This window comes from Acanthopagrus latus, chromosome 14 (assembly GCF_904848185.1).
Source record: "Acanthopagrus latus isolate v.2019 chromosome 14, fAcaLat1.1, whole genome shotgun sequence".
In the NCBI taxonomy this organism is placed as follows: Eukaryota; Metazoa; Chordata; class Actinopteri; order Spariformes; family Sparidae; genus Acanthopagrus; species Acanthopagrus latus.
The window spans coordinates 13,949,145-14,190,422 of record NC_051052.1 but is presented as its reverse complement, the minus strand read 5'-3'; the positions used below and the strand labels follow the sequence as shown (position 1 = coordinate 14,190,422).

At 43.2% G+C, this 241,278-nt stretch overlaps 7 protein-coding genes and 2 long non-coding RNA genes across 13 annotated transcripts; 5 read left to right on the top strand and 4 right to left on the bottom strand.

Moving 5' to 3' along the window:
- The first annotated feature begins 435 nt into the window (after positions 1-435).
- Positions 436-67,447, top strand: LOC119032131 (protein O-mannosyl-transferase TMTC2-like). Its single transcript, XM_037120950.1, has 12 exons — positions 436-1,057; positions 30,713-31,313; positions 44,274-45,108; positions 46,621-46,735; positions 47,512-47,597; positions 48,560-48,744; positions 48,919-48,997; positions 51,325-51,446; positions 55,043-55,124; positions 57,501-57,615; positions 60,868-60,931; positions 65,066-67,447. Exons 1-12 carry the CDS (start codon positions 975-977, stop codon positions 65,258-65,260), a joined length of 2,562 nt encoding a protein of 853 aa, XP_036976845.1. The 5' UTR covers positions 436-974; the 3' UTR covers positions 65,261-67,447.
- Positions 67,448-75,609: 8,162 nt separating this feature from the next.
- On the bottom strand, positions 75,610-79,194 carry LOC119032135 (protein mono-ADP-ribosyltransferase PARP11-like). The gene is made up of 8 exons (XM_037120957.1): positions 78,895-79,194; positions 77,844-77,943; positions 77,633-77,747; positions 77,479-77,548; positions 77,283-77,346; positions 76,541-76,674; positions 76,307-76,458; positions 75,610-76,214 (listed from the first exon to the last, which is right to left on the bottom strand). The coding sequence occupies exons 2-8, from the start codon at positions 77,937-77,939 to the stop codon at positions 75,916-75,918; spliced, it is 930 nt and encodes a 309-aa protein (XP_036976852.1). The 5' UTR covers positions 77,940-77,943; positions 78,895-79,194; the 3' UTR covers positions 75,610-75,915.
- Positions 79,195-80,280: 1,086 nt separating this feature from the next.
- On the bottom strand, positions 80,281-84,377 carry LOC119032134 (protein mono-ADP-ribosyltransferase PARP11-like). 3 transcript variants are annotated; one of them, XM_037120955.1, is made up of 9 exons: positions 84,201-84,377; positions 84,053-84,101; positions 83,820-83,944; positions 82,662-82,782; positions 82,431-82,506; positions 82,090-82,162; positions 81,571-81,698; positions 81,034-81,181; positions 80,281-80,936 (listed from the first exon to the last, which is right to left on the bottom strand). In XM_037120955.1, exons 1-9 carry the CDS (start codon positions 84,243-84,245, stop codon positions 80,634-80,636), a joined length of 1,068 nt encoding a protein of 355 aa, XP_036976850.1. In that variant the 5' UTR covers positions 84,246-84,377; the 3' UTR covers positions 80,281-80,633. The 3 variants fall into 3 exon arrangements, with proteins under 3 accessions (XP_036976850.1, XP_036976849.1, XP_036976851.1); XM_037120954.1 differs by having other exon boundaries at positions 80,286-80,936; positions 81,034-81,185; positions 84,201-84,374; XM_037120956.1 differs by lacking the exon at positions 84,053-84,101 and having other exon boundaries at positions 80,286-80,936; positions 81,034-81,185; positions 84,201-84,375.
- A 551-nt stretch (positions 84,378-84,928) lies between these two features.
- LOC119032132 (sodium- and chloride-dependent betaine transporter-like) lies at positions 84,929-105,520 on the top strand. Its single transcript, XM_037120951.1, has 16 exons — positions 84,929-85,540; positions 85,847-86,048; positions 87,670-87,804; positions 92,272-92,412; positions 92,568-92,691; positions 93,644-93,682; positions 94,407-94,536; positions 95,480-95,614; positions 98,803-98,906; positions 98,999-99,123; positions 99,701-99,813; positions 99,898-100,035; positions 100,306-100,408; positions 103,446-103,546; positions 103,982-104,128; positions 104,216-105,520. The coding sequence occupies exons 2-16, from the start codon at positions 85,859-85,861 to the stop codon at positions 104,381-104,383; spliced, it is 1,893 nt and encodes a 630-aa protein (XP_036976846.1). The 5' UTR covers positions 84,929-85,540; positions 85,847-85,858; the 3' UTR covers positions 104,384-105,520.
- On the top strand, positions 88,728-91,008 carry LOC119032133 (trichohyalin-like). The gene is made up of 2 exons (XM_037120953.1): positions 88,728-89,016; positions 89,124-91,008. The coding sequence occupies exon 2, from the start codon at positions 89,142-89,144 to the stop codon at positions 90,378-90,380; it is 1,239 nt and encodes a 412-aa protein (XP_036976848.1). The 5' UTR covers positions 88,728-89,016; positions 89,124-89,141; the 3' UTR covers positions 90,381-91,008.
- Positions 94,267-108,826, bottom strand: LOC119032136. Its single transcript, XR_005078791.1, has 5 exons — positions 108,533-108,826; positions 99,896-100,030; positions 98,765-98,876; positions 95,510-95,621; positions 94,267-94,546 (listed from the first exon to the last, which is right to left on the bottom strand). It is a non-coding gene; the product is annotated as an uncharacterized LOC119032136 (long non-coding RNA).
- Positions 108,827-115,044: 6,218 nt separating this feature from the next.
- slc6a1l (solute carrier family 6 member 1, like) lies at positions 115,045-129,770 on the top strand. 2 transcript variants are annotated; one of them, XM_037122423.1, is made up of 15 exons: positions 115,045-115,941; positions 118,261-118,669; positions 121,289-121,420; positions 121,870-121,970; positions 122,523-122,632; positions 122,764-122,896; positions 124,883-125,017; positions 125,109-125,212; positions 125,302-125,426; positions 125,890-126,002; positions 126,614-126,745; positions 127,026-127,128; positions 127,439-127,539; positions 128,448-128,615; positions 128,937-129,770. In XM_037122423.1, exons 2-15 carry the CDS (start codon positions 118,432-118,434, stop codon positions 129,030-129,032), a joined length of 1,791 nt encoding a protein of 596 aa, XP_036978318.1. In that variant the 5' UTR covers positions 115,045-115,941; positions 118,261-118,431; the 3' UTR covers positions 129,033-129,770. The 2 variants fall into 2 exon arrangements, with proteins under 2 accessions (XP_036978318.1, XP_036978319.1); XM_037122424.1 differs by lacking the exon at positions 115,045-115,941 and adding an exon at positions 117,416-117,543.
- A 1,548-nt stretch (positions 129,771-131,318) lies between these two features.
- Positions 131,319-235,676, bottom strand: iqsec3a (IQ motif and Sec7 domain ArfGEF 3a). 2 transcript variants are annotated; one of them, XM_037122223.1, is made up of 14 exons: positions 234,901-235,676; positions 214,722-214,802; positions 183,957-184,665; positions 173,401-174,680; positions 163,144-163,305; positions 157,858-157,980; positions 152,292-152,458; positions 149,077-149,216; positions 145,362-145,487; positions 143,987-144,086; positions 143,075-143,233; positions 140,021-140,113; positions 138,719-138,762; positions 131,319-135,168 (listed from the first exon to the last, which is right to left on the bottom strand). In XM_037122223.1, the coding sequence occupies exons 1-14, from the start codon at positions 235,554-235,556 to the stop codon at positions 134,596-134,598; spliced, it is 4,413 nt and encodes a 1,470-aa protein (XP_036978118.1). In that variant the 5' UTR covers positions 235,557-235,676; the 3' UTR covers positions 131,319-134,595. The 2 variants fall into 2 exon arrangements, with proteins under 2 accessions (XP_036978118.1, XP_036978119.1); XM_037122224.1 differs by having other exon boundaries at positions 134,950-135,151.
- LOC119032732 lies at positions 171,515-172,675 on the top strand. The gene is made up of 3 exons (XR_005079021.1): positions 171,515-171,792; positions 171,910-172,049; positions 172,147-172,675. It is a non-coding gene; the product is annotated as an uncharacterized LOC119032732 (long non-coding RNA).
- Positions 235,677-241,278: the final 5,602 nt, after the last annotated feature.

The following is a 241,278-nucleotide window of genomic DNA, read 5'->3' as shown; positions in this document are numbered from 1 at the left end:
GCATTCAGAATGGAAGACAAAGGAAGACTTTCACTGTTAATTTTAACATTTGACATGAAACCAAAGGTGTTACTTTTGTTTTACAGATTATTGGTAAAACGCAGTGTGTCGTTGTAGAATTACTATAATTACCAGTGATTTTGTAGTAAAACACCCAGCAGATTGTTGTTGTAAGAGTATGTTGCTTGAAATTGAAATATTGATGTGACAGTAAAATGCTCGTTACTTTGCTAATATTTGGTAGAAATGACATTTTTCCTAAAGTTCTCAGCAGAATATGTTTTAAACTTTATTTTAAACATTTTTACTGTATATTTGTACAGAACAGTCCATACATTTGCTGTATTTAAAAGCGAAAATGCAGTTATATCAACATTGAAAACATTTAGAAACATAAATATGAATATAAATGTTCCTCTTCGCCTGCTTGTGCAGCCTGATTCTTATTCCACTCCATCCCTCATGCATCAAAACACATTTACTCATCTCCACCACTCTCCACCTCTTTTTTTTCCCCTCCCTCCCAGCGCGGAGCCCGGTGCGCATGCGCGGCCTGGGTGGAAAAACCACATGCGTCTCCCCGCTCCGCTCTCTCCAGAGCCGAGGCGGAGAGATGCGCACACCGAGGACGCCGCAGCACAGAAATGCGCACAGCTCCCCGAGCCGGACCCGGCGGCAGCTTCGCCTCCTCCACAGCCCCGACCCGCCTCTCAGCGCCATGGGTTAGAAGGGAGCATGGCAAACTTTGACACACTTTGCACGTCACGGGAGATGAAACCCTGCGTTGTCTGGAGAGCTGCGCCGGCGAGCGGCTGAATCGAAAGCACAATAACACAGAGACTTGGACAGAGCCGCTGGTGCGTGTGGTTGTGGACGGTGCTGGTGCTGGTGGTGGTGCTGGCGTGGCGGGGAGGGGGACCTGATTACCAGTCATCATTTCTACCCCGGCTCCTCTCCCACTCCGCCTTTGAGAGATGATCACGGAGCTGGTGTGCACCGCCGTGGCTGTGGGTCTCTATCTGAACACGCTGGACGCAGATTTCTGCTACGATGACAGGTAAGGAAGGCTTCACCATCCCCAGCACCAGCATCACCATCCGCTGCTGCTCCCTCCACCTGTCAGCTCCTCGCGTTCCCTCCGCGCCTTCCCCGCATGTTTTGCATGTGCTTTTGTCCGCAGCCTGTCATGAATCACCGCTCATCCTCCTGGTGTAGTGAAAGGCTCACAGACACACACACAGACAGACAGAAGGAAGGAAGGAAAGAAAGGGGGAGTAGAGAGCAAACCTGAACAGAGAGGATGTTATAATAGATGGTGGGTTCTGCTAACTTGGGCCGGTATCTTCTCATGGTCCACTGAGCTGCAGAGGTGAAGTTCAACACGTTGTGAAGTGAGAGCAGCCCGCTGAGCGCATGAAGTGCTTCAGATGCTCTTTGTGTGGATGAAGCGGCACAATGCTGAGAGAGAGAGGGGGGGGGGGGAGAGAGAGAGAGAGAGAGAGAGAAGGGAGCTTCAGCTCGTTTGACCCGGGCACTTTTCAATTTGCAAGCAGCTGAACAAACATGCCAACACCAGAATCTGTGCAGGAGCTGATGGACTGTGGTGTGATGTGAGGTGGAGGTGGAGGAGACATGACTTTAAAACTTATGCTGCTGATTTAAAGGGGCACTGTTTAGTTTTGGAGATGGAATTTCACAGAGAATTTTGATATTTACATATATTTATCTAATGCAGAAAATGTTTGTCTGTTGCATAACTGAATAAACAAGCTGTTCTCGGGGGTAAAATAAGGTCCCCAGAGCACTGTGTGAAGCTGGAAAGGTGGCGGGGTCCGCCACATACGAACAAAGTTAAACAGTATGTGTGTTGTCCTTTAAGGTCAGTTTGATCCGTTTATTCAGGCAAGTTTGTTTCTTTAGTTTGTTCAGGCATAAAAGATCAGTCAATGAAGATTTTTCGATTTTGATTGAAATCTCTTACCCAAAACTACGTAGTGCACCTTTAAGTCCACAGAATGTCAAAAGAAAGAGAGTGAAGCAGCTTCTCATCGCTGTTCCCCTCAAACCAAAGTCTCATCTTCAGATGGCTTCTTGAGTCCGACCAACAGACTCTTCATGTACTGTCATTCTTGACGACGAAAAAGCAGCAAGTCCTCACTTTTAAGAATCTGGAACATGCAAACGTTTGACATGTTTCCTCGAAGAATGACTGAAATGCTTCTTAATCCATAATACAAATTTGGCAGTTCATTATTCCGTCCGACTACATGATTAAGGGACTGATCGCTGCAGCTTCGCTGCTGAGAACATACATCAGTGAGATCAATATCGAGACAAAAGAGAAAACCATACCGAGGCTGCAGCGGACCATTATTTGAATTAACTAATTCATTGATCTGCAGATTATTTTACCCATAAATCAATTGGTCATCTAGTCTTTGAAGGGGCACTATGTAGTTTGTGATCAGAAGAGAAAGAGCTTCTAACAAACTGTCTTTGTTTCATGACTGAACAAACAAACTGATCTGAAAGGACAACACAAATTCATGTGGTTTTGCTTTGTTTATGTGGCGGACCCTGCCACCTTTCTAACTTCAAACAGTGCTTGTTTATTGAGTGATGTTAGAGAGTTTGTATTATTACCTCATTAATATCGTAAATGGTAAAATTCTGGGTTTGAATCTATTCTCCAAAACTACATAGTGCCCCTTTAATATGTCAGAAAACTTTAATATCACAAAAAAACAGCCTCTTTCTTCTTCTTAAACATTCCACACTTTAATCCAGGGCTGCAACTAATTATTACTTTCATCGTTGATTGATCTGTTGATTGTTTTCTTGATTCATCGATGAGCTGTTCGGTCTATAAATGTCAGAAAACTGTGAAAAATGTCGTTTTGTTCCACACCCTAGCGATAACAAATCGATGAATCGCCGCAGCTCTACTCTCATCTCCCTCTTTCTTCCTCTCATCAGTCTGATGCGTTTCATCTGCGCTCGTGAGAGTGATCGCCCTTCGTGTAAATGCTCGCTCCTGCACCACAGCTGCTCCTCTTTAAAAAAAAACCCAAAAACACAGAGTGAGGGGAACAGGTAGTTCTTCTTTCGCCCCTGGAAGCCGTGCATGTGCGTACAGGATTTTGGCTCCCGCTTACAGTTCTGTCAAAATTGATGATAATTAGTCTTCCATTATCAAGGGGGAAGACTGCTGATACGCGCGGTATGTGGTAGATTTCTCCCGGGATTAAAAAGAGTGACGAGGCAGCGAGCAGGTCACCTCCCTCAGTCAGTGGCTGCTGGTCTGGCATGCGTCTCCAGACACCCCTCAGAGGTCAGAGGTCCCCCCACTTTACTTTTCAGCACCACCAGTGAGCCTTCTGTCAGAGGAAAGACGGAGTGTGTGTGTGTGTGTGTGTGTGTGTGTGTGTGTGTGTTTGTGTGTTGAGGTGAAGGCAGTGGAGAAACGTAGGATGGTGGAAGAAATGAGCTCCGCGTTGCCCGCGCCTCCAGTTCTATCCCAGCGGCTCTTCATCCATCAGCCTCGTCTCCACATGTGACCGTGACACTGCGAGGTTGTCATAAAAAAAAAAAAGAAGCGACCTCTCGGTGACATATTGCCCCACGGCGCTCGCCCTGCCAGCGCCTTCCTACGCTCTCACTCCATCCCCTCCGTGAAAGTTGAGTATCCGCCGACGCCGTGTATCTATCAAAGTCACCATGGTAATTTGCACTCTGGGGGACACAGGCTGGCGTTTTGGTTCAGCGACCTCAGATGGAGGAGGTTGAATACCAATCAGAGGTCTGACCTTCTCTGGTCGTTTATCAAACGGCGTCGTCTCTCGGGGTCAAGAGCCGTGTGCTCTCGTGAGGCTCCCTCGGGAATTAGGAGAGAGTTACGAGCGATGGGGAAGGACTGAAGTGCGGGGAGGGGTTGAAGTGATCGTTCTGGTCTGGAGATGTCTGAAAAAGATTGTCTTGCATGTAGACAAATTCGGGGTTTTTTTTTTTTTTTTTTAGAGCCGGGGACGATCTTATCCGACCTTTCACCCTGTAATCAAATTGCGCCTGGATGTCACATGCGGTTCTCGAACCTGGAAGACGAGATGGCGAGGCTGATAGTCCGTCCCGTGTCGGGGATGTTCTGGCCGCTCTCTGCTTTTCCAATCATGTCAAGTGTTTTTCCTGGGCACTGCTCAGGGCCCGGCCGAGCGCTCGCTCGCTCTCTCTTGGCTCAATGGTAATCCCAATGAAAAGCCTCTGCGTGTGAAATGAGTAAGTTTTACAGGAGCTGGGAGAGGACGTGAGCCAGGCCATTTTTGATCTGAGGGGGGAAAAAATGAAGACGTGATATGTTGGGTTACGGTCGGGCTTTTTCTTGGGTTAGGCCAGAAGTATTCACAGTGCTGATGTGTTCATGCTTGCACAGGCTGATGGACTGATTACTTGTGAGTGTTTGATTGGAGATGAATTCACCATCACCTCTGAACTCGCCTTTTGAATCCCCGTCACCGAGGCTCTGACAGCTCAACAAATGAGGCTCCGCATGATGCGGACATTTCGGCGATATCACTTTTAAACAACACATCCTGACAAATGGACCCAGTAATGGATATCTTCAGCGAGATGACGAGGAACGTCAGTCCGTAGACACGGAGAATAAAGCTCAGGACGGGGGATGAAAGAGGCGTCACGGCGAAATGAAATGCATCCTAAGTGGCTTTCAGCATTCATAGTCATGCATCCCAACACATCTGTGACCCCAATCACGTCACAAACGCCGCGCGCCGAACTCAGAAACGCATTATGGTCCCTCTGGGGTTTGATGCGAAAAACATCTTCCCCCTCTTTGTTTCAAGAGCAAAACAATTTCATCTTCCCAAGCGAGGGCGGCTCGGTCCGGCGGAGTCGGGTGAGGTTTTGGATTTCACTGACTGGCACATTCCCTTCACAGTTTCAGCCTCATTCTGTAATTGAAATGTTCTTACCACTCGAGCCGAAAACAATTAGACAGACCGCAAAAATTACACGGAGGTGACACAGAGCGGTGACGCCGGAGAAGAAAGAGAGACCGCAGAGCCCGGTCGCTGCAACATCTGTTACTTTTCTAGCTCGGTTTCTGAGGTTGACCCATAAGTGCATCAATATGGGACTGTCTTTAAGAAGTGCCCCTTTCATCACGGTTCAAACCGGAGCGCTGCCTTTATGTATGTTAATGCTGTACACATTGTTTAACCCCCCGGGATCACCTATAAATTTGAACAGTACCTCTGTGAACCTCCATATAGCTTTAAACAAAAACATGGAACGAACTGTTTGAGCTGCCTTTCGTTTTTGTTCCTCGCGACGCTTGCGAGTCGTTCCATGTGTGAATCTCTGTGTAGCGTGTGCGTGGAGGTACGCTTGGGTTAATAAGGAGCATTGTTGGGTCAGGAATGTTCATGCGCTTGTATCAACTGAGATAAGAGAAGCAGTAAATTTAAGTTTTCAAGCGGGAGGCCGGTGTTTTCTGGATTTAGGGCGGGGGGGCAGCACGGTGGTGCAGTGGTTGGTGCTTGTTGCCTCACAGGAAGAAGGTCCTGGGCTCATGAGCCGGCTCGCAGCGGGGCCGGGCACTGCGGCTTCCTCCCACGATCCGAAAGACATGCAAGTCAAGTCGAATGGTCGCTCCAAATTACCCGTGAGCGTGAATGGTTGTTTGTCCCTGTACGTCAACCCTGTGATGAACGGGCGACTTGTCCGCCGTCGGCTGGGATCGGCTCCATCCCCCCCGCGACTCTGTAAAGCGGATGGATGTTTCTGGTGACTTTGCTATTGACTACTAACTTTATTGTACCATGACCAGCGTATCTAATCGATTTGTCGTTACTTGTTACTCACTGAAAAGGCAGTTGCATCACTAACAGCAGGCTCCAACGCTGTATCCAGGTTGTAATGTAACGTCCTCAGGTTCAGCCTCACAAACTATCTACCTTGCACGCAGCCGAAAGTGACTCTCATCGGACGAGTAGTCTTGTCCCTCTTCTACGGATTCTGTGCTCATATACAGATATCAATTTACAGAGATTAGTAATGTGTTGAATGATGCGTCACTTCTATTGTTGACGAACGGATGTGAGCGTTTTGTTTAAAACATAAGGATACACTTCTCAAAAGTGCAGCTGTAACGTTAGGTTTGTCAGCGGAGCAAACAGCGGGCGCGTTTGATGCGTCGTGTTCCGTCCGAAGGAGGCGTGTCACCGCTGAATCCTCCCTGTTTATGATAACTGCTCATAATTGATAACTCTTAAGGTTTGGCACTCCCGAGGCTCGCCGCGATGGGTTTCAGCCTCCTGTAGTAAACGATGCCAGGAATATCTGTGCCTCCAGTGGGGCAATTATCTAAAACATGTGCCCTAGTTGTGTCGAGGCTGTTTAAGTTGCAGTATGTTGCCCGGAGCGGATAAATATTGAGGGGGGGGCAATGTGGGTTGATGAAATGAGTGAGCGAAATCTCCTCGACTGAGGTGTAAGCAACACAGCCGAGGCGGAAAACACGCGTCTGGCTGTCAGGGTGAATATTCAGTGTGAGCTTAGTTAGAAACGACGAGTGCTGCCCACAGACACGGAGAGAATTAAAAGCGAACAATGCAGCGAGTTAAGCTCGTGCAAAAAAAAAAGAAAGAAAAAAAGTGTTTATGAATAGTAATTTGAGACGAGGCAAGAGGCTTTTAGCTAGATTTGCATACATGAGGGATTATGTGTTTTTTCAGGGAGGAACAGGCAAACCTCATAAAAAATGTGGTTTTGGTGGCGGGGAAAAAAAAAATGTATTTCACCATCTCGTGCACCACCCCAGTGTGTTTTTTAAACACGTTTTTTTACTTATTGACCATGAAAGGAGTTCTGGTATTGATGTCTTGTTTTCGCAGTCCGCAGCCCCCTCAGATTCGGCGGCGGTGGAGGGGCCGGGGCCATCAGTCAAACAATAGGAAGGCAGCAGCGAAGAGTCCCGTTTTGATTACTCGCACATTGCATTCACGAAAGCACTTAGTGGTCAGCGCTGCAGATGTTGTGGCTTTGAAACTGCTCTCAAGCCACAAATGAAGGCTTAAACCCACTCAGCATGTTGACTGGGGTGAATTAGAAGCTCTTCTGGGTTTATAACGGTGTCCGCTTCAATGTTCTTAAGGAAAGAAATGGCGCTGGATGTGCTGAAGACAGAGGATGAACTGTGAAAGCCCATCTCGTCGCGCCCGGGATGGGCTCCAGCTTTCACGATCCTTAAAGGGGCAGGGAAAACAGTCTCCTGGCAGACGGAGGAGCTCGCATGGCGCTTGCTCTTCATAATGAAAGGGTACCGAGGCACGCACAGGGCAGGTTTTTATAATCAGAAACATTTTGTGGAGGGGTATTGTCATAACAAACAAAATCTCCCTCACGTGCTGCGCTAAGCCGAGGTAGATGAACTTGAGCTTTCCTTTCACTTCTCCGTCCTTGCGGTTTGACATCTTTCCTCGGCGCCGGCTTTCAGCTGATCTGAGTCATCTTTTGTAACACCTACAGTAACCTTCAGTGGGTTTTGAAACAGGCAGATCAACGCAGCACTTGTCAGTGACCTTAGCTGCTGCCTGTCCACAACGGAGAAACTTTAAACCCCAGATATTGTGTTCTGCAGGTCGACATAATTGACTACTCAAGGTGTGAATGTACCTCTGGCCTTGTCAGTGTCATCGTGGCTACTTGTGACGGATGGATGAATGTTTTTTTTTTGTGTAGATGAAGCCGAAGCACGCAACCTTTCAACTTTCCCTCTGTCCTCGCGTCTCCCTGTGGTATAACTGTAAATGACAGCGTTAGCGACATGGCTAACACTAGCATCCTGGCTAGAAAATAACTGCAAGAATACCCAGTATGACTTAGAAACCTTGATCTCAGTCTTCGCTGTTTAAACTGTCCCATGTCCTGGTGGCATTTGTGTATTGTATTTCAAGTTGCATATTGCACATTTAAGATGCAGATAAATGAGTCTGTCTGGACCTTATTGGAAGAATTCACTATTTTTGGACTCATGCTAAAATAGTCACAAAGAAAATAATCATCAGATGTTTTGATATCGGAGCCTTGTAATATTAACTCGCACACAGTTTAGACAAGACATGGTGTGTGATTGTCAATTTGATATCAGCTTGAAAGAACAAGAACGCCCTAAAGCTAATATCAGGAGCGACTGTTTGTTTCCGCTTTGGTTAATTCGTGTGTTCTCTGCCAGTAGCAGGCCTTCATGAGAGACTCAACCACCATAGCACCCCAGTCTCTGAAACCACTTCTCACAAGACATGGACAAGAAATGGGTTTGTTTATTTTTAGGATGTCCTTCCATGTCCCATTAGGTCCACGCGATGCAGGACGCCGGTCGAGGCTGCATCTTGGCCGGCCCTTGTGCTTCACAGGCCGCAGTCCGACCCGCCCGTCTGCCAAGACATGACCGCCAAACCTCAGTCCCACGACCCTCCCTGTAAACACACCATATGTGGATCCCAAAACACTGGTATCCACGGACAACAGGGCTTATAAGTTCGCCAGCGCCTATTAAGATACACATGCCAAAACTGTACGTTCGTCAAGTAACACCCGTGCTGGCTTTGGGAGGATGACGACCTCAAACCAAAGATAAAGGGGTGCAAACATCTCACAAGTTTTCTTATCTGGCTAACCACATACATGTCCATCACGCTCTTCCCTAACGGAGCCCTCTCGCAACTGTGTTCGGCAGCTCGGGGTTGAGTTTCTCCCTCGGCGCACTAAACTCACTTTGTAAGCAAAGCTCCTTCTTGTGGCGTTGGATTACACTTAGAAGCTGGCATCCACTTTCTCTCTTCAAACCGCGAGGTGGACTTCTGAGACAACTTACAGCAGTTGCGGCGAAATACAAAACCAAAGCCAAGTTTGGGATCACATGGATTGCAGGCAGTTATCCTCTCTACCTTTTGTAATCAATCGCCGTTGAGTATCATCTTTCAGTGACTGCGGAGGTTTTTTTTTTTTGTTTTTTTGTCTGGAGCCCAGAACAGTTGTCAGAACAGAAAATCAAACGTGTTTTTTTTTTTGTTTTTTTCCTGCTGCACTTGACAAAGTGCTCACATTTCACTACAGCTCGTAGCAGCTCTGAGTGTGGATACACGCTGAAGTGAGCTCTGACTTCCCTCTGAATCTGAAGAGGTCTTGTTTGTGCATGTGGAGGGTGTTGGTGTGTTTCATGTTCACTGACAGCTGTCAGTAGATCAGAACGATGGAGCCAGTGGGAGGTTCTCCACCTAATCGGGCTACTGTTCATTAAATTGCATAGTTCGTGGGGGGGATGGGGGGGCAGGTTGTTATGATTTGGCCTACTTTCTGGAACATGTCGACAGTTTCCACCGTCAAAACGAGAAGCTGGGTCCCAAAAAATAGCCCCCTCCTCTGAGCCCAGCGATGTGATTGAGTCTAACAGAGCGCTGAGTTCAGAGGGCTCAGCTGAAGGCTCAGCAGGCTCTGGTTTCATGCGTGGCGGCTGTGCGATCGTCGAGCGGTGCAATGCAGGTGCGTGAACAATACGGACACAAGTTGAACTTTAAGAAAACAGCTTCTTTGACATTTTGAGAAAATCTTAATAGCTGTCTTTCGTAGAGTAGGTAGATAAGTAGACCAATGCTACGTTCATGTCGGATCCCTGACTAAATGGAGCCAGAGCCAGGGGGTGGTTATTAGCCTAGCTTGGCATAAAGACTAGAAGCAGAGGAACAGCTAGCTTAGCATTCCCGGTAATGTTCTGTAGCTAGATACAAGCGGCCTGGCATAGTGAAGTTCTTGGATCTTGTCGTCGCTGCGAGATGGCTAGCAAGCAGTAAGGACTCCACTGGTTGCAGAGCTAGTTTAGCCGTTTCTTGCTGCTTTCATTCTTGATGCTTGTATAAGCAAAAAGGAGCTAAATCCAAAGCTGCAAACTCTTGGTTTGCCTCTTTGTTTTTTTTTTTAAGCCATACAAAAAACAAACACAAAGTATAATATGTAAATTCTTTAGCTTTGTGTCGGCTGCTAGGCAAATTTTGTGACCTTCAGCCCGAGCAAAGCCAGGGGATTCTTCCCGTTTCCACCTTGTATGCAAAGCAAAACTCACATGCCGTTGGCTGTAGTTTTATTATTATTACCCTACAGACACTGCAATGATATCCACCTTCTCAAAAAAAAAAAAAGCAAATAAAAATATTACCCCAGATATTCAATAGCTCCTTTAATCTCGCCACTTACCATAATAAAAGATTCGCAAATGAAGACCTCAATGTGAGCTCCAGCCTTTGCGATTCTTTGAACTTTGGTATGCAAATAAAGTGCACACATAGCAGCTGGTTGAAGTGAGCCGCACTAACATCTTAAACTGCCTGCTGCTATCATCACCTGAAGCAATAACATCTTTTTTTTTACCCCCTCCCCCCCAAGCCCCAAGCTTTTAGCCGAGTTTGAGAGAAATTGCTCGTGAAGATCAAGTAAGGAATAAATGTTCTTCTTTTCGCAAAAAAAACAAGCAGTTTGTTCGACAAATACCTGTAATATGACGAGGTGAAAATCGCTCTGTGCCGTGCGGGCTGCGATGAAACTCCCCTTCATCCCAGCACGGCATTCTGACACTGTGCTGTGCCTTAATTATTATGTAAGTGCCAGGCGCTTCACAAAGCCAATAGGGATTCATTAGCTGGGCGGCCTTGGCACTGAACCCTGGCTGAACGCTGTGCACACTCTTTCCCCTCTTCACGCATGGCTACTCCAGCTAACTCCTGTAAAATATACGAATATGCTTAAATTATTCTGGGTCAGAACCGGGCCAGTTCTTGATTACCTGATGTGTGTGTGTGGGGGGGAAATTGTTTTGTGCCTCTCACCTCATAAAAAACTGAGCGGGGGGAGATTGAGAGACTTGGTGTGAGGGCTTTGAGAGATTTAAAGGTTCGGGAGAGATCAGATGACAGCCCTTTGCTACCTTTACTCAAGGGTGCAGTTACAGTGTTTGGTGTTGTGATGTAGGGGGGAGTGAAGTGATTATACTTGAAGCTTTGTCGCTCAAGTGTGCTACAGTTCGGGTTTGTTTACCTTCCATGTCTGTGTAGCACGATCAGAGACTCTCCGAAGAAAGAAATGTGGAAATAGAACCTGAAGGAATGTAGTCTCTTCACTTTGTTATCATCTATAGTTATTAGATTAAAGTATCAGCATTCAAAGTACTTTTACCTTGAAACTATAGTTTTTTGCTCCATTAGCTGGAGGCTATTAGCTCCATCAACCAAACACTGCAGGACACTGCTGTCCACCGCCTGCTAACAGCTAACTAGCTTTCCTCCCGCTGATTTCAACACTGATTCACTGATCCAAAATCAAAATATTGTCTTTACTTTGATATTTATTATCTTCACTTGTTAGCTGAAAGTGTTGGCATCAAAGTACTTTTGTCTCTAAGCTATACTCAGCAAGTACTTTGTTTTTTTTAGCTGTGTTGGCTGTGGCTATTAGCTCTGTAGCTGCTAGCTCTGTTAGCCTGATACGCCGGACACTGCTGTCCACGGGCTGCTAACACAAATACCTCCTCCTGCTGAATTCATCACAGATTTGTTTTCCCACAGTGTAGCATTATCTGCGAGCAAATAGGATGTTTTTCCCTTTCGATAATAAGCTGACTGCCTCCATTGGATTTTAACATATTTTCGTGGCATTTACGCTAAGTAGCCAGCCAATGTAAGTAACTTAGCTCATCACAAAGACATTGTGTTGGGACAACAGCATGCCATGAATCTTGAGTCTTGGTTTTAGTAATGTCTCCATCTTTGATGGTCTGACCCTATCTTAATTTCTACATGTATAAAACTTATTATAACATTCCAGCTTTCCATATAACATAAATCTTTTGTCATCCGTCCACAATCTGTCAAATGAGCTGAGTTTATAAATGTTTAGAAGGAATCAAGTGTGTTCATTTCTCATTCCCATCCACATGATTTACACTGTGGAGGGAGATAGCCTTTCTCCTTTTCCTGTTTCCTCCTGATAAGCGCCTAAAAGCGCAGAACCGCACTTGATAATACAGATAGAGGAAGCGTGGAGGTCCCAGTGCAGCTGTGTTGTTTAGAAGTTCTCCTCACTATGGCACAATGGGAGGCTATTTAGAGGAGTGAGGAGAGATGATAGTGATTATTATATATAGAAATAGCAGGAATTGGCAACTGTGGTGGGAAAAAAATGCACAAAATGGAGAGAATCCGCGTGGTTTGAGTTGGATTTGAAATTGTAATTTCCTGCTTCACCATATAGCTGCAGTTTTTGGTTCTGTGGCACGTCATTTCCAGCCCAATCGAAAACACCAGCTCACTCACTCTTGGCTCGGCTGGAAGGTAATTATCCCGTGTTTAGAACCATAAAACACATCATCCTTCAAGTTAACTATCCTCCTTAATTTTGTACACAGGGCCGGGAAACATTTAAACCAATTTCCCCATCTTGATGGACTGCCCTTTTAAGCATTGCTCAATCGTCCGCTCGCCCATCTCACGGAGGCTGACTTGAGCTCAGCATTTCTGCAGAGTTGGGCTCGTGATGGGATCCGCGGCTGTTTTTTTCAGGTACTCCGAGCTCGCCGGAGATAAGGTGAATTGCTGGTTACGTAAACATGGCAGTTCTGACTGTCAGCGAGCCCCGGAGGAAGTGAGCTTTGATAAATGGGAGAAATCTGCGTTAGATAACAGCAGTTTTCCCGCCTCAGTCAGCTCGAGATAAACAAGCCATCGTATTTATCTTTTCCGCAGAATGTAATTTTGTTGATATTCATGGATCAATGGATATGGGAAAGGGCTGTATTGTTACTGTGCTTTCCTGATGAGCTACGACAACACTTTCATTTATTCTTCATGCGTTTTGGTGGAAATCTACCACACCAGAGTTTTATCTCCTTCACGGTTCATGCCTTCAATTTACTATTTTCATCTTTTCATCTGGTGGACTGTGCTGAAGGTCACTGAATTATGCATGTTTTGCTTTTGATAGTTTATACGAGTCCTGTGATGCATTTTGCACTTTCATTTTGATAGGAGATGCGCCACGGGGAGCTTGGACTCTGTCAATACTTTGATTGGTTGCCCCCTGCCGGAAAGAAACCCAGTATCCCAGGCAATTAATCAGTCTTTTTCATGTGAATTTGAACTTCCCCAGACGCTGTCCTGCTGTAGATTGGTATCTGTGCTCTGTAGACATGGACAGCCGACAGATTGGGGGTCACGACAGTGACAGCTCATCCACCACACTGTGCACTACATCACAAAAACTGCACAGACATTTTCCCCCAAGGCTTGCTCATTACCGTGATACCACATCCAGTCAATCCATTACAGACGTGGCTGACAACGACAATTTAATCCACACACCGCAGCCTCTTTCGTTTCCCCCTGCTAGGACCAGCAGGATCTACTCGCTGAGTGTTATCAACACAAGGAACATGTGACATCCCTCATGCAGACAGGAAAAAAATGTGTCCAGACGTGAAATGAACTTATCCTGGTGTATTTTTCTTTTCTCTTTGATACACATGGACACAAGGAACGCATGCTATCACTGGCAGAGCATTTTAAAGGAAAGGTTTAGGATATTGTACACTTCTTGTACACGTTTTTTTGTAGAGAGCAAGAAGAGAGAATTGATACCACGGTCTGTCTTTTACCATAAATATGAAGCTACCACCAGTAGCTAACTAAGTTAGCTTAGCACAGAGGCTGGAAACATGGAAGGAGCTAGCTTGTTTCTGTCCAAAGGTAACAAAATATGCCAAAAAATATGCAAAATATACACTGACTATCATGTTAGTTCTACTTCGAAGCGTAAAAAGTAAAAATGGCACTTGGCTATTTTATGAAGGGGTCAGCTGCCATCATTAGCATAGTTAACAACTCAAGTTTTGGGAAATACATTCTTATTCAGTTTCTTGTTGAGAGTTAGATGAGCAGATTGCTTCCACTCCTTTACTGTAAATATGAAGATACTGCCAGTAGCAGGCTAAATTAGCTTACCTCATTTAAGTTAGCATAAACTGGGGGGAAACACAGGGAAAAACGGATGTTAGAGGGCAACAAAGTATGTCTACCGTCATCTCTAAATCTCACCTATTAACATGCTATATCTGCTTTATCTCATTCGTGCCATAAACAAAATGTTAAAATGAGAGTTTGCTGTTTTACATGTGTTTTTTACAATTACAATACAAGTGGTGAAATACCTCCAGTACTGACTAAAACACTGGATTGGGTATTAGCATGCACACAAGCTAATTCAGTTACATTAATAGCCAATATCCATAACATCAAGTGACTATATATAATTTTTTTTCAGTACAGTGCTATCAGATTGGTTCTTGGTATCAGCCAATACACAGAGTTCAGGTACTAGAATCTGTATTGTGAAGGAGAAAGTGGTATCGGAATAATTTTTCTTTTCAAGTGAGCTTTGGATGTTCTTCTGGGTGGATTTTGTGACCTTCAGACATGCTAAGCTACGCTAACTGGCTGCTGAACTTCTCTTTTAAGCGTACAGCCTCGTGTCAGTCCTTTTGTTTTTTTCACAGTGGAAATGAGGGGGAAGTGATCTGTTTCTTTCCATCAGTGCTTTTCTCTCACTGTGATTTATGTGTATATATTGAATAACAAAAAAGAAACAACTTGGCCACACTCAACTTGTAACCCAGTCTTCCATACAAATGTCATGACGTTGTGGCATGACATCATGTCTGCTTGTCCCTGCAGTCCATCTCAGAAGGGAATATGGTACTTTTATGATGTTATACGATGCGTTTTATGGTTTCATAATGGAGTTTCCTGCAGCATTTTAAAGAGGGCCATATATTTTGGAACCCCCGCTGATAGTTTGACAAACTTGGATTATATTAAACCTCCTGTAGGGAAATACATCTGACATATTTTATTGTTGCACTGAAGTCTGTTGGTGTCATAATTCAAAGGCCATTGATAGAATTTGTATTGCTCAGGTGTTTCACAGCTGAAAGGAAAAGTACCCTTGAACCACTTTCGACAACTTGTGCCTTGTCCTATACGTTAAGGGTCAAGTGGATGGGGTTTGCGCTTTAGCGATGACTTCATTGAGAGTCGAGTTGCGGCAAATGGTTTGGTTGTACCAGCCGTGTTCAACAGATCACAGATCAGAATTTGAAAAGATCTCAGATAATTAGCGCGGATCCTTAAAAAGAAGACAGATTTGGTTTGGGTTGGCCCCGGTGGTCGCCCTCTATAGCTGCCGTTTCTCTCTCCCTAATGCTGGAATGTGACAACTGGTCACGGCAGAAGAAAGGAGGGCCTATTCCGGATTGGATACAGTGCTGTACGGTCGGTTAGTGCAGCATACTTGGCCATTACAGACGCTGCATGCGAATCTGACCAGTGAAAGCGGTCAAAGCAGGAAGAAGCCGGAGTGTGACACCGCGGGGTGTTTTGTTTCCTGTACGACTCTCGCCCACTGTTTACATGCAACACAGCGGCACAAGTCCTCTACATTCTTAAACAAGCTGCATTTTTAAAATTGATTTTATGATCAGATTACAAACTAATTCTGATGGAGCATTAAAGTGTTTTTTTTCTCTTTAATCAGAGACAGAAGGCTTTTGAGCAGAAACAGAATGCTGCTTTGTTTCTCCAGCTGCTCCCTTGGCAGCGCCGCAGCACTCAGATCCTCCGCTGGCTCCGTGATTTGTCATCAGCAATTGAAGTTGTCCTCATTATAATCCCCGCAGCAGATCAAAAATGATCCACTTTCCTAAAGGAACTCCGAAGTTTGAACAGAAGTTCGGTTTCTACGGAACTGACCGGCACCACAAACTATGGACTCTTCATATCCACTCTTGATTAGCCTTTAGTGAAAGTACTCTTTCCTGCGAGCAGCTCTACAGCAGAACAAGTTCAGTACTTCAAGTTTCAGTGGTTTTCATGGTCTGCTACATAATTTTCTGGTGCAGACTATAGAAGAGAAACTTTTTTTCCCTTGGCAAGGGACAGTCCACCCAGCTTGCCAAGGTCCGCCATGCTGTTAATTCCAATGAATTTACTGGGCTGCAGCACCCTGGAGGGGGTGCTGGTGGGTATTGTTGATGCAGCGCGTCCACACCTGGTGCTCTGCATGAGTGCATTCAAAATTATACAGCTGAACTGAGGTGAAAAGTCAGCAGAGCACATTGGCAGTTCCGAGCCGTGACTTCTTTGTGACCCATCGACATTCGTCTGTCTCCTGTGCAGACAAATCAATGTGACGTGTTTTTGTCCTCAGTGTTCAAGTCAAATTTGAATTCACATGTGGAAGGAGCGCTTCCATAATGATGAGTTCAGGTGACGGGAGGTGCACGTTTTTTATAGGTCACTGTGCCAACACCCGCTGCTTTGCTGGAAGTAGGCCAGCGGAATTGATTGTAGCAGCAGAAGGTTCAGTGAATTAAAGAGTCGAGGGAAGAAGGGAAAAAGGGAGTACCTGGTGCTAAAAAAAAAGAAAAGAAAAGAAATACATGATCACGTGCTGGAGATGGTGAGACAGTCATCCAACTGGGGATGGAATGGTAACCATGGTTACCTCGGCAGAGTATTTGGGCTGGAGAACGACTGTGACTCTTTGGTCACTTTTTCAGAGAGAATTCAACAAAGTAGGATTGATTACATTTTACAACTTTGCACCTGTCAGTGATGATGCAAAATGAGTAATAATGGTCCAAGATCAATACATGTGATGCCAAAATTCCTCAAAATGTACAGAAAAAACGATGTAATTAGATTACAGGTACATTTTCTAAAAAAGGGGACTACTTAAAAGATCAAAAAATTAAAATTGATATTTATTTTCTTCTGTTTTTTATTTGCATATGTTTGGTATTGGTGTAGTCAAGAAAGTAATCAAGTTACATTACTTTAATACTGTGATTCATAGGGTTAGGTTGCTGATGTCATTTTGAACAGGTAATTAGTTACTGTATTGGAATATATTTTTAAAGTTACCCTCCCAACCTAGACTGTATAGTAAATATAGTATAATATTTGGAATTTTGAATACCGTCACGGCCCTGTTGCTTATTTCTGTGTTTTAATTGAAACAGTCAAATTGGCAAGCAGCACAATATGAACAAATTCTGCTCAAATTCCTGCAGAAGTGACGATGTTTGTATCTGACGCAGCGAGCCGGGACGCAGCAACATCTGTCTGGCATTTTAAATCCCCCCCCCTCGCCTGCACACAGCCGTGATTTATGCATTGTTTGGCGAAGTCGAAGAACGACACTTAGTTTTTTGTTTTTTTTTTTTAATCAAGCATCACATTTATCACTGTGGATGCAGGCGACTCAGGGAGGCCACCATAATTACCCGTCCACTGTCAGACGCTGTAATCAGCTGTCGAGACTGCGCCGCATGCAGAATTTGGACGGGCTGATTGGCTGCTCGTTTGTTTTCCTCGAACGCGCTCGGAGGTGGTTTTTCTGGTCGGATGGAGGGTGTTAATGTTGGCCGCTGTTTCGCTGATAAGAGCTGGATGTGTGGGGAAGCCAAGAGTTTTAGAAAAACCCTATAAAACTCTCAGCGTGCACTGCTCCTGGACATTGGCTAATTTAAATACTCTCGCTGTGAATGCCGTCAGGCACCGTACCATACTGTAGGTGTGTGGCGTGTTTATTGGGTGTTTTTTAAAATACAACGGAATTTCACAATAAGGGCTCCTATCTCGAGGTATGAGGGAGAAACAGGCAAGAAAGTTCCTGGTGGTCTTTCGGGGGCGTTCATGGAGGTGTGAAATTGTAATTTGCTGTTGAACTGGACTGTAAACTCCTCAAACCTCGGTCTCGAGTGTTTTCTTTTTTCATTTGATTGCATTCACACTGTTGGCTTTATTTATAGCACAAACACTCCATGTGGCAGATCCGCTCGAAAAACTTGCGAACCATGCTTCGACAAGCAGCCGCAAAGTCTTCTTGCACATCCGCCGCTGTCATGTTCATCATACGTTATAAAACTCATTTAATTCCACAGCTGTTTTGAGACGCGAGTTTTGACCCCCTCAAATCCCAATCCAGTCTTTTTCTTTTACAGCGTCCGCTACATTTGAACCCTGCGGGGGAGTAAAGCATTAGTTTTATTAGCCATTGATTTCCCATAGCCTTTCCTCCCGGTTGCGACAGAGGATTCATCACGGCCTTTTATTGACACCATCGCTCAGGGGACGCGGCGGTGGGCTCGGCCCTCCGTTTTTTTTTTGGTTGTTTTTTTTTTGCTGAGACGGCAGCGGTGCCGGCGCTTGTTGTCAGATCACCTCCATTTTGTGTGACCAGCTAATGGGAAGTGATCAATCAGTCGCCTAGATGGAGATAAAGACTCTGCGATCAATCTGCTGAAAAATAGATGAAGGAGTCGCACTCCCAGTGACGGGGTTCATAATTTCTTTAACCACAAGAAGCGTAAGCCTCCACACACAGTTTTAAATGATCAGACAAAATGATGATAGATAGAAGCCGTCAGTTTAGATTAGCATAAAGACAGGTAGCAGTGGGAAAGTGGGCAATAAGCTAACTCCCTGGGAATGTATTTTTGTGTTTGTGTACAGATTAAATGAATAGGATTTACCACATTAACTGGTTGGGCTTTTAGAGCTGTTGTGTGAACTTTGGACAGAGCTACAGTAGTTGTTTGCTTCCAGCCCTTTGTAAGCTAAACTAATCACCAGCTGGTCAGGGTTGCCAGGTCTGGGGGACAAAACCAGCCCAAATGGCCAAACAAAACCAGCTTGAACCAGCACAGCGGCTAATAAAATCCTGGAATTCTGATCCTGGAAATTATAAATATGCACTTTCCTAACCAGCTCTTTTGCTTTTCTCTTCCCCCTCTTCATCCCTGCCTAGAAAACATGAATGTATTATTTATTATATCCCTCTAACTGGCCTTTGTATTTTCTGATAGTAGTTTTTTTTTCCCTTATTCCAACTAATACACACTATCCTGTAAATCTTTTTGTAATATACACAACACATTATTAGGTTGTGCATTTACTGAATTAAAAGGATTCATTAGATTAAATTAAGTTAAATTAAAAGAACTGCTTTCTATGCACGTTATATTCTCCCAGGGGTTGCTAGCTAGTTAGTCGGGAAATTGTTAGCTTCACTAACTCGCAGATAAAGAAGAGGTCTAACCAGTGGACGAAAAGTTCAACCTGTGGCAACACTTCAAAAGTAGCACAATTTCATGCAAAAAATAGCAGACCTGGCAACCCAGCACCTGCCTCAATACATCATGTAGACATTTTCTTTGCAGTTTGACATAAAGTATGTAGGGATCAGACTTTGGTGGGGATTAAACAAAATGAGTTTGGAGCTCAGACTTGAACGAGTCAGCAGATGATGGAGGAGTTCTCTCTCTTTGTTTGAAAAACTCTTCCTGCACCTGACACGATGAACATGATAAAGGCTCTGCTGGGTGTGTGCCCCCATTCTGCCAATGTTCTCCAGTTTCAAGTATCTCTAGAAGTTGAATCATGCCAGATATTTAGATCCATAATATCTATTTGAAGCTGCATTATATTTTTGTCAACAATCGTTACAGGTTCCAAATACAACACTGGGCATCTTCAATACGCTCCATTTAATGATCGGTTTGGCTACTTGCTGCCAAACTCACTGGCTCACAGTCGATACTTCTGGAGCTAATATGCTGTAAACAGCTCGTAGGATGGCAATCTTTGATGTTCAAGTAATGAACACATAAGCAGGCACACTATTATTTATTCATCAATCAGGGTATATCTTCTAGACGCACATCCATGTCATGTACATTCGGTTGACCCTGGTGTATTTTGGAGTTTCTGCTAATCAGGAAACCGGCTTCACAGGGGACATGAAAGCAAGTCCTTGGCCTGACAAAAGGGAGACGGCCAACTTCCTGCCGCTTTGCTCACACTGTTTCTGCCTCTTTGAAGCCTGGAGCCCCCGGAAGAAATCTGTTTCTCCTGATTGGCTGCTTGGAGAGACTGAGGATGTAGAGGAGACTTTATCTTAATCAGGTTTGAGTTGACTGTTGGGTCGCGGCTTGATGAGGAAGCTAAAACAGCTGGACTCCAGTGATGATGAGGAGGAACTATCCTGAGGTCTTTTGATCACACCAATTCGTGAATACTTAAAGCCCCTGTGACTTTGTTGGACTCTGACAGTCAGATATTGATGTGAGTGAAACGTAACAAAGTTTGCAATTATCCCCATTCTGCAATCAAGTTGAGAATTATTTGATTCGCCTTTTTGGAGCATTGCTGTGTGTCATGCCAAAACTCTTTACTCTTACTCTTATTAAAGCTGAAGTGTAGCCATTGTTTGACTGCCATAACAGCCAGTTCCCACAGCTGATGTTAGCTAGCATGTATTGGAGAGACGATGAAACCTTAAGTGAGGCTTCATCTTCATCGTCATCATGAGGTAATTAATAAGCTAGCAGAAGAAGTTGGTGCTGGAGATTATTGGGCCCTTTCCACTGTCTTGATTGATGTTATGCTAGCATTTTTACTAGCGTTAGCCAAAACTCAGCTACTGGCTGTGTCTGAAAATCCTCAACAACATGCTGTTTAGTTTGCTAAGTCAGTTTTGTGGTGTGTGTGTATTTACATGAAAATGCTATAGATTACATTTATATGGTGGCCATTTTGATACAAATTGTGTACTGCTGTGTTTCTATGAGTCCTATAATCGTAGGAAACCTAACAATTTTTTTTTATCATTTCACTGATAATAGATTGATTAGCAAATGAAAAGAGAATGGATATTGAACATCTGTAGGGACATTGGGCCATATTTCAAGGTAAAACAACATATTTCATAACCTGTTAGCTTCTATTAGACACCAGCTAACATTAGCATCAATCGTCTCCCTAGCTAACGTGACATTTTCGTAGTGTGACATGCTGCAATGAAAAAAGGCATGAATTAATTCTTAAATGTGAAAATGCATCTAAGCCAGAAAGTGAAAACGTGGCAGACGTTATCAGACGTGACGTTAGCTGGGAAGTGGTTGAGCGCTAACGTTAGCGTGCTGCACAGAGTAAAAACGGTAAGTCCAGCTGCTTTAGGTCCTTGAACAGGTTCCCTTTTTTAAAGAAATGCTGATGGTACACCTGATTTATCATCTTAGATTATAGAGTAAGGTACTAAAGAAAAGGTAATGTTGGGTATTGGTACCGAATTTCAGGTACCGCTATTGGTAACATATTGGTTGTAATTTCACCAGTACCCAGCCCTGTGTTTGTGTGTGTGCCTCTCTTTGTCAGCATGCACCATAGGCCGTGTTTACCCAATTACGTGTCTGTGTTCAAGGGATGTAAACAAATATTTGTGTAAGGTTTACCACATACTGTACAGACTGTTGATTTCCATAAGCCACCATAGTGTGCTCAAGCAAGAACGAATACATGCACATTTTCTCAGAGTAAACATACATCGACTGCACGGATCTGTGAGCAACACACATGCTGTAAATATGAACATTTACTGTGCATGCTAACAAGTCCGTATTGGTCTTAAATAGGCTGCTGTGAGTGCTGTGTTTGTCTGCGCCTTCACGCTAATCTCAGCATGCAAGTGTTAAAATAAGTAATTTATCCGGCCCCCTTTCATTCCACCAAACTTCTGGCTGGTTATTGTGCACCCTTGGGAAAAATGCTTGGAGCTGCAGGATGGGCTATTTTTAATCAATGAAAAGATAGATCCAGTGAACTGAGCAGGAGAGGAGCGGGGAGGGGAGGGGGGGAAATGTAGGTTAGTGCCTTGAATACAAAGTAAGTTTCATCCTGTGTTTCTGGTTTATTTTCAGTAATATGTGTGTGTATATATAAAAAAGATGAAAATGATGCCAGCTTTTTTCTTTTTTTTTTTCACCTCATCAGTGCTCTGCTGAACGCCATCCAGCAGCCGTTTATCTCTGTTCAAACATTTCAAATGAGGCTGAGAAAGAAATAATTGCGTCTGAGCTGGACATAAAAATCTGCCAAATGAACGTCAAACTTCATCGTGCGCACCAGGAAAAAAAAAGAAAAAAGGAAGAGCCTCCACGGGCGTAAATCTTTCACAACTAGGCCGCTGGCAGCATGACAGGGTTTTATGAATGCTATCTGGACATTTATGCATTTTCCCCCTCTCCTCCCCTATTCCGTGCCAGTTTGGCGTGGGACGGAGTGTGGGAAAAGCAGCGGTGCCACTTCTGGCCGGGGGTATTGTTCTGCCAGTGGCGTCGGTTGAGTGTGGTGTTTAAACACACCCTTAATGCTCACTTCCTGACCCTTTAGCCTACAGATACACAAACTAAACATACAAAAAAAAGGGGAAATATTCTATTAAAGCCGTTCTGTCTGTGTCGTCATGCACAACCGTTCAGTGGGGCGAAATTTGAATTTGAATATGAAAAGTCCTTCTCTGAGGAATACTGATGAGGGTGTAGCTCTAGTGTCTTCCTCCCCCTCAGCCTCCCTCTCTTTCATCTTCATCACCATCTCCTCATTTGCCTGCCATCGCCGCTGCGGCCACATACTGACAGGATTATAGCAGCTGATAATCAGCCAATGAGTGAATCACTCAGGCCCAGCCAGCGTAATGGCTTCGCGCGTGATCGTCCAACCCTCACACTGTGATGGATGGGTAGGCACCTCTTGGGATTATAACCATCAGATCACCGTCTCCACGTGATCCGTCGCCGCATGCGGTGCGGCACAACGCTCTCCCCCTCCGCCGGGGTGACCATTGAGGTGAAATTTATGGTTCATTTTTTTTTTCCACCCTCAACCAGCTGCGCCATTCGCTGGGAACCAAGCCACGAGCGGCGTTTTCCCTGCCAACTGTAACACCACATGGAATTAGGACACTGTTTCTATAGATCGCATATGGTGTCATTCAACATGTGTGAAGAGTGTGGAGACCCCGAGCACACACACACACACACACACACACACAACCTTTAATCAGATTAGCGGTTGACCCCCGACCTCTGCGTATGTCTCAGAAACTCTGTGCACTCTATGATCACTTTCTAATCCTGTTAGTATGGGATTAACACGAAGGTGATCTGGACCCTGACACCCCACCCACTCACTCATACACACTCACTCTGTAATACACTGGCCCCTTATCCCGCTGCCGGTGAGTGTGCGGCAGAATGTAAATGAAGATGAAATCAATAACCTATGTGTAGGTGGTGGTGAGAGCCCCGTATTCCAATGCAAATTGTTTTGTTTGAGCTCAGAAAAACTTGATGCCAAAATCAATCCGTTTGATTTATTGTAAGTAAATCATCAAGCATTTGTCCTTAACTTAATCAGGGGTCAGTGGAAACATAATTATTTATGATGAATCAGAAGAGCACAGGGACTGATGCCCTAAGGTCCCGTACAATGCTCATTTACAGGTTAATGCTTTTATTTTGGAAATTAAAATGTGTTTTTTCATTGTCTCCATTGCTGCAGCACCTCTATTAACACTCCGCCTCCGAAAAAGGCCAGTCTGCTCTGATTGGTCAGCTCTCACAAGCCTGAGCAACAAGTTTTGCCACTTTCTACAATTTGGGACCTTTTTAAATGACTTATTTAAACATGTTCTCCAGGATGTTTGCAGTCCTGTACTGATAGAGCTGCAGAAAAATGTTCATTATCAGTCAAGAAAATATCAGAAAACATGTCTAAAATATGTTATCAATTCATTTTGTCTGAACAAATTGTCCTAATGTCTAAAATATTTAAGTTTGCAATGATATAAGACACAAAAAAAAACATCAAACCCCGACACTGGAGAAGCTGAAAACAGAAGAATATGTAGTTTAAATACCCCTCCATGCTGCTGTTTTGAGCTTACTTAGGCAAAAAATAGACATTTGTGACAGAAGTATGATGAAATCCTTGCTCAGCAGTCCAAAACAATGGCCCTACCCCAGAATGCACTGTGATGCACGTCCACCCACCACTGATTTAGTGCTTACAGTGTAGCTGCTACTATGACCCACATTCACTGCACTCACCAACCAAAACAGAATCCAGCACTGAGATGATGAACTACACACCAGCTGAGTCTACACTGGAGCAGACATTTAAAAGAAAGCACAAAGTTTCAGCTGATGGCAAACGTAAGTTGCAAAATCTGTTATTCATGCACCAAAGTTTTCCCAGAAAAAAGGTTTTTCTGATAAATTACAGCAGCACATGAATGCACCATGAGCTCTGTTACCAGTGCCGACTTCCCCCCTGAAATCCAGTCAGCTTAAAGGACCACTTAACTCTATGGCTAACTGAGCTAATTAGCAAAGGTCAGCTGGTCGCTAAATCAAAGTAAGCAACAGCAAAGTGAGCAACAGTTAGCGGTGATGCTTCCCCCCATGGTTCTGGACCTTTTGAGAGGTGGCCGTATCTCACAGGCTGCACCTTTAACTTTGTTTTTGAAAAGTCCTCTGTGACTCGTGTTGATTTTCCTTAACTTTTAAAGAACAAAATGTTCAAATACGTGTTGATCCAGGCATATTTCACTTGTTTATAAAGGTGGCAGCTCTGTAATCGTGCCGCTCAACACATTTTCCTCTGTGCTGCTGTGATACAGGTTTGCATTGTCCCTTCGGCGCGGAGGCCTTTTCTTCTCACGGACTCTTAATCATCTGCGTTCCTGTTACTCCTGCACAAAGCCGGCAGCATCAGCGGCGTGTTTACTTCAGCGCAGCGCCAGCCTGAGATTAGCATTGTGTGAATAGGCCTGTCTGCAGCAGCTCTTCTGTCTGCGTGTTTAATTAGTTCTCAGATTGCTCTGCAAAAAGATGGAAATTTAATAAATCCTGGCCCAGACAAGGGGTATTGAAAAGGACTTGGTCGCTAAAGCATATCGGCTCGGAGGAGTTATTAAGGCGGAGTAGAAAGATGTGAGCGATAAAGGAGCGTAAAGGAAGAAAGTAGAGGTGACAAGTTGGGGGAGTTAGACGATGATGATGACATCAACTAAAAAAATTTCAGAGAGAGACATAATGGCAGCAAATAGAAGAGAGAAATGAAGGAAAATGAACAAAGAGGTGGTGATATCTATGAAATAACATCCAGGCCAGAATCCATTACAGGCACTTTTTTTCATGATGATTGGCTAATCCATCTCATTACTGCCACAAGGAAGCAGGAGGATGCACTCTGCTACAAAAGGTTGTAATTCATTCCAAATTATGTTAAGTGATGGCAGCAGTTTATACTGCAGATGTTTATTAGAGCGGAGCGGGCAGGCCAGCGTGCACGCTGCAGACGGACAGGCTGGACCACAGCCCAAATATTTAAAAGAGACTCAAGTGTGGTGTTTTGCAGTGCAGTTAATATTGCTGTTTGGAGCTCATAGGAACATATAAACCTACGATCAGTTTATTCATTCGGACAACAGAGTGGGAGAGAGAGTAATGTGCTGCAGTGTGCTCACAAACTTGTCATTAGAAATGTGTAAACTGAACTTCATGAAGATGCAATTGAGGAAACAACTGTTTTTACAGGATGCAGGTTTGGACTCTGGGGATTTTTAGGCTTTTAGCAGAGAGAGAGAGAGATAGAGATCTCTCCGAGGCCCCTCCGCCCTCATGAGAGTTGTTCAGAGAGGATCAGCAGGGCAGGAGTGATTGAGACTGTGGCTGCAGCACTGAGTAAATAGTTTCATGCATTCGGTAAAGAGGCACTGCACCGATGAGGGAGACATCCAAAATGTAAACGCACATACATAGACAGATTTGAATATGCCTTTAAAGGTCCAGTGTGTAGGATTTAGTGGTGGGTCGCAACCAGTTGAATGCTCCTCGCCTCACCCTTCCCCCAGGGTGCCCAGAGGGCCAAAGAGGGAGTATCTGGTTTGTCTGAGGCTGCTGTCGACGCAGGAAATGTTGTAGTGGCAAACTTAAATGAGGGAAAAACACATTAGGGACTAACTAGCAATTAAAACACAGGTGAAAAGAAGAAGGCAAGAAAAAAGACAGGAAGGGCAAAGCAAAATGTGACTTACAAAATAAAACAGGAAGTAACTGAACCAAAAGCTCAAACCATGACACGCTGCAAGTTAGCCAGAAGAGAAAAAAATGGATCGCTAAATGTTTTATGAAAAAGAAAATGCATACAACATGGATGAATGCATCTTCAAATTTTTGTAGAAGAAACCTTCAAGTAGCGCCTTTCAATTCCAGTTTTCAGTAAAGACGCCTGTTTTAAGAGGCGATTAACAGTATGTGTTGGTGACTCAACCTAAGTCTGTGCTAAATCTGTGCATTTTATTGCCTTTTTTGTTTTGCTGAGCATAGAAGCTGAATATTTTTAATTAAAACAGTATCCTGACAGATTAGGATGTGCCAAATGTTTTCATTGTTGCTGCACAATAAATACTACAAACTGTTGCAATGTTTGCCAGTAGATTACGCTCCAATTTTGGGAAAAAGCAATTATTTTCTGTCCCTCCCACACAAACTCATGAAATCATCTTTGGGAAAAAAAATAAAAAAAACATTCTGTAGCATCTCCTTCTTTCTTTGTCCACATCTCCTCCTTTGTGATGGACGCAGTGTAATAATGAGGAGCGGCTTTTTTACTCGGAAGACGTCCGTCGGCTCTTTATATTTTTTAATGTATTTTCCCCCGCTCTCCCTAAAGAGGCCTATGGTGTTTACTGTGAGCGGCTGCGGTGCATGGAAAAAAAAAAAAGCAAATCAGTGCTGGTGAGATCACTGCCGGGGAGGTGGTGGAGTGCTGCATTTGCATATTCAAAAGACACAAACCCAAACACACTGAAAGACGGCCAATTTTCTCCTTAGCTGAAAAGCAGCAGACAGGTGAAAGAAGACCTACACCTATTACCAAAAAAAAAAAAAAAAAATCCTCACCCCTTACCCATAATGTGTCTTTTCAGGTTCTGATGGAAATACTTTCGATTTTACCTCCACTCCCCCCCCCTTTAAAAAAAAAGGAAGGAAATTGAAAAGAGTGAGGCCGTCCTGTACTTTGAGGATTGTGAATAGAGTGCCCCACAGCCCGCCTGCCCCACATACGGCGACTGAATACAAAAGACCCCCCTTCTGTAAGAGCGATCACTACGGGAGACCGCTCTATCTGCACGGCTGCAGCGGCGACGGGCCTCAATGAAGCCGTCAGCGTGCACCCTCACACATGTGCTCACACTCGGGGGGACACAAAGAAGAACACCTTCGCATGTATCTATTTACTCCCCACACACACACACACACACTCAGTGCTGCTCCCCTCGAACCCCTCGTGGCTAATGCATTCTTTTCATCCTCCAGTGGCGGGCAGGAGCAGGGAGGGAGATGAGTGGTTGGCTGCTGATTTGAATATTTAAATTATTTATCACCAGAGAGTATTGGGATCCGAACCGAGGGAGGGACGCAAGGGAGCCGGGCCGAGTGGTGAACCCGGCCATGTTTGGGTTTAGTGTGCGGTGTTTTTGCCCAAGGGGGGGGGTCAGAAAAGTGGACGAAACATGGACGCGAATGCAGATTTAACTTGACATTCTCCTCATTTTGTTTCAGTGTGGTAATGTGAGATTGTTGTCAGGACGCTCGTGTAATTTACAGCGTCGATAAAACGTTCAATGTTGATAATTCTGCTGTTTTAAAGCACGTTTATTGCTCATGTATCCCCCCCACCAGCGGATCATACTCGGCACCGTACTGGGGCTGTTAAAACATTTTATAAATACAGTTTAAGCGGAGTGATGTAATGCAGCTGGGTCCACTCTTGAGTTCCACTTTGGCCTGAGAAAAACACACGCATGCCTTCGCCTGGCCGAGAACAATCCTGGGAAATGGAGGAACTTACTATACGGCTCACGCGATGACAGGGCCGTAGCCTTGAAAGGAAAAAACACTGAAGTTCGGATTAACACATCGAGCAATTTATCGCTTTGACACCGGATTCATAGTCCAATGTGTTTTTGTCCTCCCCTCCCCTTCTACCTTCCCTGCGCTCATGCTGGGTACACGCTGGCAGCTCCGTCTCCCCACTTCTCTCCCTCCCTCTCCTTTATGCTCGCAGCTCTGAGTTACAATCTCCAGACAAAGGAAGTCCTCAGCCACCCCCCCACCCCCTCGCTGTCCTTTTCCTTCTCTGGTGTACGCCATGTTCAAGCTCAGAAAACTGCGCCAATCGCAACCGAGCCCTGAGAGAGAAGACTGCCATTAGGGCCAGTGAGGTCAAAATCTTGCAAGATTGTGACGTTCGTTCTCGCATAACCCAAGTTTGAATACAGCAAACATGCGAACGCGGCATGTGACCCGACGTCAGAGGAGAGGACGAGGCGTCGCCAGTCTGCTTACTGTCCTTCCAGGCTTGTAATTGGCTTGTCGGCACGCACAGTGGCAGATCAGGCTCCTGTTCGCAGTGTGATTGCAGTCTCATCGGTGATACTTGGTCGGTGGTTTGGTCACACCATCTTCATCAGCCCTGTCAATCATTTGGAAAATAAAATAATAATCTCTGAGGTGTTTCGTCACTTCCTGGAGGCATTTCTTCATCAGAAGTTACACAATGTAGATATGTTGGGACTTATTAGCTTGTTCCTCCAATGCGTCTCCCATGAACTTCCATACAGCCGTCATCACTGGCGCCAAAGCAGTGACGTAAAGAGCCGTCCCTCTTTTTTTTTTTTTTTAAGGTTCCTTGTTTACAACAGTAGAAAGTGTACGTAAATCAGTATAGGATGTGTTAAATGCGAGAAGATCTTAAAAAAACAAAACAGAAACAAACCTGTTTTCAAAAATACCTGTGTACGTGTGGACTAGGCCTGAGACTGGGAATCTTAATCTAGGAAATAATCTACTGGAAATGTATCATTCAGCTACTTTTCTAATCCGTATGAAGTTTGTTCACATAAGTTTGAAATTTAAAGAGAAAATACATGCTTTTATTGTAGCACTGACAGTGAACTCTCTGTAGAACCCCGGACATTAAAGATGGATGGGAAACGCTGGTTTCCTTTTTGCTTTGTTTTGTTCTTGGCTGTTAGTTCTGCTCCCTGAGACCTGCTTCCAGCAGAGTCAGGAAAACAAAAATCTAGCTGTTTTTGTTATTGACAGCCAGGGTGTGATATCCGTGCCGGCTTCGTTTTAGAATGGATCTGAGATTTTTAAACCTTTTTTTTTTTTACGCATTTTCATGGGGATCTCCCTCTGCCCTGAGCTTCCATTCATCACGTGTGATCCCTGTGGTGAACCTCATTTGTTGCAGTCTGCGCGTGTACACGAACACAGTAATGATCCTCTAATTACCAGAATCCACAGCAGCCTCAGGGGTGTGAAACCACCTGCGTGTGTGTGTGGGAGTGCAGGTACCTGTGACATATGTACATGCTGCGTGTGTGTGAGAGAGCAACAATGCAGCCGTCTGTGTATTTGATTACGCACTCTGTGGCCTGTTTATTGCATTTGTCGATTAAATCTCACTTATCACGATCAGCGGTACGGAACGCTGAGAGCTGCCTTGCGCGCAACGCGTGCGTCAAGATGTAACATGTGTTTTAGGAATAAATGTTTTATTCATTTTCATGTTAGAATACTTAGTGTCACAATATGTTTTTACTGAGATTAAATGGGGTTTTGTCTGTTTCTTATATTAACAATATCATAGGACTACTTGTGTGTTAAAAGTGTTGTTTGTAGTGATGTGAAATTCACTTTTAAAGCAACTTTTAAGTCGTTGTTTTTGGTTCTCTGGCACTTGACTTTACAGTTTTGATTGTTTTTAAAAATCTCGGCATTAAAGAAACACGACTGCAATCGAATGCTGATGTTGCTTCATGTTTGCTGGATGTGTATATAAGCAGCTGATTGCTGTGGTCATGGGTTGAACATATTATTTATTATTATTATTATTATTATTATTATTATTATTATTATTATTATTATTATTGTTATTATTATTAACAGTTCCAGTGTTCCTGAAGTGACAAGATCATTTTCTCAGGATGTCGAGAAAATCCTGGGACAATAATGGGTATTTGACATGAAGCTGTAAGGAGGAGCGAAGGGGGGAGGGGGAACAATCATTTTGTTTTCTTGATATCTTGTGATAATGGATTTATTTTTCTAATTATCTCAGGATAGCAAGAGCTTGTTTTTGCAAGATCTTGAGAAAATTATCTCATTATGTTAGAAAAAGAACACCTGTTATTCTGTGATAATGATATAAATAACTTGGGAAAGTCTTGAGAAAAAACTAAAACTTGGTTTCATGATAAAATGCAGAAAATAATGTGTTTGACCCATGACCGTTTAGGGCCTCTGTAGTTGGCAAACAGTTTCCCCAAATCTGTTGAGTTTGGCAAACGAGGACCTAAATGCTCAAGCACCAAGGTAACAACTGTCAAATAGTGAGGGAAAAAGACACAAGGACTCATGAATGAATGAATGAATCACAAGTATATGCAAATAAAGAGCAAGAAAAGAACAAAGACAGGAAGTGGAAAGTCACAAAGACACATGAGGAAGAATCTACAAAATAAAACAAGGAATGACTAACTGAAAACCCAAACCATGACAATATCTGCTTTAAAGAGACGATAATAGGATTGAGTTTTATTGCTTTTGCTGCAACCAAATGGCCAAAAAATGTTGAATGAAAAGAAAATAATGTCTTCTCCTTTCTTCTCTTCCTCTTAGCCGAGCCATCAAGACCAACCAGGACCTCCTCCCTGAGACTCCGTGGTCCAACATCCTGTATGACGACTTCTGGGGCACCCTGCTCACCCACAGCGGCAGCCACAAGTCCTTCCGCCCGCTCTGCACCCTCTCCTTCCGCCTCAACTACACCCTGCACGGCCTGCGTCCCTGGGGCTACCACCTGCTGAACCTGGTTCTCCACGGCCTCGTCACCGCCCTCTTCACCGCCTTCAGCCGCACGCTCCTCGGCGGTGGGCTGTGGAGCCTTCTGGCCGGCCTTCTTTTCGCCTCTCACCCGGTTCACACCGAGGCAGTCGCTGGCGTGGTCGGGAGGGCGGACGTCGGCGCGGCGATGTTTTTTCTGCTGTCTCTTCTCTGCTACATGAGGCACTGTGGACTTCGTAGGGACCCTCAAGGGAGCTTTCAGAGCAGCTCGGCCGTCTGCTGCTGGGCCTGGATGCTGGGCAGCCTGTGGTGTGCGGCAGCCAGCATGCTGTGGAAGGAGCAGGGGGTGACGGTGCTGGCCGTGTCGGCCGTGTACGACCTCTTCGTGTTCCAGAGACTCCGGTTTCGCCAGGTGCTCCTCAGCCTGTTAGGAAAGGTAAATGAATGCACGCCGACGGGGCCGGTGTGTTCACTGGCTCTTGTTTTTGGAGTCTCCACACACATCCCACTTCCTTCCCTCAGAGGCGAAACCCTCATCCAGCCAGCTGTTAATGGGTCCTGCATGGTGGATTGAGTTTTGTGTGTGTGTGTGTGTGTACCGTGTGGAATTTGTGTGTGTCGCATGCTGTTTGCTTTTCATTAGGAGTGTAATTAGGAGAGCTGGTTGCCGGTGAACAGTTGGTGCATGAAAAATAAGCCGTTCTCATTTGTCATCTGCTAAACAGGAAGTAACTATATGCGGGGGGGCACTTCCTCACTGCTTCAGTTTGCTGCAGTAAATAGATGCACATTAATGCAAGGAAATTCAGATTAGGATCTCAGCCTCATTACGTGTGTGTGTGTGTGTGTGTGTGTGTGTGTGTCAGTGTTTCGGGGAAGAGAGCAATTGCAGGGGAAAAGCTATTTTCGGGGTGAGTTGTTTTTCCTTTTCCTTTCAATTTGAAGGTGGCAAAAGGCATGTGCAGAACAACAATAACACATCCTACCCGCCTCGGTCCACTGGTCGAGTCAGCTGTCCAAACATACACAAATGTACGCACCAGTACTCTTCCTCTGCAAGACGCCCGTTTAACCCTCTTAACCCGAGAGGTTCTTCTCATTATGCTAATGTTTTCCTCTCCCGCTTCATTCGTGTAGGATGTCAGACAGAGATCCGGGAAGGAGACGATGAGACACCTGCGTCATCTCACGCCTAACTTTTCATCTCCTGCGAATAGAAACACGATTTAGAGTACATGCTGACGCCGCTTTTGATGCAGGCTGCGCAAATTGGCCACAATTCCACAGTATCAACTTTAATGATGATTATATGGTCGAGTTTTTGCCTGCTTTTGCTGCCCCCAAGTTGGGAAAAAAAATCAGTAACCGTGTTACGTGTGTCGCAATAAATAATTCGAGCCGGGACAGTAATTGGTATGAACCTACATAAAGACTGTATATGTAACAGACCTTTGTTTTACACTTTCTTGAATTGTGTTCTTCGATGGTTCATTTGTTTGCTTGTTTCTCCAACTTCTGGTAGCGAGTGAGTCGGCCAGCGACTCTTATAATAACGCAAATTAAACTTAAGAACATCACCTCGTCTGTGAACATTTCTGCCTGAATTACGTCAGATAGATTTTCACTGGCGATGGTGGTTGTTGAACGATGGAAAAAAGCTCCCATGATCCCATGCTGCGTACGTCTTTTGTTTTGATCAAGAGACACCAAGCGGCAGAAATGACGTACTGCGTGCTTAAATCGAGGTAAAATCACTGGCACTACAAGCACAAAAAATGACTTTGTTAAGTTAACTCGAGTAGACATCATCTGTTACTCCCATCCCTGCATTCAAGGTTCGGGAGAACATCCACAGGAGGAAGCATACGTTAGAATCACGAAAAGCGGCGAAGTGATCCGAGGACGACAACCTTGACGTGGTGACTCATCCAATAGTGGGGATCGGCGCTTGACTGGAAAAAGCTCCTCTCACAGGCACTCTACATTTGATTAGAGGAACTGCTCCTTAGCCAACATGATGGTGCTCGTAAAGTGCGTTACTGCCGTAATAAAAAGTCCCCTTGGGTTTTGCTGAGCAAGGGCAGACTGGCTCTCTGTATTTTGTGTGTGTGTGAAGCTTTTTATAGAGGTTTCTTTTTCAGGAAACATCTATAAATACCTCTGTTTGTTGCAACATTTGCAGTGTAACCTCACAAACGTCCTCTGGAACTTTTTCTGTTGGGCCTCCATCGCAAAACTAGTGCGTGACTCTCTTGTTTACCCAGCCAGCGTCCTCATGAAAACGCTCTCCCCCTGCGAGTGCGCGAGGCTTTACCGTACCTGAGGGGCAGCTTCTCTGGTAGTCGTTTCTGGCAGAGCGATAACCCCCACGACTGTTATGAGAGGGCTTGTGGTGAGCAGGCCCAGGGAGATCAGAGAGGGGGGGGAAGAAATATGATGGGTTTTTTTTCTTCGCAGGGCTCGAGCAGGAGCATGAGTGACTCGCGGAAGGGAGTGTGTGTGTGTGTGTGTGTGTGTGTGTGTGTGTGTGTGTGTGTGTGTTTCCATGATTGCTCAAGCTTAGCAGATGCAAAACAACACCTGTCTTTCAGATTCAAACCAGCACATCTATTAAAGCTGCTAAATCGTGTTAGAGGAGCTACCCGGCAAGGAAAAAAGGGGATGTAACTCATTTGCAGGTGATGAAACAGACAAATATATATTCATGAACGCAGACCGAGAGACAAGAGAAGACAGAATAGAATAACAATGTGATGCAATACCACAACACAAACAATGACGTAACCGCCGAAAATCCAGGTTGGGCCTTTTTATTTACCCTTTTAGGTATAGAAAATTCATTTTGCACGCTGTCAGAGCGTATAATATGTTCTGGATCAGATTGTTCCACTTTGTCTTTGAGGCTGTATCAGGTTTCCTTCAAACCAATTGGAAGTCATCTCAGCAATAAAGGGATGGAAAAGGTTTTAAAAATGGGGGAAAAAGTCAGGTAGGATTTGTTGAACCATCGTTTGGGATTGCGTTAGAGACATGGCCTTGAGGCTGCCATTAGTTCACATGAGCTGGATTTAGGGTGCGATGTTTACATTTTTAAACAATGCAACCAAAAATAAGTGTTAAAAAAAAAAACAACTTAAGCAACTTTCACAGTCAGGTCACTGATCGATCGTCCAGAGACTGGGATCGGTCATGTTTTTAGCCGATCAGTGTCAGATATCACAGCCTGAACAGAAATAAAGAAACTAAATAGTTTATGTTATTTACCTTATTTTTGCATTCTTGTTGCTGTCACTTACAGTTGTGGTTACTCCCTTTGTCTTCTCCTCTGCTGCCTGCTTGCGTGTGTTTCAGAGTGGAGACGGGGAAGTTACTCGAGCTGACAACAGTGAGTGTGTGTTTGTCGCTGTAGGTAGATCTGTTGCTCCTAGTTTCTTTTTTTGGAGAGTAGTATTGGTGCTGTGGGGTTATGAATGCACAGTAACAACACAGAGGCTCCACTGTCCGAACCGGGGCGGCTAAACTTTAGACAGACTTCTTCTACGGCACCTCGTCTTTTTGAACTCTGGATTCTTGTCGAGATCTTGAAAAGAGTTCATTTTGAGTCGAGAAGCTTCATCCTGAAACGAAGAAATGTTTAACGAAAAAATATAGTGTATTTGTATTTTATTATCTGGCGTTCCCACTTTTCCGTCTGTGCCCTACACGAACACAGACCGTATAAAGACAGAGCTCCGGAAATTAAACCTGAAAGACGTCGAGCACTTCTTGTTCCAGTCAGTCGTGTTGCGCTCCGAGAGATTTCATCAGCCTCGGTGCTTGACTTGTCAGGCGGTGTTATGAAAAATCCCATTACCTTGTGTATTTGTCACACGGGAGCGCGGGGCTATCACCGGCAGCCGCCACCTCTCTGCCCAGACACAATAATAGCCCTGGCCAGCGTTCCCCGTGCCAGCCCGTCTGCTCCAGCTGCCAGCGTTCCCCCCTCCACCCTCCTCCTCCACCCTGCCACCAGCAGCACATCTGGCTCGTTTATCACTCTGGCAATGCCCTCCTCTGTTGCCCCAGTCGAGGTTATCTTGGCGGGGAGCTCGTTACGTGCCGGGGGCCGGCCACAGGGGCAATCGCTTCCTCGATTACGAGCCAGACGTCTCTGGACGCATGGGAACACAAAAGGGAGAGGAGGGAATAAGCGAGGGCGAGGGGAAACCATGCTCTCACTTCCTTTCCATTATCTGTTTTCTTTTTGTTTTGTTTTCTCACCTACTGTGCCCCTGAAAGCACTTTGGGAATGGACGACTGAGGCAGGCAGATCTGCAAACAAAGCAGGCAGCGTTTTGTTTTTTTTTTTCTCTCCCCCCCCGATCAAAAATATTCAATTTCTTCCACAATGAGGGGAAAAAGATTGAAAAATCCCTCCCCATCACATTACCTGACCGCAGCCACAGGCGATGAGGGAAAATGCAAATCAGCCGCGGTGTAGCAGAGGAGACAGATGCGCTTCGGCCAGCACTCCATTTCTCATCCTATTAACTCCCTAATCAGACTGAGATGAGATTTCAAATGGGACAAGGTAGGACGGGGGGGGCGACGGAGAAAGTGATAGATGGAGACAAAGGGGAAGGTGTGGCGCCCGTTGGGAAGGCAGAATGAGTCTCACGTGCCGGGATCATAAGGAAACGCAATGTCTTTGTTCTTTCCAATCTCCGTTTTGTCAGCGACTGAAATAAACAGGCTGATGAATGAGGCCGAGAGAAAACGGTTAGCTCTTGTTGGCGATGGGAAGAGTCAGAGATCTTTCCCGCTGATCTTGAGCTACACTTGCCTTTGTGCAAATGTTGCACAAGGATTTGAAGCTTTTTACTCACCCGAATAACAGATACGCCCCTTGATTATACCCTTCAGATAAAGGTGTGAAACAAAATACAGTCCCCCCATTGAAAATAAAGCTGGATTCACCCTCCCTAATCCTCCGTATTCCACGCCTTGCTGAAATGTTCAGTGTGTGCACCTGGAGTCAAACAAAAGGTGAGACTGAGAGGTCGCGTTTTACGAGCCGGCCAACAGCGAGGATCTGATCGTGTTCCTTCAATTAAAATGTTACTGACTCCTCCTCCTCGTTTGTCTCCACGAGCGAAGCAGGCACGCACATAAAGTTCGGTGTAACCAGCTGACGGCTTGATGAATGTCGTGCCAGTTATCTTGTAGCAATAGCGTTCGTCTGTGTAATGATGCCTGACGTCTGTAGCGAGTGCTGCAGCATGTTATTTACCTAGATCACATTCATGAGTAATGCAAGTTTAGGCTTTCTGGCACGTCCTCTTCGGTGACACAGTTTCAGCTTCAAATGTTACTGAACCGAAAGGCTTAAATTTTGAGTTAATCTGAGTCATTGGGCCAGGGTTGTGACTCTCACTACACAATGTAAGCTTCGGTGGAGCTCGGAAGGTTATCCTGATTAATTCTGACTGACGCCATAGAGCATACAGTACCCTGCTATTTCGTCGGCTTTATTACAAATGGAACCTAAATTTACAAACTGAGCATCGTGCTGTGTTGAAGAAGACTTGAAACCAGCGACTGAGACCATGAACTCATTCGGAAACTGCTTACTGATGTGATGAAGTGAGAATTCGGCTCATTTTCTCATAAGCTTACATACATGATTAAAGGTTTCTTTTTGAAACCAGCAGAGTTGCTGCCTGCTACAAATGCTCCGTCCTTTTTTTACACTAAATATGTACAGGGACTTTTCCGGATACATTTGACGTAACAACCTTAAATGAGGCCCTAAATCACTTCCCAATTAACAACAAATCTGTTTGTGAGAGTGATTGTTGTGTATCTGTACCCGGGCGCGAGCATTTAATCTGTTCATAATTATTTCAAACACTGCGAATCAACTGACAAAAGTCTTTCAAGTAACTAAATAAGTATGAAGCGGCGCCAGTAACACTAAATCAGATGTGTGACATCTCATCAAGAGCACCAAGAGGTTCTATGTTGTATTAAAATCCCTTTTCATGCCTGGTGTCCCTACATTAGTCTTAGCAGGAGGCTCTTTAAATGTCAAGCTAACACCGCCGGCGCCCTTCCTTTTGATCAGCTGTCTCGGTGGCTTCAACCTGTGACCCATCTCATTACAGGTCTCTGTGCCGGCAGCAGCGCGGCTTTCACGGAGAGAACTATGGGGTAATTAGGTCACTCTATCAAAGTCAACCCTCTCAATGCCAGCCAGCCACGCTTGCTGCTGTCTGACGACTTGGGTGAGTCGAGCCAAGTCAGCAGAATCCAGAACGCATTAGAGGGGCTTGGAAAAAGAGCTGGATGCATGCCTCATTGTACCTTTCAACACAGTTTAGCATGTCACTGGTAATGCATCAAATATGAGCGCCGCTGGATGTGTGTTGTGCAAACACAGAGTGTCCAAAACGCCTTTTCCATACGCATGTCACCGAGAAAGTGGGATGATGTATCTCCTGCTCCACTTTCTGAAAAATATTCTGATTTGAAAAACATCTTTTTTAAAAGAATAGCTGGTGATTAAAACCCCGTGGTTGGCATCATACTTTGCTGAGAACAAAACATTTCGATTTTGTGGGGGGAAAACAAGAAAACAATTTAATTAGAATTTCCCAAGGAGCATTCGTCAAAACATGCCATACACGATCAGCCCCAGTCTGCTGGGGAGAGAGTTATGGGCGGCTCAAATTGGAAATGACTTTAACAAGTAAAGTCCGGAAGATTGATCCCCCGCTGTCTTGCGTCAGTCCACGGCAGCTTTAAACAGCGCTCGTATGAAGTCAGCCGTGTCCCGCTGTTTCTTCAGACATGTTTTAAACACTCTGCACGCTACAGTGTCAACAGGCGGACCACACACTTCTGGGATTAATAAAAACGAGAGCTAATAATGAATGGCACCGTTAAAAGATGAAGGCTCGGGAGTTTTAATACTGTAATGTTTATGTGCGGAAAGAGCGCGGCGGAGGGAATGAGAGAGGGGTAAGATTCAGGGAAGAGAGAGTAATAAACCGAGGGTGAACAAAAACGAGGAGAGAAAGGGGGGGGGGGCCACAAAAATTGATGCTGAATTTCCAAATGAGGATCCAAAGCGGAGGAGATATGTGGAAGATCATCGGGTTCAAAGGCTTGGAGCGAGCGGGATGCCGCGTTCTTGACAGTTGGCGGGGGATTACGCCAGCCGTCCTCCATGGATACGTTGATCTCAAGGCTAGTCAATCACAGCTAGAAGCAGTTCCCAGCAACTTAAGTTTAACAGCAGGAAAGATGAAAACAGTTAAATCAGAGGTCACTTTGGAAAAACAGACAGTGGTGATACATCTGGTGTTCGTGTGGCCATTTTTTTTTTTTTTTTTTTTTTGGTGGTGCATTCTTTATTTTTTTCCCACCTTTTTCCTCACATGGAAGCTAGCCAAAACATGCTAACTCGTAGAGATTTGAGAAACACCAGTGCCAAGTGAAGAAAACATTAACTGGCAGCAGATCCGCACATTGTCGGAACAGGAGGCTCTTTAAATGTGAAGTGAACACGACTGATGCCCTGTATTTGATCGGCATGTTTCATTGTGTGTGAAGAGTTTCATTACAGCAGATGCTTTTATTAAGAATGCTAAGTCCAATGCTAATTTTGCATCTGCTATGTTGTTAGACAGTCAGTAAAATGTGACTCCAGCAAAATGATGGCGGGGTAACGTTTGATTTAATGTTTTTCTCCATGTCGGACTAGAAGTAAACACAGGAAGCACCTTGGATTAACTAGTGTGGCTAACTGCGTTTACATTTTTTATTGCCGGACTTCATGTTATGTTAGCATTACCCGCTAATACTAATAATGGATTTTAGTCATTCTCTCACTGTCCAACTGAAAGTAAACACAGAAAGCACCCCTCTCGGATCAGCTAGTGTGGCTAGCTGCATTCCGATTTTAGGATTTTACGTTGCGTGAGGTTGAGAAGACCTGAATTACACTTGATTTGAGTTCTTTCATTGAAACAAGGAAATCAGTCTAACAATGCAAGGTCGGTGTGAAGAGATAACGTGATATGATGACCGTTAAAAAAGGTGGTTATTGTTCCATCTCATCACCACAGAACATATAGAAACATTTATAGTGGATCTGGATAAAAGGATGGCTCCAGGAACTGTTCTCACTTTCTTTAACATCGTGAGACAGGATGTTTCTTCCTTTAAATTATCAGCGAATAATGCATCTGGGAAAGAACCTGGTGTACTTAGGTGGCTGTTAACTGAGTGATTGCGATTTGATGTGGATAAAAGGGACTGCTGGGCTTTGGCGGAGGCGTGCTGAGGGAAAAACTCAGCTGCAGTGGAATTTGTCAGATCGCTCTTTCTTGCGTACACGGACGCGCTGTATAAACACAGTAAAGACCTTTCTGGTAGCAGCAGTTTGGCTTGTCAAACACAGGTGTAGCTTGTAAACTTAATTAGCTCCGTCCTCGTGCTGAGCGTGCTAGCTTACTGGCACACTTGAAAGCAGCAGCACTGTTGTTAATGTGATTAGTTACACCTGTGAGCTCCGCGGAGTCAAATCGTGCACCGTGAGGCTCAACAGATGTCCAGAATTTTGTCTAAGATTGCTGTGAGATAACTAATTTTTCATTTCAGGCATTCATCCACTGTTCTTGTTCAAAATGTGTGTGCCGTTAGCTCAAAGTAGCTCATAAAGGCTCATAAAGGCTAAAGGCTCTGTTAGTAAGGATAGTGCCCTGCCAATATTCCTTTTTCCTGTTAGGAAAATCAATTAATCAACAGCTCAATCAGAAGGTTAAAGGAGTTTTTTTAGAGCAATGGAGGCTGTTATTGATTAGGAGTGATTCAGTTGTTAGAGGTGATTGAAGATCTATTTTCAAACGACCACAGAAGACTCCAGCGTGAAGAGTGAAGGTCAAACCAGACTCCACCAGTCTCCTGGTTTCCACTTTTTACAGAATAATAAAACCCAGCGATGTTTCCACTTCGTGCCTGCTTCAATAACCAACAGGTTGTTTGTTGCTGACTTTGTTGAATTTGTGATCATCCATCATTTAAAAGCAGAGCCAGCCTCCGCTCCGGCACGCTTGCGGTTTGAGCTGTGAGTTTGTGATTGATCGGGCAGTCAATTAAGGAACGATTTAGAAATAGACGAGGCAGCGAGGGGTAAAATGAAGCTCATTCACCTAAATACCACAAATGACTCTTTTGCTGAATTTGGCTTATCTTCGGGATACCAAGCAGAATTGGATTTCTCAGACAGTTTCCTCCCTTGACAGCTGATATGGGCTCATCCATCAATAAGCACTTCACCTCCTCCCCCTCTTTTTGTGTAAAAGGCACTCTCTCTCATCCTTTGTGTACCACCTTTCAGCATCCGAATCAATATCCAATTTTTTTTTTCCACCCTCACTTCCTCTCAGACTGCTCCAAAGTGTTGAACTCCTTGAACTGGCCCTTTTCCATCTTACTAATGATGAGCGACTTTCTGTAACTAGCTGCACCGACTCTCCCTACCTCAGCTAAACTCTTAAGGGGAACGAATGCTTTTCCATTTCAGGTCTGGAGAAATCAACTGGAACCAGTAGGTCAAGTGAGTTGATGCTTAAACCTCTTATTTTAATCTGAACATGGAGAACTTTTGTTTTCCGTCATGGTTCATGAAAGTGCTCAAATGAGCTTAATCAAGCATTGCCCATATTCCAAAAAGACAATATTCCCACTAAGATAGAGCTAAATAGAGATAAATAGACCACTTTTAAATTATGTCAGCAATAAAAATAAGTATGAACAAAACTCTTAGTCCAATCATTGGGATAAAATACTGAATAACACTTGGTGGACCAATAGTATACAGCATAGATTAACAACATATAACCTTAAGTTACAATATCTTTATATACTCAAGCATGCTTGAGGTTGTTTGTCTCAAATTGTGGTGAAAACACAGCCATCTGTCGGTTAGAATCTATTGTCTGCTTACCATTCAGACCATTCAGATCAAAGTTTGAATAATGCTACAAGTTGGTAAATCAATCACGAGAGAAGAGAACGGTGAAAACATCTTTTCCATTGAGAAAAATCCATCAGAGCATTTGTGTGCTCTTCTTTCAATTAAATATACTCTCCAGTTCTGATAAAACTGATGCTAGCAGCATCTACGCTAACCGTTTGAGGAGCCGCCGTAGATCTTACTCACACAGCGGCCATTTTCCTCCATTGTCAGGGTGGGAAACTTGGAGATGGTTGAATGAATGTAGTATTCCATCCATCCATCCATCCATCATCTGTACACATTATATGTACGCCGCTTAATCCTCTGCAGGGTCGCGGGGGGGCTGGAGCCTATCCCAGCTGACTTAGGGCGAAGGCAGGGGACACCCTGGACAGGTCGCCAGTCTATCGCAGGGCTACACATAGAGACAAACAACCACACTCTCATTCACACCTACGGACAATTTAGAATAATCAATTAACCTCAGTATGTTTTTGGACTGTGGGAGGAAGCCGGAGTACCCGGTGAAAACCCACGCTTGCACAGGGAGAACATACAAACTCCACACAGAAAGATCCCAGGCGACCCAACCAGGACGCGAACCAGCGATCTTCTAGCTGTGAGGCAGCAGTGCTAGCCACTGGGCCACTGTGCAGCCCTGAATGTAGTATTAACATTGGTAATTCTAACTAATTGTTGTTGCTTTACAGCTTCCCAGTTGACCAGCAACTGAATGTTAGCTGATGTTAGCATCCAGCAGCTTCCTAGATAACATTATTTGATTACACCCTGTGTGTTACACTTCCAGGTTTAGACTCCAAAATGTGTGTTTCTAATTGTATCCCGGTTAGCTAGAATGTGGTTGACTGCTAATGCTAGTTGTTGTCTGATGGAAGCTAATCAGTTTTCAAACCTGTAGTTTTACCTTGAAGGTTGCAGTTGCTAATCGATCAGGAAGCTGTGAGATGATAACAGTTTGTCTGATTGCCTGCGTTTCTAAAAGAGGGAGTAATCCTCACTGAAGTTTATTAGTGATACAAACAAAAGCTTGTTCTTTGTGCTTTGTGTAGCCATTGAAAAAATACGTGATCTGCCTGTTGTGTAATTCATTCAGGGCGGATTATACTGAGAGTCTAAATCATTACTATGGTAGAGTAAACTCACTTAAGAGATAAGAAGATAAGTAGGGCTACACTGGATCAACACTTTGAGTTATAGATGCCTTGATGGTGATTATTCATATCAAAGCCAACCCCAAACCACACAAACTAGACCACCGATATATAAACTCCTTCCTCCTGTCCTCAGCAATAATACCACACTGGATAAAAAGCATTTACAGTTTAAGCATGCAGCAGCTCTTAATTCCCTTCGGACAGGTTCAAACAGAGTTCATATTACACCGCTGCTTGGAAAAGAACAAATGGGCTCAGAAAAAAGGAAGTGTGCAGCATCTCTGTGATCATCGCTCATGATGTTATGTCGTTTTCGGCCTATGAGGTAAAGAGGAACATGAATAACAAGCACTTTTTGGTCCGGACTGCGCCGCGCTGTCTCTCTCAGTAAAGTCTTTGCTTGTATGACGTTCCAGTTGCACCAGTTTAATGAAGGGAAAAAAAATCAGGCTTGGCAAAAACACACCACTAAATCAGATGTAAGCCGTGATTGATTTCAAAAATCATCATCGCAGAATGTGGCGTTGACGACATTTGACATCGAAACATCTGAAAGGCAGAAACAACAAAAAAATGGCATCAGTCTTATGGAGACGCCCTCACATTTTTCTCTCAGCTGACGCTGAGGAATGTACGTTTAACAAGCGGGTGATCAAAGGTCAAGGATGTGATTATACAACCCTGTCATGTCTTAGGATCTGTAACCCAGATTGCAGGTCATTGTAAAGGAACTGAAATGAGTTATACTTCTGGCCCTGCCGCGTAACCTATACTTCCTTTCTCTTGCTTTGAGTCTAATCTACGCACCAAAGCCCAATTTTTTTTAACCAAATGGCCTTCCAAGAATCAATACAGCTGTTTTTAAATTTTTTATTTATTTAGGAGTTTCACTTGACTTCAAGTTTCTAAGGGGACCATTCAGTTGAGGTTGGCGTGCGACACTTTTCCTTAAAGGTGTTGCGTGACAGAGGACCCTAATGGCGATCATGCTGCAGCTTTAATGCTCTTATGAGATGTAAACAGCATCTACATGCCAACACAATGAGCTCTAAGCTGATTAGCAGTCACACTGACTGCAACCCTGACAGGCACCAAGGAAAGACTTATGGAGAAAGCCCCTCATGCTCCAAGTTCACTTCAAAGTTGACCCCGGATAGGTCACAACCGAAGGGGAGAGTGGTTTAATTGTATATGGAGAATGTTGGGTAACGGTTAGCTAGTTAGCCTCAGTCTTGCGGTGTGCTTTGTGGAGGTGAGGAGAGAGATGTGACTTCATTGCCGCATCAATAACGAAAACTGGGTAGTGTTTGGGAGGATTATATCTCATGGACATGGACGATCAGGGCGGGATAATGAAAGTATTTTATTTTTTATACCTGGAAGCAAAATTATCTTACAAAAAAACAACTCCAGAAGTCACTGTAAAGTGTTTATATGGCTGTCACCACCCTGCAAGTTTAACAGAGAACATTTTCTGTTCTTCCGTTTTCTTTTGGGTTTTATCCCGTTACCCTCAATAAAACGTTCTTGACATTTACGTACTTGCAGCCAAACCAAATGTGAAATTCATCTCTCACCAGTTTGAAAACGACATATTCCATTAAAAATGACTATTTCGTGACTCGAGCCGTCACATCGCTGCTGACAGAAAGTGACACCCGTTACGGCACACAGCTGTCCAAAGTCCCAGTGCGTCTTTCACCAGTTCGAAAAATGTCATATTTCACTATTATCACATAAACAGTGCTGTGTTGTTTCTGGCCGTGGCACATTTTAATTTTAAGAACAGTGCTAGTGTTACAGAGGAACTGTATAATTGTACGTGAGTGCGGTCTCAGCCCCGGGCAGCTATCAAAAACATTCCAGAGATTGCTTTGCAATAGTTTCTCTTTTCTATATAGCTTTTCTGTGATAAATCAAACCCTAACAGCTCATCATGAAACACTGGACAATCCCTCTTAATAACTTCGTTGTCTACAGAGACTATAAATAAGTTTACAGGACGGTAGTTGCTCTGATTCAACTCTGATCCAAACCTTGAATAGCCTGACAGGTATTAAAATAGCCTCTAAAATGAAAACTAATTCATGTGTTTTGGCGCGCGGACAAAATATTGCGGCTTTGACTAAGCTCTTCTGGACCGAGATGTTGATTTAGGTGTTTTCCTTTAGCGTGAAGTTTTTTATTTAACTTTTTTTTATTTCCTCCTCTCTTCCAGAAGAAGAACGCCGGTGTTTTGCTGAGTCTCGGCGTGCTGGCTTCCTGGGGAGTGTTTCTGCTGTCAGCTCGCCTCTACTGGATGGGCAATAAGCCTCCCAATTTCTCCAACTCTGACAACCCCGCAGCTGACTCGCCGCATTTGCTCACACGGACGCTGACATTCCTCCACCTGCCCGCCGCCAACGCCTGGCTGCTGCTCTGCCCCGACAGGCTCAGTTTCGACTGGTCCATGGACGCCGTGCCCTTGGTCAGGTCCCTGGCCGACTGGAGGAACCTTCACACCGTTGCCTTTTATGGTGGATTTATCCTCCTGGCTTTGTTTGGCCTTCGCGGTCCCACCTGCAAAGCCAAGGAGACCAATGGGAAAGCTCATATCACTAATGGGAAATCAATCACTAACGGGAATGGTTACCATGCCCCTGACACAAACCATAACACAGACCAGGGGCCGCCAAAGACCACCCTGAATGGCTCAGGTGGACTCCACCAATGCCCTCCACAGACGTCCCTGCCCCCCACAGAAAACCTAGTACTGTTATCATTAGGCATCATGTCGCTGCCTTTCATCCCGGCCACTAACCTGTTCTTCTATGTAGGTTTTGTAATAGCAGAGAGGGTTCTATACATCCCCAGTATAGGCTTCTGTTTACTGGTCGCGACCGGTGCAAGAACCTTGTATGTCAGACTGAGGACTAAAGGCTGTAAGGCCTTGCTGTTGTGTCTCTGTGCGGGACTAGTGCTGCTGAACGGGCTCAGAACCGTTCAGAGGAACAGGGACTGGAGCAACGAGGAGAATCTCTACAAGTCGGGGATCAGTGTGAATCCTGCTAAAGGTAAGAGAAGAGCACCAGTTGACATCAGGGATGGGTATCAAAAACTGCCAGACACCAAAATCTGAATTAAAGCAGGACAACATCTTTAAATCAAGAAATAACTAACTGTTGCACTCAGATCCTTGTTGCTAAAGCTTAGTTCAGCGTATGGCTTGTAGCTAATTGTGGCTAATGTTAGCTAATGTTATCATCGTTCAGATATTGCTGTACAACTAATTCTACCAAGTCAATTTGCTGGTTTAATGTCTTGTCTTTAGTTATGCCACCTTTACAGTGTGTGTTAGCATTTACTATGAGGCCGTCTCACTTGAGGTCACAGTGACAGCATTCACAAAATCATACATTCATTTTGCTAACTTAAAGATACATATTCCAATTATTACAATTACTCCCATTACTGACATTTGGTGACAATGTAACATGGAATGAAGCACAGTGACGTGTCAGCAAAGGCCGTGACGAAGACTGTTAGCAACGTATTGTTGGCGACAACACAATAAGAAAGGAACTCAGTAAGTTATGTAGTTAAAGGTGTGTAACAGTTTAGTTAAAGCTGCTGAGAGCTGATACAGATGTGTTAATTAACTCCATATTCCAACAGTAATCACTGCTATGAAGTATTAAAAAAAGACAGGAAGTTAGCTTAAATGAAGACAGTGCTTACAGCGGCTTCAAGTTTTGCTTTAGTTGAGGCACCAAACTTCTAAATATCATAGTTTGGTTTAAAAAAGTACATTAATTACATCATTTTGTAAGTTAAGTTACATAAGTTTTGAAGTGCATGTAAGCAGTGAAGAAAGGAAGAGGTTGCAGTGGGCTGGTGTGTGACTCCTGGGACCTTGAATCAGGAGACCGGGGTTTGCGTCCCGTGCAGAGCAAAGCTATTTTAACTCAAACCATGATTTTTTCTTTCTCTCCTGCCACTCTTTAATATCCTACAACTGCCTGAGGAAACAGAAACACAAAGCTGCTGCGTGTTGAACCAATAACCAACAATGCTTTCTTGAATATAACTTGCGTTTGTTCGCAAGAAAAGTCCGGTAACCACATTTAACGCTGCATTTTCTCCAGTTAACTTTTAAGTTCTTGAAACGCTGACAAAATTCAAGCGCATTTGAATTTGAATCAAACGAGACCCAGCCCTTCCTAATAAGACTTATTCCCATGCTGGCTGTCTCCACACTGTTGCGCAGCCTTGTTCGTGATCTGAAAAGAACAGAACATCTCTGCGCCACAGTTCAGCCCGCAGAGACATCCACAGTGTGACTTTCAGGCTCCTTCATGAAAGATTTTCTTTGAAAAAGTTCGATTTGAACACAGAAGTAATTCTACGCCACATCACTACATGAACATGAGCAGAATAACCATGTACACAGTTCTATAAAGGCTTTTGTATTTATTCAACTAACTGGTACCAGTTTATTTTGGAGACTTCACAGTGATAACACAATGTCTGAATGTGTTTTCTCCCCTCTGAAAGTGCAACTTTTGACTGACACTTGTCTCCCGTAGCCTGGGGAAACTTGGGGAACGTACTGAAGAACCAGGGCAAAATGGCGGAGGCGGAGAGGGCGTACAGAAACGCTCTGCACCACCGAGGGAACATGGCTGACATGCTGTATAACCTGTGAGTGTTAAAGATCTGAGTCCCTTCGCTGTTTGCAAAAGAAACAGGACAGGTTCTGATTCCTCCCATCCATCAGCTCGAGATCGCGGCGGCAGAACAAGAAAGGCAGAACGACGGGGCGAGAGTGACAGACAGCGAGAACTTGAAGAAGCTAAAACAAAAATAGATCTGATACGGCGGTGTGAGGCGCAGCGTCGAGCGTGATGCAAAGAGTGTGACAAAGAGGAAATAACTTTTTTGCGTGTCCCCTCGTGGCTCTTCGTAGCTCGCGCTTCTGATTTGATTAGCCGTGAGTTTTTATGTACGGGCCTGTGGGAGAAAGGAGCCCTTCCAAATCCTGCAACACAGGGGTGTCAAAGGTGCCAAAACCTCACAGCAGACCTGTGTCTCTCTCCTCGCTCTCATGCTGACACTGTTTTTCTCTCGACTTCTCGGCTGCCTCTCAAGTTACGGGTGTCAGGAAGCTGGCAGAGCAACATAGGGAGAAGGGAGGAGGGAGAAAACCAACCGATGTGTTTTTTAACTTAAAACGGAGGTGCTGTGTGGATGTGATTGATGGTCGGGTATATTGGGGTTATGTGTTGGTATATTGGGTAAAGGGATACAGGAGCCGCTACTTTTTTGTTTTGTTTTCATTAGCTGAGCTTTTACCCAGAGTGCCCTCATCACTTTGACATTCTGGTTAAGCTTTCTTTACCTCCACAGATTAAAGATAACAAGAGAAATACTCTGTTTTTTCTAAAAATGTCTCAGATTTTTTTGTGTGTGTCTTTTAGTGGCTTGCTGCTGCAGGAGAACGAGCGGTTCACTGAAGCGCTGCATTATTACAAACTGGCTATTGGGAGCCGGCCAACACTGGCATGTAAGTCAATTTTAAAGAGTCTCCTTTTTATGGCTGCTTCTTGATGACTGGCGCAATTAGATGTCCTCCTTTGGGCTGATTCTTGGTATGAATTAATTAAATGTGAGCCAAGGGGCCATTATTGGATCACCATTATGGTCCGACTTTAATGCTGAATTAGATGTTCCTTTGCCACGCGGTCATTTAAAGGGTCATATTCAGGCGACTTGAGCGTGACGGTGAAGTGATGAGATTCAATCTCACACTTGGGTGCTCGCTTGTGAGATGACGGGCAGACTTTTACAGTCCCAAGGACAATTTCATGAGGAAGGACAGGTTTCCAGACTCCCTTTTTTAATACTTGATAAGCTATCTTCAGTTCGCCCTCAGTTTAATCTCCTTTTAGTTTAATTTATTTCTATTTCTTACCTACTTACTTCTTATGGTAGTTTTATCTGCCTTTGACCTCTGTCCTGAATCCTTTTGGCTTTATTATAAGTTGAGCCGACCAATATATCGCCCGATATTCAGTATCTATGTGTGTGATATCCAATATGAAAACTCCTTTTTTAAAGACTATGCAGAAAAGGGGGCTTGGGGTACATTTTGATTATTAAATTCCTGGTGACAAAAACTTAAACCTGTTAATTAATCTGTATTTTAGAGTTTTCCAACAGATTGTGAATGAAAAGCTTTCAAAGAAAAAGGCAATCTTGCATCTCTAAATGCAATAAAATGTAACAAAAGGGAGGAAATGTAAAAAAGACAACAAACATAAAGAAAACACCTTTTACTATAGTGGCTGAGAAAAAAAGAATTACAATAAGCTATGACGAAAATGATCTCATGCAGACAATATCTGGTGTATTTTGCTCATGCCATGAGTAAAACAGGAGCCTGAGATAAGATAAACTTGTGTAATCAATAAACTTTTATTATTCATATTATATTAATTTAATATCCCCTCTTCCTCTTCTTCATAGCGGCATACTTGAACACAGGAATCATCCTGATGAACCAGGGCAGCCTGGAGGAGGCCAAACGCACCTTCCTGACCTGCGCCGACATTCCAGACGAGAACCTGAAGGACCCCCACGCCCACAAGAGCTCCGTCACCAGCTGCCTGTACAACCTGGGGAAGCTGCTCCACGAACAGGGCCAGCAGGAGGTTAGATCGTGCTGAGAGAATCAAAGGAACCATTGAGAAGCTTTTTAAAAAACTACTTTATGATTTAACCACTTAACTACGAGCTCAATCATTTAGATCTGAACAGGAAACTGTGGAGTTAGTCCTGTATTACGCTGGTTCCAGGCTGGACTAACTTGTTTCCCTCCCCTGCAGGAGGCCCTGTCTATATATAAGGAGGCGGTACAGAAAATGCCGCGACAGTTTGCACCACACAGCCTTTTCAACATGATGGGTGAGTTATTGTGGAGGTCTGCTGTCCCTCCCCAGGTCTGTGTTTGTGATGCAGAAACTGAAATTCTAGGATTGTTATATTATTATTCAGCTGTACCAAATGCCAGTGTGTTTTTAGTTTTTTACATTCAAAGATTTGATTTTTACTATATCAATATCATCATATATGACGCCATCACCTGAAAGATAATAAATAAATCCTCACAAACAAAAAATCGAGGTGCTGTATCAACTGGCCAAGTTTCAGTTTTCTTGTAAAACCCCCAAAATAAAGTGATTTATTAAAGGTGCACTATGTAGTTTTGGGGAGAATTTTAATCAGTGGAGAAAAAATATTGTAGACTGATTTAACATGCTTAAACAAACTACATCAAAAAGCTGCATTTGTTTTGTTTTTTTATGACTGAAAAAATTGTAGAAACAAAGTTGCCTTAAAGGACAACACGGCTTGACGTATATTTGCCGGACCCCGCCACCCTGTGCAGAAATAACAGATTTAAAACAGAATGAATAGACATGCAGAAAAAGTTCTGTAGCATTTGATATGAATGGTAATGCTGACACATACTTTGAAATGTTTATCAGCATTTGATGAGGTAACAAAAACCACCTGCGTGAACTTAAATTTTAACGACGTCATGATTGTGAGTTAAGAACATGTAGTCCTCAGAAGAGTTTGGCTCGAGCTTTAACAATCGATTTCCTGTGTTTGTTTCCATTTCATCCGAGCTTTGAAGGAATTCGACAAATTGAAATGAACAGATTTTCCCAGAAAGAAAAAAAAAAAAAAAACAGCTTCCAGAGGACTTGAACCACCTGTTTGATTCCAACACTGCTCATCTGTGTCCTCTCGCAGAGGATCGAAGCTAATCTCTGTAATAAATCACATCCATCTCTTTGTTATTGTAACACTAATTACATTATTGGAAGCTCATCCTGACGGCATGCTTGACATTGCAGGAAGATGTGTGCAAGCCAGCTGAGAATAGGAAGTGTGTTTTGTCAGGTGGAGGGAGGGGTTTGGAGGAGGGCGGTGTTTGCATTAGTGCGATGTCCGGGGGGGATTCTTTGTTCAGACTGATGTCATTTCACCCCGGAGGGCTGACGGCGTGTTCTCAGATCAAACAGGATCTCATAGAGTTTCAAACACAACAGTTGTTCTTTCGGAGATTGAGCTACATCGGCGTATTTATGCTGTGTGTGAGGAATGCTGACACTTTGGATAAGAGTTCAAGATGGTTTATTTGCCCGGCACCTGTTAGAACAAAAAAGAAAAGACTGGAGGAATTTCTTGAGATACAGTTATACCGAGTCTTTAATTATGCACTGGGGGTGGGGAGATTTAAAGGGACACATATCAAGCTGCTGTGGATAATCCTGAGTAACCAGGTCATGATTTCTGGAAAATGACATTGCTGTTTTAAAAAAAAAAAAAAAGGTTTGGTACTTTGAGTACCAGTGCCATCTAGTTCCATCTACTGTCAAATTATCACAGAGAGACACAAAACAACTACAGAGACACAAAGAGAGGCATGAAACTACCTGAAGTGGACAAGACACGACCATGAAGAGGAACAAAATATGACAAAGAGACACAAAAAACACCACAAAGGGATACAGAACAAATACAAAAATACACAAAACAATCACACTATTACCACAAACATACTACAGAGACACAAAACTACAAAAAATGTGACATCAATGTCCCCCAAATAAACATTAAACATCATATAGAGACACACAAAACAGCTACCAAAGGGGCACAAAATGAAAACTACTTAATTTTTTTCGACAGAAGGCAGACATCTCTACATCAAAACAATCTAAAAAAATGTAGTTTTGATTTTGGGACTAACTGTTCCTTTTCAATACAAAAAAATCCTAAATGTGAACATGAATTAATCAACTGGTGTGCCAGCATCCAAGAGCTTTGCCAAATGTGATTTAAACAGGTGGTTTGACGCGTGTCTGTGTGCTCAGGGAGACTAAGACAGCAGCAGCCTTAAACCACGACAGCTGCTGACTGCGTGTCGCCGCCAAAACCTTTCCCAGTAAATCACTTTTTTAAGTAATTAAATGGCCAACATGGCCAGAGGAAACTAAAGCAACAAAACAGTTACTAGTGTGCCAATGATGAACGTAAGTCATGTTTTAGCTGTTTCATTTTGACCTTCACTGATAATATGCTTAAAGAATATGGGTACGAAATGCATGGCAATGTTCCGTAAAAGAGCATTACTGCTTTTAAACACTCTCCTCCACTGTGATGTGAGAAGCTTCTTCTAATGTCTCCAACCTTGACTCCTGACCGGTGTCCTGTTTCAGGAGAGGCCTACATGAGGCTGAACCGACTGGAGGAAGCAGGCCACTGGTACAGAGAGTCCCTCAGGAGCAAGCCAGACCACATCCCTGCCCACCTCACTTATGGAAAACTCCTGTCCATCATCGTAAGTCCCATTACTGAGACGCACACTCACACACATGCAGACCTGTGAGGCGAGCCAAAGCATTATCTTGGTAACGACTGCAGTGGTTAACTACCTGGCCGAGTGTAATTAAACGGCACCTGAAGTGGCAGTGTAGAAATGAATAATGCATATGAAGTGACTTATGAGCCAACGGCGCGAGGCGAAGCCATCCTATCGATTCCCCTGCACCGCCTGAAGCAGTGTGATAATTTGTTATGAGGCGTAAGCGTCTGACTCTGCAAGGTGCATGCTAAACGAACTCCCCCGATCGGACGTCAACGAGAGGAATGGTGATGCGTTCAGGAACGTGGCGTTTGACCTCTGGCAGTACTAGCTGGATCAAACAAGGAACACACACTGTGAAAGACAGAATTAAGACAGAAACGTTCGGATGAAAAAAGCCTTTTTCTTTGACTTTGGATTGACCCTGATCCAGGAACCATGCCAAATAGCAGGGGGAAGAAACCGCTTCATAGTAGCTGCATAAATTCATGTGTGATGTCTGAAGGTTACAGACGTGGGGAGTTTGTCTGGTGTGGATGAAAGCTAACCCTCTGTGATTGGATGAGTTCCAGATTATCCATGTGTTGTCTGTCCCTCACTGTGTGTTTCATGAGAGTGTTAGGAGACGTGAAGGGCACACAAGTTTGCCCATGGACGGATTACTGAACAGGCCTCCTGGGCGCAGGCCCGGGGGCCCCCTGATACCTAGGGCCCCTATTTGATGTGACAGTTAACTTTTCATTGCAAAAATCAGTCACTAGAAACTACCACAAAGAGACAAAACAACTGCAAAAACAAAGAAAGCAACTACAAAGAGGCAAAATTACACAAAGAGACAAAAAAACAACTAGAAGACTTGAGATGAAAATGTCCCACAAAGAGTATAAATATAAAGAGTCTCTTTCAATCTGGATGTGTTCCTTTAAAAGAGATGTGGTTGGCCTTTAGCATGACTGTGTCCAGGGACCAGTTGTCTCAATCTGCCCATGAGTTTGCCCAACTTCTGTTTTTGCTGGACAAAACCCACACTTCCTGTCCTCCCACCTCCTCTCCCTTTCCATAAAAACATCAACACACGTGTGACAACAGATGTGCTCACAGCTGAGTCAAGTTTAGACGTGGGGGTTGAGCTGTGCGTCTTCTGTAACCCCTCGGACCTCCTTCCTTCCGAAGCCTTGGGTACTGAGTAAAGACGCTACCAATCCTGCAGCGACGAACGCACTCGCAGCTGCAGCCCTCACAGGCTTTAAACCGTAGTTCTGATCATTTCCGCTTTTTGTTGAAAGATTTGAAGATACACACACACACCTAAAGCGCAAGTTCACGTTGGAGTCGTCCGGCGTGGCTGGACATCTGCTGTGCTCCCTCAGGCTCAGGGCTGCAGAGCCACACGGGGCCCCCCTCTACTACTACAGGGCTTTAGGAACAGGAGATTGGATGGACCCTGGACAATGGGTCAGTAGACAGGCTTATAATGCAATTACTCTCCTTCCTTATTGAATCACCCCATCGGCTACATTTTTGGCCGTCCTGCCGGAGTCAATCGACAACACAGACACAGAGAGGAGAGGTCGAACTGAAGTCTTGTACCGTGGTTCACCCCGACATGTGCTGCTTCCCCTTGAAAGTTGATGAATCGTAGTACTTCAACTTTCAAACTGACCCTTCTTTTCGATCCATGCAATTACAAAGCAGGAATGTGATAGTCTTTTACCCATCCACATCCCTCAGCGAATACGAGAGCAACTCCTAAAGCCACTAATTGGCTTTATTCTTCCCAAAGGTCAGTCAGTTTTAAAAGAAGTCCAGTGTAACATTAGATCCTTGCTGCACGACTCAAACGGGAGTGATTTGCCTCCGAAATAGTTGTGGTCAGTCAACACGAGGATGATTTATGAATTTAAACTGTGTATTTAGATATTATAGAGAAAGACTGTTCAATAATCCATGAGATATTTAGAATGGAGAAGTGCATCCACAGTAATAAATCATTCAAAAACATGCCATAATGTCTTTTGATAGCTGTTGTTTTGATTAATTAAGTTTTTATTGATTAGGGCACAAAACACTGCGAGGACTAAAATGCAAGTAATTATCTTTATTTCCTTCTGTGGTGGGGCAAAATGGCTCGCTAGCGCCACCTGTTTTGTCCATGTTTTTGTACTTGTGTCATTGACACCTTTAAACCTAAAATGTAATTAGTCAGTTTTCACTAGTGCCACATAGTGGACACAGGAAGTCGAACTGACCTCCTCTACACAGCATCTGAACACATGGAAAATCAGAGGCGTGTCAAACAGTCAAAGTGCATCAACAACGTTAATACAAAATTACAACTGCAAGCAGTGATAGCCCCGACACATACGGCCCAGCTCATTACTGCGTGCGGTTTCACTATTAGACCGAAGCCTTTCATAAATCTGCTAAATGATGACATCCTTCAGCCACTTTGGACTGAGCCGCCCCACTTGCAGTTTTGATGGATGGCCGGGGAAAAGGTTTAATTGAATGTAAAGACAAAAGAGCCAAAGAAAATGCGAAATAAGCCATCCAGGCTCCGATATTCGCTCATTCAATCGGAGCGATGGCGGGCATGGGTGAAAGCTAATGAAGCAAACATAATATGCCCACTCCTCTCATTTATTGTTGAATGGCAAGTATATTGGCAATATGGAAGCAATCAGCGCTGAAGCCTGAAACAAAAGAGGTGGAGAAATTGAGCTGCGTGCACACAGAAGCAATATCTTTCTCCACGCGTGCACGTACACCTTTTTAGAGGTTTTTCTTTTTAAGGTGCAGCATGGGAGGTGGAGCACTGTGTTCTTTATGAGCCTCGGCTTCCTGCTGAAACTGAACAGCAGGGTTACCGCGCTTCAACTGGTGCATGTCAGCGCTCTGAAATAACAGGAACATACAAGCGATGTTTGCAGCTGTGTGTAATGAAAACTGTCTTGGAACACATTTGTATCCAGATATATGGTATATATGTTATATATTTACATTGTATGTATTGTTAATGCCCAAAAGACATCATCATTTTTTCCCTTTTTTCTCATCAGTTATTAATCTAAAGTATTGTGTCCTGTTAAATAATCCAGTAAGCCTCAACCTCACCCACTGGATGTCTCTCTATTTTTGCTACTTTAATGAATCCACCTTTATAATATATTTTTTTTATTCTATTTTAATGGACTTTCTCTTTGGATAGTTTTTGTTTGGTGTTTTGTTGTAAATGCCATTTTCAAAGCACTTTGAACTTAATTTGGGGAAAGGTGCTGATAATAATAGTAACATTAAAATGAACAAGCGACAGTAATTAGGACAATAACGAGTACAGCAACAGTAACAATGACAACAGTAATAATGACGACAACAGTAACAAGAACAATAGTGACAAGAGTAGCAACAAAATGACAATAAAGACAACAATAACACTGGCAACAACAATGTGTTTATCTGCCGTTGCAATATAATTAAATATGAATGTTAAAAGATATTACAGAAACACAGTCACAGTATGACTTAAATGTCAGGTGTGATCAATGATTTTTTTTTTCCCTTTTTGCTTTCAGGGGCAGAAGACAGAAGCAGAGAAGTATTATCTCAGAGCCATTCAACTGGACCCGATGAAAGGAAACTGCTACATGCACTATGGTAAGAAGAGGAGTCTTTGAAATCGACTTCAGAAATGTGTCTCTGCGTTCGACAGAGTTTTGAAAAAATCATTTGAAGCCATTTTCTACTGACTGTAACCGGGCATGATTCCTCTGACCGCTCTGAAACACATACAGTATGTGTCAGGGGATGCATGTGTGTGAAACTACTAGGGATGTGTGAAAATACAAAAATGATCAGGCTTATAATAATCAGGCTTTTCTGCATTAAGCTGCATCAGGATCATTATTAGGCAGGGCGTTTAGTCTTTTTCGCATCACCCTCAGACCAGGAGCTGTTAAATATTCCTGGTCCTCTTATAATTCTTGTGGTAAACCACCCTGGATCTGAGCTCATAGCTTTTGTAACCTGATAAAGGTTTTGGAAAGAACCGAAGCAGCATGAGTAATCATTTGGAAAGTGTCAAATACATTAATATTTTTATAATCCCCTTCCTAAAATAATCACAGTATGTATAACAACCCCTGCGCCGCAGTGACTAATTTGAAACGTTCTGTCATTTAGCTCACCGTCGGTATCGGTGTTGGCAGTGTTGGAGCTGTTTGAGGTTTTGCAGATGGTGCACACGCAAACAGGCGTGTATGCCATGTTTATCTAAGTGAGGAGACAGGACCGTGGAACACTGTTTACCGTTCGTAAACAGAAAAGTAAAACATGATACCGCGCTCTGCCTGCGCTGCTGTTGATGCGGCGTTTCATATCGGTTTGGAGGAGCCGGCTCCGTGTTGCCCCGCGTCGCTATCTTTAGGATATTCATAGGAAATTAAATCTGTCCAGGCCTCGCTGAAAGCTCCATTGTGCGTTGTCTCTTTCTATTCCTCCTTATCTCCCTCTGTTCCTCCTGGTGCTTTTCTCTGCGCTGGATATCTTTGGGTTGGAGTTTGGTTTGGTCCCTGGCGAGGGGCTGCCTTGCTGTCTTTGGACCAAGCCGCTTCCCCTTACACTCTTTTCTCCGACTCTGCCTATCTGGCTGTTTTCTTTTTATCAATGTTATCTTGTAGCTTCTTGCTATAGGTGATGTTTATTTGGGCTGGTCCTCCTCCCTTATCGCAAATCTAGCTGCTCTAGCTATCCGGGGTTCTCTGGAGGAGCTCCAGGTGCGACTGTGTAAGGAGTGATGATATCTGGCCGCATTAAGACACAACAGAAAGACACACACTAGAGAGAGCGCAAGGAAGTGACTGCTTAGACGAGGCCCCCCTTTTCCTGCCATTGTCCACAGTAACACTTTTTAATGCAAACTGTCCCTCGCACGACCCAGTTCTAAGTATTCTGATGTGGTGATTTGAGTCTGGACGCTGCGCTTCCAAAAATCACCTCAACGGCGCCTCCCCACAATCCCGTCTCCCTCCACTCAGTAACATCTGCGGCGGATAATTTATAGCCACTGAGGCAGGCACTTGTGGGTGCCGCGCCAGGTGGCCAGACTCCCACAGGAAAACACATGAAATACCTCCGTCTCCTCTGTGTTCTCGCAGAGCAAAACAACAATCCTTTCACCGTCTCACTTTCTGCCTCCTTGTTGCATTTCCGGTGGTGCTCTTCTCTTTCGCTGCCTCCATACTTTTCCCTTTGTTTCGCCACTGATCTCCGTCTTTCATCTGTCAGAGCTTCTTTGCCTTCTGCACCACTTCTACAACTTCCACAACATGATGCTGAAGCATAAACTTGTGATTGACAGCAAAGAAACAAAATCCAAACCCCCCATTTGCAAGAGTGTGCAGCCATACTATTGGCTTTGTATGTCCATATGTAGACACAGCAGGACATTCGTGACTGAATCATTATTTTTGTTCTCATTTTTTGATTGTATGAATACCCCAGTTTAGTACAATTAAATACTGACATGCTTGCAGTAACAATGTTATAGCATGCTGATTTCTTAACATGTATACTGTTTAGCTTGCTAAAATGACTGATTATTGAGTTTTGACCTGATGTTGGTGCATGCAAACACATAATTAAATGAATAACCGTTTCAACCAGACACACATTGGAGCTAGTGGAAACAGTATTTTGTTTTGTTTTGTGTGTGCAAATAGTCAGAGAAATGACTATAAAGTGAATCTGATTAATGGTGTCCATCCTCTTGGCACCCTGAATATCTGTACCAAATTTCATGGCAATCCGTCCAATAGTTGTTAAGATACGTCAATAAAAAACAAAAATGTCAACCTCAGGGTTCATCCTCTGGGGAACACCAGTAGCTGCCCACACTTTCATCCTAATCAGTCCTGTAGTTGTCGAGATATTCCAGTCCGGACCCAAGCGGTGGACTGACCGACAAACCAACAGACCACCAGCACGGATAAAAAGTCCTAAACTGCCCTTCCCTCTGTCTTCCCCTCCCTTCAGGTCAGTTTCTTCTGGAGCAGTCTCGTCTCGGCGAGGCGGCGGAGATGGCGGAGAGAGCTGCAGAGCTGGACAGCTCAGAGTTTGATGTGGTCTTCAGCGCTGCTCACATGCTCAGGTTGGCCAAACTGCTGACAACAGTCTCACTACTTGAAAAAAGCACACCGTACAGAAAATTAAATGGACATATATATCCAAAGAAGTGTCGAGGTTTTCGAATTCCTATTGCTGCTGCGCTGCTTTACCAATTGTGGGTTTATTCTGTACCGCTGCCATTTAATAACCATCTATGAGATATAAATTATACCGGTGTTATAGAAGCAGTAAATGTCCTCCCTGTGGAAATAGCTGTTGTAAAAGCTGTTATGTATAACGTTTATAAACAGCAGTACCCAGTTTCTGTCCATCGTAGTGATGTTGCGTCCAGGGCTTGTAAAGAAGCCATTGGAGAATTTTCCCCTCAAAGTTTGGCAAGCACATTCATATAAGTCTTAAAGGGACTGCAAAATGCCCTCTTCTCCCAGCCACTCAAGGAAATATTGGAGCGATGTGCCTTCTTCCCTCTTTGCTCTACATATCTGGAAAAGTCATCACTGCTCTCCAGCATCCATCTAAATGCAACACCACAGAGGATGTGTAAAAAAAGTTGAAAGTCTTAGGTTTGGCAGATGTTTCGCTTTTCGTAAGAGTAAATCTAAATGACAGATCAGTCTGCTGCATTGTGGTCTAACTGGTTATTTTCTGCCGGGACTGACTGTGACATAAATCCAGTCTGATTAGGATTTAATGAATGGGACACCCACCTGTCAAGCTGCTCCACTGATAATAATGGTGAGCTACAAATCCTGTCTTTTTTTTTTTTTTTAAATCTACAAATATTGACCAAAACAGGATTATTATAATGACCTGATAATCCTGCTTGATGGAACTTTTTTCCTTTAAATGTTTTGTTATGTGTTATGTTATGATGTCTCCAATAAAGAAGTTGTTTTTTTACGTTACATTAGTCAGTAGGGCTTGTTATGTGGATCAAACAAACACCAAGGCAGGCAGGTGGGAAAACAAATACCAAGCTTGAATAAAGTGTGCTGTAATCACAAGAACAAAACTGGCTGGCAACGAAAGCAGAAGAAACAGAGCAGGGCTAATCCAAGCTAATGAAGCACAAAAATACAAAAACCAAAAAAAGTACAAAGGAATGAAGCTGTGGGAGCACAAGCAAGAATACGAAGGGCAGAACAGGATGGGAGAAGGCTAAAATACACAGCAACTAATTAACTAAAGAAACACATGTACACAGAAAGAGAGCTGGAAAAAGACAAAGACAGGAAGTGGAAAGTAAAACATGACACAAACCGTAATCATGACCAAGGACTATTTTCATTTTTGATTAATCTGTTGATGGGTTTGGTCTGTAAAAAGTCTGAAAAGCCCTCGTCAAGTCAGCATTTCTTCCTGTTTAATGCTCAGTGAGCTTTCTCAAATAGAGTGTGGTGGTGTGGTTAATAGTCATATGTAATTATTACCATCACAACCAGACTTCTCACAAAATGCGAGTTCGCGATAGCATCCATATTAGCATGGAGAAGCAATAGCCACATGTCATTATTCTGTATTAGCAACAGCTGAATCTTGAAACATTTGGTAAGAAATATCTGGCAAACATTATGGCTCATCAGCATGAAAGGCTTTTATAAAAATATGAAATATCAGGCGTACAAGGAAAAAGAGCGGGAAAAAGACAAAGACAGGAAGTGGAAAGCAAATCATGACACACAAGGATATAATCTTCAAAAAAATCTACTAACGCAGGAAACCAAAACCATGACAGGGCTCCAACAATTATTCTCATTTTTGACTAACTATTGATTTTCCCTAACAATTAGTTGTTTTGTCCCTAAAAAGACATAAAATGGTGATAGGTGTCCATCAGTGTTTCTCAAAGCCCAAGATGAAATCCTCAAGTGTCTTGTTTTGTCCATGACTGGAAGATATTCATAGTCTTCATCTGTCATCTGTGTTGACCAAACAAAACAAAGACCAAGATTATACGAAGATGACGATGAACTCCAGACAACCCTGATAAAATGCTGCTTGTATTCTCAAGGAATATTTCACTCCAGTCACAGTCTTATAAATATTAATTGCCATGTCGGAGAAGGAAGGGTTTCCTTGACTTTATTAACTTTGGCACGGCAAAGTCCGGTTCGTGCACTCTTTGGATGAAATCGTATGTATGGAGCAGATTAACTGCTGCCATTTTAGAAACCCAGCTGTACGATGTACGAAGGGAGGACTGGCTGGTGGAGTGTTTCTGGCATTTGAGAAACATTCGTCTCTCTTCAGAGAGAGAGCGAACTAGTCATCATCCTTAAGTCATTGCTGCATTATCACAGTTATTACACAGCTAAGAGATGAATCATTCGACAAAGAACATTCTTTCTTAATGACTTTATTGGAAACTAAAGCACGTTGTAAGTTTCTATGAAAAATATTTCAAATGTTGCTGAGGGCAAAGAAGGATCTGTACCATCCGTTGGCTGTTCTATTACAGTATTCAGAGACTAAGTTTGTTAGAAATATCTTTGTCTGCAGGAACAAAGATGATTTTTACTTGAATTATTGCTATTAGTTAGAAAATGATGAGTTGCCCAAAAGGGTATGATATCTTAATGCAGAATGAAAAAGTAAGATGTTAAACAATTGTACGCCGGGTGATACGGCCTTAAAATGAAGTCCCGCTGTTTTACGGTTGTATTGCAACACGCATTATTTATATTCTTAGTTTGAAATCTCCTTAAAAGCACTTCATGTATACCAGAACTGGGTGACAAAATCACAATATCACAACATTTCTGACCATATACCTTGAAATCGATATGGTACAGTATTGAAGGGATGGCTATTGATACTTTTACTGAATATTAACACAATGAGATCATCAGTAATGTTGATTCAGTGACTACAATGAAAGTACAAATTGTACAAATACTTGGCCAATACAGCCGATGTGGCTCTTCCAGTGGAGCCTCGTAAATGAATCATATTCGCTGCTGCCATCTTACCTTATCATCCAACATACAGCGGTGGGTGAGATGAGAGATTTTAAATGAACACACAGACTGTTTGCTTGATTACCGACCATTTTAATAAGGTTAACATAATCTTAACATGCAATGAAGCCGACCAATCCGACGAGTTCTACAGCAACTTACACAATTAATGAATGACTAACTCTCACTACAGTGAGTAACTAATTAGCTGTGCAATAACGAATGATTACAGTTATGATCAATCATTTGTATTGGTACAGTGTTGTTTATATAAACTGTAGCGTCACATCTTTTTTCTCTCTGTTCTCTCTCCTCAGACAGGCCAGTCTGAACGAGGCAGCAGAGATTCAGTACGAGCGTGCGGCCGGCCTTAGACCAGATGTGAGTACCTGGGCTGGTGGGCCTGTTAGCACTTATCATGGAAATGCACACACACGCCTGTACTGTAAATTCAATTTACAACATACTAAGTGTTACCCATCATTCTGACATTATGTTATAGTGCTGTTGTTCCTGGCAAACTGTTACACAGCTGAATATAAAAATGGAAAACTGTGTCCTGTCCGTGGCTGGGAACCTGGCGCTTTCGATGTGCTTATGCAAACACGAAAATCCCACAGCGAGAGGAGCTCGGCGGTTACTGTCTCCTCATTGAAATCACACATACAGCTTGATGATCACAGTTAAACAGACCGAGCCTTGTGGGATGCAGTGTCTCTCGCTGTCAGCACATGCGGTTGAGGAAGTTGAGGGCTGTCATATCCTGTTTCAGCATTGCGTGAATCAGTCGCTTCAAAGGGGAGAAGCAGCGTGGACTGATCCAGAGGAGGTAACTTGGAGTCACAGGAGCTCATGTGTTTTTAGATGAGCCCTAGAAGGAGCTTCCAGCTGTTATTTGTCCTGTTACTTGTCTGCTCTGTGACTTACGCTGTCAGTTCAGTCAGGAGAGACTTTCACCTTCATGTCCTTCACTGGAGTAGCTGCTAGTGTTATAATGCTACAACTTTCCTAGCATTGTGTATTATTACATTAAACATTAAACTTACATTAACTAAGTATATTTACATTCTATTACTGTTACTTTGTGCTAACTTTATTTTAAACTAGATGTGATTTAACATTAATGACATGAAGGAATTGAAGGTATATTCCCCAATAAGCTAACCTTTTCAACCATTTATCTGTTACATCTTACTGTTAGCCAGGTCTATTGTTTGTTGGTTACTTTAAGCTAACTATTTTAAGCCTGTATTTTCTATGTATCCATTGCATTTGGTTAACTGATTCTACTGTTAATCCATCACTCAGCTAACTCAATCTAATCCTTTCCCATCCACTTAAAACTTCTTCAGCCTTCTTTTTAGCTTTTTCATTTTATTAAAAATCTTTTAAGCTTGCTGTTTAAAGCAGTTACCTGTGTCTTTTAGCTTTAAAGCTAATTATGGATCCCACTGTCTTTCTGGCATGACCTCTCCTAGTCCATGGTCTTGGCTGGCTTTGGCGGTTGCCTTTCTCTATGTTTCACTCACAATGTGGTGCTAGTGATTCTGTTTTGCTGGCTGTCCTTCTTTCCTGCCTGCTGCCAGAGTGTCTCTGGGCTAGTTCAGCAGAGCGGACAGGCCCAGAGACACTGCTGCAGGTCCGCTCTGCCACTGTTACTTCTTTTTGAGGACTTCAGAATATCAAGATATATATTGTGTATCATGATAGAACCTGAAAATAGCCCTAGCTACAGCCGTATGATACCAGCTTTTTTTTTAAAACTCTCTCTCAGCGGCAGCACGATGTGTTCAGGTGTTCATTTTGAATTAACAGAGCTCTTCAGTTTTTACAAGTACCTCCATGTAACTGCAGATCCAGCCAGTGGGGAACAAGAACTGGCTGGGAATCACTGCTTCGTAGCACCTGCCCAGGTTTTGATAAGGTCTGTCTGTTTATATCCAGTTTGAGACCTAAAAGCTGAGTAAAACCACAGAAGAGAAGAGTGCTGGTTGTCCATTTTAATTTGGAAAGCCATGCATATGAATTTTATTCTGCAGAAGTGAGCCACCTCAAAGTCACAGTAATTACAATTCACAGTCTGGAGCGCTTCATGTGCACATTCAGACACGCTGACTGCTTCTCTTGTCAATTGTCACGAGCAAGGCGCTTCTCGTCTTTGACATTTTCCCTGCTCAGTGAAAGACAGTCTCTCGAATATCAACTTAATCCAATAGCTTTCAGGTCATGAAAGATTCAGCTCTGGCTCTTCGTGCCAAGAAAGGCGATGATTGTGTGTCTCGAGAGGAAGGTGCAAGTGCAGTCTTTCAGTTGGCATGCACGGACTGAATTGCTTTATTTACACCACTCGGATAGAGTGATTTTCAGGAACTGGAAATCACTGTACATATTTTGTGTAGGTAATTAGGCCACAGCATCCTCCTCACAATAACAACCAGCCTGTGTCTTTCCCCAGTTGAGTTCTTGAATATGAAGCAGCAGTGGTTAAATGTTGGTTTTTTATACAGACAGTGGGATGAAAAAAAACATTTTCCACATCTCAATTTGCAAATATATCTCTTGCTACATGCTGTGTCATATATGGCATGTAACTATATATTTATGGCATATATCCCTCTCTTTTCTCTTCCTGTAGAACATAAACATATTTTTGATTAATTATTATTCAGAGCAGAGTGTTTATATTTCTTAAAGGAGAAATATTATGCACATTTTCAGGTTAACAGTTGTATTTACATTACTACTACAATAGATGTACATGATTTAGTTGCAAAAAAACCCCACATCCACTGTTGCAGCACTGTGTTCCGTCTGAAACACTGTCTGTTTTAGCTCCGGTCTCTTTAAGGCCCACTCCCCTGAATACCCAGTCTGCTCTGATTGGTCAGCGCACAGATGCCTGACCCAGCACCGCTAACAACAACAGAGCAGCTGTGCTAAATCAGCTCTTACTTAGACTCAGACTTAAACTTAGACTTTTATACTTAAACTTATGTGCCAAACTATCCCAAAATCATGCAAATGTGTGAGATGGTGATGTAGCACGATGTCACAAAGTCACATAATTAAATGCGTGACTGCTGACGAGGCGTTTCCAGAGCGGTATGTTCTGTAGGAGAGGGGAGTTTCTGTTGGGTGCCGATTTTGACCTTTTTAACTTTCAAGATCTTTTACACCCACAAGAATGTATACAAAAAAAAATCGAAAATGCATAATATATCTCCTTTAACGCACAGAGGGGCTCTGCTAAGCATTAGAGCTGTAGCTAATGGGGCTTGGTGGATCCCAAAAGAGCAGAGGGAGATGGTATCTTTAAAATACTCTATATCCAACTGGTTGAAGGTCGAGAGATTACATCCTTTCCTCACCTGAGTGTAGCCGACCCAGCTTCAGGATTAGTTGTTGCTGACGGACTTGGCTGCCTTCCTGTGCACAGAACCCACGTAAACAGACCTCAGTTTCTAATGACTTAGATCAGCCTGTGTCTTGAGAATCCACCGCTTGTTTAGAATGACATAGGGACCGTCATTTTTCTAGCTTAGCATGCCACAACTGCTCACAAAGCTCCTCAATGGTACAAGAACAGAACAGCACTCTGATATGTAACCACTGCAATCATTTGTTGCACTTGGTGAGGAAAAAAAACAAACCGCACCAGCTGCTAATTAATTAATTTCCTTTGAAACAATCCAGCTCCGTTGATACATTAGGTGAGTAAAACAAGCCCCCCTACTCCCGACGCTGGTCTTTTAGCACTGCCTGAGAGGTGGAATGTAAACAAGTGAAGTTTCAGCGTTGAGTGGAGGCGAACTGTCGTGTTTGGGGAGAGGAAAACTGTGAACTTGTTGCCAAGTTGCTAACAATATGTCATGCAGCGAGGACGTGGGTCTGGGAACAGGGCCAGGTCTGGGGGATGAGGTGCCGATGACTTTAAGGATGAGATCTGGGTGTGGTTGTTGGTTATGGATTTCTGTTTTTTTTTTTTTTTGCAGTTTTCCACGAATGGTATATGACTCAGGGGGCCAGATGGTTTCACTTTGTGGCTTTAAAAGATATTTTATTAAAACGCACCTTTTTCTAAGTGGGTAATACTTCACACACACCCACACACAACCTGCTACCTATTTCTTTTCCACAGTGGCATTCTTAAAGGACGTGTTTTTGTCTTCTCTGACCAGGCCTGCTGCTGTGCTGTGAGATTCTATTAGGGCTAATTTAATGCATATTTGAATTTCTTAGCCTTAAGCAAATTTCACCAGAGCCCCTTTGCCTTAATCCTTCATCCATAAAAATAAATCTGGCCAGCTTCCTTAAAGGCCTAAACCCCTCACATAACTGTGTCAAATGTAGAACTGAGAAGGGCAATTTTAAAATAGTTTGTCCAGATAGATGAAATACAAGGTCGACACAGTCGCAGCAGTCCTGTAAGGCGACACCCTAAAACCTCAGAACTCAGTTTAATTATGGCACAAAGCTCTGCCTCCTTTTCCTTACCGTGTCTCTGCCCTCTCCTAGTACCCCGCTGCTCTGATGAACCTCGGTGCCATCCTCCACCTGAATGGGAAGCTCCCTGAAGCCGAGGCCAACTACCTGCGAGCGCTGCAGCTCAAACCTGACGACGCCATCACCCAGTCCAACCTGCGCAAGCTGTGGAACATCATGGAGAGGCAGGGGCTCAGGATAAGGCAGACGCACAGGAGCGACCTTTGAACTGAGAGAGCTGCTGCACTCTTTAATGCTGACATAGCATACTCCAGAGAATGAAGCAGGAGAGGACGTGAAAGAGCTGGAGGCTGCAAGCTGTCGCTACGAGACAGGAGAGACGGATTCTGTAGAGTTGCGGCCTGCGATGCTTGCGAAAGGCAGTTTGAGACTCGGCATGTTTTGAATTTAAAGGTGTTCGGCCTTGATAAGTCACCAACAGTGCTGCACGGTGGCTGAAAAGACTACGACTAATGTCACCTTTTATTATGAAATTTTATAAAGTGATGCTTAATGATGCACTGAAGTCAAAGGATAACAACAAAGAACAACAAACAACAAAGGTCTGGAAAATCAGTTGATTGTTATTTCAATATCATTAAAAATGTTGTAAAGCACTTAATTTGAATGAGGATGTAGCTAAAGTATTTTGATAATAATTCCTGCAGAATGGGTTTTGAAGTTGTCAGCACTGTTTGTTTGTTCAGGATGCCAGCTGGTTTGTGTTAAAGGAGAACATCACCCTAGTCTTATTAATCGCCTCAAGTGATGTCACTTGAGTCAACATCCATTGGGACTGAAGTCTGCGCATTTGAATATGAAAGATTTTGGAGGTCTACAGTTAGAAAAGGAGGGAGCCAGAGTCTACATTAGCTGCTACTAGCATAACACAACAGAATATTTGCAGGTAAATTACCTAAAGTGATGTCATTTGAGTCAAGTGATATCACTTGAGTCAACATCCATTTGGATGGAAATTTTACAAAGGAAAAAAGAAATGTGGGTTTGGGGTCAGAAAGAAGTAAGCAAGTGGCTTGAGGCTACTTTAGCCACTACTAGCATAACCTACCAGATTTTTGCAGATAAATGGCCTCAAACGATGTCACTTGAGCCATGTGATGTAACTGGAGTCAGCATCTGTTGGGGAGTTAGAAAGAAGTGAACTAGTGGTTTGAGGATACATTAGGACACATTCTACTAGCATAACACCAGAATCTGTTTAAACAGCTGGCGGTCGAGTTGCATTGTGGGTGATCTCATCCGATAAATTGTCAGCATCAACTGGGTCTCAATAAAAATACATTTGCAGATGTGGCGCTTTTATCTGGCAAAACTGTTGGCGATCTACTTTCATGGTGGATAATGTAGGCTGATAAATTGCCTTAAGTGATGTCACTTGATGTACTGTGATGTACATCGGCCGCTACTAGCATAACACACCAGAAACTGTTATCAGCAGAGCTGCATTATGGGTAATGTAGGCACCAGTCTTTGACAAGAGAGAAGAATACACAGAATCTGAAAGGCATTCCGTGTGGTTCTGCTGCATTGATTTTGGTTTTTGTCAATCATGAGTCCAACAGTTTGGTAGGAGTGCTAAGCTGAATTAGTAGCGTACTCATAAATAAAATATTAAACCCTGATTCATTACCCTCAGGGTGCTCTTGCCTTCAACTTTTGCTTTTAAGACAATAAATGGATAACTTTAAAAGCATGCCAGTGCAAAGACATCTTCAGGTACCACCCTCTAATACAGTGCTGTCTTGTAAATTGCTCTGACAAATGAAAAAATAACAGGTCAAAATATAGAGTAATGCATTGCCAAACACATTCTGTTGTCTGCGTCACTGAAGATTGTTTTGCACCTGGTGCATTTTAAACCCTTGTGACTCTAAACAGATCATGAGAAAAACTCCTCAGCGGTGCCAAAGCTTGTCCTGAGTCTCTGCGCCTCTCGTGCCAAGCGAAGAACTGTCCTCACTTATGTGTTGTGGTCCGTGTGTCAAATGTGTCACTTTCATGTGATCAAACTTAATTTATTAATACATGTTGTTTTATGTGAAAAAGCCAATACTGTGCAGGCACTGTCACATAAGCCCAACCTCTCTGGGTTGTCCACATAGGCTACAGTAGGCAACATGACAACTACATTCAAATGTGTTTTTCTGTTTGTTTTTTTTCTGTTTTTTCTTTTTTTTTTCTCTCTGCTCAGGGACATCAGATTGTGTTTCCTGTCACAGAAATGGGGTTTTGTGACACAGAGAGAGCTCCTTAAAAATGACTTTAGATGTTTTTTGCTGATTGTGATGTTTTGGTTAAATTATAGAAGGAACAAAAAAACATGTAGCTGAAAACGTGTCGTGTTTTGTAAAGAAAAGTGAACCTTTTTTCCATAATAAAGAAAAAAAACACGGATTTTGCTCTCAGTGGTGTGATGTCCTCTGGGAAAAGCCTGTGGCCTCCCGTACGATGTAAATTCAGCGAGCCGACCAACATGTATATTTATGTGAATACAGAGTGTGCAGCGAGTTGGCTTTAACTCCTGTCTCTGCACGCAAGCGTACACCTCCGCCTCCTCCTCAGCGATATCAAAGTGATATGCCACGTTACACACTCAATACCCCAAAGTTTAGTTCACAACTGTAAACGCATGAAAATTTGCCGAAACATCCAAAAGAAAACAAAGGACACGCTGCCTCTAGAAACAAGAGATCACAGGTTTAATTGATAACGCTAGCGGTGGCTGCTGGGAACTGAGCCAGAGTTAACATCGTTAATTACACCTGCACTCGTCCTGCTATGACAAGTCGAAGTGTCTGCTGTGAAAAAAAAGTCAAGTGTCTACAGAACACATACAGCAGAAAAAAGCTATCGTGTTCTCGTTATAAGTATAAAAGGTAATATAAAAGTCAAACGTGTCCCAATGAAGGACATTCCCTCTGACTTTTCTGTGCAAAGCTAACTGAACCTCACCTCAATTCAAAGACTATTAAATTTAAAGTTGGGATCAGTGGGATTTATTCAAGCTGGATTTATACCAAGTATTTGTACTTACTTGGGTAATTGGGAGGAACTTCCTAACATTTCAAAGACTCATGTTGCACTTTTTACTCCACCACATTTATTTGATAAGTTCAGCTCCTAGTTAATCTCCAGATTCCTATTAATAATTCAACATATCATCGTCAAATTAAATTATAGCATATATATTTGACACTGATGAGACTTTATTGACCACCACAGGGAAAATTACAATCAACCCTGAGTAGCAAAAAATGTGCCGGCTACAACTGAAAAGTGACGCGCACGTTAATGCATTAATAATTACAATCCATTGATTCAGTCTTTATTATTCTGAAAGGGCCGTCCTGCATAACAAGCAGCCTGTTTTTACTTTTGAGGCTAAAAGTTTTATTCGTTCAATTAATTTGAATTCTAAATTCAGGACTTTTACACTTTGTTACTGACTAGTTCCACACTGCAGTGTAGCTACTTTTAATTGAAGGTCTAGTTTGTAAGAAAGTTGATTTTTGACTGCTTGACTTTTGATTTATCTTACAAATGGTACTTTTAAGTAGAAGATCTGAGGAATTCTCCCAACATGGAAATTTCATTTGCATGTATAAATCCATTATTCACATTCAGGATTATTTACATTTAGGGCCATTTGTTCAAAGCAACTTACAGTAATTCATACATACACTGATGGCGGTGACCGCCATGCAAAGCGCCAACCAGCACATCAGGAACAGTTTTTTGGGTTCAGTATCTTGCACAAGGACACTTTGACATGCAGACCAGGGGAATCAAACTAGCGACCTTCCAATAACAAGAATCTGGCTCTACCCCTGAGCCACAGCCAGATCCTGGATTGCACAAAAAGGGGTAATTCAAAACCTCACAGGTAAGCTAGTTACATGTCAGAGGCAAGAGATCAACATACGTAGATCAAAACAAGGAAACAACAGCAAAAATGTAAAAGTTTACAATCATATCAATGTTATAGTGGGGAAAAAGTGTCTCATGCATTATTTTCTGAACTTGTTCAAAATGATATTTGTAAGCAATTCTCATAAGATAAGGGAACGTTGTGAAGTATCCAGCTGATAAAACAATGTTAAGTTTGTGTTGAAGAGGAGCAGAGAACCTCAGGCCTAAACAAACCGTCCTGTGCTGCGCTGGATAAACACTGAGAGTCAGTCATGAGACCGGCCTCGCAGGCTTTAATTAAAATTCCCAAATACATTTATGAGTGTTTCAAATGTTACATCATTTAAAAAGGAGGTAATTTTCTCTCTAGTGCCTGCTACCTTGTCGATGGTTTCATTAGAGACGGAGGAGGAAAACAGTGCTGTGCTCGTCTCATCGCTCGCTAAATGACACAACACACACACAGAAAGCCTTCTGAGGGAGCCACTAATTAGACTTGGTCTCTGTACAAAGTCACCGCGTTGATATGATCTGATGAAGCAGACATCAAAGAAGTTCTAATCAGAACTCCGAGCACGCCGGGCCCTAAATATTTAAGGAGGTATCAAACTCGACTCACTTACCGACTCCGAGGACACTTGCAGCCCCAGTTTTCAAACATTTTCTAACTGTGCGCGAGGAGCGTAATCTGTGAGGACAGATTTCGTTACGCAACGATGATAATGACTCTGAATTAAGAATGTGTTTGTTATGCATGGAAATAACCTTGTTTTGAAAAACGCCATCTGCTAAACCCAAAACCCTCACGACCAATTAAATCATTTACGAATGTGAAAAAAACAGCAACAATACCACGGAAAAGAACAGCAACATACACCTGAGTCGTCACAGTGCTGAGCTCAAATAATGAAGAATGATTAGAAATACAAACAAGGGGTTGTTGTTGTTACAGATGAAACAGCGGTGAGGCCGCAAAGTTTTTACTGGGGGTGGCATGAATTATGCACACATGTTGGAATTGCATGAATTATAAAAATATTACATTCAAATAGCTGAAACATGGAATTGGAAGAACAGTGACACCGTACACGTCCACAAGTCCGCAAAATCTCCAAGAAGCAAAAAGAAAACAATGCACATTCGAAAATAATCTCAAACTGTTGGTTTGTATTAAGATCTTGCTTCTCACCAGCAAATAATAATAATATAACAATAATGATAAGTAGTACGAGAAGTACTAAAATAGAAATGAAAGATCCAAGATCCAAAAGAGGAAGCAGGCAGGAGCAAATCCAGAAATAATCACAGAATAAAAAACACACAAGGGAACAAACCAAATGAGGAGCTGAGAACAGGTGGAAGAGGACTGACTCAGGGATGCAGACAGGAACAGAAGCCAAAAGGGGCGGGGAAACAAACAAAGGGAGGAAATGAAAAACAAAACATGATGTGATGGCAGAACTTCAAAGTAAAACAGGAAATAAGGCCCCTCTCCTGGACATGACCATGGGTGGGATTATTTTTAGTCAATAAAAATTATGAAATAAAAGAACAATAAAACAATCAGTGTGTCTGTGCGAGTGTGTGTATGTGGAAATATGATGTTATGATGTTTTTCATCATGAATATAGTCAACTAGACAGTTATTTTCATTATCGTTTTTATCTTTTTTTAAAAAAAACAACTAAACTATGACTTCTCCATCATCCGGAAATTATTTCAGTATTGGCAAAACAAGTCATAGTGATGAAGTTTACTTATTGTCCACTGATAAAGTAACGTCTAACAGGACTCTTCTTTTCATATCTTTGTAAACCTGGCTTCGTCTTGACTCCGTCTCTCTCAGGTCACGCTGGCTTGGCACCCACTGAGGAAGCACTTTGATGGCCTCTCATCAGTGGAGCAAGTACAACATGGAAAATCTGCCTTTGTCCTTCAGAAGATGAATGATGACTCACACATGATCCCTACACGCATGTTCGGGTTCTTCTCCCATATCCGGCAGACGCGTCTCCTGTCAGCGGGTCAACACCTGGGCCCACATGTTAAAGTAAACCACTGAAACTGCACAATAGGGAAGGAAGTTCAGCGGGCCCGTGACAAGGCAAAGGATTTCCTCTCACCGCTCGATGCTATGCCTTCGAGGTGAGCATGTGTGAGAAGTGGAAGCACATGGCTAGGGCCATCTGTGAAGTCTAATTCCGGGGCCTTAGATATGGTTTGATGCAAAAGTCAGGCATTCAAATAATTGTTAAGCTGACCAAGAAATAGGTGAAAGTTCAATTATTTGCTAGTTATTTGGCCCTTATTGTTGCCCCAGTCTTTATATCAATATGTGAGGTTTAATTTCAACATACTGAATCATAATTGTGTGGAACTGTTTCATTGAACTTTCATTTTTTTCTGTATATAACCAGTAGTAGAAGACCACACACACTCAGATCCTTCAGTAAATACCAATATAACAATGCAAAATTAATCTTTACCACCTACAGTGCAGAAGAAAAGTATACCAAAGTATCAGAAGTCAAAGTTACTCATAATACATTCGAGCGGCCTCTGTGGCTGATGTGATTAACACTGACGCGTGACTGTGTAAGTGGCCATTCACTGTGGTAGCTTATTGAAGTGGAGCTCGTTTTAAACACTTTTGGACCTCATCCAAAGGGTCACGAGATTAACCTGAGAGGTCATGAGGCGATTAATCGGGGAGGGAAGTAAAACAGAGTACTGCTGCACAAATCTGTGTTCAGTTTTAAGGCTTTTATAGACCCATACTGCACACTCTTACCTCTTTCAACAGTTATTTCTTTTTTTTTCCCTTTTCTTTTTATTGAGCATCAGTGATACGTTACATCATTTCAAATACAGGGGACACAATGCACATATTCATATTTGATAACCCCCCATCCCAAGAAGATGTTGGACAACAATCCAGTAAAAGTAGATAATTGAAGGTAATACAAAATTAAATAGAATAAGTACAATTAAAAATAAATAAATAAAATTTAAAAACCACAAATACCTCTATATATACATACATATACATACATGTATATACACAAATACATACACATATGCATATACATAACAAAAAAGAAAGCACATACCTGGGCTCACCAGCACTGGAGCTGTGCACTAAACAAGACATGGTTCACATGGATTTAATCACAGTCTCAAATACAAATGCAAGATGACTGCAAAGCAATAATTAGGTGGGCACAGTTTTAAGTTTACCTAAGTGCATCAAGACTGAATCCCAGACAGAGTAGAATTTGTCCCTGGACCCTCTGAGAGTATATTTTATTTTCTCTAACTGTATGAATTGCGTCAAGTCGCTAAACCACAAAGACACTTTGGGTGGATTTTTTGATTTCCAATGCAATAATATTGTTCTACGTGCAAGCAGTGTCGTAAAAGCAATTATGTTTTTATAGCTTTTCCTTAATGTTGTATGTCTTCTATCTCAACAGTTATTTCTATTAGAAGAAGTTGATGTGCTTTGTCACTTTCCATCCACAGATACAAAAAAATGTAAAAAAAAAAAAAAAAAAAAAGTAAAAGAAAGTACAGATATTGATTACGACATTATATTTTCTTGGGTGTTTTTGGGTCCAATATGCTAATACAATATGTCAAAGTAAATAAAACTGCTCTGTATTCAATATGCATTGCTCCAAACCCATCCGTGGTCCTGAATTTCAGCTGTCTGAAAGTCGCTCGACAGAGCTCTATTCAGAGCAGTCTGTTTCTGTACCTGCACCTTTAAATGCTAATGAGCTCTGTCTGTCAACGCCCACTTGGAGAGCCCTGCCTGCTACTTCACTCTCAGGGAGAGGATGCCCCTTGTGTTAGCAGTAGCATGTGCTAATGTTTACGGTGGATGTATATATGTGTCACTATGGCTCTCAGAGATTTTTTCTTTCAACCAAACCAGTTTGACCCAGAATGGAACCCAGAAAGAGAGGCTGCTGAAGAAGTACAGACTCTGTGGCTGCAGCAGGACGTTTCAGAATGGTTAGTGTGTCTGTATAATGTTAGTTTGTTCATATGTGTTGTTACAGTTACTACCATGAAGCTAATGGCTAACAGCTAGCGAAAGCTGTGTTTGTCTCCGACACAGTCTCCAAACTCTTGGACATTGTTCGCATCATCTCTGTCTCCAGTCTGCACATGTTTCCAGACTTTTTACTGTAACAACCAAGCTCCATTGCATTAAACTCGCTTCAAACTCCATTGCATAGTGGACCGAAGTGGAGCTAACTAGTTAGCCAGTTTCCAGCTGATTTCTCTATACTCGAAGGCAACTGTTAACCCGCGGCGACACTTTTCGTTAGCTCAGGTGCAGTTGCTGGGTCCGGTGTGGTTGGGACTGATCCTTTTACGAGGGTCGGTGTCAAGGTAAAGCCAGCTTTGTACTGACCTTTGTTACTGAAGCAGTCCGATGTGAAGTGGTTAGCACACACACACAAGCTAACACGAACCGTAGCTGACATGTTGTCTTAGAATATGAAACGCAACCACTGTCTCCTCTGTTGTTCTGTAGTTGGGACAGAATATAGGCACTTATGTTGATTTTTACAACCAACAACAGAGCTATTTGCGTGTCTAACTCTGAGCGACGACATTGCGAAACACTGCTGTCTCACTGCTGGACACACCGAACTTCACCTCGGGGATGAACGCCCCCCTCTCTGATATCTCCTTTCACCGCTCAGAGGAGGTCGGCCTATGATAATGACTCCTTTCGTTACATAAAGCCAGGAGCTGAATCTGAACAGCCTATAGGAGCGCCGTGTTACCAATGGGTGAGCTGCAGAGACCATGCAGGAATCGTTTTCTTTCCTCATTCTGGGAGTTGGCAGGCTCAGGAGGACCAGCTTATATATGTAGAGACCAGAGAAAATGTGTTTTTTTATGATATGGGACCTTTAAATATGGTACATGGAGGCAAGACCAAAATTATTTTAGTAGGAATCATACTCAGGTATCAAATGTCATTTTCTGGAGATAAATGTACTTTCTAACTATTAAAAGTACAAGTAAAAGTCAATTGTACATATAATTACTGCTAACTGTGGGTCAATCTGGCCAATTATGAAATCCAGTATTCAGCATTTTTCTGACCGTCTCCATCTGCAAAGTAATTGGACGCTATCAAAGCAATCAAATAACTCTGGCGATGAGGTGGAGTGGAAGTATAAAGTAACAGATAAACAAGTACAAATATTTCAAAACTGTAGGTAAGTAACTGTACTGGGTCACTGTACTGTGTATTCCATCAGTTTGTGGATGTAGCCACCAGCTGGCACCACAGGGTCAACTAATGATAATGACTCTGGGAGAAGGAGAGAACGGAACAATGAGCTGCTGACTCACTCTGAAGGAGTTTTGTGCAGAAGTGATGGCAGACATGTGCCAGTAGAAGAAAAAAAAACATAATGTGAAGCAGCCAGCACTGATCCGTGCCAACAGTTTAACCTCCAGCTCTCAAATGTGACATGTGTCAGCGGCGACCTCTGCTGACAGTTTCTATCAAGTACAGTTAGCCCATTTTTAACTCTTATCTCTTTAGAATTAAAGCCCTTTGAGTCACAGTTACTTACAAACAAGCCTATGAACCCAATAAGATCAGTCATAGAGGAAAGAAACGCTGCTGTATGAAATGGTCTTTCTGTATTTGTTTACTTCACTGATGTTGCTGGGCAGCAGGACTGTGGTTGAAACTCACTGATGCGACACTTCCCGTATGGAAAACGCCCCACACACCCAGTGATGTCAGAGCAGGTGTGTTGGAGGAGGGAGGACACCACCTGTAGTCTGGACGTCACTGATGTGGGCGTGTTGAAAACCAGCACCATAGGTTTCATTTCTCTCACCGCTGGAGGCGCTTGTTAGTGGTTTTGGGGCAGAGTCGTCACTGCACTGGCAAAACTGAAGCAGCTTGACTGTAATCTGAGCTGATGATCTTGTGCACTTGGTTCATACTGAATGTAAAGTGTTATATAATCCTATGACATCTGAGCTTATTTGTTTGTTTTTGAATTATAGGTGTGGTTCTCTCATTCATTCCCCTGTTTGTGGACTAGATAGTTCTCTTCACATATCTCACTCTGAAAACCTGGACAGACTGTACACATCCACTTTTGATAAATATTCAAAGACACCTTGTAATGTAGAAAAAAATATTAAAGGGGCACTATGTAGTTTCAGAGAAGAAATTTTAGTTTTCTGTAACTGAATAAACAAGCTGTTGTCAGAGGAAAATTAGGTTCCAGAACACTGTTTGAAGCTAGGAGGGTGGCAGGGTCCGCCACTTGTGTCCTCCTTTAAAGTCAGTTTGTTTATTCACCCATGAAAACAAAGTGTGTCTGTTTTTCTAGTTTGTTTAAAGTTAAAAAACAAAACAAAACAAAACAACAGTCAATGAAGATTTGTGTGTTCTGATTAAAACTTCCCCATGCATTGATGATTAGCTCAGTTGGTAGAGTGGGCGTCACATATGTGGAGGTCCTGCGATCAATCCCTGACCCTTTGCTGTTTATTTCTCTCTCTCATCTCACCACAGTTCATTTCTGTTTTTTTCACCCTGTAGTGATTCACATGATGAAGAGCTGGAAGAGGAATAAACATGCGAAGCCTTTTGGTTTTGTTCTGCAACGAAATTTATTTCCAAAGCTCTTCAAAGAGAAATCGGTGAAATGTGTTCATAAATTCTGAATGGGACAGCGGTTGACATGTAAGAATGCATTTTATAAACAGCACTCAACCGAAACTAGCATCATTTGTAAGATTTCTTTGTTTCGCAAATAGAAACGGATGTAAACATTCACGCAAGTGCAGATTTTAGGTCCTCTTTTAAAAATGTACTAAAAGTTTTGTCAAAATGAGTTCTGCTACTGTAGAAAAATATAAATAAATATGTTGGTTTTGCTCAGTATCCTCTTTGGACTTCATTTGTACTGGATCAGATACTCTGGATATATTTGATTTGGATCAAAAATAACAAAAATCTTGGGATGCTTGACATTGTCCACACAGCTGTAGTGAGTGTTTTCTTTCTTTCCATGATCAGGTTTTTGGTAATCCTTCTCTCCCAGGACTGATTTTCCGACTATCACCCGCGCCAGAAATATTATTTTGGTGTATTCGCCGTTTACCCCTCGTGTTTCTCCGCCATACAGATGCAACGGATCCTTACTGCCTCGGCTGTAATTGTCTGCGTACGTGGCGTGTCTCGCAAAATATATTCCTTAAAAAAAAAGACAGAAATGAGATGAAACTCTGGCGAACAGACAAAACCTACATTAGATGCTATGTTAGTTACTGTATCGTTTCACTTACCTTTGCCGTACACGTGGGCATGTTGTCCAGCTATCCGTAAATCAAAGTTAAACTTGCAAATGCTGTCGACATTTTGGTTTGCAGTCCCATGAAAGAGTCTCCTCTCCTCAATTTCCCTGATGCCATGAATTCTCATGAGCTGTAACTTTTTCCTTTAAGACAGAGATCAGTTTGATTACTAAGAAGGCAACTGTTGAGGGGGATGGGGAGAACTCAGAGACGTTGTATACACACCTGCAATAGATTTCCCACAGGTCCAAATTCTGTATCCTGCTGATGGATACGATGGGTTTGTCCAGCAGCCCGTCCTTCTTCACGTAACTCGCCACACAGTGATATTCAGGGGTGAGTTCATGCAGAGGGATTAACTGTGAGATGTATTAAGAAAATAAACACTTAATAGAGTGAACCATACCAATAGAAACATTAAATTGTGATATTTTTATCCGATTTTTGGGTTAAAAAGTGTATTTACCCATTCAAATGGCAATGTTTTTATGTTTTTTGTTTTTTTTTAAATTCATTCATTTGTAATGTTTTTTACATATCCCTATTTTGAGTTACGTTTATTTTTTGTTTCGTATATTAATCGCAGTAAAATTCTCCACTGTCATGAATCAACATTTTTTCATCAACTGCGCAATAAAAAAGATTTTTACCCCAATTTTTCAAGGAAAGATGCTAGCCACTAATGACGTATGTTTTTGCATGAATTTAGACAACAAGGATCCAAATTTTGATATCTGTCAATATTTATGTTACTTTCTATGATTTTATATTTTCACACACGTTCACGTTTCTTGGGTTGTACAACCACTTTACACCTTTCCAGCAAGCTAATGCTAACTTGATGTGCAGTGTCAGCTGTATTTGTGGAGGATTAAGGCGGGCTTTCGTTTTGAACTTCAAACCTCAGTACATCCAAACCGCTCACGTCACAGCTGGACAGTTTGAAACACATTCCTGTTTCTGTCACCTGGTATGGATGGATGGGATCAACCTTTTCCCAGAAGACTGGAGCAGCAGTGAAGCAGCAACAGCTGTGGGAGGAAGAATTAACTGTGCTGAGTTTCACTTTCATTTTTGCAGAAAGCGATACTCACACACCCTCAACTGCTGTGAGCTTACATTTTTGTTGTTGTTATTTATCTGTTTTCACTTGTTCATTTTACCCTCTGTTGATGTTGAAGCTCCGCTGGATTCGTCTTTGCCTTCCTGTCTTGAGGTCAGTCTGTAACATTGCTGTGTAAGAACACAGAAGTCATGTCAGAGTTCCTTAAAGGCAGACGAGGACATAATGTGAACGAGACCGTGCAGTCAAGGTACCTGAGAAATCTACGTTGCCTTGACAGTTTGCTGTTGATGTATTTAAAACTGCTTTTGAGTTCCTTTGATAGTAGTTTTCAATATCCTGACTGCTAAGCGGGTTGTCTGGGTCGTCCTGCAGGATGGACAGAAAAGTAGGAAAAGTTAGTTTTGCATCAGACATTTTGCTCTATGAATGTTTTGAGTGAAATAAATGTTGAAGACAGTTTACCTCAAATCGGTGCCACCTTCCACAGTCTGCCAGGTAATACCAGCACCACGGGGTGTCTGATGTGTCCATGTCTTCCATCTCTTTGTTTTGCCACATTGTCCTGATGGGGGGGAAAAGAAAAGTTTTATCACAGCAAAAGCTAAAATATTTATGATTTATACCTGACCTTTCCTCTCTCTGATTCACTCCGGTAAATATAAACTTTGACTCTGGTGCCTCTGACTGGATCAAAGTTCTGAGAAGCCACACCTCACAGGGAGGCTGGCTGTCTCTCACTCAAAGGTGGAAGATCACGTGACACTGTTAAAAGTTTTGCCAAGCCCCTCTCAGATGTAATCTGTATGTCTGACTCATAGCAAAGTCACTTTTCACTTAAAAAGTTATTTTAAGATATCTGGAAAGCAATTTTGTGGTTTTGTTGTCAAATTATAGATATTTGTCCTTCCTGAACAGATATCTAAATATGAACTGACACAAATTGAAAAAGATCTGTTGATGAGCAGCGGTGTAACCACAGCAACAGTTTTGGATGATCAAAAACATCATGTACATCATTTTAGATATTTTTTTCAATACTGAAATTCAATTATAATTATAAAAGAATGTTTTATAAACTGTTTATTAGCAATTGTTTATCGGAAAGTTGCAGTTGATGTTCATCATACTTTGTAAATGGTTAATAAATACTGTGTAGTTCATTATAAACATGATGTGGCCGCCATGAGAGCCGTGACTGATGTTTTTAACCTTTACGATTGCTTGATAAATGTTTTATGAACCATTTTTTATTGTTTCTGAACACTTTACTTAACTAATAAACTTACCATGTATTAATGATGCATGTTGTAAAGTGTTACCCATGTCACTAAGTTTCTTTTTAGCACAGAAATGTTTCAAAAAGTTGAAAACATTCAAGTTAAAACATATTTATTACTTTTTTTTTCTTCTTCTTCTTCTTTTCGAATTTGAGTCTAACTTTCATCTATTTGCCGCCACTGATGTTATTTCCTGAATGATTGTTGGTCCTGTCATTATGCAGAGATTCATATACCTTCAAACTTTCCTCGATGGTTGGGAGGGGGGATTGACCTACGGCTGATTGTAGCAGATTGTAGATATTGCCTCATTGCCACTGGTCAGAAATGCATTATGGGGGCTTCCATTAGCTCAGTTGGTAGAGCGGGCGTCCCATGTAGGGATGTTTTGTCCTCGATGGTTAAAGTTGCTGCGTGTCAACACCACTCTGTCATCCTGTTTACTGTCATCTCTCTCTAAGCTGCCCGAACAATAAAGCCATAGAAAGACCAAAAAAATATATTGTGAATATATTGGATTAAGATAGCAACTAGTCAAAAAGCAACTGTTATTTACAACTGCAAACAACACTACTGAATAAATGAATCAACGGTGTTCCTCTCTGAAATACAGTAAGTTCTGAAAGAGAAAACTGAACATGTGTACTTTGAAAAGTTTATTAGTTGTAACATGTGCAAACTACACACACACATATAGCTTGACACGCTCCTCCACTCTCACACAGCTTTGTAGTGTTAAGACTAAAGACATCGGGGTTGTTTCGTCCCCCGTTCGCATTTACTAAATGCAAGAGTTGCTCGAGATCCATCCTTGTACTGTTGCACCACCTTGTGGCAAACTGAAGTAGTCTGAATGCTTTTCTAATTCTTGATCCACACACACACACACACACACACACATACACAATCATACATTGTATTCAACAAACACACACACAGCAAAGCAATATTACATGAATTTACAATTACAGTACTATACATGTGCTGGCTACATTCATTTATTTTAATTTTTTTTTTGTAAATTTACACCAGGTGCAAACATAACCTGCTTATTCCTGTAAAGAAAGATGTTAGCAGGTGGTGACATCACACAGGTGATTTTTTTTTTTAAGTCGTCTGTGATGCTGGAACTGATCTTCTGGGTTGAACTACAATATTCAACTTCGGTCATTGTCACGTCCTTTTGAAGACTGAAGTCAATGTCAGAAAAGGATACACCGACACATATTGCTTGAGGACCACAAATGAACGACGACATCAAGTTTGTGTCACTGTGACACAGATACGAAACCTTTCACGGAAAGGGGGGAGAGTGCACCGATGCATGGTTTAAAAAAAGAGGTAGAAGCGTTTTGTTTTTTTGATTAAAAAAAATAAAATAAACCCATGCCTACGTAATACATTGTACTAGGCACACACAGATGTCGATGTCGCTAAACTGATGGATCACGGCGCTAAATGGAGCAAGCGGGGAACGTGTTGTGGTTTTTGGTATTGTTGTTGAGAATAATGTCGAACATGACTTGTAAGTAAGCTCATGCGTGGCACTGTGGACGTGAGGGAGTGATGGCGGGACGTCACCTATAACCTACAGGCTGCAACGAGACAGCTGTGCACAGATACTGAATGAGCAAGCACAGATTCTGCATTTAATACAAAATTGCCACAGATGCTGATCTCTCATCAGCATCTTTTTTCTTTTTTTACATCACAGAAACGTTCAAACCATAAGGGCCTCTTAGTATACACTGCACAGCATAGAGACTGTACACAAAGCCTTGACTGTCTTTTTCCATTTCCCCCAAAGGCACTTTAGATGACTCATGCTCCAGTTAGGCACCAGATCTGACCGAAAAAGAAGATTTCCACTGCATCCTCTTGTCATCTGTTTCTGCATCCACATTATTTCCATGTTTGAGAGAGAGAGAGAGGAAAAAGTACATATTTTCTCATCTCTGGCTTCAGTAGAACTCAATCAGATACTCTGGGTAAATCTGATTGCTGTCAAAAATGACATAAATCTTTGGATTGGCCATATCGTCCACACAGCTGTCGTAAAAGTTAGTGAAGCTGGCGTCCTTCGAAGGCGGTCTGCAGTACATCGGATGGCCGACTGTGTATTCTCCAACGAGCACTCTGGCCAGGAACATGGTCTTGTAGGGCGGCTCGCTGGCAAATATCGGCGGGGCGAGTCCGTGTCTCTGCAGGGTGGTGTTGTGCTTCCCTGTGGTGTGACAGAACTTACTCGAGTACTTGGCATCCCGGGCGAAGTAGCTCCCTGCAGGGGGGAAAGGAAAGTTGAATGAGATACAGCCCAAATAAAGTGCAGTGAATTGTTTCATGATGTTGCGTCACGACAACACAGAAGGGTCTACCTTTGCCATAGACATCGCCATGGCTTCCTGTGAGCCGCCAGTCAAAGTTAAATGTACATATAGCTTGTATGTTGCTGTGTCCTGTGCCATGAAACAGCATTCTCTCCTCAATATCCAATGTGCGCTTGACTTTTCGCAACTGTGTTTTCTTCCTTAGGGGAGAACCAAGGAACGACAACACAACACAGAGCACTGATCACTTTTTTACAAAGCGCATTTTTCAAACTACAAAAAGGGCTACAGGGGTGTCTGACTGACTTTAAAAGGAAGAGGACAAACAATGTGGTTACAGACTTTTCATTGAAACTAATAAAATGAGTGAAGGCTCCTGATTGGGTCTCATTCTGCTGATTTACTTTAAGAGAAAAAGCTTTGAAAAAGGGGAAAAGAAAAAAAAAAAGAAATAAGAAAATCTCACTGTGAATATATAAATTACATAAAATTATTATTAAATCAACAGCAGGATCGTCTGCTAACACACAAGAGCACTTTACACACCGTACAGTCCACCCACTCAACTACACAGCAATTGTCTACCTGCAAAAGAATTCCCACAAGTCCAAGTTCTGAATCCTCTGGATGGATTTGATCGGATGATCCATTGTCCTTTCGTACAGCCTCGCAACTTCTTTAAACTCATAGGTGTCTCTTCCAAGCTGGATGAGCTGCAGAAACAGGAAAATCATAAATTACAATGCTGAAGAATGATAATAATATACTGTAATTATAACGTATACACATTCAGTTGTTACTTTAGGTCTTGTTGGTCAGATTTCATTGCCATTGTGTCTCATGGATTTGAATGATGTTAAATAAATTACACACTGATGGAAAAATAACCTGTGTGAACTTGAAAGTGTCTTTCTTAATCCAACACCCACACATCATCTCTACCGCGTGCCTGTGGTGAGATTTTGACAATATGAATGAACAGCCGCACTTTTTAACACTCTCTAGCCTACAAGGACCGAGATCCATGCGTTTAACTTTAAGATGATCTGACTCTTCTGGGGGCAAAACTCTAATTCTACTGTGAGTCTGAGTCCATCTACTCACCTGATAGGGCTCATCTGTATTGATTCTCTCCCAGTGACAGGGAACAGGCAAGGCGAGATTATCACATATAAACCTGAGAGAAGAGGAACGGAGGAATAAGACACAAGAAAAAAAACACCCTCTTCTAACATATCTGTGCCTCTTCTCTCTTTGCTCCTGTGTTTTTTGGAGAGAACAAAGTTCGGGGTCAGCTTCAGAGCAGCTCCCTGTGGAGCTCGTAGGAATTTATGGTTTACTTCAGGGATTCTCGTCGCCAGCAAACGCTCGACTTCTGACCTTTGCTTTAAAGCCTCCACATACACAACCTCATCCTGCTCCGTCCCACATCTTTTCTTTCTTACCTGAAGCCAGTTGCGGAGTGGAGGGAGCGTTTGATTGGCCGCTGCTTCCCTGTCGTTACGTTTATCTGCCGCATGACTGGTGAGGATAAATAAAGAGAAGGAGACACAGGAAGTCAGGCACACTTTCTGAAACTTACTCAACATCTTAACCACAATTCTTGACGACTTCTCTTTCAGATTCTTTGGGCTGAATATTGTCTGTCTCATGAAGTCGCTTTATTGTTACTTTACCTGAGAAGTCCAGTCTGTAGGTGTACTTGGCCGTGTAGAATTCCATGACACCTCGCTGGTTTCTGTTGTAGCACTGCTCGATCTGAGCACTCGTCACAGAGCAGGCTGCACTGGGATCAATCTGACAAGGACGTTGAGAAATATAAATTAGTCTGTATAAGTCTTGATCAATCAGCCAACTGACTGAGTTGAGTAGCAAATACTTATAGTCAGATTTATTAGATTAAGCTTCTTTGTTGTAAGCATCTGTTTTTTTTGTTTTTATGTGCTGGTAAATTTAATATCCTTGAGTTTTTGTTTTCATGTTCTAAGGCTCCAACTATTCATTATTTCAATTTTCATCTAAAAAGATATTACATTACATTTGCAACAAATAAGAGGAGAACAAGTCAGTGGCAGTGAACGCACACATTTGTTTGGCATTTTGGCATCAGAAAGACCTGAGATGATTCACTGACTCTCTAATGATTTAGAGTTAATTGAATTAATTGTTTTGAGTAGTTTTCTGGGGGGAAAAAAAGTCAAAATTATTTGCTTTCAGCTTCTTCAATGTGAATATTCTCTGGTTCTTTAATCCTCTGTTTATTTTCTTTTTGTCCTGTGGACTCAAAACAAGACATTTGAGGACGTCATCTTAGTTGCTGACATTATTGTCATGTGACTTCATTATTTTGTAAAAGATGCACTTCATTTCAATTAGAAGAGAAAGATCTCCATGTGCTGACTGACAAATAAACAAACTTTCGGTTTTCACGATTGTATAAACTGAATAAAACAATCTGACCCTCTTTTCCTCTGAGAACAGCTTGTTCATTCAGATACGGAAAATGGTTTGTTCCATCACCTCATTAATATTGTAAATATTCAAATTCTGAGTTTGAATTTCCTCTTCAGAACTACACAGTGCCCCTTTAACTCACATGCAAAGCTTATGGGTGAAGGGAAATTAACAATGCAATAGCTTTCCATTATTCAAGCCAGCCAAAGAGGCGACTAAGCTGAGGGGGGACTTTACTGGCAAATGGACTTTTGTCCCTCAGTGGCTCATAATTAGAGGCAAGGCTACCACTGAGGGAGGAGCAGGAGGCGGGGAATACAGTATAAGGACTGCTGTAAAGTGTATTGTGTTGTGCAAAGTTGCCGTGTCCCGTGAACTACCTCAAACATGTGCCACACTCCACACTCAGCCAGGTAGAACCAGCACCAGTTGGGCTCTGAGGTGTCCATCTCCTCAGTCTCAGTGGACTCCTCCTCGGACGACCTGATGGCTAACATTGCTAAATCTGAAAATTAATGAGTGACAACACGCCGACACACTTAGGCAAAAGAGCAACGAAGATACAGTCGAGCAAAAAGGGAAGCTAAGGTGGTGTTTTATTCGTGTGACAAACCTAACGTCAAGGCGATGTTTTTAAGCCATGGTCGTGAGGGCATTTCATCCTGTAAACAAAATCAAATAATACAGGAAATGGCCATATCGAGCTAGCTATCATTAGCGGCTGCCGCACCCGACTCTCCGCGGCTACACGGCTGTCTTACCGGTCTCCAGCCTGTCTCTAACCGGCTCTCTGTCCTTATCGGCATATAAATCCTTCATGCGTTCGCAATAAATCTCCGCAGAGAAACAAAAGTCGACGACTAACGCTACATAACATTTTCGTTCTTCCTGTACGTTGTTTACTTTTATTTCCTGGTTCGTCACCAACGGGACGTCACTGCGTCATCGTCCTGCGGGGTCAACTGGAGCAGTGGAGCCCCGAGTTTGTCCTGGCAGGTGTCCCATAAAGTAAAAACACTAGATGTATATATGTATAGATGTCTGCATTACAGATAGTTATGACATAAATGCTTTAGTATAAAATAAAGTACAAAGAGAGAGTGTTGGTAAATGTCACTGAAAGCTGGTATAGGTTCAGGTTTGACATGTTCCAGCTTGCAAATGAAACCAGTTTTTTGGGGTTATAGAAATATCATCTGTCAACTACTGTTGAATGAGCTTTTGTACATAATGTAATCCTCTGCCTCTCAGAGAGAAATGTCTTCCTCCTGTACTTTTCTACACACAGAGTTGTAAAAAGTATCCAAAAATCATACTACAGTAAAAATGAAATTGCCCATACAAACACTACTTGAGTAAAAGTCTTATAAGTATCATTAAGTAGCAACGTACTTACAGTTTTTCTGGCAATAAATGTACGTAACATACTTTATAGTAATAGTATAGATTATAGTAATAATTCTGAGATCAAAAGTTTAATTATGAGATAGGGGATAAAGAAGCAAAGAGATTAAAAGACAAAATTCTGAGATTACAGTAACAATTGTACTATTAAAGTCAAAATAAAAAATCGAAATTGCGAGATTTAAATCATGATGAGAAAAAACGTCCGATTAAAGTCATAATTGTGAAAACAAATCAAAATAATGAGATTCAAAATCGTAATAATGACAAAGGAAATTTAAATGGTGAGCCAAAAGTTGTGACTGTGAAGTAAACAGCCAACATTTGTCTCATAACTTCGATTCTTGAAACCCATAGTTATGACCTTACACTACTGACTTACAAATATAGAGCCTATAGGTTTTTGTCTTGGTCTGCCATACACTTTAGTCTTACTTTAATGAAGTATTTAACATCGTGGTGTCGTCGGGCTTTGCTCGTGGGGACAGGCTGAGGCACTGTGTGTGTGTGTGTGTGTGTGTGTGTGTGTGTGTGTGTGTGTGTGTGTGTGTGTGTGTGTGTGTGTGCGTGTGTGTGTGTGTGTTTGTGCGTGGTATCCTCCAGGACACACCTCCCCCTTAGAATAAAGCCTTTTGCAAACTTCTCTCGGTCAGTCGCGATACTTTTCACCGTTGGAACAAACTCCAGGCTGCTCACGGTGAGTTTCATGCGTTCAGATCCTCAGATTTTTTTTTTTTAAAGACGCTTCTTGCCTCATCGTGTTTATTCAAGATTCAAGATTCAAGATTTATGTTCAGTTTGGTTCAGTTAATCGATCAGTTATTTGAAGTCATTTGCTTTTGGGTGTGTGGTTGTTTTGTCAGAGCCCCTTTCACTGTGCCCTGACTTTAATCTGCTCCAGAGGAAGCTATAAATATGAAGGCTGCCAATTGAAATGTGAAACCTGCACACGGAGGAGAGCTGGTATGATCCGCAGGTTTCTTTTTGTGTTTTTCTGCAACAGACTTGAGAGACCATGACTGAAGAAAAAGCCAGTGAGGCTCCTGATGGAGACCCCAAGTCAGATAATGGAATTCCTGAGGAAGGGGGTCCCCCCAGGGGGAAATGGGCCAACAAAATGGAGTTCATATTCTCCGTGTCAGGAGAGATAATTGGGCTTGCAAACATTTGGTTATTCCCATATCTGTGCTTCAAGAACGGAGGAGGTGAGGGAGAGAATTTGTTTGTTTGTTTGTTTTTGCTGCAATGCATATGTGCACAGAATCATGTTTTTGGGCTATAGGGATTAAATAGAAAAGTAAAAGAAATGTCATCAGTCAACACCTGTTGAACATACTTTAGTACCTTTCTACCAACAGTGTTGTAAATAAATACCCCCAAAATCATAGTCAGTAAAAATACAAATATCCATATAAATAATACTTGAGTAAAAGTCTAAATTTATCCAAAGGAGCAAAGTACTTGAGTAATTTTTACAGTAATTTTCTGGCAATAAATGTACTTATGTATTGAAAGTAGAGATACAATAAATACTTTGAATAATTTTATTTTTATTGTGACATAGGGTTACATGTTTATATCATGAGATCAAAATTATCAGTATGGTATAAAAAAAACAAAAACATCATGTGATTAAAAATCACTATTCTGAGATTAAAGTAAGAATTATGGGATATAAAGTCAATGTGACAGAATTAAAAAAAAATTGCAATTGCACTTAAAGAGACCACCAATAAGATAGTTTTGATTTTCTTAATAGTTATTATTTTTATTCTAAATGACTGTTACTGGATCGTATTCCAACTTACTCAGGTTGGATAAATCATAAAATTAAAAATTAAAAATTTAAGTCCTAAAACCCAGGAGTAAGTCAGCTTGAAATAATGTCTGTTCTGAAGACCGTAAATTTAAAATTAGGTTGTACTTAAAGCCATTTATGTGTCTTAAAATTGCTAACAAGTGGCTAAATGAGACTACAGTAGTTGTGATCATACAACCATCATCTCTCTCTAAAAAAAAAAAAAAAGAAACCTGAGGAAAGAAGCAGCTCTGTAGTCTGGTGGTACGGCATTAAAACACTTTATTTCATCATCATATTACAGTCATCACTCTTACAGAGACCCAAAAATACCTTACCACACTGATGTACATCCTGCAGACAGCTGCCTTAAATAAAAGAATTTAATAGCATTTCAGGTACGAGGGCGGGGTGTGGGTGTGCATCCCACTTTTGTCCACAGGAGGTGCCAGAATCCAAATAATCAAAGTTCCCTGCAGCTGCTTTAAAGGGACAGTGTGTAATATATCAACTATTTAGCGCCATCTAGCTGTGAGGTTCTACATTGCAACACTCCTTTGCTCACCCCTCCCGACTGGAGACGTTCCGGAAGCTACGGTGGCCCTGACGGACAAGAAACTCATTTTCAAAATATGGACTCTTTCCCAACAGCGTCGAGTATTTCTACTGATTCAAGTAATGAGGTAAAGCTGTGGTTAGTTATTAAGGCAGTGACGAGCACTTTCGCTGAGCTCCCTCTCAGTTCCGCAGTCAAGCTGACTCTGAGCGAAAACGCGTTTAGACTTACTTCGTAGTACCATGTAGTACTTTGTGTCCCTCTCGGCAGTCCATAGTTTTTTAAAAACCGGAGAGACATGGCGGCCTCCGTAGAGCTTGAGATGAGGACTTACTTATGAACGAAGATGCTGATTTGAGTTGATAAATTACTTAAATTGTTACACACTGTCCCTTTAATATGAGTGTATGTGCCAACATTTGCCCTCCGTCTCAATGGTGTGACCCTTCTTCATGTCTGTCAATATTCCCAGGTGCCTTCTTTATCCCGTACTTTATCCTCCTCTTCTTCCTTGGTATACCCTTGTTCATCCTGGAGACGGCGGTGGGCCAGTACACCAGCGAGGGCGGGGTGACCGCCTGGAGGAAGATTTGCCCGGTGTTTGAGGGTGAGAACACAGCTCCGACCGACAGGCAGCTGTAGAATTGCACAAGAGTCAGTCTGTTGGCGTGCAGGAAATGCATGTTTCTCATTGTTAGTGAAAAGACACAGCTGTTTGCACGCTCTTATATCATCCACTGCGGACTGCGGACTGTTAAGCCTGTTTTCTTGGTGTTGCTCTAAAACAAAGATGGGGTTTAAACTAATCCATCACTTCCCATGGTGGGATTTTATATTTCCTTTAGAGCGCTTAAAGTACCAGCTGGGAGCACAAATCTAAATTTTCAGTAAAGTATTTCTCAACAAGGATGAGCATCTCCATAAGACAAAAAAACACTACAAACTGCAAAAATTACAAGGAGCTTTATTAAATGTTCGACACCATTTGATCCACAGTAACTTAAATTCAATAATCTGTGCTTTAATGCTAAAAAAAACCCCCCAAAACCTCAGTTAATATTATATTTCAAGAACTTATGTACAGATATAGCAGACAACAATTTATGTTTGCAGCTCTAAAAATGGTTGTGGTTTTCACAGTAAAAAAATGATTTTAGGTCCAATGTGTTAATACAGTATGTCATAATTAACAAATAACTGCACAGTCACACTGGTGAGGTTGTGCTGAAAAAAATGACTCCAAACAAGGCAAGTTTGTCTTTAAGGTGAAATATAACAGTAAAATCAGAAGTATCAATTATACCCTGGACCCCAGAGGATTAAGTGTTGTCAGTCAAAGAACAACAACTTTAAAAATATCTTAACACACAAAGAAATACACACACACACACACACACACACACACACACACACACACACACACACACACACACAGTTTGAATGATGCTTCCATTCTGAGGCTTTGATCTTAAGCCACAGGATGGAATCCACCTGGAGAATTCTGCTGTTGGAACTCCCGAGAGTTTTAGGGAGGTCTGAGTTCACAGCTTCACATTTGTGTTTTAGACCTCAGTCGAGAGGAATTGTCCAGCCGATTTTCTATTGACCAGATCTGATATTCACAGCTTCACAGCCGTGTCTTGGACCACAGTCGAGGAGAATCACCCAGACGATCTTTAGAGACCAGAGCCAGTATTAACATCCTAAAACACTTGTTTTAGACCACAGTTGAGGAAAATCAGCCTGCTGATTTTCTACAGACGACAGTCTACAACAGACATCCACACTTTTGAAGACTTCAGGGCCATTTCAACTTTGTGTAAGTAAGCTTTTAATATTTGAATTTACTTGATTAATTAGTTCAAAGTCTTGTTTTAAGTGAATCCACTGAATCCCTGCTAACCTTTTCTTCCTTTGTTTTTACAGTCTACCACGATCAGCGAAATGCATCGCCAGAACAAAAGGAGAAACCCAAAAAAGATGGTGAGGGCGGCTCAGGCTGCTCCTCAAGACCATCCCGTGTCTCACCAGGGCGAGGGCCCTCAGGCCAACTCTGACTCTGAGCGTCCTCGTAGACCCTGGAAGGAAGAGAGGATGGCCATGAGCTACACCATCCACAACCTCAAGTATAAGCTTGAAAGACTTGAGGGTCTTATGGAGCTCAGGGAGAGAGAATTCAAGGCCGAGTTCAAAAACAAGTATGAGATCATCGCATCTCATGAGGCCACGATCTCAAACCTGAAGAGCGAGCTCCAGTTCCAGGTGGCGCAGGTGGAGAGCCTCAAGCACCGGAACAATCGGGAGAAGGACGACATGGCAGCGAGACTGGAGGCAGAAAAACAAAAGCTGTCCGAGCAAAACAATGAGATGCTCAAGCTAGACCTCGACAAACAGAAGAGTGTTCTGCTCCAGATCGACCTGCAGATGAAGCAGTTGGAGGAGTTGGAGCAGGAGCTCCAGCAAAAAGATGACATAATCCGTCATCTCAGGGAGGAGAAGATGGGTCTCTCTAACAAGCTCACGGAGGCCACAGACCAGCTGACAAACCACAAAGCTGAGATTCTCAAGAGCGACCACGCTTGGCAGACAAAATATGAAGCTCTGCAGGAGAAGTTCAGCCAGCTGGAGGTCAAAGAACATGTAGAGCAGGTAGAGGAACAAAAGAAAGAAATTGGGAGGAGCAGGGAGGAGAAAATAACACAGGTGGAGGAAACAACCAAGAAGCTGGAGGAGAATCAACAAATCCTGGAGGTAACAGTAAGCCAGGTGGTCATGGACAAGACAGAACCAGAGGACATCTCCTTCAGGACGGAGGAGGAAACTGAGGTGAAAAAGGAAAGTACAACAGATAAGAAGATGAGGAAGAAAGCAAAGAAAGCAATGAAGGTGAAGCAAAAACAAGAAATGGAAGACCTGAAAAGGAAGCAACAGGAAGAGCACAAGGACCTGAAAGGCAGACAGAAGCTGGAAAAGCTTCAGGAGAAGGAAATGAACAAGAAAGAAGCACAGATGAAGGCAGAGCTCCAAAAGAGAGCAAAGGAGGAGGAAAAAGAAAAGAAAAGAAAGGAGAAGGAAATGAATAAGAAAGAAGCACAGATGAAGGCGGCGCTCCAAAAGAGAGCAAAGGAGGAGGAAAAGGAAAGGAAAAGAAAGGAGAAGGAAAGAAAGAACGGTGGAGATTAGAGTGACAGTGACGCAAAGTTGGAGTGGGCTGCTGGTTGTTCTACAGAATGCCAGCAGCAGCTCCATCCTTCACCTCTCCACCGTTTCTCCATCTTCCCCTCCGTCACCTCTCCACCGTTTCTCCATCTTCCCCGCCTTCACCGCTCTACCCCCTCTCCATCTTCCTCCCCCCTTCACCATCTTTCTCCCCCCTTCTCCATCTTCCTCCCCCCTTCACCATCTTCCTCGCCCCTTCACCTCTCCCCCTCGAACCTCATCCTCACCACCTCTCTTCTCACCTTTCTCAGTCTCTCTCTGAACCCCCCCCCCCCCAATCTGACTCAGCCCATCTATCACAATCTGAGAACATTTCTTGGCAATCAGTCAACAGCGGCTCAGCAATCAGCCTCAAACAAACAAGGGTTTTCTCCTGGCACGCAGGTTTCCCCCAATGAAATCAACATTTCATTGAAAAAACACGGCTGAATTTCTGTCCACTGTCTCAACTTGACTTGACTTGCCCAAGAAAAATGACTTGAGACACCACCAAAATGTCTCGAGTCAAATTGTGGGTTTTCTCCTGGAGCTCAGGTTCCCACAACCAATCAATTAATTCATTATTAATTCAAAATAAAATGTGTTGAATTGGTATTCTGTCACAGTCTCATTCTTTTCAAAGGTGCCCCACCTTTTGGTGAAGGAGTAAAATGTCAAAAACAATAAACTTACCCTGTGTTATAAAGGCGCTGCAAGTTCATTTGTGGCTCATTTACAAGTCACTTACAAAAAACACACTTTTTGGAAGTTTAATGAAACATTACTGATTAAGATATCATAGAATAAGTGTATTTATTTTCAAAACACTAAAATTGAGAAAGGCAAGGCAGCTGTTTGTGATAACGCTTGAACCGTTTCATCGCACGTAAATGACATCACCTTTTACGTCACAAATGCGCCGGAAACGGTCGTAAACAGGCGACAAAACAACAATACACCCATTGTAAACGTAAAAAGAAATGTCTGTAAAACAGTTGGTGATGTCTTTTGACCATCACAAACATCACAGAAGAACTAGTTTCACTGCCATAATTGGAGCCATTCGCTCCAATAACATTTGGAAAATCTAAAAGAGCCGCAACATTAAATTGTTTTGTCTCCCCTCAAGTTAGCCGGTCACTAAACCAGAAGTGTGGCCGGTCAAGCCGCAGGCAGACGCCGATCACGTCAGTGCGTCCACATTATAATCATCTAGAAACAAATCCTGCTAGGCTTTAAGACTGTGAGTTTTATGAAAAAAAGTGCTAACGTTAACTTTTTAATTGATTTTGAATAATAGTTTTAATACTCAATGATTTATATTCATTGGCCTTGTGCACGACATTCTCACATACTGAAAATAACCGGCACGTATCCCGAATTTCACCTAGTTATTTGAAATTGACGTCTTCGGCATCAAAACTGTTATTTTTTTTCAAATTCTGTTGATATTGTTTAGTTGTCTCTGAATATTTTGAAGTAAATCTCTCACGCACTGCACCTTTGCACATCTTTTTTAAAGAATACAACTTTGTCTACAGTATAAGACACAATAAACGTGTAATCAAAAACTCGTATTTTGTCACGTGTAAACGCATCTTGGTGGGTTCCATAGCAACGTTTGTGCGTCCACCTGTCCACAGACAGACACCTGTGAGTCATCAAAGGGTCACAGTGAGTAACAAGTGGAAGGGGACGTTTTGATTCTGGTGGCCAGTGAAACACCAGTGAGAATATAAGTCACATGTGTTCGTATGAGTCAGTGTTGCTGATGCCGTTTGTTTGCTGCTCTTAGCTGTCGCTGTTGCGTAACGCAGGACGAGGACGGCCGTCAGAAACTTCCACTCACTGTGTGAAAACTCACTGTTCTCCGCAGGGCTGGGGATGGCGTCCCAAGTGCTTGTGATGTATCTGAACATCTACTACATCGTGATTTTGGCATGGGCCATCTTCTACTTGTATAGCAGTATCAAAAGCCCGCTGCCCTGGACCACGTGTGACAACTGGTGGAACACTGGTGAGACCTGCTTTGTGTTGAGTCACTGCTGGCTTGTTCACACACGTCTGCGTTTGATTAGCATTGTGTTTACAGGCTTTCTCATCGGTTAGAGAGGAGGCACGGGAGGACTTGACATTTTAGAGATGCAATCTCTCTCTCTCTCTCTCTCTCAGAGCACTGTTTCAGTACATATACGGCCTCTTATGACCCCCATTTTACTCAGCCTGACGCAGACTGGTCGTTCCTTCACAACGTCACCACCACATCTGACTACCCTGACAACCTCACTTACACTGCGTAAGTAACATAAGCTACTATCAAGCTGTACCTATAACAACTTGTCATTCTGTGACCAACTGAATGCGCAGCAGGAATCTCTGATTCGACTGATAAGAAGTCTGAGCTAGTCTTGTTTTATGTAGATGCTGCAACATTGGGACACACCCGTGCTTTTATGTGTTCAGAGGAGGAGGTTCTGGCATCTGTTGCTGTTATAAAAACACTGTTGATTGCTGACGGGCTGACGATGAAAAGAACTACTATAAATCTGAGTGACTAATCGGGTGTTAATAGCTTAATAATGGTTGAAAACAAATATCATATGGTTGAAAAACACCATGAGAAAGGAGAGAATTCTGGAAAAAAGCTTATTTGCTTTGAGTCAGGTGAGAAGTTTTATACCACTCTGATACAGTAATGAAGCTCTAGACAGCAGGGAAAGTAGGCCACCAATTACCAGCTTTATACTAACAGTCCATATCTGGTAAGTCAGACTAGTTACTAGCTATCTAGCTGATTACAACCCCCAGGATGAGCACTATGCTTTGAAGCCCTGCATAATACTTCATCTCGCCGTCACAATTTGATCCATTTGATCTGAAAACCAGGGGTGCCCCTAGAAAAGTTGATTTTTCAACCATAAAATGTTGCAGTGTTAAATACCATTAGCTGGTGTATCATTGTCAGATTTCTCCAAACAATCAGTGTCACTATCTGCTTCAAAAGTCCAGCATCGGTTGGGCTTTAAGGTCCTGGGACAGTTTCCTCCACCAGATCGACCTGTTGGTATCGATCTTCCCATCTGACTCTCAGCAAGAAAGTAGATAAACGTATTTAAGTGATAATCATCAGTGAAAGAACTTTGACAGTAACATCCCTTTAAACATTACTGATAAGTTACCTGTTTGATATTGTTTGGCAAATCAAATCTTTACTGAAAACAGCTTGTCTTTATATTTTTGTATTCCAGTTTCTTTGACCACAAGTCAGCGGCGGAGGAGTTCTTTACGTGAGAACCACAAACACACTCACACACACTTAGCTTCTTAAAAAAAAAAAAAAAAAAAAAAGCTTTTAACAGCTATAATGTTCTCCCCAATGTGCTCATCCTTGGGTGGAGCAGTCTTTGGAAAAAGCTCTTAATGCAACTCCAAGATGACTTAAATGTGATCTTGTACTCTCGAGGATGCTGAGTAAACGTGATGTTACTGGTGCCAACAAAAGGTGAACGGAGGCCACACAAACACGGCGCGATAAATGAGCCAGTTACATTCCTCGGGAGCCACGGTTGACCGATCACACCACCCAACTCCACTGCCATATTTGACTGGAAGTATTTTGCCTCCTTATTTTTTTCTCATTTTTAGATAATTGGGTAAGGGTTGGGTGTGAGAACAGATATTGAGAAACGGCTCAGTTACATTAGCTGCATAATGAGAACATTATGTTCTCTTATCCCAGCAGCTTTTATTATATAAACTGAAGCCAAAGTCCAAAATCAACTAAAACAGATTTAAACATCTGTATTCTATGACGCAGATGTTCGCTGTATTCATTTCCACCTTCGTGCACACACAAAAAGCAGATGACACATTTAAAGTGGGCTGTGTTTATTTGCAGTGGGAAAACGCTTCCAAAAGAAGAAACAAAATGCTGTTTGTACACTTCTGCACATCTGTTCAGCCATTGTTCTGTGTTTATATACAGTACGTATCTGATCTTTTCCTCCGCAGTAAGCGTGTGGTAAGAATGTCAGCGGATATGTCCCTGAGTAATGTTCACTGGGACATGGCTCTGTGTCTCCTGATCGCCTGGATTATGTGTTACTTCTGCGTCTGGAAGGGAATCAGATCCACGGGAAAGGCCAGTACTCCTATAGGATGCATATACAGTACTATCACCTATATATTGGGCTGCATTCCTTTCATGCATTGGTTTCCAATCAGGACAGAAAAAAGCCTGGAATGTAATTTTAATGCATGTTAAGGGTTTGCCACTCAGAATTGTCTGGAAGCTGCCTCAGTTAAAGTGGAAACACTTTTTCCTCATCAGGAAAACACCTGAGTTTATTCATTCATTTAGCCTGTAACGGAGATGTGCAGGCAGACAGAGATGGCACCAGGCTGCTTCATTTCGTGCGGAATGGCAATAGAAATCCCGGTGTCATTGTTTCAAAGCTATTACGTCGCGCAATCAACATTTACATCATATTGACATTTTAAAGCAAGTAACTCGTCCATAAACTATATTCACATGGTGGCCATTTTCCTCTGACATCACACTCAGTGTCGGAAGCTTGAATGATGGGATGATGTTATGCTGCTGTGTTCGAGGGTGCAGGTTGTACAAATGTTGAGAATTTGACAAACGCTTATAAATTCGCCACTTGCCAACTGATCGGCAATTAAAAAAGACGATGGATGGTGAATCTGATAGGAACGGTGGGTGATATTTCAAGGTGAAACAACATATTTCATCACCCACTAGCTTACGTTAGCTTTTAGCCTCTTCCTGGCTAACATTACCGTTTGATTACATACACTGCGTTTCACTTGCAGGCTCAAAGAAACACGTCCCAGATGTGTCGGACAGAACCTAAGAGGCAATCAAGTATGTTACTTTTCCTTGAAATTTGGCCCGATATACAACTCGAAACCTGGAAGAGGACAGTATGACATTGAGCTCCCCACCCTGACTGTGATGTCAGAGGAAAACGGCTGCTGTGTGAAAACTATCACATTTTCTTTTATGCTTTTTGATTCATGGTTATACAGTTGTCTATTTGTATGCATTCACCTGTGTTTAGGCGGTGTACTTCACTGTCACATTCCCCTACCTGCTGCTGGTCATCCTCTTCTTCCGTGGAGTGACTCTTCCAGGAGCCTGGGAAGGACTGAAGTATTTCCTCATGCCTGATGTGGCAATGCTCATACAGCCCAAAGTGAGAACTGCAGCAGAATACAACATTACAAACACAACGCACAGCACTCTGAAGTAAACACGCAGAAAGAGTCTTTAAACCTTGAGCACTGGCCTAAAAAAACCAACCCAGGCATTGTTTGTCTCTTTATTTCACAGTTCTTCTCTCTTTCTGCTAGATCCTCTGTCTTCTTACAGGATGAATCCAGGGTCCTGTTACTCTCATCCCCTCCCTCCCTCCCTCCCTGTTTGCCTTCACTCCTGTTTCCGGTCCCAAGACAGAGTCTTAACAAGAAAAGCAAACCGTGATCCCTTTTTTTTTTCTCTGAGAAGCTTGTCAAAGAAAGCTTTTCCCCTTGAGTACACAGTAACATCTTCACACATGAGTAAAAACAATGCTCTCCATGGGGAATTTCTCACACATTTTGGGGATAAAGTCACATTATAAAAAGTTGGTATGATCTGCTTTAAACTGAAACTGAATTCATTGTAGATCATGTATGTATATAGCCCTTTATCTTACAGTCTTACAGCAGATAGTAGCCTGTTATTAACTGTAATTTCTAAACTGAATAGAGAGTCAAACAGAGGGTGAACTCTGGTTGCTCTCGCACAATGACCGCATCTGTTTCTGCCAACAAGAATGACTTAAGATCCTCACCCCTCTCCCCTCTCCCTCATCTGGCTTCTCCCTCATTCCGTCTCTGTCTTTCCCTTGAAAGGTCACAGCATGACTCTCAGCTCCGGGGTATAAATGTGATCACCGGTCTGTTAATCCTTGAGAATTGTTGTGTGATGGACTTCCAAAACACAAGGCGGTCAGGCGCCTCTCAGAACGCCTAGGGGACCGTCTGATGATGGCCTGCTCCCATTGGTTTGGTGCTCCTGTGCTCCTCGAGGCCGATCAGCTAGGTTGCCGTGTTGCTCCCCTTAGATACTTTAGCGAGATTTAATCTTAAAAATGTATTACGTCAGCAACCAACCTGTCAATCCTCCAAATCTTGAGTGTGTTTCGTGACAGCGTTGATGTTCAACTGATGGTGAGGTCGACCAAACAGCGTATTCCACTCTTTACATCTTACAAAATTTAGCTTTAGTTGTCTAAAAGTACTTGTTTCAGAAGATAAAGTTAGTCCTGTTTCCTTTTCCAGAGTTTCTCCTGTTCTGTCAAGTTTACAACGGAAGTGTTTAGATTTGCCGCTTCAATATGCCGCTACCATTACTGTGCACATGGAAACATTTAACATAACTGAAAGCAGCTATCCTGATAATTAATCCAGAGTGCACACATGCTTTGTGAAGCCACCTGTGCAGATGCATCTCACTGTCTGAGCAACGCACCCTTTGAATAACAGGAGAAATGCTGCGCTGCGACTTTAGACCAGGTCTTTGGTGGTCTAGGGAAACTGTCGCTTTCTGCTGCCTCACTGGGCGTGAAAATGACAACTGGGTCAGACAGAAACCAGCAGCGATATTTGTGCTGCTTCACTGTCATTGTTAAAACACAAGCAGTTTGGTCACTCATTGGTTCATTACTTCTCAAAGAACGCCTTCAATTCATATTAAAAATAATACAAGTTGGGACACATGCGAGCAAACAGACAGTATCACTCCGAGTAGGTATTCATGGCTCCACAGTCACGGTCTGTCTTTAAGCTGAGCATGCTGTCTGCCACATTCAAGAAAGGGCCCCAGTTTCACTCATGCACAGCTACCTTCCCCTTTCCTCCCGTGGTGTCTCCAGATGGAGCGAGTGTGAGGGACCAGTCTTTCAGTTCCCCTTTCACCCTGGTTGGGAAGCATCAGCATAACGCGGTCTTGACCTTTGCCCTCTCCCAACACTTGTCATTTGGAAGGAGTCACATCCGCTTCATCCGTGGCACGTACGCATGTTTGTTTAGACATTCCGGATCAGATTAGTTGTGTTCCCTGTCTGTCAGATTCCTGTGTTCCTTTCTCACACATCATGCAACTCAACTACAGAATCTATGTAACTTTTTTCCTGTCTGAAGGCGAAATGTGGCTTCACCCTGTAAGAACACAGGCTTCTCGTATATCAGCTCACGCCAGCTCTGAACCGTTGCGAGAATCTTACAGGGTAACCGTGAAAAAGAACAGAAGATGAAAAGCCGTGAGAAAAATGTTTGGAGTAATGTCGAAAGCAGGTGAAAGCAGTTATGGGTCAGAGAGCGGAGTTATGCAATGCCAGATGCTCTTAAATGCAGATCTGTTTCTAATGAGTCCTGAGCTTTGGCATGCAAGTGTCTGCATTCCCTCCAACCGCGAAAGGAAATCTTAATCACGCTCTGGTCTGCATCTGGGGACTTGAATGTGTCTCCCATTGTCCTCTTGTCACTGTGCATGTGTGTGAATCTGCATTCAGAGCAGCCGGGAGGACTTTTACTACAACGCATGCTTCTAATGACGCAACCGCTTCATCTTGGTCCACTTTGAAATAAGAAGATCCTATGAGAAGGACTTCGCCAACATTTTTGACCCCAAGGCTGGGGATCAGTCTGACATACCATGGGGCCAGAGTAGGGGCCTGCACATCCCCCTTTGAGCCATGGCAGTTCCTTTTCTTTAGCGTGGGGTGGGGGGGTGAGGCTCATAGCGCTGTGGTGGCTCTAATGTTAACCAGATGCTGTCAGAGCGAGGGCCTGCTGACAGATATTCCCGTAAACAAAGCCGCCTACACCCGCAAACCTGAATTCACACAGATACACATAGGGTGCCAGTCACTAACATGTTGTTAAAGCAGTGGCATGGAAAGAACAGAAGGATGCACGCTTGTATAACACACATTTCAACACACTTTTATTAAGATTATATCATTATTGACGCTGGCATACAGCACAGCCGTTTGTTATTCTGCAGTTAGGCTAATTGTTTAAGCCTGATAAAAGATTTTTTTACCACTTTGTACCAAAAGACAATGATGGAAAGTATACTGTGGGTTGTGTAACAATGTTGGTTTTTAGAGGGACAGCTCAACATCAAATCAAACCCTGTTGCAGACATCTCTATGGATGATATCTCCAAAACTCTGTTGCCTCTAAAATGTTTTTAAAAGTCTTCTTCCCTCCCCTTGAGAGTTTCCCCTGCCCTGTCAAGTTTATAACTGATTTTTGATTATACTATAATTTCGGGTCGAACTGTCCCTTTAACTTACCCTTTCTTGCGCTGTCGATCTCTCGCCCCGTGCTGTAGGTATGGTGTGATGCAGCATCTCAGGTGCTCTACTCCCACGCCCTGTGTCTAGGAGTGCTGACCTCTCTGGGAAGCTACAACAAATACAACAACGACTGCTACAGGTCAGAGTCCTGACGCACAGACACGTCGCTGTCAGTACGTCATCACATTTACCGCTTTTACGTTCATATGTTCCGTTTGTGGTCTGCTGTAGGGATTGCTTGGCGCTATGCGTTCTGAACAGTGCCACCGGTATCTTTGCTGGTGTGGTTACGTTCTCTTTTCTGGGATTCATGGCTCAATCATACCACCTCTCCATGGAAGTGGTTGTTGAAAGTGGTGAGTTAATTTCCCCCTTTTCATCACCTGCATCCTTCATTTGGCAGCTCTCATTGTTTATATATTAAATGTCAGTCCTAAAACATCTCGAAACAGCTGCTGTGTTTTTCTGTGCAACTAAATCTTATTTTCACCATCCGTTAATCTGCAAACTATTTTTTCTTTTTTTTTTTTTTTTTACATGAATCGATCAATTGAAAATGCAGGAAGATAAAAAATAAGGGGAAATCTTCAAATTCATCACTTTTTATCTCCAACCACTGATCAAAAACCCCAAATATACTCAGTTCAGCATTCCAAATATCAAAACAATCAGCTATCGATTGATTAACTGATAGTTGTTGCAGCTCTTATTCACAGCGGCTTTCAGTCTCGCAGTGGTGACAACAACCAACGACCTCCACAAGATGGCATCTTATGTTCACGCACAGTTTTAAGATTCTCACTCAAAAGTCTCTTTTCTGTAGTCAGTGACATGTTTTCAATGTATCTTTTTAAACATTTTTGTTTTGTCTTTGTTTCTGGTCTTGAAGATTGTTCCACACTAACAAGTGATGAACTCATGTGTGTTGTACAGGGATTGGACTGGTCTTTGTAGGCTTTCCAAAAATTCTGTCGACGATGCCTGTCTCATCTTTCTGGGCTGTGGTCTTCTTCCTCATGATCCTTTTCCTTGGCCTGGACTCTCAGGTATTGTACGTCACCATATAAAGTGTTCCTGCGTCATGACGCATTTTACGAATAAGCTAAGCGGTTTTTGCACTGTACTCACAGTTCGTGTGCGTGGAGAGCCTGGCCACGTCCATCACCGACATGTTCCCACGTCACCTGAGGAGGCCGCATGCCAGAGAGCTGCTGGTCCTGGTCATTGCTGTGGTTTGTTTCCTGCTGGCGCTGCCACTCCTGACTGACGTAAGCAGCCCAAAGACAAAGTTATAAATACTGTATATGTGTATTAATGTATTATATCTATGCACATAAGTTACTGAAGTGTTTATTTCCACAATATAGGCCTGTGTCAAATATGGGAATGTCACGGTCCGTCGCAGGAAGTTGGTGTATAGGGAAGGATATTGTTTAGGAAGTCAAAAAGAAAAACACAGCTTAACCTCTTTCTGACAGAAAATCTCCTCCTGCCTGCCGTGACTTTTTTCCCCTGGGTGTTTACTGCTCGTGTTTCAGGGAGGGATGGTCCTCTTTCAAGTGATTGACGTGTGCGGGTTCAGTAGAATCACATTCTTCATCATTGCCTTTTTGGAGACCACTGTCATCGCCTGGCTGTACGGTAAGTCTCACTCACCAGGACTACGCGATGCGTTTTATTGTGCACTTTTAGTAGCTGAAGCCTTTTTTGTGTTTACGTATAGAAGCTTTGCTGTCTACATAATATCAACCTCACCAGTAATGCACAGCAGTCACACCATTAAAAAGGGACCTTATTATATATCTTGAGCTCATGAAATCATGACATAACCTAATCTGTAAGAAACCAGCTTTGGAAATAAACTATGAGACACACACCGTTTCTCTTTTATCCTGAGTTACAATAAAATAGCTCTACTCACAAAACAAAAATGGACAATTTTGATGAGCTGAAAGAGAAAACAGGATCATGGGTACATTTATTTTCTTTACAATATTAAGAGGGAGTTTCTTATTCTGTTTGCACTTTTCGTTATTCAATAAATCTTTTACAAGTCCTTCAGGACTTTTGAAATTTTTTTTTTTTGATCTCAAACAGTAAAACAGACCACTCAGTGTGTCATGATTGGGGTCGGCTCATCTTAACAGCTATTGAACTGATTGCCTTGAACTTTTGTACCGACATTCATGGTCCTCCAACAATGAATTTGTGTTGACTTTCTTTACTCCCCTAAACGTAACCAAGATTTTTTGTTTCTGAAACCAAATATTTTAGGTCCCTAAACTTAACATTTTTTCTGTTTGATTTTTAAACCTAACCAAATATTTCTGCTTGGCTAAGCTTAAATAACATTTTTGTTCCCTAAACCTCAATAGATATTTTGTTGCCTAAACCTAACCAACTATTTAATTCCCAAAAGCTAATTATGTATTTTAGTTCCCTAAACCTTACAAAATATTTTTGCTTGGCTAAACCTCACCAAGTGGTTTAGTAAATCCTAAATCTAACAAAAAAAATAGGTGAACTTTGTTTGTAAGAATATGAATATGGACCCTAATCTCCTGAGTGAGAGTCCTTTACCCATAACTCATTCAGCCACAACAGCTTGCTCCAGATGTCGACTTTGTCAAACAGTTACAGTTCTGCGGTGAGGTCAGAAATCTGAAACAGGCCTTTTCTGCCTCACTCAAACACAAACACAGGATATATGAGGGCTTCTGGCGTCCTTACATTTCTTTTTGCATGCCCTTCTTCTCTTGTTGTTCTGTTCCTGGCATGGTCTGTGTTCTGATGCTATTTCTTTCCCTCTTCCTTGTCTATACAGTTTGTATATGTATACAGAATTGTTTTTAATCCTTCAGATGTGTTGGGATTTGTCCTTTGCATGTACCACAAATGTTAATCTACCATTTTCCTCTGCCATAAATTTAGATAAATCCTCTGAGCTCCCAGCACTTCCCACACCTTCATTATCAGCAGTATTACAGGCTAAATTACAACATGTGGGTGGAGAGTTCCTGTGTTCTCATATTTGTCTTAAACATCTCAACACTCAGAGCATCTGTATCCACGTAATAAACTTGGTATTCAATTGTGGCTCACTGAAAAGCTCATTTGTATTTCCAAAAAGCACTTGCTCTATAGATCCAGGGTCCAGCTCAATATCTCCTGCTGCAAACAGACACAAAGTGAGATAAGGATCAGTTTTCTGCAGCTGCTTCCTCGCCACAGTTTGAGTTGTGTCCTCCTCTTCAGAGTCAGTCCTTTGTTGCATGTGGGAAAACTTCCTGAACCAAAATTGAAATAAGGGCTGTTCACTTTCCTCCTCCGCTTAATCTAGTTCATTTCAGGGTTGATTACTGTGTCATTTACGTAGCTGTGTCTGCTACCGCGATTTATTCCGTTATTGGCCACTTGCAGAAATCAATCTGTGGATGTTGTTTCATCAGGCAGGTCATGCACTTGACCAATCTCGTAACTGTTTCCTCTTGTATTTTAACATCTCTCTTCCTTTCTATAGTTCTCTTCTCCTCCTCCTCTCCTTGGCAGCTCAAGGTGAGCAGCTTTCTCATCTCCATCCTCCTCTTCCTCTTCCGGTTGCCTCCTCACCTCACCTTTGCCTCTCCTTGAGATTTAACTGTAGTTTGGTTTCCCTGGACACACGCTCACTTGTTCATTCATCATGCATTCAAATAACAGTTCCATTCAAATATTGCACAACAAAGATAAAACCAAAATGAGATCTTGAAGTGTGTTACTAATACTCTATTTCTAAAAACATACATTGAATAGATAACTTGATTTTGTGTTGGGACAGTGCTGTGCTCATTCTCTGTTTACGTTGGCCACAAAAAACATACGGTTAGAGAAAAAGGTCATTTCTTAAAATGCCTTAAAATATCTGGTTTGGTCGCCACAAACACAACTGGGGAAGTTCTCCCTAAAATGATCCAGTCGATTGGGACCGTAGTTATGGCATGGGAAAAACTTTTGATATTTGAAAAAGAAATTCAATTCAAATATCAAAAGTTTGTCAAAATTTCTTTTATATTAAAAAAAGGGTATTTTTTTTTCTGGCAAGTGACTGGTTTTAACAGAATATTGCACTTTGTGGTGCCCATAATCAGCAATTATCACTCCTCATTACTCATTTAGGTTGTACTTATTTTATTTTGATTTTGCACTGCGTATTGTTGTATATTGTATATACCTACGTTTTTACTACAATTTTGTTACATGTTATATTGAGTTACTGTTTGATTTATATTAAGTTAGCCTCTATTTTATTTTTATCTTACTTATTATATTTTATATATGTTATCTTTACTTTCTCTATTTTCTTCTTCCCACTTTGTATTGTCACTGTTGCACAGCAGTTTCCCTCGGGATAAATAAAGGTTCTTGTATCTTGAATTAATGGAGAAAACTAATCATAGCCATTAGACAAATGTAGTCACGTATGAAGTGGAGTAGAGGTTTAAAGCTAAAGGTTTAAATGGTTGATATAATCAATGAACAACAACAGTCTGTATTTTGATTAAGCTAGATGTAACAGAGTCGAGGCCTCGCCATCTCATTGTATCCTCAGTCAAGTGTCCCATGTGTTTCAAAGTGTGTTCCCTATAAAACCAGTTTGTTCCCTCCGACTGATCGACTCCTCCCTCCCATGACTTTGCAGGTGCGGACCGTTTCTGTGACAACATCGAGGACATGATCGGGTACCGACCGTTCCCCGTGCTGAAGTACTGTTGGCTGTTCGTCACGCCGCTCATCTGTGGAGTGAGATACCCGCACCTGCATCACACCTCTTGATTCATCTACTTGGCTCTCTGCTCTAACGTCTATTTCCTCTCATGTTTCCATTTGTATTCAACCTTTTTCTGCCCACCATCGCACCTTATCTCTGCCCCTTCCTGTTCCTTCCTCTCCTGGCCTTTCATCTCTGATGTTTGTTTCACATATTTGCCATGTCGGTAATTATGCTTGATCATGTAGGCACTAGGTTTTGCATATATTCAGGACTGCTCCTCAAGACCTGTGAACACACTTTAATGTTTAAAATTGGTGGCGTTTCCCTTTAAAAATGGACTAAAACTGGCCATGTCTTCCAGTAAACACCCACAGTAAAAGTTAAATAATACATGATATAAAAATAATTGTACCTACTTAAAGACAATAAGATTCCCTCTAACTCTATCATGTCCTGTCTCCTAGCTCATGATGCTGTACAGCCTGACAGAAAGAATGCATTTGTATGTGTACGGTTATGAACCTGGCGAGTCGTGGCTCATACTGGGCCGTCTGCTCATGATCACTCCTCTGATGTGCATCCCATTATATATTGTGATCACCTTGTGTCGGGTGAGTGGATTCAACAGTTGAATCAGTCATTTTCAGATCTTATTTATAGCATTTTGTGACACTTCGCAATTCTCTCCTCACAACCAGAATGGCAATAACATCACCACGCCGTCCAGCGCTCTGCGTCAGGCCCAACCACACAAGCCGATTCTCAAGCTGTGTGAATGCGTCATCTTCAAGGCGCAGCGGCCGTCGAGCCGGAGCGTGGACAACAGAAATGAAAAGATGATGATGGAGGAGCACGGTGGAGTTTGATGGTCAATGACGACACCTACACAGACCTGCAGCACATTATTGTGCACAGATGGTTGAATTGTACAAGTCTGTACAACTTTTTTAATTTCAAAATGCAAACTTTTATAAATGTTTTCACCTTTTCATGAGTATTCGTGGAAATCCTGTTATGGGTTTTGTTGTTGGTATTTTAGTCTTTACCTTATTTTAGTTTGTTTAAAAATAGGGTTAGGGTTGTATTGTGAAAGTAACACACAATATACATTTATAATCCTTTATACTGTAATGACCTGAATTCACAATAGGTAATTCAAAAAAAAGGTATCAATCATCGTCATTGTTTCTTGCATTCGTCTTTACGCACAGTGCAGTTAGGTTGGAATTTCAGGTGCCTAATGCTAACAGCTAATGTAGCCTTGAGCTGCTAGCTTCAAGACACATACAGACATATATAAAGATGTATGATGTGTCTGCACTTCCTCCCTGATCATGAGCAGGGCCCAGTCAAACATGAGCAGGGCTCAGCTGAAAATCATGACATTTTTACCCCCTTTTAGAGGTATCAGTTACCTCTAAAAAAAAAAAAAAAACTAAATTATGAGAAAACCAAGCACCTGAGCATAGGTCAATGTGCTAAAACCACCTAAAATTACAGAAAACATATCTGACATGTACTTAAGAGTTTTTCAGTTTGGCACATGACCCATCTGATAACATGATGGGGGGCAAGATGTATGACCTGTACTGCAGCTAGCCACCAGGGGTTGATCAAGATGTTTTGGCCTATATACCGTATGTCACTGATCAGCCTCTGGCTACAGAGATCTGGTAAGCTCACCTCTTAACTCCACACCTCTAGATTTTTTTGATTTTCAATCCTGCAGTCAGGCCCAACAGTTGCTGACTCAAGTGACATCGATTTAGGCGATTTATCAGACCTTGCACAGATCCCATCTGGAGCCTGAGGGGATTCACGCATATCTTAACAGATCCAGTTGAATTTTCAAATACCTATAAATGGCTTTACTACATTATCAGGGTCAAAACTGTTACATCCTCCAGAATAATGTTGATAGTAATCAAAGAAATTGTTAACATGCATTGCTTAATGTGTTATTTGCCTGTTATTGTGCTATTAAATGTTTTTGTACTACCCAATTTATAATTGTTGTGGCTCTAACTGATACATCTATATTCAAACCAAATGGCAGTGCTTTTTGTTTGGGCTTCATACTGTCTCTGTGCAGGCTTATGGTGCTACACTCTCTAAACGTCATTAGAATATCAGTGTGCTAAACATCCTATTCCAATACTGTCTGTATCGATTACTTGCTGACAGAGGACAAACATTCAATACAATGATCGGCTTGTTAGTTCAGTGAGCCAGTTTCGTGGTTCCCTGTTTTATAACATGACAACAAAAAGTATTCCACAGGTCTGTGTTCCTGCCTCCTGAAAAGCAACCATACGCTGTTGTGTATCTGTGATGTCACAGGACATGTGACTGTGATTGGTGAACATGAAACATCATAATGCCAAGTTCAGTCATCTGTGTAATCCGAACCGGCATTCAATTAACAGGCAGTTCCGCCCAGTCGCCTCCACCCTCTCCTCGCTCCCCGACCTCCTCCACTCAACCCTACATGACACAAACTGACCCTTAGTCCTAAAAATCTCTTGAAAGCTCAAAAATCCCACTATTGGTCAGGTGTGTCTTCAAATATGCATTTTTAATATGAAGATGTCGGCGGTTCACTGGCTGTTGACCAGAAAACAGCGGCAGCGATACGAAAGGTCATGACACCATTTCATACATTGACGACCCTCGACCCTGCTTGAGGGGGAATATATAATTGTATGTTCTCACACGTGGTGGAGCACGTCCAGCTTTCATAATTAGAGCATCCACCCATCAGCCTTTACATAACCAGCCACTAACCATCCGTACAACACAGAGTTATACTAATGGAAAACCGCAAACCACTCAGTACCGGCAATTCAAGGTATTTACAAACACAGAAAGCAACAAGGGGAAAAAAATAAGGCCAGTGGGCCGTTATCAGATGTGATGAAGTTTGTTTAAAAATCACTGGGTTCAAATCTGACCCCCGTTAAGTCAGTGTAGCGCCACACAATCATGTGTTACCTTTACCCAGAACCACTAGGGCTGTTTGATTATTGCTTGTTCAGGAGCTTTGGACTGTGATGGACCAGGAATAGCTAACTTCAGTAAATATCATCTTTGCAATATCAAAACTGTTATTTCATATCATTGTAGTTAATTTTTTCATGTTTTCAACTAAAATTCTTACATATTGTACCTTCAACTCTCTGACAGCCAGCTCTATCTCTACAGCACTGGGTCGGCTGGGGAAAGGAAACAACTTCTAACTCATTTATACTAGTACTGTTAGCAAACGTTGGCTGCTAGCTCAGAGGAGCGAAAAAACACACATTAAATTGACCACTGAAAGGTATATACCCACAGTCTACATCCAGTGAGTAAGGATACTAACAACTAAATCTGGCGTAGAAACTCAACAGTAACAATGGATCAAAACAAGCAATGGGTCAAGTGAAGACACTTTTATGTTTTTTGACAATACATTAGAGTTGGTACCTAAACAGGAGGACTCAAAAGAGAGATTTGAACTTTTAGGCCCACATTAGAATCCTACATTTCCCATAATGCAACATCAGTGTCTTTCATAACACCTTCCTTCAGTGACATACCTGACATTGTTCAAACTCCATATTTCCAGTTTATAATGCAGGCTTTCTAATAAAAAAAAAAAATCTGATGACCTCCCTATGACATCATCATCATCCATCTTGAGCAACAGAGGACACAATACAACCGTTGAACTATTTAGCCTCCAAAATACCCAAATAGTTAAAACTGAGCTTTAAAAAAAAAAAATCAGAGAGAACAAAAATAAGACAAAAAATAATGAAGTATGAATTAAAGATCAGATTCAAAATAATTAAATGCTTCATGTTTGTGAGGTGCATGTTTGGGCTTATAGACTGGAAATCACCTGGCAAGTCTGAGCATGCTGGGATATCGCATTGAGATAATTCTGCTGCATCATTAACTCGCTCTGCTAATGAGCCAGGATCTTGCCCCAAATGATACCGGATATCTTTGTGTTCCCTCCCCTCGTTCTGTCTCATAAAAGGCGAAAGAGAAAGGAACAGGAGCGGTTGCCAACTCTGCTGGAGAGCGAGTGAAGATAAGAAAAAAAATGGGCTTGTGAAAATGCTCGGAAGATATTTCAAGACTGGAAGGAAATTTTCCTCTATTAAGTTAAAAGTGGAAAGGAGATTACAGTGTGTAGACTGACACTGAGCTGGTGTAAAGTTGCATGCTGTAATTTTTTTGTATTACGTTTTACAATATTACCACATTTGACTGTCTTACAGTATATTTAAAGCTGTGATGACACATAGACAGGTTACTGCAGGAGGGTGGAGGAGAGTAATCAGCTCCTCTGGACACACTACCTTACTACCCTAAATTTGGCTTAACTGCCTAATTAATTATTACTTATTAACTTTTAGCAATTATTAGTTATTACTTATGTAATCAAAACACACTTTGTTTTCATTACAACTCATGTTTTGTTTCTAGAGATTATTGCTGCATGAGAAAAAGTCGGATAAAGCTTTTTGTATGTAGTCTGATACTTTTGCCTCCATTGATGTTGCATTGTGGGTAATGTAGGCGCCAGGTTTTGGAAAGCGGTCCACTGGTGTAGCATCGTACTCCCTATGACACCATTGGACTCATTATGAAACACATCAAAATTAATACAGCACAGTCACAGATACAGTTACCTCCTTTTCAACACCTGATGCTACTACATTACCCACAATGCAACTTAGCCACTGGGTGACAACCCTGGAGGCAATTGATCAGAACACATGCAGTTTCCTCTGAAGCCACAAAAAGGCTTTACACTACTTTATTTCACATATGCAGCTTTACTCAAGACCTTTAAACACTCCTCAATGTATAAAACTGGTGGAGTTGCCCTTTAAGTTGATGTGTGACAACCAAGACCATCTTTGGAAAACAGGAAATATTCATCTAAATGAATTTGAAGACATCGTTATAATTTCCCAGCAACACTTCCACAAGCTAAAAACACTTCAAACTGATCAACTTACCAGTCCAGACAACGTTCACTTGGTTCTGATCCAAGTCATCAGCCGTCGTGTGTGAAAATAATGAGGAACCCAATGCAAGACGCTCAGGAGGCAGGGCGGGTTGGAGAGAACAAACACGCAATGGAAGACAGCAGTAATATGTAAAAAAACAAAATTGCAGGTGGTAAAAAAAAAAAAAAACACCAGCAGCAGGTAAATAAGGTGCAAACCAAATAAACACAGGACCGAAGTGGGTGAATTGCAGCTGACAAAGAACAACAACTAACTGAATGCAGGTGAGCAGGAATGGGAAAACACGTGGACCAGCTGCACGCGAGACTAATCAGTGACAGGTGAAACTAATCAAGACGATCACAAGGGAGGAAAAACAAGACAGAGGGCGGGAGGAAACACAACACGGCACACAACCATGAACTTCTGAACAGTCTTCTAGCTCAACACATGTCAAAACTGAGCAAAATGACTTCCTATCAGAACAAAACAAACAACAACTTTCCTTTGAATTCAAAATGCTTGTTGGCACTTCCCCCCTGAAGCAACAGTCGTGATCACTGTCCTGTGTCTGGTGCTGAAGACCCCCCTGCAACAGCACTGTGTTAGCTTCAGGGTTATCGCCTCCTCTTAAAAGAACAACTCAGTCTGGTCCTGGGCCCCTTTCCAAAAAATAAGCTTCCTGAGACAGAGATCATACAGTAAATCCGTTTAATGAATTATTTAAGAGTTCCCTATCGTATCGAGACGCTCTCTCTCTCAGTGCTGTATGAAACGAAGGATATCCTCCTGTAGTCAGAACGTGGACACATCCGCTAACTTGGCCTGTTTGGGTGTGTGTTTATGTGTGTGTGTGTGTGTGTGTGTGTGTGTGTGTGTGTGTGTGTTTGCACTTTCCCTTATGTTGTCTCATCTGTTTCTGGCGGCCCCGCACTGACTCCCCCGTCTGCCGTCAGCTGGCATTTTTTTTTTCCGATGTTCCTGCTTCATCTGTTGGCGCGTCGACAAAGCCGGAGACGGTGAGATGACACGGTGCATCTGAAGCATACTGCTCGCCTGCATCCACAGGCCCAGACAGCAGGAGGATTTCCCATGCACATATGGATTACGTAACAGAGCGGAGGGACGGTCTCTGCACTCGGAGAACCGTGGTTACAATATAACGTCGGTCACCTTGAGCAGTCGCTGTGAATAAACATCATTCAGTATTTTATGGCTTTATTGTGCTTGTTTTATTTCATTTTTCAGCCAATAGCGTCACCAAGGCCGCTGACAGTTCATTCCGCTGTTCGATGCAACATGAGCTTATATTTTTCATTAATTTCCCCCTTTTGTTAGAAGGCTTATAATACAACATAAAAGTCTCACTGTCTTTCCTCCCCTTTGATCAGATGATGGATTTTTTCTTTTAATGGACGGTGTGATATTATCTTCGGCTCATTACTGGCACGGAGCTGAATGGTAATTGTCTTGTCAGGTAATTACTGACGTCTTTAACCAGGCCTTTTAATTATGTATATATACAGTGGGCAGTCTGATGAAAGGAAATTGAATTGTTCAGAGCATGCCTTATCAGATGTGACCAAGGCAGGTAGAGGTTATTTGCCAAAATGACTGAACCGGTGTGCTCGCTAACGTTAGCTCACGGCTAACGCACAGTAAAGCGATGTCGCTGGGTAAGAACTTTTTTTTTGGAAACATCTGGTTATCAGATATATTTTAGACGTCTTTAATGCAGAATTATTACATATTACAAGTCTGTTTCCATTCCACCTTGTCGCTTTTTGCTTTTTACCGGTGCCTCACCTCTTTCAGCTCAGCCAAGCCAAACTCTTTTGTGCAATATCTCAACCCCTTTTGCTGCATTTCCACTCTCAAATTAGAAATGTGCATAAAAGCAGCCGGACAGAAAGTCTCTTTACGTCTGAAGCATTTCTCACTGAGCGGTGAATGACATTGTCGGGCAGGACGTGCATCACTGTCACACATTAACGTGTCTCATTTACGGCGGTCAGTCCCCGCTTGTATGTCTTCATCAATGTGTAATGAAGCTTTTGATTGTTTGCTGCGCTAAGCAACAATTCCTCAGGGGGGCAAGACGTGAGAAAAAAAATGTCTGACCTTCGTGTTCTGTCGACTGTTTGATCAAAACCGCTAACACTGAACGCATCAAGGTAACAGATTGTTCCACGCAACAGGTTGTGTTTCTGCTGTGATTGCTCCTTTATGGTGACAGTGCATTGGACTTTATTGCAGGGGCACATCAAGGACAGTGACTTTGCGTAACAGCAAGGTCACAAGAATTTGAGACAGTTGCGGTGATAAAACATGAGTCCGGGGTAATGGAAGGGGGGGAGGGGGGTGAAATGGAGAATGAGGTGGTTGATAGATCTCCAGGGAGGAATCACACACTGTGCGGCGATGCCAGTGAAACTACTGGATTCGTGTATCAGGTGTACTGTAAATGAAGACATTTCAATGCCCTCTGTCACTTCTCTTATCTGATGTTCTCTCTCTTTCACTTTTTTTCCTCCCATCTCCGGCGATGGAACAATCTCGCTCGGCGTCTCGCAGTCATTTTCCCGTTTTTCTATGTATTGTTTTATCTCATTGCCCTCTTATCTACCCAGGCACGAACGCATTGCATCAACTTTCTCCCACTTTTTTTTTTTTTTTTATCTTCGCCATCTTTTCATTCAGCCTCCCGACTCATATCTATACCTTTTTTTCACTGATTTCTCCGTCCCTGCCTCCCTCATCACCTTTCATCTTTTCACTTTTCCTCTCTCATTAACACAATCACGGCGCCTCTGATGTGCGCCTCGCCCAGCGTTTGTCCTTAACCTGTGGAAATTTATGCGGCGCGTGTCGTCCCACTGCATTACTGGATGAAAATGTTGGTAATATTAGCCTCCTATCTATGCATGCCAATCGCCTCTGGGTGTTCCTTGCTTTATAATAACCCATGCATTGATTCGCAGAGTGCGACACGTGCTGTGAATTGAAGGCAGCTCACAATGAGGCCTCAGAGGCGGCAGTCCTCTCCTCAAACAGTGACCCGTTTCTATTTAGCGCGGAGTAGTTTTATAAATCCGTCACTTTTATGATGAATTGACTCCAAATTTGAAGTTGAAACGGTCGTAATGATTAGACTGCTAATTGCACTTTCCAGTCCACCAAGACGAGCGCGAGCTTTAGTCGTCGGCTCGTCTTATTGCCGAGCAGTTTAATTAATTTGGATCCACGCATAAATCTGTTCTGACGCTGCGCGCTCTAAAATGAGAGCGTGGCTGTTCAAAGCGCGGTACGGCGTGTGCTCTCCGTGTGAATTAACAAATGGATTGACACAAAAAGGGGTGAAAAAGAAAAAATCTCCCTTTGATACGTACTACAATACAAAATCCCTGCGAGAGCCAGTTTTAAAAAAGCAGGCTACTAGCTAGCAGTTAGCTAATGTTACGCACACATACAGCTCGCTCATCTCTGCTCTTCACTGTCAACACATGTCACACATCTGTCCACAGTTGGCTACATTTGGCAACTAAAACTTATTATTTTAAGTCAGGTCAAACCCATCTGTGATCGCGGTAACCAAACAGGCATTTTGAAGCCAAACTGTGATTTTTTTTTTGTCATCCTAACCAAGAGGCTTTTGTGCTTTTACACAAGCAGAGCATAAGCACAGCAATGTGACAAGACAGGGACACAAGATTCAACCTAAACAAGTGTTAAGTTGTAACATAAAGAAACATTCACTTATCTGTCGTTTAGCTTATATTTATACTGGCCATTGGGTTGGAACTGGACAAGTCAGGTGAGTCAGGGGACAAAGTCTCATGAGGAAACTGTCTTTGTCAAACCAAGAGTCAACTTTGACTCACTTTAACTTGAATTAACTTAAAGGCCTCATACACGCAATATAATGTACTGATTTTAACCCAAACTCTGATCTTCTCCTAAACCTAACCACGTAGTTTAAGTGCCAAACCCTAACCAAACTGCAACTGTTTCACAACATTGACCAGCTGTTAGGAAGTTTTTCTGGGCGTGTCATACAGGCGCTTAAGGTGACCTTGTGCATCTATATGAGACGCAGAAGGCTGTTTACAGTCAAAACCACTATTTAACCACCGGGGAATACAAGATGTCAATAAAATAATATGAAAAATTAATGTCTGTGCAAAATTTTACGACAATCCATGATGGACGAACCAACTAACAAGGCTAGAATATGAAAACTGCACACATGATTTATTCTGTTTGTAGCGTTTGCAAGCCGTTACTCTGCTTTTTAAGAATTTCCTGGATCTGCTGGCCTGTTTTGCTCCCCTGCAACGAAACAACATCTTTATCTACTGCATCATTTGTCATACCTATACATGCAGGGCAGTCCTCTGACTGATCTGACGAGGAAAAACGCATCACGTCTTCTTCACTAGCAAGGGAAGCTGCAGAGACATTTGTCAGCGTTAAAGTTCCGCATTTGTTGTAAATAAATGAATATATTAAACTCGCATTGTATATTGAATTCAGTAAGTGCACAGCAACTTCCAGTAGGTCCAAAGAAAAATGTGATGTTTTAAAAACTGCACGCATGATTTATTTCTAAATTTGTTATGTGAGCCATTACTTTGCTTTTTTGAGGAATTGTTTGGATGTTGCTACAGGCACTCATTACGCGCTGACAGGACCGGAGCTCATGCATACAAATGACTGTGCTGCCAAAGTTTATCTCCGGGCGCGCAGACTCAGCGAATCTCGGAGGTATCCGTACTGAGACAAGCTGTTGTTACAAAGTAAATAAAATGAGATATCAGAATAGATTTAATGGTGGCCTGAACACAACACGCTATACCTCACAAATTGGAGCAAAAATGTGTTCACTCCCAACAAAGTAGTCGTTAAAATAGTTTCACGGTATATCAGGGTCAAGAAATTGTGTATTGATGCTGAACAAGGCTCAGATCTCCAACAAAGAAGATTTTAAATTTGGACTGAGCCTTTCAAGAGCCAACAAGCTTCACCGCGGGATTTTTTTGCTGTGAAACAGGACTGTGAATTTCTATATATTTTCCTTTCTGTGCTTTTTCTTTCATCCTTTTTTTTGTTTTTTTTTTTTGATTTTCTATCCCCGTCCCAACATAAATCTCCTGAGGTGAAAACAGGTCCAACACTGACATAATCCTCAAAACTCTGACAAACTAAACTTTATTCTTTACGACATCCAGTCTCTCTGTCATTCTGCCAGCGTCACCTACATAATCGCTCTCTATTATTCTTGGGCCGTGGACACTCTGGAATCATAATTAGGCTGCATTGATCGAGGGGGACGCTGTAAACACATTGATGAAAACCAGCTTTGACATCTCCAATCCAACCGGCCTTCATCATTTCGGGTCCGCGTGGACAACAAACCTCACCAGAGATTACACCCAATCTGCTTTTGATAGCAGCTGCTTGCCACGGGTGTAATTAAGCCACTAATATCATCTGATCTCACACTTTCGGGACCCCACATCTATCAAGTGTCCCCGCCCACCAGTGCACCAATAGGACATTAGGCACGGTGCTACCTGGGTCGTTGTGGGGATGTTCATTAGCCTTTCTAATCGGCTGGTGATAAAATATCTGGAACAGATATTAACGCTGGGAGGTTACCTGCCAGGTTGATCTCTCATATCTGATTTCATCAATATAAATGAGGACATTGTCTTATGGCCACTAGAGTAATAAAAAGACAATATACACTTGGTCAGTCCATCCAATATATCCAATATGCCTCTTTCTTTTATATTAAGAACTTTTAAAAGTAGTTAAACAGTCTAACAAGCCATAAAATGAAGCTGGATGTGTCAAAAATCACTAAAAGGAAACTAAAATAATCAACTAAGGGTGGAGAAACAGCAGTTTTAACATGAAGGTGTTTATGTATTGTAGTGTTGAGACATCTACTGATGTTAGCACGCTAACCAGCTAGCCCTGGTCTGTCCAGGTCCAAAAATCCTGCTAGCGGAGTAAACATTTAACACTCCCATAGCTCCTGCTAGCTACATGGCAAGCTACAGTTAGCAGCAGTTAGCAGTTATTCCGGTGATATTTGTTTTGAGCCAAATTCAAGCAATCAAGTCAATCTCCTGTGAGGTCACTTGGTAAATCAAATCCTCCCCAAAGCCAGTTTAGAAAAGAGTGAACTGATCTTTCAGTTAAATATACACTTCAGTTCTGTTGACTGATGTAGTTTCATCATCAGGGCTAACATCGTCATCACTGATCCATGCATGAAGCTGCAAGCAGTTCCTCATCAGGATGCTGGTTGGTTCAATCGGACAGAAGTGCACAGCTTGAAGCCTGGCGAGATGGATTTGTGGGATCACTAATGTTCAGCAGAAGACATCAAGTCTTGCTCGGATGCACCTTTGAGGCACCAGCTGGGACTATGTGGCACCTAGATGCTTTAAACAGTTCAGTGAAGATCTAGTGACCATTTCAGAGGCATAATATGGCAGATTGAGTGGCTCTCTGGACCTCTGTCTTTGAAATTCCTGTCTCTGCCTGTGTATATATGTGTTGGTCTGCATTGCATGCTGGGCACAACTGTCCATCTGGCAGCTGAAACCCAGCAGAAGGCGCTGCTATATGGCTGCACATGCAGGCCAAAGAAGGAGCATTGCTTGTTGCATGCGTATTGCGTAATTATGGATTGTGTTTGAAGCCGAAGAGAAATTAAGATTATTTTGCACTCATCCACTTTGATCCGTCCTACATTTCCCTCCGATCATTTGAGCGAGCGAGGACACTGCGGATAAATATTCGTTCGCTCTGTGTGCTGATCTCTGAGTCTGAAGCTGGCATGACCGCGTCTGTGGTCATACATTTCCAGGGACTTTGCCAGCAGTCATCCCTCGTTTCATTTTCCAAAACTCCACGAGCTTTTTCACTGATCCGGCCCTTCTCTGTTGGGAAACACCATGGTTACGGCGCTGGCAAGAGCTGACCTCGGCCGCTGCAAACAAACACATGCGCAGGGAGCACAAACACACACTGCTGCTGCCGCTACAGTCCCCCCCCCCCCCACCAGAATTGGGCGATTGACATATCCCCCATGGCTTCGGGGCCTCACTAGTCAGAGCTAAGCAGTAATCAAAGCAGACACACAGGTCGAACTTTATTATGAGCACTCGATACCAGCTGCGGGAACAGCCACAGGTCCTCTGAAAACACAGTAGACAGGAAAGAGCAGGGAAATCAAAAACGGGCAGCAGATACATTGCGGCTTCGCTTGGGCCTGGAGTGCTGGTTTGAAGCTTTGGACTCAATGATGACCTTTTTTCTCGGATATTAAGTTGAACTTTCAGGACTTTCGTGGTGCCGGCGTGGAGAAAGTGAAGCTGATGACCTGACAAAGGAGAACCTCTCAGGTAGGATTCACCTCATTCCCCCCTTCTTCCTCCTCGTCGTCTCTCATCAAGTGGATTGGATTTGATCGGTGACAGAGTTGTCAACACAGAGATAATGAAGTTAGGGGTTAGGATGGTTACTGGATGAAACTCTTTGCTAACAGTTTTTGCTGTAATTGTTGAGAGGGACAAAACTTTTTCTGGAGCCCAAAAAAAGCAAAAGAAAACGGCTCCTTAAAAGTGTCTGCTGCCATAAGCAGCCTGATTTACTTTGAAACTAAATGGACGACATCCTCAAAGGGAATCTCTGATGTGTTCCGTATTATTGGTATTCTTTTGAAGCCAATACCCCGGCTCACCTAGACAACAATTTGAAAGCACATTTTTGATCATTTCACAGCGTGATGCCCAATTGAAGTTGATTGCTTTTTTTTTTTACACTGTGTGGCTCATTTTACAGACAGGGGAGTATTTGTTTGATTGACACTGATTATGTTGAAGATCACACTGAAACACCGTCGCCGTTTTAAATGTATCACTATGACTTTTCCCAATGCATTGCTCTTTTGTTTTTACATTCTTCAGTAAGGGTCAACGGTGTCCGTTGCATATATAATGAACGCTTCTTTTCATCAACACCATCAAAAGCTGGTAGACACGATAAATGATGCATCTATTAAATCATTCAAAGGCATTTTCGTCGCGGGACACCGATTGAACATGAATACGCATTTCACATTTCAGCCAGCTTTTTAAATCAGTGGTTGACGATTAAGCATGCCGAATACAATGACAAAGCTCAGTGTGATCCGCCTGTTCCAAAGCTTCTCTGTGGGTGAGAATAAACAGTGAAGAAAATGACAGAAAAATAACAGAGCTGAGTGGAGGATTTGCTGGTGTGGAGTGTCAGGCGGGGGCGTAGAGGGGATCGAGACGATTTCTGGGTCGGTCAATATTTGCTTATCATGAGCAGCTTCCTCCCAATTAACTTCCTGAACATGTGATAACCTCCAGTCATGAGATTATTCCAGAAGCAACTAATGATTATGTATAATGTGTTTCACTCATGGGTTTAAATTCTTCAACAGTGAGACAAGCAGGTGTTGGCAAGACATGAAGCGTTTCATTTTCGGGCAGCACGCAGCGGAGCCTTTGTGGCGTTTCCGTCAGTGTTGTGGTATTTTTTGTCGCCTTTTTCGCCTTCTTGTTGGTATTGTGAAGACTCAGCGTGAGCTCGACTGCGGTGGACCGGAATGAAAGGCGAGGAAGGGATGTGTGAGAAGTGATTGAGATGCACAGTGCAGTGCTCACAACATTTTATGCCACCTGCCTGCTCAGACCATGGTGGTGCTACATGATAAAGCTTTAAAGAGCAATTGTATTATTGTTGTTATTGAATAAGGGGCTTAATCTGTGAAGTCATATTCCCTACAAACAGAGGCAGCAAAGTGACTGCTAACTGTATTCTAGTTATACGTTCATGACTGTAGCTACTGTTAGCTTGTTAGCTCAGTTAGCTGTGCAGCTAGTCCGACCACCAGGGGAGTGTCGGTTTCAACCACAGGAGCTTTGTACTGCTCGGCAAAGGAGGCATCAGGCTAGCTGGTTAGCAAGCTTACTTCGGTAGATATCTCTTCAACACAACACAAAGGCGTCTTTAACATAATGTCAAAACTGTTATTTCTTCACACTCTTACATACGGCACCTTTCTGGGCTGGAAATGGCGGCCATCTTGAAAAAGTTGAACGTTTCAAGGCAGCGGTTTTCACTGGAGTTACTCTCCTCACGATGAAGTCAAGGAAGTGCAGTCTCCCTAACAATCCGCCTGAGTCTTGACCCTTTGGATATTATGTTGTCGGCTTTGATGTTACGTTTTGTAGCTGGCAGAGAGGAGAAGGCTGGAGTAGAGTTTGACAGGTTTATTTCACAAAAAGGGATTCTGACGAGGACGAGGGCAGGCAGGTGAATTGCTTGAGCCAGAACTGCAAACAACCAACTGTCCTGGTAGACGCCGCAACATCTGACCCATAAAATATGTCCTGTGTGGCCCAACGTCCTCGCCCTTTTCTTTACTCCTTACTCATATTTACTTTTGCAGGGTTTTTTTAATATTCTCTCACTGATTTACTTGGTGGACATTTAGTTTTGGGGAGCTGTATAGCTGCCCATGTTATTAAAAGGGCTGTAAAAAAAGACTGTAAAAATGCCACAACATCATTAAATTGTAATTTGAGTAGTATTCCCACCACAGCAGTCCCAAACACAACAGCAAAGCTTTTAGTATGGCCCGCAGATAAGCGTAATAACACGTCTTTACTGTATTCTCCTTCTCTCTACAGATTTTCTGCACATCCAGTGTCAGCACATTGTCCTGAAACCGTTGAGTCAAGAGCAAACCTCAGTGTGAGAGCCTCAGCTGGACAGGAACAGAGACTTTAAGTCATCACCATTACAGGCTGTGAGGACCAAGTGACTTCCTGACCCCACTGGTCTGTAGTGGTCCCACCACCATGGGGAAGACTGGGCGGAGCACAGTGGATTTAAACTCCCCGACGGAGGTCAAACAAGCAGTTCCCTTCGAGGAGCTGGATCCTGTGGCGCCCCCTGCAGATGAAAAGAAGAAAGAAGAGCCACCCGACAGGGGGAGCTGGAAGGGAAAGTTTGATTTCTTGCTGTCGTGTGTGGGATACGCCATTGGTCTCGGAAACGTCTGGAGGTTCCCTTATCTGTGTGGCAAGAATGGTGGAGGTAAGTACTGTCATGAGAATGACGGACACAAATGACCGTCAGGCAGTATAAAGTCAGTTCTGATAACATAATTTTTACTCTGCCCTGAACAACATTGTATCTGCTCAGGCTGAGCTGCCATGGCTGCCCCCACTAGCTTGATAGGCAGTATGATCCTAACGCTCAGTAGTCCAGCCTTCTGCCCGTCTAGCTCTAGATTTATAAATGGTACTTACGATTTTTCACAACTTTCTCTGACCCACTGCACCTTTCCACTACTCAGGTTAAAGGTCCAGAGAAAGCTGATTTTCTTAGTCTCACACCGATGCTTTGGGATTGTAGGTTGGGTCGGCTGCCATCCCAAAGTGTCAATACTTAATGAGTTGGGCCTTTAATCTACAGTGGCTGGTCCAAATGGCTTGTCCAAGTTCATCTGACTGCCATGACCTGTCCAGTTGTCCACCGCTAAGCAACCTCTTTGATATTAGAAACATGTCTTTTATTATGTCTCTCCACCTGCCTGGCATCCAAGGCACAAACCTGGAACCAGTTTTGTTCCGGTTTGCGCACCTAATTTCAAACAGTTAAGTACCCTTTGTCCGACAATAGACTGGTCCGGAACAGGAAAGTGTTGCGTACCCAAACACCAGACAATAAGGCAGGCAGGAAGACAAGCGAGCTTTGATGAACTAAAGCTGTGGTGCACATACTGAAGGCAGGCAAGAAAGGGCTGGCAACAAAAAGCAACACAGTACCATCCAGTTGGAAAATATCATCAGATAACTTTTGCTGTGAACCGGCGCTATGCAAATAAAGGAACGCCATGAGCAACGCAGGGAAAAAAGCAGAGAAAACAGACCCGGGTAACGGACATGGAAACACAGACGAACCAACAAAGAGTGAAGGACAATCACATACTTAAATAATCAGGGTTGAACTGGAAAAGCTAACAATATCTCAGGCTAGCTTGCACTAAGCTATTGAATAAACCAAACAACATTTTATCTAACTAGGATGCTAACAGTGCAACACGCCAGCTAACATGTTGTCTGAGCCGTCATGTATCCAAACAATAGTCTACAGCTACCCAACAAATCATTCAATTTTAGCAACATCTGAATCGCCTCCACAGACACTTTTCTTTCCTGCCAGCTGCCGTTGCTTTACCACGCTTAGTCCAAACCTCCCAGACACATACTGTATCAGCCCTCCAATACACCAATGAGTTAGTGCTGCCTGAGCTTGTAAAACTTCCTCGCTTGGACTCCACTTCCTCCCTGCTGAGAGTGTTGGCGCTCTACGCCACACTGCTAAATCCCTAGACTAGTCATGCACATTTTAACTTCTCTGTTCGGACTGGTTTCCCATGTAAGAGCTCATCATTCACATCAGCGGCTGGCAAAATTTTTTTTTTTAAAAAATGCATTGTTATTCTGATGGTAACACCAGAGGAACTCATTATGCTTCGTTATTTCCTTATTCACACCAACTCCATGCACATAAAAATAGTCAGAAATAAGTGCTTGTGTGGAAAAAACGGCCTAATTAAAGAGCAAAATGGCCTAAACTGTTCCCAGTTTTCAAGCTTTAGTGCTTTAAAAAGTGTAATAAACTATATATTGCTGGATTTTAAATCTCATTGGCTACTTGATGCATCTGTCATCCGGAGGCTGGTGTGTATGTGGCTCTGTATATTGGCTGGTTTCCCATGTAAGAGCTCATCATTCTCTCTAGAGTGTCTACCTTACATCATACACTGTCACAGGCCCCAACAATGGTGGCCTAACCGCAGATACCTCGGTTTGAGTTTGCCTAGAAGGCCTTACGTCTCTTTCTCTTGACGCCATCTACCTCCTGGCATGACAACAACTGGGGGTGCTACTCTCTGCTAAGCATTCAGACTTTTAAGTGGTTTATTTATCTTTTTAAAACCTAAACCTGCTCTTTGAAACCACACTACCATTTTCAGCTTGATCAAAGACGGTGATCTAGTGCCCCAGCAGGGGGCATGTCTCATGGTAAACCTGCCCCTTTCTTGATCTGATAAGCCTCCAACTCCCAGTCCCTTCAGAGTGCCACATTTTCCCTCTAAACATGTACACATCTTTATAAAAAGCTGCCCTTGCTTGTTATTTTTTCTCCGTCTGCAGACTTCAGCTGTCTAACCTAGATGCCAACCCAGATTTGAAGTCACTCTGTAGCACTTACACTTACTTCCTTGTAGTGTCAGGGAATCTTGGACAAGCCTTTATATCTCGTGAACGTGATTAATGGGACTAAGGTTGCACTTTAAGACCTTCTGAGTTGTAAATGCAAAACTATGATATTTAAACAAGACTGTCTTATAGCATTTTTCCTAATGCGCAAGGTATATCTTTAGGCAGACAGAAAAGGATATGTCATCCTTACCACAATGTAACATAAATATTTAATGTATTTTTTCTGTTTAAAATGAATACAACTATTTGTTTGAATCAAATATTAAATGGTATAATGAGCTGTCAGCCGGTTTCATCAGTATCAGTATGACTCATGCCATGTTAATGAAAGTTTTCTGATAAAAAACCTTATTAATCCTTGTGATTGCTGTCTAAATCATCGACCCCAACATATTTTGCCTCCTTGTTATGATCTATTTAGGGGCCTTTCTGATCCCATATTTTCTGACCCTGGTGTTTGCTGGGATACCTCTGTTCTTCTTGGAGACGTCTCTGGGACAGTTCACCTCAGTTGGAGGGCTCGGGGTGTGGAAGCTCTTGCCCATGATGAAAGGTAAGATGTGGGTATAAATGGGAAGATACGGATGTTCAGCTGCTGTCAGATATACATTTGCATATATAATTTAAGCTACGCACATGAGCTTCCTTTGTGGAAAAAAATTATTAGATTGGAAACTCAAATTGTTCATTTTTTAACACAGTTTATTCTCCAGGCTGAAACAAAAAAAAAAGGAAATTTTCATTTAAGACCCAGTGCTTGTTGGTGGCAGATGCCTCTGAGCCTCAAAGAGCTCGAGTGAAGCACATTTAATCTCCTGCCAGCACAGACGGCGACAGCGATAGTCAGTGTGCTGCTGTGCCAACTGATATTCAGACTCAAGGGCAAGTAAATACAAAAAATGGGAACAGTGATGATGATGATGATGATGATGATGATGATGATGATGATATTTATCGATAAGATATTTAACTGTAAATGCTGACTTCCTCTTCCTTCCTCAGGTGTCGGTTTGGCTGCAGTGGTCCTGTCCTTCTGGCTCAACATCTACTATATAATCATCATTGCCTGGGCACTCTACTACTTATTCAACTCCTTTGGTTCGGTATGTCACATAATCAATCATGGAGAAGCAGACCTAAACTGGAAATAGACATCTTCTAAATTCTGCTTTTGTACACAATCACTGCCAGTCACGCCTTCATCACCTTAGGTACATGGAGAAAAGTTGCTCGAGACTTGTTTATCACCTCGACAAGGTTTTTCTCTCTCCGTCTCGGGTTTTCTCACTCTGCTTTTGCACGTCTCCGCATGACTGCCCGTCTCCGAGAAGCCTGGTGGAAGAAACTTAAAGACTTTGCAGGCCTTGTGCTTGAGGCTTGAGGACTGAGAGGCAGGGATCAAAAAATATATTTTTTTAACTGTTGTGTTATTATCTGAAGGCTGAAAAAACACAATTGGCTCATTAAAATTGGGGACTGTGGAGGGTCAAAGTTACAGATGACAGAAGATAATATTTTTTTGTTCTAATGCAAATCCCATCAGTTAACATTTGATAAACATCACTGTTTTGTGCCAAAAGCCGAGAAATGCTTATCAGAATTCTGAGCTGCTGGAGCCGTGTTTTGTTTACGCGCGTGTGTGTTTTTGTGTGCAGGAGCTGCCTTGGCAAAGCTGCGATAACCCCTGGAACACGGAAAAATGCTTTTGTAACTACAGTCTGACAGACACCACCAACCTGACCAGCGCCGTCACCGAGTTCTGGGAGTAAGTCAGCCAGAAATGTTCCTGCCATACAGTATGTGAATGCACGAGTGAGTGTTGGAGCTGTTTTCTGGAGGCTGTTTGTGCTTATCTGTGTCTGAATTTGGGGTGTGTGTATGTGTGTGTTCCTGTAGGCGTAACATGCACCAGCTGTCTAGCGGTCTGGAGGAGCCAGGGGAGATTCGCTGGCCCTTGGTGGGCACTCTGGCTCTGGCCTGGGTGCTCGTCTATTTTTCCATCTGGAAAGGAGTGGAGTGGACGGGGAAGGTCAGACTTTTCAGCTTCACTCCCTGCTCTCCCCGGCTGCATCACATCAGAGAGTCTGCTTTATCTGAATCCCTTCTCCTCTTTTGCATATTTTAATGTCGTATCATTCAAACATGACACAATGTTGTTGCCGGCTGAGCCGATTAAAGAGAAAAATTGAACCGGGAGGCCAAACTGAAAAATGTCAACACATTTAAAAGATTGATTGCGATTCATGATAATTCATCACGGCGCCCAGATGATGAGGCCCAGAAACAGAGGCGTTCCCATGAGATTTCCTGAGGCACTTTTTAGTCACATATCTGGACAACTAGTGGATGGATTGATCCTTTCAGCCTCACCCTCAGTTGGGCACTGTGTTCCGTGACGTTAGCATGGTAGCATACTAAAGTGAATTGGTTACAAAGCACAAAGTAAGCAGTGAAAGAATATTTGAAATGAGCAGGTTGGTAAGAAAGATGCATGTTCATGTGGCATACTTCAGCCCCTTCTTGTTTTCAGTTTATCTCCAAAGCGCACCTGTCACGAGTCACAGTGCTCAGGTTATTGATCTGTCCCCCAGATCAGCAGCGGGATTTCATTCATTGATCCAAATATCCACATTCACATGAATTACTGATTTGTTGGACTTTGAGTTTCAAGCGACGATGACATTTAGGCCCGTCGTCCGCTGAAATGTTAGAATAAAAACTTTATTGGTATTTGAATTTCACAGTCGTTGATTGTTGAGTCGTAATGTAAATTGTTTCTTATGTGCACTGTTGCTCCGGAGTGAGTGCTGCTGGCTAATTAATCCTTTGTGTTTATAGGCCATCATGAAGGCTCTGTACTCTGTGCTCCAACGGTGCTTCTGGCATTAATCTATATGAGTTTGAGCAAACTTAATTATTCATTCATATTTCACATCTTAATTTCTTAATGCAGAAATAAGCCTGCAGATGTTCTGTAGCTGACCCTTTTAGCTTATTACTCTTACATTGTCCAAGTCCACATTTAATTTAACATTTAAGATTTTTGTTCTCATAGTAACAGCAGAGAAACTCATTATACTTCTTTATTTCCTTATACTCACCAACTCCATGCACGTAACATTAATCAAAAATAAGTGGAAAAACGTAATTAAGGAGCAAAATGTCAAAATCAACCTAAACAATTCCCAGTTTTCAAGCTTTATCGCTTTAAAAACTATAATAACCTAGAGGAGAGGAGAGGAGAAGAAGAGAGAGTGGGCCACAAATCTACACAATCACTCAGTGGCTGTTGTAGGCGCTAGGACTGGCATAGGAGCTAATATCTGCTTCAATCAGCTCTAACCCTTTATGTTTATAGGGCATTATGGCTGTTTTCTTTATGGTATTTATTGATACCCTCCTATACTTCCCGGATTTTAATTGTCTTTATCAACCGATTCTCGTCCCTCATACCTAAAATAAGCGTGAATTCTTTCTCTTTTTAATTTGAAAATGATGTGTCTTAATACTCATTTATTCTCCTCAGACGCTGACTCTGTTTACCTCTGCTGTCCACGTTTCACTCAGGTGGAGAAAGAGAGTCGGTGCTATAAGTTATTATTTAATCCCAAACTGCTGAAGTGATCAAGGGGTGATAAGTAAAGAAAGAAATCACTCGGCCCGCTGCTGCGGACTTTTTAAATTACAGCAAGTCGAAGTGATATGTGCGAGCAGAAACACATTTACACATCGACTGCCAGGGATAATTGGATTTTAATGCGTGCGAGAAAAATGAATTCCCCTAAAGCCGTGGCCTTGACGGACATTACCAATTAAGCATCATCATTATGCTATGGAACTGCTGGCCACATCCCCTCTGCAAAGAGAGCGATGGAAATATTCCTCCAACATACTTTACTCTTTATATACTGTGCATCTCTTTTTTTTACTTTTAGTTACTCAAGGGAAACTTGGGCGTTCTCTCATTTTTTAATTCTGCATGAATCACGAGTTTCTGGCTCTCTCTCTCTCCCAGGTGGTCTATTTCTCAGCCACCTATCCCTACTTCATGCTGTTCATCCTCTTCTTCCGCGGGGTCACCCTGCCTGGAGCCATCGACGGGATCCGCTTCTACATCACCCCCGACTTCAACAAGCTCATCCGCTCTGAGGTAAGGCAGTCCTGCGCACATCCGCTTTCATGAAACGCGAACAAACGGACGTGAATGCGGGCATACGCTCACGCATCTGTGGTCTCGACAGGTGTGGCTGGATGCAGCAACTCAGATCTTCTTCTCCTACGGGCTCGGCCTGGGCTCGCTCATCGCACTGGGGAGCTACAACTCTTACAACAACGATGTCTACAAGTAGGAAACATGCAGTCACAAGCTTCGTCTACATCCTCTATATGTTGTCCGCAATTTAATTCAAATTGTTTATCCCTTTTCTCTTTCAGGGACTCCATCATAGTGTGCTGCATCAACTCCTGCACCAGCATGTTTGCCGGCTTCGTCATCTTCTCTATTGTAGGCTTCATGTCCTATATCACCAAGAAACCTGTGCAAGAGTTGGCAGCATCAGGTGCAGATGCAAAACCGAACAGGAACACACAAGTATATGCAGAAAAGAAAACAAAAAGTGTTCTGACCCCCTCTAAGGCATACGGTTAAAGAGATTCTCTTCCCATCCTTACAGTACTTCAAATAGGCAAGACACACCAATGTTTATAAACCGGAGAGAAATATTCTCAGACTGGAGACTCGTGTATTTGACCTTTACACAAAGTCCTCTCTGACAAATTGACCTGCTTTCAGTCCTGAGCTGCACATACAAGTGAACTCGTTTGGCAGCCTTGGAAATGTTTTTCAAATGTGGGCGGCTGTCAATTCAGTTCAAGTCAAATTCAAAAGAAAAAAAACAAGTTAAAAAGTATGGCGCTGTTTGTGCATCTGATGCATGTAAATATGTTAGTGCTCATGTATTTCAGGAGGCTGTATAATGTGATCAGACAAGTTAAAATGTGTTTCTTCTGTGTGGCATTTAGGTCCAGGTCTGGCGTTTTTAGCTTATCCTCAGGCCGTCACCCAGCTGCCCATGTCGTCTCTGTGGGCCATCCTCTTCTTCTCCATGCTCATGATGCTGGGCCTGGACAGTCAGGTACATACAGCACGCTCTTCACATGCTTCACGTGTTGCTGAACAGTGTTTAGTAGAGCAGTTTTTGGTCTCATCCATTGTTCTTCACTGAAATACCAACAGCTACTGTGTAAATGAATTATTCATTAATATTTGATTTAGATGATGATGTCCTGTTCAAGATAACAGTGAAATCTGACTTCTGACTGACACTGAAGAGTGTCTACGGTGCTGAGATGAGATGGACTCAACTTAAGTGATCATTAATGACAACTGAATAAATAATAGAAAAGAATACTTATGTCACACCCAAATATCCAACTTCCTGTCTGATAACACATCCAATATCCAACTTCTTGCAAGATAACGCACCCAAATATCCGACTTCCTGCCAGATAACGCACCCAAACATCCGACTTCCTGTCAGATAACGCACCCAAATATCCGACTTCCTGTCAGATAACGCACCCAAATATCCGACTTCCTGCCAGATAACGCACCCACATATCCGACTTCCTGTCAGTGGTTGTATTGCATCATGGGAACTGTAGGCGCCAGGTTTGGACAAAGAAAAATATGCTTGGAACTTTTTCAAAGCTCTGACTCACGTCTCTTGATGCTGCTCTGTGTTAGTTCTGCACAGTGGAAGGCTTCATCACCGCTCTGATGGATGAATATCCCATGGTGCTGAGGAAGAGGAAGAAGGTCTTCATCCTCATCGTCTGTCTCATCTCCTTCATCATCGGCTTCTCTAACATCACACAGGTATATAGTTAACACAGTTGGGTGATCTGAACTGTTTTGTACAGTTTTAAATCAGAGCTCTTTACATGCCGGGCGGTGTAGTGTTAAGCTAAATCTGCTTACATTTTTCAAACACGAGGAAGAAGAGCCCGCTCCTGCATTAAACATGACGACAAAACGATCTCACAGCAACCTGCAGTGTACATTCATCATGCATATTTTATATAAAAAAAGACAGTGGTGTTAATATTGAGCCTCTAAAGCAGATATGTGTTTCCGTATGTGCGTTGAAACCCCCCAGGGCGGTCTCTACGTGTTCAAGCTGTTTGATTACTACTCCGCCAGCGGGATGTGCCTTCTCTATCTCGTCTTCTTCGAAACCGTCTCCATATCCTGGTTTTATGGTAAGAAATGTATTCTATGGAGTCTAGAGTGAAATCAAACGTTACCACAGCTAAAATAAGGCGAACAAGCCGGGTGGGAAAGGATGATATCGCGCCAAGTCACCTCATGAATCAGGCATGTAGATTCGCTATATAAACTATAAGCTGTCCAACAGGAAATTACTCTTATCTGCTCCACTTCCTGCGATAAGACTCCCCGTCCAATCAGCGTCCCCCTCTCTTTCAACATGTAATGATTTGTTCTGGTGGTCGTTATCTCCATGCTAACACACACACACTTCTTCTTTGTCCTCCCGTCTCTATGCCACAGGAGCTGAAAGGTTTTATAAGGACATCGAGGACATGATCGGCTACAGGCCATGTGTCTGGTGGAAGCTCTGCTGGAAGTTCTTCACGCCGCTCATCTGCCTGGTAGGCGGGGAGTGATTGTCGATCTGACCCCCATGCTGAGCGTTTTTTTGAACGTGAGCTTCCGTCTCCCTCGCGGAGATCTATGAACCCATCGAGCCAGATGGAGTGCCGACAGGTGGAGAATTGATGACGCTGCTGAATCGGTTTCCTTTTGCTTCAACTCGTGGGCTTGTCAGGCCCTCAGGGAAATCATGGCAACGTCTTCATCTTCACTAATGAAGCGATAAAGGAAGTCTACCGTTACACAGGCAAAATGGAAAATTAGGGATATTCTGCCAAAAATTTAAGTGCAGCCTATTCATCACTGATTGGCAAATGACATCTAGACTAGACAAATAGGTTAAACTGGGCTAAATGGTCTGTTCTTAAATAGCTACACAACTAATAGTCATCTGACACGCACATTTATGACTGCATGGACAAGTTTTACACTTTACTGCATGGTTTAAAGGAAAAGTTCTCCTGAAAATAAAAATCCAGTCATTATCTATTCACTGTCATGCGGATGGAAAGTCAGGTGAAGTTTGTTGTCCACAAGACATTTCTGGAGCTTCACATCATAATGGCATTCGCCTAAACAACTGAAGTGGATGGGGACTTGCTTTAAACCATTAAAAAACAACCAAAAATACATGGGGCCGTTTTATGTATTTTTTGGTTGAAATGCAGCTCATCCAGTGTAATCAAAGTCTTTTGAAGCCTTGAGAATCCTAAAAGATATTATTTTCACCAGTCCTGGAGTGCACCTAAGCTAAGATAGATGTTTTTTGGTTTTTTTTGAGAAACAGGTCCATAAGAATATAATAATGTAATAATCTTAAGATCTTTAAATAACACACAAAACACCACCTTGTAACTTCATATTCGCCAAGACTAAATGGACTTAATGTACCTAATTCCCATTGCAGGGGGTGTTTACCTTCAGTGCCATCGAGATGACCCCCCTCACCTTGGGGAAGTACGTGTACCCGCTGTGGGGCCAAGTGATCGGCTGGTTCATGGCGCTGTCCTCCATGGTTCTGATCCCGGGTTACTTCATCTACATGCTCTGCACCACCAAGGGCAGCATCAAACAGGTGCGGACCTCTTCCATGACTCACTGTTCGGTCTGTTGTTAGTGCCTTTTAGCTGCAGTTAAGGAGGGCTGATAATCACTGAGGAAATAGAGCAGCAGCAGAAAGGCGGGGGTTATTTAGACTGCAGGTATTCAGAAAAGGAACTCACAGAACATCGTTATCCTGTTTTTGTGTATGGAGTGTTATAGTTAATCATTTGTTACTGTTTGTTTCACGCAAAATCAGATTCTGTTGATTTTAAGATTTGATTTCGTTCCATCAAACATACCTGATCTTGGAGAATCACCTTTGACTGACGAAGCCCTCTCTTTACTTGACCAGCGTTGGCGGACGATGACAACCTCCCTGGAGGACGAGAGGTCATCGAAGCATGAAGAATTTACGCGCACGGGGAGCGTGGGCGAAGCTCCCGTCTAACCAGGACTGTTCAGGTCGAAATAACCCCACTGGCATTTTCTCCCCTCTGCCTCGACCTGCCGTAGCTGACATTTGAAATTTTGACAACTGGACGGATGGAATATTGTACAGTATGTTACAACAGGGTTGTTTTTTTTCCTCCATCTTAAATTATGCCGAAAAATCAGGCAACTAAAAGGAGGGGGGGTCAGGATAGAATGAAATGAAATGATGTGCATACACCACATATATACCACGACGTCACCCTACTTGTATATTTTATCAACAACTCAACAAAATTACTGTTATAAGGCCACAAATGTCATAAATGTTGTTGTACAGAGGCATTAAAAAAATCTGGTAAAACTTGATTCTAGGTGTGAAACTGTAATGCGATATAATTTGCTTGTGGTAGCTTAAAGAACAGACAAACCAGCCACTGTGATGTTGACTATATTATTAATGTCATTAAAGGTGTACAGGCTGTTTGTTGTTCTCAGTTAACCCCCACTTGGAGATGTGTTCTAAATGATGATGTTGTGTAATCGAAAGTGTTAGAAGACTGTAAATATAATTGTGTCATTACGTCGAGTACGTTTATTTTTTAAGTTGTTTCATACTGTGGGTTGCATTCAGTGCGATAAAATGCTCTGATTGGTCAGTTTTGGGGCAGATTATGTCAAATGATGATGTATGAAGGATTTTATGTCAGTTTTTAATGTGTTAAAAACTAAAAAATAAACTGCAGCTGGTAACTCATCTCCTTTCTCCATCAGCATCTCGCAGTGTAGTGCTTGGTAAGTCCAGTGATGGAGTGTAACTGAGTTTTACACATTTTAACTGTTCGAGTCCAGAAAATGTTTTGTGATTGCTGAAAATGGGTCCATTACACAAGCGAGCTGGCGGCAGGGTGATGTAATGTAATGCGTCAGCTGCAGCGCTGTGGAAAGGTTGCCCTGTTCTTCTTTGAGGTAAGTGATGAAATACTGAACACAATCATTCATCACCGGAGGGGGGGCAGCGACTGCAGTAAAGGCCAAGTTCGAGAGAAGAATTATCTGTTAAACTTGCGCTAACATTTTTCTATTTTCGGGCCTCCAGGGGGCACCAGAAACAAGCTGTACACAAACCACTGACACAATATATCTTAAAGTCGTCATGAGTAACGTTAAAGTCTGCTGACCTCATAAATGAAACCTCCTCACTTACCTTTTAGCTCTGGTTTCCTCTCCTGCAGCTTCAGTGGGAAATATTTGTCTCTTTAGGTGCTCGTCGTTCCGTCACCATCACCAGCTAATTACCAACACTGTCTGTCTGCTGTGTGTTGCCGGGTGGTGCACAGTTTGTTTTGTGAGCCTATTAACTGAAAACAGCAGCTGCTGGAAACACACTGGTAAGAGCAGAGATCTACTAAAACTTTAAAGCTGCGGGATGGAATCAACAAAACGATGAGCTGACAGACTCTGTGACAGCTCACAGAGAGCAACGCTTTATATTATCCTTCTAATAAGCGTTAGCTAATAGATAATAAGGCTTATTAACATTGATTTTAATGTACAATATGTAACTTCTGCCACTAGGGGGCTCTCTATCAAAACAAAACAAAAGACATTTGCATCTCTGATGCTCTGGTGAGTGCTTAATTCACTGAGGGCTGACCCCCCTGGTGTATGTCACTGCTAATGTACAGTACAGTAGTAATCTGGCTGTTTGGTGCAGATAAGTTTTGTCTTTTTCGTCTCGTTCCCCAACTTCTCTATCCTGGAAGTAGTGACGGCCAGCCGGACACGTTAACTTGAGTAAACATGGGGATTTCACTGGGTTTGAACTTTGTTGGAAACATTCGGGATAATGTCAAGTACACATCTCAAAATATGTGACAATGGCCTGATCGTTTTAATACATTTTAACCTGAAACTCCTACATGTCATATCTTTAAGTGTATAATAAAGAATGTAGTAAACTTAATGAGATATATGTGTCTCGGTTAAATTTCTAATTATTCATCAATCTTAAAAAAGCTTATTAAAGGTTTAACAGTGATATAATAGATGGGTTAAACTCAATAAATGTGTTTGAATCCTGTTATAAACGACAATAAATACGTCTTTTATTAATGTTTTAAAGCATCTACAATCAAGTGTCTTATAGTGTAAAGTTTAAATGTTAACTTCATGATGTAATGAATGGTAAAATGCAGCGTGATATATGAACTATATTCCCACAGCAGCTCCACACTGACGGCGGCTCAGAAGTTTCAAAAGAATCAAGTCACTGAATCCAAAGAACCAAAGCAACTCATTGTGGTGAATAGACTTAAATCATCTTTAATAGCATGTTGATATACTGCAGAGACTGGTAGAGACGGGTTCAAAGCCAACTGAGGGAGGTGATGGTTCATGTTACACTCAGTTTCCCACCTGTCTTTCCCTAAATATGTCCACTTTTTTGTAATATATTTTTTAAACTAGTATGAGCAAACACAGTGTTGAAGAGCCAGACAAAAGATCCACATGTCATTCATGAAGCAGTGCGCTGGTATGGCAGAGCCCTTTTTTTTTTTTTTTTTTTTTTCAGTTTCTTTAAGAAAGTTCGACTCCCACATCATATGCTGCACTCTCGAAATGCTACATTTGCTTTCTCTCAAACATGAACTCGTGATTTCAAGTGTGCCTCGTATTCACATTTATTGCACACGCAGCATGTCTTAACACCCAAAGTAGGAAAATCTGCATGACCATAGACAAAAGGGTAGTGAAAGACATGGGGGAACAAAGATGGCCACTGTTTGGCAAAGTAGAGGGCTCACTTTGACTGTCTGAAGGGCTGTTTGCTGTCATAAATGTTTCATTGTTTTTCCATTCCATTACGAACTCTTTCATAGCATAACAAAAAAAAAAAAAAAATTCTGTCTTCTTCGTCTCCCACTGGTGCGCTCGCAGCTTATTCAGTCATGCACAAACAAATTCAAGACTTTTTTAGGGGGGAATTGGAGTTCAATCGGCCTCCAAACTGACGCCATGCACAGGGGAGGACTACATAATAATATTCAGATCGAACAAATAAATGAGCAGTCGTACAATCATCACCCAGCAGTGTAGAGAGCAGAGGTCTGTTTATGTCCAGGTAAAACATTTTTTTAAAGGCGCAGGACGTAGTTTGGGAGAAGAAACAATATTAATGAGGTCATAATACAAACTAATAATAAAAAAAATCATAAACAAGCTGTTCTCAGAGGACAATACGAACAATGTTTGAAGCTAGAAAGGTGGCAGGGTCCGCCAGATGTAAACAAAGTAAATAACACTAGGTCAGTTTGTTCATTCAGTCATGAAAACGAGGAGAGTTTGTTTATTTAGTGATCTCAAAACTTCTTCCCCAAAACGGCGTACTGCACCTTTAAAAAATGTAATGCCTTCATCTCGCAAGCGCTGATTCTTCTCGTGAAGTAATGACAAAAAAAAAAAAAAGAGAGAGGTGGGATTTGTTTGGGGGGAAAGTCAGGACGCTACTGTGAGCTGGCCACACGCACACACACACACACAAACACACACACACACACACACAGACACACACTCTCATCATCTCTGCCAAAACAACAGCCTTTTTTTTTCTGTAATCTCGGTCTTTCCGCTGGGTGAAGTCGCGAGTGGAAAAAAGACAGAAGAGATGAGATAGAGACCTCCCCGCGGTGCCTCCGTGATTATAAATCAACAAATTGGACAGATGGGGGTCAGATGGGAAGCGGAGTTAACCGAACATCCATTCCGCAGTACCTGGTGGGGCTTATGTTTTAAAGATGGACGCAGTCGAGGCCGGGGCTGACCTATTTCAGAGTGAAGGACGCGTGGCAGGGCAATAGCATTTTGAAGGAGGGCTAAAGGTAGCTTCGCTTGTCCTTGTTCCCCCCCGACACTGCTTGGATGTGGTATTTACAGTCCAGGCTGGGGTGACAGAGAAGCAGATAAGATAATGCATTCTTTTTGTCCCATTCTTATTTAAAGCAGCCGACATTGCAAACAAACAAAAAAAAACACATTAATGCCAGCATTTGCAATGTAAGCTGTGTGTAGTGTTTTTTGTTGAAAATGTCAGACTGAAAGGTTAGGAAGGGAGGAGGACCACAGTCACAGGGAGCCCAAACCGAACCTGGGAGTCGTACCGACATGGAGAGACAGTGTCTGGGATGTGTCGAGGTCGGACTCGACGGGGGAAAACACACACACACAAGTGGTGGAACATTTTCACGCAACTGAAAATAGACACAGATCTCGACTTTGCAGCAGAAGCAGTCTTCATGGAAAATATCCTGAAAAGGCGAAGATCATACACAACAAGATGACAGCGGTGCACATATATCACACGTGAGACCTAATAGTCCGAGAGCGGCTCAATTCAAAGTAAAAACAAACTTCAGCGGATACATGTGGTATGAAGACAAAACGACAATCAACACGACCATCCTGGGCTGACTTTTTTTTTGGTTTTTGGCGAGCAATCCACGTGATCGCCTTTGTTTCCTGTCATCCTCCGCCGTAGGATGATCTATGGAGAGCGACGACTGAGCGAGAGTGTTTTTAGGTGATAGAGAGCCACAGCACAACGGAGGAGCGCATGACAAACACAGCTTATCGGAGGATGTCGGGGTGGTTTTTTTTTTGTTTTGTTTTAATCCAGGGGAGCAGAGACGGAGAGAGAGAAGGCTCTCCATCACATAAATAAATCAGCAAAGAGCACAAACAGGGAAATATTTTCTTTTTGTTTTTTTTTTTGTTTTTTTATGAAATATCAGTTTTTGCGATTCATTTTTTTCTGTGCTCCTTGAGGGAGAAGCGTGAAAGGACTATTTTCTCAAAGCAAAAGGAAGGAGTTTTTTTTTGTTTTTTTGTTTCTTTCTTTTTCTTCGAGCCCTAGCGTTTAGTCAAGTGCAAAGGAGTCAGTGTTTACTGGAAGCGTATGTATTTTGGCACACGTTTTTTTTTTTTTCCTTTGTGTTTTTTCTTCAGTTAAGTGTCAACTGTGCAGGCACGCGCACATACAGCACAGTAGGCATGAGGTCTGGGATGAGAGAAGCGAAACAGAAGCTGGAAGGAAGGTCCTTGTCCATCCATCACGGTCCAAAAACTAAAGAAAGTTTGAGGAATTCATGTATTTCTGTTGTTGTTGTTGTTTGGTGGTGGTGGTGGTGGTGGTGAACACTGGAACTACAATCTGGATCCATCCAGAAAACGGAATATCTGTGTTTTTTTTTTTTTCTCTAGCAAGAGTTAAAACTGACAAAAAGTTATAGAAATTTGTTAAAACTACATAATATTTCAAAATACATGTGGAATCAAGTAAAACTTTTATATATGCACTTCATTCCTCCGTATCTCTTTTAAAACCTTGATTTTCTTTTTGTTTCTTGTTTTTTTTTCCTTAAATATATGCATATAAGTGAGATTTCATTTTTTTTCATTATAGCTCTTTCTGTATGTATATATGTACATTATGTACTTTTTAAATAGTGTGGGAGTGTGTATATGTGTGTGTATGTGTGTGTGTGTGAAAGTGTGTGTTTCAAGGGGAGGGAATACTAATATATTTACACCATGCTCCGAGAGCCACTTGGGGTCCGGTGTAGGCTGAGGCGGGGGTCCGGGGGTATATACTGGTGCGGGTGGTTGTAAGGCGGAGGTGGAGGAGGCAGCGGGGGCTGGTGGCCGTCGTTGCCATGGGAGCCGTCCGGCGAGCGGACCGGGGTGGACATGGCCGACTGGCTGAGCTGGTGGTGGCTGTGGTGGTGGTGGTGGTGGTGGTGCTGGTAGTGGTGGTGTGTGGGCGTCTGGCTGAGGAAGGCCTCCATGCGCCCGTGGCCGCTGTTGTCCAGCATGATGACCTTGACGATCTGCTGACACTGGATGAGTGTCTCGGGCTGCAGGTCAGCCATGCTGACGGCGGGCTGGTGGTGCTGCTGGAGGTGGAGGTGGTGGGCTGGGGTGCTTGCCGCTGACTGCAGCTGAGGGTGCTGAGCTGGAGGCACCGGCCCCTGGGTTAGCCCCTGGGGGCCCTGCTGGAAAAGCAGCTCCCCCCGGTGGTTAAGAAGGGCCACGCTCTCGGGACTCCGAGCCGTGCTGCTGCTGAGCTGGTACGTCTGAAGCCTGTTGTGAATTGACACCTAGTTTAGAAAACAGCCAAGAGAACAGCATCAAATGTTATAAAACTGGTCCTCCTCTACAATCCGTCAAGCCCTCTTTTTGTTTTTTTTTTATTTATATTTTTTAGGGGGTGGGGGTGGTGAATGCACAGCACACACACACAGGGCATGCGTGGGGGCTTAGGTGTTGGGTTTCGGTGGAGGTGTAAGATCATCGTGACTGCCGCACACTCCCCTCCCTCCACCCCTGCATGGGGTCAGTGTAGCTCGGATGCTGGGAACACCGGTGTGAGGACAGTGGTGGGGGAATGTGGGATAAGAAAAATTTGGTTGCGGAAGGGGCCCGGTGGTTCCAAAGGCGACACTGAGGGCCCCTGTGTCTCCCTTCCAAACCACTGTGTGGCGCTATGGGGACAGCGGACACGAGGGAGATTTTTGAAGGGGGGGGGGGAGGAGTGTAGGGGGGGTAAACCAGAACATAAGACGGAGGTCATACGAAGAAGAGGGAGAGGTGGAAGAAGAGGAGGAGAGGAGGTGAGCAGACTGACAACCACAGACGTCCACAGGCAACACTCATCAGAATGCAAACCTCCACATGTCACATTTTACATCAACTCTCTACTCTCCGCCGTCAACTTCCTTCCCTAACAGCTGCCTCTCTCTGCTATGTCACGTCTGCAGGTCACAGAATGCATGCCGTATGCTAAAAACACACTATCAGGCACACTATTATCATTTTTTTTCACAAACGAATGGCTACAAAAATGCCTAAAAAAACAAACAAAAAAACGAAAAACCAATGTGTCTAATTCAAAAATTCAAAACAGATCTGCTACTTTTTGCTGACGACGTCTCCTTGAAATGTTTGTTTGAATGATGCGACCCAGATAAGATGGAATTCAACCCGGCAACAGGCATTAAGAGTAACTATAATAATTATATAGAAATAAGCCATCTTCTCGCTAATGGTCTTGCGGCCACATTAAATTGAGACTTTGACAACCAGTTAAAAGTTCCTTCGAAACCTCCAAGTGGATTATGACCTGCCAACACTCCATTTCTATACTCTAATTTCTATAACTTCTAATAATTTCTATATTCTCCACTACATCATGCTTTTCGTCATGATTTCAAACAACATTCGAGCCAACAGCAGTCTTTAAGTCTTATTAACGGTGCTGAGTAATCATCTTGTCATCTTAATGCCCCTAAAAACACATCAGAGCCCAGACAGTCAGGAATGTAAAAGCTTCTTCATTTCCGTTGTTAACTTTCTCTGCCACACAAGATAAACTTCTCAGTGAAAGTTAAAATGTTTTTATCGGCTGTAAGCGCTCCAATCAGAAAAGAGCTCCCGACCAAAAAAATGGCGACTGCGTCGAACAAGGTCATCAGTAATTCACCTGCAGCATAATGGACCCTTAATGTGAAGTACCTGAGGTAAGAGAGAGCTCACGGCAGCTTTCTGTGACGGGAGCCGACGTGAAGGAACTCCATTAACATTTGCTCCTGTTCTATCTGCCCGCCACTGTTTCTCCTCCAAGACTTGAGCACATATATACGTAAGGGTGGAGCTTCAATGAGCTCCGGAGCACTCGAGATAAAGAATGAGGGATTTCTTTGACTTTTTCGGGGCCTTTCGAAAGTAAAGATTTATGAGCAGGAGGAACTCGTTTGCTCCACAGCGATCAAAATGAATTCAGCGATGGCGATAAAGTGAACTCCACTGTTACATCAGGTAAGGACCGACTGGCTTGTTTGGCTGCTAAAATTCACAAGCATAAACGTCATTCATGAATATTTGCATAAAATACTCTTTGTGCTTCTAAGGTGATAGAGATACTGTATGATAAAATAAACACTCTGTCAACTATCACTCCGAGACAAGACCATCATTCAGACGCGGATGCCACAGCGCGTAACGTTGTGATCGTCGACAGAGCTTTCTTGATTCGCAGGCGTCTCAAACTCGCTGTGCTCAAGTCTGACATCTTTTATTCAAGCGCATCGCAGTCGTTATGTCTACAGGATTAGATTTGGCAGCAGCCAGCTGATGCCGCTTCGCCTCTCTCGTTGCGACGCCTCCCTCTCCGTGTGGTGTCTCGGCCCTGTGCGGCGGCGGCGGAAGTGGACGGACCGGGCGGCTTGTTAGCTGGATTGGCTGCACCTGAGGAGAAGCTGGCAGAGCTTTGAAAGGGTGAAACACTAACAGCCGTCTCTGTTTACCTCAGCGAGGACGGCTCTCTTTGTGTCTGTTGGCTTTTTTTTTTTTTTTTTTGAGCGTTTGCTCGTCACGTCGGACAAACAGCCCACACTCGTAAATTACACCCTTGGCTGTCTTTAGCCACTTTGAGACTGGAGCAAAGACAAGCTTGTTTCTCCGAGGAGGACTGCAAAAATGTCGACACCTTCCTCTATCAAACTCTGATTAAACGCCCGCTGTGGGCTTCTGTCATCTCTCTATTCGAGCCTTATAGTATGAGCAGGATTCTTGGCCTGACCCTCCCTGGTTCCTGAGATAAATGTGTTTCGACAGCTAACGGCTCCCCACCAGCCACTGACATTTACCGCAGGCGGAGAGGACGACGGCTGGTGAAGGTAGCTCAGACAACCATGAAGACTGACCTGATCATAACTCCCTATTATCAGAACCCAAAGGGGAGCAGGCGAGACAGAGCTTGTGTGCAAACAAAAACATTGTATTTTTGTGCTGTGCTGAATGTATGTAAAGATTTACGGCGCAGCTCGGCGTGCCAGCGACCTGTGTGTACTTAAACAGCCACTACGCGTCGAGTTGAACCCCTTGCTTTCGCCTTCTCATCTCCAACACCACAGAAAGGGACTGGGAAAGGTCATCCGCCGCCTCTTGGATTGTAATTGCAAAGCCCCATGGGTACTGTAGTTCAGCTCGCTCTCTGGCTCACACGAAATGTTCGCACGGGAAGTTTCCCCCGGAGGTCTCTGGAAGGAGGGCGAGGAGGTGTCGACTCCAGGTCAAATGAGCGTTAAATTTATCCGCCTGCATGTTACCGTGTTAATTAAGGTCTCAGGTCTCAGTGCTGCATGTGAGCACACACACACACACACACCATGTATTTGCACTCCACACTCGTCCTCCGCTACTTTTAGCAACGGCTGCCTCCTCATGTTTCCTTTAAAGGCCCTGAAGGAGTCGTCATTTTTTCGCCTGAGCTCGTGAAACTAATTACAACCTATTCCTTTTTTAGGCTGGCAGATGATATCCAAGCCTTGTGAGTCTGATGCATTTTCTGTGACTAGGAAACCAAGAACTGTGATGTTCTTAATTTTCCCCCTGAACGGCAAAGATGTCCTTTTTATCTAATATTTTGTTTGGTTGGGTTACCTCGCATGCCCGCAGCGCTCTAGCACTCGTTCTCTCATCCACTCTTCACTCACTCCCGCTTGACGCCTCTAGCCTCTAAGAAGATACGACTAGTCCTGATTCTTTTTTTTATCTCGATCTATCTCATCCTGCGGTACCTTGATAATGAAACACTGACTGGCTGACTTACCTGTTGTTTGGGACATGGCCCTAACACTAAGCACTTACCTCTACTGCATTGTGTCCACTTCTTTCATCTATCTCCTGGTTTCCTGGACAGAGGAAAACATGGAGGGAAGAGGGACAAAGGTGGCCGCAAAATGCCTGTGTTAAACAGTATTCTAGCTTTTAAATGCTTTTTACATTTTTTTTAGGGGCAAGAAATACACTTTGACCTAAAACTCTTATCACCCCATTTATTTCAAGATAAAGTGCATGAGAGTGATAAGAGCTTCATAAAGTGGCAGGATCTTTTTTTAAATTCCATATTTCCCAGCCCAAAATTAAGGGAAATGAAAACGGTCAGTTTTGTCTACAGCATAATCTTTAGCTTTTGCTAGCTGTTAGCGGGACACATGACAGGATTTATGGCTCTGTTTGGATGTTTCCTGTCAAAATGCACCTTTGCTGTAGTTGTAGTTGACTTCACCACCAACATCTTTTTTACGTACACGGCAAGCAACTTAACAGGCCTGTTAGGTTTGAGAAAGCAGAATGGCAAAAAAAGAATGTGTCTATTTGGTCTCACACAAGCCGCAAACATGAGCCTGTCCACCCAAGTAGTAACGCTAACGTAGCGCAGCTGTAGATTATATTAGTGTTTGCATCCTGCTCTTTATTCAAGTTCTAAGACATAGCTTCACACATGTAAAACTTATGAAGTGAATACACTCACACTAAAGCATTACTCCAATCTGCGTTTTCTACAGTAGGCACTGCTAAACATCAAACAGGGATTGTGTCTGAGCGAAACAACGGTCTGATATTACATAATCTGTATCACACTGCATTATGCTGGGGTTATAAACCTGGGATAAAAGAGCAAGAACAATATTGTTCCTTTATTTCCATTTCCTCTTCGCGTATCATCACTTGGTGAGCGCCAATGTTTCTATGTGTGACAGTTTTAAACCAATTCCTTGAGTTCACTTGGACTAAAGTTACAAACCAGCCAGTTACAAACGAAAAGCTTGCTTTTGTGTGATATTAGTTTAACCTTGTTTAAAAAATTATGAAGATATTAGATTGTGAATTTCTGCTGTTATCATTTAATTATTTACAGTTTTTTATAAATCCTTAGTAATCAAAATGTATCTCATGCTACAAGTCGCACCTTCTTCTTAAAGCGTAACATTTCCTTCTTTTTCCAATTGATCCGATTTATAAAACCAGCAGTGGCTCAAGTTTATCTCGACAGCAGGTAAATTAATGCAAACGGAGGAAAAGGTCTCCACAGTGGGCTTTAAAAATTAAAAAGCATCAGAGCGCACACACACACACACACACGCACACACACACACACACACACACCTGATGGGGAGCCCTGTTTGCCGCGCAGCTCGAGCTGTGTACCGTTGTTCTTTACCGAGTGAGTCTTGGCTCCCTGCTGCTTCTCCAGCTCCCCTGCAGAGAACGGAGGACAAAAATGATCATCATCGTAATCATCGCGGCAGAGAGCAAAACAGGCCGACACAGGTAGAGGTAGGTGGGTTATTTCGAATATATTTCAGAAAACATAACGTACACACACTCGCTGCTGTCGCCTTCCCCTCCCACTCTCTTCTCTAAGCTGGAAACACGACTCTCCATCTCTCTAATTAAACTTCACAACTGATGGTAATTGCATGTCATTTCCAATCATGATGACTAAATGTTGTTCCATCGCCAACGCTGCGCTGCATTCTAATTTTGCACCGGAGAAACCACCAGGTGAGACCTCAAAGGTGCGGTACACTGTGTCCCATTTGTTTTGGTGCAAGTATCACAAAACAATCTGGCAAAATGAACAGAAAATATCCTGTTTTGTAGTTTGTCTCCTGGAAAATGGGTCAGATTCATCTAAAAATAAAGAGCAGCACCACTTTATTCTGTATTTTGCTAACAATTTCCTGATAATGTTCATTAGCTAGAAGTTTCCTTTAAAGTACACTGCATTTTGGCACTAATTATAGGCAAAAAAAGATAATAATTTACAACTGACACACTTACTATTACTATTTACTATTTACTTACTATTATTTCCAGTGTAACCTACGGAGACTTTTAGTCAGTGAACAGCAGGTTAAGCTGAATGTGCTGAAATGTGAGATTTCTCAACAGCGAGGCCTTCAATTCAACATGTATGAACAATGAAGTTACAATAAATTAATATGTGGTGGCTAAAATAATTGGTTAGATTTAGGGGACGATGCTTAATTTAAGGGAAACAGACGTATCTAGTTAGGTTGAGTGAACTAAAATACTTGGCTGGGAAGAGGTAACAAAAATTCTTGGTAAGGTTTAGGGAACCAAAATACAGGTTTATGTTTAAAGCACAAAAGTACTTGGTTAGGATTAGGTAACTATAATATTAAGTTAGGTTAAGGGAACTAAAATACTTGGTTGGGTATTTTTGTGGTTGCAATGCGATTACATAACAAAAAAGTGACGGAGCAACATTAATTATAAAGTTCTAGGCAGTGTAGGTTGGAATTAAAATGAGTGACTCTGTTATGGATTTTCCTCATTATGAACATTCAGATGCATGAAAATGAAAATGCACCTCCAGATAAAAAGACATCTCTCCTTCCTATCTCAAAGAGGGAAAGCCCAAACACAAGTGAGTCAGCCGCAGGCATGTTTACTAATGTGCCAACGATACAAAGCACTTAGAGGAGAAACACAAGATGTGTTTGTCTTCGCGAGAGCCAACAATCATTCCTGCTCCAAGTTTCGTTCCTATATAAAGTCTTGAGAGAGAGCGAGAGCTGTGCGTGCGTTTGCATGTTTTTCTTATCTGTCTGTGTGTGTTTTGGTTTGTGTGTGTTTTTGTGGGCTGTAGCTGTCTCTAGCTCCACTTTAGAGAGAGAACTAACTTCCTTCTGTCAACCTCTGCCTGTCTCCATATGTTGTTGCCTGCTCTCCACGGGCTGCCGGCCCTCCCTCTCTGTGAAGGGTAATGCGGTTGCGTCAAATCCCAGCAGGGAGCCTCTCTTTGATGCCCACTGGCAGGAGCCGGGCTCTGGATACTCTGGGTTTTTCCATGTGTGTCTACGTATGTGCGTGCGTTATTGTCTGGAGACTTTCGCATGCACACGGGCCCAAACAACGCAGATGCCCGGCTGCTTTTAGGAACAGTGGCCTCTTTTCACCTCCAGTTCGCTGCCCTCCTGCAGTCTGTTCGAGCTGCAGTGCACCAAAAGGAAACAAGATGCAAAAGTCATTCTGCACCGACACAAACGGGGATGCTGACTACGAGTTGGCAAATAACACAAGAGGGAGAGGACGACTTCTGACTCATGTGTACTATCTGAGGACCTATTGATTCCCACATGGAGGATCTGAGAATCCACTGCAGCCTCCCACTTCCCAAGATGTGAGATTATCGATTCAGCCCGCAATGTAATGGGATGTCGACCCTTTCTTTTGCTGCCGGGTGCATTGCCACGGGAGGAACACACACAAACACGATGGACGCAAGCCAGAGCAAGAATATGGAGCGCACATGCAGCCACAAGACCTGCGTCAAATAGAGAACGCAGACATCATAATTTAGTGAATCCACATCCTTAAAGCAGTTGCAACAAATATTCACAATTATTTGACCTTCTTATGACATATAAACATGATTCTCATCATTATTCGGTAGCCTCTAGTCTATACTTTCTTTGTTGTTGATTATAAAAATCTCTGCTTAACAAGGATAACAGTGACGACATACACGTGCACAAAATATTTCATTATTTGCCCTTATTCTGAAAAAATAACTATACCTAGCTGTTTACTTTCCTAGTGAAAATTAACATTCACCAATATTTCCGTTTATGTACACAGTCCATACTCCAATTAAAAAGCAAAGCCGATGGAGTTTGTTAATTGGAGTATGGACTGCTTCATTCAATCTTTTTAAAAAGGTCAGCATGGTGAGATTTGTGCGTATCCAAAAATCTACTGACCTCCATGTCCTGCTTGTTAATAAGTGGGTGTGTTGCTCCTACCGACCAGAAATGTGTGGAGGCTGCAGGCTGACAACCTGTTCGCTACAATGCATTCAAAACCCCGAAACAGTGACTTTTCCGTCTAATCTTATCACATACTTTTAATGTGAAGCATCATATTTAATTTAAAGTTTTCATATCACATTGATATGTTTGGAATAAGGCCTTATAGTCAATATAAAAACAGAATTCGCTGTTGACATGACCTGTGTCCAATTTGAAATACTGTCATAAATGGAAAAACAGTGGGATATGATAGTGCATGTAGTACAGAAGGTCCTAGATGACATGGGCGAGTACGAGCACAAAACTGTGTGACATGAACATGCAGTGAGGTCTGTCACTGTATTATCAGGGGATTAACAGCTACAGATGGACTGACACTCACATTCGATGCGTATCTGCTCCATCTCCGACACCTCTGCAATCGATTCTTTCAGGTCTTCTAGAAACTTGAGCAGCTCCTCAGCACTTTGGGCACAGAAGTTAAGAACCTGCTTCTTGTCTGAGCCGAAAGGTGAGAGGATGGTGATGCCGTGAGGATAGTCTGGGGGAGAGCAGAGGACATTGGGTTGTCTAGACAAAAAGTATAAAGGAAGAAATTGAAAAAACTTTTTTTGAAAATGGCATTTTAATCTCCCCCTGTTCTATTTTTGCAGATATTTTTATGAGATTATCTTTTTCTCCAGCAATGTGGGCTGAGGAGTTTGGTACAGTTACTGTTTTGAAAAAGTGCAAAGGCGGAATTAATGTGAAACTACTATGCATTTATGGGACCAAACAAATCCAGGATGGTGAATTTCTGGCAACATGAATATAAAAAAACAGAAACTGATAGCAATAAAAAGAGTTTAATATGAAATGTTTTTCTAATACCGCCTTAACTCCTATATACTGGAGGCAACAACACTACTTAGTTTGGTTTAGGGGAAAAAAAAACTTTGTAAGGTTTAGGGCACAAATACTTTGTTAGTTTTGGGAAATTAAATACTTGGTTAGTTTTAGGAACCAAAATACTAGGTCAGGTTAAGGCGACAAACAACTTGGTATGGTTGAGGGAACTAAAATACTTGGTTTGTTTTGGGAAAAAAAAATACTGAGTTGGGATTTGGCAAAAAAAAAAAAAAATGGTTAGCCTCAGGAAAAGCTGGTTTGGGTTCAGATACATTCTTTCAAAACAGGTGTTTGAAAGCACAGCTTCTCCCATGTGCGTATTTTTCCGATCTTTTCCCCCTCCCTTTCAAAGAGCCATGACTCCTACAACTTGGATGTTCTTTCCTCTGTTTGTCTGTTCACTTACATTCATTTTCAAACAGGTGAAACTGCATTCCCAGTAGGCCCATGGCTTTGCAGAAAGTGTAGGCTGCAGAACTCTTCTTCTTTGGACAAAGCTTCAAGATCTACACACAACGGGAAACGGTGAGAATTCAGTGTTATGGTAACATTTTTTGAATAAAAGGAAGAGCCCATTTAAAGTGTGTTCGGTCTTCTCATCACGTCTGAAATCTTTTTGATTGTCACTGGAGATTTCCATTTCACAAAGAAATCTCAGAGAAAGCTCAGAAGGAATAAGCCATTTGATAATCTAAAATACATTTAAAGGGCAGATGGAGTCAATATTAACAAACACTACATCCTTCAAAGTGTTCCAGTTAGTGCGCCATTGCTCTAATTCGTATGAAAAATAACACCTTGGTGTGCCTTTATCAGGATGTATTGGAGATGTTATGCTTTTTCATTGAGTGACCTTCCAGCCGGAAAGAAGACGAGGGGAATCTGTTTTCGCAGCGTTACTCTGGGCCATAATTTACCAGGCAGGGCATATTAAAACAATACATCACATTGGCACTTTAAACACTCCTTGACATGTTCAGACTGCTAGAACAGGGGGCCCAAATTTGAAGAGAGGAGTCCCCATCAGTTTAATCTCGCGCTAAAATTGCCCAAAAACAATTTCTGCCCTGCTTTCAATGCTGTCAGGATGAAACGTCTTGCTGGAATTTATCAGAGCGCTCACTTTAAGTGCCAAATGAACTCCATTCAACTGTGACATTGGACGATGACTTCTTTCGGCTCCTTCATCAAAATCAGCCTTTTTAACCTCCTTTTCCTGCAGCTACCAATTACTTTTATGCTCCAGCTAAAAAAAAAGGGAAGGGGAATAGCCTTCTTTTACTGTGTTCAGTTGGAACAAAATCAACATTTGACATAATTATGAGTGCAGTTAAACACTTTGGATGGATGACCCCTATGTGGCTCCTAATGAGCACATTAATTATTGCCAACATTATCCCTTTGATAATTCTCCAATCTACACGACTTTGGACCAGAATGAACAACTCCTGTGAGCTGTGGCCCCAGTGAAACACCACTTTATTACCGGCCCTTAAAAGTGCTCTGTAGAGGACAGATCTTTTGCTGCTGCAACACTGCATTTACTATTATCTATTATTAAAAGCAACGGCCGGAGAGCCCTGAGTTACGAAACAACATAAAAGAAGAGAGGGGAGCTCACAGTGGAAGTAGGTGCTGGTTCATTGTAGCTGTCACAACAAAAATAAGCAGCTTTAAAGCCTCAGCTGTGTGATGCAGAAAGGCCTGTTTCAGGGGTTGGGTTTAAAAAAAAACAACTAAATCAGACTGAATCTTTTCTCATTTTCTTTCTGTACACGTACCACAATGAGATCATTGAACAGGAAGACTTCCCTCTGGTGCGCGGCCTGTTTTTGGGCCTTGTTGACGTCTGTCACCTCAAAAAGTCGACTACAGCACACCAGTCTTCGGTGAGGGACGGAGAGAACCTGCAGAGAAACAGAGGAAGAGCTTCAATAACTCAGATGAGGCGACTGAGAGGCTTCAAAGTCATGAAAGACAAAGAGATGAGGTGGAAATGTAAGACCCTTAATACAGATGACCTCTGGCTGGAGTTGAGACTGAAGCATTAACAGGAAACCCATTAAACACAGTGTGCTGAGACTTAAAAGAGATATTAAAACAGGAATTAGAGCAACAGATGAGACTGAGTGTTGTTTCAAGGTTATCCGGATATTAACTTGGTTCCCCTGAGCAGAATACGGGCGATGTAGCTTTATAATTTTTATTTGCTTGTGCTGAAATTTGAGGCAAAAAGTCTCACAGTTCTTTAAATTACATTTCTCTGAACTGTATCTTGTATAAGTAATTATTTCCCTCCCAGAAATAATTACAGTGTAATGTGATAACAAGTCAATTTTGTGTCTTTGAATAGAGCGGAGACAGAAAGTTTAACAGAGACAAAACAGGGAGGATTTTCTGCCGCTGAACGAGCACTTTACTTCATGAGCTTATTGGCAGATTCTTAGCTGTGACAGGTGTTGTGTGGCAGTTTCAATTTGCTGCTCGCTGTGGCCAAAAATGAACCTGTAAGCCCTTTCACAATGAACAGAAAACCCAAATCTGAGTTGTGTCTTCAATCTGAAAGGATAAGCATCTGTAAATGCTGTTCACAACTGGCAATTGTATTATCATTTAGATGTGTGGTATCATTTTCTGGGTCACTGTGAGTATTTCGTTGTAATATTTTGACCAATGTGGATACGTGTGGCCACCCTGTTAGCCTACCCTCGTCACAAATTATTGTCATTGTTTTACACCGTTTGTATTGGGATTACGCGTAAAAGCAGTCAGTGTTGTGCTGTGTTGAGTGTTGTTGTCATTTTAGCAAATTTCCTGACTGTTTTGCAGCACTCAAACATCGCTCAGTTGGCGCTGAATTGAGAGATGTTGAAAGAAACAACGATACTGTCACCAGCCTTCATGGTGCTTTCTTTGCACGTTTGCGTCGTTCCAAAGAGAAAGACGTACTTGACTACTGGCAATGTGAAGGAGTCGAATGCATATTTTTGTTTAAAAAAAACGAAACATACTTGCTAATTTTGGCCTAAAATTGCGCGAGACTGAACCCAAACAGTCAAACATGGAGCTGACTTTCACTATAAAGCTCCGTAAAGCCATGGGGAGCTGCACATGCAGGTGATTGCAGTTTCTGACATTAAACCAAATTGAATTAGCAAAGGTGATAACACTACACACTTGGTGGAGGCCTGAAGTTGTTGTTTTTTTTCCCTCCTGTTTTCACAAAATGCTGCAGGCGTGCGTCCCCTGAGGCCCGGCTTCTCCTCTTGGACTTAAGTGCTTTTCCCCATTTAAGCAGATTACACCACAAAAATGGCTCATGCCTCCGTCGGCTGATCTAATCACGTCCTCGGCCCCTTCACACTCCCGTCTCCCCCCCGCGACTCGTCTCTTTCGGCTCTCGTGTGCGCCGCTAACCCGAACAGCAGCTGAGCGACTGTCACTCGACGTAGAGTTGATCCCCTCTTCGTGATAAAATGCAAATATTCCGTTTTCCTCTCTGCGCACTTCACATTTTTTTCATTCCCTGATCCCTGTGGACTATTTGTGCTGCAGCGAGTCCACGCAGAGCTTCTGTCTCTTGTTCTCTCATCTCGCATCACTGCAGGGTACCACAGACTCCCGCCCCAGCTGGCCACAGCCGGCCTGCTTTCTCATTACACTAATGTCAGAAACATGTAAAGACATCATTAGCTTGAAATGCCTCTTGCCTGTTGAAAAAAGAAAAAAAAATACAATCCTTTCCTGATGGGATTATTAAGAAGCAGTGTGACAGGAGAGAGTTCAGTCACACAATTAACAAATTAAATGTACGCCTGAAGAATAAAATGCACCATTAAATATTTAAGGTCATTTTAAGAAAACTGTGGCTTTAATCACATAATATGCACCAAGCAAACGCCTACCATGGAGAACCTCACTGTACAGAGTATATTGTCACAGTGGCTACTCCCTCACAGCCTGATAGAAAGAGAAGAAGAAGTCTGAAATCCACAATACTTGACTAGACCCCTGACACCTGCTGAGACAGTATCTATAGGGAAAAAACTTCTATCAAAAGTCTTTCTTTTTATGGCAGATGGCGCCCAAGGGACAGGAATAGGCACTTCCTGTCACAACAATCCATCATTGTTTTGGCTATGACAACACTCCTTCTGTCAACTTATGGCCACTCATCCATCACTGAGACACTTAAAGGCACCAACCCTAAAAAAGACACACACACACAAAATAAAGAAGGCGGCGGCGGCTACTCTTTAATGTCAGAGTTCCAATGTCATTCTGGAACTTAACGAGATACAGCAGAGACTAAAATTAGCACAAACGCAAAATGTGGCTAATTTAATAATTTTTTTTCTGGTATTTAGTTGAACTCTTGCACACCATTTTCTAAGAGAGAAGCTAAGGCATGTGAGAGGTTACTTTAAGTCGCTACGTTAACATATATAAAAATATCTTATACTTAAACTTAAAACATTAAGAACAAAGGACACGTTTCCTGGAAAAAACACTGTTCATCAAGGTCCAATCATTATCAAATGCATTGCACTACAAAACCACAAATGTCAGTGTCATGGTTGCACTCATTTAAACGTATTCATCCTCTGGAGACCATGGCTGTCTTAAAAGAAAAGACCTTCTTACCAAGTGACCTATAAGAAACATCTGCATCCCTGGATCCACGCTGTTAGCATTACAAGAAGAAATCTCAAATCACTTAGATTTCAGTTTCTGCAAGAATCTGCAGGGACTTGAACGCAGCTTTATGTGGAAGCAAAATGTGTTTTGCAAAGTTAAATTCCAGAGTATATTTGAAACAAACACAAAAAATAATCACTCTCTTATCAACCCTTATCAATATTTCATGAATAAAGTACTCAGACTGAATTCCCTGAACTGTAGAAGCATTTAAAAAAAAATTCCTCTCAGCGTTGCGAGTGGGCACACACAGCACACTCCCACATGAATCAGTGTAATCAGTCAATTATGACTACCTCTGCCTCTGTGTCTATCACAAACAGACAGTTTCTCACAGAAATATATTCGTAATGTGAATGAAAACGATACACACAAGTTGGCATGTGAGCATTCCTGAAATAAAGAAAACTTCCATGCTGGCTCGTGTGCGGTGACCAAGCCTTAACCTTACACAGTTCAAAAAAAGACTGTGGTTAATGACTTATCTAGCTCGAGTAACGACCTGAGGTAATGATCGCGCTGCTGATGAGACATTTAATGTCTAATAAATATGCTCCGCTAGCGCTACCAAGGCTAGGTGATGGTGATAAGGCCTTGACTAATGACCGAGTTACTCGGCGAAGAGTTCGCAAAGAGTGGGAGTATGGTCATAGTCGTGGGTTTTTTGTGAGTTTAAATTTCTTCTCCAAAACTATGCAGAGTCCCTTTAAGGTGAAAGTGAAGGATCGATCAGGGTTTGTTACTGTGTGTACTTGTGGTTAAGGCCTAATGAATGCAAGAGCTCGTGTGCGTCCTCACCGTTTTCATGCCTACGATGGACTGCTCGACCTTGGAGACGTAGGTGACGTGATCCTCGTTGGAGCGCAACTCCCTCAGCTGTATCCTCTCGTAGATCCCCACCACCATGTCTCTAGGGATGTCTGCTCCGTCATCCACACCTGAGATGGGAACAGGCTCAATTACACACAAGTAAACACACATGACAGGAAGGAGGGTTTAATTGTAACACTCCGTCAGAGGGGAATACAGAAGGACATGTGACGTCTCTTCTCTTGCTTAAGTAGATGCAAACATATTATATATTTTGCACTGACGCAGAGACGGGGAAGAAGAAATCAATATTTGGAGCAAAAGAGCTCTTTTCTCTCAGCCTCCTCGTCCGCCCGTCTTTGACTTTCTGTCTTTTGCGGTCTCCATTAAGTAATGACAGACGGCGATGTGAGAAGAGGTTAATTGGCGAGTGAAAGGTTAACAGCCCGCCTCACCGCGAGAAGATCTTCTGTCTGGGAGACGCGCCGCAGTTCAAGGCCGTGGCATTTTGCGACGCAGGTGGGGCCGCGTGTCATTAGGCTGAAAGGTTGTCCTCGAGACGCCTCCCCCCCCGTTATATCCGCACAGCTGTACTGCACCGTGTGGTACATTGAGTCTTCAATGGGGCAGGATGTGCTGGAGGAAAATGAAGCCGCCACGAGCGATGGAGCTGACAGTGAGGCACCCTGGGACACCGCTGAGACATCGCTGCACATTACGGAGTCAGGGGGAGCGGAGGAGATGTCCAGGGGGAATGCGTGTCAAGTGTCAGATTAATAAGTTACATCTTTGTGCTGCTTTCGTCTCTTGATGACTTTGCTGCTTTTTTGTGTGAGCCCTGCTGGCTGCGTGGCCATTTTAGTTTAGTCATGTGGACATTCGTGGTGCTCAGAGGATGAACCCCTGGCTTTGGTGATTCTCTTGCTCTTCATTCAGCTGTGCCAGCAGGTCAACTGTTTTAAGGTTTTCTCTGCCAGCAGCTTTTTTGGATAACAGAGACATTCATGAGCCCTTGATGATGAATCCCATTGCTTTGGTGATCCCCTAGTCTGATTTACCAGATGTACAGTGGATTGTGGGTATGAGTCTGCCACTGGCTGGCATTCTCCTCCTTTCTGCTACCTGCGTGCTAGCATTTTCAAAATCCCTGTTGTTACAGGAGAAACAACAACGACCACTGAGCTAGCAACCTATTTCTGGTGAACTGAGAATGACACTGAAACATCAACTAGACTTTACCATCCATAATGGTTTTGTGTTTGTAAAGCTTTCCTTTAGTCGAGAAAAGCAATTTCAAAAATCATCACGATTGTAAAAATCTATTGGCCGAGCGGGAACTTGTGTTCACTGGGAAACTGCACTGCCTCTCATTGCACCAAATAGGCTCAATCTGTGGACTAGTTCAGCTATAAATCTATGATGTAAACTCTCTTTTGTGGGATCTCGGATTTACACAAAGCACCCAGTAACTGAGACACAACAATTTTCCCCTTCTCAGTAAGCTGACACACTGGCTTAATTTATGTTGGAAGCTGGTTTGGATTATGTTGTGGGGAAAGCGTCGACACTGACAGTCTGTTTTAATTGAGATAATGAATGTTCTGCGGCTCTCCATTACTACTGGTTTCTGGTGCATAATTGCATTTCACCTCGGCCAATTATTTGAGTGAGCCGAGTTTCTGTCAGTGTGTGCGAGCGGCGCGGGGTGAGGAGAAAAGAAAAGGGGGAGAGAATACAAACAAGGAAAAGACAGATGAATAAACAGACAAAATAACAGTCCGACGGAGACGAAACAAGATAAGGGAGCGGAAGAGAGAGAGAGAGAGAGAGAGAGAGAGAGAGAGAGAGAGAGACAGAGAAAATGTCGTAAACTGAGCAGAAGACAAATAGAGACGCCAAGAGAGAGTGGCATATTTTAATTTGCATAAGATGCAGAAATTGATTTTCCAACTTAATTTAATTGCGGGGAACAGTCTGGATGAATCTATTAAAGTTGTTCTGCATCGACCTCAGTGTTCCCTGATTGATTGCACGGAGGGCGAGCATAACCGCGACACTCCCCGTCTCTCCCGCCGAACGAGCATCTGTCTGCACGCGGGGGGAGACAAGAATTACAGGTGCTTTCTGTCGGTGTCACCGTGAGTTGTGAGCACGTGAAGGAGATAGAAATGTAACCCTGTTTTTTATCACCTGAATATATGCAGGGGGGAGGTGGTTTGATTTGATGCAGATCTAAACTGCACGACAACGACTGACTCACAATGATCCACTGCCTTTCTTATGTATTAACAATCTACATTCAAGTACAGTCAGTCATATGTAGCACGTGGCGGCATCTCATCTTAGAGTTAGATTAAATTAAATACCATATACTATGAATATGGTATTCATACACTGATGGCGGTGGCGGCCATGCAAGGTGCCGACCAGCACACCAGGAGCAGTTTTGGGGTTCAGTATCTTGCCCGAGGACACTTTGACATGCAGACCAGGGGGAATCAAACTAGCGACCTTCCAATAACAAGACCCTGGCTCTGCCCCTGAGCCACAGCAGGGAACAGCCCAGCACTGACGGTCAAAGATAACATATTTGTTTACCGTACTTTGGTCAGCTAGTCCGAGGTATCAGTCCAGACACTAATATCTCGACTATTAGACGGACTGGCGTGACATTTTGCGCAGACATCCATTGTCCCCAGAGAAAGGAAGATGGAGGGAGGAAGCCGACTGACTTCGGTGAACTTTTGGTGAAGTAGTTTCTAGCAATCTTGATGGATCAGCATGAAATGTGCGTCTGATATATCACGATCCCCACCAGACTAAATGTAATAACTAAGATAATTCTCTGACTTTTTCATCTAACACCAGTTTCGGGTAAAACATTGAATTTAATACTTTGGTTTAAGGGAAATATGGACGTTGGCATTTTCTTGCTTAGATCATAAAAAGCAACAGTTTGATGGCTGTTTCCAGTATTTCAGTGACAAGGAAGCGCAAAGGAAACTGTACCATACATGACTTTGGTCAAAGTCACCATGGTGGTCACCATGTGGCTCATTCTCCCAGAAATCCTTCTCAGGTGACACACATGCATGTGTACACACCCTAAAATTAAAAACTACCCTCAATTTCTTGAGGCGATTATGTCTATTCATTAATGTTACTAAACTCCGTTAATTTGCCGTACCTCTGGATTTACTTACCTCGTAGATTGCGTATGAAATCCTCCAGCAGCATCTTGCGGTCGGGTTTGATGTTGGGACTGTACATGTCGGTGTTGAGCAGAATGATGGCGAAGGCCAGGATGAAGATGGTGTCTGGGTTGTGGAACTGCTGCACCACGTCGGGGTTACACATGCAGTAGCGCTGACTGTTGGTGAGAGGGAGGGAGGGAGGGAGGGAGAGAAGGAAGACGAGGGTAAAAACACGTGAAGCAAGAAACATTTTTATCAAAGTTGGAGGAAAGGAGAGGGATGAAATAGAGAATTTTAAGTGACAGGTATTGACAGGGACAACGCATCAGAGAAAAGACTTTATCCTTAGACACTAAAGGCCCAAATGCCTAAACACAAGCTGAGCACAAGTGTGTTGCAGCGGAGTAAGAGTTATGGCTTTAATTTAGCTCGTGGCTTCATCTGGAGCTTTTCGCTGCCCCTCGGCAACAATGAACCTCACAGCGGGCGCTCGGCTGATGCTCTGTATGGGCGACTTAAATAAAATGATTATGTAAACTTGAAAATTAAAATGTAATTCCACGAAAAAGCATTATACAATCAATTTGCATTTGAGACTGGCATTCTATGGCCATATGAAATGAAAATGGAAAAGCTGTTTGAATTTTCATTTTGACAGACAGAGCCTGGGCTTCCGTACATCTGTCCCACAGGATTGAATGATCCCGGGTGAGTCTGCTGAGCCCTCAGCCATAGTTAAACATTCTCCAACATTTATGGGCCTGTGTGGGATTTACTCAGGTTGTTGTTGTGCCGGTGGAGAAGAAATACTGAGGTTTGAACTGTGAAAGCCCTTACTTGGCACATCTCTGCAAAAAGAAGGCGACAGAGGCGCGGCTCAGTTTGATGTAGTTCCCCCCCGAAAAACAGCCCTGTGCATAAGAGGTGGAGAGCTGAAATGTCTTTGAGTCCTGTGGTTATGGAAAAGAGTAAAAGATATGTAGACACCTGCTTTTGTGTGTGTGTGTGTGTGTGTGTGTATATGTGTGTGTGTGTGTGTGTATGTGTGTTTGAGAAAGCAGCGCCTAAAGGAGAGAGATAAATAGTTTTTTATGTCTCCGTCAGGTGCACGGATACTTCCTGGTTATGGGATGAATAATACAACAGAACAACATCTACAGTGAATAAGTAATCCGAGACAGCAATATACAGAGTGGAAGGAGAATAAGAAGGTGTGTGTGTGTGTGTGTGTGTGTGTGTGTGTGTGTGTGTGTGAAGCCTGTGGGCTCTGTGTTTACTGTAATCATTACTTTAATCAGTCATCATTTCCACATTGGGGCTGTAGCACCGTTTCACAGACCCACTGAGCCGCATGATTGGAAACTAATGTCTCCGCGGGGCTCAGTAAAGACACACATATCATATTGGTATGCATACAGTAGGTTCATACCTTGTCAGACACACACACACACACACAGTTGAGTTTCAATGTGTGTTACACTGCTGAAGCCTTCCATTAGAGCGATATATTGATTTATCAGTATAATTTACTTTATTGTTAGATGAGACTATATATCGTCTTAGTTTGTGGACATTGTTATGTAGTGATTGAAGGCTGTATTACAGGAGAAACGCAGTTTTCTGAACTTACCAAACTCTTCTACAAGCTCTAATACTCATTATATTGTCGCAATATCGATGTTAGTTATTGTTATTTGGAAATTGTCTTTCTTTGTCATATTTGTATGTGAAAGGTTAAAGAAGCATATATAGTCTTTATTTTGTGTTATTATTCCTACTTTATTGGGGCCCTGAGGGCTATTTTGAAGGCTTCGACATTATTAAAAAACTTGTGAAACTTTGCACAAATTCAATCATGGCGAAAATGTATTCATCTGATGGGTTTTGTAGTTAAATGGCATACTGACTTACGAAATGCAGCACCCATGAATACTATAATAATTATCCTAAGTTGTTAAAACTTTTTAGCTCTTACAATATAAATTTCTACTTTATGCGGTAATTCCAAGATAACTGGATAGTCGCCCAGTCCTACTCCCAAGATCATCCAAAGGAAAAATAAAGTCTCGCAATAGAATGATGTCTGGACGTCTTTCTTGCCCTTCTTGCTGGAGGCTTTTGGGGCTGTATACATGAATGTATCAAGGAACCTGGATACGGTGTTGGAGATTGTTGAGTGCGGCCTAAAGCACCGCCTCACCCGAGTCCGTTGATGCAGCAAAGGATCAGTCAGAGAATTGAGGAAAAGAATAAGTATTTATTACACAGTCTGCAGAGAGTGGAGATCAGCTCAGTATAGCATCAATAGCAAATATCAGAACAGATCTGACTCGTGTCTAGGGGTTTCAGTGTTATAAGCCTGTGTTTCGCTACGCCTACTGATGGGTATGTGTTGTTCGTATCTGTCACTAATTGGCTAATGATATGTGTGATGGCCGCATGCACAACGTATGATCTGCGCGAGGATTGGCTCTCCGTCCGCATGCATAGCATGTGATGAATCCCATATCTTGATGGGAACGTCCTTGAGCATCTCCCCTATCTTACGTGTTTGCACAAATAGAGTTATTTTGTCACAGTATGTAGTTATGGCTGGCTCCCATTATCTATCTGTGTCTGCCTGTGTGTGTGTGTAAAGTGTGACTATCTGTATGAGTCAGCCTGCACATGATCACATAGTTAAGCAAGTATAATAGTGTACGCACATCAGTAGTACTATTTGTATATTCACAAGATGTAGCCCCATCCATTACTGTGAAAGCTGCCACATGAAGCCAAATAACTTCCCGGGCATGAAAACACCAGAATGTTCTGTGTTGTGTGGCCAATAGAGAGACTTCCACCAACTTGTACATTAATCTTGTACGATGTAATGAAACCTGTTCACTGCCTTTAAGCCGTCCCTGAAGTGTGTACTGGGCAGCCAACGAACAGCGCCTTGGGACCAACTGCAGATTGAAGCCAGCGCCTTGGTCGAGGGCACTGACCGGAGAATTAACCTGATATCCACGCAGCCCCGGCCGGGATTTGAGCCCAGGACCTTCGTATAAACAACATTCATGTCGCTTGTACTCGTGAGGGTTATTTGTGGTGAAGAACCTCTGACATTATTACACCCTCCCCACTTAAGCAGCAGCGCTTTTTATGTGTTTGTCATCATACATTATCTGTGTAAGCATGATAATCACAGGGCTGCGCAGATACTTATTCACCATCTCGGCGCTTGAAAACCGTGACTTGACAGCAACCAGTAATTATGCCCTTTTTCTGTAAATCCTAATGCACTGTAGCACCATGCAGTGAAAAAAAAAACTCAATTTGAGCTGCTTCCTGCCTGATGCCCGAGTGTGCTCTTACTCTCCGCAGAAAGAAAACACACATACACACACACACACACACAAACGAGAGGGTAAAACAACACATGGTGCCGCTCACTGAAATGGATTTGGCAGTCTTGAAATTTGGCATTTGCCGCTGTCTTCCAAACCAGTTTGTTTTTGGTTTTTTTTGGTTACAGATGGATAAACACTGGCGTTCTCCAAGTCATTATGTACTCTGCGAGGATGGATTTCTGGTGCGAGATTACACAAGTTGCGTGATGCTTATCGATTACAGCGGTGGCGGAAAACTCAGCGACGGCGTGCGACTGCGGCGTGAGTAAATTACAGGGCGCGTGGATACTACGGCGATAATTCAGACGTGGATGTATAAAAATCCGCAGCATCGGTAGCTGGCTCATATTTTGCCCATTCATTAGCACACTGACGCAGCAGATACCGAGGCTGCTGGCTGCTTTTTCACTTCCCCCCCTCGCTCTCTCTCACTGCTGCTTCAAATCCCCTTCACTTACTTTAGAGATTTCTCTCTTTCCGTATGTGTGTGTGTGTGTGTGTGTGTGTGTGTGTGTTTGGAGGCATATCAAAGCCCAGGAGCAGGGGAGGCAGGCGCAGAGAGGCAGTGGCGGTTATGCAACGGCGGTTATTTATAAACCATCCTCCCTCTCTCTGTTTCTCCCCTTCCTTCCTTCCTTCCTTTCTTCTTTCCTTCATTTTTCCCAGTTCGTGTCTCCACCCAGCCAGCCTGATGTCCAACCATCACCGGCTAAAAAAACCCTCTCTGCCCGCTGACTACGACAATGCCGCCGTTTTTCTCCTCATTGGGCGCCTCAGCAACTGTGACAGGTGGTTGTTACTCCAGAGGGGCCACGGCGAAGCAGTTAGCGTTAACACACAGAGCCGCAGCTGCACCGCAAATTGTCTCCCCGTCGCAAATTGTGGCCAGAAATTACACGCTGCCTGGCGACTCGGGTGGGTGGATGGAGGGGGCGCATTGTCAACATTTTATTGTAGGACAGACGGCGGAGTGGCTCGCCCGCTGCGATCATGTGTGTGTTATCAAGATGTTCACATATGTTTATGGCCCATTACCACTGATTACATCTACTCGCACTAGCTTGTTAATGTTCTCTATTTGCGTAGTAGTCGATCAGAGCGTCAACGGTACTCCTGAGCTCACAACTCACTCACACGCAAACAAACAAACAAAAAAAAATCCCAGAAAAATCCCATCTGTACCTCTAAGCACGTTTCTAAAACTGGATGTCGGCATATTTTGTGATCAAAAAACCCGTGAATTGCATCTAAAAGGCACCGTAAGACAGGTTTGGCCCAGAGGCACTTCCCGAGTGACAGCATTTCATCGCACTTTTTTACGCCCACTCAAATACCAACACATCCACAGTTACGTTGCCGAAAAAAAGAAATGACAGCGGAAAAATGAGGGATGTTTTGCATAACTTACGATATTTTAAATTTTCATATCCATCTCCTTCAGAGCAGCTGTTCTCTCTGTACAGTGACGTTTCAGAACGTTAATACATTTGTCTGACATGGTTAAATCACGATGTGTGTTCAGTGGCGACCAGTGTTGTGAAAAACGCTGCGTTCAGCCAACTTTAGAATATTTTGTCAAAAGGACATTGAAATATGTGCTCAAACACTTTTAGGAGATATTTAGAACACGTGCATGGTGCAATCTTGTTACGGGTTCCTGTTATTTTGGTCATAAAAATCCCCAAATCCAACAGAGCTGCTGACGTTAGCTAACGCTCTGACATCGCATTGTTTTTAACAGAATGGAAACATTTGACTGATGTGCTTGTTGTGCTTTTTTTTAAAAAAACATTTCCAGTAACAAAATACTATTAAAAACACATCCCAGCGGTGGAAGAGAAGCAGCATACTGTATTTCGTTAGCGAGTTTACCGGATATGTTAATGTTTGCAACCTACGTTAGCTCAGAAAGTTAGTCAACTGTTTCGCTCTTGCATTTTTGGTTTTGGAGAGAGTTAAAAGGTAAGGAGAAGAAAAGAATCCACTATTCTAACTGTTAAATGAATAAAAAGTCACTCTTGCTATCTTGCTTGAAATACCTAGTCACGGTCAAGCTAGACAGTCTGGGGAGAAGCGTTCCGTGGAATTCAGTCAAAAATGGAAGAGCTCCGCTTAAAATACCGGCGAGAATACTGCGAGATAAACCCAGACTCTCACAGCACTATTAGCTTTTTTTTAATTACCTGAAGGCCTCGATAAGACGTTCCACCTTCTGGGCTTCTCCCTGAACACGAATGTGGGCCTGAAATTTCCTCAGCGCCTCGTCCAGCTCCATGCCCGAGAAGTCCATCTCGTCCACCACACAACTGTTGACGGAGGGGTGAGATGGAGAAAGAGCAGAGAGAGAAGGAAAATACATTAAAACATCACAGCACAACACTTTTTATTGATATATCAATATGTTGCTGGAGGCTGCCCCCTCTGTGACGGCATGGGTGGATCTGAGGATGTACACCCGAGATAAAACTCTTCCCGGTCGCAGCAGGCACTCTCGCTTGCTGCAGGTATTAGCCACGCACGGACACCAGGGATAAGACCGGGCCCGGCTATCTGCTCTGTGCTGCGGACTCGCTCGCGTAGGCGCACACAGTCCCTCCGAGCAGAAAATCCTTCCATTACCTGACAACCCCGGCTTAATGACTTTAATTAAAAAAAGCAAAATATCCCGTCCAATGAGTTCAGGGGGGGATAAGTACAACGCGGGGGTGACTCAGAGGTGAAATTAGGTGTTGAAGTAAAAGGTGACTTTGGAAGCGAGTTGGGGAGGTTTTAAAGTTTCCCTCGCTTTGATGTGAGATGTTCCGTCGAGGTACAAAGCGGAATGATAATCGAACTATGAAATTAAATGTCTTTTTGACACATTCCTATAGGCTTTCATGTGGTTCACTCCAAAACCATCCGCACCAGATCAATAAGGCATTAACAGGTGATCTAAGGCGACACCGTTGATCTCCCAGTCCCTCAAAACACGCAGTTTCGAGCGCTGTCGAGGCATCTCGTTCCGCTTCAGATCTCTCGCGTTTGTTGTGCCATAGGAAACACGTGGGAGCGGGCACGTACACACTCGCGCTACATGAAGATGGATTACTGTGAACAAAGCGAGTTAATGAGGTGAGTACTTGACTGTGACACATGCTGCTCCAGCAGAAACGAGTCAGAGAGCTGAGTCCACAGTGCTGCCTGACGCCGCCGCGCTACAATACAACATCAGATCACCACCGAACCTCTTCACAGCAACAACACCATGTACTGTTTGTTGTTTAGGGCAATTGATACTGATACAGCTTTTACAGGGCCGATAACGATTATCTGAATCCAACATTTCGAACAACCAGTGACGAAATAAAGTACAATTTACTCAGAGCCGAAGCAGCACATTTTTAAATAATCTGACAAAAAATAAAATAAAATCAGCAATGCAGAAAAAAATGCTGAATATTGGCCCCGATAATGGTTAAAAAATGGTTATGGTAACGTTACATCTAGTTGATGGACGACCACTCTACCAGCCACATACGCTTAAGTGATGAGAAGTTCACATTTATTTCTTCGGCTTACGCACTTCGTTTCCACAAGTCTAGGTTCAGCGTAGTCAAAGCTGTTACCCTCCAAAGTACTTGCGCATGTGCTTTATAGCACATTATTTTACATTAATGTCTAAAACTGCTCTCATTACGACGTCCTATAAGCCTCTCGTTGGCAGTTCAGAGCTTACAGAGTTCAACATTTAGGACATTTTATAAAGCACGTTGAGATTATGCCCTCCTGCAGACCAGGTTTCAACCATATGACTTTGGAGAGTTACCGTCACGTTAATCAATATTAGTCTTTCAACCGATGAATAAACAAATTATTAAGATAATGACACAAATCTGTGTTGTGATATAATCACACATTAGAAGGGAGAAAAGAGGCTGAAAAGACGTCTTGGGCATAAAGACCAAATATCACCCAGTTTCCAGAAATGTTCTAGAAATCAACGTGCCCACTGGATTGCTACAGTTTCTACTACTACATTTACTAATCTGTATGACTAATTACACTACAGACATTACTAATCTAACTACTCTTACTAGTACTGCTATATCTCCAACTTCAGAGTAATATTATAACTATTAATAAAAGTGCTGAGCGTCTACTTTATGTTTACTACTACAGATACAAACAGTTTTTGTCCAATGTCTTCTATTATTACTGATGTCACTATTACATTTACTACCTATAATTCCACTTATACTTGTGCTACGTCCACGAACACTATTTCTCCAGTCACCGCTTGTAGTTTGAACAGAATCGTCCAATTTGATTGATTTCTAGAACCTCCATCTGTGGTGAATTATTATTTAGAGCCTGACTACCACTCCATCTATTACTGTGACAACCACCACAATCGCTATTATTGCAGCAGCAACATCCAATATTGTACTAGTAACACACAGTCGACACTAACCGTCCATTATCTCTAACAACTGCCTGTTATTTCCTGCCAGTGATTAGATTTAGAGACCGCTCTCGACACAATGCTCATGAAGGTAAAGCTTATAGTGCACACCGACTCTAATTCGCACCCCCCCACCCCACCTCTCGATCAACTCCCTTGACTGGCGAGTCTCTCTTATCGCCCTCTTCATGACTCACTTCCGCGGTCCGCCACCCCTCTCTCCCTTCCTCCCCGGCTGTCACTCCTTGTTTGTGTAATGTCTGACGAGATGCGCTCTAGCCTGAGTACATCAGCCCGGCTCTCCTTCCCCCTCCCGTCTCCTTTTTGTTTCCAACGTTACAACGCACACGCATGGGCGAACACACGTGCGCACGCCTTGCTGATCTGTATACAGCGCTTGGCGGGGAAATAAGTCACATCTGTCTGCATGGCGTCGCATCGGCCGCATGTTTGCGCACACACGCGCGTGACGCACATAAAGAGAAACAGCAGGCCAGATGGAACCATATTTCCCGCAGCCAATGAGAAGACGACAAGCCTGAAAACTGCCCTCATTTTTCCCGCCTAACAAGTACACTACATTATCGGTAAACGAGTCCTCCGGGGTGCCACAGCTCCCGGACCCCAAATCTATAACCACAATTTGGCTTAATTGACTCGAGACGCTTTAACTATTGTTGTTTATGCTTGAGGAGATGTGAAAGGGGAATAAAGAGAATTAGCCTTTATGGGGGGAGGGTAGAATTAGGGAATACAGAAGGGGAGGGGAGATAAAACAAAAATACATACAGATAAGTGCATCGACACCCTGCACACACAGGGAGAAGTCATACGCTATCACAGTAAATCACCACAAGTGATTTCCACATTAGACTGCAATCCCTCAGCCGCTCTCCCGTGACTACACTTTATCGGAAAGTGCTCTCACACACTCTTTGCACTCCCCTATCATGTTCCCCTTCACCATCACTTCCACTCAGAGTGCAGCTGTGTGACTGCTCTGTAAGAAAACAGGGGGGGATATACATCCATATGTCACCTGTAACCGTGCGAAGCCCTAAAAGCAGAATCCTGTCGATGCGACGTGTTTCGAAAAAGCAGCGCCGGTGCCCGTTTAAGAAATTATGGATATTAGATGAGGGGTGACCCGGGGTGAACAATTTGGTAGAGTGCTGTGTCGTGTCTGTCTGACCTTGCCGAGACTAAAAGTGTGTTCTCTGTTTGATTTACTTGGACATTAAAAAAATAGGGAGGATGAAAAGGAAGATCTGCAGCACGTCCTCCAGCTGATATGCAAATCTAGAGGTAATTGGTGAATCGGAGGAATGTAATAGAATAAAAAGACGATTACCGAGACAAAGCGAGGGGGAGATGTTGAAAGATGAAAATAGAATAAGAAAAGAGACGGTGAAAAGACCTCTACAGTCTCAAAGCAAATAAAAGCCAATTAGGTTAATGACCTGGAACTGAAGGGGGAAGTGAGTCATACGCGAACATGTGTGTTACGCTTTAATTGATGAGTAATACGAGAAGGACGCATCCTCGTTCTCGAAGCACACTGGGTACATTTTTTTCCGCCCTTTTATTTTCACTCTGCTGTTAAGAACAGATTACACAGCAAAGTTGAACGAGTGATCAATTTGAACACAGCTTTGAACAGATTTTGGATCAGTTAACACAAGCTAAGTGTGGCTTTCTTTCCTCAAAATGAAAATTCATGCATTTTCCTCATATCTTTAGGAACTGCAGATGAGACAAATATTTATCTTGACCGCCAGAACACCTTACGATGACTCAACATAAAGTCAAATAAAGTGCTGAAGACACAGCAGATGATTTTTGGAGCTGAAGGTCCCTCAAGCAAAACAACAACACCAAAAGAAAAGCAGAGTGGGTTCGCGGGAGTTGCTGTCTTCATCGACAAGACCACCTTTGTTGATGAAAATCTATCAGGCAGACATGTTCACGGACAAGGTTAACTGCTACGGTTTTGTTCACATTACTTTTAGTCTTCTTTGCAGACTTACTTCTGACACTTTCCCAGACGTTTTAGTGAAAGGGGACAAAATAAAACAAGCCTTTACCCCTAAATATCTGGAGAAATTCACAAATTTGCATACACAACTAAGTTTACTTATGTGACTAATTCTGAAGGACGTGTCTTAAGTCCCATTAACTTAACTTTATTATTATCATTATCATTATTATTATTATTATTATTATTATTATTATTATTATTATTTATCCCACAAACTTCAGTGCAACTCCTTGTTAATCCAAAAAGATAATATCCTTTCATCTACACTCCTGGTTTTGATCTCATTTAAGATGGCGGGGGACGAAACCAAAGGTAAAGGTTCACAGAATAGGAGCTCGATTTTCCCATATCCTGCTGTTTAAGGTAATGAAATCTCAAAAATATTTACGGCGAAATTGCTTTCTACTTATCTGACAGAATAATGCCAATACAATGGCAAGTGTGGCTTTGACATCGGTGCGATAAAAGAAGCTGAAAACAAGAAAAAAAATAGGGCAAGAGAAAGGTTTTTAATTTCATTTTTGTTTTATCAGCTCCTAATCCGACCTCTAAAATTGGGCCTCGCAAGTCAACCTAGATATACAATCCGAAGAGTCAGATGAGGGCTTATTTGTTGGATCGTGACACTTCAATTTCAGCCTGCTCTCAGTTTGTTTACTCTGATGGAAAATAAAAATGAAACGTCAAAGCCTGCAGAAGTAACAGCTTTGACATAAGTGGATACTGAAGTTATAATTTACGTGTCATATTTAGTTTTCATAGAACCTGTGCACAGTTGGCTCAGATATCAGGACGGCTCGCAGCCACTATATGGAGGATACTAAAGCTGGGGTTTTTTCCTCGTGCTATAAATCTCATATCGAATCCAGTCCTGTAGCTGACCCTGACCCCTGATCGCCCAGAAAATGGACGGATTACGAAGGAGAATCACCTTAAGTAGACCAGTAAATTATCTTAAGACGGTTTCAGGAAATAATGTGTGCGACTCACTCTAAGACATCTCTGTTGAAGGGCTTCTTGCTGTTGCCCAGGAACTCTCCTATCATCTGTCGACTCAGGCCCTTTCTCTGTAGCAGGAAGTGGGCCACGCCGATGGGTGTGTCCGGGATGAAGCCTCGAGAGATCAGGAACTGAAGGCCCTTGTCCGGGTTCCTGAGACAAAAAAAAAGGAGAAGAATGGAAGAGTCTCGGTTAGTAAAGGAAAATCTTTGTCTGCGTTATAAAACTGCAGAGATGCAGTTCTAGGTCCTGTGACAGATGATCTTGCTCTTTTACCTACTTAACCACACTTAGCAGCGGTAATGCGACAATTTATTCTGGTTAACAATGTCTAAGAGGTGAGTTTAAGTGTGACACACACAGCAAACCACACCAACACAAACTGCAGCGACATCTTTTATTTGCTGTTTTATTTATTTATTTCCTGTAATGATTGCCGAGAGACCATTAAAAGTTCAAAAAAAAAAAAAGAAATAATAACCCAACGATGCACTGCAGTAATGACTCTGAAAATCTAGGTTGGGTGCTTACGCTGCACACCTGCACAGCGGGCTCGAAGTGATAAAACACACAGGGTGGACTCTCGTTCTGTATTCATTCCCACACTGAATTACAACATTCGACAATAACTATTAAATGGAGCGACACTCTAAATTCAGCCGAAATCATAATGGCTGCTCAGGGATGCGGCTTTAAATCCCTGCTTATATGTACATTTGTTGGATGGGACGAGTCTAAACCTAGCTGGAGTTTGAGCCTTTGTATTTTTTTTGTTTACTACTTTAGTGATTTGCATTGAATTGTTTACTGTGACAGCCTCCCTTTTGTCGCAGATCAACACAGACACATGGCTGCCTGGGACAGAGTATATCAAGCTAAAAGAAATGGTGATATGGTTTTGAAAACATAGTCAGCGGAAGACAATGCAGCTTTTGGAGGAAGAAATAACACACTCTTTCTCTGACAAACAAAAGGTTTCATTCACAAGCAGTAACACACTTTTGGGTTTTGCTGCTATAACCGGAAGCTTTTGTTATTATGGTTCCCACTGGTTTTCTTGTAAGACTCACCCTAGTCTGCTTCTGATTGGGTTGTCTCTATTGGTTATGTATGACTAAAGTTTTGATGGCTTTGTGGTCCTGCTACTCCGTCTTTAGATGGATAGATATATAGATAATAGATCCCGAGAACCCAAGAAAAGCAACTGTTCAACTGAACGTTTTTTGAGGCCCTGGTAGTCCAGTGAAAAAAAAAGAACAAGGGTGATTGATGGGCAGCTAGCCATCAAGCTATTTCTTAACTGTATGTTCAGTGGTTGTCTGGGGTTAATGGGTTGTGTTTTTCTTGTCACTGCTTCGTAAAACAAACAGTCAGTGGCAGAGTTTGTTAAGTTAGCGATCTAGGGACAGGTGGCCTTACTTTTGAACGTCAAACGTCATCATTTTTGCTGTGAAATGTGCGTGGATAACTATCAGAATCATTATAGGGGTTTAGCAAGCTAAAACAAGCTTATCAGGATCCTATAGATACAGACGTAAAGCTCGCTTGAGATTGTGTATTTCTAAGTGCAAATATTCTAAGTAAAGATCTATTTGTCTGGATAATGAGGTGTACTTTCATGCTCATGATTTCAGAAAATTGTCTCAGCATCTCATTGGTTTTCATGAATGATTTGTTTTTAGAAAATCGTCTCTTTTCCGGTGAGCTTGTCATGCACGCAGTTTTCAGCTGACTGCGCATCAGAAGTTATTTATGTATGAACAACGAGGTAATATCTCAACTATTTATAACCCTATTAGACACAGAGGATAGTTGCTCCGGGGAGGCTTCCATATTATTGCCACAGCTCTCCCGCTCTGGTCTCTATACAGTGCTTAAACTGCAGCTTTTACATAACAGAGCAGTGTGTGTGTGTACCACAGCTAATGGGTTTAGCAAGGCGAGGGTGGGACAGAGGGGAGGGGAGAGGGGAGGATAAAGGGCAGGATATAAGGGGGGGGGAAGGCTGGAAGGCGACCAGACAGAGCAGATGTGCGGGAATGGGAACGTGAGGACTGCGAGGGAGGACGATGACTGCCGGACTGCCTGAGAGCATCTGCTGCGACGGCCTCCGCACACTCTCAGCTTCGAGTTCGCCCTCTCAGCTGAAGGTGATGTCTCGCCAAGCAAATTTGGCAGCTATCACTCATTTGATGTTTGTCCAACAACAGATGGACCACACATGGCGATTATTATTCGTCATCAGGAGTCGACGGTGGCATGAAAACAGGGAAGGGAAAGAGAGGAAATGAGGCAAGAGATCCGGGAGGGATAGATTCAGGCGACCGGTGCAGACCGGCCCTCATCAGACAGTCACGAGCACGGCTGTTTGTTCAAAGGCCTATTTACATTTTCCATGATGCTGAACTGTTTGTATGGTAACCTCTCGAGCTACCTCCCCAGGAAACTCTTGGATACAGCACCTTATTTCTAGGTTATTTGAAGGTCGTTTGCAGCATCCTGGAGGACACAGACAAACGACCTCCTTTGCTCATATTCGGGTGTGAAGACTCGAGGACGGTGCAGGTGATTCTCAGCCGACAGAGAAAAAAACGGGTTCCTACAAGGTCGGAGTGTGACAAGAACCAAGCAATTTAAAGACGCACACTCTAGAAATAAAAAAACAAAACAAAAGAAAGCAGGCGAGGAATAGCAGGCGACAGTGCCAGACAGGACCCAGATGTCATGGTAAAATGACAGCTCCCACGTCACCTGCTACATGCCCCAACATCTCTCCTCCAGATGTACTTCACTTGCCTCCTTGCCTCCACGCTCACACTTTTGCTTTTTTCGTATCTTGGACTCACACACTATCATAAATACACACTTCCCTCACCACCTTGATATCCACTTTTATTGTCTGTCTTAGATCTATTTCAGATGCGCACAGTGGCAGTAGAGCTGTGTTTTATAGCCTTTACAAGTGCTTAACTGTCGGCGCTGCATGTTGCCTTTTTTCTCCAGATGCGCACATTTCTGTTTCATTACTAACCACTGATAGATAGATGGCTGGTTAGCGCCTCTGTACACTGGAATCATGACTGTGCGGTGCGACTGTAAACGCTTCCAAGTCCCAAATCATCACGCTGGTGTGAGCTGGCTTCTGCTGAAAGGCAAGAATACGAATATATAGGAAATACAGTAGGGTTGCTGTTCCTTCTCTCATCTAGAGCTATTCGGTCAAATTATAGTGGCAGGGCCTGGACATACCAATTCATCAATTACTTACCTATTATATCAATTATTTATCCATTATTTTTAGCTAACTTTTCTCAGCCATTTATCCATCACTTCCAGCCATCCACTACTTTTAGCTTACTAGCTATCTCAGCCATTTATCGATAACTATATGCAGAATATATCAGTCATTTCTCCATTACTTCAAGCTAACTATCTAAGCTAACTAGTTATTTATCAAGTATTTTAAGCAACTGTCTTAGCCATGTATCCATTACCTTTAGCTGGCTTTCTTAGCAAATTAGCCATTACTTTTAGCTAACTAGCTTAATAATTCATCCATTTCTGTTGGCTAACTTTCTCAGCCATTTATTGATTATTATAAGCAGAATATATCAGTCATTTATCCCATTACTTCAAGCTAACTGTCTTAGCCATTTATCAATTACTTCTTAGTGAATCATTATCTCTATCTATCTATCTATCTATCTATCTATCTATCTATCTATCTATCTATCTATCTATCTATCTATCTATCTATCTATCTATCTCTCTCTCTATCTATCTATAATTGTTATTGTTTTGAAAGCGGTGCAGCTTCTCTACAGTCTCTGTACACCTGTCATCATCAGCCGAGGAGAAATTAGAAATGCTTCCTCTGTTCGCCATCTGGAATTCAGAGTTTCTAATTATGTGCTGGGTCATTTAGCTCCGAGGGCAGAGTGTTAACACAGGAGAGGATTGTGTATGCACAAACAGGCACAAATTGTATCTACACTGAGTTTTTTTTTTTTTGTCCAGCTCTCTCCTCCTCCTGGCGTCAGGTTCTCTCTCTCGAGGAGTTGGCCAGGCTTTCGCCGATCCGCTCCGTTAAATAGCCTTTCCCGGACATATGTATTCAGATCTCACTCGCTCCCACTCTTTCTTCACACGTCTACATCTCTAATCCCACCTTTTATTTAATTCATACAGCTCTGATGGTGCTCCATTTTAATGCGTGGTGAGAAGTCGGCCTGATTCCGCCGCGAGCCACTCCGATGTCTAATCAATGCTTTCACTACGCGGCGACGAGTAAAGTGAATTAAGGATACGTCCAACCTGGTAGTCAAGATGGAAAAGTCATGCATACAAAAAGAGGAATCTACTCAGAAATCTGTCATTAACCGGCCCACATCCTCTCCTCCTTTTTTCTCTTTCTCTTTCTCCTGAAGGTTTGGTTCCAGCTCCCTTGTGTGATGGCAGTGTCCTTGACACACTCTCTCCTCCTATAATGGACTCATTGTCATTCCATCCACACTCAAGGTGGAAACTTTTATCAAGTGGTCTCTCTCTCTCTCTCTCTCTCATTCTCAACCTTTTCCCCTGCTCCCCTGTCTCTTTCGGGTTGCTCTCTCTCTCTTGGTTTTGCACTCCATTTCCATCACTCGCCGCTCTGTCGTTTCTCGCCGGTGCACGCCCCAAAAACTTCTGACTGCCCCCCTCCCTCGCTTTAAGCTACTTTTTCTCCTCTGTCTATCTCGCCTTCGTCCTGCTGAGCTGGTGCAGAGATCGCCTGCCGCACGGCGAGCACACTCTTGTGCAAGACGCGCCTGCAGTCGGGGAATGTTTGAGTGTGAGTGTTTGAGCTCTTTCGTCCGCGTGATCAAGCAATATCCAAGTTTTAGCCCAAAGCAAACAGCCCTGTTTAAGATGCAAAGGATACAGCGGCGCAGGTATTAGAGGGAGGATATGAACTGGTGGAACTAATAAGCCCCAAGCTTGATTGCCCCCCCCAACCCATCTCTCTCCCTCTCTCTCTCTCTCTCTCTCTCCCTCCACTTCCTCTTGCCCTCCCTCTTCCCTCATAGCCAATTTATTAAAAGTCAGCTTATCTCTCAAGGTGTTTGATCGGGGGGGAATGAGAAGAGGGGATTGCAAATAGACTGAAAAAACACCTTGAAACCTGTCATTTCTTCTGAAAAATACCTCCAGAGAGTCACAGAACCTCGTAATCAAACCGGGAGCTCTCATCAAACAGTCACCACGGACATGAACAGTCCTCACGTCCCCCTCGTAAGATATGTATTAAAAAAACTGCTGAGTGTTTCAAATACAATCTGAACAAACAGATAAATGCTACAGCCAGTCTCTCTCTGACACTCCCAGCTGCCTTTCAGACTGGCACTATCGAAGCGGACATGTTTCAAAAACTAATTGTACGGAGGACGTTAAATATAGTCTGACAAAGTGGTCTTTTTTTGTTAGAAGTGGCAGGAGCTAAGTGAAAGGCTTGAGAACAGTTTCTTGATGATGGTGCTGTTCATGTATAAAGTCAGTCAGTATCGGGTAGAAATACGACAGTCCAATACAGACAAAATGTTTGGAAATTCAGAGTTCCAGTCTCAACGCATACCTCGGATTATCCACTGTAATGTTTTTAATAATAACTTTAATCATTTCCGCTCTTAATTCTTGCAGTTTTCTTTCCTGACACGAACTTGAATCACGGCTGTTTCAGTTGTCAAACAGTACGCCTTGTTTTTCTGCTCACGAATCTGAATATTCAACAAGTCCTTTCAAATGAAACGACAAAAACAAGCCTACATTGTTCGTCCGTGCCCTCCGCCCACCATTTGTGCCTTTCAAAATCTGTTACAAGAAAAACATGAGAGAATTTGATTCATGGTGATGGTGAAGCTGTGGTTTTGTGATGTTCAGGCACTAACAGGCCGTCCTCATCGGAAAATGACTACATAGTTCGACTGTGAAAGCAGCTTATCATGACCCATATTCACATTTCTTGTTAGACGGTGACTTCTAGTGGGTTTAGTAGTAAATATTACGGCAGCAAAAGAGGAAGTCAGGAGAAGTTTCCTCATTCTAACTTACTAACATGGCTAAGTTACATCACGTATGTAACGTAACTGAAGTTATGTAGGTACATTCATAACTGAAGTAACAGAAGCCAAACCACCATGTTTTCCCAACCTTAACAAGCAAATCATGTAGCCTAAACCTGACAAAATTGCTAACATGTGCCAAATGTTATTTACAGCTGTTGTTGCTAGGTCAGCAAGGGTCATGCTGTTTCAGCAACGGTGACGCATGTATGTCAAACAATCTCCATTTCACCAATTCATTCTGGCCACGTCAAACAACGCTCTGACGTTTCAGCCTGGTGGCCTTCATGATATTTAAACTCAGTCATTTAAGTGTGCAAAGGTGTGACAAGGTGTGTGGTTTGGGCAAAAATAACAACCTTGGCGAGGTTCGAAAAAACGTATTAGTTTGGGTTATAATGACCAGATTCCTTTCATCATCATGGTTACAACAATACAGAAATGGGACCTGTTTTGGGAATGATTACCTGACATTGTTCTGCTCCTGTCGTAATTATCACAGTATTTAGTAATGACTTTGGGCTTTGTAATGACTTAGTAATTTAATAATGACATAGCTAAATAACGTATCAAGTTGCATGTGATTCTTTTGCAGTGCAAGAACAGACTGTTATCTTTTCCATGTTGTTGACATTTGTTTGCAGACACAGAAGATGACAGCTGTTTACTTAATTACAGATTTTGCCTTTTCACCTCATATCAACTGACAATGCACAAAAGACACATTCAAAATTGATGCGTACAGTTTTGTGGGCTGAAAAGCTGAAAAGGCTATAAAACACTGGAAATGATAATGTGACAGTGGCATACAATAATTCTGATACGTTTTCTCTCTGCTCTTCAGGAGATTTCCTTAACAGATGTGTTATTTATCCTTTATCTGAGCCCCTTGAGATACTAGATCTCTTCTTCCAGGGAGTACTCAGTGTAAGCAGTTTTACGGAGAAACAGATGTGTCAACGTTATCTAATCTAAAATGTACTTTTTATTGCAATTTCTGTATAATCCATCTCCCTGCTTGCCTTTGACAATGGGCCATCCTCAAATTCACTTGAAATCACAACTCTTTCTTTGGCGTTTAACTTTTTTTTCTCTTTAATTTTCTCTATTTTGTACACTTCCTCTGGTGATTATGCCCTCTGAATCTTCCATCCAGTGATTGCATGGCTCGTTCCCGCTCCCCTTTTGTTTCCCCGTGTCACGCTCCAGCATTGAGTCGAAGTTAATCGGCTTTATTGTGCACTTTTTATTGGGCTGCAGAGCTTGGCGGCAAGCAAAAAAAAAAAAGATAATGTGTGTTTATGAGCTCCAATCTTCTAAATTTGTATGAAGTGGCTTAAGTGGGGCAATATCTTAACTAAATCTTGTAGCGCGTTTGCACCCAAGGGGACGCTGTGTACTTTGGAAAGCAAGGAAAGCTTCTACAGGAACAGTGGAGATTGGAGGGGGGGAGGGTGAAAAAAACAAAAACAAAAAAAAAACCCCTGCTTGAATTGAAATGTTAACAAATTTTTCATTCCAGTTCCCAAGGTGCTGGTTCACACAGTGCTGAAGGAACTTTTAATTACATTCACGACTCGCAGCAGAATGACTAATGAGAATTTTAGGCTTTGTGGATCGTTGCCATTATATTTTTGCATTCACCGCTCATGTATTTCCAACTAATTGTACCCCGCTACTCCATCAGCGGTCGAGCTGTATGCGAGCGAGTACACTACATCTATTAGAATATGTGGGCTCTTTAGGCGCTTTAAGGTAAGCTCTGGGTGAAAAGCTCACAGAGCATATGGCAAATTTCCCCACTTAAAGATTCTTTCCAAGTATGCTGATGGCTGCAGGAGTTGTGCGGTTAGAAAACACTTCTTAAAGTCGAAGTGTTAAAAAACCTTAAGTCGGGCCCCCACGCAAGGTTGAGCATCGCATTTAAAGTTTAAAACAGAATGTATAATACAATAATTTAAAATAGGAAGTAGTTGCACCGCAGCTTTCACTTTTCTGCTGCATGACTGAGTGAGTTTGACAAACATCTTAAGCATTCGGGGTTTCTCCCAACAAGTCAACACAACAGATTCCGTCTTGCGCTGGCCTCCCCGGTGCACCGTTGTCGCCATGCCAACGCCTTTTCTTCCTATCTCTCGCTGCCATGTTACCACCTTGCACCTGTCTAGAGCGAGTCTTGGAAAGGTCTTATTTGGTTCTGACTTTGTCACTCTTCACTAGGCACACCAGGGGGGGTGGGGGGCAGACTGAATTCACAATGACTGAAAAGCTGCAACGAGCAAACACAAACAAGCTTTTTTGAGACAGACGTGTTTTTCTTCTGCTGACAATTTGTGAAGCCACAGAGGAAAATGCAATGGGAGTTGGGTAGTGGCATGAATACAAGACGCACTCGCATCAGGTTTTTCACTTGGGCGTCTTGGCATGAAAGATGCACTTTGAGATCGGCACGTCGTACCTGACACGAATGTCAAATCAATTTGAACATCAAGTTTTTGTATAAAGAATGGGAATCTATTGGGCACAAACCACCTTCACTTAGCAGGTACTGTCAAATCATAGCTTTGCTAGCAGAGACATTATGAGAAGAGACTGTATAACATATGTAAGCCAGACCTTACCTTACCAATAATCTATTACTTCTATATATCACTGATCACAGCTGGACCAGGAAACAACACTTGCTTGACAATTTCAAGCACTTTGGTACAGCTGCAGACGAACTTCTAACTGAAGAGGAGGATATTGTTACCACATCTGTTCAAGTGCTCTGGTGGGATGAGCTGATGGTGTCACATTACGGTAAAAGATGTTGGTGTTTAACTGGTGATTCCATACAAGTAGTTTTTGACCTGGTGACTATTAAAAGTGATTCATGGCTCCCTCTCCATTTATTTAGACAGGAGCTGAGTCTTGTTAGCCTGAAATAACCGGGGACGTTGCCAAGATGGCTGCCAAGTGGTGGGACGCTGACGTCAGGCACACAACTCGTCTGTCTAGGTTTTGATTTTTCTACATTTTTAAGCATTGTGAGTTACTTCCAAGGGAAAGGGGCAAATCCCTCAACCACAGCCAAGGTAATTGGAGAAAACGTTAGCATTATGTATATTGGCTAGTAATTATCCTAAAAGCCTTCTCTTTCTTTCGTTTAACATTAAAAGTTTAAATGTTTAGCATGAAAATACAAACAAGTAGGTTATATGTTAGCTAACAATGCTATTTATCTAGCTACATGTATTTAATTCAACTAAAGAAGATGCTAACTTTTGGTGTGGGACATGTAGCTTTAGCCCTGTAGCCATCTTATTTCAGAGGGCTCTGTTGCTGTGTGTTGAGCTGGAAGCCAGTCATAAGCATAGGTTAGTGGAGGCCATTTCTAAACTAATGTTAGCGACTGCTGCTTTTTGTTAGCAGAGTCGAGAGAGCCACCGAAACAAGGTTTTCGGAAACATGAATCATATCACATGTTTTAGACTGAAAGACAAATAAAAAGTTGACAACTAGAACAGAGAAGCTCGACTTTGTCTAGACCTACCTATTTCTGAAAGCAAGGACCAGTTGTTTTCTCAAAAACTACAAAGCACCTTTAAGTGATCACTCCTTTTGTCATTGTAAAGTGCATTGTGCTGTAACTGTATCACTAACTGTCTCATCTCCGCTGGGCTTTTTCTTCATTTCCTCTCACAGATCAATCTTCACACACTTCTCTCCCTTCCTCCCTGTTCTGATTTGTCTTACTGAGAAGAAAGAGAGCACCTCAGATCTGGCTTGGGGTTTGGGCTTCATTCTATTTGTTCTTTCAACACAATGGGGACCAGTGAGGAAAAGTGCTTTTCTTTGCTTTTTGAGTCCAGAGGGGCCCATCAAACTTCAGGTACACTTACAGGAGTTACAGACTGTTTCATAAATCTCACTGTGCTTACACTGTCCTTTCCAATAAAACCACTGTCCTTTCTCTTACAATTCAAATAGTAATCATCATAATATAAACTTATTTTAAAGAGAAAGAAAAAGGAGTTAGTCATTTCAATCCTCTAAAAACCTACCTATGAACAGAACAGAAAACAAGACATTTTTCAGATCATTCATTGTCTGTTTCACTGCAGTTAATCATTTCAATGCACAAAAGAATAAAAATTCAGCGGCTACTCACACATTGAAGAGGTTGAGGCCGATGCGGTAGAGGCGTTTTCGCATGACGTCAGTGGACAGCGTGGGTGACTTACAGCTGGCGGGGTTCTCACAGTGGTAGCGTGGCAGGCTGAGGATCATGGCCTGCAGCGCTTCCTTGGACGAGGCTTCAGATGTGGAACGTGCCTCTGTCGACGTACTGCTGCTGCTCATCTGCTCTGAGCTGTTGTCCGCTGTCTCCGAGCCTGACCTCTTGACCTCCAGCGGCTCCACCATGGACGCGCTCCCCATCACTACAGCCTCCTGTGATGGAGGCGCGTAAGGGGGTTCTGTGGGTGGTGGTACCACCATCACAACCTCCTCTGGGCTTTGAGGGGCTGCCATTTTATCCAGAGGGGTTAGGGGAGGTTGATCATCCTCCCCTAGCTCTTCTTCACTCGGGGGAGGAGCAGGGAATTCAACATCCTGCTCGCCTCCTTCTATATCTGATTCAGGGGGCGGTGGGGGTTCTTGAGGGGGCGGTGGGGGATCTATAGGTTCAGCTGGGACCTCTGCGGGAGGAGGAGGTGGATCTTGTGAGGTGATGGAGGGAATAAATGCTGGAGTGGAGTTTGTGGTTGTGGAAGTAGACGCCACAGTGGTGTAGGCCCCTTCTTGGGCACAGCTTCCGATCTTGACAGAGGTGGATGATTCCAAGACTGACGACGAAACTCGGAAGTTCTGGCTGTCGATCTGCACTGTCACGTCCCGGAACGCCATCATTAACTTGCTTGCGCTTCTCGACAAATCACTTGGGTCCAGCGGGCCTTGAGGAGTCGTTGACTCTCCCACACCACTTACTTCTCCCACACCACCTCCGACTCCCGCTGCTGCTGCTGCACTGAAGGAGTCGGCGCTGAACTGATAGCCGCCACCTTCTTGCAGCGAACACATGGTCTTCAGGCTCCAGTTGCTGAGTGCATCATCTATGGACTTTGCCAGCGACTGGACCTGTTCAGTGAATGAGTCTTCCAGGTCGGTCAGGCTGCTACCAACCGTGGCAGGCAGAGACGGTGAGCGCACCAATGGGATGCCTGCCAAGTTGCAGCCTTCTGCCAGGGCCCGTTCAGCGGAGAAACCTTCCGTGTTTTGCACACGGACCTTGCGCAGGGAGATTCGTCGAGGGAGACGACTCTCGAGTAGTGAGTTGCGGATCTTCTCGAAGTTCTTGCTGAGCTGGTACTGGCGGAAGGCGGTCTGGATCTTGCAGGCGGCACGGCGGGAGATGAGGTGTCCACCGTATTTGAGCTCTAGCATTTCGATCTAGAAAGAGAAGAAAGGACACAGAGGGAAAAAGATTGATTGCCAGAAATTCAAGAAAGAGATATCATCAAATTCGGACACACTGCAATCACAGGTAACTGTCAGGACTCAATCATATTTGACAGCTGAGCGTTTCTTTCAAATTGCAGAACAAACACGGATACACAAAGATAAGTTATAGGACAAACTCCAATAATCCCCTGGTAGCATGCATGTCATGCCACTACCAGTTTCCCCCATTTTAAATGTTATCTTGCTTGCTGCGGCGGTGCATGGAAGATGAATATGGTATATGAGTTGAAAAGCAGCTCAACATTAATAGAGGAATGGGATAATTGTGCTGGGGGAAAAAAAATAACTCAAATCCCTGAGGATGAAAAGGGTTGTAAAGTCCAATTTTTGGAAGAAGCAGGCAAAATTCACACATTAAAGTGCTCCACATTCAAATTATCACACCCTCAGATAGTTCAGTGGTTCTATTTTGCAGGCTGGCTTTGTGATGTGTGTACTGAAACCATATACAGCTCGGCCAAAGCCACAGTTTAAACGAGAGAGCACAGCAAAGGCTGACTCATGGCATTTGGACAAACCGTTCATTTCCTCGGCAAATAGAACTCATAATCTCTGCGAATTCCATAGAGAGGCCCTCCACGCAACTTTAAATTGTCTGAAACTGAACAAGCCATTAATCTTGCCTGTGAAAAATTGCTCAAATACTGTGGGAAATAGATAGAGATGTAATATAGCCATCCTCATCTGGCAGCAGCTCAAACACTAGCTGAGACCTCTTTGAGTTTCCCAGAACAATCAGGGTGTGGGTATCTTTGGAAGTGCCCAGAAAGAGCTCTTATCTTCTCGAGTCACTCTGAAATCCTTTTCATTCACAGTAAATCAATGAATATAATTCCGTTTCTGTCCTAACTTTATCAAGGGCAAGAGCGGAGGAGGAGGATTCAGTTTTGAAACAAGAGCAGTGTCACATTTCACAAACATGAATAAATGTACATGTTCTATATATAATTCACAGACCGTGCACATTAAAAATAGTGTGGTGTTCAATTCTCGGAAATAGAAATCCTTGCTGTTCCCTCCTCAGTGTTTTGTTGTGTCAGGGTTACGTGTGCCTTCCCTGTCATTTCAAACGCAAGTGAATGATGGCCACAGAGGCCAGGAGGGATCAAAATGTGACTTTTAGCCGCTAATCTCCTCTCGCTTTAGTCCTGGACAAAGTCACCCAGCCACCTTGTATGGTCTCCTGATAGGCCGTAATGCCTCGAGGGTTTGCAATTTGTGATAAGTGGTTGGTTCAACAAGATGCAGCCTCTGCCGTTGTCACTGGGGGATTGGAATCACATACAAAGCTCTTTAGAAAAGTGGAATGACACTGAAAATCCATCTTATCTACTCCATTTACATTTCACTGCAGAGCCTCTGTGAGCAAAGCGAGACGTACGGAGAATATTAAGGTGGCTGCTGAATAGGACACTGGTTTGGAGCTCTACTGTATCTGCGGATGGCGACTACTCTTGCAGGCTGGTCGAACTCAGCCTGAATACTCATCACTCTTTAATCTGGGCTGTTCTGTGACTGCAGTGTGATGACAAGGTTAGCCTTATCGCCACGGCTGCGCTCCTAAATGGACTTTGCTTAGGTTCAGACGCAGTGGTAATATGATTGACCTCATTACTCGGAAAGGTGTCCCTCATCAAAACAAATTCGGCAGAGAGTTCCACTGCAGAGGTGCCCTTGAGTGTGAGAAAGGGCCGTCAGCGAGGCTGTGTTTGATTAAATGTGGCAGTCGAGCTTGTTTGTTTTGCCTTCTGCGTAAGCCGGGTCGGGGATGATGAATAAAGCATTTGGGTCACGTTGTTTTCTTTATCAGAGTGTGTATCTGATACACTTTTGCCATTCAGATGGAATTACAGCCACCAGGCCGAGCTGGGACATGATTACTGAGGAAAGGGATCATGGAGAAGAGGAACAGAGTAAGAAAAACGAGACAGGATTTGATGCCAGTCTAGCCAGTGTGCAGACGCGAGACGTGCTGTTATACTGTAGTTAAACCCCTCTATTTGTAACATAATGTATGCTGACATTATCAAGTGGACCTAGTCAGACGTGGCGAGTTTATCAGTGAGAGAGGGTACACAACTTCCATGCATAAAGAAAACAGATTGCAGACAAGTTTCAGTTGTATCTCTGTCTGTCGCATTTGTTAGCAGTGGTGCACAGATGGTGTGCAGACATGTGGGGGATGCTAGTGGCTTGTAACGGCTCAATGTAACTGTCCATAGCGATCATGTTCTAATTTCAGGCCTTTTAAATATTAATGCCAAGCAGGAAAATACACCAAAAGATTTTTCGGGGGGCTACCTGGTGAATGTAAATCCAATATTCGCTTTTTGCTCCATGTTTGGTCTCCACCTCCTCCTGAGGGAGTGATCTGGCTCTTAAGCTGCTAAATCTTGGAAAGCCCCGGTATCGGAAATCTTGGACCTCCCAACAATATAACAGGCTCCATAATTCCACCTACAAATCTGTGCCAATATTCATCACATTCTTTACATGGTTGATGCTTAAACACTTACTGAAATCAACAACTAACAAACAAGGTGTTAGAGAGAAAGAATCCGCTGATAGAATAGGAACCAAAACTATACATTATCCCAGTCCTTCTTGTGCAAAGTAGATGTGACTTTAAGATTTTTACTGTTAAAGAGGCTCTTTGCAACATCTGTGTTGATCAATTTACGTTAGCACAATCCATATATAAACTGACGTTAGCTACTGTTGCTTCCTGTTAGCGGAGCACAGAGACTGAAATTGAAATGAGGCACGCCATCTGGACTGTTGAGGAAAGTCCTTCACAAAGAAACCCACAGTCCTGCAGCATTAAACAGCTTTGCGACTGAAAAGGTCTTATTTTTCTCACCTTGTTAACATATTCTCAGATTAATGCAAATTGCTCCAAATTGTTATGTAGAGAGCCTTTGATCAAACCAGAAACTGCTTTTGTTTGTCGTGTAATTGATGTCAGTTGAGATGCAAGAAAGGTCTCTCACTGTTTAAATCAGAGGTGATCACGGTGTGAAGTCATTGTCACTGTAAATCAGCCGGCCGGCTCATGTGGAATGGACTATTATGTAAATGTAGAGTACGTACAGCATTAATGTTTGGCATCGAGGCTCTGACGTCAGCAATGATGCGTACCCTCCCAGGAGGAGAGCCAAACTCAGAGCCTACAGGTGGATACTGGGGTGGAGGTGGTGAAACGCTGACAGCAGCAGCAGCAGCGGCAGCACGCAGCGGTTGTAGCTTCCAGCTGAAGGCTTAAATACACCACTGTGATTAAAACGGTGCATTGGCTACGTGTTGCGAATGACGTTTCAGTGTAGCCGCCTGAACTGGCTCGAGGTATTTCAGGGGTGATTATCGTGTAAGATATTTATGGCGACAATAATCGGAGCATGAAAACTTCATACGGGTACATCCTTAGTTGGGACTCGACAACTGCACAGAGAGCTTAACACGCGTAAAAAAACAGGAGGACCTAGTACAGCTAAAAGATAGATGAGCGGAGCACTGAAGAAACAAGAAAACAAGTGGCTCCAGCTATTGAGGAGGAGGTAAGATATAGAAAGAGCTGCTGGAGTGGCACTGCTGAAAATCTCCCCCCATTAGCCGACTGTCAGTTCTGCCTCTGATCACTTCACTAAGCGCTGATGGAGAGAGATTATGGCGGTTGGGAGAACGGTGATGGCATTGCTCTGTTCCAACAGGGTCTCTAAATCGATTTTGACGGGTGGATCAGCACCATGCTGACCTCGTGTTCCCATTTGAATGAGATGGAAAAAGGTGGAAAACGAATCAGCACAAATAGGCACGACAATGCAAGATGTGGTTCGATGTGTACGTAGAACTGGCAGGATAATACAGAGAGGAAACAGTGGATTCTTCCATAAAGGACGGATGAAAGTTAGGAAATAGGACATGTACATGAGAGACAAGTAAATACACCATTATCCGTATGTGTTTAACCAACTAAATCAGCTGTATTCATGTCTGTCTTCGCAAGGGGGACTACCAGAATTTGTAACTTAAAGCCTGAAATCGATGTGGGTTGATCAAAGTTTCTATATTTGTCGTCTGAAATCTATTTAAGGAACAGCGTCAGAAGTGAGCTTCAGGTCAATATTTTTCATCACAAGAGGAAGACAACAAGTCACAGACGTAAGATAAGTACTTGCTCAACCCTAATGCCGACTTAGTGTTAAGTTGAACCTTTTAAAACTGGTTGAATTATCTAAAAATATCACAAAGCTGAAACCAGAGTTGTTTTTCTTCACTCTTGCAGAGGGATGTAGGACAGCAACAAAATGTATGCGATATGCTCATCTTTAAAAATGTGACTTTAACTAAAGCCCTTTGTTATTATAACTACAACACTTAACTTTATAAATCACTCTAGCTGTGAATTTATCCCTATCGGAGGAGTCTCCTGTTCAGAGGAAAACACTGATATGCATGAGAACAAAAGCAGATTATCAGATCTCACATGCTGCAGAAATAAGGGGCAAAAATGCAAAACCGTGATTATTAGCTTTCATGCTCATGCACACTGTCTTACAGCACAGAAACATCTGCATGATTAATGAGATGATTATATAACAGCAAAACTGGGACACAACTAATGCTGACTGCGTTACAAAACGAGGATGACAATAAAAGACTTGATGTCATCAGAAGATGGTGATCCGTTAAGCTGATTCATCCTTGACCAAAGTCAGTTACTGAAAAAAGGGCAGCGGTTCCCAATTTTGAGTCATTCTCAATTTCCAATGATCCTGTGTTGAACAGTTGTACATACTGTATGTGCTTTTCCAGGGCCCTATGTTCCCAAGATGTATATGACACATAATGATCACATGACAAGGGGCTCTTGTGTTCCCAGCAGTGTAGTCAAAAATGTTGTTGTTTTGATGCATAATGATTCAGAATATTTGAAAGGTTTGATGAGAAGCACTGTGCCGCTGCCACAGGCTTTGGTTGGAGTGTAAACAGCAGGAGTGTTGTTGTTTCAAATGAAACGGGGGACGGCAAAAGGACACAAACATGCCCCATATGCAAGTGTCGCTACACACTAGTGCTAACGAAAGGTGCTAACGACACCCAAATTTGGCACTTGAAGGACCAACTGTAAAGAATTTGGTTATGGTCAGAAGTAAGTTCACTTAAATGCTGTTTTACACATGAATCTTTTATTGGAAATCTAAAATGTTATGGTAGAAAATGTGTAGGTGTCATACCAAAGATTCCAGTCCATATTAGGAGGTAATCAACTTATTAACTTAGGTTTAACTAGCCTAAGTGAACAGGGAGCACACGCTGAACGTCTCAGTACAGCAGTCATGTTGTTTTAAAAACGGTGATATAGGTCGTTTGGGAGGAACCAGCAATTGACATGAAATGACCAAACAAAATGGTACGATTACACAAAATGACACGATTACAAAGGTTACAAATGATCTTTGTTACTAGGGAACTAGAACTCTGTGAATATGCTCTTGGAAACTTGGAGTCATAAAAAAGTCAAATAAGACTTTATCGACTCCTCTCAGTCAAACAAAAACCTAGAATCTCATTAGAGTGGCAAAAAACTATGAGGTGATACATTTTCACTGTTCTCAGCACCGACCTATTGAATAACTGTCATCACATTTGCTTATCCATGCCTTTTTGCATCAGCAGTTTTAAGAGCCACTGAACATATTGAACTTCTTGATGTGAATCAGAAAAAGAAGGTCTCAACTGTTACCCCGGCCCTTGTTTGAATGCAAGCCATCAAATGAAACTTTTCATCGCTGAATGTTTAATTTTATGGATATGCCTTGAAGTGCCTTTTCATGGGCACCACATCTACTCCAGCAGAAATTAGCAGCAATTACTGAGCAGGAGGAGTCGTTTAAAGTCAAGTCTCATCACCGATCACTTCAGCAAAGACTGAAGACCTGCATTACTTACTTTTACAAGACCTCTCCATTTGATGAGCAAATATATAGTCAATTCGTTAGAGCTATATCAACGGGGGGGAGTGTGGCGTTCCTAAGACTTTGGATTAGAGAATTGTTAAAATAACATTGGGACCTTGAGACTAAACTGTGTGATACTGACATTGGGTTTGTGTACTGCTCTCCTCATGGCCCACTCATGTTGCAGTCTACCAATGAAGTAAAAAACAGGGGAAAAAAAGTTAATTCAGGCACCTTACGATGATGGGAGCAGCAGGATATGTCCAATCAGTGATATCAGTGAAGGATATGTTACTAAATGTCTACCTACCAAAAAGGGAATTATATTGATAAATGGTAGTATGAATTATGAAAATGGGTTTATGATTTTCTCAAGATGCATAATGGTCAATTAATATATTGGAAACTGGCTCTGACAATTCATTTTTCAAATGAAGTTAAGGACTTTCATTTATTTTAAAGCTGTAGGTTGGTTGGTTGGTTGTGGATGGATGGATGGATGGATGGATGGATGAGTTGGTTGGTCGTTTGGTTGGTTAGTCAGTTTGTTGGTTGGATGGATGGCATAAGAAAGGATTACACAAAAATTACTGAATGGATTTCCACAAAGCGCTGTCGTCTTGCTTCTGTAAAACACAAATTGTTTACTTACATGAATGAATGTGTGTGTGTAAATATATAAAAAACCTACAAAATATTGCCAATGATACAAGATGAAATGCTAATTTAGCAGCTTTTTACAATAAAGCGTAATTAAAATGTCAAAAATCAGCTTTAAAAACTTGAACTAGAGGATGGACGCTCAACTTAAAGCAGGTTAGCTCTCAAATAATTCGTCATGAGGTTTTCCCAGAGCAATAAAGGTATCACCCCGATCCAATTACCCTGACATTGATCTGGAGAAGCATCAAGCCCCTGCAGCCGCTACTGCATGGACAGAAGATCAATCTAACTGATCACGTATCTCCAGCATTGTTGACAGAGAGACAGATAGTGGAAGAGGAGTGAGATTTAAAGAGTGAGACTACAGATGTGAGATAGACACAGGTTAGAAATTGAAGTTAAAAGAGGCCTTAATCTGAAATATGGAAGTGATGAGTGAGGACATTAAGTCAAAACGGAGTGAAAATGGAGCCGACAGAGAGTGAAATAATGCTCAAACTCAAATAGATTTGGCCAATCGCTCGGAAAATGGATTTTAGTAAACACCCACCATAATGCTCCAGTAGCTTATCTTGTAGTTTTTCATTTTCTCTTCTTGTTCACAGAATTCAAACAAATATTGACACAAGACAAATGACTCTGACGGTGTCACCTCTGAACAGATTTTCTTCACAGACTACGGACGATGCACTGAGACTGAGAAACACTTAACACCAGGGAGACTTTTACAACCGATTGTTCTTGGTTATTGATTAAGTGTGGTCAAGTGTGACGCACAACACTTACAGGGACAGTAATGGAAGTCAAGACTTAAGGGAGGGAACTCAGCAAGCTTTTGTGCCTCATAAGAAACCAATTGACCTTTATACGTTGCAAAAGCATGCATGATTTGTACTTGTTATATTAAGGTATGCAATGAATGAATATTTTCCTAAATCTACCAATGACTTGTTTTGTCCAATTAGCAGTCCATAAGGTTAGAAAAAAGAAAAAAATGCAGCAAATCCACAATCTGGATCTCTCATTGATCTGGATCTAATGATTCTGGATTTAATGATTAAAAAAATTAATACCATCGATGCCAGATGCTATAAGAAGTACTTGTTGTTTTATGTGTGTTTGTGGAGTCAGTATAAAGTGAACTTGTGCAATATATAACGCTAGCTGTAGCTGCTGTTAGCTAGCTAGCTCAGTTGGCCAAGCTGAGCAATGAGGTAGAGGTAGAGATGTGGACAGGGCGGCCTTAGGCTAGCTAGTTAGCATGCTAACTGTAGTAAACATCTCTGCAACGTAATACATATTGTAGATGTCATAACATGAAACTGGTGGCACAATTGAAAAGCTGCAATCAGGAAAAGTAAGATATCCAGAATTGAAGTCCCTTGCATGGATCAAGCTCCAAAACCACTAGATCCTACATTTCCCACAAAGCAACTTTCATTAGACCCTGTTATCTTCCCAAACGCTCTCTTCTTTCAAACCCTACACCTCCAGCTAGTAATGCAAACTGTATTCTAAGTGTCAATCCTAGGTGGAGATAACCCCAATGACATCCTTGTTACATCATTAGGGTTATTTCTTCAAACCTCAGAAAGCTCCCTTTCAGGGCCAAAGAGGAAATCATCTCCTTGTGACGAGTAAACCTGACTTTATGTGTAAAATCGGTGGAGTTCCCCTTTAAACTGCAGCTGCAGAAAACCAATCAGGAGTCCCACACGTTAGACACAAACTGTGCTGCCTTACCTGGTCGACGATCCATGGACCGGAGGATGGTGTTTGGATGAATGACAATGAAAAACAGATGGCGAATGTGTGATGGCTCTTGAAATGGAGATGATTATGTAATGACTTCCAAGCCCCTGATGAACAGCGTGATAAAGAGCACAGACATGAGAACATGGAAACGCATGTTTAAAATACAGTCACAGTTCAGAGACATATCAGTTTCGGGCAAAATTGGTTTAGCTCGCTGTAAAAAGATGAGAACAGATAACAGTCGCATGCTTCTCCTCAGAGGAAACGGGGGGCTTTTCATCATCGAGAGCATCTCGTAAAGCAGCAGAGAAGAAGACAAATTAATTCATGCAATACAAATTCAACTTGTTTGCACATTTTCTTTATTTTACCCTGATGTGTGTGCGTGAGTGTGTGCATCCTTGCCAATAAAAGATTAATTTCCACACGAGTCGCTCTGCTTGCGTCGGATTACAGCACAACAGTGAAATACTTGCGGATAAAATTAAAAGAAAAGCACTCTTAGAAAACAACTTTTTACAGTCCAGATTCGGTGACAGACAAAACCACGTGACGATGCGGGTGAAATGACGACATGGCGATGACAATGACGGTTCAATGACGATGAAGAAAAGGAAGCTCATCATTAGTTGACACAGTTTCGGAAAAGTCCAGAAGCGCCGTTAGGGATCAATACGACGGACAAACAGGAAATAAAAAAAAATCTCTTTAGAGGAAAAAAAAGAAAAGAAAAGTCCTCCTCCGCAGACGGAACAGCACAAACATGTCAGACCACAAGACGTACAGTACACACAAGCCTCCCCCTCCCCCGACCCCAACACAACCCTACCTGCTTATTTTTGAGGTCAAGCGAGAGCTCATAGTCGGAGGTGGTGGAGTGCGAGCCGGCCCCGTTGCTTCGCACCCTCAAGGGCGAGGCCGTGTGGTGCAGGCTGGCTCTCCTCCCCGCCCCACCTCCTTTTGCTCCTCCCCCTTCCTCCTCCTCCTCTTCTTCCTGCGCTGCCTCGGCCTCACGCCGCTCGGCCCGCTGCGCCTCCTCTCCTCCTCCCTCTTGCTTTCCCTTTGCCTCGACGACTTCTTCCAGCTTTTCCTTCTCTTGCTCCACGACTGTCTGCTCCTCTCTGCAAGGCGAAGGGGGTTTAGGGGCGTCCGCTGCTGGTTCCTCAATCGGAGCCTCGACTTGGGGCTGAGGCTCGGGCATGGGCACGGGCACGGGCTCGGGCGCGAGTACGTGTTCGGGTTTGGGTTCAGGTTGAGGCTCGGGCTGAGGCTCGGGCTGAGGCTCGGGCTGAGGCTCGGGCTCCGGTGCAGACTGGGGTTTCGGATCAGGCTCGGGCTGAGGTTTGGTTTCAGGTGTCTGTGGTCGGGGCTCCGACTGTGGTTGTGGCGGCTGAGTCTGTGGCTGAGCCTCTTGCTGCTGTTGCTGGGGCTGTGGTTGTGGTTGTGGTTGTGGTTGTGACTCGACCTCACTCTGCAGCTCCCCCTCTCCTCCCTTCCCTTCCTCCCCCAAAGACGAGGAGTCTGGAGGAAGGTCATCGCTGCAGAAAGGAGGAGAAAACGCAGAGTGAGGTTGCTGCTGCATCCGTGGTGAGCTCTGACCTCTTCTCCAGGCTGCCTGGGTTAGTGGTAAGAAGTTGACCCTTTTTCTTTTCTTTTCCTTTCTTTTTTTTTGTATGATCTCACTCAATCAGCTACCAGTTCATCATCTGTCTACCTGCACTGTTCTGTCTGCTCCTCTTGTCTGTCTACACACTGACAGACAATGAAAAGAAGTGGAAAAAAAAAAAAAAAAAAACGTACAGCACAGAACAGCTGACAAAAAGCACAGTGTGTACAAGAGTGAAGAAAAGATCAAAAAACGGTTATTTATTTCAGAAATCTTCAGAGGAGAAAAAAGGTGGAAAAACAAGAACGCTGACAGCCAGTAGTGACACGCACCCAACGCGTTCACACACACACACACACACACACACACAGACATGGGGGACAGTCATGCAGCTAATGTCTCTACGCCTCGCAGACCATACTGTATGTGTGCTCGTATACGTGAATGTATGAGTGTTAGTGTGGGAGGTGGCTTTCGATGGTGTAATAACAACAACAGGTGCAACGTGAAAGACACGGGGGAAGTGGGAATCTGGGTTTCGGTTTCATATACCTCTTCTTTCTCTCTTTTATTTTGTAGTTTTAGGCCAAAATAAAACTCTTTCTATTCTTTCTATTTTTGTCATTTTTGAGACATTTGAGTCCCGCTCAGGTGTAGGCTGGTATTATCTCAACAAAACAAGCCTTTAATCACATCAGCCGGCAGCTTTAGAACAAGTTAGAGTGGCTCCGACATTACACTTTTAGGGCAAATGTGTCCGTCAAGTGACGTTCACTAAAAGTGCTTGGTGCTTTAAAGGTCCATTTCGTAAGATGGATAATTGTTAACTCTCAGTCCCAACCTGTTGGCCCAAACCAACTAACCCAAAGCACCAGTTTTGGATAACCCGGGAAATCCACAGCATTTGTCGAGTAGGGAAAGAGACTCAACAGTCAACTATCTGAACATGTTAGGTCAGATTCAAACTAACCCTTTAAAACAAAGTTTACACTCTGAAACAAATGAACTAACCCAGCCAGAAGAACCAGCAAATCTCAGTGTTCTTTGAGGTTAAATGTCTGCTTTTATCAATGGAGTCTGGTGGCTCTGACCAGAGCAATCTAACAGCTGTTTAAGGTAAAACAAAAAAGGAGCTTACTCTTTAATGATAAGCTTCAAACTTTGTAGGAATCCTTTACAAAATGTTGTCAGACACTAACAATCTGCGCCTAACGGTGGCAAAATCAAGCACGTTCTGTTGGGTATACTTTGATGGGTGCATTTGCCGCAATGGATTACACTGCAGCCACTGCAGCATGTTTCACTGTTTTTGTACATATTCGTCATTTACACACCAGAATATGAAAAAATTGGACAGATATAAATAGAATCACTGCCTCTGTGTACCAGTCAAGTCTCTGTCCCTGAGCTATCTGAGCTGAGTAATGGCCAGAACATTGTTCTCATGACATTAAGAGGTCACACTGATGTACCATTTTATCCTTGAAGACATTTGAGTAAAGATTTGCTGTACGTATCAAACAAACTGTTGAATGATTGTTGAACCACAATGTGATTTGTGACCTTTGACCTTCGACCACCAAAATCTAATCAGTCCATCTTTGAGTTCTAGTGGACGTTAGAGACAAATTTGAAGAAATTCCTTGAAGGCGTTCTTGAGATAATCTCCCTCACAAGAAAACCTGAAAACATAATCCAGCCGTGCGAAGGCATAAGATTACTCTCCACGGTTTCACTGTCATTGTTACAATTCATCCTAGCGGCGACTGTTTGTAGTAAAGCTCATGAATCAACACCACCAAAGTCAAACTCAGGGGGAATGTCGTGGTAAGTATCAGCTGATTTCCTTGAAAGATCCTTCTGATCCTGAGTAGGAGCGAGGTTTACACTCTAGCTGACAGAGGTTGTACTAAGTGTTAGGCATGATATTACCCAGAGAGAGACTTTACTTTTTGCTCTTACAGTATACATTGAGAAGTCTGGAGTCAGTGAGCATGAAATCAGGACAGTCAGGCTGCCATATGCAGAGCGCTGCAGATGAAAATCGGCACGATTCCCTCCCGGGGGGGGGGAGGCGGCTTCAGAGAGACAACAAACTTTTGGTCTCAACTGCAGAAATCCGTGCGTTTGGAGAAGTTGCAGTGATTCGGGGAAAGGAGAGAAAAATGTTACCTCGACATACCTCCAAAAATGTATGCTGGTATTTCTGCCTAAACTTTGCAATCCCTCATAAAAGCGTGCTTCAGTCCAAGACCAGAGCACACTTCTATGTGCGAGCAAAGATTCGAACAGATTTGTGCTCGGCAGAAAGAAAGAAAAAGAAATCCCGTCTGCTTCCTCTTCCTGCTCAGAAGGCTCGCTTCTCATTTTCCTCACACATGGCGGCACATAAGCTCGAGCAGAAAGTATCTTTGGCGGGGATATAGCTGGGTGTGCAGCTTCAAAAATAGAGCTCGTATGAGTAATGAATAATGAATAGAGAAATAAAGTCTGCTGCTCCGTCGCTCAGCTGCAGGTGAGCTCTTTTTTATTTTTTCACTCTTTTGTGCGAAAAATAGACCTGCCTGGAAAAACACAAGACGTCTTTTAGGAGGTGAGTGTCGCCCGCCGTCTCTGCTTGCAATGAATCTAAATGTAGTCCTCTCCCATTTGCATTTTTTCACAGGAGCGCTTGTTCTGCTGAGAGATAATCTGACGACCAATAGGCTTTGTGCAGCCGCATTTGGGCCTAAACTCCGATAAGGGAGCCGAAAAAGTTACACAAACTGTGGATAAAGTGCTTCCAAGTGGGATTATTTAGGAAGGGACACCGTGAGTGTGATAGCATAATATATCCATGTGTGTATGTTTATGTAAAGCATAAGAGTTATTGTAAACAACCTCAGCAGCTCTGGTCTGTCACTCACACTCCCTCTCCACATATCATCCCCACTCCTTTCATCCGTTCCTGTCATCCTCTCCGTCCGACCGTCTCTTCCTGACACTCCCGTCCTCCACCAGGTAAGGAGATTGAGCGGTTCCAGGTGTCAGCGGGACTGACGAGGCGGAGACAAGGCTCTGGATGCTGCCTCTCTCTCTCTCCGACTCTCATCTTTCCAAGCGTCAGAATCCAAGACGGATGAGCGTGGCGGCCTCCGCGCGCTCCATCCAGAATGTAATTACAGTGTCCGCTGACGTCTCCTGCCCCCTCTGCCATGATCGCTAACAGGATGGTGCTGTAGCCTGACACGACATGAGCTCAGGTACGGCCTGTTGGTGCGTGTTGTGCAGAGAGTTTACCACCCAGGCAACAGCTCACAATACCAGACTGGCAAAGTATCTTTCTGCTAGAGTAACGTTAATCAACGACTCTCAATTAAAGGGCAGCACAATTGATTTACAGCTCTGAAGTTCAGAGAGAAAGCTGGCATGTATAAACCTGCCCTTTGGTCAAAGAAGGAAGAAATGTTTAGCTTGTATTTTGTGGCCTAAAGGGCTAATATGTACAAAAAGGTTCTGGAACAAGCTGCGATGGCGCCCTTCCAAATGTATCCACTAATTTTGCCTTTTGTGTTTAAAAAGTAATAGCTGTTTTATTGCTCAGTTCAAAGCCACCAGACTCCACAGAGAAAAACAGTAATTTTACCTCGCAGACTACCGCTGCCTCAATCAATCAACACTTTTTGTATGTGTCTGTCATTTCGACCCAAAAATGTGTAAATGTAGGGTCCAGGTTTAAAATATTGTAATCAACCTTTATTTATAATACAGTTTGTCCAAGGACTAAATGGGCAGATGGCTGTGCTTCTATTGTTTTGCCTTGTATATGAAAATGTATTCAACAACCAGGGCGAGTGGTTCCATTGGGGGGGAGTAAAATTATGATAAACCCGAGTCCCAGTGCTGACTACAGCCACCGAGCATCTGTTGCACCATCTGTAAAGGTGATGACATCCGACAGGAAGACCACCGCGGTTATGCAGGAGGTTCCACTGATTATGTCTTCAGCGTGAACCTTGTCGCTGTGGGATGCTTCGACTTTCATTAACCTTGATCGCAGCGCTTTTGCTGCATCATCAACATCGTGGAGGTGTGCAGCGGCAGCAGCAGTGATGAGATATCGGCCTGTGCGACCAGGGGGGGTTCAAAGGGTCTGTCCTCTGGTGGACTGCAGCCAGAGAGTTGCTGAAGAGGGCATTATGGGAGGAAGGCCGCATCAGCAGAAGTCAAATGAGATCCCGGAAGAAGCTCCGTGCTCGCTCGAAAAAAGCAGTCTTCTTCGGATTCTATAGAGAAATATTTGCAGCAACAACAACTTCTTTCACTTTCTGTCTTATTTCCTGCCTCTCGAATTCTTTTTCTCTCCCGAAAACCAGGCAGGAATCAGTCTCCTTGTCACTTATACTGAATTGCTCTTCCTCTCCCGCTTCCCCTATATCTGTTTCTCATACTGCTCATAGAGAATTAATCAGTTCATCAGGCAGAACACAAGGGCAGACTGGAGAGCAGAAGCTGCTGCATAAATAAGCGTATTTCTTTCTTCCGACGCATGCGGAGGGTAATGTATGTGGGTAGATTTGCTGAATACATCACTCGGGTGTATTTGAAATTCATCACAGTCTCTGCAAGGGGGAAAAACATGACTGAGTGCCACGTGGACTGAAGAGCATTCAGACTGTCAACATGTTATAATGCTGTATTGTTTTAAAGGAGTAAAACTTTGAGGAAAAATGCAAAAGACACTGAAAAAGAAAATCACTATTTCTGCAAATTCGCTCCAATCTCACATTGAAGCTGCAAGAAATATAGAGACACAGCGAAGACCGGCTGCCCTGACACTGTCACAAGTTCAGCTCTGCACCGTTTCTCTCCAGACTGGAAATCGTCTTCATTCCAGTTCATTTAAGAAGCTCTCACCATGATAAAGAAATGCACAATGTAGCTTCAAATTAGCATTAAGGAGACTACAGCTCTCACTAATCACGGGGTCAAGTTGAGTCATTTCTCTCTGGCCACGATAAATACTACATAACATGATTTCCTCCCTCTCTTCATTAATCTCTGACCCGGCTCTTGTTAACCTCCCCGTGAATATGTATTTGCGGCAGTTAAGGATGCGACACTCCATTGACTTTCACATATTTTGTGTCATATAATATAATAAGCTGGTGTGAGTGGTCAGGGCTACAGTGGGAGACCCTGAGTGTGTGTGTGTGTGGGGGAGGTGGGGGAAAGTGAACGGTTGACTGGGAGATGTGGTGTGGCGGAGGGCTGCGTTGGGAATGAGGAGATGAGGCAGAGTGTGACAGCATGAGTGACAGTCTGATCACACCAAATGATATAAATGTGCAAAAAATCTTGACTTGAGACGTGGGGAGGGTCTAAGGAAAGACAGCTGCATTGTGGGAAATGTAGGATCCGCGAGTCAGGATAGAGTCAGGAGACTCTGCTGCATCAATTTTGACCATTTATATATATATAAAAAATACTCTCAGCACGTCTGTAGAAAACATTTCTGATGAATAGGAGGGAGTATTAATTAAAGCAACATCATGTAGAAATTGGCATCTTGTGTGATTTGGTGGCCCCCAACATTTCTGAGTGCAACACTATTTTTTAATCTTTAAATGGTTTGGAATTAAACATTTTAAAACACTCCTTGGGGATAATGGCCTTGCGAGTGTCTCTGTGTGACTGTCCTTTGAATTTGAGCCTGCTAATGTCAGCTTGCTAACAAGCTAATTGTGCTGAGCTGATGTTTTACAGATGTTTACCATGTACATGTAATTCACCAAATACATTTAGAAGCAACATTATGTAACTTTCTGGTGAAATAAAGTTGATTGTTGACCATCTTTCCATCCGTCCATCGATTCATTACTGTAACCACTTATCATTTGCTGGGTTGCGGGGCGCTGGAGTCAATCCAATCTAACAAGTGGCGTGGTACGCCGGCCTCGTGCCCAAATCATCCAATACCAATCAAAATCAAATACCAAATGGGGTCTTTGGACCCGAACCATTGACCATAAAGCTTTGCTATTTGTCAATCTGGGAATGAAACTCAACCATCAACTGTCTTTCCCCAGAACTACTGTATATTACAATTTGGTCTGATGGGAAACGAAAAGAAAAGGAATCAAATGTTGTTGCAATTAATCCTGAGAGGGGCGTGAATGTGTCATCCCAGAGCTGTTCAGTAAGCCCACGGTATGCTACAAGAGGACCAAAACCTTACAGAGGATAAAAGACTACCATCTAAATTAAAAAGTACTATATCTCTCTGGAATCCAACACATCCTTCTGGGCCTGGTTTCATCACCGGATGAAAAGCCATACATCTTGTCTTCGAGTGTCGACTGTTTGCCGTGATCAAGGTCAAACACACAGCAGCTACCCACATACATCTGCAGCACCGTCGCTCCCGTAAGAACCACCATCAGCCTCTTGTTTCCAAGCAGACAATGAAGTGCCGGAACGGACTGAGAAAACCATTTCACATATGCTTTCTGCATATTGTGTAATCTCCTGAGGACTTGCAGCACATTCTTGGCCACGTTTACCGCAGCTTTAGTGTGGAATGGTGAACAAATATAGCCATGACATGTTTAAATCATGTGGATGAGTCACATGGCCAACAGCAGTTTTGCTTTTTTTCTCCTTCCCCCAAAGACGGAAAGTGAAGGCTGGTGCACTTGTGTATGACTTAGAGTATTCTGGGGAAGGTCATTTTGAGTATTGATCAGGAAAATGGTCAAAAATATAGCACGCAGTCTGGAAAAATGGTTAAATAAGGATTCAAAAAAAGGCCTGGAAGGAGTCTGTTACAATAGCAAACTATGGCTATCTCTGCTCGGAGACTGTAACCTTGAGTGGACATGCAGTGATGCATGGGACGTGGCGCCCTCTCTCTGCTTTCTGCTCACCCCATGTGATCAATCCTGGAGTGATGGATTGGTTATGGAGATGCCAATCAATACTGCGCTCAGAGACAGCGCCGCTATTTAGCAAGAAGTAGGCACAGAGTAGAGAAGGAAACCTGGCGTAAAAGCAAGGCAGTTTGTAAATTCTGTATTTTTATATGTAATCCATACGTTCATTCTGAGCATGAGGGGGGAGCCGACTGAGATCAATGCCGACGAGTTTATGTCTCTGAAAAAGCAGAGAGTCAGCCCTCGGCTCTGCTTAAATCCCATGCAGGAATTCAGTTCTCTTTATGGAGGGTCAGATATCGAGATCACAGGCTGAGCAGGTAGAGAGCGAGCATACAAAACAAGAAGCGGCACACTCGAGACTCTGGCCTCCCGCTGTGAAAGAGTAGGCTTTTTATTTATCGTGTTGAATTTTAAGGGCGAGCGAGAATAGTCACCCTCGAGGATTTATGAGCAAACTGCTTGAACGTAGCAGCACGCAAGTCTGTAGACACAGACCAGTACCACCACAGGCGTTCCCATGCAATGTCAATGAAACATCTTTTCCAGCAACAACAGAGTACAGGGTATGAAAAAAAACAAAAAAAAAAACAGGTTGGGCTCGTGAAATATGCAAGACAGGATTTCAAATTGAATCTCTTCAAAAGCCGATGCCCGGGGATGTGGATAAAATGGAAGGAGAGATATAAAGAGAGGGAGAGGCAGTGAGCGGCAGTGGAAATTGCATTGTAGATTTATGGTTGACATACTGCAAATACACAGATATATACAGAGCGAAGTACTCACAGGCAGGACTGCCAGGATGGGAACTGACGGATAGTCAGTGTCACAGAATGTTATTTAAAAACCTGGCTGTGTATCTGCCTATCTGTGTAAATAAATGTGTTTCTATGTGACTACACTATCCCATACAATGTTTTCTTTCAAATTGAGGAGGTATTCTTTGCAGTAGGACAAGTAACAATAATTCCCAGGTCAAGTCTTTTTACACCAAATTCAGTGTCATATATAATATGCAGATACAAAGTGGGGTTTTAATATGGTTCTTGCGATTCTTAAAGTCAAATTTAATGCTTTTTAAGACATCAATAAATACACTTTAATACCTCAAATTTAACCAGAATATATAGTGACTCCTTTTCAATATTTAAGCTATTAAAAAGATGATCCACCATGGATTACAACATGGATTGTTGACCCTAACAAAAAAACAAAATCAACCTTTTTGACCAGAACTCATTTATGAATTAACAACTTAACCTGCTAATGTGACACAACACAATGCAATATTGTGTAACATAAAGTAAAGGGATATGTAACGACGCGTTATCTAACATAACCGAACTGAACATCAGCATAATGTAATGTAAAGTTGTGTGACATTAACATGAGTTAAAATAACATATAGCACAAAGCAACGTAGCACCAAGTAACACAGTTACGTAACAAATGTAACAGAAACATAACGTGACGTCTCCGAGTCACTCATTGTCGATAACTACAAATACACCCCATTTGATTTTTTTTTTACAGTAGGCTAGTGTGCATGACAGTTTTTACCACCAACCTTAAATACACCATCTGCATATTTAATACCTACAGCAAATGCACCTTTTTGACCTTGAAGGATGAAGGAACCCTGTATAAGCTTTACGCTAACATTCCCTTTACTTGCATGTTAACATGGCAATATTTGCTAATTATCATTAAACACTAACTACAACTGAGGATGGTGGGAGTCGGAGTAACTTTGTGGGAATTAGGTCATCAACCAAACAACAACATGGCAAGAACCAAAAAATCAGGGGCTCACCAAAGTACTATAAATCATCTTGAACAGACAATATTTTTTCATGGCAATATACCCAGGAGTTATTGAGACGTTTCACTCATAACCACAAACATCTGCCTCATGTTGGCACCACAGGAAAAATGAGGGGAAGACCAAAATCATGGGGATGAAATTGGATCTCAATCCATCCAAACCCCGCCGAGACATTCTCAGTCTGACAGACACTCCCAGCCAGCAAGCCTCCGTTTGTTGTTTGCTGGACTCCACGCTCGTCGTCATGTCCAAAGGCTGGAGTCCAAGCGAAGTCACGACTCACTGCTGTCAAAGTCCTTTTTGATGTTGTTTAGTGAAGCACAAGTCATCAGATTCATGACTAGACGCTGATTCGAGTCGAGGTCGTGTGACACTGGAGACTTTGTGCCCTGCATCACAGATGTTGTTGGGTTTCGGATCTGAAGACACAAACCGTATCCAAGTGTTTGAAACCGCCTACATGTGACCACTGACCAGTTTGCACGTTGTCAGAGACATAGTGGTGGAAATTGTGACAGCTCCTCTGCCATTTCAAAATTTGGAAAACACATGCATTAGTGGACTTCCTGCTTTGGCAAACCTTACAATACCATGCACAGTGTGTTACAGTAGGCACGTTAAAGCCTGCTTTCGATTGCTATCGTCTCTTCTCATGCTCGTCTTCCTGCTTCTTACTCACATCTTGTTACACATAAGAACCACAATGCTATTTTTATACCTCTTGGCAAAAGGCAAGTTTTTTTTATAGGGTGCCTAACAGTGAGGCAGAAAGAAAAAGGGCGCGTTCAAGATCAACAATGCCCGAAGAAAGGATCCGGCTGCTGCTTCTCCTCGCTGTGAGTGGAACAAACAATCGAGGCCCCCTTCCCAACACAGATGATTTCAGAAGCTAATTGCCTATTATGTGTCCCATCAGGGGGAAGTAACTGTGTTTCTTCCTTATGTGGATCGCTTCCTTTCTCACATACTTGAAAATACCCCCCAGGAAGCTTCCCAACGCACAAGTCTCATGTTTGAATTTGACTCTTTTTTCATGTTGCTTACTCTTTTAGGCAACATAGTTCACTACCTAAAGAATCACATCACAGGAGCTTGGGAAATACTTGAGACGGTGAAGAAATATCTTAAGAGAAAGTCTGACATTTTGAAGCAAACAAAAAGATATTAAACTAAACTACTCAGCGCACAGAGTATCGGCGTATCGATTCTACTGCGCAACAATAACTTGCTGCAATGAGCTTGTTGGCGTTTTCAAGTTGTTGGCTCTAAAGACAGAGAAACCAAACTGAAATTAAAGCTAAACTGTGGAATATATCTTAAAGCAAATCCCCATTTACTATGTTTAATATATCTGACAAATCTTAAGGATTCCTACACATACAGCAAATCTACAATTCTATGGGCATTTTTAGGTCCTACATGCTCAAATCAAGTTTTCACAGACTTTAAAGAAAGTATATATAGTGATAATATGCTGTAGTATTTTCCACTGACATACATTTAAAACCATGCAGATAACGGATGCCAGACAGCTAACGGAGGAGAAGGAACTATCTGAAACTTTTGGAAAATCTGGCAGAAGAGATTGAGTCATTGAGACAGGATTCATCAAAGGATGGCAAGCCGGGACAGTTGTGGAGGTGGCTGTTGGTTGGTTACATGGGACAGAGTTAAAAATCCCCACGCAAACACTTGAGTAAAGTAAAATAAATTACATAAATCACCAAAGGGTGCCCTGTTCACATCTCCCACAGTCACGATATCTGTCAGATTCAAGACCAGATTCCCTCTGCAAAAAGGCACAGATTAAACTTTTGACAAAAGGCTGAACTCTGACCTATCATGAGTTCACTTCAGTGCTTTCTACCGAAGTGACTCCTTTATTACTCATGGGCTTATTAAATGGGAGAAGACAAGCCGCCCACCATGATCTCCAATCTGCCGGGAGCTGCTGCATGTCATGTGGGCGACCATGCAGATATATAACACTTTCACATAAAATAAAATCTCTCTTGGAATTAGCAATTTTATTCTGGTAAAGGTGCATATGTCAGCCATTTTTCTGATTAAATTAAAGGCTCCACTTCAAACCTTACACTTAGAGCTGGCTTTAGATTTAGCTGTTTCAAAATTTCTTACTCCAAGTGACTGTTTCCTAAACCAAGAACGGTTATTGTCAATGCGTTCAAAGCTTAGCTAGCCTACCAGCCTATAGCTAGATAGGTTAGCTTGAACCTGAATCATGTGGATATTCAAGAAACATTTACATGGTACTCATTCTAAAACAAATAAGCAAATTATTTAAAAAAACATTGAAACAGACAACCAAGGAGATTTATGGAAGTATTAGCTTACACTAGCTAAGCTACAGCTGATAATATCCACGGTTTGACTAGAAATGGGGAGAATACTTTTGTTTACGACCCCATTTTGTTTTTAGCCTGCCAAAATCAAAAAGTTAGCATGGTGACCCAGCCAGTAGCAACACTAGCAACTCTGCATTATTTTGAAGCTAATTCTAACACTTAGTTGGTCACAAATCACGTTAGAACAACTGATAACATTAAATCAGGAAATCTTACCACAATGTTGAGGTAACTTTTTCCATAACTTTCGCCCAGCAGCTTAGCTTTGGCCTGAGTCAAGAATGCTAACAACTAGTAGCCATTGTGTGGATATTAAAGAAGCCTTTACATTGTTCTCATTCAAAAACAATTACACTGGAAATGTTGGCTTGAGACAAAGAACCAGGGAGTTTTAACGTTAGCATTAGTTTACACTACTTAAGCTACAGTTGAGGACACAGCTGTGTCTTTTTGCCTGGCAGACTTAGCTTGAGCCTGAGTCAAGCATGCTAACATTTAAGTAGCCATCAATGTCGATATTAAAGACCCTTTAACATGGTTCACATTCTAAAACAAATAATCTAAAAATGCTAAAAACCTTTGTTTGAAACAACATTACAACCAAAGAGTTGCAACGTTAGCATTAGCTTACACTAGTTGAGCTACAACTTTATCACTCTACACGACATCCCATAAAGCTAGACAGACAATAAGCTAACAAGAACTGGGCTCAGCTAACATTCAGTTCAGTGCATGATATTAAAATGAAGAAGAAAACAAGCCTGGCATCATGGAGGCGGTGGAGAACTCTATTGTAAACAGGTAAACACCGAACAAAGAGTGAGAGGAGGAAAAGCTGCCCATCATGAGCTGGAAAAGATGGAGGGAAAGATGGGAAGACAGGTGGACAAGAAGATGAGTTGTGTATGTTACAAGAAGAAGAAAATACCCATTGAGTGATTCTACAAATGGCTGAGGGAGTTGTCAGACCATCCAGGGAAATCAGAGGCAGCTGCATGGAGATAAATCCAGACTTTCATTACAGTGAGGAGGAGAGAGCGAACGAGTGGTCTAATTTATGTTTGGAGTTGCTTAAGAATATCCACGAAGTCGCTGTGATGTTTCAGAATGGGGGCAGTGAGAGGATGAAGACCGCTCAGGAGCAGAAAAGACAGATTCACAACGGGAACAGAAAAAGCTCACTGACATGTCGTGAAAAATGAAAATGAAATGACTGCTTAGTGTGGTGGTGACGCCAGGACGACATATTAACGTTGAGAGAGATGCCGCGAGTGACGAATCTTCACTCGTGTTGAGGAATGACTTTGCCGCACGGAGGATAAGGAGCTCTGAGAGGATTATCAATACGGTACTGAAACTGATCGTCTCGGAGATTACAGCCAAAACCCACAGAGGACAGACAAGTGGTGGAGTGGGACCAATTTCCAGAATGGTTCTGGCAGGAACTGATGGAAGTGCAGGCCGAGACAATAGAATGGAAGATGAAGTGGTGCTGTTCGGCAAGATATGAACTCTAGCTAGCGTGCTACTGCTCCATTGTTATTGCTGGTTTGTTTATGACATTTCCACATTTTGCTGTATTTCAGTGTTGTGTTTCCCTCCCGTTTTGATGCGTGACATCTAAAGTGGTACCCAGAAGTTGCTTCACTTGGTACTGCTCCTAAAATACCAGTACAGACTGGCAGGGTTAAGACCATGTGTTGCTAATGTTAGCATATAAAGCCAGGTAATAAACTAAGGATTTGAAGGGTTGCTCCATTTTCATAGTTGGAGATTTGAACAACTACCCAACGTAACTCTGTTCTGAGTCACCTGAAACTGAAATATAGAAAGTAAGGATTGGAAAAAGGGATTAAGCCTGTGACGCAATTAAAGAGCGGATGTAGAATATGCCTCGAAGCTGATGATGACTCCACTGACTTTATCTGAAATACTCCCCGGAAAATATAATTGTCAGCTTGAGCAGCTGCGAGAGAAAAGAGAATAAACGATGTGAGATGTGATAAAAACTGCATCAAATCCACTTTTGACTACTCGGAGAGGTTCAACACGCTGTCGCCACATCACCAACATATCAACACGTGAATTCAGTATGTGCAAGAGACAGAGCTACATCCTCTGGGGTCGAGTTTCTGGCCATCTTGTGAGCGCGAGTGCAACATTTACCACGCTACGATGTAAACCAGCTAACTGCTAACCCAACTCAATTTGTACTAAGTTGATTTTTGAGTCTCGCTCCCAGCTCGTCAAGTACTAAGGCTTTGGAATTCCAGTTCCCAAAGCACGAGTATTCGACGACTCGGGAATGAGACTCAAAAATCTGCTTTTCTTAACAAAAGGACTTTTAATAAAGTATAGTGGGTTCATATGAGTTGAAAAAGAAGTTGACGAGGGCAAGATTTGGGTTGTAAATCTAAAACCTTGCTTTGAAACGCGTCATTGCCACCGACAACCGCAGAGTCTGATGACAATTCTTAGCGCTACGGGTGATTTATTGGCAGCGGCTGCTGACGATGGCTTGAAATATATGGATATTGGAAAAAGCCGAATGTGAAGTTCTGAATTTTGTCATTCAAGCTGAATTACAATCCCCCACGAAACAAATGGTAATCATCAATCCGCTGAACGTTACGGCTTCTGCGCTGCGGTATTTGTGATGCGATTTTCAAAAAAGTGCCAATATAACAGAAACGGGAGACATCAGTCCTCTTCCTCACGCTACAATTCACCTTCAGCAGCTTTGAAAACCTGCTCACGATCACTCACACCACACACACACACACACACACACACATCTCCGTCAGTAAAGAAAGCATATATAACACCGTCGGGGGTGATCGCTGTCCCGTACATGCAGAGTGATCTGTTTGATCCGCGTTTGATGGAGAGATAAGAGGACACGACAGCACATTTGGCGTCTGATGAAACACGGCGTTCGCCGTGGGTGCGCCTCGATGCTCGTAAACACAAACACACGCCTTAACGCATGGACCGGGACACTGTAATGCATCCAGAAACAGTGGAGGCTGAGGGCTTGTCAAACGATAACACAAAGAGAGACCGCGAGACATACGTGCACGCACATCTGATGAATACAGCACAAAATGTCGACGCAGCAGCAGCCTGGAACATAGCACCATACATCATCTTCACACACAATAGAGAGGAAAGGTCAGCATTTAGACATTTAGACTAATAAACCTTTAATTCAAGAGGGCTTGTAAGTTATTTTGCTACGTATTGTTTTACATACTGATAACAGAAAGGCTGCGAAAACCCCAGTTTCTACCGGCAAAAATGAAAACGTCACGATTTCCACTAAGGTTGGGTCAATGAACGAGGCCATTTTCCCTTTGCAGGTTGCTGACAGTCATCGGCCACTGACTGCTGCACCACTACGAATGTTAACCATTTTAGTTGCTAGTGATTTGCATATGTAGTTTAACACAAAACCCAATAACAAACAAATTATGATACAATATTATAGATTAAGATTGAAGGGAAATTCAAATTCAATTATTTTCCCATTTCTAGGAGGAGAGACCGGGGTTACTGACAAAACATTTCGAAAAAAAAAAAGAGCCACTAATTTTAATAATGATTACAGCAGCTTTAGGTAAAACATGTTAAATGTTGGACTTTCTATCTTGTAACCAACTATTCTTACTTTTACTTTTGACTACAAGACCTTTGCTTCCTGCTCTTGGGACAGTTTGATGAAACAACCAGCGCCGTCGATTCTTCTTGGGATGACAGTCTCCGAATTATGTGCACCGACTTACAGTGAGGAGTTATTTATTCTCCCTCCTACGGGCTTTATTTGGCACCAGCGTTCGGCGCCACAAAGAGAACAAATCGAGAGGGGAGGTTGTTTATCGTAAACACCAGAGCCGAGGCAGGAGAGGCATGGCCTGGCATCGGGCGGCACTATTCACTCTCTGGCACGTTCTCTATTATCTGTCACTGTTCACACACACACACACGCGTGCTCGTACACACCCATATAATCCGAATCAGTCTCCCCTCATCGGTGAAATTGCTTTCAAAGGGAGTGTAAAAAAAAAAAAAATATATATATATATATATATATATATATATATATATATATATATATATATATATGTTTCACTCTGTTTATTCTATGGCAAAAAGTAAAGTTAAGGCGGGAGGTGCCCGCCGTTTGCGCTTCCATCGACCCTCCGCTGGAAAAGTGGTTAGATGTGATCCCATCACGGGGCAGATAAGAGCGAGAGGAAAATTCAATTACATCTCAGTGAAATGTGAAAGGTTTCTCTTCCAGAGTGAGAGTCCCGTCCATGGCTGCGTCGACCCCTCACGTTTAATCTTCTCTCCGACATCAGTCCTCGTTGGAGGTGACGCGGGCCGTTACGGAGCCACCAGACTGGCGGGCAATGTCAAAGCAAAAGGGTCTATCTGGGCTTAGCGGGGGCTACTGTAGAGGCAGACTAATGGTGCGTTTTATGGTTACCAAATGGGGTGAAAGAGTGGAGTCAGACGGAGCTGGTGTGCAATAACAAGTCTGACTTCACCCACGACGTCTTCTAACATTAAAAAGGTCAAAACTAAGAGAAGCCACATTAACTTTGAATGATCGTGAGTCACCGACACCATCATCTCTCTCTCTTTATATCCTGTTCTTCTGGTCCACATAAAAGGAGAGTTTGTGTGTCTGAGATCTGGCACCACCGGTCCTTTTCTTTTTTTTTACAAGTAACTTATTTTGACCACCCGTCACCTCGTCAAACAGAAGGCTTGAGCTGACGGGGGGGATGACACAGCTTGACATGCACACTGCAAAGATGACTCACCACAAAATAAAAAAAGAAATAAAAAAGAAACACGGTTGAAGTCATGGTAACGGCTGCACAGTTTGCACAAAAGCATGACCAAGTAAAAAAAAAAAGGGGGGGAATGAAACATTTTTACTTTCATCAGCATTCAGCCCGTCATTCGTTTGAGTATAATGAAGGAGCACAGAACATTTTTTTTTAGTTAGTTAGTTTTTTATCTTTCTTATCCCAAATACACTCTGAGTCCTGAGCAGGACACAAATAGCGACATCATTAAATCTCGCCGTCTTTCTCTGTCCCCTAAATTAAACCTCAACCACGCTTCCTTCCCTTCTTCTTCTTCCTCCTCCTCATCGTTGCTGTCTCTCATTACAGTCAGCAGGGCGGGTGACGGCGGAGGAAGGTCGCCCTGTCAGCAGTTTTTTTTTCCCGTCCTCCCTCCTCCACCTCCTCTTCGCCGCTCATTTCCTTGTTGATCTACCATTGCGAGGCTGTCGGCGAGCTGTCAGGACAAGGACTCTACCCGGTGATGAACGCTGAACCTGACAGTGTCACCCCCGCCTGAGACACCTAATGTCCCATCACAGGGAGCAGAAGGGAACAACCTGTACCCGTGAGATCTCAGATGTGTGTGTGTGTGTGTGTGTGTGTGCTTGTGACGGCAGGTGTGTGGGATAAAGGCAACACGCTTTCCCGTTTTTGTCTCTCTCTTTTTTTTTTTTTTTAGAAACCGCTGAATCTCTCACTCTCTCGCGCTCACGCAGTTATTTATTTATATGAAGTTCTTGCTTGTGGTGAGGATTAAGATAAACACACAGGGATGATCTGGCACCAACTGCAAAACCCCACATGTTCAATACGGCACCCAGCTGTGCACAGGCAATAAACAATCACATCGGTCGGGGGCTGGTGTGAGATTTAGCCGTCAAAAATGTGACGTGCAAGCTGGAAAAACTGTCGTCAGTCTCTATCAAGCTCATTAAAGTTTGCTAAACATGGAGGGGACGCTGAACATGTGACAATAAAGTTGATCAGCCTTAAGGTGCAATATGGTGCTAGCATGCTAATCAGCTAGCCCCCAGCCCATCGCGGTCGAGTTGAGTCAAAAAATGTATGAGGTGGTACACGGTTTGTAAAGTTTGAGCGACACTGATCTACAAAGAAGACCGATCACTACTGGTTTTGTGGGACTACCAAACACCCGGCTAGCTTAGCTTTACACAAAGACACGAATCAGGAGGAAACAATTCGTCTCTCTAAAGGAAACAAATGTAACCTACCAGGTCCTCTGTAGCTCCCTTATAAACACATTCTGTCTGTTTTTTAATCTGTGTCCACTAAGCTAATCTAATTAGCTGCTAGCCCCATCTTAGCTCTTCAGCACTGAGTGTAAGAAAATGGGAGCGAGTCTTTATTCATCAACTCTCGGCCACACAGTAAATCAGTGTACTATTACTTTCAGCCACTATCTTGAAACTATGTTTACTACAAAAGGAGATGTGTCATGATCTGTCTGATTCTTATTAAAGTTTCTGAGAGGAGAAGCATATGGCAAGGCAAGTAACGTTAGCGTTAGCAGCTAACGCTACAACTCCACCTTTTAATGGAAACCATGTGCTGTGTTATTTACAGGGACCTGCATTCATGCATTATTATTCCAGAGGGTGACGCTGATCTAAGAACTGAGGTAAAACTCATTCCTCCAGAGGGACTAGCGTTCAAGCTATCATAAAGGTTATCCGGGGCATCACTGCCTGTTTCACACTGTTTGTGTGGGAAAGGACATCATTTTCTCCGGTGCTTCTGAATCACCGTTTGAGATGTGAAACTGCGATGATGGAGGGAGGGGGGCCGTGACTGCTGTAACCATGTAAAAGTGATTCACACACGGCGAAGATGTGAGTAATTTGTAGCTATTTAAAAAGGTCGGACACGGAGCCACACAGCCGAGCTCTTAGTTCCTCCTCCGTTATCTGCTGCGCGCGGCAGAACGAAGCAGACTGTTAATTCTCCCCTCCGTTTGAACCCGCAGTAGATTTACAGCTCACACTCTGGCCTCTCGACTACCTCTGGAGCCGATGGGAAGTGCAGCTGAGGCCGCCAGATGCCTGATTCTGGGGCATTTGGCTCCGGCTTTGCTCCACAACGAGGCACGCTGTTGCACATTTGCACCGGCTCGCACGATACGGCCTTTGTTGGGAAAAAGCGATGGTCATCAGGCTCGAATTTAAATCTGCAGTCACTGACTTCTTCACAGTTGAATAGGAAGAGCAACGATAGATGACTAGGTGGAGGGACGGGAGGATGGATATTCAGGCTGACGGCCAGCAGCAGAAAGGTCAGGACAAAATGTGCAGCCGGCATGTCGGCGGACGGACGGTCAGACGTCTCTTCCTGCCAGGACTTCTGTTCCTTATTAGCACCCCCTGCTGTCCAGAAAAGACTTCATTTTGTCCATTTGTGGAGCTGCAAGCTGTTCAGAAACAGGAACACAAACAAGACACCCATCCCCGTGCATTACGCTGCTCTTTCTTGGCTCACACACCCCTCTCTCTTGCATACACTCAGCCTCACCCACACACTGGGGACGTTTTATCGCAGCGCAGTCAGGCAGGAGTTGAGCTATCGAGCGGCCCTGCAGAATGGGGCTATGGGTATTCTGGGACCCACGAGATGATGGAGACTAATAAGATGGCAGACCATTAAAGACGGCCGAAGAAAAAAAAAAAGAACAAAAGAGTAGAATGGGGGAGCCTTAATACTACCTTGGCACGTTCCAAGCGCGCGTGTGTGTGTGTGTGTGTGTGTGTGTGTGCGCGCGCGCGAGGGGGGAACGAGCGAGATAACGAGAAAGAGAAGGATGCTTACTGTAAGTCAATGAGCCCATCTATCACACAGGGCTCCGCCAGTGGACTCGAAGTCGTCATTATGTGAAATCATAGCTGGTCGCAGACGGGAAACGCGGCGTTCGTTTTTTGAGCTGTTAGCGAATCGAAAGATCTGCTTTCAGGCCGAGAACTAAGAGAGCCGTAATCAGAACAGGAGGCCCAGCTCTAAACGATCACCTCATTTTCTCTGAAATATGGATATATAATATACGGTGAAAAAAGGCACATTTATTGTTTTATTTCTTTCGGTGCACAGAATGCTTATTACCACATAATAAGCTTTCCTGCGGCACATTCCGGTGGATATTGTCGCGCCGGCTGTGCCCTCGGGGACAAGCGAGTCGGTTCCTCGAAACGGCCCGAACCATTGTTTAACATGGTGCAGCAGCAAAGGATGAGAAATGATCATAAATCCCAAACAGAGTAAGAAAAACTGCATGCCATTAGGAGGTTCATGTATTTTTTTCTCACTGCAGAAAATTCGAATCATTGTGTTGTATTCGTGGTTTTGTCATTACTTCCTGCAGCATTGTGCCTCACTTGTGCCTCCAGGGACAAGTGAGTCAGTTAAATGGCCAAAACTATTGTTTAACATTGTGCAGTGTTGGATATAGGAGTAGAATTCGATTCAGAAAAGCTGTATGCACGGGTAATTTCACAAATCCTGCCCCTGTCACAGCCCAGGTGCCGGGAGACGTGTTCCAGCTGCGTTTGTGGAGACCAAAACTATTTTTCACAGTAAGGTGGGTTATTGGTGATGAAACCAGGTGTTCTCAAAGAGGCCTCGGGTCATATCCAGCTGTGTTTGTGGAGACAAAACCGGACATATTTCAGTCGGGCCATCTCAAGCCGTCATTGGTGACCAACCCAGCTGTTTGGAAAGGAGACCTTGTGACATTTCAAGGGCTGTTTGTGGAGACCAAAACCAGATATTTTTAATGGGAAGTCGGGCCATCTTCAGCAAATTTTTCATGTTCGTAGGGAGACCTGGAGACATCTTCAGCTGTGTTTGTGGCAACCAAAACAGGTATCTTAAACCAGACCATGATGTTTCCCTAACCATCACTACGCAGACTGAACCTAACCAGAGCATGAACATAGCATTGTGACAAAAGAGAAATAGAAAATGTAGCCCAAACAAATATAAAGTTTCAACGTAAAGAAACATAGTTTTAACTTATCCCTGGCTTTGCAAAAACGTACTTAGAGACAGATTTTTGGCCAAAACTGTAGTGAAAGAGGCTGGTGTTGACTTTGGTTTTGATTTGATTTAAACTTCAAAACACAGAAGCTTACATTTCCCATCATGCAACTGGTTAGACTTTTTTTTTCTTATCTCATGTATCGTTTCTTGTCCTAAGATGGCTAAGGAATGACCTGCTCCTCTCTGCTGCTGATTGGATTACCCTGATATCCTTATGCTAACCCAACAACAAGCGCTGGCCAATCAGAACAAGGGGTGCCATTCCTTTGCCATCTGAGGACAGAAATGTCTCCTCTCCTAGCAGCTTTAAACACAAATACTTTTAATTTCCATTTCCAAGTTTGTATCACAGACTTTTTGTTTGTGTGTCTTTAAGCCCAAAGTCATAAACCCTGATGATTCCGACTTTATTCAGGGTAACTTTCTTCATTAGACAAAGCTCCTCCAGAGCCACAGAAGACATTAAACACACAGGCTAAGTGACAGTCCTTACAACCATTCAACCCGCTGTGACACTTTAAATCGCTGGAGCGCCCCTTTTTATAAATATAAATAATCTGCGTTGCCATCAACAGCTTTTATTCTGCCTCTGAAGGCAGTTTGTGTGCGTCAAAGAAGATCTGAGCAGCCAGACCCTGACTGGAACTTAAAAGAGCGCTGATACTGACGTGCACGCACACAGAGGAACATTTGAAAGTGCACACACGGGAGAGCTGCTGCGGCGAAGTCATCAAAATGTTGTGCTTTTATTAAATCTCCTCTGTGTTTAAAAAAAAAAAAATGCTAAGCTTGCTTCACAATGCTGAGATAAGCTGCAGACCAGGGAGAGGGAAGAGGAGGAGAAGCTCTCAGATCTGAACGTTTGCCGCCTCACCACAGATACCGCGGACGCCACAGAGAAGAAATGCTGCGACGCACGAAGTCCAGAGCGTCGCGATGGGCCTTTCTTTTTCATGTGTCGCACGTCTCGTCTCGTCAGGATCAACACGCCGTCGAAAAAGGACGGCACGGTGAGTGACGTCTATGATGATGCGGCCGAGCACGAGCAGATTCGCTGTGGCGGCGCTATGGCGGAGTGTCTTGCATAAAGCGGGCCTTGGGGGGGTGAAAATAAATTAGTTGCAGCATCACTTTAATTAGAAATTACTCCCAGCACCCGCGCTCTTTAAAAGCCCCTTTCATTCATTCACAATGCCGCCGAGTGCCGATTTCAATTTTCGAGTGAGAATTTAGGCTACTCGAATCCCAGAGGACGTGTTTAAAGCTGGAACAAGAAAAAAACAACAAAGAAACAACAGCTGAATGGACGAACCCCTTGAGGAGGATGACAGCGAGCACTCCCTCTGATTGGCTCAGAGGGGAAAAAGAAAAACCTCTGGACCAATAGGAGGTTGACATTGGAATAAAACATATTTTAGCGATTATTAGGAGCGACAAGAGGGAAAAGGAACCATCATGCATGTGCACACACTCCTGACTCGGCACAGGCGGCCCTCTGGATGTGACGCCGTCTCTTCCCGCTGTGGCCCCTGTTCCCATGACAACAGAGCAGCAAGCCGACAAGGTCACTCTCTCCAGCTGAGGCAGCACGATAGCACGACCACATCGTGCAACAGAGGGAGGCGGAGAGGGGCGGGAGATTACGGCGAATATTAAATCACTGGGCGAGGCGGTGAAAACAAGAAAAAACCACATGTGAGTGAATTTAATTTGCGGATTTCACAGGTGATAACTAAGAGAAGACTCAGAGGCACGCTTCTGCCTGCGAACGTCCTCCAGGAGAAACGGATCGATCATCCCATCAGTTCCCCCCGTCCGCCTCAATGCATCATGGTCCCTGTAGTCCTAACCCAGCAGCCTCACCAGCCTCAACCTCCATTCGTCTCGGCTTGTACCCGAAAGTGACGGTGCATTTCCAGCTGTGTCCTTACTCATCCCGCGTCACCTCTCCATTTGGCAGCCAGCGTGACTCCGCTAATTAGTGGAGTTTATTATTAATTCCGGTGATTAATTACAGAAAAAAGGTGTCTTGGCGCGACGACGCAGCTGTATTACCCGCGCCTTCGACCAGAGGTGAATTAATTTCCTGCAGAAACGCCATCAATCTCAACACTGCGATCCGTCGAGGTGTCACTTTCATCGGGATCTGAACTCGTGATCAAGGACGCCTTTTAAGGTGCGCATAAAAAAGTCGATGACACAAGCCTCCTAAATCTGCTCTGGCAGCGGCCCAAATGTGTTGTCCTTCTTTTTATATGTTCTTTTAAAAGTCATATGCTCCACCAGATGCGCAGCGTAAACCTCCCTCTCCTCTACTTTAGCACTCTTTATGGCCCATCGTAAAAGGCGGGGCTGTAAACTTTGATCGCGCTGCGTGTTAAAAAGTGTGGGATAACCTCTAATTTGCTCTGATTGGACGAGCCAAAAATGTACCTATACATCTCACCGTTAACTTTCAAATGGTTTTCCTGCCCAGCGACAAAAAAAACAAAAAACCCAAAACAAACCTCTGTGATCAGCTGTGCATGAGGACAGAAGTGATTCTCTGTCACAAAAAAAAAATGGCAAAATCTCGTGAACATGACAACTTATTTCCACCCTGACAAGGTAAATCATTCTGGCAGATTGGGTGAGCTAATTAGCATAGCGTACCTCATTAAGGCGTTGGTGTGTGTGTGTGTGTGTGTGTGTGTGTGTGTGTGTGTGCGAGTCATTTGTCAGGAGCGCAGCGGGAGGACTGATTTAAAAGGGGGTTTGTAGATGGTGAACAAGATGTCTGTCTTTCTGTCGCACTGCGAGCGGGCGGCGGGGGGGAGAGCGGTCGGTTTGGCAGCTGAATCACCGACAGGCTCGCGGTATGGAGCCAAAAATATGTGCAGTCACCTGCCAACAGCTGACTGGTCAGTTTATATTTAACTCTGTTGCCGAAAGAGTTAGTGTTTACTATCCAATTATGACTCAGCCATGAAGGGAACGTTGTTTTACTTGAAGCGCCGTGTACAGTACATCGTGTCAGACTTTCCACTGTAAAGACACATTTGAACGGCAGATACTGAGACTCAGCGCAGCCGTTTTTTATGCAGATTGCAGCATATTGCTGTATATAGATGCTCACTTGAGACAGAGAGGTCTTTGATTAAAGGCTTCACACTGCAAGACGTTACTGTGCGAGTCTGGGATGCTATTTCAGAAATGTGCTCCTATTTATAAGGCGTCTGTTCTCACTTTATTTATTGTGTCTGCGGGTGAAGCAGCTCATACATTTATTCATTCAAACTTTTTTTAAAATCTGTTTCTCACGAGACATTGTTCAGTCGTCTTCAGATAAGTTGTACACTTGCCTTAATAACAGCAACAACAGCTGAGACGAGGAGATGTCACCTTGTGCACCTGTGTGAAACTTAACTGCAATATAAGTAAAGGCTTTGACACCAGTTTTCGTAGTGGCCAAACTGTGTAATTACATCATCTCCTGATGGGCTAAAAATACTTATTCCTGCGAGCTTACACTGTAAAAGAAGCGGCTGTTTAAAAGATGGATACATTTTTTTGAGCATCACAATAACTTTATTTTAAAAGTCTTAACTGGACGTTGTATATAGCATATTGTTGCTAACTCGACTGCTGATGCTTGAGGGCTTTGACCGAGCTGCCATATTTCAGGAGTTAAAATTGCAGAAGCTATCCCTCTCCCTGACTGCAGATGGCGCCACTGCTCAACAGCGTGGTCGCACCAGAAAGAGAAAAAACAAAATTCCTCCACATATTTTAGCAAAATGTTTAAATGCTTTAAAAAAAAAGGCAGAAGAGGGAAAACACAGCTACACGAGCTAACAAGCCTGCTGTCAGTTAATTAAATAAATAAATTAAGTAAAAGGTGCAACGCTCCTTAACTCTCCGTCCCCTCAAAGGTCAGCACTGTCAGGACGGCGCGCTATTGTTTATTCACTTCGCCCTGCAGAGTGGGTCCACTAATTGAAGGCCTGAACCACCTGAGCTGTGGCTCAGATACCTCAGTTATGTCGGTCGAGGCTTGTTTTTAGTCTTTTGCATCTTTCGCTTAATGAGCTTTCTTCATCTTTGGACAGAATGAAATGTGAACATTAGTAATGAACATCTTAACAGAGGGGATGTCTCTGATGCTGCTTTGAATTCACACTCTTGTGCCCGCACCTCCTCTTCTGTGACTGATGTAAATGTAATCAGACAAACCAATGAACGGTCTTGACTTCACTACTTCGCTAGTATTTTATATACTCAGTCAATATGGCAGTAATTTCTGCGGTATCCTGTTCTATTAGCACAAGATACTGCACCAGTGACCTTGCAAGTTTTAAGTGACAACTCTAACGAACCCCGGCCAATTTATCGGCTACTCTGCTGGACGAGAGCAGCTGTATTCTCCCTGTTCCGCTGTTAGGAACCAGCTTACATTGTTCAAACTGCTCACACACACTGCTCCCATCAGTTTACATTGGAAAGGCAACAGCGCCGTTAACGCTATTTTGCACAAAACGCACAAAACACATGAATCGTGTGGAGTTAAATAGTCAAACAGAGTTCAATGGTTGCACTTCTGTTCACCCTAAATGCCGCAGAGGCATTTTGTTCTAAAAGCGGACTCACAAAAACACACAAGCAGCAGGTTTTAAAAAAGGTAAAAACTCTACCTGCAGGGTTGTCCACCAGGCATCTTCCCTGAGTGTCATTATTTATAGTTCTCCGTGCTAGAATATTCAAAAAAAAAAAAAAAAAAATGCTTTCCCTTCCATTATTATTAGGTTTCTGGGGCCCTGTGTGTTGACCACAGCAGTTTTGCTGCAGAGCGGAAAGTTAAACTTCGGGTCCCCTATAGAACTGTAAAAAGTAACAACAAAACTCCTGAGTGCAATTTCAGCACACAGCAGCCGAGGATGGCTTGCACTGCTAATTGAAAGGCTGGTGCCGTCCCGCACGATCAGCCCATTCCACGAGTGATTATAGATCCGACTCGGTGACCCCGAATACAAATCACCTGTGGTCCCTAAAACCCTCCGGCGCCTCCCGGAAGCCTGGCAGGAGTGACCAGACTGTCAGGGTGAGTTTCCAGCCTCCGTAGGGTCCTCATTAAATGTGACAGTGAAATCCTCCCTTCTCCTTCGAGTTCACAACTTCCTAACTTTCTCCTCATTTAAATGATCCCACATACACCGTGTTATTACGTGCCTTGTTTTATTGTTTGTTTTTTTTTCCACTTTTCGACCCGATCGGATAAAGCTTCCCAGGTTGTGGACTGATACGAGGCAGAGAGAACAAACGCAGCTTCAAATTAGCACAATGAGTGCTTGCAAAAACTCACGCCGCTGCCCTTTTCTGAGCTGACCCCACTGACACGCAGGCTTGAATTACTCTCAGTAGAAAGAGCGGCGCAAATGAAATATCAATGATTGCACTTTGTCCGTCAGGTCCAGCGTCTGAAATGAGGCTTCATTACATCCTGAAGTGGAGGCAGTGCACAAAGAGGCGCCGCGTTGTCCTTTTTATATGTTAATCAGGCTTTCTCTGGTGGCAAATGGAGCCCTAAATCATGCAAGACAACAAAATCCACTCATATTTATGTTTATGGAAGGCTTTGGTAGAATTTGCAAGGTTTAGGTCACTTGCGCCCACACTCAGCAGTTTAAACAAGAAAGTGCCATTCAAAATTGAATATGCAGACGTTTTATGATTCAGCGTGACTTACTCTTTCTGAGGATGTCGTTATCTCCGATGTCTGTTGCAAATAAATGGCCATTAATCCTTTTGGAAATCATGATAAAACGACCCTCCTGAACTTGCCTAAGAATGATCAGGTTTTTAAGTTCACTTCAACATCAAAGTAATACACTGGTAGTCGTCAGTACATCCGTCAGCACATTGCAAACAGGAAACTGCTAAGTGCTCATTCGGCATCTGTTTAATGTTGCCAAAATGTAGATAATTATAGGCAACAAAAAGAAACCAGGACTCAAGCTGTAGCCTACACTCAACAACCTACTTCCTGTTTACATCTCCCAGAGCATTATGGGAGTTTAAGGCTCTACTTCTACAATTCAGTGTATTGATATCCATTTAATGAACTGCACTTCTGTTTGCTTCCTGTCAACTCCACCATTGCGTTACCTCACCTCTCACCTCAGTGCTCACAGTGCTTTGTCATCCTTAAGTTAGTTATTCCAGCAGACACAGTTACCTGTGTACAACTTAACAGTTTTTGCTGTTGATTTGTTTGTATACATACGTTTGTTGGAGTGATAATCACCTTAATCACTTTCATCCTTCCAAGGAGTGAGTGTGAAATCAAGCTACAGTGACCTCAAATGATCTAAGCTCTGACAATCAGGTCAACGTCGGTGCTACACTGAGTGACTAGCTATGTTGCTAATGGTTATCTAGGACACTGGAGTGATTAACAAAATTATCAGACACACCATATACAAATAAATGGTAAATATTATGAATGAAAACAGATAAAACAGCACTGTGACATGAAAATTTGGAGAAAAAAAACGGGAAAAGAAGATAGTTAGGCTTTTAAAATTCAAGCTAACAATAGTGCTACACTGAATGACTAGCTAACGTTGCTAATGTTTATGTAGGACACTGAGTGATTGTCAAAATGTTTAGAAACACAAAAAACGAATAATATTTTTTTCCTAAAAATGTTTTTAAGTAAACAGACATTCAGCTCCAGCTGGCATTGAGTCTAATCGGGCTAATGTTTATGCTACTAGACTAGCTAACGTCCACTATTAATTAAAAGTGAAGTGAGCAAAGGTGATCATAAGATTGGAGATGTAATGATATGTGGGACTGTAGAGTTGACAAGAAGTGAACAGTAAAAAAAGAGCCACAGCGAGCTAACGTTAGCTAAGCTCTGCCACACTGAGTGAGCAGCCAGCACTGCTAACGCTTCTTCTAAGACAACAAGGTGATGTCAAAATTATTTCCCTTTATACGAAAACAAAAAGCAAATGCTGATAATTAAAGTGAAGTCAGTAGCTTAGTGGTAAAAAGCAACGTAAAGGTTATGATAAGGTTTGAGGTGTAACGTTTACGGGGGAGCTAACAGGAAGTAAACAGAACGCAGTCTGTAACACAGGAAAAACGATAAATTAAAGGATGAACAGAAAAAAAAGGATTATGTTGTATTATTGCAACGTGGTAAATAATAATCCGGGGACACCGACGCACTCCTTTCTGCACATATTTGCCCCTTCAAATAACGATATGTGTCATCGCTGGCTGAGAAATGTGATGACTCTGCAAAAAGCCTGTAAATAACAAGAGAAAGAGAGAGAAAAAAACCAGCCTACAGGGTTCAATAAGGTGATGTGACTCACCCGTCTCTCTTGGCTGACCTATCATTATGGATTCCCCCGCTGATCTGGTGGTGTGTGTGTGTGTGTGTGTGTGTGTGTGTGTGTGTGTGCGTGCAGGGCTTGCGAGTGTAAATTACCTAACATATGCCGCGTGTACCGCTGTGACACACTGGCACACACACGTACATTAACACGCACACACACACACACACACACACAGGTAGACAAGGAGCTATGTTCTGATCACTGCCAAGCCAAAGCATGCAACATGATAAGAACCTTTTTTTTCTTTTCACATGAACACAGATGCATTACATGTGTCAACAAGGAAGGCTCACCAGTTTCCAGCATGGGAAAGAAAAGACCCTACAGTACACACATCAATGCATTATGGTAGGTTTTGTTTTTTTTTTTGTTTTTTTTTTTACATTGCATAAAATAAATTACACTTTTTTTTGTTTGTTTACATGGTAATATTCATACATGACTCCTTCAAACTTAACGTGACCACAGTGGAGAGACAAGCCCGAATGAAGTGGACATGGGTGGATGATGGATGCAATGGGGGACGTAAGGGGGGGGTGCTATATGGAGTTATGTTTTGTCGCCGTGACGTGATGCGGTGATGCCAACGTGAGTAAAAATGACCAACGAATCACTGACAACAATGCGGAGGTACAGAAAATCAACAACAACATAATAACAGCTCTCGGAAAAAGACGCAACAAGAAAACGGAAAGTAAAAAAGACAAAACCACAAGCTGCTTTCTGTCTCGGCCCCAGAGAGTTGTCCTTTTGAAGTGGTTTCGCTTCGGAGATTGGCGGGGGGGGGGGGGGGGGTGACGAGTTAGCGAAGACCTTCCGTTGCGCACTTTTGTTTTGTGCCTTTTGCTAATGGTCCCTAAGCACAAAGCAATCACACAACACAACAGCACCTAACGGCTTCTATCAAGCAAAGTTCAAGCTGCTGAACTCCGATCGATTCCGGTTGTTGTTGGCTTTGGTTTTTTTTTCTGTCCACCTTTTCCAATTTCCCCTCCAGCTTTGATTTTATTTTTATGAAAGTCACCACACCACCTCTGGAGTCGCCACATGTATTTAATCGATGGATTACTGTTAGAGACTTGGGTTTTGAGTCAGTCCGACAATGTGCTTTATTTTGCAGTCCTTTAAAAGGTGCAGCTGTGAGAACTTTGCTTTAAATCTTTCTGATGAAATAAAATCATGGACACGTGAGGAGATAAGCTCCTAGTCCAGCTAATACGACCGCTAGCTGCACGGCTAACTGAGCTCACTAGCTAACGGCAGCTAACGTGTGTTCGACAGGAGGCCTGTTCTTACAGGTTGCACTTTTAAAGTGACAAACAAATCCAATCTCACCCCCCCAATAAGTCCTCCATCCTTCAGTCTGTCCATGTGGCTGGTCGAATCCACAAGAGGCGTTTAAAGTTTGATTTTATCAGCCTGCGCTCATTATGTCCCGCGCGTCCGCAGGTTATGATTTGCCATCAGCAAACGCGCTTTTCTTATCTCCTATTTTTCTGCCAAGCTCAGACAATGCGGCAAAACAATCCTGCAGAAACGCAACAAACAAACCATTTTTTTTCGGGGGGTGGAGGGCGGATGGCTTAATTGCTACTGATGCGCCTCGGCCAGATGAATGCCGTAATTACAGTGACACTCAGGCGCTGGAGTGCACTTTGGGTAAATAAAAAGCGAGAGGCCGACACAACATTTATGTGCTGTCATTCCTGCTCAAAGGCGTGTCTAATTCTGTGTTTTGTAGGCTGCCTATTCAGCGCTAAATATCAATTATTAAACTCCCTCAAAGCTGTCACACACAAGGTACAGTTGTTACAGCCGTTAATTATCAGCTGCTGTATTTTTCACGTTCCCCAGGACAGTGGGCGCAAAATTACCACATCAAACTAACATTAGGGCTTTTTAAATTAGCTGACTTGAAAAACTTTTTTTATGAGAGTTGCACACGAGCGCTCGTGCACAGCTGGATCTGCGACTGGCAGCATCAGCCCGACCGCTGCGACGTGCCGATCTGACATTAAAAGATAACAGCGCTATCATCCCGCTTTGCTACGCTAAACTCAGTGTAATGTTTTTCCAATTATTCAAAGCTCCACCGAGGACTTGACCACTGTCCAGGACACAGGATCTTGATGTGATTGATTTGGATATCGCGCCTGTGTTCGAGCGGATTCATCTCGATAGCCTGACAAACACAGACTTGCTCTGGAAAAGACAAATCGCGCCCCGTCTGTCTCAGACTGACTCGGAGAAAAAAAAAACAATCTCGCAGCCTCGACAAGACCCAAAACCCAAGCTGACGTCACAGCAGTCCTCTCGCGGGGCGCACTGACATCACGGAGGGTGGGAAGGAAATTCAAATCGAACTGAAGCATTTACAACCACTTCAAGGCAGATAACACTGCTGGGGTAGTTGTGTTGCCTGAAGTAGCTACTGCAGCACCGCTACGACTAAACAGGATGCATGGCACGTGGCTGCAATCAAAATTTACAGAAAATAAAAATTAAATTGTTCAAAGTAAATAAATAAGTAAAAAGAAAAAAAAAAAGAATAGAAAAAGAAATATTTGTGCAGATGTTACAAGGATGCAGTCGTCTTACCTGGGGACACAGGCGGTGGAGGTCTCCCCCTCGGGGGCCTCCGGGGCCGGGCAGCAGAACTGGTGGAGCACCGTCTGGTTGCTGTGTGGAGAAGAGCAGACGCAGAATAACAGGGTAAATATACATTTATTTGTTTATTTATTTTTTAGTCTTCCGAGTTGACCGTTCGCTGAACCCGCTCCCGCCCCGAACCGTTGATCACAGCTCTGCGGCTGCACACAGCAGCTGTCGAGCTCTGGACGTCTCCACGTGTTTGTGCGTGGAGCTGAGGCGAGACACTACAAAGGTTCGGGACGGCTCTTTTTCTTGTTCTCCTACCCCCTCAAAAACACACAAAAACAACAAGATAAAGCGGTGAAGAATGGATTAAACTGTGTGTGCGTTTGCTAGCTAACATCAGCCCAAAGGAAGTGTTTCCCTCTGCTCATGAATTCTGATGAAGTTTTCCTTTTGATTGACCCTCACCGATCTTTACATACCTCAATCTTGACTCATATTATCATAACCACACCCGTGTTTTATCTTCCGTCTCAACATTCTTATCACTAACATCACAGACTGTAGCATCGTAGCTGTCATGAAGAAGAACTGCTGGCAATGGACATTAAAATGTTAGAACTGAATACAGCAAATTGTCCAATATTGGCATTTCCTGGCATTTAATCGATAAAGATCAGTAACTATATCAACACTCTCACTCCAGAGTCACACTCCAGGTAAAGAAATACGTACAACTGATTCTGCTAACCTCCTGGGTGAAACTACATCTTGTTGTTATACCTCATCCATCAGAGTCGACACCCTGCTTCAACTCCCTCTCTGTTTGACCCTTCGTCTGTGTTTTTTGACTCTCTCTTGCCTCGAGCCTTCTGGTTTTTTCGTCAGCCTTCTTCTGTGATCTCCCCGACACAACTTTCTTTTCTGATTATCGATCAAGGGAGGGCTGTCTTGCCCAAACATGGCCAGAGAACGCAACATCTCCCTGTTTTCAGAGCGGCTCTCCGCACCGCTCCGCTCGGCCCAGACACGACGTTGCTGTAGAGTTCATTTGCAGGTGGATTACCCTCTGCATGGAGACGCTGGCTCGGCGTCGGCCGGGTCGAGAACGGCTGCTTCACTCTGAGCCATTGACAGCTTTGTCTCCTGGTTCACGACAGTCCCGCTCACACTGGGGCCAGATGTCTTTCACATTCTCAAACAGTCACAGCTGCCACTGATGGTTGCCAGATTGTCAGTAACAACACCTCAAGGCATTACGTAACAGCGCTTCACGTCAGGACACAAGTCAGCGGAGGCTCACTTCCGCTCGATGTTTAACAAAAATAATGGCTTTGAGGAGAGGTTAGGGGAGGTTTTAAACATCTGTATGATGTTACTCCACCTGAGCAGGAACATTTAATGATCTTTAAGGTGTTTCGCCACAGATCTGATGTAGCCCTCCTCACATCAATATATGACACAAACTGAAATGTCATATTTCCAATTGTGTTTTCCACGTTGTTGTTCATCGTCTCCGGTTTGACAGGCGCTCTTTTAATCATGTAGTCCCGTTTCACTCCCTTCTTCTGCAGTGGCACGATGGATTTCTGACTCTTGAATTGGCAACACCAGTTCCTAATGATCATAACAACGGTAGTGGACAGAAAAAAGCATTCTTTTGCACTGTCTTTTGTCGTTTCTGTCAGAATTCAGTAAAGATGGGCTATACATTTGGATAGAAATATCGACATTAATGTTAATGACACTGCTCACTTGTCTTTGTTCTCTGCTCATTTCCAAAAGCAGGACTGAAAGTTCCGCAGTGTGAAAGTCATCATCTTCTTTTACCGTTTGGTAACGTTTCCTAAATGAACACTGCCGACAAATGGTGTGGAACAGGAACGGGGAACATTATATGGAGATTTTTATGGGTGTCGATTATGCTGATGATCGAATCTTACGAGGCACGGACCTCCTCGTGAACAGGTGGCACTCCTCGGGGCTGAGTTCGAGCTGTTAAAGGAGTTTTGGCGGATCTGACTCGGAACACAAACCCTCAGGAGCTCTAGCATGAGAGCACAATGAGGCTCTCACACGGGAGCCGACACACTAAAGGTCACCATTAACTAGATGATATCAATGTGAAGTGCCATGTGTCTGTAGTCCTAAAAGTACAGAGAGGTCTCGTAGTCTTGGATTTTGGAAAAAGAAAATGAACAAAAGCTGCAGACGAAGTGAAAAGGCCACATTTAACGCGCTTTTGCTTTTGATGTATGTTTTTTTTTGTCTGTGTTCAGTTGATCTGAAAAATGATATAAAGAGAGAAACCAGACTGAGGATGTGAGGGTTTCAAGTGTTTGATCACCAAGGAGATAGACAGAGAGAGACTCTCGCTCTGAGTGCTTCAGCACCACGGAGAGAGACTCCCACAGAGAGAGAGTGGATGTGTCGGCACCTTGGACAGAGGAAGAGGAAGGGGAAGAGGAAGAGGAAGGGGAAGAGGAAGAGGAAGGTTGAGGTTCCCAATTAAAAAAAATGCTCTGCTAAAAATTTTTGAGCTCCAAGCTACCAAAGCTGTATAAGCGAAAAGATAAGAAGAAAGTATGTGATTTGGAACACAGCCCGTTATTCTTGAAAGTTTAGAAGAACTTCATCATCAATTAATGACTAACCTCAGCTTATTGTTTTATTGATTCATTGTTTTGTTGATGGAATGTTAACAAACTAGAGAAAAATGCCCCCCCAACCCCGACCTGTGTGCAAAAAACATCTGGTGCACACGTGGCATGTGTCCAAACAAAGTATCCTGTAACAAACAACTGGTTCAGAAGTTACTCTGACACCTTGAAACTGTTTCAAAGATCCTTTGTTGATTGTTTTGAGAAGAGGGTTTACTCGTGGGGGAGGAACTGCACTGAACTGAAAATTATCGCTACAGATCCTTTATTGATTTGCCTGGGAAGATGTTTCACTCGGGACAGGATTAGGAAACCAAATCTGAAGTTCTGTCGATTGTTGCCATACGTTGATCTTCACAAATACAGATGCGAGTGTCATGATAGTAAAGCTGTCAGTGCTGAAAAATGGTTGTAACTGAAAATCAAATCAATTTGTGAGCTCGAAACCAAAGTCAAACGCCCCCATCCAGTTTCCTATCATATATGACAGGCACGTTTCCTGCTGATTGATTGATTCATCAATTAGTAGTTGGCCGACTGTAGTGATATCTTCCCCTGTTCTCTTATTTGTTTCCTCCCTTCAAGCAAAGGCATGAAACGCTGCCAAAGCAAAGTTTCATCCCACAATTAAGAACGATGTTGTGGCCGTGTTTAATGAAGTATGATGCGATTCCAGCTTTCCACCTCTGGTAACTGACTGTGAAGCAGAACTGCAAAAACTAATGGCGACGGACGCGGTCTATCTTTCACCGTGGACAAACAGTCACAGGTGAAGGCTGATACTGAAATATAGCAAGGAGAGAGCAAGGATATCAAACTTTAATACGCATGTGAGAGCGCCGCGAGTGCCTTTCACTTCCCTGCCCTCCATCAGCACGTCCTCTCCTTCAACCTGGCCGCTCACGCTCCTCACACTCTTGACTCGGAGGCTTCATCCATCTCATTCCTCGCTATCCTCCCTTCCCCCCACACTCCTCTCCTCTCCTTCTGTCCCTTTTACACTGATTTTCCATCACTCTTTACGACTCCCCATCCCCCTATTCCGGGGTCCTACAGGCTCGGCATGTTATGCAAGGAGAGGAATTCGCTCAATTACTCTTGCTGTCAGAGGACGTGGCCGGTAAAAACGAGCAGCCGCTTCCCCCTCATGTCCTCTCCCTGGACACGGGACACGGGAGAAGGACGGAGAGCCGAGAGGGGAGACGTATAAAGATGAGAAGGCGAGGCTGATACTCCCAGCAGCCGCAGCAGCAGCAGCAGCAGCAGCCACCCCCCTCCATCCTTCATCACCCCTCCATTGCCTCTTTATCTTGTGCCCCGTAGCCCTCGTCTCTTTCCCCTATCCCCCCTGGGAGAGGGCAGAGAAAACAAGGAGACCCGTATGTCTTCTTATATCCCTCCTTTACAAGCGTGACTGCCGGTTCACCTCCGCGGCACTTCAATCTGCCCAGTCCCCTCTCTGCGCCGTGAAACGCGATAGTTTATCACACCTCGCGCAGGGTCCCTTTTGGAGCGAGAGTGTGTGTTTTTTAAGCCTCGTCAGAAAACAGAGAGAAAGATCTTAAAAGGGAGGTTGGGGGGTATTTGACGGCGACAGTAGCAGACAGCACAGGGAGGGCATGACAGCTAATTAATTCCCATTGTTAAAGCCTCCTCCTAATTGTGATCGCCTTAACGACCGTGACTCCGCTGCGGCCGTTTTTCTAATAGGTCGAGAACACAGGCGTTCTCCGAGGGGAGCGCAGATTACCGCGAGCGTCGGAGGCTGTAGAGCCACTTGTTCGCACGGATAACGGCCGTGTGTTCTGCAGGACAAGGTGTTCAAAAAAAAAATAGGGGAGAATCAGTCACGTCACATCGGGACCACTGCGACTCTCGCTTGGCGAAAGATTTACGGCAAGCACACAGCACGCAAATCATATGAAAGGCTGTGAATCAGCACTGTGCCACGAGTGAGAGCAGGGGTTTAACACGACATGACATAAATTTATACGTGATGATGGACTGCTGTATATTTTATACAGTCACACAACCAGTGAGTTTCTTTGAATAGTAACATTGCCAAGAGTTGGGATGAGAGGATCGATGGCATTTTAATGACCGTATACTAAATATGGGGCTATAGCCTCACGTATCACCTCAGGTTAGCTTGGCATAAAGTCTGGAAACAGGAGAAAAAAAGCTACCGTAGCTCTGTCCTGGAAGTAACATGATCCACTCATTCATCACCCCTAAAAGTCACTCATTTAACGAGCCAGCTGCCGTCCCCATGGTGATGATGTCTCTAGTTATCTAGTGTTTATGCTAAGCTAACAGGCTAACACCCCCGAAGCTCCATATTTAGCACACAGATTTGAGAGCAGTAGCTACTCGCTAGTTTTATGGTCATGTAGTTTTTTCGTCCCAAATTTCAAAATATTTCTTTAAGCGCATAGGATGTAAATTCTGTGGCTACAAGTCTGTCAATCAAAATTAAAAATAAAAGACACACGTAGCATACTTGTAGCAGGAGTGGGGATCATGGGAGTTGCTGTTTTTATTGTTTATGGTTAATCTACCTCTGTGTGATTGTAGCAGAAATGCTCAAAGACAATGTAACGTTTTAAAATTGTATTCGTCTCACTCTCAGGACATATCGCCTGATGCTTCCAGAAGGCAGGTGACCAATTAAATTGCACCGTTACTGTTGTTAAAATGACAGATTTCTTTGGAAGAAGGGTCAGTACTTATTCTACCCCATTTATTGTTTACCTCGCATTTTACTTGGACGCGGCCTCTGCTTTTCCCCTGCAGGCAGCATGTATGAATAAAGACGCCATAATGTCAGGCACTTCCAAACCTGCTGAGTCGTCCTTTTGCGTGATGGAGAAAATGCGAGGGCTCATTTGAATTCAATCAATGGACTTTATTGGCGAGGGGGGTGAAGCATGGCACGGTGGGGGTTAAACGCCTCCGATGATGAGACACTTTCAGACGATGCGCAGACGCATCAACAACTGACACGTCTCCAAAAACGGGGTCATAAATAAAATAGCGTGGTTACATTTGATTGATTTCACTGCGTTTTGAGAAAAATCCCCTCGCAGTAAAGTAGCTCCATTGTGGAGAATGAACTCCTTTTATCTTTTAAAGCACCTTCCTTTAGATTCATCATCACCGTCTGTCCTTTTTTTTTCCCCGCTTTGATCTCTGGCGTCTCACATTTTTTTCTCTCTCCCTCCATTATTTTTGCCATCAGTCTGCTCATTTTTACTATCACCTCTATCGCCGCCGCTCCAAAAATCAGCTTGCAAGCATTTCAGAACAATTTTTGGTTTATGAGGGTGCCTTTTTAAAAATGCAACCGCTGTGCTGCGGAGATAGCAACAAAAGTCACCTCTCGTGCATCTGTTCGCGCTGGCAACACGACCCGGAGCTGCGATCACCTAATTAATCTCTGCACGACAATCTCCCCTTTTTCCCCGTGTTCAAAGACGTGCTCACATTTCCTCTACATCAACGCGAATTCTTCTCATCTGATTTTTTTCTAAAAAAACGTGCGCCTCCCCCCTCGAACTGCGCTTGCTTTTTTCCGATCGACGTGGGCGCCGAAGATTAAACTGAACTCGCATGACCTGCTTTCTGATCTTCCACACCGCTGACTCAGCTCCCCTCTCGGTCTAAACTCCCATAATGCCACCTATAAAAAAAAAAAAAAAAGAAAAATCTATAAGCTTTTATAAGCTCTTCCACACACTGGGTCTGTTTGAGGAGGAGTGTAATCTTCACGCCATGAGTTTCATTGTATTTTGTTTTAACTTCTCGCGTCTAATGTGTTTGTCGATCGCGCCCCCCCAGTCAAATTCAGCTCTTCTGTGTCAATAGCTCTCCAGCTGATTCAACTCGGCTCAAGGCGGAAAAAAAAAGATCCTGTGCACAGCGGAGTGATACAATTTCAAGCATGGGACAGAGAGAGAGAGAGAGAGAGAGAGAGAAAGGAAGAGGGGGAGGGGATCAAAGCTCGCAGTAATTGATGGATTAGTTTTCACAGACCATTTCCTCGGTGGTCAGGAGGGGGAAAAAAATGGCTGGGAACATGTTCGCTCGTTGAAATAAAATCATATTTAGTATTACATGCTGCCACTGAAGGCCAAACCTGGTGAATACAAACACAGTCGACCTTGGAGGACGCAAACATATTAACAACAGCAGTACGGCTGAGGCGTCGCTGCTCGCTTTAAAAAAAAGGGCTGGGGTTTTTTGTGTTCGCTGCCATTATTTCATTTCCATGTTTGTTTTGATGCAGCTGGTTCGAATGAATGCATTTCAGAGTCAAGGTCAAAGTCAAATTAAGATTAAAATGTACATATAAACAGCTCGCTCTTCACTTCAAACACGTCCAATACAGCATTTGGCTTATTATCATGTTTAACACTGCTGGTAACCACTTCTGGAGGTGCAGACGTGGTGGTTTGGAGGGGTCATATCAGACTTTCCCTCTCAAGGACAGGGTTCCCATCCTGTCGGTGACCTAAATGTCTGAAGTTATGTTACATGAATAAGTTAACGTACGTACATAAGTTAAGCTCCGTGACTAACATTCCAAAAATGATGTACCGTACGCGTTATGGGACTGAATGTACTCATTTTAAGTATGATCGCTTTCTGAATCTAACCAAGTAGATTTTCTTGTTTTAGCCTTACCGAGTATTTTTCTTTGCTAAACCTAACTGGTGAGTTCAGGAGATGAAGCCTATCCAACTATATCTGGAGCTTAAACATAACAAAGTAGTTTTGGTGCCTCAGCTTAACCAAGAAGTATTCTTGCCTAAACCTAACCAAGCAGTTTTTGTGCCTAAACCTAAATGTGTGGTTTAGGAGATTAAACCTAGTCTCATACCTCTGGGGCCTAAACCTAACCAACTGCAACCACGTCACAGCATTAACACAATATGTCATAAAATGTTATTTTTTTGTCCTCAAGTTATTCTTTCATACAGGGTGAGCGTCACATTTTGAAGCTTTCAAGTCCAATTGACCAAGCTGCCGTATCGGACGAGGTGAAAGTGACAGCATGTTGATATACTGACAGTAAGGTGGGTTAAAAATACTGCACGTCCTCAGCGAAATAACGTATGTAAACTCAGCCGGTCGCGCATATCTCGCACCTGGAAAAAGGTTTTACAAACAGAGAACAGGTGAGCCACGTCAGCAAAGACATCGTCACAATCCTCAGGACTGCTCGTGTACTGTATGCACTCCACAAGCCGGCTCCTCTCATGGCGGTATTACTACGAGCACTCTGATAATGTTAAATCAAAAAATAGACACTCGAATGTTTTCGTAATACTTCACTTCCATTTGGCAAATTGGCTGTCGCTGTAAGTGCTAGTTTATCACTGTGTTCTACAGGCTGAAAGTGTGTTAAGCTTTCTGGGAGGAATCCAATTTAAATGCGTACCCAGAGCTTCACAGCGCCGCATACCCTGTCTACATGAGGTTAAAATGATGCGTCGGATGTGACTGTGTATGTGAGCATTGCAGCCACACACACCTAAGAATTCGGTCCTGAAAGCCTGTATCAGTTCCTCACACACACACACACGCATGGTGAATTAAAAAAAGCTTCCTTGAAAGGTCTACGTCAGCACGGGCCATCCCAAGCGGCTTAGCTTGCCTTCTGCAAGCGAAACCGAGAGAGCTGGAGATGGACGAGAGAGCAAAGACCACTTTTTCCCCAAGAGGGAAGCAAACAATAGAGGAAGGAAAAACATTTTGTCCTTGTATTCAATCCTTTAAATAAATGTTTTTTTAAAAACTCCTGACGGTGGCAGTGTGAAGAAAGCTGCAACATTCGAGCTGTATTTACACTTTCCTCGTCTCTTGGTGGCCTGGTTGATTCCCCCGCGGCGCCCGATGGCACATATGAAACCGTTTGACTGCTGTGTCACGTCTGTCTGAACACCTTTTTGGGCATCACAGCCACGGCTATCACATTTAAGCTGGTGGCAACTGAACTATCAACAGCGTGCCGTTGATTTTTTTAATATTCTGAGCAGTGATACGAGTTCTGTGGAGACACTGAAATATCTCAAATATCAAACGTAAATGTCAAGTTTTGATCATCATCTCCTGGAAATCAAAGGAAGTTCTTTCTAGGCTCAACATTTTTACGCTCTTCTTCGACTCGAGTCCCAACCGTTGATCTCTCTGTCAGTACGACTTAAAAGAGAATTTTCTTTGACGAAGGAGGAAAACAAGCAGAGAAGACCGGGGGGGGCGGGGGGGTGGAGTCCAAGACTGCCACTGAGCCTGATTCATCTCTGCTGGACAACTTTGTGTGAATATGTTGTTCTTTAAGCAAGTGATTGCAGAATTATGACTGTGGCGATGGTCTTTTGTCCCAAAAAAATAGAACCGAAGAGTTAAACATAAAAAATGCAAGAATGCCGCACAGAGACAATTTCTGTCTCTAAATTGGTGGAAATGCTGATGCCAACTTCCACAATGTGTGCTGATTATGATTCTGCCTTTGACCGGAGGTGAAATATAGAGCCACTAAAATTTTACTACAGGGAGGAATGGTGCAAAAGTTAAGTTTGTGAATCTCTGAATGGCTGGAGGTCTTTAACTCGACACTGTCGAGCCCACCAGGGACTTGGTGGCAGAATTTATCAGACAAGACGAGGATGCAGTATATATGTTAAGCTCTTGTGCGTTAGTCTTACAGACATTTTTACGAGATGGAAATGTGTTGAAGAGAACACCAGAAATGGATGAATTTCAGAAGAAAAAAAAATCTAGTCATGCATTTTCCCATGAAAGCAGAAGTTTTTCCTACTGTTTTCATCTGATTTCCAGCTGGTGCCTCCACTATCGAGCGGTTTTATCAGCTTATATCGAGCATCACGCTACGCTGTGCTGCCGCGGGGGCCATCTGCCGAAGACTTGGCAGTGGGTCAAGTTTTAACAGATATTTTCCACGCTTCACGCTGACGCTTGACAGCTATCAAACTGACAGGGTTGTCATACATCAGCCGGGGCTCGGACTGATGAGGAGAATCCCATCAACCAGATCAGCGACAGCAGCTTTTACATTCTGAGTTACACTATTTTTCATTTGCCCGTTTAAAGGAGACGGAAACCTGAGCGCCTGTGATGGGCTCTGGAAAAATTGTGCGTGACAAGTTAAAGAACAAGGAAGACGATGTGGGCGGACGATGGGGGATCCGTCATGACAGGAAACATAAGGAGGCTTATTTTCACCACATCATCCACATACAGTAACTTCTTTACTTTGCTTCCCACACGCATGACTCATTCAGTGTTCATGTCTTGCCCATGTTGCCTCTTTCCAGGTTGAAATCTCTGATGACATCACTGCCAGAGCCATTAGCTCCTCCCCCTGGCACTGCGCACCTGATGATGTAATCCTGGTAGGGGTGGACAGACGGGGCATGGATGATGTAACCACAATGCAGGGCAAGGCCAAGACGCTTTTCATGGTTATCTGAATGCGAAGACAATCTACTATGTGGAAAAACCCATTCTGCAGATTCTGCCCTCAACCAGACATTTAATGCAAGGTAACAAAGCCTCCTCTATGGTATGACGACAGGACAGCACGCATGAGTAAGTATTTTTAGCAACATATACGTATGAAAGGAAGGACAAGTAATTGGATTGTTGTGTCCACAGGTAGGAAGAATGGAAAATAAATTATTAGCTGTGGGTGTAAATTAGCGGCCAAATGGATGCATCCCCTGTTACTACAATAAAATCACAGTTGATCCTCGGTCGAGGCTTTTGTATGATGTGCTGAAAAGACCAGGAAAGTCGATTGGACATGCCGTGCCTGTTCCGATCAGCTCTCCGATGCCTCGCGGCCTGAGGTGGATGGCTTTGAACATTACTCTGGGTCGTAAAGTTAACCATACTTGACATTTCCCAAGGGCAAGAGTGTGCCTGTGCATGGGTGTGTTTGTTGGAGTGTACAATGCAACAGCGGACATGGAGATTAGGTTGGATAGAGAGCAAAGGCCCAACAACTGAACCCCAATAATGCTCAGGTAAAGCATTACATACCAGCATTGCCAATGAAAGGCAATATGTTAACGTTAAATTGTAAATAAAACATAAACCTTGTTGTTGCTACACAGGAATGAATAGCTATATATTTTCAAAACGGAAATAGATCACTGTTCAATAGCGTTGTCTTTTTATAGTCTACATAAAAAACGCAGGTAGCTTGGCTGTTGTTTGATGAAAATGATGGACAGCTGATGGACAGATATGTCTGATTCCAAGCTAAACTTTCAAGCATTTCATGTCGTCATTTTGAATTTAGACCTCCAGGATTTGATGCTGTGAAGGAGCCTTTTCCTGTCAGTCTGTGGAGCTAATGTTAAAGTTAGCTCATACAGTTTGTTTTGTCAGTCTGTGAAGCTAACATTAATATTAGTTCAAGCCTTTAAGTTGTAGCTCTGTCTGAGAAACAAACTTTTAAGTTAGCTCAAGCTGCTAAAGTGCAGATTCAGGGCTGTTAAGTAGTTTGTCTTACCTGTGAAAAGCTAAAGTTAACATTGGCTCAAACAGCTAAAGTCAGTCTGTAAAGCTAACATTTAAGTTAACTCAAGATGCCTAATTGCAGATTTGAGGCTTGAAGCTAACGTTTCATCACAATAGTTCAAGCAGCTACATTGTGTCCTGTCCATCTGTAAAGCTCACATTCAAGCTAGCTCAAGCATCCAAAGTGGTGTCATTCTGTGAAGCTAATGTTAAAATTAGGACACAAGCATTGAAGTTAGCACAAACTACTAAAAAGCTGTAATGCGGGCTGTCCTTTCAGCAAGCGAAGCTAACGCCACAATAGCTCCAGCAACTAAGCTGCAGTCCTATGAATCTGTGAAGTCACAATGCCGGAAATCGGTATTACCAGCAGTGATCAAAGAATACAGAGAAAAATGCTCTCTCGAAATGTTGCAGCCACTAACACAAGGCCAAAATTTAACCATTGTCGGACAAGACCGCACACACACCACACACTCACACACAGATGCACACTGGTACACATTGTCCAAAACAATTAGGATTGTCTGGTGAGGGATTTTCAGGGCTAAGCTCTCAGGAGGTGAAATCTCTGCGACAGATGGGTGGACATTTTTTTTTTCCCACAACTGCACATGGTTCCTTCTCTCAAAGATCCCTTTTCCCTCAGCCACAGAGGTCATTAGCTTATACAGACCACTGAGAGTCGTGCCACCACATCAACTGCCCTTGAGACATCCTCCCCCGTTCTGTAAGGACAAACACTGGAGCAACACACATTTAAATAGTGCCTTGCTTTAAGACATCTGTTGGTGTTCGTCTATGGTCAACACATTTGTTTGATTGCAACACAACATACGTTAGCGTCTGCTAACTGCCAGCTAATAGCACATTATTTGTTGAGATATTAAACTGGCTGCGATACATTTCAGATCCACGAGGAGAGTGTGATATGAGGGTGTATTATCAAGTGCTACGCTTATCACCTCCACATGCTGCCACCGTTTTCTTCCTTCCACAATGAAAAGCTGTGCCGTTATTAAACCATATTGCTGGCGAGCAGCCGATAAAGTGGCCGGCTTCTTGATAATAATGATAAAGCTATGATCTGCAAAGAGTTTTGATTAGTTCGAATCAAATTGTCTGCTTATATTACGCCGTCAGATTGAGTGATGCCAGATGACAACGCTGATGTCTCTCCCATTTGCAGCCCCAACTCTGAAGTATGGTGACTGCATACTAATGTCATACATACACACACACGCGCGCGCTCACTCTTGATTGCTCATTAGGCGCACTGTTCATTTGCATGAGGAAGAATCGAAATGCATCAATCCGATGTGTGAATAATTTACCTCCAACCATGAAGGAGGCGACTCACCAGGCAGATAGCGTGAAATGACTAACAGCAACAAAAAAAAAAAAAAAAAAAACATATTCAGATTGAACACACAGCCGTAATGTGGGAGCGCAGTATTTACATATAAAAGATGATGTCATCCAAAGGCATCTGGAAGTGTCGAGGGCGAGGATGACTCGTCTGTCTCTCAGCGAGGACGGGCACGCTGCCTAAGTGACGGAGGACTGCCAATCGGGAGCCATGTTTGAAAGGAAAGAAATCACGGTCGGGCCAAACTTCGTCACTTTGATTGGGCGGGCATCAAAGAGGCAGAGGACGCGGAAAAGAAACTGCTTTGCATTTTAGCCAAGTTATGAGGAAAGTGGGGCAACAGTTGGACTCTTCGGCCCTGCAGGGCTAATCAGCATTAAATTATTCTGTCCCTGTCCTATTCTTTAATCTGTCTAATTATTTAGCCTGTCCATCATACTGTGTTTGTCCCGACAGTATTTACCTTTTTGCCATGTTCTCCATAATCTTTCCCGTCTGGTTTTGAGCAAGGCAGCCAAAAGACACCATAAATCATGAGCTGCTGGCTGGAAGTGACACTCCACAGAAAAACGATTTTGTTGTTGTCTTTCTATTTATGCATGAAGACTGTAAAATCTAATAAAATAAGGATGTAGGTCAAGGATCTGCTCAGAATATAATGCTAAGACATCACTTGTGACTTTCGATTAAGAGATAGTCTTGGGTAGGACTCTGTTCTGCCTTGTTCCAGAGGCCAGTGGTTCGCTTACGTAAGACTTCTAAAGTTAGAAGTGAGAGAGACAGGGAAGTGACCACTAGCTGCATGGCTAACCAAGCTAACTAGCTAACAGCAGCTGTAGTTGGCAGCAGAAGGCCGTTACTCTGGTGACCCCTATTTGTTTTGAGTATGACAACATCTGCTCAATACATATTGCACCTTTTATCATTTCTGTGGGCATACTCCTAAATTGTCTTCCTGTGCTTCTGGCCAAAGTCCTTCAAAATACACACTCGGGTTACTGGAAGTTTAAACCATTTGCAAACAAACTGTGCCATTCAAACTCATTTATTGATACTGTGTTCCCAATGATGGTTGCATGGTGACTAAACTGGATCACACCAACGCCTTAGAGGTGCACAGAAACCCAGAGCTGAGCAAGTTATGTCCTTGATTACCATAAACCCACCACATAAATGAAAAAAGACAGAAAACAATCCCATATATCCCCCTACAACAGTGCCTCTCTTGTCCTTTTAAGAGCAAACACAATCCTGAACACACACACACATGCACACACACATGAACACACACAGCTGGATTACCGACAACTGGGACTGTCTTTGCTCAGCTTGTGCATGAAAACGGCTAATATTCTACGAGGGAGTCAGGAATCACCCGGCAGCTACGTCCTCCGAGAAATGAAGCAATTTAAAAGCACTACGCACCAAATGTGATATTCATGATTTGGATTCCAGCAGCAGCCGAGCCGAGCCACCCTGTCATAACTGAGCAGACGTGACTCCCATTCAGACCGAGGGGAGGGGAAGCGAAGTGAGGAGCGGGGAGGAGGTTCCAGCTCTCCAGTAATGGTGGCAGGAAGGGAATGAAAGGAGGTCAGAGAGAGAGCAGGAGAATATAGTGGGAACTGATATGTCCATTTTAACTCCTTGCAATCATCATCCACCCGTTCTCATTCTCCTCTCTAAATCCACCCGACTGTTTTCAGAGACAAACATGCAGAGAGGCAGTGGTGACACTTTTCATTCAGGCTGCAGTGACAGGAAACCATTAGTGGTACAGAAATACACTGACTGTTTCTGTTTTCATGCCACTGTTTTTAAAAGGTACCTGCCTCTGAAACATGCTCCACCACATGTAAAGCCTTGTTTGACACGTAAAATATCAGTGGCCTTGAAACTATAGTTATGGCTGGGTTTTCTAGTGAAATTCTCATGCATTTCTGCATTTTTTGTGTGTGTGTTTTAGCATCTTTCAGCTAATTTTTTGGTTTTCTGGCCCTCGACTACTTTCCAGCTAGTGATGAACTAGTCCATTAACTCACTGAACCATTTGGCTCAGCCAGTAGCCTTAAAGCTAACGTTATGCTAGCAAGAATTAAAGTCAACAGCTTAAAGCTAACCTTATGCTAGCAAGAATTAAAGTCAATAACTTTGTGTACATTCAACTAGCAGTAAATATAAGTTGTCAGGATGTCCAACAACAAAATAAGCTAGTTTTGGTTTTAATACCTGGTCAAGTTTTGCCAACCTGTTGGTTAGGATAGAGAAACATGATTTAAATTGTTAAAAATACTAACAGGGTAAGGTTAGTAACGATGGCTGTCATGGTTAAACAAACCAAAGTTGACTCTTTGTGAAGGCCAGACACTATCACAAGGGATCATAAGCTGTAAAATGCGAACTTGTCTTTCGCACACGGTTGACACAGCACACTGTTGTGTGTTAGCTATCATTCGGGTTAAAGGTTTAAATATGTGTTGTAAATGCCCCAAGATATATACTGAGATAAAAGATAGTTTGACTTCAGGATGAGGATGTATCACCTGGAGAATAAGGCTTGAGTGGCACCGAGGGGTTAGCTTAGCTGGTTGAGCCTGTGCGGGCGAACGCTCGTGGCTCCTTGATCTAAGAGCACGAGAACAAGGAGAGACAGCAGGCGCTCAGCGGGATCGCTCCGTAATATATGTATGTGTGAGAGCTCCTGTGTGTGCTGAACTCCCCTTCTCTATCTGTACGGCCCAGTTTGTCCCTGAAAGAGACAGGGGGGAGGTGGCATATGAGATGGCACGCGGTCTGCGGCGCTTTCGGCTGACTCGAGGCCATGAACGGGATGGAAACCAGGGCACGGCGGGCGCAGGGGAGAGTCACGGCCAAATGCGGAAACAACACGCTGCCAGGTGGCATGTGGCATGTTGGGAGGTTTGTGTGTAAGAGCGAGAGCTTAATACATCCGTGGTGGGAGTGTGTGGGAGGCAGCAGAGAACCACCTGGAGCTACATGAGAACCCTGGGAGTTCCACCTCGGGCAATAGGTTTGACATGCACGAGCCCTCCATGCTCACCACCACCACCACCACCTCGCCCAGTCCAGTTGTCACTCTGCTCAACTCCCGTCTGAGCACCTCCTTGTTTTAACACACTACTTTGTAGCCCAGAGAACCAAAGGATAGGGGTGGATGTTGGAGGTGGGTTAAGTGGTGGGAGAGCCTGACGGGGGGAAAAGAAGTACCGATAGAGACTGCAGTCGGCTACTGCAGCATTGGCTGCTGATTACGGGGGAAGGAGGGGATAGCGGCGGAGAAGAAGAGGAAGAGGAAGAAGAAACATGTTTAGGTGAAGGAGAGAAGAGATGAGGTAAGTCAAGGAGAGGGAGGCAATAATGAGGTGGGGGGGGGGGGGGGGGGGGGGGGGGGGTACAAAGGTATCATTTAGCGCCAACGATCGGGACAAAATGAGAATCCGAACAATGGGTGCTGAGAGTGGGAGGCGTGTTTGACAGAGAGTGGAGGAAGAAAAGACGAGTAGACGGGATCGCTGAAGGCTTCCCTCTCATCACACGAGCCCCCCTCCCCTCCCCTGAAGAATCCTCCTCAGATTGAGCAACACAACTGCAACACACTCTCTCCCGTCTGAGAAGTTTGAGCTCGTGTACCAGAGAAGCAACTTTTTTTTCTTTTTCCAAACTACAATTCACTGTTTCGAAAACGCTGAAGGCAGCCTCAATTTGCATTCTTCAAATTGTGCCACTGGAAGAGACGAGGAATGCGTGATGTGAGAAGAGCGAGCGAGCGAGCATTTAATTTTTCATTTAAAAGCTCCGCAAATGGATTCTCTGCCTCCTTTCAATCATGTAAATACATAGATGAGCCGGGGGAATGACGGTTATGTTGGAAATCCAGTACATCCCAGTAATAAGGAGATTAATTGTTTACTTGCGGCCTTGTTTTGCTCACTTCACCAATAAAACACAAGAACCTATCCATGTTATTATTCCTGCACGGATTATGGACGTGACATTTCCTTGCGAGAGCTAGCAGTGTGCTACAGGCCTGTCATCCCTTTTCTTAAAGAGATTTTAGGGGAAATAAATGATGCGGAAACACAGTCTGTCAAACCTTGAACGGGATAACAGACAGGATTATACCTCTGCCCGTCACTATCAAATGATGGAGGGATGACCTGAAGAGGTGGCCTTGGATAACAGGCTGTAGCGTGTTAAGCTAATTCTGTTATAAAGAAAGGGAAAGGCTGACCAATCTGAAAAGTTCTCTTCTCGTTGCTTCCATAGAAATGAAGCCAGGCACATTTTATCAAAAGGACAGGGTATGTCGGTATCAAATTAGAGGTCTAAGTGCTGCATCACTCAGCAAACGCTAAGCTAACATAGATTATTTCTACTACTTGAGGCCATTTCTTCAGGTTGTCCGAGGTATGAACACATTACCTCAGTTTGAAGAAACCATTTGGGAAATATTGCTTTGTTGCTGAGAGTTGGAAGAGGAGATCAATAACAATTTCATGTGAGGTAAGTATGAAGGAAGGCCAACCGCTAGCAGCCAGGTTAGCTTAGCTGGAAATGGAGAAACATCTAGATTAGCTCTGTCCACAGGTAACAAAATCTACCTGTAAAGCTAGCTATTAAACTTGTTTGATACAAAAACAAATGTACTTGTATCCTTTACTGTGACACATACGTCATAGTTAACCCTGGGAGTTCTTCTTTCTTGGTTTCTATCAGGATTTAGCTAAGTTGGCCGGCTGCTAGCTGTAGCTTCCTATTTACTGTAACACAGACATCAGAGTGGCATTGGTCCTCTCATTTAAGTGTAAAGCTTGTAAAAAAAAAAGTTAAAAATGCTAGCTTTTTTCCAAAATGTCAAACATTCCTTCAATAGTGACCAATTGTGATCCTGCATCAATTAGTAGCATAATAGCTGGAGCATACGGTCGCTAACTCTTGAAGACTGGTTCAGTAACAGACACGTGCAGACACACAAGCACATAACCCTCATTAGTACGTTTCGGACACTTCCCCGTCATCCACCCGCTAATGAAAACGCATCGCTTTTCTGACAGCGCAGCGCTACACCACCTTGTCCGACCACGATCAATTACAATGCATCTTTACGTCTCTTGCCTTTCATGTACCACTGATTTTACATCAAGGATAACATGGTGTACAGTGTGTGCTCTCCCTCCAGTTGTCCTCCTCTCTCTCATCACTTTGCAGAACTGTCAGCGTTGCACGGTTGGTAAATCACAAATGAGCCCACGTATTGAATCCCCCCTCAGGAACTCGTATCTTTCTGGGTATTTTGCGTGTGCATCTCCATCCAAACAGTCAGGCTTCCACGTATACGATTTCCTGACCTGTGCTCTTTAGGAATTATGTCTTAATCCAGATTGATTTATGGTGCCATTAACAAACACAATGCAGATGCAGCCGAGTGGAACAGATGGGGCTCAGTGCGCTGCGTCGTGTGTGTGTGTGTGTGATTGTCATCGTTTGCATGTGTGCAGCTCCGGCTGAGGCAAATTCTTGTGACCTTGATAAGGTCCTGGCGAGGGAACGAGGAGTCAGAGCTCGGGACGGCGCAGACAAGAAGTAGATTTCTTGTTTACATCGTTCTACGCCGTTGAATCAAAGCGGGATGTAGCTAGAGGTTTTTGAAACTGATGCCGTGGATGCTTGTGTGCGGCAGGTTCTTTGTGTGTAAATGAGCGCAGCAGAATGCAATCGTGGGGAACAACCTGATGCAGTCTGCAAGGACGCCGCAACCCCCTGGAAAGAGTTTCGTTTCTTCCAGCCAAAGTCAAAGCTTCACACAAATGGCCGCAGAACAGCAATCTCGAGATCAAGAATATGATGTTGGACTTCTGATGAATATTCCCGTACCTAGTATTTCAAATCTGTTTGTTCAGATCAATGTAGAGATGGTTTCGCTTTGACAGTTAAGGGTCTTTTTCTTTCAATCGGTGTAAAAAAAACAGACAAAAAAAGCCATTATATCTACTCTGAAGACAATAAAACACGACTGTAGTCAATTTTAAAAGTTAATGTTGATTAAATTCAGTAAGGAGGGTCACTAAGGATATTTTTAAACCTTTTTAGAAGTTTAATCTTCAGAAAATGTGTCTCGCAGATATACGTGGATCTCCTGTCTACCCGTATACACTCTATACTGCCAACGGCATCGATTACTTTATCAAGTAATGGATTCATCGTTTGGCCTAAAAAATGCTGCTATAATCCAAGTTCCTGTCTTCAGTTAGCTTGTTGTGTCCATCCAGCAGCCCTGAACCCCAAAAATGTTTGTCAGTGTCACATATAGAAAATAAGCAAAATTACAAAAATAGAACTTGGGAATGTCTGATGTTTCTGCTCAACAAGTGGCTCTTTTTTAGAAAATAGTTTCAGATTACATACTTTCAATCCTTCAGTCCAAGAATCATCTCAGTGCTACGTCTTTTTGCGTAAAAAAAAACAACAAAAAAACAGAATTTTAATGGTTCTAACTCCACCTGTTTAACACCACCGACTCACAACTTCTTCCCCAGAAGGTCGACTCAAACGTATCAGGGCTCATTAGTGACTCTGTCAAAGGCTTTAAGAGTGTGTTTGTACTCATAATACCTCTCTGTCTGTGCTTTAATTAAGATACGTTCCTCTCGGTGGAACGTCTTTCAGCATGTGCCTTAATGAGGGGACAAGCTGTTACAGTTCTCTGCAGTCGAACCCTTTCGATCGTAGGTGTTTATTTTCATAGGAAAGTGCTGACAAGTCGGTGAGGCGCCTTTAGGAGTTGGGTGTTTTGCTTAGTTCTGGAAGAAAAGCGTGTCTAAAAATGTCACCACGCTCTCCTGGCGCCTGTGGAAACGCTTCCTCAGCCTTTAAAGAAAAAGAAAACTCTTTTATCGAGTGCATCGTTTAACTGAGGCCTCTGTTCCCACAAACACACTTCATCCCCAGCGTTTAGACGGTCTACCTTGGCGCAGAATTAACAAACCACCAATGCTGAAAACCTGGCACCCCCGCCCCACCCCCACCCACAACCATCCTCCCCGGAAATCAATATCCATTAAACATGTCATTGATTTAACCGGGCAACAACCCAGTGAATAATGTGAAAATACAGGAGGAGCTTGAATCACCTGTCAGAAAATTAAGCCCCGGCTTGTCAGGAGGATGTGGAGTTAAACAAATGCGGATCATGGTGCATACCGTTTACACCGAGCCGCTTTAAACCTGGACTGTGGTGTTTTATAATTAGAAAAATGTTTTTTCAGCTCGGGTGGCAGCAGGTTATGGCATCACATCTGACAGCCCCCCCCACCACCACCCTGAGGGTGTCACATTGTTTTCTATCCAAACACATTTGCTATAATTAGACTGAAGTAAAAGTACACAGCGAAAATATGCATCTTATTAGGGTCAGTGAACGCAACTCTGTGGAAGATGGAGCCGGTGGCAGGTGAGGGGGGAAACAAACTGAGCACTTTTTTTCCAGCATTTTTATCGAGAAATTACGCGCTGGAGGAACAACTGTTTGATTCTGATTCATGATTTTCCTGTTAAGGTGGAGATTGTTTTTTTCGGAGCTACTTACTCCGCTTTCCTGGCCAGCCCCACCGAGCGGCACAGCGCGGTGGGAGTCTGCGGGACCAGAGACTTGCAGCAGGGGCTCCTCTTGTCCTCCTCGGCGGAGTCCGGGCTCGCTTGGCTCGCTTTGGGCGACTGCGGCGAGGTGGGGACGAGCTGCAGCTGCTGCGGGTGGTGGGAGGACGGTGCAGGAGGGGTCTGGTGGTGGTGCTGCTGCTGAGGCTGGGCCGATAGACCGGGGATCTGCTGCTGCTGATGCTGATGCTGCTGCTGAGGTGGAGGAGGCTGCTGCTGCTGCTGCTGCTGCTGCGCCTGATGCTGCTGCTGCTGCGCCTGCTGGCCGAGGTGAGCCGCGGCTTTGTTGCTCCCCGGGTGCTGATGGAGGTGGGCCGGCGCCTGGGGACTGGCGCTGCGGTGAGTCGGGTGGTGGTGGTGGTGCGGGTGGTGGTGGTGGGTGTGCGGCGGCGGCGGAGCGGGCTGCTGGACGTACTGGTGGGGGTCCCGCAGCTGTCGGTTCTCCCCAATCAGGTCCTCCACCTTTCGCTCGAGCTCGTCGATGCGCTGGCGCTGCGTCTGGATCAGGCTCTGCTGGTTCTGGACGATGGTGGTGAGCTCCTTCAGGTAAAGAACGGCTTTCATTGGATTATCCAGCAGGCTCTCCATCACTGACGGTGGCTGTGGCCGTGTGCCCGGCGGGGGTGACTTCTCCTTCAGCTGGGTCTTCTGGCGCTGCAAAAGCCGTCGACGAGGCCTCTGAACACGGTGCGTAACCGGGATGATCTGGCGGCCGTCTGACGCCCGTACGCTCTGCTGGGGCTGGGTAGTCTCTCTCTCTCTCTCTCTCTCTCTCTCTCTCTCAGAGATGGTGCTGATGCAGGAGGTGGGGTGGGGGGTGGGGGGTGGGGGGGGATCAGCATCAGTGTGCGGAGGCGGAGCTGTAGTGGACCAGTGATGTCAACACGCAGGGGGAAAGAGTGAGGCTGGTGTGTGCACGTTGCTACATGTTTAATCCACAGTTTGTGCATCTCGCAGAACAAAGTGTTCCGGCCCAGGAGCTTCTTACCTCGTCTGACTCGCCTCTGAATGTGTCCTCGCTCGACACAGATGAGCTAAAACCGCAAGTAGAGGTCACCAAAGTGCCTTTCACAAGAGGTCGAGAACCTTCAATGATCCTGAACTCACTGTGAAAGACTCTCAGACTGTAGAATTTTGTCAAACATTTAACTTTTGTGTCTTGTATCTTGTTTATTCCCTCAGTATTTACTTGTTTTTATTTATTTATTTATTTATTAAACTAGTCAAACTCAAGAATTTTCCATCCTAACTAGCATCAGACGAGCGGCGGGGGTCAAAACAACCATTCATACTCACATCTGCAGCGATTAACAACCTCTTGTTAGGTGTGTTTGGATTGCAGGAGGAGGCTCCCCACAGGAAGCCGGGTCTCGAACCCAGGACCTCATCGCTGTGAGGTTAACAAAAATAATGTGATGATATAAACTCAGAAATATTTATCTTCTCCATAACTGCATAAACAAGCTGTTCTCAGAGGAAAACAGGGTCCCCAGAATACTGATTGAAGCTGCTTCTATTGCCACCGACGTGGCTGGAAAACGTCCCGACAGAATGTAATAGCTTTCCTCCTAATGCCGCTCACTTAGCAGCACAGTATGAAGATGATTTGATGAAATGCAGATCTTTTTTCTTTTGAAAAGTTTGGCGGGAAAGAACACTCGACTTTTGGTGAGACAGCGATAGGGATTTTTTTTTTTTTTTTAGCAAAGTGGATCAAGCGAAGGAGGCCGCACCTCGGCCCGTTGCTTTGGCGTCTCTGACTTTACCAGAAGGGAAATAAAAAGCAAGTCAACCCGACAGATAGCATGCAGGCAGAGCACGGAGAGGAAATGGGTTCTAGGTTTGCAGAGATGATCCCTCCTGATACCGACCCGGTTGATATCTCACTGAGAGAGAGAGCTCGGCTGTTTCTGCTCGCTGTGCTGCGATGCTTCTTTAGATTCGCACTTTCATCCAGTTTACTTCTCATTTATTCTCATTTATTTGGCAAATGAATAGTTTTTCTGTCAAACGGGCCTTTGTGTTTTTTTGTGTCGGACGCTGACAAGATAATCTCGAAGGCAAACTGATGAGGCGTCCTTTGAAAAAAAAAAAATCCTTATTGTTTATTCAAGATCGGTCTTGGTGAAATCCTCATTCAGCGAGTAAATCACTGTTAATTAGCGTCAGAGTGTAATGAAGCAAACGACAGTCTGCCAGATCAATCCAGAGCAGGAGTGGCGTTAATGATAGGCTGTTTTGTTGTTGTTGTTGTTGTTGTTGTTGTGGTGAGAACAGAGAAGAGAAAAGAGAAATGGATCTGTTCAAAGTTTCATGCAAAAAAAAAAAAAAAAAACAGCTCAGAGGAAACATAAATATCGCGTGACCTTGAGACGGTGAAGCATTGGGACCGCGGTAGCGAGCCGGTGTGGGTGCAGCCAGGTCCGTCCTTCCATATGGCTGCTTCACAAGCTGCGCGAGGTGAAAAATGACTCGCAAAAAATGAGTTTTTGCAGGGGAAAAAAAAAAAAAAAAGAAGAAGAAGAAAAAGGGTACCAGCAGTGACTTTGGCGCCGGGGTGGCATCTGCGGAGTCCAGGCGCGCTTATTACGGACCCGCTGCTGGATGTGGCGAAACCAACCTTTAACACCAATTACCTCGCAGAGGAGTCTGAGGCCTCGGAGGGTCACACATCCTTGATGAGAAACGACAAGGATGGGGCACGAAGTGTGATAAAATAATCACTTTTTTTTTTTCACCTCGGTACCGTGCATCTGCAGGAAACTTCGAGTGCCCTTCACCAAGAGACGACATGAGGCTGCAACACAGACAGTATCAATAGTGGACGGAGATTCCAAGTCTGAAAAGGTCTCAAACTTGCGGTCTTCGTTACAGTACGGTCATCACAGCGAGACTCCACTGGTTCAGGATTACACAACCCTCAAGAGATCGTTGATATTCAAATTCACGATTTCCCCACTCCTGAAAGAGAGAAGTTTTGAAAGTTGTCTGGCAGCATTGAAGTTCTGCCCCATCTTCGCGTCCTCCTCCAGAACTGTGCTATATCAATATAGGCTCTTTCCCCAGAGTAATGCATCCCGGGGTTTGTTGCTAAGTTGAAAGTAGACCAGCTGGATTCTTCTCTCTCATTATTCGGCTGCGTTTGATGCCGACAGTAACACGCTGAGGCTGGCGGCGGTGTTGTGAACCCGATGCAGCAATTGAGAGAAAACACGAATTTGCGAGTGGAGACAATCGTGCCTTTGTTTAAAAAAAATCGCCACGGCACTCAGCACCTATATGTGAAATGAAGGGATAGCTCACATTCATGCAGCACTGAGAGATTTCTCACTGTCACACCGAGCAGTGAAAGCAAAGGGCTCTGTTCCTAAGGTCTTCTGGGGGGCAGCTCTTCTTATTAAAACTGATGAATGGCTTGTTACGCGCACCAGACTTGACTTACGATATGAGAGATTTTAGGCCGTAGAAACGACTCATTGGTAATAGATGTTTTATGTGTCATCACTATCCCGCTGGCACGAAAAGTTTAAGAAATAAAACACAATGAGAAATGGAGGATTTATATTTTAAAAAAAACGGAGCCGTCATTGCCGTCTTCTGCTCATGAGCGATGCCAAAGAAGTCGAGCAAGTTCATCGGAGAGGGGAAAGTTAAAAACCTGATGTAATGGAGAAATCAATTCAACATTTTTTTTTTCCCCCCCCAAGGACTTTGGAGCATTAATGACATTAAGAGATGCGATAAGAGCAGACGACACGATAAAGCAATTAACGTCAGGTAGAGATGAATCACTCGCGACGCTACACTTCATTAGCGACGCTGCAGCGGTGCCCGCCGAGACGAGGAGTCATTGACATCGCGAGCATCTGGCGAGAACAGGACTTTAAATGATTCAACCAAGTAGCAACAAGGATTGTTTGGTGTTTACACAGCATGCAGCTGTCCTAATATAACATTTGCAGGGGTTTGATTCCATCATGAATGTCATTACGGGAAAACTTTGAGTTTCTAATGGTCATCTTTCAACAAAGGATGTGGTGCTCAGTACCAGCATGCTATTATGCTAATTTTAAAGCTAACATGCAGATATAATGTTCACCATCTTAGTTGAGTTTGTTAGGAGGACAACATTTGTTAATTAATACTTAACACAAAGTACCAGCCCAGCAGTCAGAATAAATTGTAGGCAGATAACATTTCATGTCTGCAGGTGGAGGGGACGGTGGTGGAGTCACAGGTGAGGAGTGCTGCTGAGCCAGTGACCACTGTTCAAGACTGCGTTTCAACATTCAGGAGTAAGAAACCACCGTATATTTCTCAGGAAACCTCGGGACAATTTCCAGCTGTGTTCGTGGCAGCGAAACAGGTGTTTTAGCAAAACACATTGGTCAGCACAGCATTGGCACAACATAAATGACAATACTGGACCTAAAATTGCAACATAAAGAGATGCTGATTGGGTTGAAAGAACTGCTGAGAAGAATGAGATTGTCATTAGCTTTTCAGATATTGAAACACAATTATTGGTCAAATTTAATGACAGAAAAGTCAGTGGAACACCAAAGTTATTATATTTCAACCTAAGGAAGACATTAGTGTTGATGGCAATCCATTCAGTAGCTGTCAAGACATTTTAGTTGTTATCAAAACTCTCAATCTGATGCTTGTTTTTGATAGAAAAATTAGGATCATCAATCATTAAGATCAATCCTCTGGAGACTATGAATGCCTGTACCAACATTTTTGTCCATTAGTAGTTGCTGAGGTAGATTGAAATCTCATACATAGTTTGGGAACCAACCGCTCCAAATTCAATGCCAGTCCTTCAAGAGGATGTGGACATATTCCATTGATTAGTAACACCTTTTACCTGCTGGTGGCATGTAATGAAAACACAGAACATGAATATCTGCAAACCTTCATGGTAATCCATCCTGTGGTTGTCAGGACATTTGACTAACAACCAAAATCCCTTTCAAGATATTTCAGTCTGGACCAAAGTGATCGACATCACATGAGCCACGTTGCTAAAGTACCCTAAAAACGCAAAACCTCCGATTTCAATGTAGACATTTAATCCAGTATAAGACAGAGAGGCAGCCGCTGACTGTAGAAAATACTGCAGACGCTTTTCACAAAGCACCCTGCCGAGGTGAGTCCAGGTAAAAGTCATTATTCTTCATTGATTTTCCCGAGTATCTCTACGCCAAGGAGGAGATGGTGATAAAAGAGAAGCTGACAAGTATCTGAAGGAGTGTTAAGGCTTTGATGCAAGTGAGATGTGAGTTATGGAAAAAGCGGCTGCAACCACAGATGTGACTCAACAGGCAACAGTTAGTCCTGTTCAGGCAGTGTCAGAGGTTTCCGGACTGGGACGCAGCGTTTTGAAGATTCAGGAAAAAAAAACAAATAGCTCACGTAATGTTCAGTGCCGTTTGTGCAAACCTGTACCTCCACAGCTGCACTTACTTTCCCCAACATCTTCCGCGGTGGCAAATTCCAACATCAGTAATTATTTACAGAGACAGGCTGTTCACATGTTCGCTCCAGGGAGACCAGAGGTGAGAGAGGATCAGCGGAGCCAGTTTCTCACTCTGAGTCATGTAGAGGGTTTTGATTCAATTACGAAAATACAATTAGAATAAAACTAAAATAAAGCTGAATTCAAGATCATCTATCTGCTGTATGTTCGTCGCCCTTTCGAAAACTTCCACCTGATTAAAGCAAGGGGGAATATTTAAAGGCTGCATCTTGTTGACCCCTGACCAGCATTGGAATCCAAATCCAATACCAATCAGCCCTGTTCCTCCCTATTGGCTCGCGGGGGATCAATAATAAGAGGGGAGCGAGGCCACGGGCACCTATTGTAGATTACCTTTAGCCATCTGAGGTGTTGGGTGTAAAGTATGGATGGTGCAGTGCTGCTCATGTAGATCGACTCTCTTCTCTCGTTCTTCTTCTCTGGCATTGTTCTGCGAGGTGAATGTACTGTATCAGAGGAACAAAGGCAGACCAAAGCCCCTTCACAGGTGGGCGGGAAGAAGCCCCGACCTGCTGTGTTCCTCCAGTGAAGCTGATGAAACAGCCGTGAAACTCTTTTTTTTAAATGCGTGAGAATCACACAAACACAGAAAAATACTCAAGTGTAGAGAGAGCCTCTCACTCTTTAATGTGTCACCTCGTATAACTCAAGTGTTTGACCTCAGAAAACTGTGCAGTTGATTTATGTGAACGAAGTCGAACAACTCACAATGATTCATCAAGAGATTTAACATTTACCCTCAGCTATGAAGTGTTGTAGCATCTTTTA

Coding starts and splice junctions, on each gene's coding strand:
- LOC119032133 (XM_037120953.1), top strand. CDS start 89,142: ATGCATCGCCAGAACAAAAGGAGAAACCCAAAAAAGATGGTGAGGGCG.
- slc6a1l (XM_037122423.1), top strand. CDS start 118,432: ATGGGGAAGACTGGGCGGAGCACAGTGGATTTAAACTCCCCGACGGAG. Junction 122,897..124,882: donor GAGTGGAGTGGACGGGGAAG/GTCAGACTTTTC, acceptor TCTCTCTCCCAG/GTGGTCTATTTCTCAGCCAC. Junction 127,129..127,438: donor CTCCATATCCTGGTTTTATG/GTAAGAAATGTA, acceptor TCTATGCCACAG/GAGCTGAAAGGTTTTATAAG.
- LOC119032134 (XM_037120954.1), bottom strand. CDS start 84,245: ATGCCGATAAGGACAGAGAGCCGGTTAGAGACAGGCTGGAGACCG. Junction 83,945..84,052: donor AAACATCGCCTTGACGTTAG/GTTTGTCACACG, acceptor ATTAATTTTCAG/ATTTAGCAATGTTAGCCATC. Junction 81,186..81,570: donor TTGTGGGAATTCTTTTGCAG/GTAGACAATTGC, acceptor TTCTCCCCTAAG/GAAGAAAACACAGTTGCGAA.
- LOC119032131 (XM_037120950.1), top strand. CDS start 975: ATGATCACGGAGCTGGTGTGCACCGCCGTGGCTGTGGGTCTCTATCTG. Junction 46,736..47,511: donor GCTGACATGCTGTATAACCT/GTGAGTGTTAAA, acceptor TGTGTCTTTTAG/TGGCTTGCTGCTGCAGGAGA. Junction 48,998..51,324: donor CAGCCTTTTCAACATGATGG/GTGAGTTATTGT, acceptor GTCCTGTTTCAG/GAGAGGCCTACATGAGGCTG.
- LOC119032132 (XM_037120951.1), top strand. CDS start 85,859: ATGACTGAAGAAAAAGCCAGTGAGGCTCCTGATGGAGACCCCAAGTCA. Junction 92,413..92,567: donor TGACAACTGGTGGAACACTG/GTGAGACCTGCT, acceptor TCTCTCTCTCAG/AGCACTGTTTCAGTACATAT. Junction 94,537..95,479: donor GAATCAGATCCACGGGAAAG/GCCAGTACTCCT, acceptor ACCTGTGTTTAG/GCGGTGTACTTCACTGTCAC.
- LOC119032135 (XM_037120957.1), bottom strand. CDS start 77,939: ATGTGGCAAAACAAAGAGATGGAAGACATGGACACATCAGACACCCCG. Junction 77,748..77,843: donor GAAGGTGGCACCGATTTGAG/GTAAACTGTCTT, acceptor TCCATCCTGCAG/GACGACCCAGACAACCCGCT. Junction 77,347..77,478: donor AGCTTCAACATCAACAGAGG/GTAAAATGAACA, acceptor TTCCTCCCACAG/CTGTTGCTGCTTCACTGCTG.
- iqsec3a (XM_037122223.1), bottom strand. CDS start 235,556: ATGGAGAGCCTGCTGGATAATCCAATGAAAGCCGTTCTTTACCTGAAG. Junction 145,488..149,076: donor CCATCGTAGGCATGAAAACG/GTGAGGACGCAC, acceptor GTTTCTCTGCAG/GTTCTCTCCGTCCCTCACCG. Junction 143,234..143,986: donor TCACCTGTTTGAAAATGAAT/GTAAGTGAACAG, acceptor GCTCTCCCCCAG/ACTATCCTCACGGCATCACC.